General features: G+C 33.9%; 12 protein-coding genes and 5 long non-coding RNA genes across 42 annotated transcripts; 9 read left to right on the top strand and 8 right to left on the bottom strand.

Annotated features, from left to right (window-relative positions):
- Window positions 1-13,945: 13,945 nt before the first annotated feature.
- On the bottom strand, window positions 13,946-91,632 carry LOC119071142 (MAP/microtubule affinity-regulating kinase 3-like). Of its 22 annotated transcripts, none has more exons than XM_037175867.1 (18): window positions 91,090-91,632; window positions 71,234-71,812; window positions 34,996-35,211; window positions 34,548-34,768; window positions 34,193-34,474; window positions 33,926-34,119; window positions 31,373-31,485; window positions 31,032-31,212; window positions 28,854-28,968; window positions 28,660-28,784; window positions 28,414-28,588; window positions 27,285-27,422; window positions 23,944-24,032; window positions 23,342-23,462; window positions 16,846-16,887; window positions 14,967-15,116; window positions 14,787-14,905; window positions 13,946-14,716 (listed from the first exon to the last, which is right to left on the bottom strand). In XM_037175867.1, exons 2-18 carry the CDS (start codon window positions 71,396-71,398, stop codon window positions 14,658-14,660), a joined length of 2,505 nt encoding a protein of 834 aa, XP_037031762.1. In that variant the 5' UTR covers window positions 71,399-71,812; window positions 91,090-91,632; the 3' UTR covers window positions 13,946-14,657. The 22 variants fall into 22 exon arrangements, with proteins under 22 accessions (XP_037031762.1, XP_037031763.1, XP_037031764.1 ...); XM_037175868.1 differs by having other exon boundaries at window positions 28,854-28,944; window positions 91,090-91,631; XM_037175869.1 differs by having other exon boundaries at window positions 28,854-28,944; window positions 33,935-34,119; window positions 91,090-91,631.
- A 1,223-nt stretch (window positions 91,633-92,855) lies between these two features.
- On the top strand, window positions 92,856-100,993 carry LOC119071368. The gene is made up of 3 exons (XR_005086635.1): window positions 92,856-92,912; window positions 96,395-96,403; window positions 100,983-100,993. It is a non-coding gene; the product is annotated as an uncharacterized LOC119071368 (long non-coding RNA).
- LOC119071332 (microsomal glutathione S-transferase 1-like) lies at window positions 93,306-93,953 on the top strand. The gene is made up of 3 exons (XM_037176217.1): window positions 93,306-93,523; window positions 93,580-93,659; window positions 93,718-93,953. The coding sequence occupies exons 1-3, from the start codon at window positions 93,398-93,400 to the stop codon at window positions 93,950-93,952; spliced, it is 441 nt and encodes a 146-aa protein (XP_037032112.1). The 5' UTR covers window positions 93,306-93,397; the 3' UTR covers window position 93,953.
- On the bottom strand, window positions 95,668-97,381 carry LOC119071305. The gene is made up of 2 exons (XM_037176184.1): window positions 97,004-97,381; window positions 95,668-96,204 (listed from the first exon to the last, which is right to left on the bottom strand). The coding sequence occupies exons 1-2, from the start codon at window positions 97,175-97,177 to the stop codon at window positions 95,701-95,703; spliced, it is 678 nt and encodes a 225-aa protein (XP_037032079.1). The 5' UTR covers window positions 97,178-97,381; the 3' UTR covers window positions 95,668-95,700.
- A 9,084-nt stretch (window positions 100,994-110,077) lies between the features above and the next one.
- Window positions 110,078-144,373, top strand: LOC119071267 (circumsporozoite protein-like). 5 transcript variants are annotated; one of them, XM_037176131.1, is made up of 4 exons: window positions 110,078-110,179; window positions 110,245-110,404; window positions 122,211-122,645; window positions 144,163-144,373. In XM_037176131.1, the coding sequence occupies exons 2-4, from the start codon at window positions 110,245-110,247 to the stop codon at window positions 144,360-144,362; spliced, it is 795 nt and encodes a 264-aa protein (XP_037032026.1). In that variant the 5' UTR covers window positions 110,078-110,179; the 3' UTR covers window positions 144,363-144,373. The 5 variants fall into 5 exon arrangements, with proteins under 5 accessions (XP_037032026.1, XP_037032027.1, XP_037032022.1 ...); XM_037176132.1 differs by lacking the exons at window positions 110,078-110,179; window positions 110,245-110,404 and adding an exon at window positions 121,654-122,063 and having other exon boundaries at window positions 122,223-122,471; XM_037176127.1 differs by lacking the exons at window positions 110,078-110,179; window positions 110,245-110,404 and adding an exon at window positions 121,658-122,063 and having other exon boundaries at window positions 122,223-122,645.
- On the bottom strand, window positions 111,900-113,615 carry LOC119071231. Its single transcript, XM_037176050.1, has 6 exons — window positions 113,538-113,615; window positions 113,213-113,476; window positions 112,553-113,157; window positions 112,298-112,486; window positions 112,157-112,243; window positions 111,900-112,095 (listed from the first exon to the last, which is right to left on the bottom strand). The coding sequence occupies exons 1-6, from the start codon at window positions 113,571-113,573 to the stop codon at window positions 111,948-111,950; spliced, it is 1,329 nt and encodes a 442-aa protein (XP_037031945.1). The 5' UTR covers window positions 113,574-113,615; the 3' UTR covers window positions 111,900-111,947.
- On the top strand, window positions 114,657-115,006 carry LOC119071349. Its single transcript, XR_005086616.1, has 2 exons — window positions 114,657-114,741; window positions 114,801-115,006. It is a non-coding gene; the product is annotated as an uncharacterized LOC119071349 (long non-coding RNA).
- Window positions 120,456-134,482, bottom strand: LOC119071351. The gene is made up of 2 exons (XR_005086618.1): window positions 134,339-134,482; window positions 120,456-120,679 (listed from the first exon to the last, which is right to left on the bottom strand). It is a non-coding gene; the product is annotated as an uncharacterized LOC119071351 (long non-coding RNA).
- Window positions 124,171-124,681, bottom strand: LOC119071340. The gene is made up of 2 exons (XM_037176225.1): window positions 124,485-124,681; window positions 124,171-124,424 (listed from the first exon to the last, which is right to left on the bottom strand). Exons 1-2 carry the CDS (start codon window positions 124,638-124,640, stop codon window positions 124,272-124,274), a joined length of 309 nt encoding a protein of 102 aa, XP_037032120.1. The 5' UTR covers window positions 124,641-124,681; the 3' UTR covers window positions 124,171-124,271.
- Window positions 125,072-125,339, top strand: LOC119071354. The gene is made up of 2 exons (XR_005086621.1): window positions 125,072-125,142; window positions 125,202-125,339. It is a non-coding gene; the product is annotated as an uncharacterized LOC119071354 (long non-coding RNA).
- LOC119071353 lies at window positions 131,962-132,349 on the top strand. The gene is made up of 2 exons (XR_005086620.1): window positions 131,962-132,070; window positions 132,129-132,349. It is a non-coding gene; the product is annotated as an uncharacterized LOC119071353 (long non-coding RNA).
- LOC119071308 lies at window positions 140,711-141,666 on the bottom strand. Its single transcript, XM_037176186.1, has 2 exons — window positions 140,974-141,666; window positions 140,711-140,744 (listed from the first exon to the last, which is right to left on the bottom strand). Exon 1 carries the CDS (start codon window positions 141,645-141,647, stop codon window positions 140,991-140,993), a length of 657 nt encoding a protein of 218 aa, XP_037032081.1. The 5' UTR covers window positions 141,648-141,666; the 3' UTR covers window positions 140,711-140,744; window positions 140,974-140,990.
- A 15,194-nt stretch (window positions 144,374-159,567) lies between the features above and the next one.
- Window positions 159,568-161,079, bottom strand: LOC119071301 (enhancer of split mgamma protein-like). Its single transcript, XM_037176179.1, has 2 exons — window positions 160,757-161,079; window positions 159,568-160,644 (listed from the first exon to the last, which is right to left on the bottom strand). The coding sequence occupies exons 1-2, from the start codon at window positions 160,928-160,930 to the stop codon at window positions 160,093-160,095; spliced, it is 726 nt and encodes a 241-aa protein (XP_037032074.1). The 5' UTR covers window positions 160,931-161,079; the 3' UTR covers window positions 159,568-160,092.
- Window positions 161,080-184,821: 23,742 nt separating this feature from the next.
- LOC119071321 lies at window positions 184,822-188,803 on the top strand. Its single transcript, XM_037176206.1, has 2 exons — window positions 184,822-185,124; window positions 185,239-188,803. The coding sequence occupies exons 1-2, from the start codon at window positions 185,035-185,037 to the stop codon at window positions 185,725-185,727; spliced, it is 579 nt and encodes a 192-aa protein (XP_037032101.1). The 5' UTR covers window positions 184,822-185,034; the 3' UTR covers window positions 185,728-188,803.
- A 1,315-nt stretch (window positions 188,804-190,118) lies between these two features.
- LOC119071410 (UDP-glucosyltransferase 2-like) lies at window positions 190,119-191,866 on the top strand. The gene is made up of 2 exons (XM_037176288.1): window positions 190,119-190,982; window positions 191,040-191,866. Exons 1-2 carry the CDS (start codon window positions 190,152-190,154, stop codon window positions 191,760-191,762), a joined length of 1,554 nt encoding a protein of 517 aa, XP_037032183.1. The 5' UTR covers window positions 190,119-190,151; the 3' UTR covers window positions 191,763-191,866.
- An 882-nt stretch (window positions 191,867-192,748) lies between these two features.
- Window positions 192,749-195,542, top strand: LOC119071218 (solute carrier family 46 member 3-like). The gene is made up of 5 exons (XM_037176029.1): window positions 192,749-193,206; window positions 194,060-194,748; window positions 194,807-195,046; window positions 195,116-195,356; window positions 195,426-195,542. The coding sequence occupies exons 1-5, from the start codon at window positions 192,953-192,955 to the stop codon at window positions 195,469-195,471; spliced, it is 1,470 nt and encodes a 489-aa protein (XP_037031924.1). The 5' UTR covers window positions 192,749-192,952; the 3' UTR covers window positions 195,472-195,542.
- Window positions 195,543-216,998: 21,456 nt separating this feature from the next.
- LOC119071238 (leucine-rich repeat-containing protein 15-like) lies at window positions 216,999-218,519 on the bottom strand. Its single transcript, XM_037176073.1, has 2 exons — window positions 218,411-218,519; window positions 216,999-218,283 (listed from the first exon to the last, which is right to left on the bottom strand). The coding sequence occupies exons 1-2, from the start codon at window positions 218,437-218,439 to the stop codon at window positions 217,089-217,091; spliced, it is 1,224 nt and encodes a 407-aa protein (XP_037031968.1). The 5' UTR covers window positions 218,440-218,519; the 3' UTR covers window positions 216,999-217,088.
- Between the last annotated feature and the right edge of the window lie 15,136 nt (window positions 218,520-233,655).

Raw genomic sequence — 233,655 nt, 5'->3', positions numbered from 1 at the left:
GAAAACTAACACATTGGTGGTCGTTATTACGGTCGCACATACTTGAAAAATGATTCTGGTGGAAATATATCACCAAAAGACAGTATTTAAAAATCACCCAAATGTATATTTTTCAGCAAATCATCGATGCCTCTTAAGCATTGAAAATACGTATAAGCCAGTATATGGTCAAGTGTTGGAATTTCTCATATACTTGTTTTGTATCGAAAGTAGGGTACGCATACCCTGGTATACTTTTATATACTTTTAGAGTGATTTTTTTTGCTCGGATTACAAAAATCTTCTTGAGAAAAGTAGTCAGTCAGTCAAGGGATCTGACCCATCCAAAAGATGGGGCCTAGTAATCTTGATTCAAAACCAATTTTCAGAATAAACAAATCGAATTTATTCTAACATTTTTAAACGAGCGATATTTAACGGGGTGCAGCTGTTTTTACAAAATGTCTTAGTTTTTTTAAGGCTCAGCCAAAATACCAAAATCACTTTTTATCAGATAAATATGAGCGATTCTTTTGAAAAACAACCCGCCGAAATCGGACGCATTTTGAAGTGGACTTTATGATATGTACTTAAATAAGGTATTAGTCCCTAGAGGCCACAAATATTTTTTTGAAAATTCTTCGATTTTTGTATGGCTAGCAAGAGATGATCGAAAACAGAAAACATGCACTTTTCATCTGGAAATTTCTCCGGATTACTCCGGATTGTATGATTACTTAGATGTATGAAAATCACGAGTGAATAGATGAGTGCTGTATTTGTCATACAACTACCCATGCATGTGTGGTGTCATTAGAAAGCTAAAACCAGTAGCAAATAGGAGACACAGTTTTTTGTTGTTTTTGTGGCTTTTGGAATGCACAAGAACCGTCAGAAGTTCACCAAAATAAATAAACTTTTACCCATACTTTCAACTGCTCATAACTCGTCAGTGGTGCATTCTACCCCCCATGATCGACTTTTTGCCCCGAAAGTACATTCAATTACCTTTCTAATGACACCTTAGACTCCATGTAGCTGCCATGTATCCGGAGAAATTTCCAGATGCAAAGTGCATGTTTTCTGTTTTCGATCACCTCTCGCTAGCCATACAAAAATCAAAGAATTTTCAAAAAAATATTTTTGGCCTCTAGGGAACAATATATATCTAAGTACATATCAAAAAGTCCACTTCAAAATGCGTCCGATTTCGGCAGGTCGTTTTTCAAAAGAATCCCTGTATGACATTTAAACATCTCAATTGAAAAGATATGTTGTGTTTGACACCCGACGGTCGAAAATTTACATTTTTGCACTTTTTCATCATATCTTACGCGAGCAAAAAGTCTCAAAATTCGTGTGAATTACAGCACTCACTTCGCTCTGGACTCACTCGTTGAAATTTTCTGTTTTGTGAAGCTTTCTACCCATTCGTCCCATTTACTCATGAATAAAAAGAGAATTACAGACGACCTTTCTTTGAGTCGTTACAACTAAACAGCGTTAACACACAACACTCTACGGGGAACAGTGGGTGAGTCGAACTTGTGACTAAAATTCACAAAAAACGCAAGTGGTCCCTCGTTCATAGCGTCTTAACAACAAATGCTGAAGTAAAGTGATGTATGGACGAGTTTCGAAGTTATAATTTGGTCCTATAAAGCAAAATTTGAAAATTTTGAGGTATAATTTTAAATTTCACCACGAAGGACCACCTCGTATCGTCGAAACTTGAGGTCGTAGACCACTTTCATGTTCATATGATTTGTTCGTCGGTTCATAATTAACAACTCGTCTATAAATCACTTTACTCCAGGATTTGTTGTTCAGACTCTATGAACGAGGGACCACCTGCTGCAAATAGAGTTATGCTGCCATAACTGCTGCAAATAGAGTTCGATTGACAAAAGAGTGAAGGAAGGAATAATTGAATCTTTAGTTGATCGAATCAATCACGGGATTATACGCAGAAACTTTTGCTGACCAAAGGAAAACTCCTGCACAAAATTTACCATTGAGTAAAGAGAAAGAGAATGGTGCGCTGACGGTTGTATATGAAAATATTCCGTCAAACATGACACCAGTGTTTTTTTATGTCCGGTTCCTGTCGTTAATTTTTTTGATGTTTTTTTCGTCAAGTTAAAATTGTATTGTGAGCAAACTAAAAATTGATGTTGAATCGCATCAAAGACGGTTGACCTTGAAACCGATTCACGTGTAATTCGCAGGATCGCAAATAAGGTCCAAAATGTATCACTGCTCAACAAAAGTCATAATCAAATTTTTACAAAAATATGTTATCGTCGTCTTTGAAATAGATATTTATGACATCGAGTGCAAAGTACGTTATTAGGCTCTAGATGTGTAGATGTGAGCCTAATTAAGTACTTTGCATCGAGATTCATACAACGTTTTATGCCACAGAGGCATCTAAAGTTTGCAAATTTGCATATTATGATGCTGAGTGGCATAAATATCATTTGATGTATCACATTGTGGTGAAGTCCCTGCAATCTATGTTATGAGCAATCCCATTTTATGGGCACAAGTTTGGTTGCAGTTAGTTGATTCGACTTTTATGTTAAATCAATGTCGAATTGGTTGAGTAAATTCGCAGATTCTTTCTTCTTATTCGATATGAGACAAATGCTTGCAGTGCGTTGGATTGAACGAATTTACAATGGAATAGAGACTAAATTATGATTGCAAAAGCTATGAGTAACTTTCGCGATAAAATTATCAGTTGCAAACAAATAAGTTTTAGTTTGACGAAAGAATTCGTCAGTGTTCTTCCGAAGACGGTATGTGTACACTGTACATAGTCAAAGCATTCGAGTGACAAAAAAATAACAACTAAAAGTTGCGTTGCAAAATGAAAAGTGAATCAATTTTGTTTTCTGTTCTCTTCACCGTTTTGTTGAAGCATTCGACGGCTACCTCGCTGAGAAAAGAGTACATCGGAAGTTGTACATACTACGAAGTACAAGTTTCGAATCCGATTAATGACATCGTAGAACTTGCTTGTTACGATACTGATGCACAAACAAACAAGGTGTTTCCACAGCAGGCCTCAATATATTTGGAATGTGCAAATAAACGAAAGGTGAATGGTTATCAAGCCGGCAATATCATTTTCAAAAGTTGTCAAATGTCCCGCATCAAATACAATATTTCGACCGTGTTCATACGCTTTCACACATTGAACGTTTCGGGCATCGAACTTCAGTCATTGCCGAGTAGCTTCTTTACTGGTGCGAGATTTCTTAAGACATTGATAGCATCAAACAATCGACTGCTAGAAATACCGTCGTTCCAATTTGCTCAGTGTCCTGCGTTGACGGATGTGGACTATTCATACAATAAAATCAATTGCATCGATTCAGAGGCGTTCGGTGGAGTCACCAGCGTAATGAAAAAATTGAATTTATCTCACAATCATTTGACTGTGTTGCCTCGGAATTTTTTTGCAAATCTCTCGAAATTGGAAGTCCTTGATCTGTCGTACAACGGCATTGAACATTTGGTTCCGCTTGTGAATCTCTCAAAGTTGGTCAATTTGAATTTATCATTCAACAACATTAAAGATCTTCCGGATGCGATCATTTTGAGTCAGCCAGATCTTCGATTCCTTCAGTTGTCCCACAACAATTTAACAATACTCAAAATGGAAACGTTTGCCAAGCAGCGAAACTTACATCTTTTGGATTTGTCGTACAATTCGATCAAAAAGATCGATTTTAATGTAACGCGCATGGAACATCTGGAAAAGTTTCACATCCACAATAATCAACTCTCCGACTTGGATGGCTTCAAAAATTTACTTTTCCCAATTTTAAATTCGTTCGCAATTGATGGAAACAAATTCAACTGTAGCTATTTGACAACTTTCGTCAATTGGTTCGATTATCATAGTTCAATGAGTATGTTCCACATCACAAATTCAACGGGAATAAAAGACGTCGAAGGTAAAGCGCATCAGGTGCATGGCATTGGGTGCTATAATATTACATATCCATCGACTGAGCGAGTGTTAGAAGAGTCTTCAACTGTTTCGTTTACCACATCATCAGTTTTCAAAAATACGCCAACAATCACAGACGTTTCCAACCATACAAGCAAAGAGGACGTGTACAGTAAAATCATAACCCAACATGATGCGCAATACGACGAAAATGCTACAACGACAACAGCATCACTGCATCAAACTCTACTAACCGATGCGTCATCACATCCAATGGAACATTTGCTGATTGTGATGTACGTCATGGTTGCATTGAATGTTTGTGTTATCATAATTATGATCATACGACAAAGGAAATCAACTTCCCTTACGAGTACAATAGGCTACAACTGTGCTTACAATACAGACATTGGGCCAAGATTGTCAAACGATGTTGTTGAAAGTCAATACGAAACCGTTTTGATCGGCGGCAAAAGATGCGATGATTCGGATTTAAATTGATTTAAAATGTGTACTCGAGAATCAGAAAACTATGAAGTAGATTCGCATTCGCTTAAGCCATTCTGATGGTATATGTAAACAGTCCTCTCAGTTACAATAAAAGTCCGTATGTTGAAAGTATAACAGCAAATTCCCCACATAACTCTATTTCCCAGTACAATTACGAACAAAAATTAAAAAAACACGATCAATCAACCGGCGACAATAATCTGACTTTTTGATCTTCGTCAGAATTCAGCACATCGAAATCGAAATCACACACTTTACAGTGCCCCTACTAACTTTGACGGTGGACAATATTGCGGAAAATTTCTCCTCGTCCAATGCAAAACATGATTTTGTCAACCGATCCAGTAATCGAGAAATCTCTTTAAATTTGTTGATGATGGCGACCACATCAAATACATCGGGACATGTACATCTGACCAATTCCAATTTTGTTAGTTCAGTGACTTCGACTAAAAGGGGAAAACTGATGCACGTATCACAATTTAAAAACCTAATCTATCGAGGAATCATGTTCAAAAAGAAAGAAAATGTTTACTCAAAATGGAACAAATGGTGGAAATGGCAATTCTTGCGTTTAAACCAACTTCGGCTGCGACTCGATCGCCAAATTTCACACAAGAAGTGCCATTTCCAGCCTTTGTTCCATTGGTAAGGAATGCACTATTTGAATCAAGTGAAGGTAAACAATGTTAGAGCATCAGTCACTTTTGTTTTTAGCAATCGTTCAGCTCGTTTTCCTAGTCGATTAGGTTTTTTTTTCAAAAAAATTTCAAAATCTGTGTGAACTTTAGACAGGGGTGGGCTGGTACTGATGACGCTTAATGTGAACCTAACATGCTAGTTGTAACATACATTGTCTAAGCTTTCCGTTGATACCTCATTTGTAGTGCTGGTGATTGCTGACATAACAGAACTTTATGTTAGTACAACCGCTACTCGTAAAACTCGCCAGCAATCACCAGCACTGCAAATGAGGTATCAATGAAAAGCTTAGACAATGTATGCTACGACTAGCATCTTAGGTTCACATTAAGCGTCATCAGTACCAGCCCAGACCTGTCTAAATTTCACACAGATTTTGAAAATTTTTCTTGCAAATTTTTGCAAACATATATCAATGAATCTAATCAAACTAGGCATGACCCGAAAGTACTTGAGCTCAGCTTTCCAACGAGCCCACTCTCACCCGGAACGATCATTTATAACGGCCAAAAAATTCGGACAAAAAACCGAGGGGTGACGCACTTCCATTTAATCCATTTAATCCATTTAATCCATTTAATCCATTTAATCCAAAAAAATTTTTTAGTTTTACCGAAATAATTAGGCTACCGACCTGAAAAATTTGTAAAGTAATTGCAAAAAATAGATCTGCACGATCCCCAGCTCGTTTAAGTACTCGTGAGGTATAGGAAAATTTTTTTTGTGAAAAATGGTATTAAATTTATTTAATCCATTTAATCCATTTAATCCACTTTACACCAAAAACTCCTAAAAGTGGATTTTTTCGCTTTTTAACATTGTAGTATGAGTTGTAGTACGTGGTTCGATCAAAATCAACAATTTTTAAGACTTTTACAGTATTTGGTAAAATGAACTTTTTTCCTATTTAATCCATTTAATCCAATTTTTATTCCATTTAATCCATTAAATCCATTTAATCCATTTAATCCATTTAATCCATTTAATCTAGAAGTGAGTTACCCCTCGCAAAAAACACTATTTTTCCAACTTCGGAGATCTTCCACCAGCAACCAGGTGTGGCTCGAGACTGTGTGAGGCCTGTTTTAAGGTCTACTGGCAAAGACCTTTCAAACCATGTATATATCAATCCCAGACAAAATGGGTCCGATTTTGATAGGTGGATTTTTAAAAGAATCCCTCAAGTAATCAGATAACAATAAGTTCTTAGAGGCTTCAGATCGTCAAAACTACGGTTCTTATTATTTTGAGATCTCTCAATCATACTTTGTCATATATAAAAAGGCTTTGTCCGTAAATGAATCATAGACGAAGTTTGTGCTCCTTTTCAAAGATTTTGAAACCTCCTACACGTTTCCAACAAGTGCTAAAGTGTATTTTTCTTTTTTTTAGAAGGAAGCGAAAGTCAAATTCACGATTTCGAGTTGTTTCTTTCACTATTCGGTCACTTTTTGTTAATCAATTTATAATGAGAATACCAACGATTTTCGGCAAATTTGATCACTTTTATACTATTTTCTGAAGGAAAATCACATGCCGCCCTGATATAAGCTTCACTGCAATTTGGTTAAAAGTTAAAAAAAAAGTCCTCGAAAAGGTTTCCAGTTTCATGCATTGTTTTAGAAGCTCTTCGAGAGCTGTGAGTTTAACACACATGTCAAGCAAGCGACAACTTTATTTCGAAATTGTTTTGCTCAAGAATTAGTACAGCCTGTAAATATTTTTCATATGCAGAATGAGCACCATCTGAATATCACCAGCTGGATCTGCTAACACACACTTATTGTATGATAAACAATCAAAACACATTCTTAACAATGTGTTTACTTCATTCATACGTGTTATGTGCGCGTAGATGACGTTAACGTAGAAATGCACTGTGTGTATAGGTTGTCTTTGAATTTTATACAATACAAAGTGTTTTTGTTTGTACACCAGCTGGTGATATTCAGCTGGTGCTCATTCTGCATATGAGAAACATTGTACTTCAGCTATAGAATAAGAAAGTGGTGCTGGATAAATCAAAGTTGAAATTATCATCGTTGTTAAAGGTAAAGCACAATATGTATCTCATGTACAAAGTTTTTTTTTCTCCGAAATGGACTGGCCAACTTCTACATTTTTAGAAATGACACATACGAATACACCCATTGATTTCCTCGTAGAAGAATGAAACGAAATAACTATCACTGTGAACACAAATTATTTTATTCATACTAATAAAACTGATATACACTTTGCCGCAACGCTTCGAAAATATTGGTCTAGGTGACCTTGATGATGACACTCGCAGCTTTTTTTATTTATCCCAAAAACTGATTCGCTAAGTCGAATATACCCGTCACGTTTGTGAACAATGGAAACAGTGGAAACAGAAATTCCGTATATGGTCTAACTAATGATGGCACCAGGAATAGTAAGGGGTTGAACATAGATGACATTCCACCTAAAACATTCGATTATTATTAAAAAAGAAGACAGAAACCAATCGTCAACGACTTTCTTTTTATTTCTTTAATGTATGACAATTAACTTTGGTTAGCTTTGGTTAATGATAGACAAGTTAAGAGGTTAAGAGAAATACATTAATCGAATGATGCAAATCGAATAACGATCGGTCTATTCTATTTGTTAATGAAGTTTTCTTATTCTTACAAATAAAATCCACAACACACATCGCAATTGCAGTAAACAACGTTTTGCCGAAATCCCTTGCTCCACTACGTCCAAGTAAGTGAGTTTCGCGCGAATTTCGACTCGGATTCATAAATATTTGTTCTGTCGATAGTACAACAACGGACGAATCAAAACTATTCACTATCGACACTATACTCAGAAAACACATCACTAGAAACCAACGTAAAAATCTCATTTTCTTCACCAAAAGCTGTGCAACACTTTTAAGAATGAATTTCGAACTGATGGTTATAACAGGAAGCCAAATCATTTATTTGATTTAATTGATGTTATTCGATGTTATTGGTTGAATCACATTAGAGTGGTCTTGTAAAAGGCGACAGTTAATGTTACGGGTACACGTTTTGGAAATAAGTGAAACCGTCACATAGTTTCTCATATTTCTTAAAAAATTTCAAGAAAATATTTACTTAACTAACTTCCACTCGAAACACGACGTTCAAATATCCACTGTATAGACTATACACACTAAGTGTGTTGCTACTGCCTATTAATATAGATTTTTAAACTTTTTTTTGGGATACCCTAATCCACTGCTTTAAGTGCACTTGAGAATCGATGTGAACAGTCTTGTTTGGCTATGATTTTTTTGTGAATACTCATATATATGTGCTTGAAATTGTGTTTGGTGCTTTGAATACAATTGGTATGTTAAACGTTTTTGATGATGGCTTTCGCTAATGTAAAAAAGAAATAATGGGCTCATTTCTGAGATTGGTTGAGTGACTTCTTTAAAGATCTACATTTTGGAACTTTGCTGTAGATCGATAAATTGGTTAAATTTTCAATTTTTACAGAAGAAACGTTTTCCATAAGTATCTACTTCGTGGGTGCCCAAAATGGAAAATTACTTTTAAGCAGCTACAAGTTTTTCTTAATTGACAAATCACATAGCAATTCCATAATGTTTAAGTAACTTTGTGAATTGCACAGTGTATATAGTCCGGAAAGCTGCGGGAAAACGAATGTTTTGCATTGGTTCTAACGAATGATTATATGATTAGAATTATGTTAGACGAAAAAAGGTCTTTTTTCCTGATTTGCTTATAATGTAGTCGTTGCGACAACGCTGGATGTCGAAAAAGTCCGAAAGCGTTCCATTTTTGGCTAAGTGCAATACAAGGTCCACATCGATGGTTCCATCTGGACAGCCACCGATAATTCATATACTGTACACTGTATAGCTTGCAGATCCATTTCACTTTAAAAAAAAAATTGTTGCTTTTGTTGCCAAATTTTATGTGGCTACATCATGTCGGTAACTGTGAAAGACGACTGTGGCCATTCGTAAGTGATTTTAAATGTTTGATCCTGTGCGACTTGAAGGACATCAAAATCAATGTTTTTAATAATGTTGCTGATTAGCGGAAGAACGACCAACACTTCGTCTGCTTGGTATCTGGAATTTATCTGGAATAGTCAAAATTGAAGTAATAACAGGTGGTTGTTTGAAGTCTGCAATCGTTGGTTGGAATTGGGAAACTTCTGTTGTCATCTCAATGTTTTAAGAATTAAAGCCAAAAAATTTAAGGTTTCACAGAATTGTACAATAGAAAATTCAGCAAAATGCAAAATTTTTTAAGACGATCCAACGCACTTCAAGCATGAGTGAGTATGAGTACTCTAAATAGAGTACTGAAACTGGGCAGTGTATCAAATAAATGTTTATGTTGACACTGTAAAATAATCATACAAAATAATACTCTATTTAACAGCTGTCACTCGAAGCACTTTTGCTTGAAGTGTGTTGGACGATCAAATATTTACAATAAATTCATGCAAACAACCTGAAATTATTTGAGAATAACGGTAGGTACAGTCAGAGCTTTGTAATTTTGGATGAATTTGTGTCGGTTTATACTACTTTTCATGATTCCTTAATTGTAAATGTTCAGGCCTTTTCATTTTACTGTGTCTTTGGGAGCGGTCATTCACGTTCTTTTTGCTTTTTGATCCAATTATTCTCCACAACATTCGGTCTAGTACAAATTAATTCCTCCCTTCTAAAAAAACTCCGTTTAAATTTTATGATCACATTTTATTATAAATGCTTGTTGAAATTGGAAGTTATTTTCTAATGTCTAAAACTAACTGTGTACATTTATATAAGTCAAACCAATTTTTATGTTTAACTCGCCGATGGGTAATTGTTAAAAAATAAAAAATTAAAATAAAAACTTTAAAAAAGTGTTTAATTAGAATTCTATTTTATTTGTTTGTTGTCTTATGAAACGAAACAAGTGATCAATTTGATTCTTTTTGAATTTATAAATTTTTATTTACAAGCAACTAAATTAGAATTTTTTCCCTCTGTAATGACTTAACTTAAATCAGTTTCAACAACACAGTGCAATATGATCTTTAAGTCAATAAATTTTGTAATTTTATTTCTGATTAGTTTTCATTAAATATTTAAATTCTGTTTTCTTTAAATCCTAAAAGCGTCTCGTTCTACTCTTCAACATACATGTATCTGTTATTAGTTTCTGTATAATTATGCTTAAATGTATACACAATAATTAATATATTCTTTTTTATGTTTATCTCTATTCTTCTCAATGTTAATTTCTTTCTTCACTTTTTTTTAACTGCATTTATATATTTCATTTATTTCATTATAATATGCTCATCTAGCTGAAAGTCTTTGTTGGGATCTTCTTCTTATATTTATAAAATATGATTAAATTTGTTTTCCATTGAATAATAAATCTACTTACACAAATGAACTTAAAACAGTTTTCCATTCCAATAAAATTTCCTACTTCTTTTCCATAGTTAAATTTCCTTTTTTTATATATATTTTCAAATCGCTTACACATTCAGAAGGCAAATATGATTTTATGTTTCAAATCAATTGTAGAAATATTTCCTCCAAAATTAAGAACTAAATATATGGTTCAGTCATAGATCAAACTTGAATGAAAGATTAAATTGTGCTTGCAATGAAAAATTACAGACGGCTTTGTCATCTGTTATCGACAATAATGACAAAAATAAACGATAATCTCTCTGACCAGACGTATTTAACGAACAGTTAACGGTTACACAATTGAAGTAACAGATTTTGTATCAATTACATTAAAATACAGACGACGCGACAGTAGTAGTAGTAGACTCGATAATCACACTGGTTGCGTGCTTGCCGCTTGTTACAGTAAAAATTTATTGGGAGAATTTACGAACTCAACTATTCAAATTAACATGATGTCAACTTTTAACAAATGGAAAACACGGGACAAGTGTAATCGTATCGAATCTGCTCTGCTTACTTTTCGATACAAAATATCATTATTAGTTTTATGCTCTATAAAATATCAACTAGTCAGAGCTCATAAAGGGCCTTTCATAAAGTGCGCACGCTAAAATGACGAATTTTAGATCTCCCTTCTACCTCTCACGCAAAAATGTGTGGACATTTTTTTTTCAAAACGTATGCTTTTGTGTAAATTCCCCTCCCTTTTTAGAAGCGTGCGTATTTTGTGAATGGTCCCCAAAGTATTTGTTATGTTGTGGATGATATAAGATGAGTGGCTATAAATTGAGTTGAGCTCGTTTTCGCGTCATCAGTATAATTGGGGATTTGTCCTATTCGAAGACTAAAACATTTTAAAATGAAGCTTCTAATAACTTCTGTCACATGTTTTTGTTTTTACATTTACTTTTCACCTTCCGTCCTTATCTACATTTCCTTCTTTTACGTGTTACACCTTTCTTATACAAAATTATTCATTTTCATTGCTTAATCACGTAAAAAGCAGAGTATGTACGTGCTTCCAAACTTTTATTTTGACAAGTGGGAATACAGCCCTACCTTCGGGTCGAGGTGTAACCTCCTCACTCGTCGAAATAAAAGTTTTGAAGCAGCGACGAAGTGTAATAATATTTTCATTTCCATTCCAACGAATCTTCATTTTGCCAGACAAATATGAATGATGAAGGAACGATCGCTCTCAGAACATTTTCTTGTAAATGAAGGTTACATTTAAATGACAAATTAAAATCTTACATGTGTCTGTTGTAGTTCTACTTCTATGTAAATTCCGATTCACTGGTTATGATTATTTTTTTACTTGCAATATACATTTCTATCTCTTTTTTATTTACACGGAAACATTGAATTTTTGAGCTTCCTAAAATTATTCCAAAATGACTAAATTATGAATTCAGAAATGACATTGTAGCAATTTGAATTCTCTTTATTCCATATCTACATAATCAAACAGAAAGAATTGACAACCCGGGAAGATGTTTTAGGAGGGGAATTGACCTGAAATTACACAACGATTCAGATTTTCGTAATGGCAGTTTGTGAAAATAGATCGAAACGATTCTCCTAAACTTTATAAAATTGATGTATAATAGCAATCAGCGGTAAATAAATGCAGCTTACAGTTTCTATTCTGAGATTCTTAATAAACAATGAAACCTTTTATTTGTTTCACTAATACATCAGATGAGCTGAAACATAAATTTTATGTACTTACGCATTCCTTTTCATACCAATATTTTCTTCTTCATTTTTATACATAAATGGTGCCAGGAAATGGTAAATTGGAAATGGTAACCATCGTTTTCTTCAGTGTCGGCAACAAAGTACGCACGCGAAGAATGGTGAATATCAAACTCAAATGCGTACGAGAAAACATCTAAAACAATTCGTCAGGATGTTCTCCCCCAGAGTAATTTACCTTATTTCAATCTAGCTTACGGAAACACGTAGACCAATAAGTAAAAAGGGAATCGACAATAAGAGGGATGACGAATTTTTAATTCATTCCATTATTACACGCCTTTTATAGTCGAACACAAATATTTACAGCGTCTCGTAATTCTAGTAGCGAATTTGTTTTTAGCGCCACCTACTTACAAACGTAATTTCCGATTTTCTTAAATTTGACTTTGAAAATCATAAAAATTTACTCATCAGACGATGATTTTCCAATCAATACCACTGCTTTCATCGCCAACCTTATACCAGCGCAATGAGCACGGTACAGAGTTTCCTGCGGGTTAATTCGCCACTGCGTAGTTTTTAAAGCATAAAAAATCGTCTACTCCGACAAAATATTCAAATTTTAAGGCTGTGAATGACTGTCTACTGACAAAAAAGGTTTTGAAATGTTACCTGTGGCAGGTAATATGTCTCCAGGTAATGTTTTTTCTCATACAAAAAACGAGTTACCTGCTGCAGATAACTTTATTTTCCATATGAATTAACTTTTATTTTGACAAGTGGGAATACAGCCCTACCTTCGGGTCGAGGTGTAACCTCCTCACTCGTCGAAATAAAAGTTTTGAAGCAGCGACGAAGTGTAATAATATTTTCATTTCCATTCCAACGAATCTTCATTTTGCCAGAGACCTGGAGACAAATTACCTGCCACAGGTGAGATTTTAAGATCTTTTTTGTCAGTGTGACAATAAACGTGGCTTATCATTTGTTATCGACAGAGACGACCGAAATAGGGATGGTGTCTTGGTAGAGGTCCATTATATAGCAAAATGTATTAAATGAAGCAGTGCCGCCGAGTATATTGAAGCAGTTTCACCATTTTGACTCTAAATTCCCTCCATTACAACGCAAAATTCTTAGGGTTTTCCAACATTTTTTAAATCATTTTATGCCCTTCGCCCCTCATGAAAAAATCTAAAGTCGGCGTCTCTGAAATTATGAAGTAAAGACTAAAGAAGTATAAAAAAATTAGAAAATATTTGAGACAATTGAAGTAATAGATTTATAGATTTCTATCATGATGCGAAAAATCTAGAAACAGAGGTAGATAATTGAATCAGAAGAAATTGTTTTCGAAGGAAAATACACAAATTGTCGAAATAGATTACATAATTGACTGGATCGTGGACTATGTACATAGAAAAATGGTCATAATGAGAAATGATAAAAAGGAAGATCAAATCAAAAGAGGAACGACTAATTTGAAAATGATAAACCAAAAAAAGATATACCAAGGGATATTCAATGAAATTTGTATTTTTATTTTGTATAATATTTTTTGTTGTTGCTGTTTTTGTTGCTTCACTTTTTAACATTTTCATATCCTTAATTTAAGTAAATTTCAATCATCCTCTAATTGTTTGTAATATAATTTTTGCTTCAAACTTCAGTATACTTCACATATTTTCATTGTTTGCTTTCCACTTGAATTTCCAATTCTTTTTAATTCAGAGAAAAAAGAACAAAATCATTCGAAATCAAAAAATGTTTAATATGAAAAAAGAAACCAGAACTTAGGAAAAGTTTAAAATTTCATTTTTTATATAATTAAGAAATTAGGAAGAGATTATTTTTTGTTTTGTTGTATGTGCAAATGAATAAACTTATTAGTTCCTTATATAAACTTGAATTTATATGCATACCTTAAAAATCTACAAGTTGAAACGATTGACACATTTCGCCTCATATTATTTTTACTTTCTTTTTTAAATAATTTTTTTATTTTATTTTCTCTTTTTTAATAAACGTTTTCTCTTGTATCTTTTAATCGGATGATGATTTTTTCAAAATTTACAACGTTGTTGTTCTCAATAATGAAGCTATTATGTTACTATAACCTAATTTAATGTTACTGTTACGATTACCACTAGATTTACTTGACGATGTAGTATTGCGTCGATTCGATTTTACGGTTGATGTGGATGTTGCATCATCGGTTGACGTCTCGGTCGCAGTTGTCGTCTCAGCTGGCGCTTCCTCTTCATCGTCCTCTTCAACAATATTGTATTGTTCACGATCGTCAGTATCCAGGGATTTACTTTGTTGCGAAGGATATTGTTCGGGTTTTGAGTTGAGTCACAGACGTAGGTCATAGGCTATCTTGGATGCAATGTTCTTGAAGCCAATGCTAGTGCCTAATTTCAACAAATAGACAGTAAGTCGCTTGTTTGCTACTTCTAAAATTGATTCATTTTTTCAAATTACCGGAAATACGTTTAAATCGTACACCATTAAGCGATAGTCTTGGTAATTTACAAACTTCAATTTCCCATTGAACAAGGGAATCGTTATTTGGGTCACCATGAACACAAAGTAATACAAATCTGTGATCGGGAAAAAAAGATTAGAATCTCTTGAGCAACCCAATTTCAGTCAATTGATTACCTTTCTCTCTGCTCGTAATCACAGTTGTTTTTGTCCAAAACTGTACGAATCTCGGCCATGATCTCATCGGGCAATCTCGGCGATGTCGTTTTCATGGACCAAGTGAATCGCAAGACACGAGGTTTGACTGATTCTTCAGTATGTGAAATGCTGTGAACATTCGTTAATTAGTTTTTTCCTTGGCTTAGTTCGGTGGTCAAATCATCTCAATTTTGAAGCATTTGATACAGAATTGTATACCTCTTTAAGCATACTAGTCACTGTGGTTAGTTAACTTCCATCTAACTCTTATACCCACACATCGAATTCGGTTGTCACATTTAATTCGTCTCGTTCGAAAAACGAGCCTAATTTGTTCAATCGAGATAACTAACCAGAGACGCACATAACAAGTATGAGCAATTGGACCATGTTTCGTTCGATATTCCCATTTCATCAATTTTAATCAACGTAAATCAGCGATATTTCTTAAAGAATTTCTATCACTAAATCTAAAATACCCTGCGCCAATTGCTTGTCGGGTTATCCGAGCTGATCCGAACCCAACTCAATTTAATTTTACTGGGCTTCGAAAATTAAACTCGGGTTGGCTTTGGGTCGGGTTTTCTTGCAATATATTAGTAATCTAATGCCTAGTGTCACACATTTAGCGAATATTTATCACTATCGTCGATTATTAAACTCGCAATTTCATCGGGCTTTTTGGTTCTCGGGTTTCGAAAATTTAATTCGGGTAGGATTCGGGTCGGTTCAGGTTTCGGGCTTCGAAAATCCTCGACCCGCTCATCTCTAGTCTGAATTTGTATGCCAGAACATCAAATGTGATGTAAAGTCACCAAAAGATAATTCGTAGGTTTTTTTCTATACCGGCTTGTCATCTGTTGTCGACAACGACAACTGAAATAAACTATGAGCTCTGGTTAATGTTATTTTATATAGCAAAAGGATTGCTTCAATTAATGAAGTAACAGATTTATCAATTATATAGCAGTACGCCTGCCGTTTAATTGGAAAAAAACTCTCGAGACAGTTTATGACATTTATGCCACAGAAATAATAACAGGGGAACGAAGACGACAATAAAAATCGACAGAAAAACACGCATTCATTTTATTCCAATCTAAGTGAGTTGTCAATTGTAAGATTTAATAAAAAATTTAGAATTTCATTTTATTAGAATTATTTAGCTCGAATGAATGAGCCAATGATAGTATTCTACTAGGGACCGCGCAGAATGCAGGAGCTTTCTTGATAAAACCTAACCCAAATACCTAATTCTTTCCTGTCGTCACAAATGATCTATTAATGAAATATTACACTAAATTGAGAGGACAAACAATAGTACATTTCGTACCTAGGACTAAAAGACTTTTTTAGCGTGTGAGAAGTTTCCAGACAGAGCCGAAGGCGAATTGAATTGAATTCGCTAAAAAAGAATTTTAGTCCGTGGTACGAATAGTATTTTTCATATTCGGGTCCTAGGTATGAAAAATGTTTTTCGTTAATGATTTGGAAAACAAAAAGTGAAAACAAATGAATAAAAAATGCAGTTGAAAATTAGCCATCAAACACGCAACGAAAATAAGCGTTAACGAAAACTATGAATTAGAAGTTAAAAAAAACGAACACAAAAATCTTTACAAACTCTGAGAAGGAAAAAGAACACAAACATAAGGTGCAACAACACATGATTCACAAAATGTTTTTTGATTAGTTTTGTTCTTCTAGATTTTTTGATGTTTATTTTTATTTCATCTAAACTCAATCTTTTTTTTTCGATAAATTTTGAAGACAAATTTGTTGAGTAAATAAAACAAAAACACATAAGAAAACAAATTTGTAATTTAAAGGATTTTTCATCATTTTTTTTTATATTTACCTAACGTTGTTTGAAGGAGTGTTTGGTTGGCCATCGTTGGGCCTAAAATAAAAACAAACAAAACGCAAAAATTGGTTAAACATTAAAAAACAACCAAAGTTATAGAAAGTAAATAAAAATGAAAACCCAGAACATTACTTCAGTACATCATTAATGAAGGAAAAGGAAAGAAAACAAAGAAAAAGATTAAAATAAAAACAAAAATGAAAAGAAACGAAACATTAAACAAATAAAAATGAACAATAAAGAGAAACAAATGGAAGGCGAGTTGAGTGTTAGTTAGTGTAGTTGTATCTGCACAAGGAATGACCTCTGTTTTTTAGTGTTTTAAATTTATGTATAAGAGAATGATTACAAAATGTACATCCATCACCAAAAATCGCTAAAAGCGGACGATCAGTTATCATTACTTAAATCTACTTCTGTTTTTCTGACAAAGTCACAAAATCTTTTGTCGTTGTGTTATAAAACTCTTCGTTGGTTTTGAAAATTTCAATTTTATTTTGTGTTTTTCTTCATTCTTTTTCAATGGAACAATTTCTTACAATTTTTGTTGTTTTGTTTTTTTTTTATTTTCAATTTATCATTTCATAAAAATATGCTGACACTTTCTCAATGTGATTCCTTAAAAAGATTCCAAATATAAAATAGTTATCCGACGATAAAATATAGAAAAATACTTTCTTAAGGACGATAGTTTTACAATAAATATAAATTTTATGTTTTTATGCTGCGCTATTTATTACTGTGTTCGTTACATTGCAATTCAATGGAGAAATGTAATTGGCCTGAGAGATGTTGAATTGTGATAATAAAATATTTCCTGTCGGGGTCCCTTGGTGGTGATAGTTAAAACTTTGGTCGATAACTTTCTCTTTAAACCAACAAAATGTTCACAAGTTTGGATTCGGTAAAAGTTTTGGAAATCTTTTACAAGAAAAACGATAGTTGGTAATCGGAACTTCTCATGTAATAAATTTGTTGTAAACCGGAAATCTTTGAGGTTTTTCGTATATATCGATTCGGGACAATTAGAAAACTCCATTGAACAACCAAACAGTATTACAAATTGTATATAAAGATATTTTATTATGGTTTTGTGTTTAATTTCTTTTAATGGAAAGTTTATTTCTATCGTTTGATTTGTTTGTAACAAAAATTAAAATGTGTGAAAAAACAAAATTAAATTAGAAAAGGAAATAATAATAATAATTTGCAATAACAGTCAAACAAAATGCATTGAAATGATTTGTTTTTAAACATTAAAAAAAATTGCAACAACACTTTTCGAATTATAGAACAAAGGAAAAAAAAAAGATTTTTTGTTTGTTTTAATTAAAAATGAAATTGAAAAAATATTTTTAATCAAATAAAAATAGTTCAACTCATCGTAATTGAGATAAAAAAATAATAATTCCCGAAACTAAAATTTCATTAGCATGACAAATAATCAAATCATAAATTAAAATATCGAACTAACTAACTAACTAAAGCTAACCTTTATTTTCATTTATTTTGTTTTTCTTTTAAATTTTTAATTTATTTTAATACTAAACTTTTGTTGTGTTTAATACTCTACATTTAAATATATTTTAGTCTGACATGCAAACAGTTATGATGATTAAAATTTTTCTCTATTTATAATACGTTGGTGGACACAATTTTGTTGTTGTTGTTAATATTTTATACAACGAATATTTTCCGTAGACCGTGCCGTAAGCTTTTTCTCAAAAAATCCAATGTCTACGATTGGTTTATCGGAATTTTTTTTTATACGGAAATTTAATAAAAAATGAGACCGAAACAATAATGAGAAAAGTTTATAAGAAAGAAACAATTTGTGCTTTTTGTTTTCATAAAAGAACTTTTCGATTCTAAACCAAAAGGTATATGAAATATATACGTTCGCCATCACATTCTATTGACATACCGGTTATTATTATAGTCGTCTCTCCATCCAGTCGGTTTCTATAACGTCCACAATCCATCAAGAATCATTTGGTATAATGTAATTAACGCAAAAGTTTACGATTTTTTTTTTCTGTATCGCCTTATCAAACCGCGTGACATTTTATCAGTTTTGCAGAAACACAAGTTCGGAAATTATTGTTTACATAAAAAAAATTGTTTGCAATATATACAATGGCACCTATGACTTGTGGATATAAATATTGTTTCATTTTTCTTTCAGAAAAATCATCGTTATTATTATGCAGTTCACAGACTACGATATATAATGCGTTCGTAAAAAATAAAATTGCTGTTCACTTAAATGCCTCATAATTTCTGGTTCGATTGATTTGGTCGGTAAACGGAACGAATGGTGTTTATCTCTAAACGCCAAGACCGATTTACACAAGAAAACTGTTCAATCTTTGTACTTTGAGCAAAGTACCGCAACATCATTTGTTTTTATTTTTTTAGGAAACAAACTCTCACACAAAACAAATTATCTAAATTGATTTAACAATGGATACTATTTTCGTTTTTAAGTAACAGCGGATTCGTTCTTCTAAATCATATTGTTTGTTTGTTGTCTATTTTATTAAAAATTAAAAAAAAAAAATAATTTTGATTCTCAGATTTTTCTATCACTTAGCAAACATTCGTCTCCGACAAAACTCTACATTTAAAAATTATACTAAAACTCAACAGTTACATATTGTTTGTTTTTGTTTTTTAAGAAAATAACAAAAGTTTTAATCGTTATTTAGACTTTTAAAAATTAATTTCTACGTTTTGTGTTAATTATAATTAAATAGAAATGGTCACAGCTGCATGTATCATCGTATATAATTCATTTGTTATTGATTGAGCCTAAAAAAAGAAATTTAAAAATTGTCATAAGAGAAAAATAAAGAAAATAAAACTAAAAAAATACAAATTTTTTTAGAGAAAAATAATTTACAGGAAAAATAATACACTTTTTGGTTTATATAATGAAATAAAAAAAATTAGAGCAAGCAATTAAATAAAAAAAATAGAAAGAGAGGGGAATGAAATTTTAAAGATATTAAAAAAATAAATAAAAGAAAAATAATTACAGAATTATATTTTTAAAAAAATTGGAAGTGGTGCACAAACAATGCAATTAAATTAATTGAATTTTAAACTTAATTTTTAAATTAATTATTAATAAAGAAATTATAACTGCGCTGCGTGACCATTTTCTTAATTATATTTTTTTTTCATTTTAATTTTTTTTCCGTTTCATACTTCACGTATACTTTTAACGATTTTTTTTTCTCTCAATTTTAAAATTAAAATAATTTTTTAAATTTATTTTTCATTTACGACCTTTATTGAGTGAATGACTTCTATTTGGTTTAAATAGTTTTACTTGTTTGTATCAGTGTATTTTTTGTTGCAGAGTTAGTTGATTATATTATGTATAGTATGGTGAGTTGGCCTATGTTTGTGTTTGGTATAAGAATAATTTAAAACAAAAAGAAATGCGAAAACAAATACAAAAATTAAATTTAACAAAACAAACCAGTGATATTATAGAATGTTCATTTTATATAAAAACAAAAAATGCATTTTGTTTGTTCATAGAAACAAAATTAAAAACAAAAAAAAAACTAAATTTACACAAAAACAAACTTTGAAGATATAGTTTTCTCAAAGAAAATGTGCACAATGACTTTTTTTTTGATATATCGAATATTTTGTTTATCGTTCATTTTGTTGTCAAACAAAAGAAAATGAAAAAAATTAGAAAATGGCTAATCATAAAAAGCAAAATATCTCTCTCAAACCACATAGCAATGAAGACCAAACATGCTCAATCAGATAAAAGTAGTCAAAAGCAATTTGTAAAATGTAAACATGCTATTTGTGTAAAATAAAAAACTTAACAAAAAAAAAGTTTTCCTCTTTAAAAAATCCACGATCAACTTTGGGAATTCACACTAAATTCTCACAGACAATAGAACTTTCATGTTTAAAAACTAAAATAAAAAAAAATGCAAAAATGGTCCCGCTTTAGCAGTTTTTCATTATCAAATAAGAACAAAACAATTTACAAAAAAAAAAGAATTCGAAAAAAAACAATAGAACATTGTGCATACTTTCCTCTCTTTTTTTAAATATAATTAACAACTAATAACCAAACTCTTCTTTTTAAAAAAAATCAAGCAATACAATATGTCGGCCTTCAAAAAATCAAATTTCGATCAGGGTTCGTTTTCATTTTTTCATGACCTAACTGATTTCATGTGTCTTAAGACAAGATCATTCAAAGGAAGAAATTGGATTAACTGACGGTATTTATTTGTATTACAGTACATCTGTACAGTGTACGTAAGGTATTTTTTTGGAAAAGCTCAGAAAGCTTTCAATCGATTCTCCTTCATAAATCCTTAAATAAAACACCGTCACATTGACGTATTCAAAAAAATGATTTTTTTTTTATTTGAAATAATTTGAACAAATGTGTTAGTTTCAGCTTCTTAACAAATATTGCTTCAATTTTTTTTTTCTATTTAGCATTGTTTTGGAAAAGAACTTAAAAGTAAAAATATAAATACTTTTCAAATTAAATAGCGAATTATAACATAAAATGACCGTTGTTTTTAAAAAGAGAATTGAAAAAAAATTAAATAATTTCAAACAAGTCTTCATTAGAAAAAAAATAATATTTGTATATACAGTTGTTCATGCATCCGGAATTTTGTTCTTTGTGCAATTTTAGGGCATTTTCTTTCCTTTTTTTTCAAAACTCAAATAAAAAGACATTTACGTTATTGCTTATCAATATTGATTTTACCGGTTAATTCCCTAAACCTGAAACGAACGAAAAAGAGACGAAAAAATATTTTAAAAGGTGGAAAAGAGAAAATATAAAAAATAATAAAAAAAAACATTTTTTGGGACAAAACAAAATAAAATTTCAACTAAATATACTACAATGAATAATAATGGATACGCATCGGTCGAAGTAAAACTATTCGAATCTCAACTAATTTCTGACTGATACACTTTATTACTTATCGAATAGTAAATTGAACAGTCGAATCGATTAATTTAAGGCATTACTTTTGGAATGGAATAAACGAAAAGGTTTTTTTTTAAACAACATGACATTCAATCCTTCCATTTTATATGTACTGAAACAACTAACAATTTGTTAGTCATATATGAGATATAATTCACGCAGAAAAGAAGGGGGCAGGTGAGTATCGACTCAAATTTTAAAGGGATTCGGTAATAACCTATTAAGTCAAAAAATCTGTAAAAATAAGATGTTCTGAATATTTTTCACGAAACATTGTCAATCGATAGGATTCAATCGTTTGTTCAAACATCTGTTATCGACGAAAAGGACGCTAATAAATGAAGATCTATAGCGAAAATATTCCCTAAATATAGCAAAATGTAATCGAAAAACATGAAGTACAAGAGTGTGTACGAAAAATTAGGCGATACTTTGACCAATGGAAGTAATAGATTTTATGATTTTATCGTGGTACGCTTACCGTTTACAAAAGGTTAAAAGAAAAGTGATTCAAGTTGGTTTTTTTTACGTTTTAACAACCCTGACCAATCCTTATTCCAAACAGAGGCTATTTTTAAAAAATTATTTTGCTAAATTTGTTAAAATGTTCCAAAATTTCCTAAGATTTCCCAAAATGTGCTAAAATTTGCTAACAAAAAATTTAGCAAATTTTGGGAAACCTTAGGAAATTTTGGAAATGTTTAGCAAATTTAGCAAAATAATTTTCCAAAAATAGGCCCTGATAGGGAGTGTTCATAAGTTACTTCGATGGGTCTATAAAAACCGGTACTGCATACAAAATCGCTCATTATCAGCGGCCCAACTAGGTAACATTAAGTGTTTCTATTACAGCTGAGAGTGGAGACAACGATTGTTTCGCTAGCGAACCGCAAGTGAAAGAGTAAAATTATTTCTTGTTACATTTCTTTAAATAATTAACCACCTTTGGGGTAAAGACTTCAGAAAATATTCAGAATAAATTCTTTAGGTAATTATTGAATTGATGAATCGTGCGTAAAATGAAATTAGTGAAATTACTACAGTTGAAAAATATTAAAATTGACTTGATTGACTTCTCCCAGTTAGCGACAATAATTGATTTATTGCAATAAGTTAATTGGGTCGATTTTTACTGATGTGCAAAAGTGAAACAGAAATAATAAAAAAAAAATTCTGACAATTTTGTTACGAATAGAATGGTATCGGTTCTTTCGAATAAAAAAAAATGTTTTCAACTAAATTACGTTTTTGCTTGCATGCGATAAGGTGAATGTTATAAGAAGGCTCCAAATTAAAAAAAAATAATCAAAACGAAACGATACATGATGTTCATTTGTTTTCTTTAGAAAATAGCGTTTCAATGTTCAATTGTAAATTCTATCGAAAAAGCAACATCATTAACCGTATCAATCCTAACACCAAAATTCCAAAAAAAAAGAAACTTTTAGTAAAAGAATTTCACAACAAAAATTGTCACACAAATCGGATATTGCTACTCACCGTTTGCTAAATCGTGACGATATTTTAGAGAAAAAGCTCGTTCGACCAGAGTGTGGAGAATCACCGGTTGCGCCACCAGTTCCAGAATACTCCATGCCGGTGTTGTTTCGTCTTGTTTGACCTAATGTATCAATACCGAAATTCAATTACAATCATCTTTTTCTTGCCAGAATTCCAATTCGATTTGCCCGATTTTTTTTATAAAATCTTGACTACAGTGAGCAGCAATCAATTTTGTACCGAAATTTGTAAGCACCACATACTAATAATAGTAACTTAGTGATACGCACTCATGTGGTAAATATGTTTCTAAGTTCTGATGTACCAGCGGGTGCGTACAACATAACTTGGTACAAAAATGACTAACGCCAGCTGCATTTTCTTGAACCAAAAAAGAAGTAGAAAATGCAAAAAAAAAATCCACAAAAAAAAGTCGAAAAGAAAAATGCAAATCATCTACTAAAACGGCATTTCTTTTGAGTTATTATTGTTAATTAAAATTGAATTATTTAATTATGTTCTTTTTACACTTTCCTATTTATAAAATACTCTCAAGGCTGAATGGAAATCATAAAAAAAGGAAAAATAAAATTCACACTCACCCGAATGGAAGGTCGATCTTGAAGGAACATTCCTTGGAAAGTGCCTGGCAGATTTAACAGCTGGTGTCATTCTGAGGCGATTCACCAAACTTTTGTTGAAAATAAAATAAAGGAAACAAAATAAAAAACCAATGAAATGAAATGAGAGATTGAAAATTTTCTAATAGCAAGTTTTGTATTGTACAGTGGGATTTATAAAGGATAATAATCTCATTTAGAAGGAAAAAGGGTAATCATACATGAGAAAACGATTGATCCCAATATATTGCTCGGAGAAATGTTTCTTTCGGAACAATTTCTTAATATCTAGAAGATATAATATTGTTGTAGTGCTGATGTGATATTATAGACTTAGACGTATTGTGAAGTAGAAAAAAAATCTCTGTAAACTCCATAGAAAACAGAGGTGTAAAGTTTACATTGTGCGAACTTTCTTTGTAAAAAAAGTGTTTTGATTGTGTCAATAAAATTGCCGAACAAAATTCTTGAAATATTCAGTTGAGTTGAAAAGTTTTAATTAAAAATTTGCTAAATCAAAATTCTAATGAAATTCTGCATCTTTTTCCGTCATTTGGAAAAGTTTTGATGTTGAACTTTTATTTACGATAAAATCCTAACATTCAAATAAGACATCAAAAATGTATTCCGTAAACAAATGTGAGAGGTGAACTTCATGTAACTTAACTTCAATATCGATTCGAGTGGACGTGTGGTTATAAAAATTGAAATGTACTTTCAACGAACAACCTCCACAGTGTCGTAACAGTTGAACAAGAATTCGTTCGTGTTGTATAATGAAAGTTTGATTGAGCACCACATTTGTTTTAGAAGTTACGTGAAATTCTCCAAGTAATGGTCTTTATGAATTGGTATCAACAACTTTGGATTATTTATAGACATTTTAGGATATATTCGGTAACAAAGATGGATATATAAGTCTAAGGATTTTTGGATAGGAATAGGATAGAGACAACTAGATTAAGACAAAATTGATTTATTTATCAAAAATGATGTCGTATCTAGTTGTCTGTATGGAAAGTTATCTATAACAATTTGGCGCCAAATAATAAACTTTTATTTTCCATAGTTGAAAAGTTATTGGCATACCACCAAGAACTGACAATGTTGCTAAACTTCATCTGTATACATGTTTCACAAAAGATTTATTAGCAAAAAAATCCAACAGTGAAACGTGATGTAACAAGTAAACTAGGGATAGGTGAAAATCGTCGAGACATCGACAAATTACTCTTGCACTGTTGTACAATCGACAAATGACTTGGAAGTAAATCATATGGGAAATTGTTATAAGATATTTTCCGAGGTGATATGAATAAAATAAAATTGGATGAATAAAGAAACTTAAAAAAAGGAAAAATAAAAAGTGAACGGTCAATAAATGTTCTGTCTGTAATCGACAATTCAATCTACTAAATCCGGTTATTAGTTTCGAATAATTTAATTGAATAAAATCAATCCATTTATTGACTGTTTCAAGTAGAACCTTTTGCATTTTGAATCTCTTTCATAACGACAAAAAAGAAATTCAAAATACCCTCAGATTTGTTTTATGTTTCATTTCATCAAAATTTAAATTATAAAATTATAAAACAAAACGAAAAATTTGAATCACACACATTCAACAAAACATATCATTGACTCATGCTTTCAATATTATCGACTCGTAGCAGACCAATTTCAAACTGTTGTTTTAATTACATCAAAGGAATGTCCTTGTTCGAGATATATATTTCTTTCGTAACTTTTCTGGAATGAAATATTCATATTTCTGACCAGCCGGTCAGATGCACTCGTAAAAAAAGTTATTTTAATTTCACACGAACTAAAAGTTGAGATCGTGTAACACAGTGCGAATAAAGTTGGACTTAAGACCTTTTGATACTTATACACCCACCTGGTTACGAGATCTCCGTTTTTAGTCTTGTGACATAGTGTAGATACACTATTCATTGCATTTCTCTTCATATGAGATAAACAAGAGTTTGAAATTGTTTCTGAATTTTAATTTTGTTGATTTAAATTTTGTTAATTTATTAATTTAATTAATTTTTTTTTAAAGCCAAAGAACGAAAAAATTTTGCACATAATTTGAAAAACACGAATAAATAAAACGAAAAACGAAATTAGGTCATAGAAAAAAGTGTACTTTCGAAAGGGATACAATATACTCGTCTCATGGACACACAAAATTATTTTAATCATAAATTCGTCTCGTATAAAAATTTACATAAAATATATTTGACTCACCCAATAACATTGTGTTTAGAGCGCAGCAGCAAATTATTTTTATTTGTAAATTTAATTTGCGTTTGAGAAAAGAAGTTGATGGAAAAAAAAGTTTCATTAGTTATGTGATTTTATATTGTGATTAATGTGCAATGTGTTTACGCTCAGACTTGGATTTATATTTTTTCAAAATATATACTGTGAGGATTAGGACAGGGATATCTCTACAAAATAATAACATGTACTGCATGCGTTTTAAATATTGGGAAATTATACGCTTTTTGAATAAGAAAATATCATAATAGGGTCGATAGGAGCAGCCGCATTGACTGCCATGGTGAATTGTAAGAATTCTGAACTTATGGATTAGTTCATTCTTGGTTGACTAAAAGGAAACTCAACTGGAATAGGGTCAATTGAATTGTTTTTTGTTCAAAAAAAAAACACGAGTTCATTGACTTTAGCGGTTTTAAAATCAACCACAACTATTTCAATCAATGTCGACCAATTAGATCTGACAAAAATGTTAAGTTAAACAACGAATTAATTTCGTAAATTAACCATTCTCGACGAATTGAAAATTATCAAAGTCATAGACAGATCTCGTTTCTTACGACGCATAAGTTGTAGCAGATCGTAGTACAAATGACAAATTGGTTAATCAGAGATGAAACTTCTGCCGTTATTAGATATATTATTCGACACATGATTCATTAGTTGGTTAAGCAAAAAAGATTAATTTCGTTAATTGACATCGATTTGTCGAAAGATTTTTGAATATACGCTCACCGCCTCTTAAGAAATGACATCAGATGTGAAAAAAAAGTTACACAAATTCGTAAAGCTCTAGAAACCAATATAATAAAACCCAGAATGATCGTCAAAACAACAAAATATCAAAAATTAGATTTTTTGAACACAGAACTCAACGTATGATTGTGATACGTTTTAACACGCCACGCCGTAACAAAACATAAAACAAAAACAAAAAAGTTTCTCGTTGCATAAAACTATACAAACCGAGAAACCCAACAAAAGTGTTATCATAGCAAAAAAAGAGGTCTATTTTGGTTCTGTATAATTGTGAATAATACCTCGGTCCGAGTGGATCTGGCGCCGCACCATTATCGGCTGATGGACCAGCACTAGACACTGACGCACTCTTCACATGGCCCTTACCACCAGCACCAGTAGATCCACCACGTGTCAATTCCGATACAGCGGTCGAAAAACTGCTCATTTTTGATATCAAGATTTTAGATTTTCAAAACGGATGTTGTCACATACACCACGCGTTATTACAACGATTGTATGCGTAGTCATGAGTTTTGTTTTTAAAGTTTTTTTTACGGTTTGTTTGTTTTAAAATGTTTATTTATATGGTTGGGGGGTTGAATTCAATCGAAGGCGCAACGTATGTGTGGGGTAAGCGTATAAAAAATGTAAAGAGAAAACACGACATGCACATGTAAGTAATTTGTAACGAATTTCTATTTTACGATAAGGTTCATTAAATTCGGGTATCAATATTGTCACGAACAGGACTGTAGTTAGAGGTTATACATCTTAACACACAGGGACTAAATTCGCGATTAATTTTTCTTGAAAATTGACGAAATTTTTGATTTTTTTTTAAAATTAAACTTGCGAACGTTTTGGATGTTCGTGAAAAGTTTCTACTAAAAATTATGAGAGTTGAATAATTCGTATGTTAAACGGCAGGTCATCTGTTACCGAAAACAACCACAAAAATAGGTGGTGAGCTCGGACGAGTGCTTCCTTATGTAGCAAACTGTTCATTACAACTAATGATGTAACAGATTTTGTGTCAAACTTTAGACTCTACCAAAAGAAGTAATAGACCGTAAACCTCTGACCGTTTGTGAAAGATATATTTTCAAATCAACTCGATTTCTATCCAAAAACATTTTATTGTAGAGGCCATAAAGACGTATATCTTCCAGCTAAAGTCCTGATCAATATTCAAGGGCTATCTATTTGGTAAAATGTGTTCATCGATTTCAAAACATAGCCCCGGACTATCTACACTTTTCCCGAGTTATCCGAATAATATTCATTCGGTTCCCTCAACTGAATCAAATGAGTAAATCGATTCATCGTACCAAATGGATATCGACGCCTTGCTTTGTGTTAACCAACATCGATTATGGTCTAGATGCTCAGACGTGACATGAAGTTAATTGATCAATGCGGGGTACTCACTTAGATTCTGGTGGTGCGACATTGGATGCATTGAAACATTTCTCTGTGGATGAAGTCTTTTCATACAAAGTAGTTGATCGTCGTGGCACAGCATTACCACTCGGGCCAACAGTTCGATTACCAATGGGTGGATCAAATTTGGGTGCTGTTCTCGGTTTAGCTGGGCTTGAACTCGCTGTATTTGTTACAAATCAAAATATTTTAGTAAAGCTTGAGAAAGAGAATGAGTAAAAATTTTAGCCGTACAGTCGGTGGTCGCAACTGATTTTGGTTGAGCCGATGCTGGTCTTTGATTTTGTGCAGCCAGTCGGGCTGTATTCTCTTTTATTGATGCAGAATCAATGGTATTTTGTCGCTTAAAGTTACTGCTTCTAAAATAGTTTAAAAAAAGGGAGAAAATGACTGAATGTCCAATGATAAGTATATCGCTAAAGCCATACATTGATGAACGATCCGATGTGCTGCTGGTTGTTGTGCTGGTATGATTATTGCCCGAATTTGTCGTGGCCACCGCAGCTGTTGGTCCAGTACCTGTTATGAAACGATGGAATATTTCTGCATTTTAAAAAACGTTGAATGGTATGTGTCATAGTGTGAGAGAAAAGAGTTGGTTAGTGGGATAAAAATTTTGTATTTTTTATTGTATTTTTCCACGCATACAAACATAAATTTATAATTGAAATCTCTTCTTGATTGTTTGTTCAAAATAATAATTTACAAATCAACAAAAAAAATCTACTGTTGTCTTTTGGTTAGTAGCGGTGCCAGGATGAAGATGAAGGTAATTTTGGTTTGGGGTGATTTTTGAACTATTTATAGAGCTACGTTCACAATGTTAAACAATTAAGTTGTACGATTACTAAATATGAAATGCTCTTCAGGAGAAATTTGCATCATTATATGACACATAAGACATCACAATTTCGTAATTTTCTGTTGTAACAGCGATCAAAGTTGTTAGTAATATGAAGCGATTTAATTATTGAGGCACTACAAACATGATAGTGTTCTAATGAATAGGATACTTGAAAGTAGCGCGATTGCGCTGGGCAATTTCAATAAACGTTCGAGTAGAACAGCGTATACAAAAAAAAACAATATTCAGAAAGTTGGAATCATCATTAGGACTGTACACAAAGAACGTCCACCCAATTTATGATTTTTTGTCCCTATATGTCTCTTGTCCGATATTTAATTTCATGCATTGCCGAGAAGTCCTTGATATGTCAGTTGAATATGATTAGACAGCTCAAAATATGTCAACCGAGAACGACCGAGAAAACCAGTTTCACCTGGTCAGGAAACTGATGACAACTCCGTTTCATGCAAACTTGTCAGTTCAAAACAGATCATATAAGCTTCAGGTCAAAATGGATTCTGTGCAGGAACCCGACCTGTTCTAAGCTTTATAGACTGAACTTCCCAAGCGAGTACGTTAAAGTAATATGACACAGTAGACTATCATATTGTGCAGCGGGTTGTTTGAGGACTCGGATTGAAAATTTTGTTGTTTGTTTCAACCAAAACACATTCGGTCCGATTGTCAGGTATTTTACGTGATTTTGATTTCACTATGGGCGAAAATGGCTTATTACATTACTATGGAAAACAAGAAAACTCGTTTGGAAGTCACAGCATGTTTTTACATAACTAGGGATGGAAAGGTGAAAAAGAAGAGTTTTCGAGAGACTCGGCTTCGCTTCGGACCAACAAACACACGAAAACTCAATTTTTAATTTTTATCCGAGGTTTGGTAATGGATTTTACATGCGTCGAAGGGTGTCGAAAACCGTACTTTCCATGTTTCAAGCTCTTTTTCAACACCCTCAGCATATAATTTTCATTACGAAATTCAGAATGAAAATGAAAAGTCGAGTTTTAGTGTGAAGTTTGTTGATCCGAGGCGAAGCCTTGTTATGTAAATCACTAATATATGTGTAGCCCGTTGACGGTGTTCTCCTTGTTTACAATATTCTTCACAAATTAACTTTATTTAGAATTAAATAAATAGACGATAAGGAAAAGGGAACCCCTGTCATGATTTGTCTCGATTTTCGGAACTCCCTCGTCCACCTCTGGGTGAACATCCTTTCTGTACAGTCACTTGCCAAGTAAAAGTAAGGTTTCGTAGTTTCCTTAATACTTTATCAATTGATTTTAAAAGACCATGCCTTAGTGTTGATAGTTTAGAACATTAATACTAGTGAATCGCTTCAAATAATTCATTTCTGTCTAAGGCTCAATTAATGATGAGCTTCAAAGAATCTTTCAAAGAAAAAAAATCCAAAAATCACCACCATAATTTCTAAGCATGCAAAATCTACAATCAATTCCAATTCGTTTTGGAAGAAAATCAAAACCAAATTAATCGAACAAAACAAAACAAATGTCTTTATGATTCGAATAAAAAATCTTTTCTTTAAATAAAAATGTCAATTAAATGTATTCCAAACAAAAACTCATCTAATTATCAATTCATCTACGTGTCCAAAATATCAATAAAAAAAATTAAATTCCAATTAAAAATTGATATTTTCTATTGTATTTTCTGTCTGTATGTGTCGTTTCGTATTTTTCTTTTCTTTTTCCGTCGAAACGAAATTCAATTATATACTCACGCAATGTTTCGGCGCCACTCGATGCACGGCGACTCGGTTTAGTGCTGGATGCCGAAATACTTCTGTGTACGCCACGATGGGTAGGACTTTGTACTGCTGAATTACCAGCTGTGTTGGCATCGTTGCCAGCAATATTACGCAGTGACAGGGACGATCCTGACCGCGAACCGTCGGACTCGGGCTAAAAATGAATTAAAACTTGATATAAAAATATGATTCTCAACGCCTAAAGATTATTGGTTCGATTATATGATTAGAACATTTGATTAGGTGTGAAATGTGTTGGAAATTAAGAAGGAATTTTGAATAATTTTTTTTTTTTTTTGATGAGATGGACTTACATCGGTGCTCTTTCTTCCTAGAAGCAAATATGTGGCGAAAACATCGTCATAGCGAACTTGTGACAACGAATCTTCGATCTCTTGTCTATTGTAACCCATTGCGACTAGGGCTTCTACAATTCGGAAAAAAGAGAAAAAAGAAATAATAAAAATAACAACAAAAAATTGGAAACATTTTACAACAAAACGGATTCGAAGAGAATTGAAAACATTTGGCATATCGACCGTGTAAATGAGACACAACGTGTGAATTGTTTGGCCAATATAGCAAATTGATCAATTCTCACAACCTCAAAACGAATCAGCTAACATTGAAATTTAACGAACTCGGTTTCGATTGAGTGGGTCCCAATTTTATCAAAGACACCAATACGTGCTTCTTACGAATTGGTTTAGAAGATAATCAATGAAGAAAGAAAACTGTTTTACTGTCCTGATCGTCATGCTTGTTTATGTATACCATAAAATAATAAGCTTCGATCGTTGATACACACTGAATCCGGCAAAACAAAATTTCTTCCCATTATTTTAATTAGAATTCACATAATCCTCTAAACGAATTTTGGTTTCAACATCCAACTGTAGGACCGTTCTCAAATTAGATTGCTTTGTCATAGGGAAAATCGATGTGTTTTTGTTGCCGGCATAATAATGAGAATCACTAATGTGGCTCATGAATTCTGTTCCACTTTAGCTCCATTATTACTTTACCAGGGACACAATTTGTTGTCGTTAAGTTCGTCACTAGTTATTTATGAACGGATATATAAAAACTGAACAATGGGGGATTATCCAGTAAAAATCCCTTTATTTTTTGGTTGGATGAGTGTGTTTACTTCGCACAATGTGAATGTATATCGCATGAAAGAAAAATAAAGAAAATGTTTTTCCCAACTTTTTTTTGCTGGGAAAATTTATGAGCGAGATAAAAATTCCATTCTATCGTAACCACGATTTGGCAACAAGGATCATTGTCTTCATTTTAAAATCACATCCTCTTCAAAAGTATCTCTGGATTATAGTGTTAATGTCAAGGTCGAATTGTTCTTAGGGAAAATTTATCTTCGAATAACCACAATGACAAAACAATCTCAAAACAAGTTTATAAAATCACTAGAATTTCTTTTAACAAGAAAAATCAATTTCTGAAATTGAAAATCACGACAAGATTTCCATTGCATTCAACGAAATATTAGATAAAACAAAAATTTGTATAATAATTATGAAAAGAAAAATTAGCACTAAATTGAGCCTGGTGTGTTTGTGTTCGAAACGTGTGTGTGGTGGGCTTAAATTCAGTGAGCAATACATAGCGCGTAACTATGCGTGACTAAAAGTCTAAACACAAATGATAAAATTGGTTATAATTAGACCAATGCTAATTGGATTAACTAGCAGAAATTCGCAAAACTTTTCAAGAGAATTATGAAATGATTGTTCTTGAAAATGAATACTATCACTGTACGTGTATGTCTAGCTTCAGATATTTTTGTACCAGTTTTAAAACATTAACCTTTTAGAAACGCCTAGTCATGTGTTATCCATAACGATAACAAGATCTAGTGACGAGATCAGGCTACTGTTCTGCTATGCGGCAGATTGTATGTTAAGACAAATGAGGTAAAAGATTTTGTGACTTGACTAAATAGGCGATTTAATAATGACTGTAAGGTTTGCCGTTTGTAAAAGGTTAATATTCTTTATTAGCCCTCAAAACAGGTATGACCTCTGCTGTAGAATTTTACAGTAACTATTGTCTCCGTGTGAAATGGACGAATGACAACGTGGCAATAAATTGTTTAAATATTGAACCTAAGGGTGAAAGAATGTGTTCATTTCTTATTTGGACAGGAATACCACAATTTTTACAATTTCTCCTCGCTTATAAAGTCAACATATTACTCGTTGAATCTAACTGTTTAAAACGTTGTACTAAGAGACACTAAGAAATGCTTGAATGCACAGAATGTGTGAGCAAAAAATGTTAACATTTTTATAGTGGTCACACTCTACTTTGTTGGACCCATCTACCATAACACCTATCCTTTTTTTTGTTAATCTGACTAAGTCTTGTGTTTAGCTCAAACATTAAAATCGAAATTCAAAAAGACAATTGAAAAAATTTGAACAGAAAATCGATTAAAAAAAGAATTTATAATTCAAAAAGTTTAATTTGGAAATATTCACCTAATCCTAAATGCTTCCATGTAGCTATGATTGGAACATTTTAAAGGTTAGAGAGTTTCAGGATGTGTCATTTTCTTTTAAGATCTTTTTTTTTTCAAATATACAAACAATACTAATACAGAAAACCGCTGATGGTCCAAACAATAAAAATAAATTCTCTTTCGACAAGAAATATTTTGAATGAAAAAATTTGGTGCTATAACAATCACATAAAGCCACAATAATGTGCGTATCGAACTGAAAAAATTCCCAGAAATGGTCGAAACACAGAAAACAAAAACAAAAAATGAACGGAAAAAACACACAAATTTTTTGCACAAGTTTACGCCATTGATATAAGGTGGTTGAAATGGTGGAATACAGTACCCGTCTTACCTATCCGCTTTGGATCTTTTAAGTCGGCTTGTGGCTCAATGAATGGTTTTAGTTCATCATCTTCATAGCCCATGTTCATCCATTTATCACGCATTATTGTTTCTAAACTGGCTCGTTTAGCTGGATTCAGTACTAAAAATTTACGTAGTAAATTTTCGCAGTCGGTTGACATATAAAAAGGAATTCTGTCGAGAAAAACAAATGTTCCAAAAATTAGTCCCACCCATCGTCCACACCAAAAGCAATCCACGGACTTACCTATATTTTCCTCTGAGAACACGCTCTCTCAATTCCCTCAGCGTTGTACCATCGAATGGAAGTGATCCACTAACTAATGTATACAGAATAACACCCAGCGACCATACATCAACTTCCGGTCCGTCATACTTTTTGCCTTGAAACAGTTCAGGTGCTGCATACGGCGGACTACCACAAAATGTGTCTAACTTTGAACCCGGAGTAAATTCATTGGAAAATCCAAAATCGGCAATCTTTATATTCATTTCGCTGTCCAGTAATAGATTCTCAGCTTTCAAATCTCTGCCGGAAATAGGTTGGAAGCGATATAGGATTAATTTTGGTAAATTTTATGAACGAAAATTTGATTTCGTACCGGTGAATGATTCGCTTTTGATGACAGTATTGTACAGCTGAAACGATTTGTCTAAATTTTGCTCGAGCCTCTTTTTCCTTCATGCGACCATGTAATACCAAATAATCGAAAACTTCACCACCGGATGCATATTCCATTACTAAATATAATGTTTTTTCCGTTTCAATCACTTGAAACAATTTCACTATATTTGGATGGTCGAGCATTTTCATTATCCGTACCTTATGGAACATATATTCCGTTTAACATTTGTTTAAGTTTGGTTTATCTTAATTAGGAAAGTTGTTCTGTTAAAAAGACGAATAAAATGTAGCATGTGCAATAAATGAAAACTTAATTGAACAAACAATATCGCCCTCAACGAGCTTAACTGCTCAAATTAACATTTTATCGACAATACTTTATCACTCGCTAACAAAACATTACCGCAAAAATGAAACGAACTTACCTCTCTAAAAAGTTTTTGCAACGACCCAGGATTCAGCTGAGTTTTGTCTATGATCTTAATGGCTACTTCTTTGCCAGTGGGTATGTGCTTAGCCAATTTCACCTTGGCAAAGTTACCTTTACCAATAGTCTTTAACAGCTTGTATTTGCCAATGTGTTCTTCGGCTGGACGCCATCGTAACGGAACACTTGGTCGATACTGCATATTTGGTGAACCCTGTAAAAGATATGAATGAATTTAGAGATGATTTTTTGTGTGAATGGAAGTACGCGCAGTACTTGACGAAAAATATATTAAATAAATCAATTTGATGTACATAACGTTGTGGTGTATCAAAGGTATTCGACGATCAAACTACTTCTACGGTTTAACTCATGTCTACATTTTCATCAGAATTTTATTTTCGACATTGATAAGAATACGTCAATCTAATAACAGGCTTCGAAAGCCAATTTAACTTGATCAAAAAAACAATTCAAACCGCATTCGCGTAACATGATATTTGCAATATTTTAATTTCCCAGATGTAACGATAGTGCCAAATGGGCAACACATGCACGAATAAAAATGTATTTTTAATTATCTATTGCAATTAATTCTTGAATAACACGCTACAATCATAACTCATTATTAAAAACAAACGACAATGTAAACAAAATACGAATCTGTATACTGAAAGTAGGACAATTCTAACTCACACATATGACTGTTGCACATTTGAAAAAAAAAAATTAAGTTATTCAACGGTCAATTGTATGTTAAACTAAATACAAATTACAAATCATGCATGCACTGATAACAACATCCACCTTTCACAGTTTACGCATTCATTAGTCTCTCATAATTTTGAATCGAAACGATAAATTTGCATTTTTGAAACGACATTCTTTTAGCTGGTGAAACACTAAGAAACTAACATGGAATGCCAGTGTGCTATTTGGATCTATAATAATAATAATGTAGACGTACAATCACGGCATGTATTTCGAATAGAAATAAAATTATTTCCAAGAAAACCATTTCCTCGACAACATATATTGGAAAACTAAACTCTTGATATTCAAACGAAAGGTAAACCGCTAATTGAGCACTGATCCCAATAGATTTATGTAGATGCCACAGAGAAGTTTTAAGTTCTCTCAGAAATTCGGTATATGTTCGAATCGAGGTCAAGAAGGCTTTTTGATTATCCCAGCATCATCACTCATGTATATTTATTATCCAAATAAAAGACATTTTTCATTAAAATGATGGCATATATCCAACGTTCAACAATAGACTTAGTGAACAACTGAAAAGCATATTAAAATAAAAGGGTTGATTCCCCGATCTCTGCAAATATTTTAACCGAAATGGATAAATGGATGAATCTATAGGAAAACACACCAGGAATATTGCGATTTGGATATTTCCGAGCGAAATGGAAAAGTATTTAATTTAAACTTTAACTTTGATGTTAATTCATTAGTGTTAATGCATATTCATCTGTACAGAAAAATGTTCATATAATGGCTTGAATAATCAGTTTAAAATCAGAATATAAAATTTTGAATTGAAATTTGCTTGTCAACGTTCCAAGTTAGTAATGAAACATCAGCAAATTGTTATCGCTAGAAGACGCTTCCTACGTGAATTAAGAGATTAGTATTCTAGAAAAATATTAGTCACAAGTTCTTATCCACGATAAATAAAGGGACAAACAACAAGGTCATGAAGAGCATGTATTGTAAACCAACTTTTATCACCTCTGACGTTAAAATTATTCCTACACTCTGCAATTGGTTTTCATAAATATTGTGTTTGTCACTGATATGAAAGACGAATACAGATAAAATGTTTCATCAATAGATTACGAGTATCTATCGGCTGACTACAGACAGTCTCAACAACAAAACTAGAAACAAGGATTCTCAATTACTATGAAGAATCGCTTCAACGGTGTGACTTAGAGACAGTTCAAGTATTATCATCATTTGCTTCAGTTAAGTATACCTTAATAGGCGACAAAAAATTACCTGAGCTTCTCTGTCTCTACTTCGATTAGTACCTGCAGTAGTAATATTGTGTCTTAAAGTTTCCAGATTTTTCAATCGATTCTTATGCGTATTCTGAACTTCAACCGGTTTCTGATTGGAAATTTTTCCTGATTCAACGAACATCATATCTTCCTTTTTCTTAATACTCAACGGTGACAACGGCCCAGTGGAATCTCTAACGTCACCCATTTCCGTTCCGTTCGTTCCATTGTCCTGCTTCTTTAAAGCAATTCTCATCATTTTAATGGTATTTTCAACATTTTTCGTATCTGAAGCGGTACGATTAACTGGTTTCGTCGTTTTCGTTTTTGGCATCAATTTAGATGTGACAACAGCACTAGTAGAACTGCGAGACGCTGCACCACGTTGGAAATGTTGTTGTTCAGATGCGTCATCTTCGTCACCTTCATAACATAAGGGTGTACCAGATGTGACATTACTAATGCCAGTCTTTAATAAATTCTCGTGATCACCATATCGATTCGTCACCTTTACCATTGGCTTCGGTTTCGGATCAAAAATACTGTTACTTTTCGAATCAATTTCCATTTGATGAATATGTTTTTCGAGTTGATTCAGTGCGTCTGATGACGATACGTGCGCTTTATGTGATCCGTCGACTGGATCTTTATTCAAATTGAAGAAATCCTTTTTGGCCTTTTCGTTTCGTCCTAGAGTTCCTCCAAATTCTTCAGTACTCAGTTTAAGGTCACTCAGTTTTAAATTGTAGCTCCCGTCGACCTTGATTACCTCAGTCTTTGTAGCACTCATTTTAGAAGGTTCATATAATTGCGATGATAAGCTTGTTGCAGGGGATTTCCTTGAAGCACTGGTTGATGGACTTTCCTTACCGCTCGTCGTTCCACCGGATAAAACTTTCGAGTTGAGAGTATTTCTCATATTCAACTCATAAGTTTTCTTATCGTTGAGTAATGTCGTAGCACTTTTATCAATTGAATCGGTACGAGGTGGCGGTGCTGGAGCTAATCGTTTTGTAGCTTTATGGGCGGGTACGCGAAAACTTTTACGAGCAATATCGTCGCGTTGCATTTTGACTGGATTTTTATAATGAAATTGTTTGTTGTACGCGAATATTGAAACAATGCAGCTAGACAATCGATTTTAATTTCATTTTCCCGAATAAAACGATCACGATACTTATGTAAACTGCTGTTTTTTACTGAATTAAAAACGTCCAATTATTCAAGTGTTTCCAAAGTTTATCTCTGTCGTCGTTTGCGTTATCAGTTATCAGTGTATTAGACACAATTTTATATGTTATTTTCTTATCGCTGCAATGAAATCATCATCAAACTTTTTTTATCATATTTCAAAACTATATAGATAACCGCAAATGTACAAATAAAAAAGCGGCAACAAACGAGGATGAAAAAAAAAAGTTCACATTAAGTACGATTTTCAGTTATACATTTCACAGTTGGTTGGTTAACAACAATCAGCACTTTTTGTTTTAAAAAAAATATTTTTTTTTCTCTCAAAAAATTCCCTTCAGCAGCTCTGAAAACCAAAAAGAAAAGTTGGAAAAATATCGTTAATGATGATTGATTTTTGTTTCATTGAAAGGACGTTTACAGCATCAGCGAATGTAGCAACGGTAATTGCTTTGTTGGCATATACTTGATAAAACATCACAACGAAGCGCCCATATTCACTTAAATGTAAATTCGAATATTAAAATTTACAAACAAATTGATGATGAACGATATAGATATCGACGGCGATATGGATGTGATGATGGAAGCGATAAATTTTTTTCGTGAAAAAGGCAATTATGTAAACGAACGCAACAAAACATATTTTTGATTCAGGAAAATGATTTTTTTTTGTTAATGGAAATCTAACTCAACACTTTCCGGGATTTCATATTCATCGTTTCGGCCTATTGAGAAAATTCGACGCAATTTTTGTATGCAAATCATTAAACAAATAGCAAAGTGTTTGCTGTGAATGTTTGTTTACTTTATGCCAGACTGCGTCTGAAGATATCATTAATCAGAAATTTATAGCAAGCAAAGTGTGCATTTTAAACGATAAAAATATCTCAAATAACTTAGCTTCTTGTTCGACAAGAATGTTACATCACCAATATCATTTATATTATCAACACAAAGAGAAAATGGGAAGGTCTGCTGATGACATTGATAATACGAGCGACCATAAATTATATTTCCTAGTCACCAGCGTGGTGACATATATGACACATACATCATATTAAGTGTTCAACACTTAAGTATCTGCTATATCATAATATCCATAATTAGACAAATTTAAATCATTGTAGAAAGTAGAACAGCTCGCGGAGAAAGATAATTAGTAAAAAAGCCGATCGCAATGAGTCAAAAGTGTCTCGAATTCATGTAATAAATTAAAGTCTGATTTGGATGTGAATTCTAACGCCAATTTCAGTATTTATCATGTCAATGTCAAATTTTATCTATTCGCTGAAAGATAAGCATTATACATACGAACGTGGTGGCTTTCAATACATTGCAGAATTATAATTAGCAATTGGCACATTCATTGGAAACACTTCATCTGTTAATTATAAACCCGACGGAGTGCAATGGCATTTACATACATGTTTCGTTGACGGGTAATGCTCTACAAAAAAACACGATACAAATGAAAAATGTTCGAATTTTTGCATAATTTACAATAGAAGTAATGGGCGTGAAAAGAAATTATTTCAACGCAATCATTTTTCATTTCATCATCGTTTTTTGATTTTTATTTCTTCGTTGATTTATGAGTCTATATTTCCAGAGTACAATTTCGATAAATTTTCATTGCCACGTCCTCAATTCACCCGCTGATTTATCTACACCGAAATAATATATTTCGAATATTTTAACAATGCTGTCGATTATATCACTCAATGAATTCCCAATATAACACATGATATTTTTCTCTTCCTTTGTGATTATTTTTTTTTAAATGAAAATAAAAATATTTTTCAGCGTTCATTCATAACACTTTGTTGATTTTAATGCGAAAAGTGATTGTTTAATCGTACAATTTCGAATCAGTTTCTCTTTCAAATTGCTTTCATGTTAGTTTTTCGCGTTGCCTCCACTCACAGAATAAAAATAAATTTTTCCTAAAAATAAAATGGAAGGAAAATCGTCTGTACAATAATGACAATAAACACTTTTCTTCTTCGCTATTTTAATTCTTTGAACCAACTCCGAATGGACGACGAATAACACACTTGCGAGTGATTACGATACGAATAATACGGTACGACTATTACATTGTGGACTTTTTCGGCTAGATATTTCGCCGATTTCAATTTACTAAATAATGCATTTTGTACCTTGCCAGCAGGTGAGTGATAAGCAAATACATTGGTAGTTGTTATCGGCCATAGTGAATTATTGTTTGTTCTTTCTTCACTTTACTGTGTAACGCTATGTACGAAAGTTGAGGTTCTTTTATTGTTTCTGTTAATTTTACAACCAGTGTAAACCAATCGACGGATGAAGTTAAATTTTATTGGTGTGGTACAATGTTGCATGCGTTGAAAAACGGTACTTTTCATAATTCAAGCACTTATTTCAACGCCCTCAGCATGTTACACAACTCGGGATAAACGTGAAAGATCACGTTTTCGTTTGTTAATTGAACTCGTCTCTGCCTCGGGTCAATAAACTCCAGTAGAAGCTCGATTTTTCATCCCTCGGTTATGTGAATGACTATTTTTCTAAAGTGCAGAACTACACTAAGAGTATAAGCGATACAAAAACCAAGACAAACACCAAGAGAATCAATTAAACGAAAAATAAATTGTGCCAAGCCTCTTACAATGTTATTCAGAACGGTGCTTAACATTTAAAGTGTCGTTTACATTATACTTGTCGTGGAAATTTACAAAAACTACTATTTAGTGCGAAGTGAAGTATAATTGTTCGCTTGCATGTTTTTAATCACTTTGAAGGGAATTAAAACTGTTTTTTGTTTACACCAAAGAGTCATGGTCAGGGTTGTTTCTACATTCTGCCGGACAAAATTGATTTATTAAAACCAACAAGAATAATATTTTTGTTTAACGTGGCAGAGCTATAATGGTAATGTGTGAACATGAATTCGTTAATCAAAATATCATTCCAATTGTGAAGTGTTAACGTCATGAAAATTCTTAGCAAATAAATAAATTAATATTAACATCATCGCTGTCAACTCAACAATGCAAAATTATCTAAATTACATCTGTGCTGAAAGCCTCGAACATGTTCGCGCTGATACACAGAGCATATATTATTATAGCAACAGCAGCGACGATATTTAAATTAAATCCGTAAATCTCAATCGTGGCTCCTTTCATCCAATAATTTCGAAATATTAAATTCATGAAATGACTCCCGTTTGGTTTGCCATTGTGTTTATTCATACATGAAGAGCGAAAAAAAGGTGTACACGTCATATCTTCTGAACCATTTTGCCTGTATGCGAACATGAGTAAAACATTAATCTATGTGTTACTGTTGTTGAACGCGTGTTCGGTCGGTGATGGTAAAATTGTAATAATAAAACGTATTATTCTCTTGGATTCTTGAAAATTTACAACTTCAATTTACATAAAAGTAAAATGAGCAATTTGTTTGCAGCGCAATTTTTGTCATTGTGCTTTCTATTTATAATTCGCATTATTATTGCACAAGTTTTCTCTTAATGGTAATTTTATTAAGTCCAACTTTTTCGTTTGAAAATCATAGAAACAATCATCATCAACGAAAACAATTAAATGAAAATTTCGTTTATTTTTGTTTTGTAATTAAAGTAACGACAAGAGAATTCGTAAATGTATTTTCTGTATTCATTTGCATTTGAATTATCCATCTAGCCCCCCGTTCCATCATGAATTTTCAATCATTAATTTGACGGAAATGAAAGTATACTTTGGTGGATGTAAAAGCTGACCATTGTGACTGGATTCATGTTTGATGCAAAGCTTATTATGAAATTCGTAGAAAAATAAAATTTCATTCAGTTGTCGACTACTCAATTTAATTGGCATCGTAAAAAAGGAGCGAGACATTAAGACCAAAACAAACCATTTTTGATTAAATTGTTTTGTAAAAGAATAATCTAAGTACTGAAGTAAATCAACTTTTTCTCGGTTTGTTTAACAAATAGAATAATTTAAAAAATAAAATGTTTAACGCAAATTTATTGAAATCAATTCGACAAAGATCCAACACAAGGTCAATTGCATAAGACTCTATGATTCCGTAAATCAGAGCAACTAAGTTTTTAGTCAAATACAAAACAAAATTTCTTATCGCCATGTTTGTCATCATAATCTTGCGAATACTTTGTGTTCTGTTCTCTTACACGTGTAAAGACGTAAACAGTTTGGATTTAATCAAACGAAATTTCCGTGTGATCATTCATTAGATACCTAGCAACGCAATTGTTTTTAGATTTTTTTTACAGTCAGAGGCGATGAAATTTTAGTATGTTTAGCTGTTTTTCAGCTGATCCACACATACAATGAAAACTGTTTATACTTGTCCATTCGGTTGAAGCTGCTACACGCACGCTTGTGGTAGTGGTAAAATCGTACAAAGACGTATTAAACAGTTCTGATTTTTTGTGTGGATCAGCTGAAAAACGGTCGAAGCAAATTAATGGTGAAATTTCACTGACTCTAACTGTAAATAATTTAACTGAAAGAAAAGATTCTTTCTCCTTTGATAAATAGGAAGAGCCATTTTTTGAATCAATTTTAGAGCAACATTCCATTTTGAATTGGATGTAATCAACAAATCAATTTGAACAGATCAAATGTAGGTCATTTAAATAGTCATCATAAATTATTATTTATTACTGCAATAAAATATTGCCAATTTATAGTTCTAGTTGTACGAGTTGTGTGTACAGTCTTGTGTATGTTTTCAATTTTCTGCTAATTTTTCTTTTCAATTTTGTTGTATTGTAATTACTGTGTGTATAATATGCGATTTATTAGCAGAGGAGTTTTACGAGACTAATTTCTCAGTTAAATGAATATATATTCGTCGGTAGCTTTTGTGATTTGTTGAAATTAATGTGGCATCAGATCTATAAATATTCAAAACGTTTTGAAGTGGGTCTTAATTCCATCAGAGTCGTAATTTTATCTATGCATTCCGACCAATGCTGAGTGAATGCACACCATTTTATAGCCAAACCAGTTTTCCAATTTTCATTTGTTCATTATTACACAATCGAAAACACGGTTAAGAATCAACAATTTACCAGAACTAATTTATATTTCTCTTAAAACGTAAAATACGACTGAAAATTCAGTCATTATAATTTATAATCTAAACAAATAAACTCAGCGCTATCGTACATTACCCAATGATAAACAACGATAAACTCTATCACCAAATCACACTTGAAAATAATAAAAAAAAAGTGTATACAAGACAACCATCTGAAAATAAACCCGTTTGCAAACATGTACCGTCAAAGTTTGTTTTGGATTTAACGTAGTATGGTTAATTTTAGATATACACCAACTGAATGTTATATATGGGGAAGAGTCAATTTCAGAGGCAATTAAATTCCGTAAAATAACCTTTACTTTGTGGAAAATGTCAACGTCATTACAGAGGGGGAATCGGTTTGTCCAAATTACCTTATTTATACTACTCCTGTGATCCTTATGATTATGAGATTTGTCTCTAATATCAGTACGATCTCGCCTGGCTTTGGCTACTATTGGAAGACCACCATTTTCCATCATGGTCACAACGACTTTACGATTATTGCTCCCATTCGATTGTTGCTGATGTCGTTGTTCCCTTTCTTTCTCTTTCGCCTTTTGCATTTCTTTAATCGTTGCTGGAGTATGGCTTTTCGAACGTTTCAAGAACTTAATCATTTGATTCCGGACTTTGTGGTGCGATCCATTGGATTGACTTTGATTCGAATTGCTGCCGTTCAGTTCGTCTAGCCGACAAAAGCTTCCGTCCGGCAATTTGGTATAACAAATTTCAGACATTTTATGGTACGAATCCGGTGGCAATTTATGGTAGCCACCATCCGGAGTTTTATAATAGCAACTCTCAGTTTTATGGTATCCCTCACCAACCGTATAAAATTCTTTATTTTTCGGTATGCCACTAATGGCTTCACTTTTTTCCACATTATATGCGTTCATTTCACTTATCGTAACCGGCCGATCGGACACACGAACCTGTCCGTTACTATTCATTAGCACTTCTTTGGTATTTTTGGAATCTCTGATTTGAATTTGAAAATGATCACGGCGACCAGACGCGGTCGATGTGGATGATGAATGTCTCGGAAATATTTTGCTGGACGATGTTTTGCCACCATGATGATGGCTGCTCGATATTTGACCCATTATATTGGATAAACTTTGTAGTGCACAAGCTGCCTCAACTTTATTACCAGCCACTTGGGCAACTTCATACATATTGACAATGTAATTGTAAAAAATATGTTTTTTTTGTTGCTTTTCACTTGTTTATTCCACTAATGACTAGAAATTTTATTTGTTTTTTATTTTCAGCACTTGATCACAGCTTGTTTTGTTCATTCGATAATTAGTAAACAGTTTCTATCACAATATACCGCTCCTGTAAAATGATTATGTAAGATTTGTGGTTCCTTTCAATGCGTTCGATATATAGCTCACTCTCGAAAAACGACTCGATTTCTCATTCACAGAAATTTTTCAACAAAATAAAAATTCAACGATACAATGCAGAAAGTTACGACTATAGATAGAAATAATTTGCTTCTGATGTTCAAAATTAAAACGCGCATCCCATAATGATGTTGAACTCGCTATATCTGATACGACTGAATATTTCTAGTTTATAGATAAATTTTCAGACAAATTAACGTTGATTGCTCAGATAAGCAAGATTTATGGTGTTTAGATGTGTCACTTGATATAAAGTTGGTGGTAGCTGACACATATCTTTCGTTGATGATGTTAATTCAAATTGAATACGACTTTGTTACGGCTGTTTCGTTGCCTGTAACTCTTTTTTTTTGTTATCTAACACATGGAGAGCTTTTAAGTTTAATATGTTAGTGAAACTTTAACAAATAAAAGCCAATCTCATCCTATAGATGATGATATTCGCTAAGTTGGAAGATTAATCGAGAGATGTAGCAGCATAATAAATGAATTAGATTAACGAAGGTAAATTTCCCAATTTTGAGAGACATTGTCAAAGTTCAGTAACTAAGTAAAAGAAAATTGAGATGGATACCCCTGGGCTAAACAACGAATACAAACGGAAAAGCGACCCAATTAGACCATAAGTCAAACTTTGAAAGAAGGCTCGTGCCTTGATCGAATTTCAGTCAAACGCTAAATCATTTCTACGAAAATGCTTTCAATTGTTCACCTTCAAAAATGTGGTTACGGTTGAACTGTGTGCTTAGCTATAAGCACGTTTGTTATAGACAATTATTTCGAAGGAGTTTTTGCAATTTTCACACTCATAATTCATATGGATGTCAGAGTTTCATAGAACGTACAATATAGAATCGCCAAACTGTACGTATAGGTTGCCAGTGTTCTTTCAAATTCAACCTTGTGTGCATCGAACAATAACAGAAAAACTTCATGTGAACAAAAAAAAAATAATTCAGCACATACCCCAAGGTGCACTCAATATTGAATTTGCACTAAAGTTTCGGGGAAAATATTTATCTGTTTTCCTTGCGGTTTTTTTTTCTCTCTCACAATTCTCAAAAACTTTAATTAAATAGAGAACTTTCGTATATATAACGATTTAATATCTGACACGTGAGCAATTTGTTGATTTTAATTGAAACAATTTACAGGAAAAGTTTCAGCTTAAGTTTTTTTCCGATAAAACTTTTTCTGGTAAAGTGCTGCATGAAACTAATGATATTTGCCACTGAAAGCAGGGTTCGTTATGTCTAATATCGTACAATATTCGCTTCCACTTGCTGGTGAAGATGGAAAGTTATACAAGTATACTTATCTCCATGTACAGTAAAAAAAAGTATAATTTTAAGGAAATTCTCGTCGTGTCACATAAACAGCAAGTTATGCAGACGAAAAATGAGTACTTAACGTATAAAATATCATCATTAATACGACGCTCGGTAATTACCAATCCAATTAACATGTTTACATCACATATATGGTAATACCAATTAATTTATGCTCTAAAGATATGCGTGAAATCAAATTGCAAAAATTGAGATACAAAGAAGAATAAAAAAAAATCCGCAGAAATAGAAAGTAAAATTACTGTTTACAGACAATATAAGCCTGAAGCTGAAGCGTTGGCTGTGTTTTTCTCTTTTTTTTTTCTCAGATTTGATTACTTACTCTAATAACACTGGTCTTGCATAATATTTATTTAATAACCCGAGATAAAAATGTAACTCTACTGCTCGTGCTAAGTTTTAAATTATGTTTGCAATTTCTTGGTTTTGAATCGGTATTGTAACTTCCTAAAGTGTGAGGCAGTAATTTTTCGAATACAACGACAACATTCTTGGAAAATATTCTCTTAAATTTGTTACCATGTCTTAATGATGACATTTAAGAATGATTTTAACACAATTTTAATAACGATCAAATGATTCATCGTCAATTGAGCGTAAAGTATTACAATGGCAGATTAGATGTTTGTTTTGTCCCTAAATCTGTTGTACACAAATAGTCTTGGGACTCCCAATAAAGCGATCTAGATTGAATCAAATGACTGAAAGTCGTTTTGCTATTTATCACCTACAAACAATAACAATGCCCATAGGACAAAAGAGTGGAGAGACTTTACCCATTAAGATGAAAAGCAAATATTAATTTTAGCAATGACCTCAATAATGATTGTACCGAGAGAGTATCTTATACATCTTATACAATTTGATATTATCATCGCCCATTAGCTGAACAAACAGCATCGTCGTTCGTGTGGTTATGGTGGTTCGATTGTATCACATTACGCTTGTATGGTGTGGGTAATGTTGTTAGATTTTTTTTTTTTTTGAAATAGAATATGAATATATGTAAAAGTGGCATATCAAAACGCTGTACGTGTATGGTAATAGTGGTCGCGGAAAATTTGTAATAAAATCGAAATAAAAAAACTCGAATATTGCAATTCCAAAGTTCACTTCAACGATCATATTCGAGCGATTTAGTATTTGTGAGTATGCGAATAGGTCCCAACGCACACATCAACTGGAATTTATACAAACTGTTTAAATTGCTGACTTAGAGTAATGGCTTATCCATACATCCAACAACATTATACACAAGCTTCGAATTGTAAAGTCATACATTTGATTCAGACAATGCTGATAGCAGCGTAAGGGGAAGTGGGGACTTGAAACGTATAATTGGATATAAATTGCAAGAAGTAAATTGGATTATTGCGCCATCTTGCATTAGTACTATGATACGTGAAGTTATACATAGTACGAACGATGGATGGTGCATTTATATTGTTGAAAAAGACGAAAAACTATGCTGTTGAATGGAACAGAGAGCTCTGGATTTATTATAAACATTCAGATTGAAATTGAGACAGGTTTTTATAGACTTGCTTCTGCCGTAAAGATAACTGATTGGACCTTGAGTGTTTATTGATTATATAACACATTTAGTTTTCTAGGTCTGTCATTTGTTACATTCGCATAAAGATCTGTAATAGAAATCAACAAGAAGACATAAACTTCTTATCATTTCTACAAAATAACTTGTTCAATTTCTCGGCTATAAAATGTACATTTATGTATGTGCCTCACACAAAATAATACATCGCTTTGAATTATTGTCCGCCATTGTCACATTTAACCGTGGAGGATGTGCTAATCTTATAATATTAATGTCAGAATTGATGAAAATATTGCGAGCTTTTTATCATTACTCTCTGTATTAATATACGTAATATTGTGTTATACAATGATGAACGTGATTTTTAATGGGCCTTTTGTTTCTTTTAATGTGATTTATAGATTCTTGACAAGATTTCCTTTGAATGTGAAGCGCGAACATTTCATTGGTCAAAATGGTCGACAAAAAAAATCTGCTCTAAATAAGCTTTCAACAAGCTTTCAGTCCTTTCCTGAAAGTTGAATAAAATATTTTACGTTTCCATTCTGTGTCTTTGACACCGTCGAAATGAATATTAAAAGATTCCATTTATGTTGAATAAATCGGATAATGTATTCTAAAAGGCCCTCGTAATGCAATACAATTCACACACACCTCAAAAAGCTCTACAAAAAAAGATATTGACTTTCTCTGTAGAAATTTTAATCTTTGAAGTTAAGGTGTGAGGTCATGTCACATATCTATTATAATGAATTTATCGCACAATGCGAATAACAGACCAGACATATATTAGATTCCAATGACTAACAACCTGTAATTTAATTAGTATTAACACAATAAACTCTGATAAGTTCAACAACATCAAAAATGATATAAAACGTAATAGAAACGAGTGAACGCATCAGTGATTTAAATGAATCGAATAAATCGCCATCATAAAACCTGGTGAGCAAACACTAGGTTGATTGAAACAAGAAGAACAAAAAAAATGCGAGTAAACTGAAGCCATAATGGTTGGCAACAAAGCATAAAACTCGGACTACAGAATATATAAAAAGTAACTGTCATCACAAACGCGACAAAACTCTCATATTAACTAAAAACAATCCTATTAAATTCACATAAAGCGTTAGAACAAACGGTATCGTTCATTACTTTTGGTTTTATTTTTTATGACACAAGACGAAATTGAAGTCAATATTTCAATATTACGTGATACATTTAATGTATCAAGGTTGGAAAAGCGTGGTAAATTTAACGGTGTGACACATGGAATGTTGCACATTTATTGTTACCGTAGGTGTTTTTAACGATAGGCCTCGCTGCGTTTGTGGTTTAGTTGAAGTGGAAATGCGTAAGCTAACTCGTTTCAGAATTAAATTGATGATCGATTCATATTAGCAGTACGAGTAAGATATAAATATAATTTATGTGTTGGTCAGTGTACTGATTGTATACTCAATTAATTCTGCCAATAAAACGTTGAATTAAAACATCAGTTAATAGACCTTCCACACGAATTAATTTACAATCAACAAGTTATTCTTAAAATAAACCGAAATCATCATCAATAACTGACAAAATCGACAAACCAAACAAAAAATAACTTTTTCACATAAATATCCGTTAATTACCTAAACATGTGACGTGTGCTTATTTTTTGATGGTCACGGTGAAATACGTAGAAAAAAAAGTTTAGATTTACTTGAAAGTTCACCTGTGATATTTTCAAACAATCGATTATATTAAAAATATCAACGGGGGAAAAAACTGTTGTATGTGTGTGTGCACAAAAACCGAGAAATTTACCATTTTCTATCCAATTACAGGGTCACTAAGCAAAACTGTATTCGGGACAAATATGTTGCCTAAAGTAATATATTTAGTTCGAATTTTATTACAATAAACAAATAAAAAGCAGTTTCACTTGCTCAACTCAGTCAGTCTGCCACATTCAGAAGCGTTTTTTTTATACATCGAAGTTTTTATTTAGTTTATTAACCTCTCATGCTTCGTGGTGATTGTATAATAAGTGTCGCGCGCGTTTTTATTTTATATGAATTTCACCTTTCTATAGATAATGTCATTATATACATTCATATTAATAATTGATTGTAACTTTAAAGAGACTGCAGATGATGAGGGTGAGAGAGATGAGCAGAGGCTTATATTCAGTGTTATAAACGTTGGCTAGATAAAAATAGGTCACAAAAGACCTGCTACTTGAATTGGATGTTTGTTTAAGTCTAGCACATCTATATAACCAAAACCACACACAAAGACATCGATTTTTCGTTTTAAAACTGTGTAACGTTCCATTCCCATGACCACTTTCTCACAGTATTTCCAAGTTTGTCATCCTCGCTGAGAATATTTTCAGCAATTTTTTAGATGACAATGTTTGAGTAAAACGAACGATTAAAGGAATAAAGAAAAATGTAAATAAAGCGTGACATTAAGTAAGTTTGAAGTGCGTATGACAAACCATTGTAGCCGACAAAAATAGAGTTTAAAGGGCAGAGTTCAAGTAAACGATTGAATTGTTAGAAATTCCAATGAAAATAACTGTTGCATAATTAGGTGAATTGCATACGGACTAAATTACCCGTATCACATGCAAAATAAGGTCGACGAAAAACTGAATAAGTGAGTCATAACTTCGTCTCAAAATAGTACTGGAATGACGTCATCTTCGCATGCTCTTAATAATTAATTTTTCTGGTTTACATTAGATGTCTACGAACGAACAACACAGATCGCATTCAATTATATTATTCCTCTACATGACCACTCAAACAATAAATTTCACATTTCGAAAAACGAGTGACCACAACGAATGTCTAAAATTGTGGGCGCCTCATTCGTTTTTTACAGTAGTAAAACATTTCAACACCATGGAATGGTAAGAACATAAAATCGAAATAAATTTAATGAAAATGCATCATCTCTCACGCGGAAATACATCCAACGACTAATTTCACTTGATTCATGGAAAAACTCGTAAATTCTTCCGTTTCGGTTTTCCTCGTTCGCTGCACAGTACATGGTTATTATGCAAATTGCATGCTTCATGTTGAGTGTGCTTACATTTTATTTCTGATGAAAAAAAAAAGTCATTACGGAATCACATGGTAAGTGCGTAATTTTGTAAACATAGAGCAACAATTATTATGAAAATATGTCGTATACCCACATGCGTGCAACCGAAAACATATGTTACATTTAAACTAACTTTTCCATTTGTATGAGTCTTTGTAAAACTTAGTTATTGAGATTCAACATCATAAATAGTAGATTGTGTATCTGTGGGAAGTATGGACGGATTGTGGACTTTCACCTCACGGTAGTGTGGTGAGTGTAAACGATTTACGCAAATTTGTTTGAAATAGATAACGAGTATAGGCTGATATGTGTACAAAGTTTAATGTAACCACAATATTGTAAAATCTAAGGAAAACAAACAGTTTTTTTTGAGTAAACTCGTAAAAAAATTGTTTTTCTTTCCAATTTCACACCCATTTTTGACGCAAGAACTTTGACGATACGTGGCATAATTTGTCAAAGCTATGTAAAGTACAAAAAAGTTGTGATTCTGCTAGACAATCTGTGTGTGCGAAAGGTAAAAGACAGCTTGAGATAAATTATCATAAGGAATCGTTCATTTTTTATGTTGGGTGGAACAGGTTTCAAATTTTTGTTCATACGTGTAACATCACGTCTGTTGATATTTCTTCCGAATATACAGACGAAACATAGCCACATAAGTTCAATCTTGAATTTCTCTACCGTATAAAGAACAGTGAAGTTAAAAGGTTTGGTACGAAACGATTCACAAAAAAATGAATATCGAAAAACCGGTGTGTTCAGCTTATTTTTAAAGCACACGATACACAGTATATCATTAGGTCTGGGTGAATATTTCATTGAAAACGAACTTTTTTTTTCTGTAAAACATTTCGCCTTTACAGGTGATACAAACTGGTTTACGAATTCGCATTGACTTTGTTTGGGAAAGAGGTTAGTAAAGTTGGCATTTAGCGGAAAGAATACACATTTGTAATGGAGCGAATGTATTCATTATCAAATCGTTGCATATCTATCCATTTTATTGAGAGGTAATTTCAGTTTCCGTATCGAAATAATAAGCGAGAAAATTGAATAGAAATTAGTTTGATTTTCATCTGTATTGAAACGCTCAATTACTTTATTTTGATGAAGGCTATCATGCAATTTCATGAATAGTAAAATGGAATGGTTGAAATGCAATGCAAATGTATAATTGCAACAAGGTCAGTCTATTCTATCGAATTGAACACTTTGTTTTGTTTGTTGATTTAACAATGTTAAAATTGACACAAACTGAAATTAAAGTCATAAAAATCGATATAAAGCTGCACCTGCGTTGCATATTCGCTTGTTTAACGTATGATTTAAATTCGCGAAAGAAGCAGCTGCCACTTTCATGCATATTTTGTTTGGACGTTGAAACATTTGTTTGACTACATGTCTATCGACAAAACGGTGGCTATGGGGCAAGAATTAATAACAATTTTTAGCGGTACAATCATACGGAAATTTGTTTTCTACTCTAAGCGTTGTTTATGTAACTAGTTAGTAGAAATGGTATTTGAATAATTACTCTAATTAAAAAGAGTCATTCCCTAGGGTCGATTCAACATTCTACACGCAAAGTTAATGCTAACTTAGGTATGTAAGCTGTATATGTGTAGGTTGAAGTAGGCCTTCTCAATCCAACTACAAATCTCACGCACGACAAAAAACTCTACCGATTAATCACTAATTACGTTCGATTTCTCATCTATCTAAGACGTGGATGACTCATGTTACAACGACGATTTTAATCCCATTCATACAATTCAATAGTGATTGAATCAATGAATCAAATACTTTATGAGTGTAAATGAATCACTTTTCCAGTAAAAAATGTGTACACATATGAGACAGATCTTCTCTTAGTTATCCATTTTCGAACAGCTCCAGCTTGTACTGCAAAATTGAACAGAAGTACATGGGCAGAAAATACGGGGGAACTTTTCAGTTACGGAAAACTTTTTCATTCAGCGATTGTAGACTTGAAAAACATTTGTGTGTAAAATCTCGCTGTAGGTATCTTAATTATTTCAGCATTAATGAATTTTCGCAAGTTCGATTTAATTGTGCCGTAACTTTTGCTTAATGAACTTCGAATTGTGTTATTTCTACTCGTGTACTCTTGCCGGAGTGAAAGTACTTCTGAGAATTTTCGCTTACGTTATTTTAAGAAAAGTTTTGCCGTACAAATTTTTCTTTTAATTGGCTTCCGACTTACAATGTTAGTCAAAGAATCAACGATAAAGTTGTGATAGCTACACACATCACCAAGTATAATATTTCACAAGATGAAAACTTAAAATTAATCGCTTAACCTCAATGCTTTCTTAATTGAAATCTTATGCTTCAACAAACTTGTATTATGTGCATGAGTATATTCGGCCCGCTAGTAATTATTTGTACATGAATATTGAATATACGACAGTCTCTTTTAATATCATGTAGTCATAATTGCAGTCATTACGAAAATAACAGCCAAGCCTGCATTATTGACACATTCACAGCAATTCAATATCACATGTTCACCTGCGTCTATATGTTCGAAAATTATTTATTTTAAAGTTTTTTTGTTTTCTTTGGAAGCGATACGTGTACAGAAGGTATTTTAAAGATGGGGTGAATCGAGGTTAAATGAAAAATCGAACAGAGAGTAACAGTACTCCATTTACCTGCCGTGTCATTTAGATCATTTGTTATTATTGAAATTTTGCAATGACTTTTAATAGTCGAAGCTGAACAACTTTCAGTTGAACGAAATAAAATAATTCAAAATCGGTGAACACACGTAGAAAATAGGCGTTTTAAATATTTTTAATAAACATATGAGCTAGCATTTTTCTCCCCGATTGCTTCTACAACATTCGTACGAGCCATTCAATGCTGTGTTATGGGTGTGTCAGTTCGTACAGCCGAAATACCTGCTTCGTAATGTTGCTTTTGTATTGAGAACTTTTTTCTATTAGGCTAAAAACTAGGACCATGGTAAAATACAACGAAACTATCATAATACCAGTAAATGGCAACTTCTTCAACGGTCTGAAAGGAAATTAATTTCAAGACCAACTAACAGTGTGCGTAATTGAATATAATGTGAAATATGTGTAGGGCTCTCTCCATAAGGTTTATTTTAGGTAGAATGTTTGATTTTCTAAATAGATTGAAAGGTAAAATCATAAAGATACCGAAGTTATTTTCGGTGAACATGCGACGACATTTGAATATAAATAAATGTAAAGAATGGTACGGTCACAGGAATATTTATCGATGTGCGTGGTTTTTCGGGTGTATTTTTGTTCAAGACAAAAAAAAATATTTTCTTATTGACTTGATTTAGTTATTTAAATGAACGGTAAGAGTAAACTATTTCGCATGCGTTACCCTATATGGCTATGTCAACGTATTTCTGCAACACTATACCTACTCATACACATAACATAATGTCTCTGATAATTCAATTTCGTATAGAATTTCCTACCTAGTCTTTGCCTTATGCTACTTGAAAATATGTTGAGGTTGAAACAATTACAGTAAATCCAATAATATAAAATTTCAACATTGTACTCCCAGAGTGAAGTTTTCGCTACATTGCTGTATGTAAAATAATATTAAATTATGCAAATAACATTGATTTTACCACGAAGCGAATACGAAAATTATGACTTGATGTTTCCACACAATTTTCGTGATATTTTTATTTTGCTTGAAGCATGAATCAGTGTAAGATTTCAACTGATTTTGTTGGATGATAATTTGTGACGTCGATAGTAAACGAACTGAAGATGTTGTGATTGAATCAATGACAACATCATATTCCAAATAATTTGTTTAACAAATTTATTCGTTACGAAAGGTAATTTGCATCCAAGTTCGGTTATTAATTGTTTGGCAAGTGATTCATTGAGCGTAGTATTTAGTTGATTTTTGGTAATTTAAAAAAAATAATAAGAAAAACGAGAAACATCATTGACTCTTCCTGCTAAAATGTCGGTAAAAACAACCGAAAAAAATGACATCACCCGGTCTCATCGTCCCAGAATAAAAATGAATTTTAAAATAAATAAACGACAAGTAACAACAAAACAAAAAATTAAATAAAAATATTCTCGTTTGTCGCTGACGATAACATAGCGAAGGTGAACCAGTCCGTATATATATATGTTCAAAATTTATGGCATATCATCCTTAGCTATTCGGATATTTTGTTTTAATTGAATAGAACAAAAGTCGACCGTTTTTCTGGGTAAACTCTCAGCCTTTTTGTATATAATGAGAGAAAGAAAAATTAGTCTCGATTAAATATAGAATAAATATCGTACAAAGGAACAAAGTATAGACTAAACGGTAGTAAATTAAAGTTAACTTGAATTTAAATCACTTTAGACATCTATTTTGTAATCATTTTTCGAGCTATATATCGCACCAACACTCGTTGAAAGGAACAAGACAAATATGCAATTCAAATAAACAAACCACATTCCGCAATTCCACTTAGTTCGATTGTGTTTTCTAACACAGAAATTTATGTATTTTGATGGAAAACAATTTCCTTGAATTAATAAACAACTGATTTATGGAACAAGGCAATTTTCATTTGTTTGCACTGTATCTCATTTCACTAGCTTTGTTCTGGGTCGACATAACAACATTTTCGAATACGAACAGCGTCCAATAACTGGTGAATATCATTGTCAGTGTTACAAAATTAATTCGAAATTTCTTCAGTTAAAAACATCGAAGCACCGCTGTGCGCAGCTTTTTTTCTCAATTTCTATCTTCTTTTTTCAATATTTCAACGGAAAGTACAAAGAAAAAAGACAAAACTAAAAACACAAAACGCACAAAACTATACGAAAAACTAAAATTGTATCCACCGCGCGCCGCCGTTCTGAACTATATGTGAGTGGGCCTCACTGAATTATAAAATTTCTGTCCGCACAATTCTTCTGAACGCCATCGATACACACCATTACATGTGAAAATAAATAAAACTTTTTTTTCGAATACTAAGTGCATACGAACGAATAGCAACAACAATAACGAAAAAAGACTGAAATTGACTTGAATCAACTGGAATGGAATATACAAGTTTAGATTATGGAGGTTTCTGTTGTGTTTTTGAATCGGATGCGTGTATTCGTGACTTAATTGCGATTCTCTTTTATTGAGTATAGTATAGAATGTGTCTAACCCGTAGGAGCTTTTTCCTACGGTTATCCTTTTATCGAATAAAAAGACTAAGATGTTTTATTTTAATTATAAACTTTACTTTATTAATTGATTCTTTCACAATAACTCTCCTGTTTGACTACCGTTCAAACTCTCCTGTTTGAATACTTCTCAAACTCTCCTGTTTGACTACTTCTCAAACTCTCCTGTTTGACTACTTCTCAAACTCTCCTGTTTGACTACTTCTCAAACTCTGATCTTATCCATTGAATGGATACAGTATTTATACTAATTCTAAACAAAGAACTTATTGTTATAATTACAATCACTTATAATTATCGTGGGAAGTATTTTAACGCTTGATTCACATAGTAATAAAGCAATGCACCGGATGTGACGTTCATCCTTTTCCATAATTTGGTTAATACATTTATACCGAAAACTATCCGGAATAAATGTTTCCAAAAAAGACAATTTATTATAAACATTTCCAAGAAATGAATACCATAAATCATTTAACATCTTTTTACCACATATTTCGCTTAATGCATCTCATATTACACGTTAATGATTGCAATGTTTACATTCGCGCATATAATTGTTCATAATGTCGCGTATATGATTCAAGTATAACAATTCTATCGACTGAACTGTTAATGCATTGCGCATGCGCGAGCATGAAGATGCGCGCGCATATTGTAATTATTATATGTGATCTAATTGAATAGAAATTTTACATAATTTTATATCATTATCATTGCAAGCATTAACATACTCCCGACCGTTGAATATTTAATTCAACAAATAAGTTCTAGGATTTATTCTAAGATTACAATAATATGTAAGAATTAACTTGCTCCTGACCGTTGCGTATTCTATTTCCACTCAAATTTTCAATTTTTTAGCATGAAAAATTTAAATAGGCAAGTACACACAATGGAAAAATCATAAGCTGCCTTTCAAGTAATTAATACATACGTATACAATGCAATGAAAACAACAAAAGTTTCCTTAAGAAATGCACACAAATGCACACAGTTAGTAGTTAATTCAAAAATAAAATTTACGTCAGTTATCCATAACATACATATGACTATGCACTAAAAGTGACATTTAATGATTCGTCTTTTGGAATTTTCTCTATATTAGTCACTGGAACTGTTTCTATTGTGAAACTTTGCTGTTTTCTCACTTTGAGCATCCAGTAAATAAATAGACTAATGAAAACAATAAGCAAAATTACAATAACATATACCATTGTGTAGTGGTGAATGTCATGGACGCTGATAGTAGGGAATGTCTGCATTTGTTGTTTCTGATTGTGAATTGCCTTTTCCAATATCGCCATCTGTTCGTCCAATTGCATTGTTTCATGTGTAGGTTCGTTTGATGAATTGGGTTTTATTTCGATGAGAATATCGGAAATATTTAGCTTAGGGATGACAATATGAAGTTCTCCGTAATCAACATCATTTTCCGAAGTAATTTCGTAGTTCGCTGCTTGTAGTACACATTGAGGATCTAATTGAACAATGCCCGCTCCTTCCGCGTAACACGTTGTCGCTTTATTACCACATATGATATTGAAGGTTGTCCTGGTTTTTGTTGTAAACAAGAACGTATTTGGCGTATGCAGCTTAGACCATATTTGATCTCCAAGCACTGGAATTAATGCACATCTTGGAGAAATAGCCTTTGTCGTGTGGGTAAATATAGCCATTTCACATTCCGCTGAACCATTGTAGATATTATACAGCATATGTTTTTGCTCGCATATAATAATGTTGTCAACAAACGCCTTGCATGCTGCATTCTCATTATGAGAAATCATATAATATTTGTCTTGACGATTATTAATGCAAATATATTGCGCCGTTGTGTGGATAATGCGCATTGCATTTTTGTCATTTCGAAAAGGAACTGGTATTATATGGTGCATGTCATAAAATTCTCTTTCAATCAATGGAATTGTTAATTTTATGATGAGATTTCGTTTGCCCATGCTTACTTCCGCATTCATTATGCTATACAAATGTACCAAATTAGTTTGTACATCATTTCCAGGTATCATCAAATTTCTTTTGATTTCGCCTGACATTTTTTCCAAATGTTGCATCAACTGTTGTGGGGTAATCAGTATGGTTGAAATATGTCCATGACGAACTTGAGTAATTACGTCAATAATAGCATTAATTCTTTCGCGATGGTTTTCAATTAGCGACAAGGCTTGAATTGATAGTGAATCAAAATGCGAATTTTCTATTGTAACGTTCCTTAATTCCAACACTTCGTTGTGAACTATTGTGTATTGCTTTGACACATTCACTTCATCACGCTTGATTATATTTTGTGTTATGTCTTGAATTGTTGTCTGATCAGCAATTAACTTCATTGCATTTTGATAAGTTCCGTTCAAATATTCGACTTGCTTCTGGATCAATTCACTGTCATCATGGTCCATAACTCCAGTAGTTAGTTTCAAAGCACTTCCGAAAATATTTACCCAGCCTCGTTTGCTTCGTTTATTCACTTTTTCTGATAGTGATAATTGTATATCACTATTGGACCCAGCCCGCCGTTTTCTCATCCTGCGCTGATGAGAAAACTGTCTAATCAACTCACTTTGTTCTTCCAATATTTTCACTTGCTGTCGAAATTGCTTTCGTGTGATATTGCAAAGCTTCGGGGGTTTTATCTTGCTGCAAATGGTGTCCAACTGGTCCAACATAGTTGTTATTTCGGATGCCTGTGACCATAGTTGATCTAGACTGAGTACGCATATGATGTTCCATTTATCATGAGTTAAAGCCATTCTGCCCACTGGTTCGAAATACAGTCCTGGATTATGATCGAATGATTTGTATTGGCACTGTTCAGCCTTTGCTCTGCCAAGGAAAGCGAGAAAGACGAATGCTACAGTTGCCACTGAACATATTGTGGTGTTGATTTTTGATCTGGTTCTTCGCGCAATCGGCTCTTCTGGCTGCTTGACGATTACTGGAGGCTCCCGACCATTTGACACTCTCAATAATTTGCCTTGTGGTTTAGCGATTGCAGAAACTTCCTCAATAGTAGTCTCTGCATTAGCAACTTCTATTTCGGGAGACTGCTCAGTTGTTTCCTTAGATTCCTCGATGACGCTAGGTTGAGCTGGATTTTGTATGTGCTGGCTTGAGGAAGCTAACGTATCTGGCTCGTCATTAACCTCAATTGGCAATGGACAAATACGATGTATTGCTCTTCGTACCAAATGGGTTGAAGCGGTCATGTTTGCTATTCGTTTTTTGTTGGTAGCTATGTCCGGAATTCTGACCACACTGGTTATTAATTCGACAACTCGTACTTTACCATTTTCATCACAAAAAACCTTTGTGACTCTGCCCATTCGCCATTTTAATGGAGCCATGTTATCTTCTTTTAAGATGACTAATGTTCCAACTTTAATGTTGTTGCATTCCTGCCTCCATTTGGCCTTGCTTTGTAATTCCGCCAAGTATTCCGTGGACCATCGCCGCCAAAATTCCTTTCGCATTTCCATCATTTTGTACCAAATTTTTGTTTTGGGACCATTTGAGATGTTTCGGTCCTCTAGACCTGTCAGTGGTCCTCCAATTAAGAAATGCCCAGCTGTTAATGGCTGTAAATCGTCGGGATTGTTGGACATCGGTGTTAACGGCCTGGAATTCAGAATTGCTTCAATTTCGGCTGTGATTGTTCCCAGTTGATCATAAGTGAGTCTGGCAGAATGTAAAATTTTTCGCAAATGCCACTTAGCTGATTTGACAGCAGCTTCTGCTAATCCGTTAAAATGTGGACTTCTTGCCGGACAAAATTTCCATTCAATTTGATGATCCTGACAATATTCGTACAATTTTTTCTGGTTTTCTGTGTCCGAAAACACATTTCTTAGCTCCATCAGCTGGTTATGAGTTCCTTTGAAGTTAGTAGCATTGTCTGACACGATTGCGTTTGGTAATCCCCTTCGTGCGACAAATCGTTTCAAACAACAAATGAACCCGTCTATGGACAAGTCTATTGCGGCTTCCATATGAACTGCTTTTGTCGTGAAGCACACAAAGATGCAAATATATCCTTTAGTTACTCGTTTTCCACGAATGGTGCTATGAATTTCAACCGGTCCTGCGAAATCTACGCTTACGTTGTAGAACGCTCGTGCTATAGTTGTCCTAGATTTAGGCAGATCTCCCATGATTTGCTCCATCATTTTTGGCTTCGATTTTACACAGAGGACACAATTTTTCACGACCTCTTGCGCCAATTGCTTGCCTTGCTCTGGCCAGTATTTTTGCCTAGCTATCGCTAAGAGTGCTTGTGGTCCGGCGTGCATATTTTCACGATGTAGCTGCTCCAATATTAATCTTGTCACATAATGTTTCCTTGGTAGTAATACTGGATGTCGCTGATCGAATGAAATTTCGGCTGTTCGTAATCTTCCACCGACTCGTATTAGACCGTCTGCGTCTAAGATGGGTGAAAAGTTAGAAAATCGACTTTTCAAATGTTTTCCTTTGCTTAGCAGATCCAATTCTTCAGCAAAACAGGTTTTTTGGACGTGTTTAAGTATTACGCACATTGCTGCTTTTAATTCCGTTACCGACAATATTTCATTTGATTGTTCTCGTTCGCCATTGTTTTTTCTCAGCATTCTCAGCGCGTACGCCACAATTCGTTGAAGGACTCGAATAGAATTTCTATGGTTGATCCTGTCTATGAAATTGGCTTCTGGTACTGAAGCTGTTAGCACCGTTTTAATTTGCTTTTCTTCAGTGATTTCTCTGATGAATGAGGCTTTCATTTCTGGCCAATCTTCTTTTTCTTGTTTTAAGAATTCTGGTCCTTCCCACCATAGCTTGGATTCCAACAGTTTTTCAGGTGTCATTCCACGTGACACTAAATCTGCTGGGTTAGACTTCGTATTGATATATCTCCAATTTTCCGGCTGAGTTTTCCTTTTTATTTCAGCTACTCTGTTGGCGACAAATGTGCGGTAGGTTCCATCTGATAACACCCATGATAAGACAACTTCCGAGTCCGTCCAGTAAGTAGTGCTAGATATATTTAGTTGCAACGTTTGCTCAACCTTTTTTGCTAATTCCACGTTTAGTAGCGCTGCACATAATTCCAGCCTTGGCAATGTTGTTTGCACTATCGGGGCAACTCTGCTTTTAGAACAGACCAAGCTGACTAGCCGTTCTCCGTCTGAATTTACCGACCGTAGATAAGCAACACTTCCATATGCCTTTTCACTTGCGTCCGAGAATAAATGCAGTTGTATATCTGACGGATTATCCACCAATATGCGCCTGGGTAGTTTCACCTTATTTAACTTTTTTAGTTGGTTTCGATACTGCTCCCATTTGCTATTCATGTGCATTGGTACTGCTGCATCCCATTGCAATTTTAATTTGCATATCTCTTGCAAGAATATTTTTGCCATCACGACTACCGGATTTACGAAGCCAAGTGGGTCAAATAATTGTGATAGTTCCGATAAGACTGTCCGCTTTGTGACTTTGTTATGCTCTTTTGGAACGTACGAAAGCATAAAAATGTCGTCTTTGGGAATCCATTTTACTCCCAATGCCTTCGTTTCTGTTTTTTCTGCATTGATCTCCAGGCTTACTTCTCGCTTCTTTGCTGGTATTGTTTTCAATAACATTGGATGATTGGAGCACCATTTATGTAGTTCAAAATGTCCACTTTTGCACATCTGTATTAATTGCTCTTGTAGCACTAGCGCTTGTTCCACATTTTCGGCTCCAGTCATAACATCGTCAACGTTAAAATCTGATTTTGCTATTTCTGCGGCTTCAGGATAGACGTTCTTGTGCTCTTCTGCCAATGTTTGAAGTGCTTTTATTGCCAAATAAGAAGAACATGTTAGCCCATATGTCAATGTTTTTAGTTTATAAAATCCCAATGGTTGGTCTGGTTGTTCTCGCCAGATAATCATCTGCCATTTTTGGTGACTTTCAGTCACTTCTACTTGGCGATACATTTTTGTAATGTCCGCTGAAAACACTATCGCGTGTTTTCTGAAACGAACTAATATGGAAAATAAGTCGTCTTGAAGCATTGGACCATTAGCCAGTATTTCATTCAGTGAAATATTCGTTGTAGTTTTTGCCGATCCATCGAAAACTACTCTAAATTTCGTTGTGCTGCTGGATGGGTTCCTAACGGCATGATGAGGTATGAAATAATTCTCATCAGTTATATTTTCCAACTGTACTCGTTCCATGTGCCCAAGGTTTTCGTATTCTCGTAGAAAAGTAACGTATTCCTCTTTTAGCTCCGGATCCTTTTGGAATCGTCTTTCCAAGAACAGGAATCGCCTTATGGCCATATTTTTCGAGTTGCCCAGCATTGATGGTTCTTTTATGAATTGCAAATTTACAATAAATTTTCCATTGTCACTTTCTCTCATAGTAGTTTTGTCGAAATATTCCTCACAATTTACTTCGCGATCAGTCATTGGTTTCTTGACCTTGTAGCGTTCTTCCAATTGCCAGAATTTTTCAATTTGTTTCTCGAGCTGAGTTTCATTTACCATTCCCACGAAAGCTTCCTGCTGTTGTAGGCCCAGCACTTTTCCAGTTACTACCCAACCGAACACCGTATTTTGCAAATCTGGTAAGGATTTTCCAATCTCGATTTGTCCAATGGAAATTAGTTTGAAGAAAAGCTCTCCACCAATGATGATGTCAATTGCTGCTGGTATGTTGAAATTAGGGTCAGCTAAGTTGATATTTTTTGGAATTTTCCATCTGCTTGTGTTTACTTCGTTCAATGGTTGACACGTGCTGACCTCCTTTAGGACGAACGCTTCTAGATTCGCCTCGAATCCAGATGCCATTGATTTAATAACAAAACTTGCTCGTTTTGTTGATTCCACTTGCGATGATCCTACTCCATTAATTTTCAAGCTTGATTGGCTTGATTTTGCTTTAATTTTGTTGCATAACTTCTGTGTTATGATATTTATTTGGGAACCAGAGTCCAATAATGCTCTGGCTTGACACGGTTGTCCATTTGACCCAATGACGTTAATTATTGCGGTTGCCAAGAACACATGATCAAGATGCTCATTTTTAGTTGTTGTTCCCAATAATGACGTAGCCATTTTCTCCGAATGCATTAGAGTGTGGTGTTTTCTGTTGCACTTGGTACAACTATTTTTTTGTTTACAATCTCGTATTTCGTGCCCTTTTACTAGGCAATTCCAGCACATCTTCCAATTCCTCAATTTTTCCATTTTGCCTTTTAGGTTTAGTGCAGCAAATACTGGACATTTCGATATGTAGTGGGGTTCTTTGCAATCACATTTCTTGTTGGCATTAAAGATGTTTGGGGACGCGCTTGGAGTGGCAACCAATGACGTTTTTTGGTTAGGTGTATCCTGGCTTTTAAATTCCCGGAAACTTATTTTCTTTGCAGGCTTCTTGTTGCCTTTCTCTTCGTTTGAAGATTCCACCGTTAAAATGCTGATACGTTGCTTCAAAAATTCCAGTAATTCTTTGTAACCACGCAATTTGGGTGGACCATCAATTTTGTTTTGGAAATGACCCATAGTTATGCTGTCGATTCTTTCTTCTACTATGTAGTAGAACAACATGTCAGTATCCTCATTCCAAGGTATTCCCATGTTGGAGATCAATGAAATGGATTCACTGATTTCATCTGTGATGTTTTTCATTGATTCGACGACGTATCTTTCCATTTTTGGCCCAGACTTTAGTTTTCTCATTAGCTGCACCATTATCAAGTGACAATTTTCATATCTGTCATTGAGCGTTTTCCAAGCGATAGCGTAACTGGCATTTTCTATTGGTAACGCTAAAAGTAATCTTAAAGGTTCACCTTTTAATTGCCCTTTCAAGTATGCCAATTTTTCGCAGTCATCCAATTGCTGCTGCCCGCCAATCATACGTTGGAATAACTCCTTGAATGATTTATATTTGACGTATTCCCCGGAAAAGAGAGGAACATTTAATTTCGGTAATTTCGCCGATGATTGCCAGTTAGCTGGATTGGAAGGTTTCGAGGCTTCGTACTTCGCAATAATCCTTGTCATTTCATCCGTCATATCGAAGAAATCGTGTATGTTACAGCTTGGACTGCTAATTATGTCGCACTGCACTTCTATAATTCTCGAATAGCTTTTAATGATATTTGCCAACGTTCTGGCTTGATCAATATCATTTTCGCTTTCCGCTTTATGCACTGCAATTATGTAATCATTGAGCCGCTGCAATAATAACCCCATTCTGGTTGAGGTAGTATCAGTCGCATTGCTGATATCTTTAGGATTTTCGTTTGCATGCTTAAACAAATTATCCAGGTTTACATGGTCTCCAGTTTTGCCGGTTTTTTGCTCTGGATTTGCTTCTTGTAAATCATGGATTGTTTTTTGCATCAATGCCTTATACTCAGTGAAATACTTTATCGTTTCGTCGTAGTAGTTGGCCTTGAAGTATTGATGTTCGCTGTCCAACAACGCAGTTCTGCACAAAAATTCATTATTATTGTTGAACTCGTTCCGAAGTTCTTCAGCTTCATTAATCAATTGCTTTACATATTCGTAATTTTTCCTCTCAATAGGTAACGAATTGTAGCTTGTCAATTTAGATCGAACCTTGGTTCCGATCGATTTTTGCGCCGTAAGCGCTGCGTCTACTTTAGACATTTTAATTTGACCTTATGTCGATTCCCGGGATTATTTTATTTATTTTAACGCACCGCGTTTTTATTTATTTTTTTTAATATTTATGACACACCGTGTCGAGTTGTAGTTTGCAAGGCTACTTTCTTTTCTAGTGGGTCTCAGTACTATTTCTATTATAGCTTGGACTCTCACGTTCTGTGACAAACTATGTCAATACGTAGTTTCCAATACTACTGTATTTATTTTAACGCGCCGCGTTATTTTTTAGTTAAGAATTCCCACTTTTACTTTAACAGCCAGTGCCGTTTGTGGATTTTGAATTCAACTCTTTATTTTTTGCAACACACCGTGTCACTTTATTTTTCCTTTAACAGATCGTGCTGTTTGTGGATTAACATAAGCTTTTATTTTTTATAACACACCGCGTTACTTGTTTTTTATTTCAACACACCGTGTTGATTTAAGTGCACTTTTTGCGTAATACCCTTTGTATTACACTTTTATTGTTCAATAAATCAACGGCTGCAGTCCGCGATTTATTTTCCTTCGTTATATGTTCAATTCTTTCTGATACATTTAACTTTTAATTTTTACTCGCGCTCATTTCAAGCGTTCGGGGTCACCAATGTCTAACCCGTAGGAGCTTTTTCCTACGGTTATCCTTTTATCGAATAAAAAGACTAAGATGTTTTATTTTAATTATAAACTTTACTTTATTAATTGATTCTTTCACAATAACTCTCCTGTTTGACTACCGTTCAAACTCTCCTGTTTGAATACTTCTCAAACTCTCCTGTTTGACTACTTCTCAAACTCTCCTGTTTGACTACTTCTCAAACTCTCCTGTTTGACTACTTCTCAAACTCTGATCTTATCCATTGAATGGATACAGTATTTATACTAATTCTAAACAAAGAACTTATTGTTATAATTACAATCACTTATAATTATCGTGGGAAGTATTTTAACGCTTGATTCACATAGTAATAAAGCAATGCACCGGATGTGACGTTCATCCTTTTCCATAATTTGGTTAATACATTTATACCGAAAACTATCCGGAATAAATGTTTCCAAAAAAGACAATTTATTATAAACATTTCCAAGAAATGAATACCATAAATCATTTAACATCTTTTTACCACATATTTCGCTTAATGCATCTCATATTACACGTTAATGATTGCAATGTTTACATTCGCGCATATAATTGTTCATAATGTCGCGTATATGATTCAAGTATAACAATTCTATCGACTGAACTGTTAATGCATTGCGCATGCGCGAGCATGAAGATGCGCGCGCATATTGTAATTATTATATGTGATCTAATTGAATAGAAATTTTACATAATTTTATATCATTATCATTGCAAGCATTAACAGAATGGAGCTTTGTATTTCATATGACTACGACAGTGTGAGTAAATATACATATGTTTACTCATGTGATGTTGCTAAGCTATAGTTTCTTAGTCAGTTTATAGGTTAGGATCTTCTGGAGACAATATTCATAAATCTTATGACACTAAGATGTCCCGCAACATTTTTTTGCAAAACAAAGTCTAGATCAAGCTAGCTGCTACCGAGTATTATCAGTTGTTAGATATAATTAGACGATTTCACTCTTTTTTCGTATTATTTTAAGATAAGCTCAAACTCAAAATTTGTATATGGCTACCCTATGAATGCTCTTCACACCGTCATAATATACGTTACGTCTGTCTGTGTTTGTCTTATTATTCCATAACGTGATTTTTAAATTTTTATGCAAAGTTTCATTCAACGTTCAATTGATTACTGTGTAATATTATGTTAAACCCGAGAGAAGCCATTTAATTCTCGTCACTGGCGTGGTATTGGAATACTGAATTTACAATACTTAATGCCTCATACAAACACAAAACGTATTCGTAAGTTGAAAAAAAAAAATGTTTAGCCGTAGGCACAATTAACATGGGCGGATGTTTCCATATTGTATAGGTAAAACTGTTGAAGATGATAAAAAGTTATGCAAAGAATGCTTCGATAAAAATTCTGTATTGTCGAGGAATAAAAAAAAAAGTTGTTTTTGTGCACAAAGAATGTGGAACATGCAGAAAGCATAAAAATGATAACCACTGAGAAACAACGCAGTTCTATCTGTGATTATTTATTCATTTCGTATTGTGGTTGCATTTCGTTTAACTCGTCCATGTCCATATCGATTTCATAATCAGTTATCGTTCATATTTGTAAAAGTTTGATGATTTCAGATATTGTTTATTGAAACCCCATGCAAACTGAATAATTTATAACATTGAGGTAATGAGCTTACGAGCTTATCGTTTGTACATATCGGCTAATCGTCTCAGAGTATTGCGCAAAAGTATACTCGGAGACAGTGGTAGTTCAATATTTTACAAGTAGGCAGGGTATGATCCACACTTACGTACTACACCGTTCAAAAAACGGTATTTCTGTAAATAAATATTTTTAATTAGCCAAATTAGTCATGGCACTAATATAGCCTGAAGAATTTAGACTTTAAATCAATACAAAAGAAAAAAACGAAGAAAGGTTACCGAACAAATGTCGCTGACAGATCTCCGAAAATAGATTGTCATTACAAACAAATTGGAAAATGTATCAACGAACGAAAAAGAAAATAAATTGACGAAAGCTTTTATTACTAAAAATACGGCATTTCCTCGTTGTGAATTTTCATGCTGGTCATAAATACAACAAAGCTGACTGACTATGCGGATTAAATAAAGTAAATATTGTTACTGGTTTGTTCGGTTCACAAACACTTTAATCAAACACCAATAATTCATTTCATTTAATACTTGAAATGAACGGGTGGAAATGTACTGACTGAAGTTAAATTTTTATTATTTAAGTTCTGATTAAATTATAATGGTAACCCATATATATGGTTGTGCTGTGAAGTGATAACTCTTAATAAACGATTAAGGGACGTTACAGCAAAACACCGATCAATGCCATGTCACTGTCACACCCATACCGTTAAACCAATTATAAAGTTGCAACAATTCCATCTAATACAATAACAAGGTCTGTACATTTTGTTTATATATGCATTAAACATAATTAAAGGTATGGTACGATGTTCGTGTCGTAACCGCCTTATGCATAAGAACGTCATTTCCTTAATTTACCAACTGTCGTTCTAAATGAAAACAAACTGCGTACACACAGATAAAATTGTTATGGTTGATTGAGATTAGAAACGAATATTGATGACTGTTCAATCGAAGAGGTAGCCCCTCATGGCTCCGATGCTATCGATTGGTGATGTAAATTTAATTGAGTAAGGCAAACATAAATGACTTATGATTCCATAAATATACTATGGGCAATGTTTATGGTTTTCCTTGTCTTTGCACAAGTCAGACAATGCGAGAAATGTGGAAAATGAAATAATTTATCGCCGGGTATGATTTAACGACGTAAAAAACATTTTTTTTTCCTTTACACATTATCGATGATGCAGGCCTTGACTCAATAACATCATAATCGTAATCCTAATACTATTGATCTAATAACATTAGCATGTTTATCGTTCGTTTTTCGCTACATCTGTAGTTATATTTGTACTGTTCGACATCATAAAATTCGAGAAAGATTTTTTTTACTATTTTTTATTATCATTTTATGTTTTTGTTTGCAAAATATTTATTTTGAAACGCCAAATCAGCAGCACACAGTAACGTTTTGATTCCAATATAAAAATGCTCATCTACTTGTAGTTCATCTTTCTTGAAGTGAGTAAACACATCGTGCTTTTATTGTACATTCAGTTTGTACGAGAAATCTGCTAAAATCACATCGGATTTACGATTGTACACTTACTTTGAAAGTCGTTATTCTATCACTTATTTCTGAATCAAAATACAAATCTAAATTTTCGTGAGCGAATTGAAGATTTTTTTTATTTCAAACTTTTACGACAATCGTATAGCAAACAATATTAAGATATGCTCTGCTATTGCATAGCCCTTTAAATCTTATCACCGCTACTGGTCTATTTACCATGACCTTAATAAGAGCTGGTTGTTGGAGGAATCAAGCGGAAGAAACTGCGGTTCGGTGGAGTACATCAAAGGACATTCAATGTGCGATAAAAACAGTAAAGTTACAAAATATATGATGAGTCGGTCCCATTACAATCTCCAAATGTATGTCAGTTATGTAATATACTCTAAATATTACATAAAAATTATATTAAAAAGGTTAAGCCCGGCTCTGCGGGAAACGGAGATGTGTACCGAAACAAAGTTTTTCGATCAACATTAGCAGAATTAAAATTTGGTATGATAGGGAAGGAAAATGATACTTAAACAGATTAAAGAGATTCCTAAGGGATGGTTAAACCTTAATTTATCATTTGATAATTTTTTTCCATATCCCTCGTGAAGGCGTGTCTCCACGAATTATTATTATTTTTTTTAATGTCGTTTGGCAAAGGGTACTCGTAACCATCATCAACACTTTTCCATTTAAAGTCTGACATTCTGTTGAATTAATTATTTGCTTTAATTTTGTACCAAACGAACACGTGCATGAAGTTGTAATGATGTGAGTGTGAACGGTGTATGTAGTTCAAAATCTTTTTAGACTTAGGTTCATGGTCACTGGACACAATATCATCGATTAATATCAATCTGTAGTGGGTAAGGCATGCAAAACGTGAGAGGAGTGTTTAGAAAATGGCAAGAAAAAAGTCTTTACCAGATTGGAATGTAAAATGTACTAATACGAATCCCCGACCAATGTTTCCTTGATCAAATTACTGATGTATTTTCAATTCTACGTTAATACTGGATTCAATCTATTAAAATTAACGTGCAGGCCCTATTTAAAGTTTTGATTATAAATAGGCCAATATCTGCCCATACATTGGGTGTTCATTTTGTTTGAACAATGAACTCTTTTCTGAAAACCGTGGAGCTATTTACACCTAAATTGACTCCACACTGGCATAATAAACAAAATCTTCCATCGCATAATTATAAGTCAACTGAAACTTATCTGCACAAAGCAATTATTGAAGACTGCTGTTCACGTTATCTATCGATCGATCTTACACAGTTCAATGAACTAGTACATATCACGACGCATTCGACATTTAGACATCATTTAGATTATTAGGTGTACATACGAAACACATCAACTTCTATCCAAAATGTTGTTTTAGTTGAACCGTAAATATTATGTAATATGCCTGCACATCACATTAGATTCTAATGAGATTTACCTGCTTGCAGAGTCGAATAAATCCTTAATATTAACTACTACACATGTAATTAAAGTGAGATTTATGTGGATTTATGAAAACATACAAAGTTTAATTAAGTTTTCGTTTACATTCTTGAGAAAATTAGATTTGATGAATCTTCGCAATGAATTCATTGAAAAATACGACGGTGTGATAAATTCACGAGATTTTTGACGACAGTCCCATGTTTCAGTTGTACTCTATTCAGTTGAGAAAATTCAGCATGTTTATGAATTTCGTTTTCGTTGACTGTAAAATGTTCATTGTAACACCATCACCTTAACTTAATTACATTCAAGTGTTTCGCTAAATTGATGGACACAAAATAAACTTTGCAACGAAATGCGGTTTGAATCGAATATAATACACACGAACAGATAAACAACAACGTATAAATGTATAACGTACAAATACTATAAGTATACCCATAACCATTTATGTATGCAATCGAATTCGTAATAAAAATGTGTATATAAATGTGTATATCGCACACATAGCTCTTCTACAATCTAAAAGTTTCGATAAATGGCTACACTACTTTCAACTACATGAAAATGGAAATCTATGACGTCATTTTTTTGTATTTCTTTATCGAAGACAAGAACCGTATTAAAATATCAACCGCTCACTAGCGATGAAATGGTAAGGCAGATTCTTAATCGGTTGGTTTTTTTCTTCTTCTTTTCTTTATTGAAAACAGAGTTAACTGCGGTACCTATATATAAATATAGGAGAATGTATATGCCAGCGAAGAAAAATATAAATTTCTGAAATAACGAATGAAGCGGTCGCGCATTTAGTATTGAAATCTATGTCGTTGACGACATACAAATGTAAAATGATATGTTCTTGGAGTTGATATGAATTACAGTCGAGGAAACAGGTACAAGCTACGATATAAGCTCATTTTTATTGGACCCAGAAAGTCTAGTTCCTTGGTCAATGTTGATAAAATTAATGGGAATTAATTATTTGAATGTTTAAAACAAGAAAAAATGCGAACAACCTATAATGGAATAATGAACGTATTTAGATAGTGACAACTCTTACTTTCGTTGAGTCTGCTTAAAAAAAAGTTTTCATTTTGTTTGATTAGAGACGAAAGTTTAAATGTTAAATGTCTGGCTTGAGACGTTCTTCTCGTGTTATGGTGAATAAAATAAAATGAATGATACAAAGGCATACAGTTCTTGCGCTCGAAAAACAAGTAAATCGATAAAATAATGAAAGAAATTTTGAAAATAAATTTCAAAACAAAATTTCCCTGACTTTGTTTTATGAATTTTTCAACAATATATTTTCAATTACGTCATAGACTTCCACTGCACACATGTCATACTTGAACGACCGATTTTTTTTTTTCAAAACACTCACCCTAGTTGTAGACGACTTATTTTTCAACAAGCTCGTATTTGTGTGAGAATGAGACTTCGTTTCAGTTGGTGCTGTCGTGGTGGTTGTCGTTGTACCCGATGTTACATGATCAGCTGGTAATGATTCAGGTACTGTTTGCAATGTGGGCCTCATGGTAGCAGACATTTTGAAAACAGGAAGATGAATTGAGTTCCTTCGTTTAACTTAAAATACGTCGACTTTGATGATACGTAAATTAATTTATCTCTACTTTGTTTGCAACACTGAGTAACTGTTGTTTTGCTGCGAAAAGGTGATGAAAATTTCAAGACGCAACAAGCGTAAACAATCACTTGTAATTGTTGTACTGCACTTTTTCCTTTTTAGAGAAACGGGACGTTATCATACCGTTTTCGTTTCTGATATTATTGAACACACACTACGTTAATATTAAATGTATTTTACTGTTAAAACACTTTAAATCACATAAGAAATACTTTCATGTGAGTAGAGCTAGCCTTTGAAATTGCTTGGAGTTCCAAAGTAAATATTTAATGCCGGGACCTTGAAGCCGTTGAATTGGCGGAAATGTATGTATATCTGTAACAGAAATTTTTATTATTATCAATTGAGAGAATAAGAAATCAATTGAAACGTTTATAAACTATTTACGAATACAAATACATTGATATGAGAGATATCTTAAATACGCGTTGTCTTACAACAACTGGCGATCTTGAATGAATCTATGGTTCATTGCTAATTATCGCGTTGTTGTGAACTTTGTATGCAAGACCAAACTCTCTACTGACTATAAAAATACAACTTTGATCAGTCAATGGTGGTGTTAGCCGTATTATCATTTAAACTGCGGTTTAGTAATTAAATCTTTTACTTCCGTTGTTCAAACTATTAGTGGTGTTTGAGACGGAATCTTTTACTTCGTTCACTTTAACACACATTTTGCCATTTGATTTGTCAGTTTAGAGACCTCACTAATAGCTTCGGTCAATACGGTCAATAACAAGTGCGGTCTTTACCACCGGCTTAACGTGACTTCCGAACTTTCGGAGTATGCGAATACTCTCTGAAGAAATTCAGGTGCTTAACTGATATAAATGTAGACTCGACATAAGCAAACAAATTAATAGTATTTGGGTTATACAAGTCATACCGTTTGTACATCGTTGCAGCCACCAAACATGCTGCAACTACCCAAATTATGAAGCTTGAGGGAACTTTTAGGCCGTTATGGAATTGTTTGACACGGGATTCGAACCCGGAATTATTTCGGTGGTACGCTAGTATTTCGGTGGTAGGCTAGTACGTAACCACTGAGGAATCGCGTCCGACAACAGATCATTGCTTTATTATGAAAACTATGAAAATAGCAATAAATAGATTCAGCTTCTTCAGATGAATTGACTGATTGTACGAAAATGTCATTACATTCAATTGACTTCGATTGATGACAACAACATCTCACGCTTTATGATTCTATTTTCTTTTCCTTTTTGAAAATTGCGCCATAGCTAATATTATCATATAAATCGACTTATATAACACATGTAGTCAATCAATCAACGATAATGTCTGTTTGCGATCGGAGACTTGGTTGTCTGCGTTAAAAATAGAATTTCGTTCACATTGCAATAGGCAATAGACGAATCGATGTTATTAGTCTGCCTAATAAATTTCTAATTGTAAAATTGAATACATAAAATATTGAGCATAACATCGTTGTAGTATCTTTGTTAGGCGTATTATCATAAAATGTTTGTAGGTACTTTAGTCCTGAAACATGCCACGAAATGAATAAATAATCCAAATATTCGAGAAGGCATACAAACGAACAGTTTAAATTGAACCCTTAATTAAAGTTCAATTTTCCTTTTTTACTTCAATGTATGACAACTTGAGTAAGGTAAAATCGAAATACGAATTTGCGTCAGAATATTTTCGTTTTAAATTCAACCTTCGCCCTTCAATTATATTTAAATGTTAGCACATTTTTGTATAGCAGCATAAGGTGTACACTGTACATACTACATAATTAAAAAAAAGGAAACAGAGAATTAGTGCGAATGCGAAAACAAATTTAGCAACTCAATCAGAGTTTTATTTTAGGGATGCACGTTTTTACATGTTAAGCACACATGAAATTGAATTGAAGGCATCAATCAGTCAGTTAATTCAATTTTCATTTAGGGTTTATTTTCACCCATTTAAAAATCAATGATTTTGCTATTTATCAACAAGTTGCTTTTAAACCGTCAACAAATCAAATATTATAGTGAAATAGAACACCGACTAATCCCACTACCGTACCAGAAGCTGCTTACGCTTCAAATTTATCATTTCAAAAAACTGTTAAGAAAATGATCAATCATCATCGTTGGCAAATACAATTCATTGAAAACTGCCAATAAGCAAAAAAAAAAACACTTCGTATGACTAGACAAACAAAACTGGAGGCACTACCTTTATTTATGAACAAGTTATCGACCCACTCCACAACAAAACCAGAATAAAAATATATCGTCCGCTATAATCATAAGATTCAGCAAATATTTCCACATGCGACAATGACTTTTTATGTTCCAGCCCGTTCATCGAATTCGAATAACATCTATTCCATAACTTAAATTAGAAAATTGCTTCGATTTATGTAGTCAAATGGATTCTTTTTTGACAGAAAATCAATATATCCTTTCCATTTGCATACGTATGTTTCGAGACTGGGAGAGCATCGTTTTATTTATCACCGAAAAATCATTTTTCCAACGAGGAAATTGCTTATTGGAATATAAAAAATATGATTTCATCCGGATTTTGGATATACCCTATTTTGTGGGCTGATATATTTTTGGACATTTTGATGGATATAATAGAAAATCATTAAAAACGTTTGAGAATATGCTCTGCTCGTTATACATATGAAAACAACCTGTAAACATTATGAGCCTTTTACAAACAGCGGGCGTAACCCACTTCATTATTGTTTGAATTTAGCTGCTTTAGTTTAAAGTGCGACTTATTCAGTATTAGTACGCATCGTTTGTTTGACGCAAAATCTTTTACTTCAATTAGTTTTAATTAGGCCCATTTACTTGGGTAGGTCAGATCCCTTGACTGAATATATTTTTAATAGATTTTTCATTTTTTTAAAATTACATTTCATCGTGAGTACTCGAATATTATCCATGTACGAACTCAACCTCAAGAAAATTCTATTGAGAATTACTCCCATCTCACTACTTCAATATTCCCCATCAACGAACTGAACCGCATGATTTTCGTGGTAACAAGTGGTAACATTTTAAAAATATTATATCGTGAACTCAGCGTTACTCAGTGATTTTCTGTCATATCACCCTGACTTTCAGTCAAGGCAATAAACATTTTGTTATTAAATATAGCTAGAAGTCGTCGCTTACGTCCCTTATATCGCTCATTGTTCTCGATAACAAATGATTAAAAGTTCAAACGTTTTTATTCGCTACAGTCAATTCTCCAATAGTTTCGGTATGACATAAAAATAATAAATGTTATGGCTTTCCTCAGAGAGCGTCCATATAAAAATTTATGCAAACAAAATACTACCATCTGAGTATCGATGTTATAGATATCAAGGAAAACAACAAACATCCACTTTATGGCGAAGAAAGTGTAGCAAAACTTTTTATGATTCATAATTTTAAGCTCAGATTGGTAATGAATGGGATTCCATTTTTTTTTTGTGGATTTTGTTATGTACTTTTGTATTCATGAGAGAATCTTCAGAGTTTCACAATACAATAAATGTAGTGATTCGAGAATCTTCTTTTTTTGTTATTTATCCGAATAAAAATTGTTGTCGAGTTATTTAGTGGACCCTCCAGACGTAATTTATTAAATCCAATAGCCATACATTAACTTTTATTGCTTTTTCCGTTCATTTCCGATTTCATTTAATCGATTTTTCGATTAGTCGACAAAGTTTCCATCAACCTATATACAGTGACTCCTTATGCAACGGTCACATACATTAAAACAATGTAAATTCAGTGTTTGAATATTGACACAGGTTTTTCTCAATTAAAATAACTCATGCTCTCACTTACTCTAAAATCACTTAGATATTGATTAGATACTCTTTGGTCATATATATACCATCGAACCTTTCATTGCAACTTTGAATTGCAAGTGGACTTCGGCCCGTTCAGACAGTTTCATATCTGACACTCATTAATATTTATTCAGAACAGAAATCCATTGTGAGAAATAAAAGCGGTTTAAACTAAGGTCAAGGTGCTCACAAGATATATGTGGACCTACCCACTTATTATACAGTTTGTAACGCAGCAAATCACAAATGTATTATTGAGTTAGTATAAGGGACTCAATAAATAACTGTCGTTTGCTTACAAAACGTTTTGATGAATACTACATATGCTGATGAATAAAAAAAAACGAAGTAAAAATAGCCGAATGAAAGCACAACCATTGACGCAACAGAATAATTGAGAATTGCTATTGGATACTTTGCTACATTGTCTTTGCTACATATAGGTTTGATACTTATCGATTTTTCCAAAATAGAGTATGGTGTAGCGACATTCCTTTTCTTCGATAGGATGTTATGTGACTAGTTTCAGAATATAGTGCTGCTGCCTGCAGCAGAATTATATGATCCAATGTACAAACATGTGCTTCCATTGAATTTTATTAGAATCGATTTTTTTGTATTATTTTCTACTTAATGGTAAATTAATGTAGATTTCAGCCATAAAATTATTAATGCAGAAAATTATGAATGACAAATATGACAACGGCAATTATGCTAAAAGCCTTATAAATTTGGGTAATAATAAACTTTGGATGATAAATAGCTCATCAAGGCTCGAATATATGAATTTGATCATGACGAAAAATTACGGTAATGGAAAATGGGTTAGCGAAGCGACTTTCTTTTAAATTAAAGTTTAATTAACGACGAAATGGATTTTCTAAAAAAAAATCTGAATTGGAAGGTCGCAGCTTATATGGACGAGATGCAAAAAGGAAACCTCGGTTGGCCTGTAGAGGCCATAATTTTTTTCGGAACTTAGTTCTTTGCCCTCTACTTTCTGGTGATAAAACTTCACTCTGGTAAAATATCAATGAAATGTCAGAGCAGCGAAGTTGGTTTACAAAAATGTACTAGAACTGTAATACAATAGAATTATGGCTCTAGTTTCCCTATACTAATTCTTAGGTTAAGCAGTGACCTTAGAATTCTTACAGCGTTACTATAAATTTACTTGTCGATCTACATATCCAATGTTTACTAATAAATTTTACATAACCAAATGTCAACAACAGAACCGTTTTAACTTTTAAGTGCGTATTTTGTACCATATCTCTAGGATAAATAGCACTAGTACAATCTCAAATATCTAACAACAGAGTAATCATTATTCAAAGAAAACAAACAACTGTTCGCATCATCAGCATCAGTTTTCTGATGGAATTTTGTTGGCATATTTCCATTTCACTACACTGTAATAGCACTTCGGTAAAGCGCAAAATTAGAAAATTGAGAAATTAAAGACAGTGATTAGTGATCTATTTTCAAGGACTCATACTACAATAGACTCAGCATATGATTTCAGAAAATGAGTTGAACTACCTCTCGGCTATATTTTCGTGTGTTCTAGGTAATAGTGTTAAATGGTAGTTAAAATAGCTTAACTGTATAATTTACACCTTTTCAAAGCTAATTCGTAGAAGCAACAGGAGGTTTTGGTTACGGTCACAACACCTATGGGTGAAAATCAATACTGAGTTCTACGCAATATGATGATGTAATTACATTGTACTGTCATCCCGGTGCATACATTTCTACTATTTCAAAATTAATTTTACATTTCGTAATGGAATTCATTATGCATTTCAATTAAAATGGTAAAATGAGATGCGTTCGGTATAATGTTACTTAAAAATTCTTTTTTCCAACTGCACAAAATTAACAAGATTCCAACACATACACATCCCTCGCCCAGCACACTTTCTTTATTTACACAAAAGGACAATATAGTTTCATACTCTGCAATGGCACAAATGACGAATGACAAAGCCATACAATATCGTTATAGTGTCCGCTTTCCAAACGGGCGGAGAAAATTTTCCACAACATATAACACCCAGCATGCTAGCTATGTATACACGAAATTTGCTCGTAAGCTCTGTGTGTACACACAACGTTATGCTTTGAGTGTAAAAATGTCATTTCCATTTAGATTCTAAAAATTAAATAATGAGGGAGAAAAAACGGTGCCCGAGTGTCCTTATCCATCTAACACAATCATAAGGTGTCGAGTTATCCGAAAATGCACGTATACAACCCTGCCGCCGTATAGAAGCTACGTATATATTATGAAAAATTAGAGCATTTTTCTACGTTGCATAGTTCCACGTATAACGAACTATTATAGGTCAAATGTCGAAAATAACTTTGAAAATTTCTTTTATTATTTATATTTTATAAAACGAAAATCTATTTTTCATTTTGTGTCTGTAAGTATATTTTTAGTTCAAAGTTTGGAACATTATAATGTTGTTGACGCCGTGTGTTTGTGCTCGAATATTCATGCATTTAAAAAATGTTCTCGGATATATTTTCCCGAGTAGTAGTTTAAAGGTAAAATTGGTATTATGGCACAAACTCATTAAGTTATTATTAATATATTCTTCAAACAACAGAAATGAAGAGTTGTAATCCAACTTTGAACAGTTTGTAGTGCAGGAATAATTTAGTGGAAGTTTTTATCTATCCAAGATTCACTTTAAACGTTTTTTGTTGGGCTAGTGGTGTTGAAAATAGATGAATATTTTGTATTTAATTTATGAGTATCAGCTACAGTAACTAACAGAGTTTGTCGTTCGGTGAAGCTTTAGTGGAAAGAAGGCAAAACACAAGGCAAAACATAATATTCTCCGATTGTGAAATTTATATTAAATTTTTTATCTATTTTTGGCAAGCCATAAAGAAGTTTTGGATATAAAATGACTTTAAAAAAAATATGATTTCAGCAAGATTTATTGCTGGAATACGGTTTGGAACTTCCCGGAGATTAATTTTTATTGAAATTTACAAAATCATTCATAAAATCAATGGTAAATGTCTATTCATACATCTGCTATACACACATCGGAAACACGCGCAAAACATCAGCCGCAAATTTTTTGGTTTTAATTTTTGTTGATCCGTTTTTCTTTTTTACAGTTTAAATTCAGTACTGAAGCACTTCATGTATATGGTAATTTAATCAATTCAGGTGATTTCACAAACAGTACAACCACATCAGTTAAAACAGAGAAACATAGAAAAATTGCAATGTTACGTTTGAAAAAGAATTGTGGTCGAAAACAACTAGCAAATAATCTCACCTTTTAACTGCATTTATTTATTGCTTTAACCGGACATGACCGGATATCAACTCACACCCACAGCAATACATTTAGTTTCTAATGGTTAGCGCAACGTTATTTTTTCTAACAGAAAGAGCATTGTTCTGAAGGTTATAAATTTAATTACTTAGGAGGTTATGATTGTAAAAATTAATATTTCCACAAAGGAAGCTTCAATCAGAGAAATATATGCCCGATACTGGTAGTTAAACTTGTCTATGTTTATCTTTGAGTTAACAACAATTTGTATTATACCACCGTCTTCATCGTAAACTTTTTATTCGTCTTCTAAGTTTTTATTGTGAGAAGTGTGAGAAGGAAAATGATGATTCTGTCATCTGTGCTTGCTTATGATGGCACACAAAAAATGACTTCACTTCTTATTTACATGTGCTATCAATTTGGATAAGTTAGTTTCGATAATAAAGAAACCGTTTCTTGTTTCATCTACGGAAAGTTAGCACTAGCACAAAGTATGACACGATGGTTATATGGCAGTAAGTGATAATATTTGAAATAAACAATATATTAGCACTCTCCATTCGGATTGATTTTTATAAATAATTTATAATTTTAAAGCAGGAAAATACAACCTATGTCTCTCTGGATCAGTAAAGAACAGGTGTTATACCATCAGTAAAATTGTCCGATTTTTTTTATTACCTTGATTTTCTCAACTGCAATGAAATTATCAGACGAAACAATGATAAATTATCGTGTTCAGCGTCTTATACTAAAGATATTTCACAAGTGCGGTGTGATTTACTTCATTTTCTCCTCTCAACAGCCCATGAGAAAATTGCGTTTCGTTGACAATTGGTCGAATGACATTTCTAGTAAGTGCAGCACTTTCTCTCTCAAAAGGTGAGAAAATACAACTTTTCTGACTTGAACTGTCACTTTATTTATGTTTACAAAAAAGGTTTGGCCAATTGATGTTTTTTTTCTTTCGTGCAGATAAACAGTAAATCACACCTCGCACATATGTAAAAACGTTGTGTCCGCTTCGCTCTGCACACAAGTATCGCTCATGTTTTAATTTTCTCCCCTCGGTAAACAAATAACAATTCTTCCGTTGATGTTGTTATAAATAGGGTAACCGAATTTTAATTAAATTTTGATGAAACTTCATCCCAAATAAGGTAATCCGAACAAATTCAGAAAAACAGTTCTTCGAACGTACATCAAAAATAAATCGGAGAAAGTACCTGGTTATTATGTCTCTGTAATCATACATCCACATACAACGATATAATAATTGTTCATGGACAGGTATGACGGTTAATAATAAACGCAAAGAAGAGATTTGTATTCATCATTAGGCACAAACACTGACACGAAAGAAACCGGTATAGTCTGAGTCATCACCGTTTCATCGTTGTAACACGTATTTCCTGACCCCCAAGTGAATACAATATTCTCTCATTTACTTTTTGTCAAAGATTGACATTTGGCTACAACTTTATAAATGTTCTGTAGTATGATGTTTATAGGTGAAGAGTAGTTTGGTCTAGTAATTGAATGCTGCGAGCATTGATTACGAATTTAGAAACACACCGAACAAAGATCATTTGTCGGAACTTGCTCTGGTAGAACGAACCGAGGTGTAATTTGTGATAAATTTTTGGATATACGAGTACAGTCATCAATTTACATAACATTGATATAATTTCATCTCAATGTTAAAATGTGTGCTTCAGTGAAAATATTACCTACATGGGTGTATAAGAGTAGCGAGTTAAATATAAATATTATGGCGGCAGCAGTGTCAAACTGTTATAACAATGACAAATATTTTTTTTCCTCAAACATGGAAATATGCATAAAAATATGGACGGTGAATGAGGTCACTGAAATTGTCGTGGCTGTATTCACATTCGATTCTTCGAGCAGTGCTTCTATGCATCGAAATTAATGTTTGAAATTGATAAATTGTATTTCCAGTTTTCTCTCACAACCGTCGAGTTTTTCAACGAAAATGTGAATCCAGTGAATCGGCCAATCTTAAGTTTGCAAATATTTACAGAAATGCCGCATCAGATAAAAGTTTGATGAACGTTTGTTATTGTGATGTATAACAGAAAGCTATACGACACCAAAAACAAGGAAAATTCAAAATTCCTGCAGCACTTTTTATTTTATTTTGTCTTTTCTACGTGATTGATCGCATGATGGGCTATATTTTACCATAATATAACTGAAATATATTATGGTACCGAAAAACATACACTCAAATAAGGAAAAAGAAAACATTGTAATAGGGGCGTGCAGCGTTATCCATTTAGATTTGTCCATTTGATGTGGAAAACACATACATAACGGAATGATTGATGAAAATTTATCAGATGACAAAACATGTATCTTTTTAATAGAATTAGTTGAAACCTGTATTAGAATCAGGAGTTGTCGGGATGGAAGATGAATTCATCATCTCAATTGGATACTCTGTAGACTAGTTAATATTCAAAACTAGTTAATCTAATCAAGTTAAACATAGTTACGATTGCGATACAGAACAGAAAAATGTTTATTTCATAGGCCGAACGAATGATTATTTCAATTCGGAAATAAGACATCATTCAGCCAATCTCAATATAACTAGCAGCCGAAGATAATTTCAATCAATGTTGTAAACAAAATAGTTTTGTGAACAAACAATATTTTATGACAAAATAAAATGTAGGAGATAAAGTTAACCTAACCACAATGACCTTTTTGAAAATTAATAGTTTAACAAAGATAGGCTTTAGGCGGTGTCCTTTAGCTATAAAATCATTTCAATACAACATAGAAAAACCGTCCAGTTATTCCATTCTGTTAACAGAACATGTACATGTACAATGCTCACACAACTAACTTGCAAATAAAACAACAAGCAAAAAACCGAACCGTATCTCAATAATGAATTTCAGGTCACAATTTATAGCGAAAACCATTCCACATGCATTTAGGGGCCATCACACCACCACCACCGCCCATATCAAGAAAGAAAAACAAAATAATTCGAAAATTTTGTTTTATCATTCATACATAGTTTATCCAGAAGTTTAATGTTTTTCCCATCGAGCATACAAACGACTTGACCTGAATTTCAGCTGTTCAAATTTACCGACTTGGTGCTATATAATGCTCCTCTATACCTTTCGTAAAAGGTTCCAGATAGATATGCACGTATTATACAGTATTTGGTATCTTACTGTAAGTTTTATTTATTATGCTAGCATACATACATCAGTTGTGAATAAATATTTTGTCTTTTCAATGCTGTCTGAAATATTTACTTAGCTCTGAGAATATCTTTTGCATAAATAAATTGATTTGTAACTTTATAGAAAGTTTTCGTGTTATTCGGCCTGATATTTTGGGACTGTTTGTCGGATCGATAAAGGTCAGGCTGTGTTACGGGTGGCAGTATCGAGAGATAAAAAGAAACCATCGAAGGTACAAATTTTTCTTTCCAACAAAATGCTCAATTATTAGTAGAAAATTGTTAAGTTCTAGCGAATCCTTTCGATTGACTGATAATAAATACATTTTTATTGGAGGGTGTGAGTATATCTGTCTGTCATCTTAGTCAGTTAATTCATTCCATTTACAAGATAAAGAAGAAAAAAAAAAAAACAAAGGAAATACTAGCCAACAGATAGATGTCATGCTCTAAATAATCGAAATAATAATGATTGTTGGATAATATAGCAACAGCAATAATATTTAATTGCCATTGTTTTATTAAGCAGGCGCATTCAGAAACGTTCGTGTTATTGTCGATTGTTGCATATTACCTGATAAATACTTTAAAGATAACGAAAGATGACATAAATGTTAAATGAAATATATTTGCTAGAGGTCTCGAACATCATATTTTTATGATCTCGCACCAAAACAAAAACAAGATGTAAACAAACCCATTACCCAAACATCATTTACATAAAACTAATTTTAGTAAGCAGCTTATCCACTCCTCGAACACCATCCCTTTTATAAGTTATGACCTTCTACAACCACACACTCACTAATAAATATTTGTGTGATTCCACTTTGTTTTCGTCACAGATTTTTTATTTTGTTATTTTTATGAAGCAATAACTCTGGATAAATATAACTGTGAGTTGATGTAACAATCGGAACTTTTCCTAGAATTTGATTTGTAGATAAAGTCGACAGTTGACGGCTACATTGTAGGCTATGATAATGTTATGTTGTTGTTGAGAGTTACCGGCATTCAAATTTTTTTTTGTCTTAGTTTGCTTGCACCAGCTGGTACGTATTCCTACACATTTATTACTGACAATAACCATATATACGAAACCAGGTAAGACTGAGTCCCCTTATGAATTCAACTGAATATTAAAAGAAAACGGATTCAACAATATTATTACACACAACAATGTACCCTAATTGTATACAACCTTGGGCTGCACTGCAGACAATTTGGAAGGATTTAAGCCATCATAAAAGTTTTGAGTTAAAATTTAAATAAAAGTTAAATTGAGTGTTAGAAACAAATTGGTTCGTATTCTCCTACAAAATCAAGAATCCTTTGATGTGAGGAAATTGAGTTATTTTACTGACTGCGTCGTTTTCCATCCTACATGTTACATTAAAGAGTTATTTTGACTGTGCATAAAATAATGTAGGAGAACAAGAAAATGCATTGAGTGGGCATTGGGAAATAAATGACGAATTTATCGATTTTGTTTCGGGAAAAAAATTGAATTTATTAAAAATAGATTTGAGATTTCATGCTGACACTGTGTGTCACATTTTTATATTTTAAAAGCTCTATAACACAACCGTTGCAGACAACGTATTCAATTACATTATCGAAATAACACAATTAAAAATGGTAATTTCAGAATTTGGACCGATGAGTTATTTCGATGAATTTACAGTGTTGAAATATTTACCACTGCCATTTTAACTTTATTGTACCATAACCTTCGTTATGAATTTATTAGAAACGGCTAGTCATTTGTTATCGATAAACATGGCAAAAATATCCAATTAGCGCAATTATAGCATGTGTCGGTTTATGCAGCAAATTGGTAAATTAAAACTAATTAAGTCAAAAAAAATCTTAGTTTCCAACACTGGGAAGTGGGAAGTACTTTTAGCAAAAGAAGTAACAGATTTAATGGTTATAGTCCGCTTTCCGTTTCTATATCTAAGAAAAACGTAGAGCTAAACAGCAACAATATTTGAAATAATTACTCAATTTGTGCAAAATCGTACAATCTTCATTCACTAACTGCATGACTTATTTCGGTTCTTCCTGATATTGTAAATCAAAATACAGAAAAAAAAAGTTTACATATTTCGATTGCACATCGTTATTTCAATATGTAAGACATATTAGCACGCACCCATCCAATTCATATGGTATTGGTATTTTGTGAATGTAATGTTCGTAGAAATAATTTTTTGTTTGCAGAAATGAAATTTTTGTTGACGCGATGGGCTGAACACATTTAATGTAGAATGTAATTTGACTGGTGATGTGAATAAAAATAATACTTCTACTGCGCGAATATTGACGTATATTACGTTACGGAACACGAGCGAATGGCAAATGTACGAAACGACTGAATGTAAATTTTTCTTTTTGGTGTATACTTTAACCATTAGTATGTGTACTCGTACCACACACAAGCCATTATATTTGTGTGCACAAAAATAGCGGCACCGGTACGAATAATTAGTTTCGTGGCTTTCGCAGGTTGTATTATTATAACATCAATTACAGTGTGTTTACGCTATGTACGCGTTAGCAGTGTTTAATAAAGGATTTCGGTTTTATGTTTTCGTATGGCATTTGAAAAGAACTAGAACACAATGAAAATTCAACTTCAATTAAGAGTTTGAGAGAAAAAAAAACGAGAACAAATGCTAACGACCTATTGTACACTTTTCGTTAATTTTTAATTTAGGGCCATTCGGCAAACTTTCATTCATTTCTAGTTGAATGCGTGCAAAGATTCATTATCATTTTTCGCGTGTACTAGCAGTGTTGAACGATCGTTGCAAAACACTTCCGAGTGCTCATTACGAATCCACGAAAGTAATGAGAATTGTTTTTGCTGTATTTTTCACAGTATCATCAAGGGTGTAATGGCAATAAAACTGAAGCAAATGTGCAATTAAAGAGGCAGTCGCTTTACCAAAGCTTTATCCAAAGCAATCTAATGCCAATCAATATTGAAATAGTTCGACAAAATATAAATTGATCTAGAGGCTCCATATTCATAAGCTGGGTAGTAAATCGTAGCATTTTGAAGACAGAATATTCGATTCGAACATGTTAATTTATGGCAATAAAACAGATTTTGTTCACAAAATATCCAATCCACGATAGTTCGCGTGATTTGGCTAATTGTTTGTATAATCGATTTAATCTGTCATCTTACTATAATACAGCACACCTCATGTGATTAGAGGTTTTTTCGTCGTTTTATGTCCTAATTCGATTAGAATTCCAAAAATATCCGTTTATTTTAACTAAATATTACTTTGTCATGCAAAAAAAAAGTTTTGTCCGAGATTGTAACAACTACCTGACGGTATTCTGTGTTGGTATAACCTTATTAAGGTTACCTTATAATTTTGTTATGTACAAAGCATAAGACTGTGTAATTAGGTATGGTAATAGTTACCGTGTGTTTTTTTGTCGAAGAAAACTTTTCCCGAACCATCAACAGTTTCAATGAAACGAAAAATCGATTTTTCTTCCGTGATGCTTTCAATGTAATTAAGCGAAAGCAACAAATCAACGAAGCACTCTGTCTCGAACTTTTGTAATATGCAATTTTCTTTCGAGGATGTAACCCAATTCCCAGTTCGACGTCGTTAGACGTTCAATAATGCGAACGGAAAGACCGCTACAAAATTTTCATTGTTTGAGGGAGAGGAAGACGATGAAAAAAAAGGCATTATAACAGAAACCAATGACTCCACTAATATCGATTTTATACGAAAATTTCCGGCTGTTCTATAAGCTGGAAATTTTCAATGGTAACAGAAAAAGGAATGTGTGCTGAAGTGAATTGAGTTTATGTGTGAGCGAGCATGTACGTGCTTTGTCAAATTAATTGTTTCGAGGGAATGGGCGGTGGAAATATACGTAACTCTAAAACTTTAGCAATATGTTGCGGTAGGATCGTTTAGTTGAACCTTTTCTGCGTCAGTGCGTTAACCAAAGAATTGATTAGATACATAAACGCTGATAGCCAATGAAAATAATGTTAGCATGAAGTATCATAAACAGAATGTGCTTCGGGATATAGAGTAAACGTCAAATGATCTAGTCAGAAGATACATTTCCTTAGTTGGATTTATCGAAATGAAACCTATGTATCGTTCATTTATTGGCGCTGCCTCATGGCCAGACCTATTTCCAGGAATTTTTCAAAATCAAAATTCCATATAATAAGCCCTGCTTGCGGCTGGGGTAAACAGCGCATCTCGATGATATACTTAGTTTGTATTGAACCGAAATGGCAAAATTGTAAGAAAAATTTAAATTGAGATTGAATATTGGATAGTCTTCTCTCAATCAAATACATCGTTCGGTACATCATTCATCTGCTATCTATTTAGACGCAGCCGGTCATCTATTATCGACACCGACGACCAAATTAAGTAATAAACTCAGGCTAATGCCGCCTTATATAGCAGACTGTATCTAAAAAACTAGTGAAGTAATAGATTTCGTCTAAACATTATGTGATATATATGTTCATCAAACGAAGTAATAGATTTATAAGTTTTATCACGATGCGCGAATAGCAAATTATTGGACGTGGTGTCCACTGAACGTTTTATATCACCCAAACTAAATCGGATACAATGTTAGCCAAGGGTGGACTAAGTCAATGTTGATACTACAAATTAACCACACAGATCCAACGAACGATTATTAATGTTGTTGCCGTGGTTGAACAAATATTTTGATAAAAAGATGTATAAAAAAACGGAACATTAAACTAGTACATCCCATTAATAGCATTAATGTTTCATAATTTGTGTTATACCTAGCGGGCGCTTACAATCATTTTGTTTTGACTGTGAAAATATTTATCAGCGAAAACCATTATTTATTTCTGAGATTATGTGTTTAATATCCAAATAAAGTGCTTATCGTTTCAATTCAAATATTGACATCAATTTTTTTTTTTATCCACAAATGAAGTCGTTGAAAAGCTGCGACAAATAAAATTGTGTTCATAGAATCTACATAACATCTGACTCGGATACACTGTGCACACATTCCTTAAAACAGACAAAAAAAAAAAATCGATAGAGCGTGGAAAATGTACAACTTTTAAAATGGTCGGAATGTTGGTATTAAGAGAACCGCGAATTAACAATGGATATGATTGCGATATCAAATAAAGCAAACAAAAAAGAAATGGTTTTTTTTCGCAAACCGTGTAATTCGCTTCGTTTGCTAACTTTTTTTTCTCTTTTCTAACATAAAAATTCAACTTTTTTTTTTGCACAGATCTATCAGATCCACGATGATTCATGAACCAGTTTTATGTAAAGGCAACGTAAAAAAGCAACAAATCCACACAATAAGTAAAGTTGAAATACGACAGCAAAAAAGAGGAGAAAACCAATGGCGGCATGCAAAGGTCGTTCTGTTCGACTTAAAGCACTAGCCGTAATACTATTGTAAAAAATGTGTGTTGTGTGTAATATTTTCGAGCAAAAAAATTGTATTAACTGTGTAGAGTCAGTTTGTTGTCGATGTTTATTATATACACACAGGCGAACGTATAAAAAAATACTAATAAACTTCTATTCCATCGAACGATTAACTTTATCTCTCCACACTGAACAACTTGAAATCATTTTCTGCGAGTTTACTGTTAAATGTTAACCATGACACTGTTGGTTGTTTTGTACGTTTTTATGTATTTTTAATTGGTTTCTTCTACTTCCTTGGATGTAATTCAGCTTGGTCGATCGAGGTGATAGACATTTTGGCGTTACACGTTTATTAACAAGTTCTGCAATTGATGTAATTTCATATTAAAATTACCGAGACTGTAATTTTTCCAACGTACAACTTGTGTGTGCTTTTTTCATACTTCCATGCAAGAGAAAGTAGATCGAAAATGAAACTAATATTAGGTGTCGTGCAAGCTTCATTAATTAATTACAGACACTACGTCCATGATTTAGCAATAATTAATGCGTTATGAACTGGTGATTGCAGGTCTGCATGTTTTGAAATCTGATTCCAAGTCGATTTGCATTAAAAACCAAAAGTTTTTGTTTCAAGCATCAACAGCAGTTTGATGAAGTTAAGCTAATGGAAACTGCCCAGTCATCTGACGGCCGATAACAAATATGATGAGCTCTGAAGGAAATTCTCTAATTGATGTATGCTAAAACCATTTCATTGGTTGATAAAAAGATGGAAATATTACAACGCGATACGCTCTACGTTTCTGAAACGAAAGGGTATTGGTTGAACATAATGAAACCTGTTTCGGACGTGAATAAGATTCAGAGCCTCAAAATGATGTGTAGCATACTGGTGTTGGACTAAACATGAACACCGTGCAACAAAAGTAAAATTAATCTTGGAACATCTGTTACAAATGGTGAAAAGGACAAATCGTATCGGAAGCAAACAAACAAAATTTTTGATTGATTTTCTCCGAACTGGAACACTAAAATAAATAGTTTGGTTCAATCTCCGCAAGAAATTTCATTTTCGTATGTGACATCAGCAGAGAGATCGATAATTAATCACTTACAAAAAAAACTCTGAATGTGAATGAATGCTCGCGTAAATAACACGTCCTTCAAATATTATCATTGAAAACACGAAAAAAAATTAACATTTTGGAGGACAGAATGTCTGTTACAAAATTCAAATTTGGCAACGCGTTATAATTGTCTCGTTAATTGTAATGTTTCATTTGCAGGAATTTTAATTTAATTTTTGAATGGAAAAATAACAAAAGAAGATTTTATCAAGCTTGAACCAAAGGAAATTGAATCTACACACTGCATGAAAGTTAATTCAATTATCAACAATCGAGCTCTAATTATGGATTTTCCCGGAAAAACAATGGAATTTCGTTTATGGGGGTTTGGGACATTGGATAGGTTTCGTGTCATCAGATTAAGATAGTCGAATGAACATAACAAAGTCTGAAAAAAGCGAATAAGTAAATTATCATTGGACGTCCTTGGTATGTTGTTAGCTGCCTGAAATTAATTTAAATCGATTGATTGATATAAGTAATAAACATCCAGCATGAATTGCGATTCAAAAATTAATTTTAAAATGCAAGAAATGAATAATAATGATAAAACAACAGATCGTTATTACAGTATACGGTTTTGCGCTTGTTTGCTCTTGTTAATTTTTCTGTAAACACACTTATCAGCTAATCGTAAATACGGCCTGCACAAAGTTCCGTTCTGTCTGTATGATTTCATATGTTCTTTAATATAAGCGTCGTATCAGCCAACTGATTATTAGTTCTATTGAAAACTTTGGAAATTCTTTAATCACATTTACATTGTGACTAATTGTGATTGTATTGTACATACTAGTACTATTTGTCATCTTGAAAGTCTTGGAAACAAGGAAACAAAAAAACATTTACGAATAACAGAATGAAATGCTTGATTTCCCTGCACAGGACGTCAGAGTGTTTTATGCGACAACGACAAATTTTCTATGGAATACTGAAACTGATGACAGAAATACAATTGAATTTGTTCGATTGTCAAAAACATTGTCTCTTGTTGGCATGCAAGTGAGCAAAAAAAAAAAAACTTTCATCAACTGAAGAAAACCAGGTGTTGAAGATGATGTTCAGCCCATGTTTTTTTTTGAGAAAATTTCATTCTCTTTTTACCAATACGCCAATGTCAATCTGTTGTAATGTCACATTGTACGAAGTCGGTTTATTCATGCTCAACGCAAAATATGAAATCATTTCGAATAACACGTCAGCTCCAATTCCACCCCTAGAGACTTCGGACCACTAATTTGATGAGAGATGACAATGAGTTTGATTGGTTTCGGCTTCGAGTAAATTGCACGTTTCGAAAGGGTTGGGTTGTTCGCTTAGCTTCTATAAGCAATTATGGTGTCGGATAAATAAAATGTTTGCTGCGAATGAAAGTAATGAAATTATTTGTGGAGCTTTCGTGTGGTCGGTTTATTTCCTTTCGTTCTTGTTATGAGTCAAAACGAGTTCTTATCATGGATATTGAATTAATGCTGAAACGACAACAGTCCACAATTTCAGATCTTCAATGAAGCTTTGTTTTTAACGTAGGAGTGAACTGTATATACATTTAGCTGCATTCTCAAAATATATTTAAGCTATACCCCCGCGGAGGGTAATGGCGTTGAGAACATTTATAACCACCATTTCATTCGAACATCGGTCGCATACATTATGCTATGTATCCAAAGCTGATGGGATAACAATCAGCGAAACAATAAAATAAGCAAAATGTATAGTAGACTCAGTTCGTTGACCTTCGTCACAAATAATATCGAACTTAGTAGAAGAGAAGAAAAAAACATTTTTAATTTACATTGTGTCGATCAGACAATATCATCACCTTAACATCTATTTAATAAAGACAAAGACAGACATCATCAAAATTAATTGTATAATGGTTTTGCGGTCGTTGTTATAGCTGTTGTAACACGAAGTTACATACCATTCATCTGCAACAATCGTTAAGAATTAACCTGGCATATATAGCTAGCTGTACAATATAATATCGTTGAAACATACACATACGTTGAGGTCGCATTTGAAGATAAGAATTGAATCTTTGTAAACAATTACATCGGTTTTTTTTTTGTTTTAGTGCATTCTCTTTAAGTGGATACACTTTTTGTTGTGTAGACTCATCCCATAGGTATGAATATTATGTGCTTTCACAGTAATTATAAAATGAATAACATAAAATCACGTAATAATGCGTTGTGTGCAGATTGAAACAGAGAAAAAAAAAATTTAATGACGAAGAGATTTTGCAGAACAAGCAATAAAATGAAATGAAGAGCAGCGCCTTGTGCTTTTAGTTTTTCGGTAGAAGTTATAATTTTAGAACACCACACGGTGTAAAATCGACGTCATATTTATAAAATAAAATTTATTTACAAATAGCCGAGTGCACGGGCCTTTAAAAAAAGTTAGAAAATAAATTTTAGTAGGAAAAAAAGAAGATTTTTTAGTATATATACATCACATAACACCTGCCAAATTCCATTTAATTTTTATAATGTCGAATAATCTAAAACGGCAGCCACAAGTCAATCCGAATTTATTATTAAGAGCACGAAAAAAATCAGTCTAATTTTTTGTCTATATACCAGAAGTCATTTCGTAAAATCGATATTTGGGCAAAGATAAAAGCCCTGTGGGTTAAAAAATTCTTTTCATAAAAACAAAAATTACCTTCATTCGCGTTTCCAATGGCTGAATGTAATAATAAATTTCTAATCCTGCTGCAGAATCCTTCCAATAGAATTCTGTACAAATTTCACACGTTCGGTTTTCCAAGGGGCACACAAACACTTTTTTTTTTCTACGTTTCTGCTCACTCCCAATATTTTCTTTTATGTTTTTTATTCTCACACAAAACACACTCAATTTATTTATTCCATTGGCACAGACTTTATATTAATAAAACTATCCATTCGGATAAATGAAATGGATATTTTTTAGCCACAGTTTTCATACAAAATCCATATTCAAAAAGTTATTCCTTCTTCCACGAAACAAATCGAATAAAATGGCTGTCGGTTTTAGTTAGTGGCTCATTGTGTATGCAGAATCCGTCTACATCATAATTGAATGTGTCAAATTTCTAGAATCCGTCTCCGAGCTGTACTTTCCAATGTCTTGGGCTTCTACAAATGATGCCTTATTGTTTCCGTATGGTATTCCAATAATTATTTAGAGAATTTATGTTGGAATGTAATAACCAAATGCAATTTTAATTATTATTTTAGAATTAAAAAGCAAAAGGGAAAAATTGCAAAACTTGCGGAATGAATCGCACTCACTTTTGTTGTCATTCTTAAATGAATTGATAGATGGCGTTTTTATCACTGAAAGTTCTACTACATTTTCATCAATTTTATGGAATAGTTTACGGTGGAAGTTACGTAAATTAGGCGGGAAGATGATAGCTTTGGTTTATATTTTATCTCAACCATGAGCAATCTTTAAAAAGAGTGGAATTTTGTATCGTTAAATTCTATTCTCGATTTGAATTATTAAAAACAAATCTTCCGGCTCAAAACAGATTAGTAACCAAAAAATAATACCCCATAAAAATAAGGCGAGGGCTGTGGAGGTTATCCCAATCGCATGACTTTTATACAAAACAATAGGACATTCTCTTCAGTTGACGAAACTAATGACAGTACCTAGGTCACTTTGACTACTTTGTGTGCTAACTAATTGCAGCGTACCTCACCAATGAATGTACAAACCAGGCATGGCCGATTCTTCAAAATCGGTCGATTTAGCTTGAACGCACCCATTATTTTGGTCAAAATAATATGAAAATGAGTAAGTTAGAATCCGTTCTTAAAATCGCTAAGTCCCCGCGGTGACATTAGACCATACCTTTATATTCATTGGCTAACCTCACAGACGAAAGGCAGTATACTTTGGGGAGGCCACGCAGATCCCCATTTTATTAGATACGCGGGAACACACCTTTTCCATACAAACAAATTCACCAAAATTGAATTTAAGTCACACAGATCGCCATTTTATTGGTGTTAAGGAATCTCGCGCCGCGTCATTCACAATAATTCACAAAGTGACATCTTCCTTATACAAAATGTGTCAAAATGTGAATCATTGTGAATGACGCGGCGCGAGTTTCCTAGCAACCATTTTATTAGATACGCGGGAACACATCTTTTCCATACAAACAAATTCACCAAAATTGAATTTAGGTCACACAGATCGCCATTTTATTAGATACGCGCGAACACACCTTTTCCATACACACAAATTCACCAAAATTTGTAGGGCCTGGTGAATTTTTTGTTTAAAACGTGGCGTGTAACCCGCGTATCTGCATCTGCGTGACCTCCCCAAAGAATACAGCCTTGCACAGATGCGGAATGTTTTTTTAAATTCCCGAGAAATACCCTTTTTTTAGATACGCGGGAAAATACCACTTCCATTCAAAGAAATTCATTAAAATCGAATTTGTACGGTGTGTTGAGTTTTTAGGTATGGAAAGTGGTGTGTCACCAGTGTCTCATAACATTTTTTTTAAATTCATTAATACGCATTGTATATTTCAATCGTTAACAGATAACATAATTATTTCCTTACATAATCGTTTTATACTGAAGTCCTTTTGATGATACGTTTTGTATTTGTACTATTGGTTAACGTATTGACCTCGTCGCACATAAATTCAAACTTCGCACAAGAAATCGTCTTTTCAACCTTTCATCTATAATTATTTAATCTCCAAAAACATAACAAAAACCTCAATAAATTATTCTTTTAATAAAGTCGTGCCTGCAACTTCCATCTAATTTAATCAAATTTTACTTTTTTGTTTTATCGCAACCTCATCAAGATAAGTACCTATGATAACATTTTAACATTTTATTAAAACGTTTTACTGAAATTGTGTCACATTATATTAAATTACCTGTGCGTTGCTACTAATCAGTTGAACCAACTAGTTGAAGGTAGATAACAAAAACAAAATTACTTGAAATTAAGTATGTCTTTGGACCTAATAAACTACGATAATGCCGTCTTTCGGGACTATGCATTTTGGATGGCCATCCTAGTTATCAAAACTCTAGCAATGGCTCCACTTACTGGCCGACAGAGATTCAAGTCTAAGGTAATTTATCATTATTGTGCATGATATAATCAGATTAAAAAATGTTTTTTTTTTAGATTTTCGCTAATGCGGAAGACGCAAAACGAGCTGGGGGCACCGTCAAATTTGATAATGACGATGTAGAACGAGTTCGAAGGTAATGACACTCAGAATTTTTTATTGAATTATTTTGAAATATTTATCATAAAATTTAGAGCTCATCTCAACGATCTTGAGAATATCCTTCCCTTTGCAATAATTGGATTTTTGTATGTATTAACTCAACCCTCGGAGGTACTTGCAAACTTACTGTTTAAAATAACGGCAATAAGTCGAATAGTTCACACCGTGCTGTACCTTAGATCGTCACCATCAAGAGGCATTGCTTTCATGGTTCCTCTAGGCATCTCTTTGTACATGGCAATCACTGTGCTTTGTTATTTTTATTAAGTCTAACGAAGTTTTCTGTGTAAGGTGTTTGAGGAAAGTGAAAAAGAAAACATTTGCCAAAGGGTTCGCGGTTAATTGTCAAAATAGATTTTTAAGTGTTATGCTCAGCTTGACACCGACCAATACCCTCTCTAGCAAACAAACTTCGTTTTGACACTGTCGAAATATCGCCTTATTCCTTTGTTCATAGAATCAAACACTGTTGACTAGTTTCTAATTTTACATGTAAAATGCTAAGGCTACGTTACATTTTTACCACCTTAATGAATGTAGTTTGGTTGCTAGAGATGGTATTGCACCGACACGACACCAATTTGTTACTCTCGATTTCACTTCTTAAACACTCAAAGCACCTTTAAGTTTTGACAATTTATTTAACATTTTGAAATAAACGCTATACATGATGTGCTCTCAATGTAACTTCCTTTCTTTTACGATTTTGTTCATGAAGTACCTATTAGCGTGAAAGCTTTTCCAACTTCCTACCAAAGTATATAAACACTGATGGTAATTCGAAGCTTCAGCGGATCACAAAAATACGGAACCCAAGTTTCGGGTGAATTTGTGTGTAGATTTCTATAGAATTTAAGGATTGTGGTGAATGTGATAGTATGAAAATTTGAAAGGTATTTCACCATTGCGTAAATTCTATTGAAATCGTAAGTGAATTAGCGATACGTATGTTCCTACCCTGTTCACCGGCATGTGAAATAAAAATGAATAAAACATGCAAAAAGAAATTTGTTTGTCTCCATAATTGATGAACATCCCCGTAATAACTTAATACAAATAATAAAACATTCACTGAGCTTTGACTGAGCGCACAAACCATACTACCTCAAGATTCTTAATATTGTCATTTTTCGAATATCGCGCCGTTGCATTTATTCTGAACAGTTCAGGGGTTAGTACATAGATGGTGTGGTGACTGTCTATTCACAGCTGTTATGGTTGACATATTGTAACTATCTTCGCTCTGTTTTCTATTTTGAAAAAAAAGTGCAGTAACGAATTCAATGATGGATAGTGTCGTTTTCTCGCTTACTGGGCGATCACTGTTCATGTAAAAAGCAGTATTACTAGCTTGGTATACGAATTACTAATGCGAGAAAAAGACACTAGGAGAAGGAGGGCCTTTCATTACTTATACCGAAAACGATGTCAAATTCATTTAACTTAGTAAAGAACTGGCGGAATGTGATGTGGTGTAAATAGTCTGGCAGCAATATTTTTTGTTATATAATTTGAGTTCATCTTTATTCATATGCTCTGACATCAGTTTTTGAAAATGATCCTAATCCTTACGCTCTTCTGGCTGGTGTAGAAAGTTTTGAGTTTGAGAAAGTTAGTTATAGTTATAAAGAATCATTTAATCTGTAGGCAGGTTGTCATTATCTTGTAAAAATCAAACGACGACGTGTTCTTAAATGAGACAATTTTTATTGAAACTTTAGATTTTTTTTAGAAACACACTTCATTCATCCGTTATTGACAATGATGATGAAAATAAGCGACAAGATTTGGATTATGATGGCTAATAGAAACATTTGAGTAACATAGGTAATCATAGGAATCAAATGAAGTAAAAGATTTTGTATTAAACAGTACGCATTTTACAAAAATTTTCATATCGCATCATATGCAGCCTTCCTTTATTCCCTTATTTGTTTTTTAAAAATCTTCATTCCTTGCTGCCCGATGAAAAGTAATTTTACAAGTCCATAAAAAGCAAGATAATATAGTTTTTGCTAGTATCTCCATGGTCTCCACATAATTTCGTTTTGAATTATTTCCACCTTCTGATGGCTACTGTCGCTCATCCGACGTTTGTTCAATATTTTCTGTCGAATTTTATCCAAAATTTCCCGTTTCTTTATTTTATTGCACACGCTGTTTATGGTAGGTGTAGTGGTAATATAACTATTGCTCGTTGCATCTCGTAATCGATTTTGTTTCATACTTAAATCAAGTAAGACACCGGTCGAAGATTCGGTAACGTGATCGAAGATGCTTTCTTGTTGAAAAGTGTCGATAGTATCCGAGGTTTGATGTTGTGTGATAAGGTCGATTCGCTGCTCTAGTTTTTGAAACAGGATGTTCATTTTGCGTCTATCGAAAATGTGTTGTTTCAGGAATGCTTTTGTTTCCTCTGCACAAAAACCCACGCCTCGTTGGAAATCTGCTCTTTGTTTCAAATATTCAACTGTGAATTCGAGTAATCTTACGTCATCAAAGTGTCGACCCTTCGGTATCTGAAAATGTAACAGAAAATTCACTTTAAACGAAATTATTTTTGTTAACGAGTTTCCATCTGTCGGAATAGCATTTGTGTTCTCACGCTCTATTTTTAGAAAATGTATTTATTGAAATTTAATTGCTGTCTTCACATGTTGATTCACACAATTTTGCCTGCATTTGTTTATGTGAGAAAATAAAGCTCAGCGCATATATGTATGAGGGTTAATGGTGTATAAAGTTTACGTTCACGATTTATTTCATTAGTTTGGTTTAGACTGGTTAAGAATATTGGTTGTAATACTTTAAATCAATGTAATAGGTGACGACGGTTTCTTTTACATTGTAGTCTGTTCACTATATTAGGTTACGAAAGTCATATTCGACTCAATTGAATTCAAATGGTATGATCATTTACCATGATCATAAGCCTGAAAATTAGAAAATTGCGCAAAGAATACTTAACAGCATGTGAGGAAATTGAAGTGCGTAACACTACAACAGCCAAAAGGGGAAGATGATCAATACTTTTAGATCAAAAACAAAAATCAAATGAAAGAAATTACGAAATCTATATAAAAATTATCAATAAGCTTCTTGAAAACGTCAGACACATCCATGTATATGTATAATCATTAAATCTTCTGCGTCTTTTGTTCAACAGATCGAACCACTTCTTTCTGTGTTTAATTGAAAGTCTTTTACTTCGTTGGCTTTAACATACATTCTCCTGTATAAAACAACAGTTCCTATAGATAATTGCTTATTTTTTGCGTCGTTGCCGTCGCTAGCAAATGAAAAGTTTAATTTACTCACAAGGTGGTTCATCATTTGGCTTATCCCGTACATCATACTCTCGTTAATCTCGTTGTGATCTCGTTTCTTCGACAACAATTTACGCACTTTGTTATAGCGATCCTTCGTTATTCGGCTCGATCGGCTATCAGCACTAGAAATCACTTCTGTTTTCATTTCAGAGTAACAAAACATTACGACAATTTCAAATTTTCAAAATTAAATGGAAGAACCACTGACGGATAAAATGTTCTAATCAACAACCACAGCACTCAATATCCGAATCTAGACTGAATTTTCAATTTAACACTCACTTTACACGTACCATATTACATCCCATGATCCTCAAAAACAATAAATTTTTATTCATCTCAGTTTTCACATTTGTGTTTCTTATACTCTCTGAACTGTATCTTTTCTAAAAATAGATGTCACGAAAACATATGTGAAATTGTAGGATCGTATGTAACTGTTGGTGAATGTTGTGGGAATCTTTTCTTTTTTCGCTTCTGGGTCCTCCAAATTAACAGAGAAGAAATAAGTTTACCAGTTCACATACTGAATAACTAATGTGAGTAGAAATGGTTATATGAATTACTACTTAATGCTTGCTTTTCAAGTGATGTATCAGTATACAGATCATGATCTGATGTAATATAATGTTAAAGTTAACATATTGAATACATTATATGATTTTTTAACCTTTTACAGTCGACAAGTTTAACATTAGAATCGTTGTTGAATCTACTACTTGATCTGTTCTTAGTATTTTTGATAGACTGAAATCATGTCTTTCACATATTGTGTAGCTTAAAGTCTATTCTTGCGAACTGAATGAGTTAGATTTATCACTTTTCTAGTTCTCTTATACTTGAGAAAGCTTTTCCAAACGCGACTAGAAGAAATTCGTTTGGATTTTGGGTCAATACATTTAATGCGGTCTGTGAAATCACTCACTAAGTCAATTATCTGCCACATCTATGTCGCAGATTTTTCTAATTGTTTGCTTGAGTCATTTTTATGTCACCTCTCAATTCTTCAATTTAACACTAAATAATCATTGCTGGGATACAAGGCCAAAGTAAGACAAGTTGCTGCTACGACTATAGAAAAATCGGCATCGTTTGAACGAATTCTCCGCCATAAAATAATAATTTAAAAGATCAATAACATACCACGATATATAATTCTTTTTTCCAACATTCATGTATGTTTACCCTAGAGTCCATAGGCTTTCATAAAACGATCAATGTGTACCGTGCTCAATAGCAATTATTCACCACAAAAGATTGGTGACAAAAAAAATCAATTTTCAAAGCTATAACTAATGAATTGTTGCAGGTACTTAATTGGATGCTCACGTGAGTATGAAGACCAATAAATTCTTTTTTTTTTTATTTTTATAAGATCAATTTTGAAATAGTATCGGCAACAGTATTTCATTCAACTTAATCGTGGTGGAATGCTGTCTCCGACAATCGACATATGGGACCGATCAATCGAAGGAAAACGACTTCTTCATTACCAACCACGTACCACATGCAATTACTAATAAATCAAAATATTATTTACAACAACAAAAATATTTTTTTAAGAGTTCAACGATACATTTGAAGAATAAAAATTCCTCTTTTAATTGTGGGAATATTTTCGCAAACAATGGCATATTTAATTGCATAATAATCCGAGTATAACCGTATACATGTGTTATAAATTGATGTAGCCCCTAGCTATGTAAATAGTTCAACATGTCTACGAGGCAAATAAAGCATGCAACAAGTGAGTTTCCGTTTTCCCACGAACATTTTTTTTAGCGTTAATTGTCCAAAGTCAAGGCATTATGAAAAGAAATGATACATGCAAAATATGAGAGAAGAATAAGGTGCCAACTATTTAAAAACACAATGACTTGAGACGTCCTATTCACATCAACAGATGATCGTCGGCGAACGGCATGTATCGTTTGTTTTCTAAATAAATACTTATGATGTAAACCTAAGACAATTTTAATAATATTTTCTCCGATTAGTTTCAAGCTAGTCTTTGCCACTGTTTGCAAAAGAGACTCGCACGAAATAACGTATCAAATTATAGCAATCTGAACTAATAATTTGAGAGGTACAAAATCCAAAAATAGCAAACATTTTACAGAAATATGTTTTTGCTTCTTTTTATCTTTTAATTTTCCCTTTAAAACCAATACTCGAAAGAAGGATAAAACCTCTACAATTGAAACTGATTCTATAAATTCCGAAAATGGCAGTTTATTTTGTTCCAACCCTCTGAACCGATATACCAAATTTGCTCAGCCTCATACAATGTAAATTTTCTAAAAAAAAAAAAAAATTTTTGAAATCGGCTAACATTTGATAAAGTTATCATCATGATCACAGAAAAACCTCGAAACAAAAACGACTAATTCACCCAACATTAAATCATGATTGCCCAAGACGACACATATCATTTTCCTGCGACACCTGACTAACTCCGTATCGTGTGAGCCTAATGAAGCGAGACGAATTAGCATTATTTCATTTTAATTACATATAATAAGTGATCTAGCTGGTAGTTTGTAGTTGAAACATGGGGTACTTAAGCTGGGTGGTGCAGTAGTTAATACTGTTCATTTTTCAATAATTCAAGCCTGTTGAAATAGTCGCGAAAATTGTTATACTAAAAATTCTGAGGAAATTTTTCCTTTCACGACATTTGCAACTACTGCTGCGGACAGTTATACTTGCCTCATTGAAGTACTTTCGAAAGTTGTTGAAGAAAATCCTTGTGAAAACTTTACTACTTTTACGAATTTTTCAACATTATTATTTAGTGACCATCTCGGAACTCAGTAAAATAATTATCAATTTGCACACTACCCTACCAACCGCAGTAAAAACTTGGAACAATATTATCAACTACGGCCCTGCGTCTGCAATTTGATTATTAATCAGAAATTGGTTTGCTGACCTATGCTAACATTATGGTCGTACGTTTCGAAATAAACTAATTATTGTGCTTTGAAAATGATGTCTGGTCGGCCCCGTCTTTAATATTTTATTATAAACGAGTAATGAGTTCAGGATATTGACTTAATAAAAATGAGATTTTTTTATGATGAACGAACAATATTTACATCTCATTGAAGTCCTTGGAAACACGTGTCCATTTTCAGTATCACGTTTGTTGCATTTTTTTGTAGGCTTTACAACTTAACGTTTATTTTTTGTTGTTATTCGCATCACATTGATAAAACCAGCTAAGTGAATTTTGTTCATAAATTTCAGTATTAAATGCGTATCGAAACATTAGCCGCAAAAAATATGCAATGCATTACACTTCGGTTATCATTTTTAAAAGAAATTTGAAAACAAAAAAAAATTAATATAAAATGAGGGAATCAGTTTCCACATTGGGCTTAATATTATTATTTTTGAAACAACATAGTTGCAATACGCTATACGCTATGGTTAATTTACATTCTCAGTTCATTCACCAAGTTCGGTAATATAGACTTGACCACTCAGTTTACATTTTTACAAGAAGAAAAAAAAGCGGTGGACGTGCAATTACCTTTTAAAATTGGCATGGCTTGGATTTCACGTACATGAAAAAAAATGGAAAAAAGAGCATTATAACCAAAGTCAGAACGAATATTATTTTTCCACTTTGGCATCGTGCTGTTATAAATATGTCCATTCATGGCGACTGCATGAAATAGAAAACATTTTTTTGTCTGTTGGATATTTAATACATTTCTTCTAATAAGGCAATGAACTATGCAATTTTTATTAGTCATAAGAAATGCAGTCTCGGAACGTTTTTTTTATATGAGCTCATTCTAAGGTTGAATACCATACCATACACACATCCATTATATTTTTGGTTATAAGTTATTCGTCTCAAAATATGTAAGTTTACATTCTATTGATTGCGCTAGGATAGGGTCGAAAATGGCTTATTGCATAACTAGTGAAAACAATAGAATATGTTTGGGAAATCACAGAATATATTCCATGACTAGGGATAAAAAGATGAAAAGTAAAGTTTTCGTGTGAATTTTGTTGATCCGAGGCGTAGCCGAGGTCAATAAACACACGAAAACGAGACTTTTCATTTTTATCCCGAATTATGTAATGGATTTTCATTAGTTTTTCGCAATTCCGGTCCATAATCATCACCTTTCCATGCATCCATTTAATGTCGTTTTGAAGGTATTTATTTCACTGTATTCCCGGACACAGCGCAATATGAACTTTTTTTCGCACGCAGTGCGTTATCAACTTTTTTTTCGCACGCAGTGCGATATCAACTTTTTTTTTCGCACGCTAAAGAGCCTATTACCTTCAACGAAGGCTAAATTTTTATAAATAAAAATCTTGCATTGACCAGAAATCGAACCCCCGACACCAAAAGGTTTTTGAGCACAAAGCAGCGACTATAGCCATTCGGCTATAGAGTCACACAATTATACCGAACGTATTGTTGAAGCGTATATACTAAGCATTGACTACTGGATTTCATTCAACGCGTCTCTTTACATCATATTGCAATGTGTATTATATAATGCAGCCTTTTTGATCGTTCAAATGAATTTCTGTATACACAAGAATTTTGGAGTAAAATGTAGGACATGTTTTGCATTGGAAAGGTGATTATGGCCCGAAATCTAGTGCGAAAAAATACCTTCATACCTACCTTGGTAGATAAATAACTATTAACACTCATTTCGATATAGAGGAAGACACTAGCCATGCTTATGCATTTTTTTCTGTCGTCGTTGTCTGCATGTACCCTTGAATATTGTTGAACATTTTTGTAACCTCGGTTCTCAAAGAACAGGTTAAGACACCTACGAAGGCAGCTAGCTGCTGGTAACTAAATTTCCATATTATTTCCATATTTAAATTAGAAAATTTGGGCCTTCGTCTTCAACTCAGAAATAGTACATTACTATGCAAGGGAAGTAAAGTGATATCTCGTATCCAGATGAGTAAAAGTAACCGAGGGCTTTAGCCCGAGGTACATTTACTCATCGTGATACGAGATATCACTTTATTTTCCGTGTGTAGTACGACGTTTTACTATGCGAGTGATGTAAAGGCAATTGCCTATACATGTAATAGCCTTATTACATGCACCAGCATAGTAAATATCATTCTTGTATTGTGGCTTCCAGACTTCAGTTCTTTTGCCAAAAGTTTTCGTTTATTATTTGACTAGATTTAAAGTCCATTCCATCATTTTGTTTATTTTTTTGAACAGTGAACCTCTTCTCAAATTACCTAAGATGTCACTTTACGGTACTTCACGAATTTTCAATTTATTGTTCAGAACGTGAAATGTTTCAATCAAACAATGATAAATATTAGCATATATTTATTCCACATGTCTCGTCGTTAGCACCAGCCAAACAAAACTATTTTCTCACATAAATCATCGTTTAATTTGTATTCTTAACATTTTCATGCAATCCACCCACTTTCAGGTTCACATAATGTGATGTGTATACATGCGTTGATCGTACACGATCAATATAAATGCTTGGGAACTAGAAGAATAGTTTCAGCACTTCAGAATAACGTACAAATGACAAAACAAACACATGTTGTACCAACCGAAATTGGTTGTTTGTTGAATTACAGGTATTTATTATCTACGATTGTATTGAGTTTACTGTTGGCTTATATTGCATCGTATTATGTAAAACATTTTCAGAGAATTCTATTAAAACTAAATGCAATGAAAGTCTGTTTTCGTTAAGTTTTCAACACGTTTTACGATGATCAAATGAGCTCATTGTTGTTATTATGAATCCGAATCTGAAAGTATTCAAGCATTGATATGTGTTCATATTACATCGTCGCGTATTGCCACCATCGCGTCGTTTAGAAAGAACGTTGTTCCTAACTCATGCTAACAGGAATTTTTAGCGAATCAGATTCCAGAACTCGCCTCTGGGTCGTGTTGGAAACCTCCCAATCGGTAAACAAGCCTTTTCGCATGTGTTAGGAAAATAACTATTTTTGCTACTCACGCAGAGGAGGACGACATTGCACTCTCGGACGAAAAATCATCTGGTAAAGTAAGCAATCTCAACGCAGCAAACCATCATGGACTATTCATACATATAATCACAATGACTAAAGTGGAGATCACCAAATACAGTTGTTACCGGTTGTTACGAGACGAGATTTCCGTTTTTATTCCTAACAGATACCATAACACTGTTGCCACAGGTAATAATACACGATAAGGATCTCAAATAATTTATAAAAATAACAAAAGAAATAGAAACAAAAGTCTAGCAAAAAAAAGAAAACCTCTAATGCAACATGCAACATTTATTCGTTACGTTCTCCATGGCTTTTTCTAAATGCACCGATTTGTATATATATTATTACCATCTCACACATCAAATTATCGTTAAAAAAGCGATGGAAAAGCGGTTTATTTGTGTTTAGCATACAACTTATTATATGCGTTTGATGTGCTGTGCTACATAGGTACAGAAAAAAATAAACTAAAAGAAAAACGCATTCAAACACAACAACAGTAAGAAATGACAAAACCCACCTGCTTCTCGGTTCCCACGATTCGAACTTCTTTTTAAGTACCATTGAATAAATATAATATGTAAAGGCATTTTCGAAGCAGAACGTATACCGTTCCGACATGTACACACTCAATATAACATCAGGCAGTACATTTAAATTTGTTTTTGGATGATATTTTATTTATCAAAATAATATTACATTTTTTGTCATTTAAAAATGGTTCGTGATAAGATAGAAGGTGTTTTCATGCTTGCGTTCGAAAATGCTTATTTTGTCCACAATGAAGCGTTGGTTGTCGTTCTGAGAGGCGCCATTTTAGGTGAGAAAATATTCATTTTCTTCACTGAAATGACAGGTCTAATAATCATTTTCTCAACTAAAATGGCTGAATACCAAAACACGCTATTTATTTTATTGTCTTCAAAGTAGAAAAAATTGCGGATTTTCGCAAAACGCAAGCATGAAAATGAAATATGTTGTGTCCACCAAGGGGAGAAAATAGGAAATTCCACCTTGACTTTCGCTCTTGGTGGAATTTCCTATTTTCTTCCCTTGGTTAACAAAATACTATTGAGTTGTGTCGGATAAATGGTAAATAATCGAATCAACTTTTTTTTGTAGAATTTCGACCAAAAAATAATTCTATCAAAAATGCAGTGGACCGGATGAAGGTGATTAGCGATCAGTTTTAATCGAATTATAGTTGATTTTGGCTGGCGATCAGCTTTCATATTTTCCACTTCAACGACATTTTGTTATTTACTGTATGAGGCAAATCTGATGCTTTTTTTTGTTTAACCACTATCTTTCCAGCTAATTAGAAAACTTCTCAAAGCTATACGGAGGGCATAAAATTGACCTTTTGGGTTGATGAAAAAATTTAGTAGAAAAAATTTGAAGCGTGTACCGAACATTATTTTCCCTTATGATAACCCATTGTAGAGTGAAATGACTTAATTTATTATCACAATGGAAAAATTTACATTTTTGGTTAGCCATAAACGTGCGGGAACATTATCAGCCGCAATGACACATCGTTCTTATCACCAAAAATAAACGGACTTTAACTCATTGAAGATTTGATATAATTTGCTCGATGCTAAATTCGAAATAGAAAATTTGAATAATAATAATTTGAATGAAAAATTGATATAAAGTCACTTGATAATAAAAAGTTCTGGAAGTAATCACAAAATAAAATGTAGAAAACTTAAAACAAACCACTGTTGGCAAAGAATTTCTGCATCGGGTGACACAGACACAGTATATTGTTAATATATCAGTTTTTGCTTACATTGGAATTAAAAATTCACGTAATCATGTAAATCTATCATCATAAAATCTATTACTTCTTTTGTTTAAAATATCGCAAAGTCTTGTCGCAAGCAGATGAATATTTGTGTATCCAAATATCATTTCTTTTTCTTTTCTTGTTGTCAAGTCGTAAGTAGAGTGTAACTTTGTTATGAATAAAAACAAAACAAGCAAATTTGAAGAAACCCTAGTTTGCACAGATAACCTTTAAAAAATTGAACCAAGAATTTTTGTATAATTCATTAATCTATTATTTCGCACGTGCTTTCATTACTGGCAGTGTTGCAGATATACAACCTTATATATCCATTTTCTTTCTTAAAACATAAATTAAATCCCATGGAAATTGAGCACTTCCAAAACATAAATTTTCATAAAACTCATACAATCATTGTAGATCACGATTTTCCCACACCGAGTTGTTTCTGAAATGCCGAAAGTCATTTCTATGCATCGGTATTCTTTCATTGCAATTGCCATTAATAATATACATAACTGAACTTGCACTGAATTCATAACCCAATGGTTATTAACCCATACGTTACCATGCGGTTCGTTTATTTATTTGCGATCGTGAACCAAGAGATTTAATTCAAGATGTAATTTAATAAAATAATCAAGAAGTCGAATCTAATTATATTGTGTAAATATAGTAACACAATGTATTTTGAATGTTGCATAATTGCAGCAACGACTGTAAGTATTGGCCATATAGTCTGATTGATAGCCGAGCGCTTTTTTTTTTGGTTCGAATCGATCGACATATCATATTCCTATCCTTGAATGGAGAACGCAGTAAATCTAAGCCATCATCCATATACCATCCGATTGAAATTAAATATCTACAATTTATCAACTTATTTATTTCTCAATCACATTTATTGCCATACCAACACCATTTCAACCGAACTGAATGCCGCTTTAAGACAACTCGATGCATTTTAATCATCAAAATTGAATTTTAAGTAGTGTCTAATGTTAAATCGTCGAAATGGTTCTATGGTAAGCTTAAGTGGCAGTCCATAAAATAATTTTTATACGAAGTTTATATGACCATACATATGTTTTCCGTAGAATCCCATGACTCGTTTTAGATGTAACACGTTTAAGTTTGGCATCTTTTTATGAATGTACCTGTTGTTCACTAACTGAGACATATCGCGTTTTCAATAGTCATATGTTTAGTCGACAGCTAGTGTCGAACGTAACAAGCGAAAAATAAAATATTCCGTCGGTTCAAAGCTTTCAATGGTTAATTCTGAATCTGATGCATAAATAGTCAATCAAAAAAATATTTTCATAACGACCCGAGTCGAATTTACAATAATCCTCGATGAGAATACAAAGAAGCCAAAGAATACATTTTCCGTGCACATTGTGCTGCAAAAAATATCATATTGCGAGCACCCGTTAATAGGCATTGTCAAAAGGTTTTAATTACCGACTTTTTCTCATAACTCAAACTGGATGGATGAATTACATTTTAAAGATTTTTTTTTTTGTTTTTATGGAGAAATATCTCGTTGTTCGAGCGCATTACACACCGAGCAAAATGATTGCTGAATATGTATGGTAGAATCGAATGGGAAACAGTTGTGTAACATTGAAGTGAAAAGAGACGATTTGAATTGAAGCCAATCATTGACACAAATTATGTTAAATTGCTGATGATAATTTTCCCTATAAATCATAGCTTACAACTTAATTTGTTCGTATTGTTATTGCCCCACAAACAACGTCTTAACATCTTTATCTAAAGTAATGTTCTTTAAATTAAACTTATTATATGCTCACTTGTGCATGCTGGTAATCGTATACATCATAAGTACTTCAGTGCATGTTACAACATAAATGTTTGTACACTATAAACGAATGCATCGGCATTCATCATTTTATTATATTGTTGCCGGTGTATATATACACACACAATTATTCTTATCTCCCATGAATTGCTTCAGCGACTTCGAAATGTTTTGGGATCGCGGCAAGAGTCTAGTTCCCACGATCGGGTAAGCGCATGCGCGATTGCGCACTTCTTTCTATCCCCGCGGCTTATACTAAACTCGTGGCAGCACGAGCAAACTGGTCGTCAGAAAATTTTTTTTTTCTTTTGGCCTTTCTTCTCGTTTAATATTGCTTGTGTTTGATTATTTATTATTATTATTCGTTTTTCAGTTCAGAGATGGTTTTTTTTTCCTACTGTAGCATTTAACTAGTGATATTATTGTTGTAATAAACATAATAAGACCTAATCGAAAAGAAATGGATTTACGGGTTGTACGGGTTTTCGGTTTGCATTTGTGTTTGTACCTGATTAACAAATGCGTATAGCTTTGTACATTTAGGATGTTCTTTACTTGAGGAAGTGTGCTGCATACATAATGTTCGGATTTATACCTGTTGATTATTTTGCGATCGTAGATAAAATGCAGACATTTACCTGAATAGTTAATTTTAAACGGTCAAAAATTCGTTAGTATGTCATAGGTATCAAATGATAGGTATTTTCTACTCGATCTTTTCGACTGAATCAGTTGTTGTTAACATAGCAATTTTTGCTTTCATGTAATTTATTGTATCATGTTGGCATAATAAGAAGTAAGCATGGGAGTAATATTTTGTTGGCGAACAAAAAAAATGATTCGAAGTAGAAAAGGAAATGGAAATAGTACATTACTATGCAAGGGAAGTAAAGTGATATCTCGTATCCAGATGAGAAAAAGTATCCGAGGGCGGCAGCCCGAGGTACTTTTACTCATCGTGATACGAGATATCACTTTATTTTCCGTGTATAGTACGACGTTTTACTATGCGAGTGATGTAAAGGTTATTGCCTATACATGTAATAGCCTTATTACATGCACCAGCATAGTAATAATATTTTTTTGAATATAGAAAATCAAATTTACTTAGATAATTGACATAAGCAACTATTTTTAATAGAATCTGTAAGTCGTGAAACCATGGTGTCATTTACTATGTCTTCTCGAGTTCATTCCACGAGCAAAGATTTATTTAAAAATTAAGAATAAAATTCGCGACAAGTTAATGATAGTTTCAAACAATTTGTTATTTTCTTGTATGATAGACATGAAGAGGATTCGTAATTTACTTTGCCGTATTATCAAATTGTTGGTATGTTGACATGGGTTATAGCGGCATAAATAAAAAGAAGAGGTATATGACGTCATATATATTAGGCTATAGGTTCAAGGAATATTTTTGGGAAAACATTTTCCCATATTTTCCCAAATTTCTCCACATTTTTCTAAATTTCAATAGATTTTCGTAGATTTCCTTGGAAATACTCACTGCTAATCATAGCTAATCATTGGAAAGCTTTCAGAATGAAGGAGAGAACTTTGTTTCTATGTTGACCACCATAATGGATATGCGTAATGTGATCGAAGTACAGGTCCCCAGAATAGTGTGACAGCCTTGATGGTTAATTTTTGTGTAAAAGTTCAAAAATGAGCCATTCTAACTTTATGGCAAAAAATATTTTATAGAAAAACATATTGTCATTAGACCTATAGAACGGTCTTTTAAATTCTTCAAATTGCACAGTGTTGGAATACAATTACTCATGCGACAACAACTCTGCTCCGATTATCAATGCGACAACACTGATTGTATGTTTTCATCATTGTGAACGTTATGCAATCTGTACTCTGTCTCTTTTGTATTAGATCTTGAAACGAACAGGTCGTTCGCAATAAACTTTATATTTTTCTGATCAAAGGTCGGCTTTTATTATACGAATCTAAAGTAAAGCATCAAGTTTGGCCGGAACATTTAGTTCATTTCAACAGGTTATGGGCCCAGGTAGTCCAATCGTTAATAAAAGTTAATAAAGTATTTCAGTTTTTGAGACGAAAAAGTCGTGCCGGAAAGTAAATTGCGAACGGCCATCTTCGTAAGAAAGAAAATTTTCTGATTCGAATCAAAAGTGTATCCTGTAAATTAAAGTACAGTAAATGAAAGTCCAGTAAAGTCCAGAAAATTGAGGTGCAGTAAACTAAAGCGAAATCCAGTAAGGCGAAAAAGAAAAGCAAATCCAGCGAACGAAAATTTCAACCAGCGGTCGGAGAAGAAAATGGCTGACAAAGTAAAGACATCCATCATCAAGCTGAACAATGATAATTATTTCACCTGGAAATACCGAATAAAATTGCTGCTCATCAATGAGGAAGTTTGGCATGTGATTACAGAAGCGACTCCTTTGTTGCTAAACGATAGATCGAACCAAGCAAAGGTCGATAAATGGAAAAAGAGCGACGATAAAGCGCGTGCTACAATTGGTTTGTTGGTTGAGGACAGGAATGTGGAGTGCGTTGAAGGAGCATCACGAAAAAAGTACGCTGAGCAATAAAGTCATCTTGATGCGCCGAATCTGTAATGTTGAGATTTTCCTATTCGATTTTCATTTAAAATAAATTGGATAAGTATCTGCAAATCTGTATATTCAAACTGTTTGTCTTAATTTATTTTTCTAAAAAGAACAACCAAAAACAATAAAGAAAAATTTGAACGAAAAAAAAATTAAAAAAAGACGAGACGAAGTGCTTTTATAAAACAAATCAATTAGTGGTTGGTCTTTCGATTCTTGGACTGATTTTCTTCAATTTTTATAATTACGAAGATAAATAATAATGGCAGAACTGTAAAATCAGTCTGCCCATTTCTGGCCCTGTGAATTATCATGAACACTGCCTGTCACGTTTCCTTTAATATCGCGAATGGGTTCCGCTTGAACGCCACCCAAAACAGCGAACACAGCAGCTGTGACAAGTAGAGCTATTTTGATGATTTTCATCTGCAAAACGACGGTTATTGATTAGTGATGGTCGACTCGAGTGTCGTCTAAAAATTCTTACATTGATTTGTTGTTGGTTGGTTGTTGTTGTTCTTGACTCAAAGATTCGAATTAAACTGATTGCAGTTGCAGTCGAGCAACACATTTTTATACCATCCCATACTCGAATTGTACGCTGTTATCGCTGGCTGTTTAGTTTTTATAGCGAGGAAATTCCACTTTTTATTATCGCGTATCACTGGGAAAGTTCCGAGTTCAACAGTAGAACACGGTTCAAACGAGGTCTTAAGGACATTGAAAAAGTGAGGAAACACATATCTCAATCTCCAAGTGCATCAGCGAAAAGACCTGCGACTTGCGATTAATTTTGAGAAAAGAAAATTTCCAAAAACGAATACTAGATAAAAGACGAACTAGGTCCCGGTCGAGTATATATAAAACAGCCACTTTATTTCATTTCAAATAAGCGGTTTGATTGAACGTTCTCGTTTAAGGGACAAATTGCATATCATCAGAGTAAGTTAGTATAATATTGATATGATTCGCTATGAAACAACCAAAAAACTTTCTCTCTCGAACAGATGAAATTGATCTTCTGCGTCGCGCTAAGCTTAATCGGTAGATTTGAGTTAATTAACACTGAGCCGATAAAAATTATTCATGGAACAGTGGAAGGTGCGGTGTATGTGAGAGGGGAACAAATCGGTCCTGATGGACAATCTCTTCGGTCAGATCCTTATGGTGGTGGTTCTACAGCATCCCAAACTAAAGGATCAGTGCAAGGTGCAGTTTATGTGAGAGGGCAACAAATCGGACCTGATGGACAACCTATTCGTTCCGATATTTATGGTAGCGGTTCCCAAGCTCAAGGATCAGTGCAAGGTGCGGTTTATGTGAGAGGGCAACAAATCGGTCCTGATGGACAATCTCTTCGGTCAGATCCTTATGGTGGTGGTTCTACAGCGTCCCAAACTAAAGGATCAGTGCAAGGTGCAGTTTATGTGAGAGGGCAACAAATCGGACCTGATGGACAACCTATTCGGTCCGATATTTATGGTAGCGGTTCCCAAGCTCAAGGATCAGTGCAAGGTGCGGTTTATGTGAGAGGGCAACAAATTGGTCCTGATGGACAACCCATTCGTTCCAATCCTTATGCTTATTGATGTTTTATGTTGATGTTGATAGGAGGACCGACTGATAGGAGGAATTAAAAAGTTGTTACAATCAATGAAATGGCTCTGAGTCGGTATAACTTTTGATGTTTTTTTTTGTATTGGCTAAAGAAATTGAAATTAAACCAACACGGCCAATGTTTAAAGTTTCGATAGAGCACCACAAATATTCTTGAAAATTCATCCTGATATCTGCGTGGTAAATTAACATTTCTTCTCTACCAGATTTGGAAATGTTTAATTTGCAAGAAATCCTTGAAATGACCGTGGGCCGGAAAACCCAATCTTCGCTTCCGATAAATGCCTACCAAATTTCATTTTGATCAGGTCAATTTCACTTTTTAATGGCGATTCGAAAAGGCAAAATATCCAAGCTTGATTTAGGCTAATTTTACTGTGATCAATTTCGAATAATTTTACCTTTTTTTGACAAAATGGACAATCTTGTGAAAAATCCTTTGATAATTTGGTTCACACAAACACGCTCACCCGCCTGAAGTAGTTGCAAAAGAAGTTGCAAAATTCGTAAAAGGAAAATGTTTCTTGCGACAACTTTTGCAACTACTTCAAAGGACTGGGACCAACCTGAAGTAGTTGCAAAAGAAGTTGCAAAATTTGTAAAAAGGAAATAGTTTATGCAACAAGCTTTGCAACTACTTCAAAAGGCTAACACGCTCATTATATCAAATGCGAGTGATATACCTAACTTGGATTTTAGGAAGGCCAGTTGATCTGTCATCAAATGTCGCCTTACAAATAACCTCACCACTTAAATGTCAATTTTTGTTTTGCACATTTTTAAAATACATTTTTAACCGTGAAACCTTTATGGCACATTTTTGGCTAAACGGAGAAAAATGTAGACGACAGCATGATTTGACATATATGAACGTTAGCACCCACCCCACCCTTTTCTTCAATCAAATCACCAACATCTGACTTCTGCACACAAGTGGATCTCTTCGACTTAGTAAGCAATATTAGGCGAGCAATATTGTTGGCCATCATTTTGAAGGCAACCGTAATTTCTTTATTTATTTCAATTCGAGCAATTGGCTTCTTAAATATTCAAAGTATTGGTCGACATTTTGCAGAATGGTATTGGTAGTGTCTCATTGGTCAACTCCAACGTTTCGTTCATTGTTCGAAATATCTGACGACATTTTGCAATATGTGTCACCCGTAACCCTGTCGATACGTTGACTGTCTTCCTCCAAAACCAACAAGCGGATTATCAAATCTTTGACTTCAGGTGTAAGCCTGTAAATGATGTGATCTTATCATGCAAAAGTCACACTTATGTCGGACAGAAGTCACTTACACATTTCTTGTGGCCGTGCTTCCAAAATGCTGCTCTCCGCTCAAGATAGTAGTGTAACTTCCTGTTAATTGTGAGTAATAGTTGAAGCTGAAAGCAGAATGAGTTTCATTGGCAGACATTTGCCGATTACAAACGACTCACTCATTTATTCCATGGTATAGAATCAGGTACAAGCTCTTTATAAATGCCACGCCACTTAAATCGACATTTTGTCCCTTCTCACAGTTCGAATTTATGGCACGAATCTCTTCTGCAATTTTTTGACCTAAAAACGCATTTGCCTCTGATGAAACATCATAGGAGGGGAGATATTGCGATACAGTTTCAGCACTGAAATTGGACATACAAAAAATTGATAAAGACCGAAAGACATTGACAAAGTTTCACCCAACGCACTCATTTTGTGGAATGCTACAAAGTGGCAGACAATTTGCATACAACGCAGCCGAAGTTGGTGATCTTATGATAACTTCATTAATCTTTACGTGTCTACCATTCACAACTTTTGCGTGTCGATGAATGACAGCGTTGTCCCCAATAACTGCTTCTGGTCCTATGCTTGAGTGTCGTCCACAGTAAACGAATGAGCCAATATTTGCGTTAGGTTCAACCGTTGAATGACTTTCCACAATGCACTCATTACCGATACTTGCGAAATTATGTACCCTTGTGTGATCGCTGACCCGAGTATTTGAACCGATTCTGATTCCCGATCCCAATTTCACATGGCGTTTCAATTCGCTGTTGTTCGCAATTTCGTTATTTTCTCTGATAGTCACGTGGTCACCTATGTGGACGTTGTCGTGAATTATGTTGCCCGTTCCCAAGTGACTATGCCTTCCAATTCGAGAATTACTTCCAATCACACAATTTGCATTGATGTCTGTGTAATCACCGATAGTTGCGCCAGATCCAACTTGTACACTTAAATCAACGTTTGTGAATCGGCCACGAGATGAATTCTCATTCGTACAATCTGTCGCACATCTACCATCGTATGCCTGAAAAGAAGAAGATGTCAAACACATTATTTTTTAGAAGCAAATTTTTTTTTACCGTGGAACTACCATCATAGGAATCTTCAGGATTGATATTTTGCTTTCTCACATAAACCGCACCTTGCACATATCCTTCAGTTTGGGATGGTATATAATCACCACCATTCAGACCGGAATGAATGGGTTGCCCATCAGGACCGATTTGTTCCCCTCTCACATAAACCTCACCTTGCACTGTTCCATGAATTTCTTGTATAGGTTCAGCGTTAATTAAAACGAGTCCAGCGATTAAGCTTAGTGCAACGCAAACGATCAATTTCATCTGTGCGAGATAAAAGAAAATTTGTTTGCTTGCAGTCGAATTATATCACAATACAACTTACTCTGACAATAGGCAATTCGTCTCGTAATGGAAACATTCAATCGACTGCTTAATGGAAGTGAAGTCATCTTTTTATATATTCGGTTATCAGACATTCGTATTTGGGATTTTGCTATTCTTAAAATTAGTCGTACGTCTTTTCGCTAACGAACACACTTGAAGATCTATTGACAAAATGAGCAAACACATTCAACTTTGTCAATATCTGTAATAGACCGGGACATATGGTATGTTGCTAGGGAATATTATATTCGGCCGATAAATTAATTCAATGCTTCCGATAAAAAGTAATAAATGACTGATAAAACTGCTTCGTCTTTCCATTTAACAACATACAATCAAAAAATAGCGAGTCACAGACAGAGGATCAAATTTTATAACGTACGTACGTGTACAACTTTAGTGAATTATAATTGAACGTAAACTATTTAGAAAGTAAAAAAAACTCTAATTTTGTAAAGTTTATTATAAATTTTGTGAAATAAATAAGATAATGTGGTTTGATTAGCTAGATATGTCCAGATAGCAAAATCGAAGAACCATAACCTGATGACCTCAAACATCATCCCATGTTTTCGATTATGTTAAATCCAACTCAGTTCGTGAAGGACTTTTAGTACATGGTAGAGGAGCTTAAGAACTACCGAATACCATTTCGTTCGTTTCCATCCGAATTTTTGAAAGGTAAAAGTCTAATGGCACCGGTCTAATTACTAAGAACTTGCAATTAAAACAGAATGCCACCAATAAATTTCGATTATGTTAAATCCAACTCAGTTCGTGAAGGACTTTTAGTACATGGTAGAGGAGCTTAAGAACTACCGAATACCATTTCGTTCGTTTCCATCCGAATTTTTGAAAGGTAAAAGTCTAATGGCACCGGTCTAATTACTAAGAACTTGCAATTAAAACAGAATGCCACCAATAAATTGTAAATGAACACATCCGGCAGATTGTTATTGCGTGTCGTGGTTTTTCTTGTGCAGAAATGTCACGTAGGTCATCCTTACTTATCTCAAGAAATTCTTCATTCACACACAGTCCCATGATTATGATTAAGTGTAAAAACCCACTGTAATATAATGAAAAATGTAATTGCGCAACAATTCAAGCGGGGATTCTTAGTATAAATACGTGTTACTCTACTTCCATTGGTATCATTTTAATTCGATCCTTCGAGTCAAAACAATCAACAACAAGTCAAAGTAAGAATTTTTTGACGACGCTCAAGTCGATCATCGCTAATCAATACTCCGTTTTGCAGATGCAAATCATCAAAATTGGTCTACTTGTCGCAGCTGCTGTGTTCGCTGTTTTGGGAGGTGTTGAAGCGGAGCCGATTCGCGATATTAACGGTACCGTGACAGGCAGTGTTTATGATAATTCACAGGGTTAAAGATGGACAGATAGCTTTGATAAGTTTTACAATTCTGCATAAATAGATCGATTAAAAAATTTGTCGCCACTAAACTTTGAAGTTTTCACATATCACGTTTGTGCAATCCTTTTGCGTAACCTCCCCAAAATGAACATTGTGATAACACAAAATGTACCTAGGTTAGGCATCAACTTGTTCTGGCAAAACATAACGCTCAAAAGTAGCAGGCCGTCTTTATTCGTATAACAAGGAACAACAAAATCCATCAAAAAAGAACCAATCGACTAAACAGATGGTAAATAAAAAATTGCTGCAGATATGTACTCGAAAACCTATGGGTATTTTTCGCTCCTGATTCTAAATCAGGAAAAAAGAAATTTCTAGCACGTCTGGATCAGGAGATAGACCCGGTTTTAAGTTAAATAAGAATTCAATTAGTGTGAGAGAGACAACAATATTCGTCTCGCTCACACCAGTTGCATTACCATTTAACTTAAAATAGGTCTAGCTCCCGATCCAGACGTTCTAGAAATTTATTTCTTCTGGATTTAAATTCAGGAGGGAAAAATACCGATAGGTTTTCGAACTCGTAACTGCAACGTTCGGGGTGTCGAGTAGCCAATTTTCCACAAGTCGATGAAACTTGGAGTTTAACATTTACAGATTTTGATTTATCTATTTCAGAATGTGATATTTCTTCACACTTTGACATGTAAAGGTTGGTTCGACTTGTTTTCTTTATTTAGAAAAAGTTGGATCGATTTCAATTTCAACTTTATGCCATATCGTGACGTTTCTGTCAAATGTATGGAATTTTCGCATTTTGGTCATATAGTGTAACAGTAATTGTGTGTATGACACTCATATTCTGTGGCAGTATGCAACAATAGTTATTTATGTAACAAGCATCGTATGGATGTATATTATCGTATTAGATGTCAGAGGCGAAGCCGAGGTTGGCAAGACAACGTGTGAGATGATATACCAACATGCGACTCGTGTTGCATACAACGATTTATGCAATGAAGAAAATCGAACACTGCAGAACTTTTTGTGTTTACCTTTCTAGCACAACATATCGTGTGTCTCGTGATGGTAAGTGTTTCATATAACTGCACTATTAACACTTGAATATGCAAGATGAAGGCATAGCCTAGCCTAACTTAGGTACATTTTGTGTTTTCACAATGTTCATTTTGGTGAGAATTGTATGTACAAACGTGATATGTGAAAATTTCTATGTTTAGTGGCGACAAAACTTTTTGTTTTTATTTACAAAATCGTTCTATTCATACAGGATTGTAAGACCTATCAAAGCTAATACGACCTTGGTGTTAGTCTGCCCATCTCTGGCCCTGTGAATTGTCATAAACAGGCAGTGTTTCCTTTAATATCGCGAATCGGCTCCGCTTGAACACCTCCCAAAACAGCGAACACAGCAGCTGCGACAAGTAGAACAATTTTGATGATTTGCATCTGCAAAACGGGGTATTGATTAGTGATGATAGACTTGGGCGTCGTCAAAAAATTCTTACTTTTATTTGATTTGTTGTTGGTTGTTCTTGACTCGAAGAATCGAATTAAAATGATACCAATGGTAGTAGAGTAACACATATTTATACTAAGAATCCCTGCTGGAATTGTGATGCTCTGTTATCGCTGGCTATTTCGTTTTTTTCTGGAAGAATAGTATTTTATTGCTATGTGAGACAAAATCGAGAATTACTTCGTATGTACATATTGTATATAACAAGTGAGCGAAGCGAACGCGTGTGTATACAATATGTACATAAGAAGTGATTCGAGATTTTTCTCACATAGCAATACGATATTTTATCTTCCATGTGTGACTATTTCATACATTCAGCGTTTCTGTATATAAACTCGAAGACATACAAACACCACTGAAAGGTTTGGCTTATGTGTATACAAAAGCATCATGTGTGACAATTAAACAAAATCATGGCAACAAATCGAAACATCATCGTGAATCTCGGTGGCTGAATCGGCTAGAGCGCGTCAGTTTTATGCATATGATCGTGAGTTCTATCCTCATAACAAACATTTTTTTCCATTTTTTTTTTCATTTTCTATCACAAAAAATAGTAAATAAACTGATCTCCAGTATAGTAGCTATATTTTTAATCGAAGAAATATCTGCTGGGCACCGAGGCCTTAGCCTTTTTGTCATATTGATTACACCATATTTGCAATGACACATTTCTCGGCAGATATTTGTCCAATCGAATAACTAATTGCGTTACCGAAATCCTGAGATAAAACACTACACAACGTAATTTTGAATAACAAGAATCCATTTAGTCAAAATTTGATTATTTTTCGTTCTATAGTAGATTATTCACCTCTGTCCACATATTTATTTAGACACTTGGGGAGTTGTTGCATGAGCCGAAGGCGAATGTTATAACCCCAAGTGTCTAAATAAACATGTGGACAGAGGTGAATACGCTATTTTATCTACCGACGGCGAAATAATAGCACTTTTTCACTGCTATTTTTTCACCTAGGTAGATAAAATAAATTATGCGAGTCACACATACACTCGCGACATTTTGTCGTGCATGTTAAATACTTATGTACTTTTTAAAATGATCAGACTACCTGCGACAGAGTCACTAACACATATATGGTCATTGCTTATGTTCTACATACATGCGGGGTTTCATGACAACAAAATCAAATGTAATCATGAGTCTCAATGGCCGAATCGGCTAGAGCGTGAACTTTTTATGCATAAGATCGTGAGTTCTCTTCCCGCAACAAATATTTTTTGTTTTTTTTTTGTTTTTGTTTTATCAAAATAAATTGCAAAGAAAGTATTCTGATCTCTTTATCGTAAGTAAACTTCCAATCGAACGAATATCTGCTGCGCACTGAGACCTTACGCTTTTTTACATATTGATATACCACGTAAACGAAAAAAAAACACACATGGCGTCGACACACACACACACACGAAATTTTGTAGTACATGTTGCTTATGTACTTTATAAATTGAGTCCCACGCTGCAACATTAGAGTATGCATATCTGGTATATTAGAAGACTCGGTGATGTAATGGTTAGCGTAGTTTGTTGATATGCAGGAGGTTCGGAGTTCGAATCTCCGTCGTCGGGTCATTGGTTTTTTTCTTCAAAATAAAAAACGGAAATAAAATTTACCCTAGAAGAGTAATAAAATTATATCCCTAGACAACCAGAATAACGTATGGCTTAGAGTTTATATACAGAAACGAGTAATGTATGAAATAGTCACACATGGAAGATAAATTCCATTTATCTACCTAGGTGAAACAATAGCAGTGAAAAAGTGCTATTATTTCGCCGTCGGTAGATAAAATAGCGTATTCACCTCTGTCCAAATGTTTATTTAGACACTTGGGGTTATAACATTCGCCTTTGGCTCATGCAATAACTCCCCAAGTGTCTAAATAAACATGTGGACAGAGGTGAATAATCTACTATTTTCTTTATCTCACAGTGGGTTTTTACACTTAATCATATTGGACTGTGTTTGAATGAAAAATTTCTTTAGATAAGTAAGAATGACCTCCGTGACATTTCTGCACAAGAAAAACCACGACACGCAATAATAATCTGTCAGATGTGTTAATTTACAATTTATTGGTGGCATTCTGTTTCAATTGTAAGTTCTTCAAAAATTCAAAAATTCAGATGGGAACAATAACACAAGACAAAAAAAAATCCCGATATACTGGAGTCCTACTATACACATTATTTGCACACGCAATGACAGAAATATCTTCCGTTTATTACGAGATAAAGTTGAAACAGACTTCCAACAAATCCACACAATTGTAAAATTGTTATCACTTTACAGCAAAAGCTGTAACTTTTACTTATCTTCCAAATACCGAAAAGAAATTTTATTCAAAAACGTGAGTTAAAGTTAAGTTTACGTCACGGAACCAAAACTTTACCTCAAATATTTGAATAAAATTACAAAAACGCACTTGTGATTTGCTAAGTCACCGTATATGGCCAGTTCGGGCCTCAATGAATGACATAAGCTGAACAATTATATATATATATATATATATATATATTATGTACCTGTTGCCAAGATTGTTATTTTGACGTGTAGGACATTATTGCCAGAGCCGAAGGCGTGGGCAGTAATACCTACACGTCAAAATAACAGTCTGGCAATAGGTGCATACCATATTTTATCTGTCGAGAACAGATATATCGAGATAAGCAAAAACTCCCTAGGGAGATAAGCTCGAGATTATCGTTCTAGATAGATAAATTTACATTATTGCAAATTGTGTTCAATTTGTTAGGCGCCCAACATGTTGAAATTTCTTGGACTAGCAAATATGTTTAAAGTGGTAAGGACAATCGAAAAATAACCGCTGCATCAGAAAATAAAATGAAACGTTACTCACAGTAATGCTCAATTTTTGGGTACTCTTTGTAACAAAATGTATCTTGCTTGGAGCACCGTGAGAAGTGTGAAAACTTCTAACTTCACAATAAATCTTTGGAGATTAAAGCTCGGAACGCGTCAGATCGTTATGAAGTTTTGTGCTAGAATTCTGAACCGGATTGTGAATCAAGTAAAAACTATCAGATGCCACGGAAATATTGTATGAAGTTTCAAGTTTGAAAAACAGTTTCAGCGCAGGTATTCGTATAAAATTACTTAACCTGAACCTGAATCTTCAGGTCAGCCCGGGTCGTTGTAAGTTGTAACACAAATATCGCTGACAAAACGGCATGAATTCTCTAGGATTGAGCAAAACGATTTTTTGACTCATTTTGTAAAAGGTTGAGCAAAATGATTTTTTTCTTTTACGAAATGCATCGAATTTTTCTTAACATTTGTTGTGTTAGGTGAGTTTATTCAGATTTGTCAGCCTCCTTGTCAGCTGCCCAATTTTTGTCAACAACTTTTGTCGAATAATTCTATCAGACAAGACAATCGACTATGCGTTGTCAGATAAGACTCCAACAACCTAGCCCCTTTATTGTCATAGAAACATTTTCTATGTACTTGCAAAAATCAAGAGATCTTGAAATTGAAGCAGCATTCAGTAAAGGCCGGATACTCCACCATTCAGTCCTAAAACCGGTGACGGGTGCGACGCAAACCCTTGTGTTTCTACATAAAAAGACGTTTGACTCATTCTGCGTCTGGACTCAAAAATGTTAACAAAATCGCTCATTCGCATAAGAACTGACTAAGTAATAGAGAGACATGAAAGGGCTACTTTTCATTTGAATTTCACATTCACCATAATATTTAAAATAAGACTGTTGCCACATTCGTAAATAGTCGAAAAACTTTTGTATGTTTGGTGAAATTGACGGTCTCAGGTACGAGCGAACCTGTGGGCCCGGAATCAAACACTGGCTTTAAAGCTTCAAATTCGTATACAGTCTTAAATGACATAGAAAAGACTGTTTCGCTGAAATGGTCACGGCAAATAACATGAGCAATAATAAGAGAAACCAAAGGGAACTTAATTGGATTCCCACTCAGAGAAAAGATTCTGTGTTTACTTTGAAATAGTATCTTTTATTTTGACATCATTGTGCCATCGAATTCATTAACTGAAGATGCCACCGATTTATTTAACAGCAAGATCAACCTCAACTCGAATTATCTTTTACATCGCCTTTCACATTACCGTTAATGTCGCGAATTGGTTCCGCTTGAGCACCTCCCAAAACAGCGAGCAGAGCAGCTGCGATAAGTAGAGCAACTTTGATGATTTGCATCTGCAAGAAGGGTTATTGGTTAGCGATGATTGACTCAGTCTAGTCAAAAAATTCTTACTGTGATTTTTTGGTTGTGCTTGACTCAAAGCTTCGAATTAATCTGATGACAATGACAGTTGAGCAACCCGTTTTTATACCTCGAATTGTACGCTATCGTTATGGAGCTTTCTTGCCAGGAAATTCCAATTTTTATAATCTCACAGTAATTTTTTTTTACACTGATCGTGGTACGAGTGTAGAATAATCTTCTGCGCGTGTTAATATACAACGCTGCAACATTACGTCGATGCTACTTTTTATCAACGAATAACAAAATGCGAGGAAATTCCTAATTTCGTCATCATTATTTTATAAAATGAACGAAACGAATTCGCAGAATTCTTACGTGTAATCTGCATGTGACACAAAATATTTAATAAAAAAAGATTCATTTTAAGTCGAGGTCTCAACGGGTGATGAACTGAGAGCTAAGCGTCTAATGTTGCTAGTTGTCTATCAAAGTCATAGGGTCAGTGTTGCCAGTCTATCCAATAGTCCCTGCTTTTTTGCACGGCGGAGTGCCGGCGGGCAGAGTTTTTTTTTTGTAGATTTTTGGGATATCTGAGCAACCGTAAAAAAATGTTCCCCTTACTCAGGGATGCGAATTCGACTTGTCACAACATTTGACGTATAAAGGTGTACGTCGTATACGCATCTAAAAATGACCTGGACTAATTGCACCAATTCAATTAGTTCAAGGAATGAACCCTAAATAAGTGTTGGGGTTAGAGTGAAAGATTTTTTCAGACAGTAAGATGTAATAAGTCAAAAAATTACTTGTTCTACAATCAAAGTAACGCCATGTTTTGATGACCCTTTACCACTCAAAAATTCATATCAAGTGAACTACGATAGAATGTTGTAAGATTTATGGAATTTCCAAGAAATTTTTGTTTTCTTTCCTTCACATAAAATCCGAAAATCACGAATATAAAAGCAGTCGCTACGACTGAAATCTGTCACATAATCGTTTGGCTATTTGCTGAGGAAATAACTTATTCCACAATGACATTCTCAACATATCTTTCGCTTGCATTCTTCACGATTTTTGGAATTACAAATGGCGAACCAATCCGTGAAATTACTGGACACGTTACAGGAAAGGTGCACGATAACACCCCAGATAGTGGCCTGCCATATTACGGTTATCCAGCTGGCAACAATGCCGCAGTTGGCGCTCCCGAACGATTCCCAACATCATCTGGGTTTGGTAATGCAGGACACATTGGAGGCACTGGGCAGGGTAACACCAGACAAATTGAATTGCCCAAACCGCGTTATAATCCAGCTGGCAACAATGCAGCAGTTGGCACTTTCGAACGATACCCAACATCATCGGGGCATGTTAATGCAGGAAACACTCATACAGGTACCGAACAAGGTAACATCAGAGGAAGTAGCCTGCCACAACCCCATTATAATCCATCTGGAAACAATGCCGCAGTTGGCGCTCTCGAACGATTCCCAACATCATCTGGGTTTGGTAATGCAGGACACATTGGAGGCACCGGCCAGGGTAACACCAGGCAAAGTGACCTGCCACAACCCCGTTATAATCCACCTGGCAACAATGCAGCAGTTGGTACTTTCGAACGATCCCCAATATCATCGGGGCATGGTAATGCAGGAAATACTTATACAGGTACCGTCCAAGGTAACATCAGAGGAAGTAACCTGCCACAACCCCATTATAATCCAGCTGGCAACAATGCAGGTGGATTTCCTCAAGGTGCTAATACTGGTGGCATTAGTGGAGCACGTACTCTTGTACAATACCCAACATCGGAGCATGGTAATGCAGGAAATAGTTACGCAGGTGCCGTCCAAGGTAACATCAGAGGAAGTAGCCTGCCACAACCTTATTATAATCCAGCTGGCAACAATGCAGGTGGATTTTCTCAAGGTGCTAATACTGGTGGCCATGGTAATGGAGGATACGTTTCGAATGGAAAACCGATAAACGACATAAACGGAAATGTAAATGGCGACGTAATTGATAATAGCAGAAACTGATGGTTGGATAAATCTTTGTTTAAAGACGTTCTGCTCCTATCGGAGTTACTATTAACAAAAAATACTATACCATTTAATGCTAATGTGGAAGTTGTTTGTTGAAATAATAAAGTTAAAGATAAGAAAGTAGTGAGCGAGCTCTTTTGTATGAATCAGAATGAATTGAATTAAACTATTCTGTCCAAATTTTATCGAGATATAAGACCATTTGTAAGAAAATAAAGCACCTGAAAGAACAACAAATCTTAACAATCTGAATTCTATGGACACCAATCGTTGAATATGATTTTCTAGTCCGAATGTCATTGAAATGAATTGATTGAACCGTTATCGGTTGAGAATAATGTCAGGTTTTTGATTAGTCTACGTCAAAAAAAAAGTCTTGCCAGCCAACTACTACAACACTTGCGGCATAAAAATAACGTCATGGTTTGATGACCCATGAAAACTCCAAAATTTCATATTGAGTGAACTAACGATAATATGTCGTAAGATTAATCGAATTTCCAAGAAATGTTGGTTTTGTTTCAGCTTCAAATAACATCCGAGTGATTTGTAACTGTTGTTTTGGAATTATATGAAAATCACGAATATAAAAGCAATCGCTACGACGGACAACTGTTACAGAATCATTTGGCCATTTGCTGAGAAAACAACTTATTCCAAAATGACAAACTCAATGTATCTTTCATTTGCATTGCTTACGATTTTTGCAAATACAAACTGCGAACCTATCCGCGAAATTACTGGACATATTGGCGGAAACGTCTACGATAACACCCCAAATAGTGGGCTGCAGTATTACGGTTATAATACAGCTGGTAACAATGCAGCAAGCAATGATGCAGCAGTTGGCACTCCCGAACAAAACCCAACATCATGGTACTACAACGTAGGATTCCTTAAAATGGAAGACCCATAGAGGCGATACAAGCGGAGATGTAAATGGCGATGTCATCAATGATTATTTTGGTTAATTAGCTGTTTGTTCGAATAAAAAATTTGGAAATTAGCAAGTAGTGAACGAACAAGATCTTTTATATCAATCAGACTAAATTAAATTGAATTATAACCATTTCTGTCCGCATTTTTCTTTTTCTTGTCGATTAATACCGAAGCAATAGTAGATCCTTTGATTCACGCAGTCTATGGTTTTGCTTCCAGGCAAAATTTGGAGTTTACTGTAATCATTGTAATAGTACTTACACAGAAGGCATGTTTTCTTTGTTTGGGTTAAATGTTAAAACACACAACACACATGCAATTTTGTGTTATCAATTTCTTAGACATGTTTATAGCATTCGGAACGAATAAAGTTTCTTAATTATACAAAATCTGTTCCAAAATCTCAACAGATTCCCCCTGGATCAAATGCCAATGCAGAAATAGCATTCTACAAACTCATCGCCTTTACAAAAAAAAAAATTCTGATATGAGGACATCAATTATATTTTTGAACGGATACAACGCACTGTGCGTTGACGGATATCAATCTGAAAGGACATAATTTTTTGACAATTATATTTTTAACAAGGAAATTTCATAAAAAACATTTTCCCAAATATCCGAACGACGATAATGATACAACTGTCAGTACGGCGAACAGTTTTGCTCCTCCGCAACTAATAGTTGCGCCAGATACAGCCGTCTGTACATCACTTGAATCGCCTTTTGCGAATTGTCCACCAGATGCCTAAAGATTATTTATATGATTTCAAACAGATCATTTGTTGTCACACGTCAATTTTCTTACAGTAGAACCACCGTCGGAATAGTTGTCAGGATTGATTTTTTCCCCGTTCACATAGACCGCACCACCTACTGTTCCAGAAATACTTTTTATCGGTTCAGCGTTAATTAACACAAATCCACCGATTAAGCTTAGCGCAATGCAAAAGATCAGTTTCATCTGGGCGAAAGAGAGAGAAAAAAGTATTTGGTGGTGAACAGTTATCGATAAAGACTCACTTTGATGCGATTTGTTTCGTAATGAAGACGTTCAGTCGAACTGCTTATTCGAAATGAATTCGCTGTTTTATATACTCGGTTATCAGACATTTGTTTCCAGAAATTCGTTATTCTTACAATTAATCTTTTCTTTTCGCTGACAAAAACACGTGGAGTATGTGTGAGCTCACTTTGTCAATGGCCATTAAGTGTTCGTTTTATTGTACGTGTGCAGGGTTGATGTTCGCATCTTTCCAACTTTTTCTTCGGATTTTCCACACAAAAACCCACCGTGAGATAATGAAAAATGGAATTTCCTCGCAATAGAAACGAAACAGCCGGCGATAATAGCGTCCAATTTAAGTGATTTTTTTAGTATAAAAATGTGTTGCTCCACTGTAATTGGCATCAGTTTAATTCGAATTTTCGAGTCAAGGACAACCACAACCAACCAACAAATCAAAGTAAGAATTTTTCGACGACGCTCAAGTCTATCATCGCTAATCAATAACCCGGCTTGCAGATGGAAATCATCAAAATTGCTCTACTTGTCGCAGCTGCTGTGTTCGCTGTTCTGGGAGGTTGTCAAGCGGAGCCGATTCGCGATATTAAAGGAAACGTGACAGGCAGTGTTACTGATAATTCACAGGGCCACAAATGGTAGTGTTAAAAAGATTTGGCATAATTTAAAATAAATAAAGCGAGGATTTGAATCGACTCCAAACGCATTTTTAGTTTGTTTCAAGCATCGATATAATATGCAAACTCTCTGAGGTTAGGAAATAAAGGTAGCTGATCAATTGATATCAAAATGTCTATGAATGTCTTGCTGGGCTTGAAAACAGAAATTGAACAGAATCCGACTCCAACAGAAGAAACGTGAATCCAATTGTTAACAGATGAGATGAGTGGCATTATGAATGTAAATAAACAAACGTAATAGAAACTCTAGTCATGTATGACGAGAATCGTCATATGAGGTGAATTTTTGTATGAAATCCGCCATTTTATCTTCAACTGTGGTGTGTCACCCGCGTACATATCTCTATCTGCGTCAAAGTTATGAAAGAACAGATTAAGACAACCACGAAGGCGGTTGGACACCAAATTTTATAAACAGATAGTGTGAGAAATCAACTTGAAGAAAATGTTTTTCTTGAAAATTCAGAATTTTGTTTTTGTTAAGTTCCATTTTACATATAAACATCGCAGCCGTTGACGCAATTGTGTGTTTATTGCTCAGAGTTGTTTTAACCTGTTCTTTCAGAACCTTGATCTGCGTGACCTCCCCAAAGTTTACAGCCTTGGTAAAAATAAGCGCAGAGTTTACCTTGCTTGACTTTAATCGCCTTCTGAAAATCTTTGGAAGTTTTATAAACACTTCTGAAGTGCTGATAAATCGGATGAAGTAAGTCGTTTAAAAGTGAACCATCGTTCTTTCTTGACAAAATGTCAAAGTAGTTCGATATTTGCGAGCCGCAAACGTTACGTTCTTTTGCCTTTCGTTTGTTTTCTGTGTACATCAGAGAGCTTTCGAAAGCTGTGAGCTTCTTTCGGAATCCAGTGAAAAAGTGGAAGATTACCGTGGAATACTAATTTGTTCTCGATTACGCCACATAGACAACAAAAACTCCTTGATTTACGCATTTACAAATCAATGGCTTTTGTTTTCGACATAGAGGTAGACTACCTAGAGGAATTATGACCCGAAATTCATTGAAAAATCATATCACACACACTACTAAATCCGAAAACGTCAACTTTGCTTCTTCCTTTTTTTATTACAATAATTGTCTTGTTCCATTCATACATATATTCAATCTAATTATTCTTGTTATTCTCTTAGACTGATTTGTGTAAAAAGTGCGTAAAGTCGTGTGGAAGTTTTGTGAAAGTTTATTTCCTTGTCTGTTGTGTGATGTTCAGCGAGCGAGTTGCATTAGTAGCCGATGGACGAATGGAACTTGTTTCAGGCTTTGAATTTTATTTTTTATTTCAATAAAGCCATTTTCCTGCCGTTTCTTTTCATTTATTTTCTTTAACGTTGAATTTTGGGTGATTTAAACGAAAGCTTCCCTCCTTTCCGTAGAGCGCATACGATAACAAAACTCTCGACATTGTCGTTCCTGACGAGTCCCCCAATGTGCTGTTTCCACATAAAATTCACGAGAATTTTATGGAAGTGAACTAGTGAGTTTTGAGATCCTGGACGAAACAGTGTCTCTAGGTACTCTAGGGAATGACTTGACTACGACAAATCGGTTTTATTAACTAATTCGACTAATTTTCATTCACAACAACTTATAACGAAAAAATATATATTTTTTTAAATTAGCATTTCGTTTGAAGTAATAATTTCAAAATTTCGCGGACATTTTTGGGACCATAATTTGACATTATTCTTTTGACATTATGAGTCCCTTACTTTTGACATTAAGAGTCCCTATACTGTCTGTACACGAAGCTGTCACACACTTATTTAAACATATGATTTTTCATTTTAATTTGTCAGTTTGTTCTATTGAGAGGGCCCTTGGTTTTCGAGTAGATGGACAAGATTCACAACTTATCAAAAAAAAGTACCCTAAGTCTGTCAGTACTGCGGCATTTGGGGCATCGTTATAAAGCTACGTGAAGCCTCTACCAATAGAAAACGTTTGTTGTTCAACACACTAACACTAACGCTAAATCCGTACGGTCATGGCAAATTTATAATACACTTTTTCCAAAGTTTTCATCATAAACAAGATGTCACCTTCTAAAGTTCCTTTGAAATTCCAGATTCCTTTCATTTTTTGGCATTATAATTTGAAACTTTTTGAAATGACCGGGAAATATTTGACTTTAGCTTTTCAGTTAAAACGTGGTCATTCAATTCTAGCTTCCATGCATACCATATATAGACTATAAATAGTTCGTCTATCTCGTGACAAACTGTCGTATCTCCCAAAAACACAATGGAATTTCATTGTGTTTAAAAGTCTGCGCTAGTTTGTCATTAGTCAGACGAGTTCTATGTCCAATGTGTTGACAATCAACATTATTTTCAGGTCCGGCCTGGCCCTATGGGCGTTCGGGCCTTTTGGGTTTTGAATGGATAATAGGCTTTGATGGGCCTTTCACAAAATTGCTTCATACAATGCCCGATGGGCTTTTTCGAGCCAGTCCGGCCTCATCGACTCTTATCTGATGACGAATCTATTGATGTACATATATGTTCATCATGATTCCGTTGTAGTCACTTCCAATGAAAGAAGATAAGTTATTTACTTTCATTGGTCACTTCCTCATTTCAAGTTAATGTTGTGATAAATATATAGATAGAAGGAAAGTGGTACTACAACAAAATCACTGAAAATATTCGCTGCATCTAAAAACGAAAATTGATGGGACATGAGACAGTTACAGCTACATCTAATAGGATGATTCATTTATTTACCCCTAAATTCTTTCAAAAAAGTATTCAATTGAAAATCGAAGAATTTGATACGAAGTAGATCATCGAGAACAAGACAATCGACAGTACTTTGTCAGGTAAGGTTACAACAGCCTGGGTTATGTTTTGTCATAGAGTCATTTTCTACTTGCAAAAATATTTTCCATTCAGAACCAATTCTACACCTTCCGAATTTTCCAACGTTAACCCGAGTAAAAATAAAGTCTCAATTGAGAACGGTTTGAGCTATCTCAAAGTCTCAAATCTTGGCTGAGGGTTGATTGAGAATTGGTGAGATATTAGTAAAGTTTAAATTTTGAGGATTGAGGATTTGTGGCGCTGCAGACGTGAAGACTTTGTGAGACATGAGTATTTTCGTGAGATATTTTTTGTTAAAAGTGAGGATTATGGTGAGATATGAGAGTTTTCTTGAGATATTTTTTGATAGACATGAGGACTACGCTGAGGCTTGAGGACTTTCGTGAGATATTTTTTGTTAGACATGAGGACTATGTTGAGGCTTGAGATTTTTTGTGAGATATTTTTCGTTAGACATGAGGACTACGCTGAGGCTTGAGATTTTTTGTGAGATATTAATTGTTAGACATGAGGACTACGCTGAGGCTTGAGATTTTTTGTGAGATATTAATTGTTAGACATGAGGACTACGCTGAGGCTTGAGGATTTTCGTGAGATATTTTTTGATAGACATGAGGACTACGCTGAGGCTTGAGATTTTTTGTGAGATATTAATTGTTAGACATAAGGACTACGTTGAGGATTGAGGGTTTACGTGAGATATTTTTTGATAGACATTAGGACTACGCTGAGGCTTGAGATTTTTTGTGAGATATTAATTGTTAGACATGAGGACTACGTTGAGGATTGAGAATTTACGTGAGATATTTTTCGTTAGACATGAGGACTACGCTGAGGCCTGAGATTTTTTGTGAGATATTAATTGTTAGACATGAGGACTACGCTGAGGCTTGAGAATTTTTGTGAGATATTTTTCGTTAGACATGAGGACTACGCTGAGGCTTGAGATTTTTCGTGAGATATTAATTGTTAGACATGAGGACTACGTTGAGGATTGAGGGTTTACGTGAGATATTTTTTGATAGACATGAGGACTACGCTGAGGCTTGAGATTTTTTGTGAGATATTAATTGTTAGACATGAGAACTACGTTGAGGATTGTGAATTTTTGTGAGATATTTTTCGTTAGACATGAGGGTTACGTTGAGGATTGAGGGTTTACGTGAGATATTTTTCGTTAGACATGAGGACTACGTTGAGGATTGAGAATTTTTGTGAGATATTTTTCGTTAGACATGAGAACTACGATGACGCTTGAGATTTTTTGTGAGATATTAATTGTTAGACATGAGGACTACGCTGAGGCTTGAGATTTTTTGTGAGATATTTTTTGTTAAAAGTGAGGATTATGGTGAGATATGAGAATTTTCTTGAGATATTTTTTGATAGACATGAGGACTACCCTGAGGCTTGAGGACTTTCGTGAGATATTTTTTGTTAGACATGAGGACTATGTTGAGGCTTGAGATTTTTTGTGAGATATTTTTCGTTAGACATGAGGACTACGATGACGCTTGAGATTTTTTGTGAGATATTAATTGTTAGACATGAGAACTACTTTGAGGCTTGAGGGTTTACGTGAGATATTTTTTGATAGACATGAGGACTATTGAGACATGAGAATTTTTGTGAGATATTTTTCGTTAGACATGAGGACTACGATGAGGATTGAGGGTTTACGTGAGATATTTTTCGTTAGACATGAGGACTACGCTGAGGATTGAGGGTTTACTGAGATATTTTTTACTCTTCATGAGATGATTTATTTAATCAAATATTTAAACATTAGAGAAAAAAAACAGAACATTTTAGGTATAAAAAATTATTATAAAAAAGCCTTCTGAAATGCTGCCTTCTGAAACGCTGCCTTCACCATCTGCAACCCAAAAAGTCTCATGAAAGGCCTCACGTCTCACCATAGTCCTCATGTGTAAAAAAAATATCTCACAAAAGTCCTCATGTCTTATTACAGTTCTCATCTGCAACCCAAAAAGTCTCATGAAAGGCCTCACCATAGTCCTCATGTGTAAAAAAAAAATATCTCACAAAAGTCCTCACGTCTTATTACAGTTCTCATCTGCAACCCAAAAAGTCTCATGAAAGGCCTCACATCTCACCATAGTCCTCATGTGTAAAAAAAATATCTCACAAAAGTCCTCGTGTCTTATTACAGTTCTCATCTGCAACCCAAAAAAGTCTCATGAAAGGCCTCACATCTCACCATAGTCCTCACAAATAAGTACCTCAGTCTCAAAAAAATCCTCAATATCTCTAAAACAAGTCTCGAAAAAAATCTCAGTGTCTCAAAATTGTCTCACACAAGTTTGTAACAACGGTTCAAAAATAAGATTTGGCAAGCTATAAGCAGAAATAGCAACACGCGTAAACCAGTTGGCGGTCGGATATCTAGGTTAAGCATCAATCGGCGCGGTTAGTACTTAGGTGGGTGACCGCAAAAATCATCAAAATAAGGTAATTTTCAAATAAACGAGCCGTCAGAACAGTCGGAGCGTTTGCTGCGACTGAGCCCCGTACAAACCCGTACATCTATTGCGTACGTGACCCTAGTTCGTCCGTCGCCCTACTCTTACCGTAAACCTACTGCGCCCGTAAACGTCGGTAAAGTAAAATTCTTATGAAATGTGTACGTCTTAAAAATTGCGCAATTGCGCAATTACGAAGCCCCGTACGACGTTCCTTTTAAATGTAACACAAATTTCGAATTGACCTAAAATTTTAATTTATTGAGTATAAATACACATAGGGCCTAGTATCGGCCTCAGTCCGAGGATCCAAATTTAATTTTTTTTCAACTACATTCTATTCGGTGTTCGATTACCTTCCAAATGAAACAAAAAATACGAAAAACGGATGAAATTTGCTCGAGCTATATGTAAAATACACATAGGGCCCTAGTAGCGGCCTTAGTCCAAGGACCCAAATTTAATTTTTTTTCAACAACATTCTATTCGGTGTTCGATTATCTTTCAAATGAAACAAAAATTACGAAAAACGGATGAAATTTACTCGAGTTGTATGTAAAATACGCATAGGGCCCTAGTAGCGGCCTTAGTCCGAGGACCCAAATTTAATTTTTTTTTCAACAACATTCTATTCGGCCTTTGATTACCTTCTCACCAGGCCTCAATGTCTCACCAGTCCTCAATGTCTCACCAGGCCTCAATGTCTCACCAGGCCTTAATGTCTCACCAGTCCTCAATGTCTCACCAGTCATCAATGTCCTCAATGTCTCACAAAACTCTCTTCTAAGTCTCACGAGAAGTCCTCAATGTCTCACAATGTCCTCAGTGGCTCACAAAAGTCTCGATAAAGTCTCACAACGTCTTCAATGTCTCACTAGAAAACTAAAAAAAGTCTCACTCAAGTCCTCATGTCTCATAAAAGTCTCAATATCACACATGTCTCACGAGTCTTCAGCGCTACAGAAGCGCTACAAATGTCTCAAACATGTCTATATCTGTCGAAATCAGATATCTCACTCCCATATTAAAATGTGTGAGGATTTGAGACATCTCAACTCGAAAAATATTTCTACTCGGGAACTCTAAATTCCAATGTAGATTAACACGTCCAGATGATTATTGTTGCGTTTCGTGTTTTTTTTGTGTGTGTGCAGAAATGTCATGTAGGTCATCATTGTTTATCACAAAAAATTCTACATTAATACAGAACGACGATACAGTGAAAACCCACTGTGAGATAATGAAAAATGGAATTTCCTGGCAAAGAAAACTGTCTTCAATTCGAGTAGGAATTTTTGGTATAAAAACGTGTTCCTCCACATCGATTGGCATCAGTTTAATTCGAATCTTCGAGTCAAGAACCAACAAATCAAAGTAAGAATTTTTCGAAGACACTGAGTCGATCATCGCTAATCAATAATCCGTTTTGCAGATGCAAATCATCAAAGTTGCTCTACTTGTCGCAGCTGCTGTGTTCGCTGTTTTAGCTGGCGCTCAAGCGGAACCAATTCGTGACATTAATGGAAGTGTGGGAGGCGACGTTGTAGATAATTCAAAGGGGCAAAAAGATTGTTAAATAAGTGAATGACATCTTCAGTATATTAATTCAATTGTAGATTGATGACGAAATAAAAATGTTATTTTAAACGTAAACAAAAAATCTCTCCTCTATTATGCAATTAGATACCCTCCCTTTTGTGTTGTCTTTTTCGTTTCGAGATAGGACTAATTTCGAGCTCTCCGCTCTTTTTACTGCGACGTCGGCTTATGTCAAACTATACTTAATTTCATGATCACGTATAAGACAAGCTGATAAGCATTTAAAAAGCTGAGTTTGTGTTTTTATGGAAATGTGAACAGCTTTTGAGTGAACTTCGACATATTAGTAAGACGCCTTGACGGAAGTCCACATTATACAAAATTTCAAAACAAATTTTAGGGACTTTTGATATGACGAACAGGAAATTGGGGAGATCCTTGAAATTAGGGGTCGAAAAATAACTTTCGATATGTTGTGGAGTATGAATCATTGTCATGAATTGCGACACACATCAACAATTAGCACCAGTAGCTTACAAAAGTACTTATTTCACAAAATTCTTTTAAAATACAAAACTATCAGAAACTTTTCGAAAGATTTGAAAATGGAAAGAAACTTGAATTTTTTGGTAAAATTTTTGAGTTCAGCCGACAAGGACTTATACCACCTTAATCCTTTAAGGGTTTTCTGATTGATTTATAAAAGGCTGTAAACTGTTAGGTAAATTTTATTTTGATTTATTTATTTGTTTATAACATTTATTTGTGGACATTACTGTCCATTGATAACATAATCTGTCAACCGTACAGATGTTATCAGGAAGATCGTAATAAATGCGCTATGTTTCATACAAAACAATGTAACCTCATCTACGTGACCCGTGACCCCCACAACAGTGTCACCCTTGCACCGAATAGGTCCTGCAGGGATTTCTACCCGAGAGTTTGTTTTTCAGAAGTGTCTCTAGGTCACGTAGCCTTAAACATATCGTCATGAAATTTAGTATAGTTTAACATTCGCCGACGTAGGCTGGCCGATTTTATATGCTGAGACCGTAGTATAGTTTCAGGTTTAAAGGGCATTTTGTGCGAGTCTTTAGTACCAATGTATGGTGAATGTTTAAATTTCGACTGTAAAAAAGATATCTTATGTCCGTACCACACAATATGAGTGTTGTCTACATGATATTGCAAATTTCTGTACGATTTGACAGATAAAATGACAACCAAATATTGTGAGAAGTGCAAATGTAAGAAATATGTAGTGGGCAATACCGTGTAGACAATGTCTCAAAAGCATTATTCCACAGCTCTGCTACTAGCATGAACATAAGAATTTTTTTGGAGGCTATACTGCTACTGATATATTAATAGGCGTTGCAATTCTTTCGTAAAGACAGGAGTCATGATTTGTTAGTGTGAATAAAAACGCACAACACATGCAATCGTACACGCATTCATCTTTGAAATTCACGCCGTAAGACCTGAAATTTGAATTTTGAGTGAACGATTCGATGAAAAAGTGAACCCAAAAATACATTTCAACGCTTGCTTGTATGTAAATGACGCTATGTTAGAAAGACCTCCGCACTTTCCATTTTGAATTTCGACCGCACTTACGGCGTGAATTTGGAGGCTATTTTGACGTTGATAGAATGAGTGTTCGAGCTAGTAGTAGTGCTATGATTATTCCCAAAAGTGTTCATATTCACAGCTCAACATTGATAACATCAGAAAATAAGACAAGATGTTCCTCTTATCTAAATTTCTAAATTCACATCTAAATTTAACCACACAGAGAGGCTTCGTTTACTTTGAAAATGAAATTATTATTTTGACATTATTGTTCAACTAAATTTATTTACTGAAGATGGCAGTGATCCCTTAACTAATTTATTTAACAGCGATCTCAACCACTCGTTGAATTATCTACAACGTTGCCTCCAACACTACCATTAATATCACGAATTGGTTCCGCTTGGACACCAGCAAAAACAGCGAGCACAGCAGCTGCGACAAGTAGGACCACTTTGATGATTTGCATCTGCAAAAATGGTTATTGATTAGCGATGATCGACTTGAGTGTCAACAAAAAAATCTTACTTTGATTTGTTGGTTGTTCTTGACTCGAAGTTTCGAATTGATCTGACGACAATGGTAGTGGAGCAACACGTTTTTATACTCAAAACCACTACTCGAATTGTAGGTTGTTTTATCGTTTTGTCGTTTTTATTGCTAAGAAATTCCATTTTTTGTTGGATTTTTCGACGAATCATGGGAAGAATTTTTTGTGATAAAGAATGATGACCTCTATGACATTTCAAAAGAAGGAAAAAAGCGGCGCACAATAATAATCTTCTGGTTGTGTCAACCTACAACCTACCACAGCATCTTTTAACGGTTCATTTACTATCGTCGAGAATTACGATTTTTCACAGAGAATTTAGGTTTGCTGGAAATTCCAACTATACACGTCAGTCAGGCCAATGCTACTTTTTGTTAACGAAAGACAAAATTCGTGGCAATTCCTCGTGATGATGAACAACACGATTTTTTTTTATGGCTGTGTATTTCGCACATCACATACTCTTCCCTAAAAATTGGGTCTATTTTTGTCAATGGTGTCAACTCACAGAAACCGTTCACGGTGGAATTTAAACTAGCGCAGGTGTTGTATCGACTGGGATCGAATACTCAGCATATTTAAATATCACGATCCAGGGGACACTCCAGCATATCGAGTTTAATTGTGTACATTACGTATAGATGGCATAACTTTGACAATCGTCACTCGAAATAATTAAATTTTACGGTATCGGGGAATCTGGCACACTGCCAAAAGAACGCATTTTTCAACTACGTAAAAAGTGAACTCGCACACGTAAGTATATTTCTGCAAATGCTTTTAGCCATGGCATTGAAATGACTCCTTTTACAAAATTTTGGTATCGAAAAATCGTGTGCGAGTTCACCTGTTACGTCGTTGAAAAATGCGTTGTTTTAGTACCGTGTGCCAAATTACCCCACGCCTTTTATCTTAATTACTTAACTAGAAGAATAATTCAAAAATTATACTTCAGTTCTATATTATTGTCTCGTTTTCGCTTATGTGATAAAATAGAGTACACACTTGTCACTATCAGTCTCGGCAAGCCTCGACTTCTTCGTGACAAGTGTGTAATATATATTTCAATCGGACCAACAATATTTGCCGTGGAATAAGACTTTGAAATCGTGATGTAATAGTATGTTACATCACTGTTTGTAAATATTTGTTTAGGCAAGTGTGAGGTTTGCGGAACGAGCCGAAGGCAAGTGGAGTAATCACACGTGCCTAAACAAGCATTGACAAGCAGTAACGTAACACAATTTACATGTTTGTGGACTGTACGTGCATTTTCCCCGTCACAAGCAGTGATGTAAAGTGCACTTTACCGTGCATGCATAAGCATGTAAAACAAACTTTTTTTAAAGTCTTATCGCTCGGTAGATGTTGGTCCGATTGCGGATCATAATCCAACTCGTCAAAATAAACGTTTGGACATAGGTGCATATCATTTTTTATGTGTCGATACAAAGATAAACCCAAATTCCCTCTCCGAGATGATGCATAATGTTAGTCATACCACACAGACTCTGTGTCACAGAGCCATATAAAGCTAATTATGTTGCTGGGTTTCTGAGATCGTTCGCAATTCGCGTATATTGAATATAAATAAAATGAAAGAAATTCCACTATATATAAAAATGAAAGGAAGAACTCAAAAGTGTTTTTTTTTAGACATGTGAGATTCGTAAATTTTAGCAAATTTCGGGAAAGTTTGGCAACATATTACAAACTCGCCTACTCGGCTAATATTTACGCCCCAGTTTCTTTTTACGTAACGATGGGAGGGCCGTATATATTTTTACGTGTTACGGCATGTTTCATTTTCATTTACATTGCCTAATCATGTAAAGCATTGTACTTACGAGGTTCCAACTTTTTATTTGACAAGTGGGGAATACAGCCCTCCCCTTCGGGTCGGGCTGTAACACCCCACACCTCGGAAGTAATATACTATTTCAATTTAGACACATTCTTGCTGAAAAAAAATAATGATTTAGCCAAAGTAGAGGCAAACTAAGCGCTATCTTCTCGATTGGCAATAGGGTTTTTTAACTGATAACATAACCCATAGAGTGTAACTCTATGACATAACCTTAAAAACTTAGTTCAAAGAATAAGCCCTAGACTAATTGTGGGTGCTTCTAAGTTGATGCACAATTAGTTAGACTAAATGTGCATCCATTTAAGATGATGCACCATTTGCTAGACTAATTGTAGGTGCTTCTAAGTTGATGCACAATTAGTTAAACTAAATGTGCATCCATTTAGGATGATGCACAATTTGCTGGACTAATTGTAGGTGCTTCTAAGTTGATGCACAATTAGTTAAACTAAATGTGCATCCATTTAAGATGATGCACAATTTGCTAGACTAATTGTAGATGCCTCTAAGTTGATGCACAATTAGTTAGACTAAATGTGCATCCATTTAAGATGATGCACAATTTGCTAGACTAATTGTAGATGCCTCTAAGTTGATGCACAATTTGCTAGACTAATTGTAGGTGCTTCTAAGTTGATGCACAATTAGTTAACCTTAATGTTTCATTCAATCGATTGTGCATCGTCTTAGGTGAATCCATTGAATCAAATGTGCATTCCCCTAAGACGATGCACAATCGATTAGGTCGAATGAGATTAACACAAGAAGGTGCACAATTGATTAGATCAGACGTAAATTCGCATTAAAGTTTACACACTGAGGAAGTTGTCTTTCTCTACTATAGATAATGTTTTACCAAATTAATAGGAGTAAAAGATGTGTATATCGAAAATGTGATAAATCTTTTAACATAGTTCAAAAGTTACTGCTGACTCGGTAATACTTTGAACACAAATTTCTGGGCAATAATTCCTCAATTTCAGTTAGCTGGGTGATAATTCCAAGTTCACTGGGCGATAATTCCTCAATCTCAGATAGCTGGGTGATAATTCCAAATTCACTGGGCGATAATTCCTCAATTTCAAATAGTTGGGTGATAATTCTAAATTTACTGGCTTTAACTAGCTGGGGAATAATTACCAGATAGCTGGGTGATAATTCCTGGACGATAATTCCCCGGGTGAAAGTTCCCACTTAGTCTGGGTGATAATTCCTGGGTGATAGTTCCCTGGGTGATAATTCCTATCGAGCTGGGTGATAATTCCTGGGCGAAAATTCCCCGGGTGATAATTCCCATCGAGCTGGGTGATAGTTCCTGAGCGATAATTCCCCGGGTGATAATACCAATTAATTTTTGAAAAAATCTGTCTGGGCGATAATTCCCTGGGCGATAATTCTGGTCGCCCTAAATTAAGAGTAAGAGTGAAAGATTTTTTCAGACAGTGAGCTGTAATGAGCCAGAAAATTACTTATTCTACAATCAAAGTGAAGTCATCTTTTAATGACCCATTAAAACTCAAAACAACGTTCATATCAAGTGAACTACGATAGAATATTGTAAGATTTAAGGAATTCGCAAGAAATTTTGGTTTTGTTTTGCCTTTAAATAAAATTCGAAAATCACGAATATAAAAGCAGTCGCTACGACGGATACCTGTCACATAACAATTTGGCTATTTGCTGAGAAAATAGCTTATTCCACAATGACATTCTCAATCTATCTTTCAATTGCATTCTTTACGATTTTTGGAAGTACTAATGGCGAACCAATCCGTGAAATTACTGGACACATTACCGGAACCGTGCACGATAACACCCCAGATAGTGGCCTGCCATATTACGGTTATCCAGCTGGCAACGTAGCAATTGACACTCCCAAACGATACCCTACATCATCTGGGCTTGGTAATGCAGGACACATTCAAAAACCATTTAAAGATACTTATGAAAACGTTGGATGGACTGTCCAAGGAAACACTAGATATATTGGCCTGCCTCAACCCCGTTATGATCCAACTTACAACAATGCAGCAGTTGGCACTCCGGAACGAAACCCTACAGCGACGTATGTCAATGGAGGACCCGGTTCTCATGGAACGCCAATCAAAAATATTCATGGAACAGTTTTAGGGACCGTCTACGCCAAGAACAGAGAACGCATTGCGCACGGAACACCAATCAAAGACATTTATGGAAACGTTGTAGGTACCGTCTTCGTCAATAGCGGCGATGGTAGCCTGACATATTACGTTTATAATCCAACTGGCAGTAATGCAGGTGGATTTAATGACGGCACAGATACTGATGGCTTTAGTCGAAGATTTTTTGGCACTCCCGAACGAAACCCAGCATCGAGGTATGGTAATGTAAGACCCATTTCACATGGAAAACCGATAGGTGATATAAACGAAAATGTAAATGGCGATGTAATCGATAATAGCAGAAGCTGTTGGTTCTGCTAATATGGAAGATGTTTGTTCAAATAATAAAATTGAATGTTACGGAATAGTGAACGAACAAGATATTTTGTATCAATCGAACTGAATTGAATCAAAAACGATTCTTTCCGAATTTTATCTTGTTCTTGACTATTTAGAGGACAATGAAGCAATGGAAGCAATCTTTGATTCACAGTTTATTATATATTTATCCGATTTGAAGGACTCTATGGGGACACGAATTATTTACGTTTTTAGGCCTATCGTATGATTTTTCGATACAATATTTTCATGAAGACGTGAGTAGACGTCTGCTCTGCATTCAAATATTCAAAATAATTTGAAACACAAAATTCTGATACGTTTCGAAGGACACAACATTACTGTTTGCAGCCACAGCATTTACGAGATGACGTGTTGAGCCCATATTGATAAAGGCTGGAAAAATTTTTTCACGCAACTTTTTTAGAAGAAATTCCATTTTTCATTATCTCACAGTGGGTTTTTACACTAAATCGTGGTACTGATGTACGAATGAAGAATTTCTTGTGATAAAGAAAAAGAATGATGACCTCCATGACATTTCTGCAGTAGCAGTAGCAGTAACAGTAATTATCGGGAACTACGATTCGCTGGAACTAAGGTAAATGATGGAAAATTGTCCTAAATTGACAAGAAGTTTTATTTACATTGAATTTCCTACATTCCTTACTTAACTTTCACATCACTTCAAAACACCTGGTAATAGGGTTTTATCAATAATACCATTTTGCAATGAAAATAAGAAAAAAAGGTATGGAAATATTTACATACATAAATAATTGAAGTACTATTTTTTCTACTACCCTGCTAGGTGCTTTGATCACTTTCAATTTAACATTTAATTTCCCAATGACTTTCCTGATCATTCGCCACATTATAGTGATCAGTCCAAGTAAATACTCTTCATCGATCTTTATCATAGTTCAATCCATCGGCTGCATACAAATATTCATCGTAGGCAACATTCTTAATGGTAGCATATTTGCTGCAGTCGTCTGATAGTAATTCAATTTTCCAAGAACACTGGTCGTTATCGCAAGCACTTCTCGGTATCCAGCCGAACGTATTGCGTCTTCGCTTATCGTATTTCATGCTGTCAACGACTGCATACAAATATTCGTCAAATAAGTTGTCAATTTCACAAAGCTAACCTCAAATCGAACAAAAAAAGTATTGGGTTGTGAGACGCCACACAAATTTTCATACATTTCAAGGGGCGGCTCTGTGAACGAAACATCTTTTGAGGTTAGCTTTGTGAAATTTACAACTCATTTGACACTTTTTGAAAGAAGAAACCGCTATTTGACACTGATCTATTGCAAACTTTTCAATCGAAATTTGTTGCCCGACCGTTCAATTTTCCAATTGCATTGCCTATTACACCCACCGGGTATCCAAGTAAATATCTGTCGTCGTTCACAGTCATTATTCCTTCCTTGCACCGGACATAAATGTTCACTTCATTTACGATTGATGATTGTACAAATAGTACCAGAAACGATCATATCATCCTTAAAATAACGTTCCCCATCGAAAAAGAATATAATTATTTTGTTAGGAACTTTTTGGGAATTACGATCACAACTACGATTCGCCGGCAATTACAACTAAGGTAAATGATGGAAAATTGTCTTAAATTCACATATTTCAACTTTGAACTTATTCTCCGAAACTTGGTGCTTGGTAAATAGATATTCCGTATTAAACTGCATCGATTGAGTTTATGTACATTTTAAAGAATCAAATCTCTTCTTGCTAAACCGCAAGTGACAAATCGTTTCGTCGTTCATTCTTGAACGTATTGTTGGAAGGGCAGAGAGGCTCATCCATTAATTCTGTGCATTGGACAGCCTGGACCAGCTTTGCTGGAAGGGCAGACAGGCTTCATACATTACGTCTGTGCATGGTAGTCACTAGTCGTTTTTTTATTAACACAGAAGATACGAAATAAGATGTAATGAGACATAAATTACAGTTTTTAGTTTTTTCTTTCATCGTACAAGTTTTATTTTAGCTTGTACAAAGAAATTTTATTTACATCGAATTGTAGCGAAATTCCTACATTCCTTCTCACTTTCACATCACTTCAAAGCACCTAGCAGGGTAATAGACGTTTTACCACGTCAAATAGAGTAGCATTTTAATACTAATAATACTATTAGCACCCTTAATGGCAATTTTCCAATGAAAATAAGAAAAAAAGGTATAACAAAAATTTTCGCATACATAGATTAAAGTTCTATTTTTTCTACTACTCTACTAGGTGCTTTCATCCCTTTCAATTTAACATTTAATTTCCCAATGACTTGCCTGATCATTTGCCACATTATAGTGATCAGTCCAAGTAAATACTCTTCGTCGATCTTTATCATAGTTTAATCCATCGGCTGCATACAAATATTCATTGTAGGCAACATTCTTAATTGTAACATATTTACTGCAGTCGTCTGATAGTAATTCAATTTTCCAATAACACTGGTCGTTGTCGCAAGCACTTCTGGGTATCCAACTGAACGTATTACGTCTTTGCTTATCATATTTCATGCTGTCAACGACTGCATACAAATATTCGTCAAAGTGCAAACTTTTCAATCGAAATTTATTGCCCGACCTTTCAATTTTCCAATTGCATTGGCTGTCACATCCACCGGGTATCCAAGTGAATATCTGTCGTCGTTCGCAGTCATAATTCGCTCCTTGCACCGGATATAAATATTCACTCCATTTACGATTGATGATTGTACAAACACTGCCAGAATCGATCATATCATCCAATCCCTTACAGTTATTACCGGAATTGTGAATGTGTATGTTTACTGAATTATCTATAACGTCACCTGACACATTACCATAAATGTCGCGAACCGGATCCGCTTGAATACCAGCAAAAACCGCGAACTCTGCAGCTACGACAAGTAGTACAATTTTGATGATTTGCATCTGCAAATTGGATTCTTGATAAGCGATGATCGATTTGAATGTCGTTAAAAATTCTTACTTTGGTTTGTTGTTGGTTGGTTCTTGTTGTTCCTGACTCGACGATTCGAATGAAACTGATGAAAATTGATGTGGAGGAACACGCTTTTGTACTGAACAAACATGTACTGGAATTGAAGACTGTTATCGTTGTGTGACCGAGGTTGTGACGTTTCTATTGCGAAGAAATTCCACTTTTCATTATCTCACAGTTGGTTTTTACACTGAATCGTGGTACTGTGCGAATGAAGAATTTCATGTGATAAAGAATGATGACCTCCATGACATTTCTTCAGAAGAAAAAACACGACACGCAGCAATAATTTCCTGCGCGTGTTTCCGACCGCACTGTCACAATCACGAGTCACTTGATTGTAATACATCCAAACAAACAATAAATGCCACGAATTTGAACATCTTCTGCTTTTTTGTCAAATTGTGAAGATCGACTACATTTTGTCCAATAAAAATTTTGCTACGATCAGGGCCGTAGCTAGCTGGATTTCTCAGGGTGGGCGAAAGTATGACAGATATATTTTTATATGGTGAAATTGAAGAAAAGGGCGAGGGGTAATTTGGCACACAGTGCTAAAACAACGCATTTGTCAACTACGTAAAAGGTGAATTCGCTCACGATTTTTTGATACCAACATTTTGTAAAAGAAGTCATTAAGTCGATGAAATTGCTAAAATGCATCTGCAGCAATAAACTTGCGTGATTGAGCTCACCTTTTACGTAGTTTTAAAGTGCGTTCTTTTAGCACCGTGTGTCAGATTCCCCGATACCTTTCATTCTTATCAGTGTGGACAATGCCCACCTTTGCCCGTTAGTAGCTACGGGTATTTCATAAGCCATTTTGAAAGACTTGATAAGCGCGTGATCGACATTAGCGCTTGTGCAAATAGTTCTTAACTATTGAAGTGATTTGAAGACATTAACGCTGATTAAAGGAAAATTGAGACGGAAAATCGAAATACATTTCTTCTTAGTTTCTAAACATCATTCTCCTATTAGTCGAGGCAATTTTTGATTTTTTTTTATCGAAGTAAATCATTATTCTAACCAAAAAAAATTGTTCTACGGTATGTCTCTAAAATGCACCGATTTTTTTTTTATAAAACTGTTCAAACGTCAATCATAATGGCCGAACCAATATTTTCGAGTTTAAACTGTTTTAAGATATTCTGCTAATTTAAAATTGGGCCAAACATTCTTCTAGCTACCAAATTTTTTCATATAGCGGCTACGCAGCAGCAGCATATTCAAATTGAATTTATTTACTGAAGATGACACTGACCTTTCCACTCATTTATTCAACAACAGCGATCTTAATCACTCTTTGAATTATCTCAAGGGTGTGTAAAGTTAAAGGATAAATTATCAGTAACATCGGTTCTACCACAACCGATAATGTCGCGAATTGGTTCCGCTTGAGCTCCTGCCAAAACAGCGAACACAGCAGCTGCAACAAGTAGAGCAATTTTGATGATTTGCATCTGCAAAATGCATTATTTATTAGCGATAATTCGCAGAGTCCTGAGTTTTGAAAAAAAAAATCTTACTTTGTTGGTAGTAGGTTGTTCTTCTCTTGAAGATTCGAATTAAACTGATGCCAGTTGCGGAGCACATTTTTATACCCACACTCGATTTGCAGACTGTTATCGTTGCTGTGTTTTTCTCGTCAGGACTTTTCACTATCTGGGATTATTCTTTCATTAACAATGATGACCTCCATGACATTTCTGCGGAAGAAAAACCATGACACGCAACTAACTAGAAAAGGTCGCAAAAATTTAAGCGCGAAAATATAGATAATTTTATGAAATTAGTAAAAGGCATCGTGTCGTGATGCATATCGTAATCGTACACTTAAAAAAAAATCGAAGAATTCTTTAAGGAAATAAAGCAGTCATTCACAGCATATTTTTCACTTTTTCCTCTCGACCTCCCAACCAAGTTATTTAGGCAGCCGAGATATTGAATTCCAGATATTTAAAATATTTGAAAAATATGATTAAAATTAAAATTCAAAAAATTCTTGTCTGCCAAGTACAGCACCCCTTACCTTATTCTTAATCAAAACAACGTCATTGTTCGATATTTTAATGAACCATAACGACTCTGAAACTCAAATCATATGATTTGCGATAGAATGTTGTAAGATTTATGGAATTCCCGAGAAATTTTTGAAACTGTTGTTTTTGAACCATCTGAAAATCAAGAATATAAAAGCAGTTACGACGGAAATCTGTTACAGAATCATTAGGCCATTTGCTGCGAAAACCACTTAATCCTCAATGGCTATTTCAATCATTCTTTCGCTTGCATTGCTCACGATTTTTGCAAAGACAAATGGCGAACCGATCCGCGAGATTACTGGACATATTGGTGGAGAAGTCCACGATAACACTCCAGATAGTGGCCTGCCATATTACGGTTATCCAGCTGGCAACAATGCAACAATTGGCACTCCCCAACGATACCCACCATTATCAGGGCATGGTAATGGAGGATTTATTTCGAGTGGAGAGCCGATAGGCGATATAAACGGCAATGTAAATGGCGATGTAATCGATAATGGCAAAAGCAGCAATACTGTTGTAATATCACTGAACTATGGTCTTATTGCCCTAACAGCGTACATTAGTGTCCTTCCTTGCATTATGTTTTATCAATAAATTTATTTTGTTCAGCATAAGCATTGTTTTATTTATTCTCTGCTATCAGATACAGTCAAAAAATAGTGCTGGTTCTTTTTCTTCTGTTGGTTCTTAAAAAACGTTTGTTTAAATAATTGCAAAGACAAATCTAAGATTATCTTTGATTCACACCGATATAATAGGCCCCAAAATGTGAGAGGGCCAGGTCCCTCGATCGAGAATTTTGTCAATTTTGTCTCTTTTCATTTCTCCTGTTGAAAGTGTAGAAAACTATCTGATACTATGTAACTGCTGGGATCAGTTGCAAATAGAGTTTTTTTTGTCTCCTACAACGCTCTGAGAGGGAATTTTCTCTAATTGTAATCGATCTGGCCGCGTAAACTTCATACGTGTTAATGTTTGGAGCACTACTTACTGAATTTATCGAGAACTATTTCAGTAATTTCTTCCAGATCGTTTACAAACTTGACAAAAAGCTAACTGGCTGATACTAAATACATAACAATACAAAGAGATGAATTCGATTTAATTTCATCACCAAAACAGAAACTGGAGCTTCCACAAGTATCTTTTCCTCTTCAAAAATTTCGAACAAAATTACCTAAAATCTGAGGTACCGGTTGCTAGATTACTACGTTTATATGGTGAAAAAAGGAATCTCGCGCCGCGCGAAATTCCTACTCTAGAGTGGTAATTTCGCGCCCATACATTTTTTTGATCTGCAGTACTTTTGAACATGTGTTGTTGGAAGTCAGCGCGAACTATAAAATTCGGCGCGAATTATGGAATTCGGATGGTTTTAGGCAAATTAAAAAATTGGAAATGGGTGCGAACTCGATTTAGAGCAGTTTTGGAAAAACTGAAAGTTGGAAATGGATGCGAACTCGATTTAGAGCAGTTTTGGAAAAACTGAAAGTTGGAAATGGGTGCGAACTCGATTTAGAGCAGTTTTGGAAAAACTGAAAGTTGGAAATGGGTGCAAACTCGATTTGGAGCAGTTTTGGAAAAACTGAAAGTGGGAAATTGGTGCGAACTCGATTTAGAGCAGTTTTGGAAAAACTGAAAGTTGTAAATGAGTGCGAACTCGATTTAGAGCATTTTCAAAGGAACTGAAAGTTGGAAATAAATTGCCTCAGTCTTTGTGAACATTTCGTAAAAGGAAAATTGCCTCAGTCTTTGTTAACATTTCGTAAAAGGAAAATTCAATCAGTATTTGTTAACATTTCCATTAAAAATGCTCTAAACCGAGTTCGCACCCATTTCCAACTTTCAGTTTTTCCAAAAATGCTCTAAATCAAGTTCGCACCCATTTCCAACTTTCAGTTTTTCCAAAAATGCTCTAAATCAAGTTCGCACCCATTTCCAACTTTCAGTCTTTCGAAAACTGCTCTAAATCGAGTTCGCACCCATTTCCAACTTTCGGTTTTCCAAAAACGCTTTAAATCGGGTTCGCACCCATTTCCAACTTTCACTTCCTTTGAAAATGCTCTAAATCGAGTTCGCACCCATTCCCAACTTTTAAAATCAAATTCGCCCCAAATTCCATAATTCGCGCAGACTTCCAACCACACATTGGCAAAAAAACTGGAGATTCAAAAAATGTATGGGTGCGAAATTACCACTCTAGAGTAGGAATTTCGCACGGCGCGAGATTCCCCGACACCGTGGTACCAACATTAAACACAAAATGTTTACTGGTAAGAGGGCAATCTTATTTAAGACAAACTAATGTTGGGACCACATTTCGTCGTACAAATTTCCTCTCTAGGTATAATTACTCTAAGCTTCAAAATCTCGTCGGTGAGAACAAAAGCTCTTACAAAGTAGAAGATATGCAAACATGTTAAACATTCTCGAGTTTTCGAATTTACCGACAATTCAGTGAGAAGATCAGGGCACAAACAAGGCACAAAATGAATATCGCCGACAAGTTGACGCTTTCGTGACAAACTCTCCATTTCGATTGACTTACACCTGCTCATATACGGCGGAAGGCGATACCTTGACCGTTGACCAATTCACCCAATTTTTGTTAATGCAACTTTTCTGCTTGGACGTCGAACAGAGTGTATTGAAGATTCGCGAAAACGTTCAATAAAAGCCAATGTCTGTCACTTAAAAATTATTTTTATTACTATCTGTACACATTCCATATTCAACCGATAATATTTTCGTAATTCGGTGGATTGATGGGTGGATGAAGAATGCCGTTTCTTGGTTTGAATAAGTCCCATTGTTCTCCCAAAAACATTCCCAACACAGTAAGCAAAATAAAAATGGTTCGTGATGTCATCATTTTGTACTTGTTGTCACAGAAATACTTTAGCGTTAGACAGACAATGCGAACGACAATTTTACTTTGTGTATTGTCAATGTGATCCTTTGATGACTGCGAAGTGACTGATGTTGCTATATGCATCGTTCGAGTTAAAAAGACTTTTTTCATACTTTTTGAGCGTAGGAATTTCAATTTTGTTCAGAGCAGGAAATTCCATTTTTCGTAGTGTTATTTACTTTCGACCGAGTTCAGTAGAAACCTTTTTTTTGTGTGAAAGTAGGCATAGATGAAACAAAAGTCCTTGGAATCAGAATCATATTTGATATAAAAACATTTTTGACAGACATTTTTTCCCGGTCCAAAACACAGACCTTCGGTAAAAGCATTCTGATGATGATTTTGTAAGATATGCTCAACTTGTTGAAAGTTCTTGGAGAGCTATTATGGTATTATGTTCAAAGTTGTAAGGAAATCGAAACAGCAAAAGATGTATAATACTGAAATTGAAGCAGAATTCCAAGAATTCCAATATTGCGACATTATTATCACTGTAAGACTGCTCTGCTACATATCTGACAAATACCAAAATGAAAGGTTATAACCTCGGTGAATCGGAATTCCCGATGAACCGGTAAAATATGTGGTAGTGTCATAGATTTGCAACGCGGGCATAAGATTATTGATGCACGTTGGTTTTTTTGTGCATATGCAGAAATGTCATGGGTGTTATCAGTCTTTATCAAAAGAAATTCTTCACTCGCACGTTAGTACCATAATTCAGTGTAAAAACCCACTGTGAGATAAATAAAAGCGGAATTTCTTTGCAATTGCTATAAAAATGATAACAGCGCACAGCTCCAGCAGATAGTATAAAAACAGGTTGCTTCGCTACCAGTGTCATCAGTTTAATTCGAATCTTCGAGTCAAGAAAAACCACTCAACAATAAATCAAAGTAAGAATTTTTAGACGACACCCAAGTTGATCCTCTTCTAATCAATAATCCACTTCCAGATGCAAATCTTCAAATTTGTCCTACTTCTAGCAGCTGCTCTTTTCGCTGTTTTTGCTGGTGTTCAAGCGGAACCAATTCGTGACATCAATGGTAACGTGGGTTTACAGACAATTCAAATTCAAATCCTCCACCAAAGAAGTGCGCTTGCACTACTTGCTGTTAAGTAGATGAGTGAAAAGATAATTGTTCCATCATTCAATAAATTCATTCTCAATTGAACAATTTCGAAATAAAAATTAATTTTCAATGTAAAGAGAAAGTTGAGTCTTCTTGTCTTGCTTATTTGTCATTGATTTAAGCGTAAATACTCCAGTGAACTCCAGATTCCCAACTTTCCAATTCCAAGTTATAAATAGTCCCAATACGTTTTTCTTCGTCTTTGGATCCAATCGATGTTATAGTGTGCCTTGAAAATGGACAATCGCGAAAAAAATTTTTTGCTCCGAAATTTTTAATTATTTTAACTAACTCTGTGGGAAGAATGGATGACTGATGTACCAATGGTGAATGAAAGACCCGCATGAATGGTACTGGACTGAATTCAGATGAATCCGGAACGCGGAGCAGCGCAATTTTCTCTGAAGAAAGCTCTGACCCCGGTTGATGACGATACGGTTTGTAAATGAAGGCGATTCTCGGTACGTACGGTGTAGTTTGGTCTGTGCTCTGTCAGGCATTTCTTAAAAGGAACATTCCCTTGTTTTGGCGTGCCATTGTCAGCAACTATGTGAAAATTCTGGCGAAGCTATCTTTTATCGCTCAAGGACCTGACAAAAGGAGTCTATATTCCGTGGGTTGTCCCAACGTTTTTTTCTTTTCGTTTTCGATGTTCGTGTCTATGCCTATAGAAGCAACATTGCCTATATAACTCCTCTTTAAGTTTCCTGAGCGCATATGACATCATTTCGTCGTAATTTTTCGATAATGTTGACGAACGATGCTTTTCTTCATGTCATCCGGAAGGCTTGAAAAGGTCTTGAAAAGGCTAGAGAAGATTTTGTGAATGTAGTCTTACGGGTGAATGGGAGTGTACCGGCCTAGGAAAATGACGCGAGTGCAGCGGGCGAAATGGAGTTCACTAGTAAACGTTCAGACGTTTGAAGTCTGTTCCTTTGGAGTGACGCGGAAAAAGGCAGAGGAAAAAGTATGTGTTGACGAAGGCTACGCTATTTCAGCTTTTCCGAAGTGTGTTTACGGTTTTCTAGTTTTTCAATGAATTCTCGATTGTAGACCCGTTTTTCCGTTGTCTTCCGATTGTCTAGAGAATTACTCGGGCACGAATGATTCGTTTGATGTCGAGTAGAAAGACTGGTGTTTGTAGATCAACGTTATAATTCAAACTGATTTTTTTATTTTTTTTGTACGGACGACAATGCAGTGGTTTACATCAGTTAAGGACGTTGTTGGCTGTAAGGATTATGCGTGAAACACAACTGTTCTGAACAGATTACTGATCATTTTACCATTTTTAATTTACTGGTAATTTCCTGATTTCTGGTTATTTCCCGATTTCTAGTTATTTGCCGATTGCTAGTCATTTCCCTGTTTCTGGTCGTTTCCCGATTTTTGGTCATTACAAGATTTCTTGTCGTTTTCTCATTTTTAGTGATTTCGCGAATTCAGTCTGCTTCCGTGTTTCTAGTCATTTCCGAATTTTCCCGGTTTCTAGTAATTTCCCGATCTCCATCCATTTCCCGATTACTGGTCCTTTCCCGATTTCTGGACATCACCCGATTTCCTCCTTCCTTCCTTTTGAGGTAGTAAGTTGTTGTTGTGAACGTTGGAAAGTTTTCTGTTTCGTGTAAATAGCCTCAATGCGAGCAGCGCGCACTCTACGGATAGTAGCGGCAGAGTCGAAATTTTGCTTGATTTTTGCAAGTGGTTCCAGGTGGTTCCGGGTGGTACCTGTGGTCCAATCGAAAAGTGATGTATGGAAGGTGCCCCTTATTTTTGATAATGTACAAGTCGTCCATACATCATTTTGTCCAAAAACTTCAAATTTAGCCGATATAATTTTGGGTCATTTTGACTCTGCCGCTGTTGTCCGTGGAGTGTGTGTTGTTCGTATTGAGGGTATTTAGTTTCGTGGAGTTACTTTAAAGTTTTAAAGAAGTTAACTGGATCCCGAGTACTAGCTTACGATTCGACGGTGGTTTGAATGGTTAAATGTAATGAAAATGTTCATGTTTTTTAGTATTTAACGTAAAGTGGTCGTGGGTTCATCTCCCTCGTTGTCGACAGTCTGGTCCACGAACAGTTTAGTGAGCCCGCGACGCTCTTAGGCACGAATGGCGTAAGGTGCACTCTTTCCATCGAAAACAAGAATCAGGCCAGAATGACCAGTGAAAGTCGACACATGGCTGGAAGTCGATGAACTAAAGTTTACAATTGTGTTATGCTTGAGACGAACCTATGACAATTAAATGTCACAATTCATAGCTTACAAATGATGATGAGTGAAGTAAAAATGAAATAAGAATGACGCGATAATGGTAAGGCAAGATCAAAAGATAATTTGTAAAGTGTGAGCAGGAATGAGGTAATTTGATATGAATGTTGTTACTATGAATGAACCTGTAGCTAGTCCGATCACTTTGTCGAGCGACGGTGATTGTTGTTAGATTAAGTTACAACATACCTCGAGTAGCGATCCAGCGCTGTTCACGGTAAACGTGACTTGTTTGACATACAATGCACGCTTACTATGAACCGGAGAGTAAAAAGGGGGATCCAAGTGGATAACTCCCACTGTCAGTGGTTCAACGTTCAAACTCTACTGGTTATGTGCACAGGCACCAGCTCTTGATATGTCACGGTCACGGTCACGGTCACGGTCTTTGGATCCAATCGATCCAATCATCCAATCGATTGCGTGAGAAATTCTTTGTGAGGTTACAAGTTTGTTACCAACCGTGTGCAGAAGTCATTCGCAGAATCTGTGAAATTCAAATGTTAGCGGGAAGTAGGTACCATGCACATGAAGCAGAATAAACATACCAGTCTAAAGCGAAGAATTAGTGAATTAACACAAAAATGAAAGTTTTCTACAAAACGTTAGTGTAGCATTTTTCCGTTTCATTTTTGTATTAATTCTTTGCTTCTCACTAGTGTATCTACATGTAAGGTCCTAATTTAATCAAGCTTCACTTTGAACTTAAAGTTCTCCAAGAGTTTGGAACTATATTAAGAAACCACATTATTTTAAAGATTCATCTTTTGTTTACTCAATTAACATACATTTTGTTAATAATTGGCGATTTCGTCTAACAAAGATTATTAAAAATTAGAGCTGATTGTTGATTTTTTATTCATACAAATTTACACGGTTAACTCAACATTCATTTTTGTGTAGGTCAACTCTCCATTATTTACCTTGTGTTTCCACTGCCTGTGTTGTGTTGTTAATTTTTGTAATTCCTACCGATATTATTTGCATCCCCCCACCTTTATCATCATCAGACACTGACATCAATTAAATACAAGAACAACAACAAATCAAGGAAAGAATTTTCTAACGAAGTTCAGTCGATTATTGCTAATCAATAACCCGTTCTACAAATTACCGAGAGGTCTCTTGCATTTTTATTTGAATAGAGCGCCTTTTTTCGAATTTTACGGGCTTCTTACCGATTTCCCCGAAGGGCCTTTTGGTAGCCAGTCAGGAAGTACTTGTCGCAGCTGCTGTGTTCGCTGTTTGGGGAGTTCCTCAAGCGGTACCAATTCGCTACATTTATAATCACATTGATGTGTGTGTACGGTATAGATACTTCAGTTTCCAGGATCGATACAGTTGGTCCATGCTTGGCAGAGAAATGCTAAGAAATCTTAATTAACACTTGGGCGCAATGGCACAATATTTTCTCAATTCTCTCCCATGAAAGTTATAGCTGTCAGTTTGCACATTCCTCTTTTATTTGGCTCATGCCGGTGCTGTTAGCATTTTCTTGGTGCTCAGAGATGTTTGTTCTGCGAGGGTCCTCAACAAACGGGTGGTAACATATATTTGTAACCATCACAAAAAGTTAGTATTCGTTAAATCCAGGCTAAATTCGTATTCAATAAGTTTTTATATTAACAAACTCATAGTTAGCCTCCCTGAAGACTGTTTCGCCTATGACTTACTTGGGCTCCTACCTGTTCCTCAATAGGATCTATAAAGTCTTAGGTAGTTGTAAATGAAGATGTCAGAGATGTGGACAATATCTTAAGTAACATGTCTCAGTTGCAATTAAATTTCAGTTTTTTTTTCTCGAAGAAATACATTTTTATTCGCAATTATTAACATAAAAGTCAATGGGTAGAAAAACTAAACTTATACTAAGATGTCAGTAGATCATTGTCGCTGTTCACCCGGATGTGTATGTCATCTCATATGAACTCGAAGATGAATGGGAACTTGAATGTGATTGAGAACTTGAAAATGATCTTCTGATGGTAAATGAACCGTTTGAATCACCATCGATGTGGATTGAATGATCATGAACGTCACCAAAGACGTTTCCATTTGTATCTCTAATAGGAAGTGCTCTTATAGCGCCAGTTAGGAGTCCAATCACAGAGATTATCAAAAGAACAAATTTTGCAATTTCCATCTGAAATCATGATAAATCGATCTGTTAATGGTTGAATGAACACACAGAACTGATAAGACATTCTTACTTTTTTCAAGTGTTTCAAGTGGGCCGCTTCGTCCGAGGTCTAAAATTATCTGAAAACGTTTGCTGGGAGTCACATGCATTTATATAACGCTTCCATTATATGGTGGGTATTACCGAGAAACGTTACCAACATTTCGTGCTAGGAAATGGGTATGAACCATTTAAAGATGTTGCGGGGTCAGATGATTATTATTGCGTGAGGGTTTTTTTATGTGCAGAAATGTCATGGAGGTCATCAATATTTATTAAAAGGAATTGTTCATTAATACAGTAGATTAATGAAAAATGGAATTTCCTTCTTGACGAGAAATACAAACCAACTTTGACAGTCTTCAATTCGAGTATGAGTATATGCAACGCACTTTAAGCAAAAGTGATCATAATGGTCTGGTCAGCTGCAAAAGTACTCTATTTTACATGAAAATGTGTTACAGTTGTGTGACACACTGTCAAGATTTAGTACCATATTTAGAGTACCAATCATGCTTGAAGTGCGTTGGTATATGGTATAAGAATGTGTTGCTCCACAGCCACTGACATCAGTAAAAACAAGAACAACAACAAATCAAAGTAAGAATTTTCTAATGACATTCAGTCGATCATTGCTAATCAATAACCCGTTCTACAAATTCCCGAGAGGTCTCTTGCATTTTTATTTGAATAATGCGTCTTTTTCGAATTTTCCCGATTTCCCTGAAGGGCCTTTTGGTAGAATTGCGTCAACGGCTGCGAAGTGTTCTTTCAGAACTTTGGTTGAAACTGCTTAAATTTCATAACTTTTCAAAAATGAAAAAAAATCAAGAATTTAGATAATTCACGGCAATCTCTGCAGATACATAACAAGTGTGCCTAAGAAAGCATTGAACCGTTGCATACAAAGTGTTTCTCAGTATATGAAAGTTTTACTTTTCGTCACTGAGTCGAGAGTTCGCAACGGATCTGTATTATTAGTGTTATCGACTCTACCCGCATTATGTCGATCGAACTTAAGGTTCTGAATGAACGGGTTGAAACACCTCTTAGTTGATCATGAAGGCAACTCATACTGTTCGCCTATCTAAAGACTTTTTCCAGTGACTTACATAGAGTGGATGAGCCAATCATCAACCAGGCTATCATAGCTCTACAAGCGTTATGGTATAACAATTCCAGATACTTTTTTATGAATGGAAGAAACATTCTTATTCTCACAATCAATTTACAAAAGTAAAATTTCAATAGTCGTAGTCATTGTAGTTCCTTGAATGATCATAGACGTTGCCATAAACGTTTCCATTCACATCTCTCGAATCGCTATTGATGTTGATTGAATGATCATGAATGTCACCAAAAACATCTCCATTCACATCTTTTGGATCAGTATTGATGTTGATGGAATGATCATGAAAGTCACCATAAATATTTTCATCTGTATCAATAGGTGGTGGTCCAATGCGCTTTCCATTGATGTTAATGGAAAAATCATAAGTGTCGCCCCATGAGCCGGAATTATCGTCGAAATCATATTCAGATGGATGTGCTTTGCTGGTGCCGCACAGTGTGCCGATAAGGACTCCGATCACAGAGATTAACAAAAGAATGAGCTTTGCAATTTCCATCTGAAATTATTATGAATGGTTAAATGAACACACAGAACTGATAAGAAATTCTTACTGTCTTCAACAAGAAGCTACGTTGGAGGTAAAAATTAACTGAAAACATCCAGTGTCGATCACATGCATTTATACGACGCGATGTTCTTCTTTACATAAGACAACGAACAGCTTTCTTATCAATTTTCATTATAAGATGCACGCAGAGCAAACTTTTAAGAGCCTTTGCTTTTACAGTTTTTACACGACAGAGTAAAGTTAACCAGGAAGGAGCGCTGATTTGACTAGGGACCCGAATAATCTAGTAGCCCAATAATTTTTGCGAACAAAATTTTTCAATTTATGTCAGTGTTCATTTGAGTTCATTTTTATCCAGTGTATTAGGTCCCTTATTTGACGTTTCGAAAATGAACCGCTCCTGCCTGGTTTATTTTACTCTGAGCATTCAAAAGTATCGACATATTATACATTTCTTATTTCTCCAACTTCTCTCATTTCTCAATATACTCGTTGTATATGGAGAAGTGAGAGAAGTAAGCAAAATAAGAAATTTATAATGTGTCGATACTTTTGAATGTTAAAAACTGTAGGGATAGAAAGTCTAACCGTGATTAGAAGACTGTGTCACAGAGGTCTTCAAAGACTCGCTATTCGAAGGTGGAGACTATGTAAGTAACATCAGAAGTCAAACTTAGGTTCACTATCTTAAAAAAATCGTTTTTACTGGAAAAAATCGTTGGACCAAAACCATAATGAATTGGAGACCACCAATGACACGACCAATGGGCAGACCACCAGAAAGATGGACGAGCCCGATCAAGCGAATGGTGGGGACAACCTGGCATGGGTCCTTCAGAAAGGAAGACAAAAGGGTAGGCAGTGGACTGATTAAGAAGAAGGAGAGAAGAAGAGACGATGGAAGGACGATGAAGTGGTGAAAATGGAAGTGGATCGAAAGTTCCATCAAACTATATGTAGTCAGAAATATCGGTGCGAGTATTTTAAAATTTCCCTCTGTGTGTGACCTCTTATCTAAAGGGAATTTGAAACACAAAGAAGAAAAAATCTGCGCGACGATAGAAGCATAATGATGTGTTATGTCACAGCTCGAAATTCGATCAAAATAAAAAATAAGTTAGCGGGAAATCCAGTAATAGTACATTGAATGACAAGGGGTGAAAGTAAAAAAATTCAACCGTGTGCGAGAGTTGGAGCCCGCGCCGAAGGCAAGGGCTCTAATCGCACAGGTTGAATTTTTTTACTTTTGCCCCGAGTCGTTCATACTATTTTTTTTTGATACCAACATTGAAAATTGATACGTATCGCAAACATCGCAACAAAATGTTGAAATAAAAAGGCATTTAACCAGAAAATGCTGCCGCCCCCTGGTATATGAATAATTTAATAATTTAGCCATCACAACAATAACACACACAAAAATTAAGATATAACTTACAAATCATTCAGTAACAAAAAGTATCAACTTTGTATGCTAATTTCAATAAGAACACTGGCGCACAGTGTTTTACAATTTTGATCAAAGTATTCTGCATAATATGAGCGGATTTTGTTGACAACTCGACTCATTTCTCTCATTTTCTGTGACGTCAGTCACTTTCGCTGTTCGTTCAGTTGCGTTCGCTCTTCGTTAAGTACTTTCTCCCCGTGGGGTGCATTTTTTTACTTTCGCCCCTCATATGCGGGGCGAAAGTATCATTTTTCAATGTTGGTATCAAAAAAAAGTATCAACTTTGTATGCTAATTTCAATAAGAACACTGGCGCACAGTGTTTTACAATTTTGATCAAAGTATTCTGCATAATATGAGCGGATTTTGTTGACAACTCGACTCATTTCTCTCATTTTCTGTGACGTCAGTCACTTTCGCTGTTCGTTCAGTTGCGTTCGCTCTTCGTTAAGTACTTTCTCCCCGTGGGGTGCATTTTTTTACTTTCGCCCCTCATATGCGGGGCGAAAGTATCATTTTTCAATGTTGGTATCAAAAAAAAAATTTGTCTGATAATCAAAAGTTAACCGTATAGTCATAGTATATTATGTGAATATACTCTCAAGTCCCAACTTCGAATTTAAAGTGTTTGTAACCGAAAAGAAGGAAAGTGCTCACATGTTGCAAAAATTAGGCGTAGGCGTTGACATTTTTGGTAGTTGTCAGTTTAGTATTTTGAAAATTCAGTATCGTGAACGTAAAATTTTGTTGTTGTTTAATACTCGGGACAATTTATCATTAATTTACCGTAAAAGTACAGACGCGCAGACGTGCAGACGCGTTTTTTCGAGTGTGGCTTAAGAGCAGACAAAAGGTCACAGCTTTCAAGTGATTTTTTATGAATTGTGTCAAAACTGAGTTAATTCGAAAAGATTTTTTTCACGAAGACCTTTCGCGTATTTATTAATTCATTGGAAAAGATAACTCTTCTTGTGGTACACTTCCAGTCTCTGAAAGTTTCCAACTTCATCCCCAAGGTAATTGTTCCAATATTTTATTTTATTTTAAATTCAACAGATTTGTGAAGTAAAAAAATTCGAATTTAAACGCGGTAATTTGCCCACCAATTCTCACACCATCAAAGATTTCGTTTTTCATGTCGGGGACACAATTTTTACGTAATTTTGTTCGTAATTTCCAGTCTATAGGGTAACTCCAGGGTTAGTTGCGTTACAAATTTCGCCATTTCTGAGGCATAAAGTGAGCTGTGTTGGCTATGTTTTGCGGTAAAAAATCAGTCTATAAATTTTCTAATACTCAGACCCAGTGCTTTCATGCCAACAAGAGTTGGAAGTTTTAGCCTGCGAAGTGTGATTTGTGTGATCGAAGAAGTCGTCGGTTAGTTGCGTTACACGTTTGTGACTTTTCGAAATATTTTCACCAAATGTAAACTGATTTCTGTAAACTTTTTTACTATGCTGGTGCTTGTAATAAGGCTGTTACATGTATAGGCAATAACCTTTACATCACTCGCATAGTAAAACGTCGTACTACACACGGAAAATAAAGTTATATCTCGTATCACGATGAGTAAAAGTACCTCGGGCTACCGCCCTCGGATACTTTTTCTCATCTGGATACGAGATATCACTTTACTTCCCTTGCATAGTAATGTACTATTTATTGCCTATCCACCCGGAATATTGTTGTACACGTACATTTCCCACCCGCGGAAAGCGGTCGTTACATGTGGGAACTTTTTCATTACATCACAAGTGAAGGAATATTCATATGAAAATTCATTACATATCAGGATATTTTCATTACATACCAGCAGAATTTCATTACTTATCAGCAAAAATGTATCACATGAAATATTCTTTAGCACTGAGAAACAATACTCGCGATGTTATTTTAGTTTTAATATGACAAACTTTGTCACTTGAATTAATTGCACACCAATCTAAGCAAATTCATTAAAAACTTTCGAAAAAAAAAAATAAAAACACAAAAATAAGTGACGGCCATTTTGTCTATAGCCATAATTTCAATTTATTCAGTTTCGACGAACACCTATGGCCAAACAATTTTAATTTTTTCATTTTTATTCACTTTACTTCACAGCAAAATTTATTGTAACACCACCAAAATCGACAAATATTACGCAAAATATGAATCTAGCACTTCACAAAAACAAAACAGTCGAAGTAGTTTGTCAACATGTCATCAAAATAGTAGTGTTGCCAGTGATGCTTTCGGGATTAATGTTATGAAGAAGTGTGAGCCGATTTCATGAGCAGACTAGATTCGTTTATAAACATTTCAATGCAACACAATAGATTTGTTTTGTTGGTTTTGTGCTATCGGTATTTTTTATGTTTATTATTAGTCTGGCAGTGAATGAAATAGCGCGACATAAATGTTGTGAAATTATACATTAATTTAGAATAATCTTTTGATATTCAAGAATCTGCTAGTTGTCTTCTGGAACACTTTTGGTTTTGAACTGTCAGGTCCTTGGGTGGGAAAATGTACTCGTAACAACAATATTCCGGGTGGATAGGCAATAAAACAGCATACATTGGATGCTGCTTGGTAGTTCATTACACTCGGAATCAATTTTGTGAACTCACGTTCGGCAAGTATCACAAAATTGATCCCTCGTGTAATGAACTACCTCCGCTGCATCCAATGTAATCTACTATTCCTGAAAAGCTATCGTCAAAACGCGCGCGCAGTTTAGGCCCAATATGAGGTTGGTAGCCCAAAATTTGTGGGAGACGTGTCTATAAAAGTGATATTCTTCGGTGGTCATTAATAGCCAGATTTTTTTTTTGTGAAATTGGCGGTTGTTGCCCCACAGAAAATGTAGCTTTGGCTCAAAACCGTTTAAAAAAATGGTTACAAAATTTTTCGAAATAACCTCGACGAGTCAAAATTCGAGAATGACACTTATCACCATTGGGAAGCTGATTTCACCTACTTCACTCACCCAACTAACCTGATCGAGCCAAAGTTATTTTTCTAGTGAAGTAATATGCTGTAGCTTTCGAATGACACTGATCTTCAGTTTTTATATGAAAAAATGTAATTTTGACAACGTTTGGATCGAGGTGATTCACCTTACTTCGAAGCAGAATGAGCCAAAAATCTTCTTAAAATTTAATATCGTGCCATTTTGTGCAATTGTGGAATTATAGCGTTCGGATCGACAGGGAAACACGTTTACAGAAATCATTTGAGATTTATTGAGAATATCTTGGAAAGTCGAATACAAACAAAAACTTTTTGGTCATATCTCCCCGAGACGTTATGCGTTTGGTGTCAAACTATAGTATACGCGTCTTGTCAAATAGCTTTCAGCAAAAAAAAAAATTAGTGAAATCGGTTCAGATTTCGTGAAATAAACAAAAATTTTCAACAGCTTTCAAGTAAAAAAAAAGTTTACTGAAATCGGTTTTCATTAATGAAATGTTTGGTGAAAATATTTCGAAAAGTCTCAAATTAGCTGGAGTTACTCAATAATTGTAGTCTTGTTGTCTTGTAGTAGAATATTCAAATTATCACAAGAAGATTGCATCTAATTTTTATTATTATGTGATTTAATTGTTACTTGATGTTGCATGTAACAATCTGATATTAGACATAAATTTACTTTTCGAGAAAATTGCTAATTTTCATTACGTTTTACCGCATCTTCTAGGTCGAAATACGCATTACAAATAACCAAATGATTGTTTAAATAGTTATGTCGTTGTTTTTCTATAATTGTACATACATAGTGAATCCGGTTCTAGTAGTGCAGTATTTTTAAGAATTGTTTACGTCACGTGATGATATTTCCATGTATAGCCCCAATAGAACTTCTTACGACTTACCTCAACTTACTTCTTTTGCGATTAGAAAGTTAAATTCGGAATAGAACATATTGCTGAGTGTTTCATTAACATTTCCGCAATTTTCTCCGATTTTGTTCAAGACACATAGAGCTTAGTGACATATTATTTGGCTGAAACATTCCTCATATCTATTTTTTACAAGCCGTGATGGCTAATTTTTGTGTAAATGTACAAAAATGAGCCATAATGGCTTTATGTTTAAAAATATATTATTTAACCAAACATATGTCACTAAGTTCTGTAGGTTTTTTAAATTCTTGAAATTGTGAAGTTATCCATATAGAGAGACTATGATTCTTGTTCCAGGCTCGATACCACAATGAAAAGAACTGAATGATTCAAGTACGAATAATTTATGCTATTTTATTTGGTATAAAAACGATACTTTCTGTCTTACATTTGTAATTAATAAAATAATTTGAGATTTTTCTATTCGATTTTCATTTTTACAGAAAATTGGATAAGTACTGCAAATCCGTATAACTTAAACTGTCTGTCCTATTTTTTTTTTTTTTAACATGAATTCATCAGTTAACCGAAAACAATAAAGAAAAACGTGAATGGAAAAAAAATAATAAAAAAAAATTCAGAAACAAAAAAATTTTCAGAAACAAAAAAATTTAAATTAAAAACGAAAAATACACCAATTGAATCTATCACAGAATTTAAATATTTTTCAAAATTTTCCTTAACTCCTAATTAAAGCATGATCATATAATTCACTGGAAAAATAACGAAAAATTTAATTTTTTTAAAACTTTTTAAAGTGGAAGACAAAACAAATAACTTTTTCGTTGAACAATCGCTATTAACTATTCACTGTTTGGTTTATCAATCACTATTATCAACACAAGAATTGCATTCACCATGGTCGCCAAACTGGCATATCATCAACATCAATTGGCGGCGACATTGGCGGTGTATTTGCGTTGATACGATTCATTTCGTCGTCGTAGTATCGCATTTGTTGTGGTTCGCCAGCAAAATATTGAACTTTGTGTTGTTGTGGGGCTGATGCACTAATTGGTCTTTCCGGTCTATGCCAAAGTCCATTCTGTGGTGGATATGGTGGCGGTGTAGACTTATTGATCGAATGCGGTAATTGTTTTGAAGGTTGATGCGATGACAATGGTTGCACTGGCATCATCGGTGGTTGGGCTAGTTGTGGATGGACGTCGAGTCGCTTGATGCATCCGTTTAAATGTTTTATGACATGAACACTGGTATGTCGGTCTGTATTGTCTAAGAAGGTTGTCACTTCGGTTGCGCAATGTCTGAAGCCGGCTTTGAATCGATCAGCAAATGATTGTTCGTTGCGAGTTGAAATCTGATTTTGGCGTCTCAAATTGTGTAGATGGCGAACAGTCAACTCGAGGATGTCAGCCTTTTCAAGTTTCGACACATTTTCTCCTTCCTGTAACACAAAATTAAATAACTTTATTAGCCAATTGTCTCCAAACCAAAGTTTTCATTCTTTTCTCAATGCAAATGGAATAAAAAACCGGAAAATTTTTAAACAAACTTACCGTTTGCAAAGCACCCGTCATAAGTTCCTTCAGTTCATCCAAACAACGATTAATCCGGGCTCGTCTTTTTCGTTCCAACATAGGTTTCATCACCTTTCTATATTGATATGTTCTGGACACTGGTTCCCCGCTCGCATCAGTTAAAACAAAACCATGATTCGGTGCCATTTTCATTGGAAAACTTTTTTCATAAAAACAAATCCCGTGAATAAAAATAAAAGAACAACAACAATCCAACGAGATATCAAAACACAAGAAAAATTCCTTAACACTGCTGTTTACAACTGTAACGCTATTTCACAAGTGAGTACAGAACAGGGCGCATGCTCTTATTTATAAGTTTACGAGTAATTTCCTTCCCGGTGAGTAGAAAATTCCCCCACCTATGTTCACTATTGGTTTACGTTCATGTAAATATTCTCTCTTTGGAATTGTAGCTCCTCCCAGTAATAAAACATTACTCAATGAATCGGTCGCGTGTGTGATTATAGCACTATTGATGGTATAATATAAGATATGTTAAAGAGCAAGCATTGATACGAATTCATGTGCTACTGAAAAATAACCATTAATACAACGGCTGAGCCGAATGCGTTGTTTTAATGTAAAGTTTCTGATTTTAATGTTTTTAACACTCTCTCACGATATGGGCTTTTTGCAAAATAACAATGCACATGAATGAAAGACAAAGGGAACGAAAAAGAAGTAAGAAAAACAGGCTCATTCATGAAAAACATAATAAATTAAAATTGATTAAACCGCGCGTTTTTATTTACGTTATGCGGTCAAGAGATTATTGGCGGGATATTTTCAGTTGATGAATGAAATCGTCCAATATGTTATAAGAAACGGACTTTTGGTTTAATTATTTAGTAAAATATACAACCAGCAACGTATTTGATTATACACATACGCCACTATATGAGTAGTACGCTAGGAGACTTTTCCGTTTATTTATGTTGTGGATAATGTTTTGCTTTTATAAATATTTTGAAAAATTTGTTTGTTTTAAAAATATTTTACCAATGACACATATGAACGGGATGCCATAAATTTATTGGTTTGTTATTTAAAATCGAATTCGCCCGATCGACCAGTGACTGTTGTTGTTTTTATTTTGGAACGAGTGATGACGAATCATCCAATTAAATTGGCGCAATAATTAGGAAATATTAGGAATCGACATTTTCGTAGGGCGCTTCCTGATTTGGTAGTTGCTAAGGCTTACATTTTCAATCTTAAAATTGTGTTAAGCAAATGAAACCCTAGATTCTTGGGTTTCATTATTTCGTATCTAGGTGCGTGTGCGTATACCTAACAAAAAAGAGAGTAAAAGTCTAGTTCTTGTTTTGTAAATACAAACCACAAGCAACTACCAAATCAGAAACATATCGGTACGCAACGGCAACAGACAATTAATTAAACCGGTGATGTGCTTGTCGGAACGGTTAAAACGCAATTCTATCATAAGACCCAAATCATCGTACAAGTAGCATAAATTGCATCAATTGCACTGTTCGTGGTCAACTCATTCAAACTTACCATATCAACAGTCATCATATCATAATGCCTACCATCTGCTGGCATCAAGTCGGCCACGCGGATAACCGTATATGTATACATTTTTATAATGCATCCACATTTTACCTTTCCCTCAAAAATCGTTTTTCATAGAGTTGTTGTTGTTCCCTAATTCGTATACACATTTTTATTTATATATCTCTGTTATGCATGCACATGCACTATTGTCCCCCTATACGTACGGCTCGTCGTGAGAAGACGTCCGAAGTAAGTTCCCACACTTTTCCCCTTTGCACAAAAAGCATTTTTTTTGTGTTGTTGAATTTCTTAACACAAAAAACGAACAACTGGTACTTTAATGCTATACAATAATATGGGATGCCTTTACAGTAACCCATATCTATGTGTATACAACACACGCACGCATTATTCCAAATGAATCGGATTTTTTACACAGTTTTTTTTTTGTTATGATTTCGGGTTGAGCTATTTCAATTTATTTTTGTTGATTTTTTTTTTTCCGAACCCTTATGATATAGTCTTCGTTATGATGAGACATTACAGTACTTTTGTTATGGGTATCTCTATATAAATGGAAGAGGGATAGTGGAATTCGTCATTACGCTCGTTTATTTTTGATAGAGACTTGATTATTCATAACGTCTATCGATATGTCTTGTATTATAATGAAGGCAGACACCATTTTTCATAAAGACGTTTTTTCACTGTAAACGAAATGTTTTGTATCACAAACTAGTCGTGTGGGGGTGAAATGTTACATAGAAAATACTTTCTAGTTGATGCATAAAAACATCACATACGACTTGATTTTCTTTATCTCTTTATCCGAGCTGATTTGCCGTTCCATTAAAAAAAAGAGAATAAATAAAAGGAGAAATATGTGTCATATTGTATCATTTATGACACAAAATTTACATAAATTATGCTTGATATAAACAGAGTCACTCTATAACATTGTTTGCTGGACATGTTAATGGCACAATGATTATAATTGAAGGATGTAACACAATCCAGTTTTTATGTCATTTATTTCAATTTGTGGTGGCCGTGTACATAAGTAAATAAAACATTTCCTTTTCATCGTAAATTTATCATTTCGCCATTCATGTACGTGTATGTCGCCAATGAAAATCCTATATACCCTTCGGTTATACAGCCTATAAAATTTTAAGTCGTAATTTTATCGATTCAATCTCAAACCGTATAATTTTGTTCAATAACAACAACAACAAAGTTATAAAATTGCCTCGGTCTTATCACAATATCACATCACATCACACATTTCTTAATAAATCTGGTTTTAAGAGCGTCACTTATTTTAGATTTTGAATCTCTTTAACTGGATGTTCATGTCATCATCTTAATTCTAACTTAATACGCATGCGTTATGCACGTCTGTGTGCATTAATTTTAATTATACAGAGAATGACCGCCTTACATAAATTGTGATCGGAGAAAAAACAAAGTTTAATGCTCACTATAAAGTACAAAATAATTGAACTTGTCCTGCTTTCATGACTTCGAAATAAATCAATTATCGTTGAAGTACATTCCAAGACTAGATTGCATCGTGTGTACAAGTAGGTCATAGAAAAAATGGTAAAACAAGGGAAGAGTAAAGGGAAAATCTATCGCCGAATCGATAAAAAAAAACTGGAACCTTTTAGAAACGGCATCTGTTATCGACGACTATGACAAAAATAAGCAACAGGTATCTAGCTATCACCGTTTCATATCGCAAAATGTATGTTTTAACAAGTAAAATGAAAGATTTTTTTGTCAAACACTAGTCTATACATTGAACAGAAGAAGTATAGGAAGTTCTAGTTTGTTTATATCATTACAAATGTATTCGTTTTCAAAATATTAGCCTTGTAGAAACCAAGTCTGAACAAACGAAGTAATAGATTTAGTCATTATATTGCAATAAATATGACAAGAAAAGTTGTGTACCGTTTGTGATGGATGATTTTAGGCAATTTCGCATGTACAACGAAATTGCCTAAAATAGATTCCTTCAACACAGATACTTAAATAAGTGTACACTCGACAATAGCAGAATATTTTTTATCTTTCATCGTTAAATTGGATAGATTTATAACTTGTGTACACTTTCATGGGATAAGTGGAACCACCAAAGTTCGACGGACGTCCTCCATAATTTTTTTTTTTACTTTCTGTCATTATTTCATTCCACGATTTCTAGTGAATCACATCGGATCTTTAAGATAAAAAAAGCATCGAATCGAAACAAATTGGTTTTCGAATAAAATTGAATTTTTCATTCATAAGTTTTGAGTGGAATAAAAAAGTCTCTTCATCAATAAGAATCAATCATCCATAATCAATGAATGATCGATTATTCATTACACATCGCTGGACGTAACATTATATATTTTGAACTTCGGTTGTTTTCCAACTCCTTGATCATCGTAAAACAACTTTAGGTGCTTTTTTTTCTTGTCTCTTCTCTCTTTCAATATAATAACAACCTCATTCTATACAATAAAAACAACATCACAAACAGCACAAAGCATTGACCATTAAAATCAATGTGTCATTATACCACTAAACTGTACGTGGTATGTGCGTACTTAAAATGTCATGACGTCACATCCGGTATTATTGGCTTTTCGAATCGTGGGAATCGTGCGACAGGTGTCCGTTAAGCGTAACATAACAAGTAATATTGTAATATTGGCAAAGAGACGGTCTTCTGGCGATATAATATAGGACGTGTTTATGTGTATCAAGAAGTAAAGGAGATGAAAACTCGGCAATTTGTTTATTTATAATGAAAAAAAGTGATTCTCATGTGTACAATATACATATATATCGGTTATATGTATGTATAAAGTCGAGAGATGCATTGAATGTTACTTTAACAGATTGAAATAATAAACTTTTATTTGCTATGTGGAACTGGACGTACAGATCATTTGTTGAATTAATTATCTGTTGTGCAATGTCTTGTATGCGTTGATATATAAAACGTGAATATTTATGACGAGGTTTGAATAAAACCGATTAAATTAATGCGACTACAGCAAAAACTTGTAGAAGCAATGTATGAATTTACAATGGAAATATGAAGCGTTTTGATGTTGTGTTACAAAACTTGGAATTTAATACGTTAAAATGCATTCGCCTCTATGCAACTGATGTCTGCAAAACTAAATCAAATGTAGAGGCTTCTACCATTCAGACGAATAATGATGTCGCCACCGTGTAAAGCAACTATGAAACCAACATTTACAAAAATAATGATTTATGTATTTAACGCCTGTACTCCTCGCAGGCACTCCTTCTATAATAGTTGTGAGTCTGGAGAGTCTAGCATAGTCATGATTTAATTCAAGTTAGTAATATCTCTCCACAGAAAGTATATATTCCTTCGCAAAATGTAAAGCCATCGACACGACACGTCAGTTAATTTCGTGTGAGTGACACCTGTGCGACATTTCGAAATAGCAATAGATACAGAAAGGACATCAAACTCTTGTAATGTCACATTTTATATTTCACATAAAATTCCACTTTGCATATTTTAATTAGAATTTTTAATTAGATCACATTTCCAATGCACGTTTCTCTGACAGTTTCTTGAGACGGTGGTTACAATGCTCCTATTTTTTTTTCTGTAAATAATATTTAATTAAGCGCAATACAGAAAGGTGAACGTACAAAATAGTCAGTCATGCCATCCGTAATGCGACTAAATGATCGGTTTACATTTAATTTATGAATTTTGTGATTCACATTATGGTGTTTTGTGGTTCAATTGATTCGTGGTTACAAATTGTGGCGAATGAGTTCATTTAACAGAGGTTTATTGAACTGGCTTTTCTGCTGATGGTGCAAAACCAGGACTTAATACGCAGAAAGTACTTTTATGCTGATAACCTCTGGACAATAGAGCTGGGCTTAAAGGGGGTGTTTATAATAATGACGTTTAATTCACTTTGTTAAAAATTTGATCTGAGGTAACTGGTCATACAAAACTGTAGCAACTGGCGGAGGTCTGCATTTTCAAACCCATATTTTCTCCGCCAATAACGGTTTGTTCCATAGTTTTTCACGTACGCTCTATCGTCTCCAGCAAGTTTTATTCGTTCACCATAGAAACTCAGGCGTCCGCTGATAGACGATTTTACAGTTTCTGAAAATCTACCATCAGCGAACCGCCGAGTTATGTGGGAGGACATCCAAAACTTTCGGGGATGGAAAGAGCCGGAAAAACTGTGGAACAAATCCGTTGTTGGCGAAGAAAAAAATTTTGATAGCGGAGACGAGGGTCTAAAGTTAGAATTCAAAAAAATGTGCCCATAAGGGCTGGCTTAACTTTCTGGAGCGTAAAAAACTATGGAACAAATCCGTTATTGGTGAAAAAAAAAATTGATAGCGGAGATCGGGTAGAATATGGGTTTGAAAATGCAGACCTCCGTCAATTGCAACAGTTCTGTATGACCTGTTACCTCAGATCAAATTAACACTTTGAGGCAATAGATGAAGGATCAGTCTAATGCCTGAAACTATGATTTTTTCTTGAAACTAGAGTTTTCAGTCTTAAAAATTGTAACGCAACAGACCGTTATCTGACCTTTTAAGAAGGCACTTCGGATCAACCTTCAAATTTAATGGGTCGCAAAATAAAACTCTATTGTAAAGACTAATAGCAACACAAGTCACCTTTACTGTCCGGTATGTCATCTGCTATCGACAACGTGTGTCGTCATGAATCATTACTATCTGGCTAATGTATATCTTATATAATGGATTGTATGTTAAAACAAATGAAGTACAAGATTTGTGTTAAAGGTTACATCAGAAGAAGCAACAGATTAGTACCTTACTACTGCTATTAAGCTTGCCGTCTGTGAAAATTTAGGTGAAAAACATGGATTGGATGTCACCATCGATTGTCCGAATGTGAGGTATTACAAGCTGCAAAACACCATCTAATAGATGGCATCTATACAATTTTCTTCTATATCTTTCTGTTAAGCACTTTATCGCTATACTTAATACTTCCTGTGGTATTATGTTTATTATCATTCCATCGTGAAATATAATACCCATTTTTGATATGGACATTCACTGTATTTTAATTTCAATTTGCACATACTTAAATGCAATCCACATTATAATTTACCTTCTTTAAGTGAAACAAACAATTAGCGTACATACATATGGGTGCACCCGTTTCATTCGAAATTCATAAACATATTTAAAGTTCAACATTTTCTCGGACGATTTTGTCGCGCTCGTGGATTGATATTTTTATTAAGTGAACATGGGAGCCAGTCGGTTGGCATTACGACTAGTGACTCAAAGACTGTATTGTGCTTCAAGCACTGCTTTGAATATATTAAATCTTTAACTCTGCTACTAACTAACTATCAATTACTAACCAGGCATGTCGTTCTAACAATATAAATGACTTATTATGAATTTATTTTAAATTCAATAACCATGGTCACTTGAGGCTGTGATGGATATTCCTATCTCCCATTTTGGCCGCAACTATTTAAATGTTTAATTTACATCATGTGTGTCGTGTGGTAATGTTTTTTGTGATAGCACTAGTAGAGCGATTGTTTTGGGAATGCTTTCGTTTCTAAATTCTCACGCGTGTTAATTGTTTGTGCTTCGTTTATTTTACTTTAAATGCCAGCACACATAATAATAATATTCTACTCTATAACAGTTGTTATAAATTTGTTGTATTGTATTGCGTTATACATTGTTGAGTTGAGGTTGAGTGTGTGTTTGCTGTTTATTAGCATTCATGTTAGATTGTAGCACTCACGTAAATAAAACATAAAGAGCAATTTACATGCATGTCGTTCGCGCATATTATTCACTTAAGTAGAAGTACGTTTATCCACTCTTTTGTTTTTGTAGGTATGAATTAGCATGAATGAATATATCATTCGACAATTAGGTTTGTATAAAAACAGCAATACGGGCAGTACTGTCATGTCATCTTGAACATTTTAGAGTTTTTTTCCGTCTTTCGTAGAACTTTTATATCTTTCCTGAAACCGTGCGAACATGCGACAACATTCACTTTGTCATTGAAAGTTACACCGTTCACATATAACTACGAATTATAAGTACTATGACTATAATAAGCCAACCGAAAAGTTTCAGGCAGATGTTACAATTTATAGTTCCTGTTATAGCGTAAGGAAGACATCAACGAAAGTCACACGTTAATCAACCCCAAATAACATTCAACTACAACCATCTGTTCGCGAATTCATAGCACGCGCTGTTTGCTACAACAGAAATACACAGACCCCTTCAAAGTCGGAACCGAATCGTGAGAATTTCCATTGCGCAGGGGTGATGCTCAATTTATTTATGGGGTGTAACGATACAGTCAATGAGTGTTGTTAAAACGTTAGATTTTGATGTGATGGGTACTCTTGGGAATGTCGCGGTGAAATAATTGTCATGTAGATTGAAGTCTATAGGAAGGCATTACATTGAATATATAGGGGTGGTTTATGGGATATTGAATTTAGTTCCGAACTGGTACTGAATGTGAGAAGTCATAGTCAAAGTTTTTCGACTTCAAAATATAAATTTTTCTTCGAATTGATGGAATGATGAAGTCGGTATTGTTGTTCTGGTGTTTCTACATCCAGTAATAAACACTGGAAGTGTTAAGACGTTTTTGCACTGATTGTAATTAAAAATTTAAAGAGAATGGTTAAGTAACATTGGTAAAAATGCGGCACCTGCTTCCTACTGAATCTGTGATTTTTTCTCTTCATTAAACCAACTGTTAAACCGACCCAAATACAATAAATAAAAAGTAAAAATAATTACAAAAAAATAATCAATTTATAATTAGCATGAATCAAGGTGACTTTCACGATCCATAATAATCAAAAACAACGAAATAATTCAAGTGAATTTATACAACGATTAAATTAAATGATTTATATTTAAATAGGTAAATAAATAAACCAGCAATTGCGAAATTAAATACCAAAGTGTGTGTGACTGAAGCCAAAAAAAAGTTGTTTAAAGAAAAACACTTAATGCTGCGCATGGTGTCGAGACTCTCTGTGATGGATTAACGCATATAAATATATCGAACTTTGGCAGTGGAAATGAAAGTATAAATTGCTTTCACTTCAAATTAAAAATTGATTAAGACCAACATGAGGGTTGATTATCTTTTGAAATAAAACAATTTACATTCCTGAAAATTTTGCCATTTTTCTTTAAACATTTCATTAGGTCTTTTCATATTATGTTAACTTGATCGCATGGCATTGAATGCAACGAAGATTCGAGTTTTAATCGAATGCTTTCTTTCGTGGTCAATTGGTCAATTTAATTGAAATAAAACTAATTTTCTCCTTACAGTTACCTGATTAAAACGTTAAAACTGAAGATGTTCCCTAAAAAATGCTGTGTACGAATAAGTCGACAATGTAACATGCTAACTTTATTGCTTCTTGCTGATTATCGTTTAAAATGTAAAATAATATGTTACAAAGTCCAAGTCGTATAGGCTTACAATTATAAGTATACTCCACCTGTAAACGAAACAGTATTGCATCTACAGAGTCCACTATAAATAACACATCACAAAATTGAGGCTAATTTGCAAAATGTGTATGAGAGTTACAAGTAAATAAATTGCAATTTATACATCGAGACGTTACAGCTTTAATAACTATTTGCACCTCCTTGGCTTGTATAACACAATTTGGTATAATTTTAAAAACCTTCGAAGTGATCATTAATTTGACTGAAATAAATTATGATCGTAACTGAAAAGCCCAGAAAAGTTTTTAAAATTATATCACGTAAGATACTCTGTGCTTTATTTTAACTGAACATTAAGTAATATGCCAGTTAAAAAGTTCACCGTTCACCGCGAAGATTGCTGAACCGATTAGGTCTGACCCATAAGTCCCATGCAATTTAAATTGAGATATACCATTTGAGCTGCGTGCATGTGTAGTGTATGCATGGACTAGACAGAGAAAGGTACATTTGAGATGGTGTGTAATTTTGTCGAACAGTGCACATTGATTATAGGCTGTTTATTAAAATTAAATTAAAACAATTGCCAAGTCATATTGGTATACGGATTTTTCTTATTCTTTTAACGAATATGGTGAAATATTTGAAATCCCTTCAGCATTCGTGCAATAATTATGGACCAAAACTTATCTCCATACTTACGAGAGAAAAAATATACTCTGGATTCGCGCAATCATTGAACACCTTTCATTTAAATAATTTTGTTTTTGTTTTAATCATTTGATCATTTTATTATAAAAACGTATAAAAGCAATAAAGACCTATAAGAGCACCACAAGACTTAATTTCCATTATATTTATATGGGGCCATTCTTCAATTTATTATTACATTGTTTTTGATATATTTCATCCGGCCTACCGTAATTTTGTTTTCTGCTCTGAGAAGCCTAATAAATTTTATATGCGCAGATAAGAAAATCACCGAACGCTGAACATTATGGTAGCAAACAAATTTTAATGTACGGTTGTTACTACTTTTACTTTGGCCTGCAGTTATAACACCAATAAATCAGTGGCAGAATGAATTATTTTTATTTCGTTTTTGAAAGATTTTCGTGCAAAATTGCCGTCTATATTCAGATGTATGTTTTATGTCGAATCTAAGTAATTGTGAATTTACGTTGAACGGTTTTTAAATGGGAGTAGAATCTGCATTACTTATTAATGCTAAGTGGAGAGTAAAATAGTGATTAAAGTAATGAAGATTTAACTTAAATTAAAAAGAGTTTTTTTTGTGAATATAATCATATGGAAGTTTTAATGAAATTTAATTCAACTAAAAAGCATGCAACACACAAAGGTTATTGCCTAACTAAGTTATTTGCAAAATATTTTACTTCATTAGCCGACTGAGCCTTTTTTCGTAGGCTTTAGTGTAAAAAAACTATTTAAATCATAGAAGTAGCGAGTAGAAAAAAAGCTGAGATCGTAAAATTTTACAAAGTTTCTTTACTACGGTTAGTAACTTTTACAAACAAGCCAGTGTTAGGAACTTTAAATTAATTTCAACCAACAATGTATGTAAAGTTCACATACATTCGGTAGATTGTCGCAAGCGTGAAAACGAGCTATTACCTCAAAGTCATGTACGGATGAGTCGACTATTCTTCATCAATAAATACTGTTATCTTCGGTACATCATTTTTTTTTTGGAGCACAGCATCCACCTAGTACCCGAAGTTTTTACTCAGCAGATCTCGAATTTACCTAAAAAAAATTTAGTGCTTAACGTACTACAATTTTTTTGTTCCACCTAGTTTTAGATTTGCTTTCAACAGGAGAGGGATTACGACATAAGTTCTCTTTTCTCTATTCAATCAAAACTCTACCGATAGAGAACGATTCATCCCATTGAAAGATGTCGCTGCAACAAAACCAATGTCATCAGAAAAATATTTCATTTTTTGCTCAACGGATTTTAATCAAATAAAATGCCATCGTGTATCACATGATCTCAGGCACTGGAACAGTAATCAGTTTTTCAATTGGTCCTATATCGGCTTGGGGATAAGAGTTTGAAAAAACCAAGGTAATGGGCGGAGGTAATGCCATTCAGACGCGCGGTCTAGCACAATAGTTCGATGCTAATGACACCTTTTTGTCAAATGGTTGACTATGATTTACTCGTGTTTCACAAAAATGTTGTCCCTATCGCAAAACAGATGGCCCAGGTTTCTAAGCAATTTTGTGTTTTTTAAGAAGTGGAGAGATGGCAGTTATACCAAACTTTCGTGCCACTGCAGATCTGATTAGGTTATGTATGATATTACCTTTCGCCCATATATTTACCTTGGAAATAACGTTTACTGCTGTTTTATCACATCCTTTATTAAGACTTCTTATCGCCAAGCCGATATAGGACCGATATGTGCGACACGATGGCATTTTATTTGACTAAAATCCGTCGAGTAAAAAATTAATTATTTTTCTGATGACATTGGTTTTGTTGCAGCGACATCTTCCAATGAGATATGAAGCGTTCTCAATCGGTAGAGTTTTGATTGAATAGAGAAAAGAGAACTGATGTCGTAATCCCTCTCCAGGATAAAAGTAAAGAGAGTCGATAAACTCACCCCTATAACACAGTGCCATAACTATTATCCATAACTATTATCCCAACTACAGAACGTTACATTCAAAAGGAATGACCCATTTTTTTGATCGCTGAAAGACATTTTTGCAATTCCGTCACAAAATGCATCACCTCTTCATGCATGATTTCAATGGTACATTGATGTACTTTTCGCTACTTGTGACAAATAGGATTTCCAGATAACTTTTTGTCACTAGTGATGAAAAGTACATCATCATCGAAAAAGCGAAAACTGCTTAAAACGTTGAATCAAAACTTTGAAAAAATTTGTTGTTTTTATCACACAATTATCAAACTCGCTTATCTTGTTTGATAACTAGAAATAAATAATGACAAAAACAATCCCACTCTACGCAGCTTGTTGTTGTGGAATCAATTACAAACCAAAACAACTCCCACCAAAAGACAAGTCGAATCTCTTCCTGTAGCAACAACCACCCCTATTAAGCTAAAACGTAGTTTGTAAAAAAAACAAACACAATTTGTTTATTGTAATTAATACCAAGGTTAATCACATACAAATTAATGAAATTCGGTTTCAAACAAAATTCTCAATTTGTTGCATGGAGACTTTACATACCTTTAGTCGTTGGCTCATCATGAACATCATTCAAACAAAATCTTAATAACGTTGTTTTTTTACTTAATTTGCATAGTTCTTAAAAGTGACCAGTTGCTAATTAATTGCATCCCTATAATTCATGTTTATTATATCCGCAAAACGACTTAAAAACACTGTTATTGATGCTAAACTTCCAATCACAACATTCATATACAAAGGTTAAAATCACCTGATTGGTTAAAACGAGGTATATAGAGAGCAACGTTTCTTGCAACCAATGAAAATCAATGTGGTGGGACGATTGTTATACAGAAATTTCTCATCGTTTTGTTTGCGGTAAATGTTTTATTGCTTAACAATACTTGAAGTATTATGGTGTAGTTGTAACTTCTATTACTAACTAAATTTCTTATTGGAAATTGGTAATAATTAGTCATGACTCTTAACTCATAACGATCATTAGGAGTTAAGAGTTTAGCCAATCGAATAAAAGTTACATTTTTTAAATCAGAAGTTAGTTAAGCTTGAATTTATACTCTATACAAGGCTGCTACCAGGTTCAATGAGCTTAGAGTTAGCGATTTTGAGATTTTAAAGTACAATGGCGTCTTCTAGTACTTAGTCAAAGCACTGTCAGTAATGTTTCAGAGGCTCGACCGACCTCCACTATTTATAGATTTTGTCGATGTGGCTGGTCAACTTTTTTACCCTTTATAACCGTATACTATCCGAAATTCAAATTCTTAATTACCGTTTATTCAGCATTAGAACAAATTTAAACTATAACGCATTTACAACGCAGCACAAAAAGTCAATCTATGTCATTTGCTCGGTCATTTGTTATCAACAGTAAAAATAAGAATAAGAAATATGGTCTGGCTAGTGCAGTCTTTAATAGCAAAAATTAGGTTGAAAATAACGAGGTAAAGGATTTTTCCAATCAATATAAAACAATTCGTTCAAAAGAAGTAACAGATTGTATATTAACACCATGGTGATACACTTGCCGTCCTTGAAAGTTCAAATCGTCCGTTCGTGTCAATGGATAATTGCAGCCAAAGCTAGTGTAGGCGAATCTGGCGAGGAGACATGGTAGGTAGCCTATCTACCTAACATGCCTGTGTTGTTATTTTAAAGCTACACTCTTAAGCTATTCACTACAGTCAATAGTAATGATTACATCTCACACAAGACAGATAATCATTTAGCGTAACAATTTTACGACAGTGAAGTTACGGTTCTTGTAACAGTTGAACTCGTGTATCACAATAAGACGAATATACTTGTACATATACGTACAAACCTCACCTCCTCAGTGCCTAAATGGCTAAAACAATGCCCTTTGGCCTTTTTTTCATATAAAAATGCAAAAAGGCCTTCTGGAGTCGCCCAAATCTGCCGTAGGTGCAGGGCCAATCCCGTACTGTACCTACATTCCTCCATAAACCTTTGCAAAAGGTTAAGTTTTTTGCAATGTGCCATTCAACTTGAATTATTGTAATTGTTTGGACTAGTACTGTAAAAATAACATAACATGGCTCATAACATTCGAGGCCTGGGTTCAAATCCAATAAAGATTGAAGTACTTACTCAAGCAAATTGACCAAAACAGTGCGGAAATAAATAAAAAAAAACCTGTGCGGAAAAATCTTACATTTTTATACTCATATGAGTTACAAAATTTGTCGCATTGTGAAACTCGGTTACAGAAAATTAATTGCTAGGCCGATCTATAGCTATTTTGCTAGCATGGATCTAAATGGAAATTTTGAGCAATGGAGCAATAAAGAATCCATTGGGACTACACTTTCGTGTCGTTACTGTTCATTTAAATTTTAATTACCATAAACAAGTGCGCCCATCTAATGGAGTAAGTTCTGTTAAAACTGTTTGTTTCGCTATAAAAGTAAAAAAAACGAGTCTTTAAATGATCGAACAGACTGCCCTTTTTTAATTTTAATTTCAATTTCTTAATAACAAAAAAGAAACCTGAATCTTAATATCAAATATAGGTAATAATAATCCCAACGCATGACTAGGTACAAAACCGCCTTGAGGAGTTCTTTACATTGGTTTACTTTTCTATATAAACATTAATAACATATTTTCTCGTTCCATTTGCCATCTCAAGAGATATAAACAGATTTTTTCCATCAACTTATATATTTTTTTTTCCGTTCATTCCCTTTTTCATATAATTTCAGCGTGAGAATAAAGGCAGGTGTACGATTTTTAGACTCTTAGTGCGCTAAGAAGAATGATTTTCATGAGATGATTTTTAAATGTAAAATGCAACAACAACACAAAAAGGTTAAGAAGTAAAAAATGGAAAAAAAGTAAGGAGAAAAAAAAAACAAAATAAATAAAAAATGTCGTGAATAATAATAATCTTCTACAGATCGTGTAGGTTTGAAAATAATATATTTATTTATTGTTTTAATGGTTTTTTGAGCATTTTTTTTGTACACATTGGTGTAATAATAAAGAACGAAAAGTGGGAAAGGGAAAGGATTAACTTTTTTTTTCGTTTCTGTAATATAAAATTAAACACGCAAGTCGGTTTCGGGTTTATAATTGTGCTCCATTGTGTTTTGATTATTGAATAATGAATTTTAATAGGAGATGGAAAAAGGGTTGAATCCAACTAGATAACACGTGTTAGATGAATGCATTGAAAATTGGATTTTGTTTTTATATTTATATTGTCTGTCTGCTTTTTGTTACTTTTGGTGGTCTTATGAGAATTTATTTTTTCTAATTTGAAGAAAATTTTTATTGTACAGCATTAAATTGCTTGTGTGGACTGGCTGTGAATAGGAAAACACCGCATTCCTTTTTACGGTTGTGGTATTTAAGAAAATTGGAATTAGAATATTTTTTATTGTTTTTAAATTAGATTTTGTATTAACCCAGACGAGGTATTTTTATATTTGTTTTATGCATTCATTCTAAGCATATATCCTCTGAAATAAATTGAAAATTATGCGGTTGACTGATGCCAATGGACATAATATCCTCTTGACGATGTCCCACATTTTTTTAAAAACAAAACTCTTTCTGTCGGTACTTAATGGCTGGTCTGGTCTACCCCAATTTAAATTTTTAACCGGAGAACTTAAAATTTTAATATTTTTTGTGTTAGAGATAATTAGAGTTCTTGTCATGCTGATTTAGTCTCCATTAGTATCGAGTGCCGCTTCTGTATCAGTTGGTATTATTGTGTAATGGTTAATTTCAGTTTTTGTCTTTTTTTTATAATTGTTTCAATCAGTCATACTTTGTCGTCCTACTTGACTGTCAATCAAATAAATTACTGCAGTAACATCAATGCTAAGATTTTTACAACAGTTGTGCACATGTTTTTATCTTTTTTCTAACAAACCATTAGGTCTACACATTGGCTACACACATAAACGTAAAACATTTCAAAATATTATCCCAAAAAATCGTCTAGTAAATTTTAATTTACAATCCATTAACCCGTCTGGTTTCTATCGAACCCACAAAAAAGCATCAATCATCTTCACTATAGTGCACAATTAAGTCTAATCTCAACAACATTAATGAGTCAGACAAGCCTACCCCTTTATGTTTTCTAACGTTTTTATCCGAAAAAATATATTAAAAAAATAATTCTTGATCCTTTTTGATCCTTCTTTAAATCGTTTTATCACTTCACTGATTCACACACAATTAATACAATCATCCCTCAATTTACAGCTGAATTTGAGAACGAAAAAAAAAAAAAATATAATGAGGACTAATTTATGTGTTAGTCCTTTTATTCTTAACGCAAGATGATGATTTAGTGGTGAGTGGTCACAATATTTAAACATTAAAAACCCTACCACTACATCATATTACAAACCCTAACTATTAACTGGATACATTTGGTTTTCTTACTACAAATTATGTTTTCCTTAAACATATAATTTCATGAAAAAGAAACGAAATAAAATTTTTAGTTGGTGATCAACTTCCTCGCTTATTATTTATTTTGTTGAGGGCATAGGTCGACTGACGACCATGAGCACAAGTAAAAGTTGAGTAATTGGAATTGCTTATACGTAGAATTAAATGAGTAATCGATTTTTCATAACTATTGCAGTGTATGAACTGTACAGGTCTCTGTCGTGATCTTTTGTGTCAAGTCGGAAGCTAAATTAAACGTAATTACAGGTGTTCGGTGTTCCTTTCCGAAATTTTAAATGCGAGCACTTATACAAAACCATTGACAGCCCATGGTTTGCAATTTTTTTTGTGTCTTAAATTGAACACCTCATTTATCATGTTTTTTGACTGCTTTCTTACGCTGCATTAAGGATAATTTTATTTTGAGTAATATTGAAAGAAGAAAAATTGTCCGTGACATACTTCGAAAATTACATTTCGTGCATGAAAACTTTAAACAAAAAAAAAATCGTGATTAAGAAAGACCGGAAGTCAGAACTGATTTTTAGCAAATTATTTTTTTTTTTGTGCAGCAAAAATTATTATTTTTGTGGTCATCATTATTACACAAATTATCATGCTATACTTAACAGTTATAAAATATTGAAACGAGATGACTTCTTGAAGTTGAAAACTTATACGTTGTTAATGAGGATGTCATTAGGGATTTGTAAGGCAAAACTCGGTTGAACAATCCAGCCTTCATTATTATTTTACGGATACAAATAAAATAATTTTCAGGATTTTTTTTTTTAATTTCAAAAATCCATTAAAATACAAACTCATATGATCATTGATAATATTGCCCGTACAAAGTACGTTTCACCATAAAAAATAATATCCAAGAGAAAAAAGAAACATTAAAAATTATCTTTATAACGATTTCTCAATTTTAAATTAATTTCGTCAGACTATAGACAGAGTGTTAAAGTGAAACGTATAAAGTACCAAGTAGCTGCATAAAAAGAAATAAGCTTGGCTCGATATACAAAGAAGAAGAATAAATGATAATAAAAAACGATGTTTTTTAAGAGAACACAAAAACTAAGCCATCAACAAAAAAGTGGCTTCTGTTTGCCACAGCTACGCATTTAAATCGTTTTTCATCATAAGAATTTAAGGTGCTTTTTATAGATAGGTTTTTTTTTCTCTGGGCGATTTTAATAATTAGGGTTCACATATAATCTGGATAGAAACACAATAACTTTTTTAGGTGACATTGAAGCGTTGGACATCATAATGTTTAATCAACGAATATGTATTTTTGGGATTAAAAATCATTTCCATAGGAATTTGGTTTTAGCAACAGACCGAACGTTGTGGTGATGAAATGAACGAAAAAACCATAAGGGATAGGATACGATAGGTGGGTATGACACGAGAATAGATGATTGTCATCATCAAATTTTATGTAAAATCTACTATTTCAATTGTTTGAACGTACATTTTGCTAAATATAGAGGCACTAACCAGAGCTGATCAATGGGAACTGTCTATGTTATTTGAGGTCGAAACAAGCTAATACGAGTGATCATACATTATTGTCGAGTGGGAAAAATTGACAATTTCTTAAAGTGGGCGTGGAACCACAGTCTAAATTAATATTCCTGGAAGCACATGGCGTACGGGAAGTGATGGTTGATTTAAAAACCTAGCATAACTCCCACATTATATCTTTCATGTCACAGTGTTCGTAGATTGCCCTTAGCCCATAGTATATCGGATAAGACCAATTAACAAATTGATTAAAAAAAATTCTTAAAGTCGTTACATTTGGGCTTACAATTATGTTTAATTGAGGCAACCCCAGAAATGTTGTTGCTGTAATATATTTTCTGCAACCGAGTGTTACAATACGACATATTTTTTAACTCATTTGAATGTAGAAAATGCAAGATTTTCCACACAGATTTTTCATTTCCGCACTGTTTTGGTCAGTTTCCTTGAAATGTGATTATAATTTGAAATACTCCTCGAAATAAAAATCTATCAATCTTCACTGGATTTGTAACCTAGACCTAGAGTATGTAAGCCACGTACGCTAATACATTTTACTATTCAGTCCGACTCGAATGTGTAAACTGAACGTACAATATAATATGAGTAGATAGTTTAATCAAATTTTCATCACATTGACTCTTATTGAGTGATTTCTGTAGAGAAATGTTTTTGCATTAAATTATCATTTGTAAACATACACAAAATCGAAGTGTACTTATGAATTAAAGGCCCCATATGGCCCCTCGCCAAATCACCCACTCCTGCCTATGTATATTTACTATGTCGTGGTTATACCAAACCATTATTACATATGAAAATCAAAGAGTGGGTTAGACTGAATATTTGAATTACATTCGCTAGTCATCTTATTGTATAATGACAAAGATTTAAACAATTCGAAAAATTAGTCACACGTACCCACTGCTCTACAATACCGCACCCATAGACCATTTCAAACATACCCATTAACTTAATCTATCTGTATAATGAAATGCAACAAAATAATAACCAAATCCATAACCCAAATGGTGTAAAAACTATTTCAGAAATCATATTCATTCCATAACATCGATGGCAGGTGTATAAATCTCATATGTGACCGTATTTATAACACACGAAACGGACAACCGTTCAGTATTCAATTCCAGAGCAAAACTTTTTTTTTTTCAAAAAATTAAAAACTTTCAATAAAAATGAATAACATTGATGAGGGCTGTTGTAAGCAACCGTATTAATATACAGTGAAAAATTAAAATACGATGAGGGTACGGTATGGGAACTCGAGTAAGTTTAGTTCCCACGGATTTTCATCTACAAAAAAAAGGAACAAAAAAATATATATTTTGTATGCTGTCTTGCCTTCGAACACGCGCACCTGGCGTCAATTCGCACGACATACATACGTTTATAAGATAGACTATCGAAGGATAAGGAAGCCCAACGCATGTATATATACGCATTCAAACGATTCATACCATACATTATACACAGATATAATTGTGTTTGAATTTTGTATTTATTCTTGCCAAGATTTGGATAGAGAAAGGAAAATGGTTCGGAGTAGGGAGTGCGAAAGAGAAACAAATATATTTCAATGTTACGAGTTCAAGGATCAACCAGAAGATGACAATTGAAATGCGATTAATGATGGTGAGGAGAAGTACGTAAAACGAAAAAGGTTAGACTTTCATGACAGACTATTCATATATACACGTACACATAAATGTGTAATTTGAAGACTCTTTATTATTAGTCTAATTCTATGGGGTGCCAGGGTGTGTTAAGCATTCAGTTTTGTTTATAGGATTTTTTTATAGTTTTCTTTTTCTTTAGAAAAGAGAATGGGAATATACGTTAAATAACTGAAATTCTAATCATGGGAAAGTTTTGATTGGCGAAGTGAGTCGAAAAAAGAGATTTAACGTACGATTGGAACGTGGTTATCATGAGCAAGGCACACGTAGTCGTGTGATTTGTACTGAGTTCGGTCTTACTGGTGTAGAGAAATGATTTTGAGAATATTTTTTTTAGAATCGGTAATGATCGGTAGTGTGTCCTGCTATTCTGAGGGACCTTAAATTGCATAATTAAAACATTTTCTTCAAAGAAGATAGTAGAGTAGGGTTTTAGTGGTGGCTGACACTTACATGCGTGTACTCGAAAAGCTGCTATTACTTTGTGGCCAAATTTTTTTTAGTTATCGAGAAGTGGTGCCTCCTAACAGAGCGAGCAAAAACAATTCTGTGAATTCAATTCTTGTTCTGTTTTTCTAAAAATAGATCGCATCAAATGTATTCTACAGGATATTCACCCTTACTTGTCCTTGTCTTCTTTATCGTGCCAACAGCATGGTAACTGTATAGCCATTGGTACTAAGTAATTTTTAAAAATAAAATCCAGTCGAGTTGACAGTACATTTTGTCGAAGTGAAACTATAGTTGGATTAATGGGAAAGTGATTCGTTCAAATAAGAAGGTACATCGAATAAGATGTTTATGCGCTGTACACAAGCATACTAACGAAAGCTAATAGAAAAATGCCGCAGACATAATCATGTTTAAATTAGTTTTTCAAATTACACAATCATCGGAATGATGGTAACACAATAAAAAATAAATTTCCGATTACCTCAGAAAATGTTAAGGCACGTAAATCATATCTTCATAATAAGTAACTTCAATGAAATGACATCGCCAACGCATGTGCCGTAAGCGTGCACAGCACAAGTCATTCTTGTTGGCCGGCAGCTACTGGTTGTTTCAGTTTGCTCGCAGCATCGCTATAAACCTTCTTTTTATCTTACCTCATTCTAACCGTCGTCGTACAATGTATAGGTATACTAATCTCCATTATCATCGTGGAAGACTGTTTGTAAACATAAACTAAAAACCGTATTCTGTTGTCAGTCTTTTATATTTTCCATGTCTTCTCTTTGTTTCCTTTCTTGTACTCTGCCAAGGTATATCGTTCTTATAATTTTCTTATACGAAGTGTGTACGTACATATAATTGTACATTGGTAAGGCGCCTACGTTATAATACTCGTTATGAAAATAATCTCGGAAAAAAAATAACGAAAAATAAAAACAAAATGAAATAAAAAGTCCAAGTCTTTATAAACAGAGAATTTATCAAAGAACCGGTTACAATCAGCATTAATTCAACGATACACGTTAGGACAATATAATGTTGTTAATGAAAAATAAGCTTTTTAACGTTTAATTTAACATTTTACTTTATAATGGGGCTTGTTTTATAAATGACACACAGAGAAGGAATAATTTATTGAAATTTGTAACTTTTTTTTGTTGATTATCCGTCTACGGATTAGCATCATTTATTATCATTTAGCTTGAAGGGATTATTGTATTGAGTGAAGGGCTATTATTTATTCGATCTCATGTTCGTTGCAGTCTTGAGGTCAAACTTTTTTTTTACATGGACAATGATACCGACGAACTTTTTGAAGAACATACTTTGTATCCAGATATATCCTTCATTATCTTTGTGCTGGGAGGTCGGCCATAGCTCAATAGGAAATTTTCTTTATTTAATTTTTTTTCGTAAAATTACATCGACATCAAGGTTTAAGTAACAATTTCACCGAAGTATCGCAATATTGTAAAGCGACAGTCTTATGCCACAAAATGCTACTGGTTTTATTGTCGTTGCAAAGGTTTATTCTCGGAGGAATGTCATCAAAATATCTTTTCCTTTATTCTTATCTTATTTAAATAAAAATAAAAGAAATACTTTACGGACCGAACATGTAGATTGGTATTTCTTATCGCAAAAGCATACCATTTTAGGGTACCATTTACATTTTTTTGATATTTATTTAGTTCCACTGCAGAGATAAAAAAAGAGTACAGCGAAGAGATTTCGGCTTTAATTTGACATTATCGTTGATTTTGAAAGTTAATTAAAAGGCATTTTGTTCAGTGATTACTTCAGATAAAATGTATCTTAATGTCATGGTAGATGTGCTTATCTTTAGGCAGGCGGCTGATCAAATTAAAAGGAATTTTACAAAGAAAGCGCATAACATGTAGTGAGGCTTTTTTTTATTTGTTAACCAAGGTATCCAGGATTAAAGGTATTTCGATTAGATAAAGGTTGATAACAGTTTCCTTTAAAATTTGATTAAATAAATCGATGAAATTTACTTAGCGATGCACCTTGTGCAATAGATCAAAAGCAGCGAGTTAAAATTTGCTTAAGTTTTCGTTAGGCGAACGTAATTTAACTTCTATTTTCGTTCAGTTGTTATTTCTCTTCATTCCATAAACATCAACCCAAAATTATCCGCACACTTTATCAGGATGTTACACTTAATATTCCAAGTCAATAAGCTAGCATTAATTGCGAGATTAATTCGTCGGCAACATAACTAAAGGGCGTTTCTTCGATATCTCAGAAACTACTGAACCAATTTTGATAAACTTTTTTTTCGTGAAAGGCAGTGAAAAGTTATGAATTTTGAGCCCGTTGTACAGTCAATCGACCATACGGTTCGGAAGATATTGTCGAAAAACTGAAAAAAACAGTTTTTTTTAAACAAAATTTGTAGGACATTTGAGCCAATTTTAATAAAATTTTATTTTTCCCTGAAAGGTAGCAAAAAGTAATGATTTTTGAGCTCGACATGAAGTCAATCGGCCATACGGTTCGGAAGTTATTGTGGAAAAACTGAAAAGCCTCTAGAGAATAAGACGAAAAATGCTGATTTCATTGGAAAATTTTCTATGCTCAAAATTCATAACTTGTTACTACCATTCAGGGAAAAAAAAAGTTTTTCTAAATCGGTTCAGTAGTTCCTGAGATATCGTAAATACGCCCTTTAGTCATGTTGCCGACGAATTGTAAAAGTCGAAACAATATAGAGTTTTACTCCCTGAGTCATTGCTTCATTCGGTCAATGCATTGAAAACTCATTCTCCGAGGGTTTAGTGAGTAAAATGACTTGCATAATTGTTTGAAACTTTGTGTTTTGCCATCGGCCCGAGCTGTAAATGACACACTTGGAAAAATAAAAAATTCCAAACAAGCTCGTAATCTGCTGTTCCTTTCCATGTTAAAACAATCGAAATGAAATATTTTTATCAAATATAAGGCGAATTAAACAAAAGAAGTAATAGATTTAATGATTATTCACCTGAGGTTTGCTAAATATTTTCACAACAAAATTTTCACTTTACGGTTTGACTTTGACTTTAGGGTCAAATGTTGTGATTATCTTACTCTAATGCATTTTCTCAATAGTTCTACTGTTTTCATTTTTTAGTGAAAGAACCATTCATGATTGCACGAGATATCACAGCTTTTACAAAGACAGTTTTAATTTTTTTCTGTTTTGATACGTAATACGCAATAAATATTTCCGAAAACGTTAAAAATTATGCTAGCTCTGCCATCCCTTGATTGATTTCGGTTATCTGTCAAAGAAAAATGCTATCTCGTCTTTAGCGATGAACTTTTTTTGGGCACGTCGTGTCTCTTCTCACCATCAAACATTTTCTTCATTTCAGAATCCAAATTCGCAGCTCTTTACAAAGCACGACACAAACACTCTAATAGCCAGTGCATTTCGTATAGGTCTAAAACCGACGCAGTTTTATTTACCTTTCGACCAGAACATAATTACCGATTAGCAAGTAAAATTTTTCTTGCTTCAGTTCCCCTCATAAAGTTTAAAATAGTTTGTGTTGTTCGACTCCCTAAAAATAAGTGCATTCACATCAGGAAGTAAGCAAACACATATTAGGGTGAATATTTTATTGTGCATCTATATGCATAGGAATACCTTTTATGAGGGTAATGTTTCATTAACTCAACAGGTTGAACATTCAACAAATATTTTACCTATAATTAAACTCCAACGCAACAAGTACTTTTTGCATGACTTCAATGTCGATAATTAATTTTAACGGAAACATATCAAATCTTATCAGTGAATCATTTCATAAATCAAGAAGTCTTCATGAAAAAATATAAAAATTAAAAAAATCAGTTATAAGACAGAAAAAAATATCAACTCCCAGAAAGAGCCACGCTCTTGGCTCACTTCATTCAGCTCACTTTGGGCATGAGCAATTCACACATTATGTAAATAAAAATCTTAGATTATATACAAATGCGACTGCATATATCTAAGAGATTTCATGCTACTGCAACATAATATATAAGCAAAAGGAATAAGAGAATATATACAAAACGATAGGCATTATACGGAGCAAACGGTAACATAAACAACATAAACATGCATCTCACCCACGTGCTTTGCACAAGTGGAAGGGAATAAGGGCGGAGTCAAAGTGCAACGATTTTTCTATAAAAGCAGGAATTCCTCTGCATTGAACCACATTACCAACCTGTTACCAAAGCACAGCACGTACACACAAAATTGTGTGGAACATTTATTTCTTCTCTTGAAAATTTTGTTTCGTCGTTATTTTTGAAATCAACAGCATAGTTTGAAGAAAGCCGGTCGAAACGGTTTCTGTGCCAGTGACATAACAGTGAAGAGTGTAAATATTGTTTGTAATTAAAGAAAACTGTGAAAATGTGTATGGTCAAAGAAAATTTGTTCAACAAGGAAAAGGAGCTGAAGCAGACGAATGTGAACAGTGACTGGACGCAATTGTTTCGAAAGGTAAGCATCACAATTAACTATGTTCGAAATCGTGTTGTGTTTGTGTTTCAAATCATAGTTTCCCGGAAACGTTTAGTATTTGATTTTCATTTCGATTCTTTCATTTAATTGCAGCCGTTAAAGCCAAAATTGACTCGAAAAATTGTCTCATCGGCTAAATTAAATCTGAACCGATATTGGCACAAGTTCGAGGAACTACTAACGACTGACACCGCTAAAAAGCCATTTGAAGACAGTACGTCCTATCACCTATTGCCATTGGTAAATAAGAAACTGAAATCGAGGGCTGACTCAACATCATCGCTACTCGGTCGTAACAACGTTCACGATGAAATCAACTCGTACATGTCGAAAAATTTTACGGTCGAGAAAAACATTGCACGCAGTTCAATGTACAAGCACTTCAACGATGAAGCGTTATACCATGGGGTCAACTTAAACCTACCCAGACAACGTTGTTCGTGCAGCATTTTGCCATCGATGGTACCGGCCAAATATCCGTTCAGTCATCGAAACATTCAGCTGAGCTTTGAAGATAAGGAAAATTTGGAAAATGAGGCCATGGAGGTATATAACAATTACGGTTATGATATTAGCTTCTAGGTTTTTGTAATTGATTTTTAAACAATTTGTGAGATAGCAGACTTTTTCTTTAAACTTCTATTGGTAACGATGCTTTAACGTTAAATTTAATTTTTCATTTTTTTTGCTAAGTTTTTGTTTTTACTTGAAGTTAAGGTTAGTGATTTAGAATCTAAGGCAAACATTTAGTGACACAAACGAATTGAATTTTGAGACGTTTAAGCTTTTGAGATTTTTTTTTATATTATAGAAAATTCGTTGCCTATGCGGTCTGCATAGGCGTTCAAATATGTAATTTTCTTGTTATACACAATCATAGCAAATGCTTTAAATACTTTATTACGAAGGGAGTTGTTGCAATTTAAATTAGGAAAATAATTTTGTTATAAAAGGGGATGGTTCCAAGAGTGCAATATTAGAGGTCAATGAATTCCCATTTCAGACTTCACAGATTATTATGATTGCGATGTGATATAATTTAAGGTCCCGTAATTACCACTGTTGAACAATCAATTTAAATTTAATCGATTTGCATCATCTGTTCGCATATGTGTGCATTTCCTCGTCGATCTGGTATTCAATTATGACATTCAAGGTTGAGCACTAAAATCGGAATTAATTGATCGACGTTTATGATCGATTTTTTTCGTCGATGTTATTGTCGAACTTGTTTTCATCGGATCATAAATCAGTAAATTTTTATTATTTATTCAGCCACAATTGAGCAGAGACGGATTCTTGTTTATTAACCATATTGTCATTACTCAACAGAGAAATCCTTGTATTACACATAATTATAAAGTTGTAATGCAGGGCGCCAGTTTCTACGGAAACAGGGTGTTTCAACGCGGTTTCAATTTAAATTTCATTTTAATTTTGGTATGGGAACGAAGGTTACCAATGCCAACAACACCATGTAGACTTATCTCCGGAAAGAATATATAGTCGAGGAAAATGTTTTATTCACAATTACTCGTTAACCACTCTGTGTGAACACATATATTCGTTCAGACGACGATGCTGATAACTTAATCAATTAAATTTAATTTCATGTTCAACAAATACATCCAGCCACTACTTTGAATTCATTAAAAAGATTTTTGTTTTTCTTTAATTAGCAATTTCGTATTAAATACTGAATATATATGAACACTCCTCACAGTTCCACCGGTGTGTAAAGAATATTTTTTTTTAAATAATGATCGCGTGAGTAATTTTTTTTAAATATTATTGAACAACAACAAAAAACGAGTTTATTCTTCGAACGTACAGTGTAATACACAAACTTGATCGCTTTTCTTTTTCTTATAAATTTATGATGTTCAATAAATAAATGAATGCATGTTAAGGTAAGAAAAGATCAAAGAGGTTGAAGTGTGTTGAAATTATTTTTCTTTCAGTTTTTTATTATTGATCATACGTCTTGTTGTACGCCTTTTGCCAATCATCGTATTAAATTTTAATCAATTTTTTAATTAAATTTTAAGGTCATTATAACACTTTAAACATTATTTTACATCACTGTTGATTATTACTCACATTTGGTTACTACATTTGCAACAGAAAATTCATTGATTTAATGATGATCCGTTAATTACTTTGAATGTAATTCATTTTCCTCTATCAGTTCGTACGATTTTGTTCGTTTAGAATGCATTTCTCAATCAATTAAATGTACAGCCAATTCATCACAAGAATCGTTCATATCAGTATCAATCCGGTGATCATATCCGATTTTCCTTTATTAAGCTAGGTACTGTGCAATCTTAGATTTAACTTTCGATTTCTAAATTTTTAGTTTTGTATACGAATACGTTCTGTGATAAAATCGTGACACATTCGTCATGATGCTCAACGAATAAATTAGTTTAAGCTTCTGTTGTCTACGTAAATTTGACGATTCTTTTGGAATACAAAGAAAATGTTTTCAAATTTATGGACGGAAAACAGAAATAGGCCGACTGTTGTCAATGTTTTTTGTTTGTTTTATTTTTCGATAAAAAGTTAGCTTTAAATTCAAGTACCTTTAACAAGCCACTGTGATATAGTGCGACAGTATAGTTAGGTAGGTTAAATTGTAAGCGTGAGGTGTCTTCCAGTAAAGCAGAATTGATATTAGGTTAATCAGGGAATGAAATCATTTCATTTTAGTTTGTATACGTTGAAAAGCTTTAATAGATTGTAAGTTCTTATGTCTTCCAGTTTTCATTAGATCAAAATGCAAAAATTTATGAGCGTTATTCAGAAGAAAGAAAAATTTATTTTACGAAACCGTTTGAAATTGAAATTTTTTTATTTTTATCAAAATTGAATTTAGACTTGACTCAAAATGGATTGGTGAGTTTCGGTTTTTCGTTTAACTTCCACAATCATTCCAATTTTGAATGTAAAAAGTGTTGGAACTTGAAATTAAAACCGAACATCGTCAACTCTTCCTATTTGAGCCAATGATTGTTTATTGTTATAAAAAGAGGCAAATTATTTTTTCGATAGAGCAAAATCATCTTCCGAAAATGTCTTCCACTTCTAAATTTTAGGAGAAAACTTAAAATTTGTCTTCCACAAAATCCACTTTATGAGCGTTGTATTAAACGAAATTTCTTTTATGAGCGTTGAAAATTTAATTTGATTTATAGAAAATGTTATTGCTGTGATTATTAGTCGCTTTTTAGACTAATTTAAAAATCTAAGCTTAAATTTAATTGGTAAAAAAATCTTGTTTGTGTCACTAAATACCACTACATTAAGTAAACTGTAAATTGTTTTGAGGCAAAAATATCCCAGTGAATTGTACTGATAAAAAAGAATTTGTTTTCGTCATTTGTTTACGAAAAACTCTTGGTATTCTGATTACATTTTCTAGAATATAAGATGTACATGATATTGAAATTGTACTTACATTTATAATGCTCATTTGACTGAGATAATTGTACTTGGTAAGGTTTTACAATAATTTTAAGACGCTAAGACAATGTACAAAACATAAATAATGTTCAGTTTATTTTGATCTCTAATTGCATGCGTGTTCATAGATTTTAAGTTCATTTTTCTACAAATATTTGTGTGCTTTTATTGGTTTGATTTGAAATAAAAATACGAAAAACTAAAAAGAATTCTTTTCAATCACCCCTTATCATTCCGTTGAATCGCAAACTTTCTCAGGTAATTCGGTTCGCATATCAACAAATTCCGCTCCACCATGGAAGAGTCTGAATAATATCAATTCGTTACATTGTCTTTTTGGTGGTCATGCTTACAATGTCAGACTTCAAATCTTGTTGGTTCTCAACTCGCTAAACATTGGCAGAGTCAAATATAAGAATTTAATTCAAAGTAGGATTGAAAATAAGAAAAGCAATCCAGCCGACTGTAAATTAATACCAAAATACATGCAAACAACAAGTGTAACGTAGGTATTTTTACCATCAGCCACTGCTTGAAAATTTACATTTTTACCATTTAAATCAATCCGAATGTAAAGAGAGCTTTCTTTTAAATGAGAGATATTTACACGATGGAAACTTCATATTTGGCGGGAAGTTTTTCTATTCAATCAAAAGGCTTATGAGCACACAAAACGTACCCTCCGTGATTTGTCCGTCCCATTTTCATTTGATGGAAATGTTTCAACAAGGGCGGTTTTGTATTTTCAGTCCATTTGCTTAAACATGTGTGTTTCTTATGAGTGTTTGAAGGTATTGTAATAATAATAATTATAATGTTTGCTGATTCAAAAAAAAATCTGAATTTCAATTAAAAGTCTTATCAGATCCACGAAATCTGATAAGAACATGTCCAGAGAATATTTACAGTGCCTATTATTTGTGAAATTTTTGTTAAATTTGTGAAATTTAACAAAATTTGCGAAACTTTTGAGGAATGTAAATTTTACGAAATTTTGCGCAACTATAATAGAACACACCCCTCCTCAACAAAAAAGAAGTTTTTCCTAAATGCACCCATAAGCTAAGAGCGAACATCGATTCAGGGACCTACTGGGAGCTCAGAACAGCATTCAGTAAAATCGATTGGGTTCCTTCCCCACATAAATTTTTTCATTTTGATCGAAGTTAATTTTAATCTTATAGTCAGAGGTCATACCTTTCTAACGATACCCAACTCAATGTATTTTAAGTGAGAAAAATCAGTTTTTATTACATAAAAATGGTCGGAAGTCGACCAACTTACTAACGTGCGGGCATGCTAATCGTGACGAAATAGAATCATATCTGAATCTGAATCAAAATTCACGTAGCAATTATTAACTTGCATTATGTACACTTAACTACTGATAACGTAACTAATCAGCCTGATCAAAATTAAAGATAAAGTTGCTCATAAAAAGGTTCAACCAATTTGGTAACACACATAAATGATTTTTAATTATCTAACAAGTCGGAACAAATTTGAACTTCTTCCTATTAGTTCGACTAAAATTACCAAAAATGAAATCGGACGGCTACTGTATCGTTATATTGTGTTTGATCCAACTGGACATTGTGCTGTGTGCTAAAATATTGGGATTTTTTGCAGCAGTGAGCCAGTCACATTTCATTGTTGAAGAGCCTGTAATGAGAGAGCTCGCGAAAAGAGGTCACGATGTTACTGTGGTCACGTCATTCAAACAATCGGGAGAGCCTTTGAAAAACTACCGATACATCGACATACCGGATTTTATCAATCGACCAGAAATAAAAAAATTTCGAACTGCATCAACCTCTGGTAATAGTATTGGACTGGCGCAAAGGTTTATAATGATGAAAGAATTGTCTAAAATGTCGCTACACTTAATGAATCACAACAAATTTCTGCAGTTAAAAAACGAGACCTTCGATTTATTTGTCTTGGGCTGGTCTTGGAATGACTATGCACTAGGACTATCTGGTCACTTTAAATGTCCGTCAGTTATCATTTCACCGAATGTCAACTTTTATACGATGCGAAAGTTGGCTGGGAATCCCAGCAGTATATCAACTATTCCAGGAATAACGGCAGGTTATGCCACCCCAATGACATTTTTCCAACGGCTCAGGAATATTGGATATTACCTGACTGAATTTGCATTTTTGGAAGGAATAAACCAACTCTTTGTAGCACCTTTGTATACGGAAGCATTTCCTCCAAGTGAATATCCCACTTACGACGAGGTTCTGAGAAATATTTCATTGATACTGGTGTCTCAACACTTTAGTGGAAGAACTCCAGAACCTTTACTACCCAATGTGATAGAAGTGGAAGGCATGCATATGAAGAAGGGACCGAGCCCATTGCCAGAGGTAAGCTCTAAAGGACAAATTGTCGTAATTCTGGAATTGATAATTATCATTTTAAAGGATATCAAAGCGTTTTTGGATGGTGCTGCTGATGGTGCAATCTTCTTTAGTCTTGGTTCGAATGCGAGAAGTTCCGATTTATCTGAGGATAGAATTGCTGTTTTTGTAAATAAATTCCGTAGTCTGAAACAGAGAGTTTTATGGAAATTCGAAACAGACCTGCCAGATATACCGGACAATGTTAAGATTGGAAAGTGGCTACCACAAGATGATGTCTTGGCGCATCCCAATGTTGTACTTTTCATTTCACATTGTGGAAAAGCTGGCATTACCGAAGCCAAGTACCATGGTGTTCCGATGTTAGGCATACCACTTTTTGGAGATCAACTAGGTAATGCCCGCAATATTGCTAAAGAAGGCTGGGCAGTAATGCTGCCATTTGCTGATTTAAGTGAGAGTACGTTTTCAGCAGTTTTGGACGAGGCTCTAAATAATGCGACATATGGAAATGTTGTTACGAAATTATCAAATTTAAGCCGAGATCGCCCCGAGCATCCTCTGGATAAGGCTGCGTTTTGGATCGAATATGTGATTCGTCATAATGGCGCTAAGCATATGCAGAGCCCTGCAGTTCATCTCAATATTCTCCAGTACTATTTGGTAGATGCAATTAGTTTTATACTCGCTGCGCTCTATGTTTCGATTAGGTTGATTAAATTTCTATTCAAAGTGATTCTAAGGAAAGTGTTTAGAAGGGGACATGAGAAGGGTAAAAAAGAGTAAAGTTGCCGGTGTTAAGTTACGATAATTGTAAATAAAAGTAGATAAGAAACGCTGACATTAGTCTTGCAAACCATTGCCAAAGAAATGAAAGGACGGTCAATCTGATAGTATCTTGAAACACGATCCAATTGATGCTTAACAACTTATTGACCAGTTTCTCACGATAAAGAAACTTCAAATTTCTGTATAAAAGAAATAACAATTTTGTAAGAAAACTGCCTCAGGAAATCAATTACAATTCAATCTTACGTTTAGTTTCCGTTTGATAGAATGGCTACGTATTTAGCCGTGTGCATGTCTGTGTACTAATCTAAATGCAATTTTTTCGTCCTTAAGCCTTAAGCAATAAAAAAATTCATCAAACTCACCCATATTTCAATTAGCTTTACACCTAAATTCGAATAAATAATGAAACGACGTTAGCACACTTGCACCACAGTGTTAAGAAACGACTTTTCCTTATTTGTAATAACTCTGATTTAGACTGCTGCAGCTGCATACAGCTTCGTGTTAATCCAACTGTGCTAAAGAATCTCTTTTTTTCTTTCGTTGAATTCAATTTTCGCTCCCAGACTACTATCAGTAGTCTCCTTCGTTTCAAAGCTGTTGAAAATGTGTATGTTCGTTCAATCATCCGATTGCAACTGAAGGAGAATTTGTTTTTAACAACAGAACTAAATCCAAGAAATTTGTCTTCTATAAAAAAAATGCTTCCAATGTTAAATGGCTATTCGCACGCGCGTCAGAATAGTAAAATCCAATGTGAAATTCGCGCTCGCGTTTGTTTAATTGTTTAATTTACTACGAGCGACTTCGTACATATTTTACTTGCAAATGAAGCTCGACTTTCAGTTAGAAATTGCTCTCTTCCGGAAACGGACTTGTCAGTTCATCTGACAATACTTCAGGCGAAATCATTTCACTCAAATCAGCGTTGACATTCATTGACCACTACACAACAGTTTGTTTTCAAATTTATCTTATCGATAATATTAGTGTTGAGTGAATATAGTTGCTTCAGGTGTTGTGATGTGACTAGGTGATGTGTTCTGGATATTTCAAATATTAAATTACTGCTTTAGTACATTTGCTTCAAAGACTTACCTGTTTAATTCAATACTTATGTGCAGTATAGTTGAGTGTATAAACCATTTACTTAAATTCAATACAGTTGATTGACTGTTTCGACGATGGCCGAAAAACGAGAGGGAAGAACCGGCTTAAGGCCTAAAGTTGAGATCGACAATGGTACCACACATAAGGCTGACCCAAGCCAAGAACCACTGAAGACATTAACGAACTTTTTTACTGTTGAACCGATTATGGTGTTTCAAATGTCAGCAGCAATATTGGGTCATATGGCGGTTCAGGATTTTCTTTTCGAAAAAGCATGTAAAGTGAATTTTGGATACAGTGACGAAGTCTGTTCTGCTTTAAAATCTGGGTGAGCCTTATTGTTGAAACCAGTTGATGCATGAAAATGTAACACTGAATATAATCGTGACACAGAATCGTATTGAAACTATTTTAGTTACATGTATAGTCTTGTCTATCCGGTTGAAATTGATTATTTTTACGAAATTTCGAACACATAAAAACTGTTCGAAGTTTCGTGAATATATCAATGAATTTTAAATAACACGATTTTCGTTATATTTATGCTGAATTTTCCGCCGACATTAATACAATTTCTGTTGAAGCCTCAGACAGACAATGTCTGTCAGACATATCATCCGTTACCAACAAAAACGATAAAAATAATCCAACGAAAAACAAGTACAAGTGTTGTGCAAGAACAAATGAAGTACAAGACCTTCATATACTCACACAAGTACATGTGGGTTGTTTGGTTCTACACAGAAACATTAAAATATTTCTACTAAAACCTGCAACTGACCAAACGGTAAGCAGACACATTGCTAACTCAATAGCGAATGGTTTCTGCCATTGTTTCTATCTGAGAGACGGAAACATTTTTGTAGGATTAATCCAGCTTTGTTGGTAAGCTGTTGCGCGTGTGATTGTATGTTTGGTGATAAAACGATGTGATAATATCATTTTCATATGAAAGTGAACTTACATTTTCGTCTATGATTCGCCAGAGGTAGATTAGATTAGATTGTCGCCTAGTACAGCCGACGGATCATGAATACAGTTAAACTCAGAATTAAATGCTAGGAAATGGAAAGCAATACAAATGAAACAAAATAAACAAAAATAACTAGGACAAAAAACCGTCACTTTCTTAAACACTTAAAGGAAGATGAATAGAATAAATCGATGGTTCGTTTTTTTAGTGACTCGAGCCAGTATGCAGAAGAAAAGGTTAACATACAAAAGCTTACTGGATCAGTAATGATGTGGAGAGGTATGATGGAAAATTTGTTTCCAATAATTTTAGTATGTCTCATTGGTCCGTGGAGTGATAAGTATGGACGTAAAATTCCGATGCTCGTGGTAATGGTCAGCTTCATTGTTCAGCATGTCCTCCTAATTGTTTGTGCATTGGACCCAACTTCAACCATTGGTGTGAATAGCGTCGGATTTATATCGTCGTTTATCATATCGTTAACAGGCAACAATGCCTGTATTATCATGAGCTGCTTCAGTTACATTTCCGATACAACACCAAAAGATAAACTGACGCAAAAAACTAATATAACCGGATGTAGCATTTTCCTTGCAGTTACAGTTGGCATGGGTCTGTCAGGAGCCTTATCCTCCTTAGGATTTGTTAAAATATTTACGATTGCCGCTATCATCGAAACAATTGGTTTCTTGTGGTTACTTCACGGTCTGCCGAATGTTCTACGAGATGAAAATGTTCTCAAACGTGCAACGGTTAAAACAATGTTTAGCGACTTGTTCGACAAACAAAATGTTATCGATGCCATTGGCTCAGGCGTAAAAGCTAGACCAGGCAATGATCGTTTGAAAATTTTGGCCCTTCTCGCATCACGCTGTCTGGTTATGGCACCAGTGAGGGGTAGCGTAACGATAGTTAGATATTTACAGAATCGCTTAATATTGTTACATTTCATTAGGTGAGGGTGCTGTTATGTACTTATTTGGCAAATACAAATTTGGTTGGGATGCTCCAGCTTTCGCCGCCTTTATGACCTTCAAAATGGTTACAAGTTTTATTGGCAATTTTGCGTCAATAATTATTTTCGGAAACAAAATGAAAATGTCTGATCCTGCTATTGGCATCGTTTCTTGCGCTGCGCATATTTTCTCGTCCTTAATCTATGCCTTTGCAAGTAGCAACGCAATCATGTATATCGGTAAAAAATTATTTGTGTCAATGTTTTTTGAATCGGAACTTAATCGAATGATCCATTCAACGTTTACAGCACCGATTGTAGCTATGCTGGCTGGTCAGTTAATGACCTGCACTCGAACAATTATTTTTAAAACTGTTTCAAGCACCGAAACGGGAAAAGTCAACGCCTTGGTGAGCAGTCTTGATTCATTAACACCTCTTCTTGCAACACCAGTTTACAGTTTCGTGTATTCCGCTACATTTGAAAACATGCCAGGAGCTTTCTTTCTTCTCTCCGCCGCATTTGTTGTGCCACCAGTAATCGTTTTCTGGTATGAACTTGACATGACATTCACGTTCATTTGAGCTAATTGATTGAATTGAACTAATTGCTTTAACAGGATCTTGTCACACGAGGGAACAAACGAAAAGACAAAGGATGAATAAATCATCGAGACGTATGAACGATTAAAATAATATCCGAGATTTGTTCTTCTTTTAAGAAAACTAATTGAGAAGTTGAATATAAAAATGTTATGTGATTTGATAGAAGTGCCGGAATTGGTAAATAAAATCGTACCTGTCTTTTACTGTTTTAAATTCCTTAAAAATTCCTAAAAAAAACTCTCAAAAATATCAAGTTTGGATAAAAAGATGAAAAGTAGAGTTTTCGTGTGAATTTTGTTGATCCAAGGCGAATCCGAGGTCAATAAACACTGGATTTTACATGCTGAGGGCATCGAACGTAGTGCTTGAAACATTAAACGTACATTTTTTGATGCATGTAGGATGTAAAAATCATTAACATGGTACATACGTCGAAAACCGTACTTTTCATGTTTTAAGCACTTCTTCGACGCCCTCAGCATGTAAAATCCATTACATAACTCGGTATACAAATGAAATCTCTACTTTTCGTGTGTTTATCTCGGCTTCGCCTCGGATCAACAAAATTCACACGAAAACTCTACCTTTTATCTTTTTATCCCTAGTCATGTAAAATACTATTACTTCATTGGTTTTAACACTCATTTTGGTGTGTAGGAATTCCTTAGCTCACTACTTATTTTCGTCGTCGCTGTTGACAGCCGATGACGTTAAATCCTTCCACAAATTTTTTTGAAAGGTTTTGAAATGTTACCTGATGAGCATTTAATCAGCGCTTAAACATAATGTAAATTTTCGTCAATATTTTATTTCTACTTACAATACGCAATCAGCAGAATAATACTCCATCATAGCGATGAATTCCAACACACGAAGTCGTCTTTAATAGACTGGGTATATTATCAAAAATAAAACCGATTGGGTGTGCTATTATTTTCGTTTTCCATTTCAAACATAAGAAGCCAATTTCAAGTGAATGGTAAAAAAGGACAAACCCTTGGCATGACAATACGGAAAATGAAAAATGTTTAATTTGAAATTTATTTGTGTGCCATTAACAACTTAAATACATGCTAAAAACCTATAAGTTGGTGGGTCGTACAGCCGTACAATACGACACACAAGATAGTCATTTGATTGGAAGACGAGATATTATATTTTACGTTATTGTTATTGCAAGATTATTTATTAAAAAGTAAAAAGTGAAGAATTCTTCTTTTTACCTTTTTTTCTTTCATGAAATGAATAGACGAAAAATTATAATTTCGACAAAATATTTTTTTCTGTGACTTAAATTGTGTTGAAGAATGATCTTTTACGATTTTTTATTTGCTTGAAGATGTCACTTCAATAAAAAAGTGAATGATGGTTTCTCTTGAGGCATAAAATGGTTTCTCGTTCGAACCTCTTATGTGCTTAGGCGAGATATTGTATTTGTACAATTATAAGGATCCCAGTCAATATTTTTTTATCGACGATACCATGACCGTAAACATAAACTAATAGCTGGATAGAATGTATTGTATATTTAAGTTAAATTTATTTATTGATCTTGAAAATTGACTTGAATTGTCTGTCCTTTTTATATTTATAAATTGAGGATACATGGTTGGGGTTATATTAAAGAATAACAGATTCGACTGAAATTTGAATTAAGTTTGATTCAGAAAACCATTCACAATGATTTATCATATCACTTTATTAAAAATATCAAAAACCATCACCATTGTTAGCTCTTTGATTATTTAATTCAACTCGCCAGAATATCGAAAATATTATAGTTTGTTATAGTTTGTCGATTGTTGAGTCACAAAATGGAGGAGTAAGCCAAATTTCAAAATATAGTGGTGGTCTGTTAAGGCTTTACTTATTTTAAATATACTAAGCTATGAAAGTTAAATAACAAGGTAAATTTAAATCTCTCAAACAGTTTCGGTCGAGATCTTACCAGAACCAGAGTCTCGCAAATTCACATAACTTTTACCAAAATAATCGTCAATAATTGCAATATCATAAGCTTATAAAACTTAAACAGAAAATGATCGGATGAAGTGAAATTATGAACGCTTATAGACTTTATATGACCATAAAATCGTCACGGATTCCAAAAATTTCGATTTTTATAGAATTTTGATGTCTTGCTGTGCCCAGAATTAATCTCATTTATGGTTATTTCTACATTTTATTTCTCGTTTCTTTTGTATTTAGTTCGATTCGACATTTACACATTATATAACAACAACAAAAATCTACCATCTTTTCGTCCCATTAAATTTCATTTTCTATGGCGATTGTATATAATATTACCAATTTGACACAATTTAAGACGCTAATTCGATCTCTTGAAAAACGTTTAATTTGGTCCTTTTGTGTTCGATTAGATGAAAACCTTTTTTTTTGCTTGTGTGTTACGAAAAAAGAAATAATAAAAAAACGAACATAATGCCGTGCCATACATACATTGGGTGCAGAGATAATCACACGCATTGGTATAAAAATGTCTTTTAAAATTTATTTTTCCTTTATTACAACATTGCATTTTCATATTGTTCGATGTTGTTTTCTAAATAAGATTGAAGAAAGGGATTTTTATTTTGTTGTAAAGGTTTTACGTTTTATTAGAAATTTTGTCATTGAATTCTTAAGTAAAATTATTACACTCATTAGCCTTGAATTGAGCGAATAATTTTTTTTTTGTGGATGTTTACCAGCATTAATCAACATGAGGTAAGAGACTTAAGTGCTTAGTTAGTTTACTTAATGCTTACTTCTATCCCTAAGTGCAACATTTTAACTTCACAAATTGCGGGCTTCATTAGTTCAGTCATTGGTAAATTTGTCACATGGAGGCTTGGTTATCCTTTTTCCTTCTAGTAGGGTGTAGTTAAATGAATCTCTTTTTCAACCTTTCATCTTATCGCGATACAGTCATCTATTACTTCCATTGATCAAAGTCTCGTCTTGTGGCTGTTAAATCTTTTACTTCGTTTGTTTTAACATAAAATTTTAGATATAAAAGACTTTTTTTAAACCTTATTGCTCACTTTCGTTATAGTTGGCGATAACAGATTTGATAGTTATTGTGGTTTAACAAAAGAAAACTTTAAATATTACCATTTGTTTGTTTGCAAAACGTTGCACAGATCTAAGCACATAACACGGGTAGCAAGTAAAAGACGAAATGTTCAAACAGTAAAAATATCGATAGCGATTGATCCGAAAACTGGACCGGAGAAAATTTCCAAGAAACTGCGAATTTTAATTTCAATTATAATTTGGTTTAATTTGGAGAATTTTCAGGAAAAATTTCTGATTAGGGGATTATGAGATCTTGACAGTTTTATGCTGAATTTAACGCTTTGGAGAAAAATGTAGAACACAACCAGATCTACATTTTTCTCCATTTGGTGAAAAATGAGCCATGGTAAAAAATCGATTTAAAGAATGTCTTGTCCAGAAATATGTCACTGAGTTTTATGATTCTTTGTTCGGAGGATGGAGTCAACGCAGCACGTTTGTGTAAGTCGTTTGTGCTATGGTACCAATGTAGGTTAAGAATTATTTTGAGACATTTATTCTTGATGACTTGAAGCTTTTTAATGTGGTGATTTGTACGGTTTCCCCACACAGTATAGGCGCCCAATAGAACGCTTTGGATAATAGCTCTCTGTATGTGAATTTTGTTCGTTGTATTCAACCGGGATTTATGGTTGAGAAATTTGACAGCGTTATCGGAAATGATGTCAGTGTAATTTCACTTTTTTCTCACTGTATATGCAAGGGTTGTCTTCTTATACAAAACCTATTTTTTAGATTAATTACTAATTAAATTGACACCTTCACACCACCAACTGGTAGATTTAATCCTTTACCTCTGACAGACCGCGACCATGTCATGACTCTAGGATAGTTATCGAATCATATTTCATTTGATTTTTTAAGTATGTTTGTTACTGCCAGCAACAACATGTAGGTGGCCGTAGCAACAAATCCGAACCGTCAGATCAATTTTAGAACCAACGTCATCCGGTCAATTGTCAAAGTTTTTCTATTCGATCAAGATTTCATTAGATCAAAGTTTCATTCAATTAAACGCACGCAAGTTATCGTGCAAAATCCTCAAGTTTTATATATCAAACTCTAGCTGTGAGTAAACATTCGTCTTGCGGTAACAAATAGAACCGGAATTTATTGTTATTTTTCCCGTAGGCTAAGCTAAAGAACAATTTCTGGGATTTGAGAGCGCGTTGTCATATACTCATCCGTTATCGTAATCGGTAAATTCGAGACTTTCATTTACAATTCGTATCTATTCTAACTCTGTGTTGTTGAATTATAGAAGCGCCCAGAAATTTGTGTTAGATTCAAGATTGTTGCACCCGGTCAATACACGATAAGTATGTACGATTATGGTTAGTTTGAAAACATAACCTAACCTCTGTATTGTGTTGAAATTTGTAGCCTTCTGCAAGTTCGAATGAATAAAGAATATCAACGTAAGTGTCGGCTTACCCATTTCCTTTGACTGGGTCATTAACGTCTTACAATTCCGATCCCGAAATTCCCGCCAGCAACAATGTTGAACAGCCTGCAATAAATCTTTTACTTCATTTGTTTTAACACGTATTTTGCCTGATAGGTGCAAATGTGTCTAATATATTGAAGACTTTGAACCAAGTCGTTAAAAATATTCATCAATTGAATTAGCAGGTTGTCCAAATATGTATTTACCAAAAAATAAAATTTGAAATATGTTCTGATAGTATCAATTTGCATTCTCTTCCTTCCTGTTAAAACGATGCAATAAGATCCACTCCCTACAATAAAAATAAGGTTGTACGTGATCGCAGATCATCAAAACAATCTAATGCCCTGCAACCATAAAAAATATTTCTGAAAATCCCTTTAAATTTTCTGCAAAACTAAACCACATTCAACCTTAAACTACTGGCCCAGTAATTCGGTCACACTAAGCAACGAAAATAAAAGAAAACTACCGATAAAATCTGTTATGTGACTTGTATTTGTGAGCCGAACAAATCTTCGGTATGCATTGAGCCAATTCCAAGAAAACGTGCCATAATGGTCTTGTGCGTCAAGCCATCGTGCTCGTGCTCTTAATAAGTGTAGGCGAAATGAAAAAGTTTCGGGCGTATCGTTAGAAAGGATAAACGTAGATGTTTCTTTGTTCAATGACGTTATTTCAGAAAGGATCAAAAGACAGATAAAGGAATTTCTGTGCTGATAAAGAATTGGATATAATGCAGAAAATTTTCTTTTGAAAGCATTATGACGTTGAGCAAATTCGTTTGATGCTGGATAGTTTTGTCTTGATAGACAGTTTTACTTTTTGGTTTTTTTCTTCGCTTTTTTCATATTTTGTATCGTGTTCAATAGCCAGTAGAAATTATGTTCTTCAATTTCTAAAGAGTTATTACTTATTGTTATTTTTGGCATGCATGCATTGAACGATTTTTGTACAACTAAAAGATGGAGAATGTTGGATGATATTGCAAAATGGCATTGCTTTGGAAAAATAAACCATTTTCGGGCGATTATTATCATTTGCTTTTCACAACGACAACAAAAAATGATTATTAATCTGTCGTTCCATATAGCAAAATACATGTTTGACCAAATGAAGTGAAAGATTTTATTTCAATCTGTTAAAAATACTTGAAACAAATAAAGTCCTAGATTCAACAACATTTCTGATGATATTCTTGCCGAATCTGAAAGATTATTCCAAATATATATTTGTACTTCTAAGAATCATTCGTTATGTTCTGATTTCCCTAACAATCTAGAATATGTTTTACCTTAGTTGTATTCACTATTTCATTATGATGCCTTCAATAAATCGTTACATTGTATGCCAGGTTCATTCATACAATTTGTCATACCTACGATAGTAAATGAATTCCTTCTTTGTTTAATGCAATGTATGTGGTACTCGATCGTAAAATTTACTTTTGAGAAAGTACTCGAAATGTAAAATTTATGAATGGATGAGACCTCCTAATGGGTTGCATAATACTAAAAGATTTTACGCAAAACGTAAACTTAAACTTAAAGAATATTCAAATCATTCAAAGAGTTCTTTCAGAGACAGATACGCTAAATATATTTCTGAATGGAAAGTAAGTATTCGGTGTTTATGTGGCTATTTTCGTATTGTCCGCTTAACGATTCCTTGTACCATCTGGTCGGTTCATATATTCTTAAGAGAATATGATTTCTCGCTTTGGTGCATACAAATAGCACTCAAGTACAATGCGATCGTATACAAATTATGTTTACTAATAGTTTTCCTTAAAGAATGACAATTGATTCGAGTTTAAGAATGAAACGTTTTTCGATTTCGTACATCCCATGTTACATCCCCATAATAGTATATACCGTTCAACTTGTGCCATTCAAGAGTAATAGAAAATCTTTCAAAGATCTGTTTAAAAATAGTTTCATTGAATGGGAATGAATTGCTCGGCATGAGTGTATATTGGAAATTGTTTATTGTGTGATATTTTTGCAATAAAATTTCGTTTTTGTTGAATTTAATGGTTAAAAGAAAATCGATTTTTCCTTTATAGGCTTTGTTGCAACGTAAATTGCATAAAGGAACGAAGCATTTTTATGGTGTCTTACACATAATAGCAACAAAATAAAAAATTTATTTTTGTTCGGAACATTTCCCAAATAATAAGACTCGATTTAACGTACGGCAAAACCGATTTCTTTTAGTTGTGAATGCGTTTGAGAATGCGATCGTATTATTGACGAATAAAAAGAAACTTCTTTGAAATGTATACAATAACAATGATATTAACACACCGAATCCTGTCCGAACTATCGGCGCATTGTTCAATCTATAATGCCACATAAAAGAATTAGGCCTTAGAAGCGAATCGAAGAAACGATAAGCTTGAGTGGTACTAGGAACGTATATATTGAAAAATTCTGAAAGGCGTACTAACTAACTTTCCTACTTTCTATCCATATTTATCTTAAATAACAAATCGTCTGAGAACACACTTTCAATTTTCTCATCCATATCTTTATTCCTTTGCTTCATTTGTGTTTGTGGCAAATTCACAGACGACAAGCCAGTACAATTTCCTTCTTTTCATAAAATAATATTCGTCAATGCAAAATCTCTTACTTCATTTGTTAAAACCTAAATTTCACTATATAGAACCATAGTAATCAAATCTAATTGCTTGTTTTTGTCGTTTTTGTCGTCTCTGTCTATAACAGATGATTTGTTACACTAAATGTTATAGCAGTTGTTGAGTTTTCCAGTAGAAATTCGATGCTTGGACAGTCCATACAAATCCGTTTATTCTGGTCAGATCTCAGTTAAATTAAATTTTTGTAAGGATTACTATCTGAATATTAAGATTCAAATTAGATTCTGCAATTAGGTAAGATCATCTAGAAGAGTTATGTTTAATCGACGCAAAGTATGCTTTTAAGCAAAAAGTGGTTCTTCGGTATGCCTCCTAAATGAAACGAATTTTTATAAGTTTGTCTAAACTTCGAAACATGCAGGGCAGGCATATGAAAAAATTATTATATAGCGGACCCATATCTTCGATTTTATATTGTTTTAAACATTATATTGATCAAAATAGTGACCAAACATAGCATAGTTCTACCTACAGGACTCCAACAATTTTTTTCTTAACGCGGCTACAAGCAGCCTTGGTCGAGCTTTAAGGGGCTGATAAAATGTGTTGCTGTGCGGATTATGACAAAATTAATTTAATAAAAAGTACGCGCATTTTGCTTAGAATAACGTTGTACGTTGAAAAAAATTAAAAGGGTATCATCAGAAAAATCATTACCTTTTGACCTGACGGATTTTCGGCAAACAAAATGCCCGTGTGTAATATGAGGGCTCTTCCCGTCATTTTTAAATATGCTGAGTATGTCCAGTATATCGCGTATATTTCGAGTATATCCAGTATATCTTCGTATATTCCGTATATCGAGTATAAGTCACATGAGTTTGACAACTGCCTTATTTAGAAAAATAAAAATTTTTACGCGATGGATTTCGATCAAACAAAATGCCAGTGTGTAGCTTGTGATCTCAGAAGTCTGGCTAATGGAAAATGTTTGTTTTTGTATTGATTTGCACTTGATTTCAAAGTCTTATCGCTCAGCCGATATTAGTTCGATCGAAAAACTAATTACCATGCCAGACTCCTGAAATCACAAGCTACACACTGGCATTTTGTTGGATCGAAAACCATAGCGTAAAAAAATTTAATTTTTCTAAATAAGGCGGTTGTCAAAGTCATGTGACTTATACTCGATATACGGAATATACGAAGATATACTAGATATACTGGATATACTCAAAATATACGCGATATACTGAATATACTCAGCATATTTAAAAATGACGGGAAGAGCACGAATATGTGCCAAGTAATCGGTTTGAAAATATAGTCGAGTGTAAAGTCGAGACTTGGAATATCCTTAACGTTACTTCATATAGAAGGATGCATTCTCATAACTATCATTACGTAGTTGTGCGTCCTATTCCTATATGAACTACTTTCCTATTTTACCTTTTTCAACCATTAACCCAATAGAAATGGCTAATGGCCCATTGGCATAAAAGCCCAGATCATCTCCTTTCATCTAAATGTTTTTTTCTTCTAATTTTATTACACTTTATTGATGAAATGGAAAAACGCCCATATTTGCACTTAATTGGAAATTTTTTAATTCAATCTTGTTGATCATTAGACCTCAATAATACGATGATGTTTGTAATTTCATTCTAAAATTTATTTATTTTTGATTAATCTACAGAAAAAGGGCGGTTACGATCGTGAAAAGGGTTTTCAATAAATTTCAATAATGTCAGCAAGTATGGGATTAATGCTAAAGATAACCGAGAGTTAAAATATTTCACAAAACGAAATTCACTTTTTTTTTCCTCTTCTTATTTCAGTATTTTGATTAGATTACATACAAGTCTGCCGAAATGTTATTTTTTGTTTGTGTAAATTTAATGCCATTTTAGAATTTTATAGTGCTTCTTCATTGTAAAAAGGAAGCCGATTTCTTTTGCCCATAAATTACGTTTTATCATTTTTGTATTTAATTAAATGAGAAGAATGATTTGAGATTTTATTACTTTCTTTTGTGAGAACCGCAAAGAGTTACATTTTTTTTTCGTTTCGTTTGTTTCAAATTTTTATTAGTTGACAATCAACAACACAAACACGAGTGTGTGCGACTGTTTTATTACTTCGTTGGGTCAGATAGTTTTTAAAACATTTTTATTACCGTTGATTTAAAACGGAAAGTTATACATTTTAAAAGTCGTCGAAGTCGTTAAAATACTTTGTTATCAAATTATTCCACGGCTAAAGTCATGTTCGGGATGCTTATAAACTGAAAACATTTTTGAATGTTGAATGTTGTATGTCTGCGATACGAATAAATTTATAGTTCCACTTTTGTTAGGAGGAGAATTATAATTGAATATTAAATGATATTTCCATTTGGTGTCGTTTACTAACTTTTTGTTTCTAATAAAATTTTATGATACGCGATCATCATGTGCTAAATTTACCATATGAATAAGTATAACTTAAACGTTTATTGAACCAATTTAAATTCCATTATGACATCAACTTTATTTATATACACATTGCATTGAAATGGGTTGCGGTGTTTCACAGAGAGGAATTTGAATAATCCTATTAGTAGAAATTTAATTGCGAATAAAAATCAAGATTTTCCATTGGATCCAAGATAAATGCTAAAGATTGGTCGGACGAATTGTCTTATAGTTAAGAACAGTCGTTTAGCCTTATTAAGTATCTTTGACTGGTCTTACCAATGATGTGCAGCCCTGGACATTTCGTCGGCAACATAACTAAAGGGCAGTGAAAAGTTATTAATTTTGAGCCCGATGTACAGTCAATTGACCATACGGTTCGGAAGATATTGTCGAAAAACTGAAAAAACCATTTTTTTAAAAACAAAATTTGTAGGACATTTGAGCCGATTTTAATAAAACTTTATTTTTCTCTGAAAGGTAGTAGAAAGTAAAGAGTTTTGAGCTCGACATGAAGTCAATCGGCCTGGTTTTTTACTGAAAATTTTTCTATGCTCAAAATTCATAACTTGTTACTATCATTCAGGAAAAAAAAGTTTTTCAAAATCGGTTCAGTAGTTCTTGAGATATCGGAGATACACCCTTTAGTCATGTTGTCGACGATTTATCTAAAAGAGAGGGCAAGTTAAAAAAATCTTTTACTTCAATTGTTAAACATAAATTTTGCTATATAAGACGACATTCTCCAGAGCTTATCAATTATTTTTGGCATGTAGGTCGATAACAGATGACAAATTATTAACTGCCACGAGCAAGTTGTGGGAAATTTTGTGTAAGTATCCGTTAAGCCGTAAAAGCAACCAAACCAAACTTTCGAACATTAACTTACGATAGAAGCTGAAATAAGCTGTCTTCATTTCGGTCTATTACCTTGTATTTCCGCTACCATCGTTTAACAAAAATCCTTTTTGAAAAATGTAAGACGACAATAAACACTACAAATGGGTTTCAATAAAAAATAGATTTGTGTGTGGCAGTTTGAGAAAAGTCAACAGTTTGCGTAAATTTGCATAAACTTTTGACTTCTGAGAGATGGTCAAACTGCCACAAACAAATCTATTTTTGTTGTTGTTGAAAGCTAACACATTTGGGGTGTTTTCTGTCGTCAAAAAGGATTTTTGTAAATAGATATCAGCGAAAATACAACACGAAACTCCTAAATGTAGACTATAGTTTCACCTAAGACATCGGTACTTAGCTAAAATTGTACCAACATTTGTGTGTCTCCTATTTCATTTTTGATGATATCTTTTCATCAGGATTTTTAAAAATGTACGGCCACAATTCCGACCAGGAATGTGTTAGCTTTCAATAAAAAGAAGTTTTACTTGTAGTCGTTTGACCAGCTCTGAGAAAAGTGAGTAGTTTAACGAATTTTTCATAAACTGCTCAGTTTTCTCATGGCTGGTCAAACTGCTACTACCACATCTATTTTCTGTTGAAAGCTAAGACATTCGTGGTTTGCGGTCGCACATTTTTCAAAAAGGAATTCTGATGGATATCATCAAAAGTAAACTAAAATTCACTATTTAAAAAACGCCCAAATGTATGCCTTTCAGCAAAGCACCGATGCCTCTTAAACTTAAATAAAAAAATTATTTGCGAATCGGAATAAAATACATGATGAAAGCAGCGAGATTAGTGCTTAGCATATGATATTTACAATACATAAACACAGAAAATACAGTGGAGGTTCAACAAGTTTTGCAGTAAATTGAAAATTCAGCAAAACTGGGAAACCCTATGTCAGCTACGGTTCGTTCAAATCTCCAAAGAACCATTACAATAAATATTTGCTTATGTAAATCGTTTTACTTCTATCACCTGGTAACTCTGCATCAGCAACAAACACCAAAAGGGATTTAAAAAGACATGCATTCCATCAAACAATTGTCACAAATCGCCTATTAAAAAGCATAACCCATAGCTAATCGCGAAAAATTTTGAAAATCATGTTTAAATAGAAGTGCATTTGAACGGTCTCTTTAGACATGCCTTTTTATGTCAACCCAAATACGAATAACGACCAGCATACAAAGATTTTATAATAAAAATAATGCGAAATAAAGGCGACCTTTTTCACCATTTAATTTCAGGACGCGTGACAAATTTTTTGTAACAAAATTCGTGACTTCAAAATACTGGAAGCTTTTTGTGGATTCGTTTTTCTTTGTGCTGTTTTAAAGTATATAGTTTTTGCTGAACAACATAATGAACTTCCTTTTTAGGGTCGGTACGAAAGGTGATTAATGCGATCTGAAGATTAAAAACGAACGGCAAGAACAAATAATATTTTCTTCTTGTCAATCCATTCATTTTCGTCCGAACACACACTTTTTTAAAGACCGGTATTCGATCAAAGTTATACCCAAACCCATATCATTAAAGTAATAAACGGCAGTTCGTATATTATATATCGTATGCCACCAACAACATTTCAAGATTTTATTCTTATCGCACGTGCTAATGATAACTTCAGATATTTTAACACACATCGGCGAAACAAAACGAACAAAATCTTTTAGAAAAACGGATACTTGATGGTGTAAGACATTTATTGCAAACACAGAGGTAACCATAAAAATTAACAAAAGATTTTTCATGAAAAATGTTCAAAATAAAACAGAAAAAGTGAAAAAAAAGAAGAGAAACACACAAACACATCATAGATCCATGATCTATACAGTTGAGACCATAGTCAGACCTCCCTGACGTTGCACTTTTTTATAGAACATTTTCGAAAAACAACTTTCTTTGATGTTACCGTGCAAATTGACGCTTTTGTTATTGACACCACCGTGAACGATTTCCAGTTATTTTTTTAATAATTATATTTTATGTAAGTACCAACGTCGGTAATAAATGGTTATTACCGATTTCTGCTAATTCGAGATAAAGGTATCAATTAGATTATGAATCGAATTTTATCTTACTCCCTTAATTATTGTACAGTGATCATGAAAACCGACCGATTCACAATATTCTTTCTAATTGCATAGTCTCGCCTAGAGTGTTACTGGTCGACACGTCTCCGTTTGCCATATGCTTTACGCACGTTGGTTTGGTCGGCTAAAATATAATTACATTGAGATTAACGTTAACTCCGGACGGTGATGACGATCAAGTCTGTGCTGTTTTTGCAGAAAATTGCATCAATTCTACGCAGGATAATAAAATATATGTAGACAATATCGTCTACTGATTATTCCTACTGATTATTTAAAGGTCTTGGACGTGTTTAATACAAATTAATGTATACTAACAGTGATTCTAGCTAGAATCCAGCTAAATGTCTTAAGAATAATTGTTGAATCCATGAACCTTCATAGACATACTATAAGCATAACATTAGGGAGATGAAATCTGTAACTTGAATTCTAAGTGTTGTCCAACAGACTGATGCAAAATCTATCAATTCACTTGTTTTAACAAGTATTTTGCTATATAAGTGGAAAATATTAGGAAGAGTTGATTAATTTTGTCGTCGTTACCAATGATGACATGTCGTCTGAAGTTGTTGTATACCAAGGGGAGACGCTTCACTGAGATTTATGAATTAAATTGAAAAAAATGACTAATTTTTGATGGAGCTTCAACTCATAATAAAATTTTAAAAAGCGGAAAATCACACACACACACAAAAAATGGAACAATTGGATTAAATAAATTTACAGAAAGAAAAAAGTGAAATTCGACATGTTTTCTGATCTGGGTGTTGTTTTGGTTTCTAACTGATTCCAGAAGAAATTCATCAAACAAATGAAAACTTAGATTTTCATTTTCTGAATTTTTGTAAGCCACGCGATCGCAACAAGAATTAAATACTAAAATGAAAAATCTAGATTTTCATTTGTTAAACAATTTTTTATGTGAAATAAATTTCACTTTTTGCTCGCCTTGGAGATTCTACGAATCTAATTTTTTGTACAACTTAAGTTTCACACACCTAACTTCATTTCCTCATATCTCCCGAACGGATGGTCGAAAATCCACCAAAATGCTTTATATTTTCTAGTTTGGTTAGATCAAGGAATTAGGTTGAAATGTTAAACCTTGAAATGTCCCTTTAATCTTTCCATTAAGTTATGAGTTGAATAATATTCATTAGAGAGACGGAAACTTCCCGTAGCTCCTTAGTTAAGATTTAAGATGTGTTAGATTTATACAAACAGAATATTTGTCAAAAGTTTCACAAATTTTGACAAATGTTTCACAAATGTTTAACAATTTTTTGTGAAACATTTGTGAAACTTTTGACAAATATTAGGCCCTGAAACAGAGCCTAATATTTGGGAATTAATTCCAAAAAATCCCAATTTGTTCTTCTTTGTATTTGTATTATTAATTGCTCGTAAAACATTAGGAAGAATTCAAAAACTATGAACAAGCAAATATAAAGAAATTTTTTCTGGTAATTTTAGGGAATTAACTCCCAAATATTATAGCTCTACAAAATAGAATAACATTCATTGCTTTGAAACAGCAGAATGTATGTAGAGGCGACTAAATTTTCACATTGACTTTATTTAAATTAAAATCGTAATCTCTCTATCCTTCTGCGATTAGTTTTGGATTTTTTTTTTAAAACACAAGAATCAACAGGTTAAATTAAGAAAACTTCGAATTTTTTCCTTCATTTCCTAATTTTTCAATTCAAACTCTTAAAATGAAGTCTATTTAATCGGAATTTCTGTTCTGTTCCCGTTACCCTTTCTTCATTTTTCTCAACAATCACACCTACATAAATACCTATACCCCTTTTAAAAGGGCGTATCATTTCTCAGAGATCTCTTTTAATAGACAAACCTTCTTTCAAAATTTAAAAATTTATTAATTAATCACCGATAGTATTGAGGTAATATTGCAATCAAATTAAGTTTGTAGTTTAATTTGCAATTTATGTTCTTATTAAAGGTGCAAATGTTATGGTGGTTAGTATTTTGGCTCTAAATTCATTTAAGTTCCATAAACCAATCTTTTGAAAGCAATATCTAAATCACAAAACCGAATCGATTTTCTGGTCGATTGTCATTTAACGCCACTCAAACGACAACACTAAACATACACTCATCCTTTTCATAAACTTCAGTTTTTTTTTTTTGTGAATCCTTCAAAGAGACAGAAATCGTATTACCATTTATATGAAAAGATTATTAACATTATTCGCCGTAACAAATAAGCGCGAAAAATCTGCGATGAAATTGGAATTTCTTGGTCTTAACACCTGGAAAACAACTATAAAAACATTGAAACAAGATGGAACGAATTGATTCTGTTTGTCCGAGTGAATTTGTTTACATCTCTTCGATCATCCTATATGTAGGTTTTTTCATACAAAAATCGTTTTTTTTTCTTTAAATTTTTCCATTTGAAAAAATACATAAAAATTCATAAGAATCACCAAACCCAGCTGAACATCGAAAATCTATTAAAATCCATGCATCCGTGGCGAATTGCTTGAAAATTTACTGTCAAAATTTTTATATGTTTAGAAAATGAGTTTTTCTTACAGTCATTTAACCATTATATTTCGGTCAGAGGATTTATTATATTTGATTTTTTAAATTCCTCCTGGCTATGGTTTTTATGCATTGTGCACCGAAAATTTATTTCAATTTTTGGGGTGCGTGGCTAATTTATTTGTATGGCTAATAAGATTTTTATTCATAAGATGGATGAATATTGATTCCATTCTTCCACAAAACAGTAAAAGATCCATCACTACGTACCGATCGACAGTCGGCATGAATTGCTGTATTTGTTGTTTATCAATATTTTTGATTTACTTACACACCGTAGCATTGGCATTTACTTCAACGTAACATCGCGTTGGAAATTAATCTTAGATTTCCGTTCTTAGCGAACAACTTTTGGTATAGCATCAAACTCATTCAAATCAATTAAAGATAATCACTTGTAAGGGTAAACGGTAAGTGGGTAAATTCTACCACCGACCCGACAATAAACAGCGTGTTAAATCTTTAAATTCACAAATAATGTATAAGTAAACGGGTCTCAATACAAAACGTTATTCGATATTTTATTTTAATGAAATTAATTGAACAAACATAACGAAATCCTTTTATGAACTAATATCACAACACCATCATTGCTGGTATCAACAAAAACACCGCTTCATTATGGGTTTTCATAAATATTTTGAAAAGTTTAAACCAATTTTTTAGTGAATTTCAATCGCGGTACGTATGTACCGTAATAAATATTGGAATAGCGTTTGAAAATAAATAACTGAAAATTTATGTAATTCAATACTTTCAAGGAAAACTTTTATCCTTTTTCGAAAATGAGTTTTTTTTATCAAAGATTATTTATAAATCTGCCAACTGGGGATTTCATTTTCTTTAAGTTTTTTTTTTTAGTTTCTGATAATTTAAGTTTCTTAACAAGAGATCGTAAACATTTCAAAGTATCAAATTACCAACCCCTGTTGTATAATATGGCTGCGTTATTAAAGTGTGGTGTATAAAATATCTCTTCTTTCTAATAAAATGTTCTCTAAGTTTGATCAATTAGGAGATAGAAATATCGCCTGAGTTTGTTGAATTTATGTGTGTTGCGATAAGCTAAAAAATTTATTTGGAGAAGCGCATTTAACTCAACATGTTCGCTTATTATCACATTCTGGGAGATAATAGGCACTGCATTTTATGTATATTTATGTGTATGGTTTTGAACTTACCACAGTTTTTTCTTAACAAGTGCAAAACATTGACAGACATAAAACACATTTTCTTCAATGGATTTTTTGTTTTGATTTTCTGGTATAATTATTTTTTATGAACTGATTTGCTCAGTCACATAATGTGTAACATAATAAACATTCGGTAGAATGTCGCATGCTGACACAAGTTAAATTTTGTCATTAAACATATAATTTTAACTTATGAGTTGTTAAAAATCGTTTCTCAATTTATTTTTTTAATGTTTTTCAAGATTGTAAGATGTGTTTTTGGGGTCGTCATAAATCATGTACGAGTTTCGATTACAACCATAGCACAGACGTGTCATTGGTTCTTTTTTGAATTCAATTTTTGTTTGTGCCATGACAAATGGAAATTGATCTACCAATTAACTTTTGCTTTAGTAAAATTAAAAGTGTTGAACAACATCACTTGCACCAGATAGTCACTAGTCCGTAAGATATTCAATCGATTCTTAGTTCGGATAGCCAGTTAAAAATCAACGAAGTGACTACACGTACAAGAGTGCGATTAGCATAGTTGATACTATTCACACTAGAGTGCGAATAGCATAGTTGATACTATTCACACTAGAGTGCGAATAGCACGATTTACAATAATCGAAAAAAACAAAGCGATTGCATTTTTAGTGCTACAGTGGCAATTATGCTACTTGTAATCGAGTTCGAGTAGCATCCACCAAAAATCGATAATGAACTTTTTACAAACAACATGCGTATTACCATTTCATCATTGAATCTATTACCTCCTTGGTTAAGTTTTAAGTATAACTTCGGTGCAAAATCTTTACCTTTATTAGTTTCAATATTAGCTTGATTATAGGAGATCGTTAGAGCTGCTCGTGGTTCATTTTTCGTCTAAATTGTCGATAACAAATATCCGTTTCAATACTTAATTTCCTTCAGTTAAGCTTTACATTTTACTGAATTCAATTAATTGATCTTACAATTGAAAAATTAAAACGTTTTGACGTCGATATTTGTTTGCAGATTTTAGAATTAACCACTTGGAATTGAACTCATGTTCTGTCATCAAATTTTGCAGAGGAGAGATCCTTTTTATTTTATTTATCAACTTTCCATTATTGCAAATATATCATGACGACAGTGCACTAATTGCCCAAAAAACATTATTCGCAATCAGTATGCCATCAAATAACATTTACATTTTTATCAGTCATTCGCAACTCTTTCAAACGCATTTATTGAACTACAATCACATCTCCGACAATCGGAATGTATGCATACACTCTTACTCTACACATCCCTTGAGGAACATATATCAACCTGATAACATGTAACCTGATAATGAATACATTATGGGTATGTCAAAGTTATTTCTAAAAGCATCCCTTCATAATTGAAAACATATCACCAACAAAGTGTCTAATATTCTCAACTAATTAAGAAACATTTTTTTACGTTCAGATGATCAAAAAATGTTAGTTAATTTCAAATAAATGGGTAGATGTATCCTGTACCGCCTTTTTAGCCTACATATGAGCTCCGATCGGAAAAAGTATGCTGAACACGTGAACACGATATTTTTTGGTATAAAGGTCACCGCAAACTTCAATTAATACCCTCTCAAATTGTCATTAGGAAAAAAAGAATCATCCACTAACCAGCTTCCAATGCTATTCATTACAACCACATATAATTATTTGTTTCTGTCGTAATGTAATTTCGGTGTCTTTTTTTATGGGTTGCACACTCTCAATTCTTGCGAACATTTTCTAACCATAGATAATGAAATGTGCCACTGCCCACTTTCATGGTGCTACGACTCCTTGAAAATAGGTCGGATCGACGTTAGAACACTTAATTTTCGCTAATGTATTCCACATGTTATTCCGTTCCATTTTCAATAATTATCTGTTTTTTAAAGGACTTTCGGAACGGAATAACAACTGTGATTTTTGTTAGGAAAATATCAACTTAAAATTGCCCTTACGCAATTAATTTCAAGTTGCTGTTCTGTTGTTTGAAAATGTGAAAGGAAGAAAACAATTTCAAACATCCTGTGTGTGATTTTAAAGTGGCTAATTTAGCTACTTATTAAATCGAGAACTATAAATTTGAACTGAAAATGATGTTTTATTATCGTCAAAATGGTATATCATTATCTGGGATATTTTTGGGTTTCAATCGTAAGCTGTTGTTGTATGCTTCGCTGTTGAGCTTTTTTTTGATACAATTTTGATAGGTATATTTGCAAGGCCCCCAACAATAATAACAACTACCAACCACTGCAATTTGGAGTCTGCAAATTCAAACATTAAAAATTTCAATTTCACTGAAATGCCTCAAAATTGACACCATCGATGGCTTAGATGGGCAACCGGTTTCTCGAATTTCGAAACAAAAAGTTCCAAAATTGGTTCAGGATTTCTGGAGATATCGTTAAATCCGAAAGCCAGACAAAAATGCTTTTGGGAATTACTTCAAGATCATTTGTCCAAGATCGACCACCTACGAACTTGACCTGAGGAATTTTATTCCTTGTCGATTAAAACCAAAATTTCCAAAGATTTCCGGCTTAGATTTACTCAAGTTATCGTGCTATCAAGAAACCAAAAAAAAACTCTTTTGGGAATAACTCCCAAATCAGTAGGTCGATATTGACCATCTACGAACTTGGCCTCAGGACTTTAATTTCTCGTCGATTGAAAATAAATTTTTCAAAATCGGTTCAGAATTACTCACGTTATCGTGCTAGCAAGGGTTACATACATTTCAGTATTTTCCGTTTTTTGCTAACATTTCATATATTTTACAAAATCGTACTACTTTCAATCTTGAATTTCGACCGCACTTACGGCGTCAATTGTTTGAGGTCTCAGGCGAATATAGTCTCATAATAGCAAGATGCAAGATGTATAAACTATATACAAAACGAATGAAATAAGCGATGGGAATAGTCCATTCAAAAATGTTAAAACAAATGGTTTCACGTGATCGCTGACCTGGACATGCCTGGTGTGCTGACAGTACTGCAACCTCACACCAAAAGCTTAACATAGTCAATCGTCGATCAGGAAACGTGAGGAAAAGTATCAAGGTCAGATTTTCAATGAAGGGCAATCTCTGCAAGGACACCTTTTGGACCATCGGCATTTTCAGTAGTTTTGTAGAGTTTTCAATTCAACTGGAACACATTTTTCAAAAATACTATCAATTTTCCGGGATATCACCATCGGAAACACAAAGCCGATCGGGGAGACTGCTACCCATGATAAAAACAAGGCATCAGAACAGTCGGAGCGTTTGCTGCGACTTAGCCCCGTACGACCCGTAATCCTATTTCGTCCGTAACCATAATACGTCCGTAGCCGTAATACGCCCGGAACCCTAATACGTATACAACCCTCTAATGCGTCTGTTACCAAAATGCAAGTCAAGTTGGGCATGGTCAAATTTACTGAAAGTGTTCATTTTTACGAAAGTCCGTACGAAGTACCTCTCAAATAAAGCCAACAATTTACGATATTATTTTAGAAACCCAACATTTTTTGCCAACTTTCTATTAGGTATTCAATTATCTCTCAAATGAAACAAAAACTAGCAAAATCGGATGAGATTTACTCGATTTATGTGCAAAAAACACTTAGGGCCGAGTAGCGGCCTTAGTCCAAGGGCCCAAATTTGAAACTTTTTTCGCCACGTTCTTTTCGGTATTCAATTACCTTCCATAAAAAACTAAATCTAGCAAAATCGGGTGAGATTTACTCGATTTATGTGCAAAAAACACTTAGGGCCGAGTGGCGGCCTTAGTCCAAGGGCCCAAATTTGAAACTTTTTTGCCATCATTCTATTCGGCATTCAATTATCTCTCAAATGAAACAAAAACTAGCAAAATCGGATGAGATTTACTCGATTTATGTGCAAAAAACACTTAGGGCCGAGTAGCGGCCTTAGTCCAAGGGCCCAAATTTGAAACTTTTTTCGCCACGTTATTTTGGTATTCAATTCCCTTCCATAAAAAACTAAATCTAGCAAAATCGGATGAGATTTACTCGATTTATGTGCAAAAAACACTTAGGGCCGAGTAGCGGCCTTAGTCCAAGGGCCCAAATTTGAAACTTTTTTCGCCACGTTATTTTCGGTATTCAATTACCTTCCATAAAAAACTAAGTCTAGCAAAATCGGATGAGATTTACTCGATTTATGTGCAAAAAACCCTTAGGGCCGAGTAGCGGCCTTAGTCCAAGGGCCCAAATTTGAAACTTTTTTCGCCACGTTATTTTCGATATTCAATTCCCTTCCATAAAAAACTAAATCTAGCAAAATCGGATGAGATTTACTCGATTTATGTGCAAAAAACACTTAGGGCCGAGTAACGACCTTTGAGCCCTCCCAACAAGCCCGCGTTGCATCTTACCCAAAAACAATGTTCTGCAACTTTGTTCTACTCGTCAATACCTTTCATTTGATATATCACAAGCAGCTATTGCGTGCGTATTTCGGTAGATATCGTCGAAAGACTGAAAAACTTGACCTTACTTTTGTCGATACCAATCGGGGAAAAAAAGAATTTTGAAAAAAGGTTGTGATTTGCTCAAGCTAGAGTGGTCACAGACGGACGGACGGACGGACGGACATTTTTTTTATTGCGGATTCGTCATCTATTAACATAACCAAATGCTTTGCCCTTACTGTCTGCTTCCAATTCGACGTGTTACAAACGGCATATTAATCTTATAAGCCCCCAGTACTTCGTACGGGGCTAAAAATTCCGTGGCTATCGCGGACTGTTCGAATTTTAAAAGCTTCGTTCTTCGATGAATCGGCACGGCTGCAAATTGCTGATCGAACTTTGATTTCTGGAAGAGATATTCTTCCCGCACTTATTTCAGTGCCAGAAACCTCCTCTCATTTACTGAGAATGACACAAGTCATTTTGGGCTGTTGCCCGTTTAACGTTCATGTTTATTCTGAATTTTATTCGTAACAGCATCTCGTATTTAACACGGCCATGCATGGGGAGGTCATGCAGATTTTGTTCTCAAAAATCATCTTTGGAGTACGATGGAACAGACCTACGCCGGTTGAAACATTAAAATCGGGATTTACTATACACAAATAATTTAGGGATTGTTCACAAATGACTTCACGCCGTGAGAGAGAATCGCGTTCGAAAAAAGTGACTGTTAAGTACACGAAACGGGTTGACTATGCACCCAACATATCTTGACTACAGCTGAAGAGTGTAGCGTACTCCGTTGTACATGTTTTCTTCTAAACATTTTTATTGCAAAATCAAATTTTTTATTGGAACTTCACAAAGGCAAGGCCATTCTACATCAGAAACATAATTTACTTTTTACAATAAATTCCATCGACCACCGAATAGTCCGAAGCATTGAACTCAGACTCGTGATAGACAGGAACACGAAACATTTTTCGATCGAAAGGTGTTGACTCGATCCATGCACAGCTCAACGGATTGCCGGGATACATAATAATTTCAAGCTTTGGAAATTTTTGTCGAATGGTCTCGATACCATCAATCTGGGTGATATTATTGAATGCAATGTCTATGGACTGAAGATCTTTGAAGGCTTCCAAGTGCTCCAGAAAATTGGAACTGGAAATGTTGTTATTGGTGAGGTAGAGATCTCTCAATTTATTAGGGAATGATTCGCCCGGTTTTCCTGGATTGATGAAGTCGAAACATGTGTCTTCCATGTAAATACCTTTCAATTGCGGATTGGCTTTCACGAAGTCGTAGAGATCAACGTCTTTCAATTGGCTATGACGAAAAGCTACATGACCCAGCTGTTTTATATTGTAAAAAGCTCTGCCAATTTCGGTCATTCCATTCGAACTGAAGTAGGCAATGTCCAAATTGGGAGTGTTGGCAAATATGTTGTCAGGCAGTTGTTTTACTCGATTCGATTCGAAGAAAAGTTCTTTTAAAGTTTTACTATCAAAAGCCCCCTCTTCTACTACTTCGATTTGGTTTTCCTGCAATTCGAGTCGTTCCAAACTGGTTGCACCAGCGAAGGTTAATCTTCGGATTATTGTCAAATTATTTTTATTCAATGAAATGTAGGTCAGTTTGGTTGCACCGGAGAAGGCATAATCTTCAACGTCACGAATGCCATTCGAGTCCAGGTCGACTGCTTCCAATGCAATAGCACCAGCGAATACTTCTTTCGGTACAATTTCCAAACAATTGTCTTTCAATTCTAGAAAACGTAAGCTTTTAGCGTCGGTGAAATCACTTTGCGATATTGTCTTGACACCGGGCTTGATTTCAGCATGAAACATTCCTGGAAATCGTTGGAAAAATGCTATCGGAATGGCGTCTGATACGTTGAATAGGTGAACATGATGGATGGTTTTATCATCCTGATCTGATGCGACGGTTACCGTTATCGAAGCATCGTTGCCATTGATCGGTTCCAATACCTCACACGTGTCGTTTTTATTTGACACACATTTCACTTCCGAACCGGTAATTGTACCAAATTGTTGGCATATCAAGAGAAGGATGATGTTGATCGAACTGAAACAAAGAAATTGAATTTGAAACGATCATACTTAGAACAGTCAATGGATCAATATTGTTTCGCCGGCCTTTCTCGTAAGATAGATTTTCGTTGCAAAATTCCCTAAATGTTTTTCATTCTCACCTTTTCAGCAGGAATTGATTGAAACCCATGTCGATGCTTGTTGTACGCTCGATGCCGTCAAAATGAATAAATGAATAACATTTCTCTGCGATAATTTTATATTCATTGCTATCAATGTGAAATTGCGTTCAAGGTTTATTCTTCTGAAAAGATTTGTTTTGATAAAGATTAAAGAATTTTAAGAGATAATTGAGTTCAATTGCTAGGACTGGTGAACCAGGGTGTATCTCAAACTGATATTTTGCGCCGTTTTCCCTGTGTCTCGTCAGTTCAATTGAGATAAGCTACACTGTGGAGAAATGTATTCTACCAACGCCTTTCAAGCGTGAGTAAATTAGGATCTGAATAGAGTACGAAACTGGACATTGTATCAAACAAATTTTGGCACTGGAAAAAAAATTTGAAACATTTTTCGTACAAAATAGTACTCTATTTGGCAGCTGTCACTCGAAACACTTTTGCTTGAAGTGCGTTGATGATACACTGTGGCTATTCGCACGCGCGTGTGAATAGCCATTCCACACTGTAGAAGACTATTCAAACGCGCGTGCGAATAGCCATTTCACATTGGATTTAACTACTTTTTGTTCAAAAATGAAATGCACAGTTTTTAGTATTTCGAGACAGTTGACAGTTAACAGATTTGAATGGTTTTTTCCACAGCTACAGATTTTTGCATGTTAAGTTTCTTACATTTTTTGCAAATAGCATTTTAATAGTAGGAAACTTAGATTTCGTCAGAAGAATTTGCGAACGGAAAAATTTAAATTTATTTTTAGTCTGGCTTCTACATCTATAATTTCTCTTAGATCGTGTCTTTATTCAAAGAAATCGATGGTGTTGTACAGCGGCTAACTGTTCAACTTCAATTAGCAGCAAAAAATCATCACGGAAAAAAATTCAATTATTCGAAGCAAATTTAATGTTGAAAATTTGGTTCGAATATTTAAATATTTGTCACAAATATTTCAAATAAAGTCGGAGCATTATAATTTGATCGATTCTATTCATTTTTAAATAATTGTAGTTTTCGAAGAAATCATTTCGAAAACATTACAGTATAAAAGCTTAGACACGTGCATTTGAACGGATTACCCGCAGGTATACCGCGAACAAACAGTATGTGTAAGCTTTTATACTGTAATGTTTTCGAAATGATTTCTTCGAAAACTACAATTATTTAAAAATGAATAGAATCGATCAAATTATAATGCTTCCACTTTATTTATGACAAATAAATTCAAAATTATTTGTGACAAATATTTTAAATTATTTGTCACAATTTTTTTTAAATATTTATGACAAATAATTTTGAATTTATTTCTAATAAATAATTTAAATATTTGTTGTAAATTTATAAAATATGTGTCACAAATAATTTAAATATTTGTCACAATAAATTTGGAATTTATTTGTCACAAATATTTAAAATATTTCTAACAAATAATTTAAAATTATTTTATATTTTATATAAAGTCGGAGCATTATAATTTGATCGATTCTACTAATTTAATTCATTTTTAAATAATTGTAGTTTTCGAAGAAATCATTTCGAAAACATTACAGTATAAAAGCTTAGACACGAGCATTTGAACGGATTACCCGCAGGTATACCGCGAGTAAACAGCTCTAATGCGCGTGTGTAAGCTTTTATACTGTAATGTTTTCGAAATGATTTCTTGAAAAACTACAATTATTTAAAAATGAATAGAATCATCAAATTATAATGCTTCGACTTTATTTGTCACAAATAAATTGCGAATATAGTTATATATTTGTAGAAAATAATTGTTGACAAATTTTTTTTCCCTGATGCTTAATCGTGTTTCCAATATCGTCACTTCAAGTGCTGATAAAACTTCTTGTAAAAAATTTGCTAAATGTATGAAGCAGACGGTCTTTCTACAGATTTGAGTATTCAAAGACCATCGATTTGTTTGAATAGAAACACGATCTAAGAGAAATTATAGATGTAGAACAATACTCAGACTCAAAATAAATTTACATTTTTCCGTCCGCGAATTCTTCCTACGAAATCTAAGTTTCCTACTATTAAAATGCTATCTGCAAAAAATGTAAGAAACTTAACATGCAAAAATATGTAGCTGTGGAAAAAATCATTCAAATTTCAAATCTTTTAATGCGCCGGGTAATTAAACGCATCCTTTACTATCTGACAGATTGCAATTTTGAAATGTCTCGAAATACTAAAAACTGTGCATTTCATTTTTGAACAAACAGTATTCGCACGTGCGAATAGCCTTGATGATACTACACCTATACCTCACAATTTTGACCCTTAACGCTACGATTACTACATGCAAGATATAGACATATCATATATACACTTAAGATATATTTTTCCACACAGCCGGCAAAAATAATCTCACTATGGCTTTGTGACCAAAAAAGTCGGTTTTCAGAGGTGCGCATGGGAGCTTCGAACTTTTAAATTTTTTTTTGTGGTATTTTCGTGTGGACCATTCTGCATCGAACCTACCCACAGGCCTTAAAAAACAAAATACTTTCGTCAAAAGGCTACACCCTATTGTCCAGTACTTACAATATATACGTATACTGAGAATTTGTCAGAGATCAATGTACACTCCCAATTAAATTTAAAATTCGAAACTTTATTGACATTCTTATCGAAGATTTTAATCGACTTTAGTGAATTTTGTATTCGCAAATTTTCATTAAGTGCTGAGTTATTATTATTGTTTGTAACAACATTTTCCATCAAAACACTTCGCCAGATTGTTTTTGTTTGTGATTAACTAGACTTTTTTTGCACGTATGTGATATGAAGTCACATAAAGACGCTTCCTATGTCAACAAAACAACGTTAGAAAGATTTTTGTGTTTAAAAAAAATAAATTTGTCAGTTTCAATGCAATTAATTTCGGTTGAAACATTGGTTTTGGTATGTACTAAACGCGTACAATTAATGAGGACTCTGATACTTCAAGATGAAACGATTCAAACATATTTTTGTTGAACTGCTTAGCCCACTTTAAAAAATCCATTTTTCTATCTGTATTGTTATTTATCTCTGGTCTCTGACTTTTCCCATTCCGTTTGCTATTTACAGATGGCAAATGAGAGAAACCAAAAAGAACACCTTAGATACCAAGGTGGGACTTTTTACGTGTACTACACAGTGTGTGCTGAAATCGACGTTGCTCAAAAACACCGTATCAATTGCACAGAGAGAAATCCTGGATTAGATTTAAATCTTTTTCGGATTACATATAGGACCAAATTTATTTTTGGATTGCAATCTAATTTTTCGAAAGATTACTTGCATTTAATCTTTCGAAAATAATCTTTCGATGGATTAGATCGAAATCTTGCAAGAGATTTATTTTTTTTTATTTTGAAATTAAAAAAAATTTTCCCAACATTTATTTGAATATTGAGTCAGATTTACTTGTTTTATTTATTCTGAAATTGAGAATTTTATTTGTTTAGTTGAAATTAAATGTTTTTTTTTACTTACTTTGATCAGGATTTGAACTCTTTCACCTCGGTACCTCCGTATCTCCAGTCCTGTACACATCTACCATCTACTAGATTCTAATCATAAACTCTAGGTACCATAACAACGTCCTTTCTTGGCAAAATTTTCTATATTTAACTTCACTTCTCACTGCTACTATCAATTTTAGCCATTTTAATCCGAAACGTAATCTATCGAAAGATTTAATTTTTGTAATCTTTGAAAAAAGATTGAAATGAAATCTTTAGAAAAATTTAAAATGTTCGTAATCTTTCCAAAGATTAAACATTTAATCTGACTTTTTTCTCTGTGTGGTTGATTAAAATAACAGTGGAACCACTGAAAGCCTTCCTAGCATTAACATTTCACTTCACAGACAACAATCATATCTTGTATTTAATAATATCCCATCAAGAATGTGATAATTGGTTCTGTTACTTCATTTAATCTATTTTAAAACGCTAAGGCACCATCGCTTATTTTGTCGTTCTGGTTGATGACAGATGATAGTGCGAAAGTACCATCATTCTATATCAAATAATAATATTCACTCGATTTTGTTCCATAATTTTCTTTAAGACCAGATAATTTAAACAGGTGAAGTAGCAGATTCCATAATAAAATGTCAATATACTTGCCGTCTAGAAATTAGACTCTATGTGTTACATAACGAATTATTAGTCTTTTAGCAAGGTCGTTGAAATCTTCAATGTTTAATCGAAATCCTATATTACTGGAACCAGATCCCGAATTAAAAACTACTTACACACCATTATGCGGCCAATATTTTAATCTTTCCTGTCATAGTGTTGTTCGTCCTTCAAGTTATTTATTAAACATACAGCCACATCAAAATTCTTTGACCTGAAATTCTCGAAAAAATATTTTCGGTCATTTATTATACTTATTTTTCATGTAACATAATGTGCCTCGAACCCACTAAATTGCGTTGATTTACAAAACCGTATTTCCTGTTCACAAAAGATATGAATCGAAAAAAAAGTATATCTTATCATTGTACGTACATTGTACATTTCCTCTGGGCAATAGTTTGGAAACTTGATTGTCCATTAAAAATCTAAATATTTTTTAAGTTAAACCTTCGGCAGCTTATTTCAATGTTGTTTTCTTTTTCCTCAATTTATACAGACTTTTGATTGTATACTTTTTACCAGGATATTGAAATAACAACAAAAAGGACATTTTAACAACATAAATTTTAGGATTAAGTACATTAAATGCATTCATTATTATTGTTCGAGATAATCTTGGAACGTTTATTATCGAGTATTGTTGAAAAAATGCTTTCAATGTGTCTTGTAAGTGAGTATATCAGATTCATTTCCTGTTCTTTGAGATGAAAGTTTCATTTATAAATTGATTTGTGCCGGTAGTCCAGTGTTGTCCAGTTGTCAGTGTAACGATTATTTGTGCTCATTTCGACATCGAAGCATAAAGGAATCTGTTTTGATTGTGGCTGAATGAAAGAAGCGAACTATTCAACGTCAAACTAGGTCTTAGGAACTGACAATGCAGGACAATATAACATTTAAATGAACTTCTTCCCATGATTTGTTAATGTTAGTCAGAAAGGATAGCGAAATCTTCGAAACATATATGAATAGTCTACGGGCCCTCAATCACTCAAACTACGAATTGCGGACAGTAGGCTATATCAAATACTAGTATTGGACCTGCACACTTCAAGGACTCTTATTTCATAGAGGCGATGAATAAAATTTGAAAAACTGCAAATATTTATTCAGACGTCGTCTTAGAGTTTATAAATGGTCCCTGAGGAATTTCAAGAACAAACAAAATGTGGGCATCAAATCCGATGAGATAAAACTGAATTCTCTATTTTACATATCACGTGTCAAAAGGAATTCCATTTGAACCTTTTTCTCTAATGGAGTAGATAAATTTTGTAAATATTCAAGGGCTGGAGATAAATGAATAATATTAAGACGCAAAACGCTTTTAGTACAGATTGCATACACTAACCATCTAAATCTCTGTTGTGAAAAAAAAACGGTTTGTGTAAAGACGAGATAATTATAACAAGGGTTTGTTCTGAGGTTTGTTTATATTTAACAGCGCCAGCACAATTTTTATTTAATCGAAATAAAAAATGAAAAGAGAAAAAAATAACCAACGTATTCAAACCACTCCGGAGAGCCAAGACAACGCATGCATGTCATGTTCTTAATTTGTTAAAGTCGTACGGCTTGTTTGCAATAAAGGAACTGTTTGTTACCAAAAAAAGACATACAGTGAACGATGAATTCATGCTGCACGTGTTCTACGAATGCACCCCATTGTGAGTGTAAACAAATCCAAAGCATATATAGACATGCAACATACATTGCATAAGAGTTTAATGAAAATAGATTGAGGAAGGTTTATTTAATTTACATTGTCAAGTGGTTTTTAGGCGAACCAGAAAAAATATATTGGACAAGTCATTTACATAACGTATTGAATTTACTAAATTACAGTTAACTAAATAAACATTTCTGGACGAGCATGTAGATGCAACTTAAATATTCTCTAGCAATTAATTTTAAGTAGTAAATTTATTGTTATTTGAATTTCGAACTTAAACTTTCCTCGGCGCTTATATGTTACTGGGTTCTACTTCTAAATATCTCAATGTTTCTAAATTGCTGTTTAAGATGGAATAATGACTTAACGGCAAAGTTGAGCAAAGAATGTACTAAACAATGAAGTTTCAATGTCTACTGGCGACCATGGATGAAAGTAAAAAAATCTTTGTCCCTCTTACAACTCTTTCGAAGATAGTTCTAATTTTTTTTGAAAATATCGCCCGTGTCATTATCAAATCTGTTACTTCATTAGTTTTTGCATACAGTGAACGACATCTCAAATGTCTCACTGTCATTTTTTTCAGAGAATGTCATTGTGAATTTGCAATGACACAATAAAATTCTCAGAAAAATTTGACAGTGAGACATTTGAGATGTCGTTCACTGTACATCTAGCTATATAAAACCGCATTGGCCTATTTTGTCATAACTTTCAAAAACAGATGACGTAGTCCAGTGAAATTGAATTGGTATTTCTATACAGGCCAGAGTAAATTAAACCAGGGAGTAGTGGTTTATTATTGAAACGTCAAATAAGGGACCTAATACACTGTATGAAAATTAACTCAAATGAATACTGACATAAGTTGAATAATTTTCTCGCAAAAAATGAGGCTCCTAGATAATTCAGGTCCCTGGTCAAATCAAGCGCTCTTGCCTGGTTTACTTTATTCTGCCATGGTCTATGTCTATGTTTATCACTAGTAATAAAAAGTAACATGGAAAAATTTTTTGTCACCAGTAATAAAAAGTAATTGAAAATATGCATGGAAAAGTGAGCATTTGCGAACGGAATTGAATATTTTTTTTCGATTTTTTTTTACTACAGTCAAAGGCAGTCAATTTTCAGCATAAATTAGCTTCAGCTGTTTTTCAGCTTCAACCGTATGAACAAGGAAAACCAGTTTTGATTGTATGTGTGGATCAGCTGAAAAACAGCTGAAGCAAATTTATGCTGAAAATTGACTGCCTTTGACTGTAAGAAATTATTCTAATTAGTTTTTAGATTTATAACAAATCAAATATGTTTGAAACGGTATTAGCATCGTCATTTTCAAAAGTTTTCAAAAGCACAATTTCCTCTCTCAATTTCTATTGAATATTGTTGTATCAAGAAATTTGTCGAGCGCTTTTCTCCAGTTTTTCGTTCCAACAGTTTTCCGATTTTACTAATGAATTTCTTAGTGTCCTCTCCCATTGGCCCGAACGTTTCGAAAGCGATAGGAGTGAATATGTAGTAACGTTTTAATGCCATGTAGTGATTGTGTTTATGACGTTCTGATTGATCTGCGCTGATTGCGTACGTAGGATGGAGCAATAGTGTCGCTGACAGTAGCATCCCAAACCAAAGATTTTCCTTGTTTCAATGGAGTGATGGTTACACCGTCAACGCGCTTGCCGTCCGATCTGCTTATTCCAGGCAGCTCTAGCATGCTCGGGAAATCGATTTTAGATAAGGCATTCAAGGTTATTTTATTAAATACTACATGTCTAGGAATTCTACCAGCGCTCCTAATGCATGATAAACCGTGGTGGCCGTTTTCTTCGACAGTTTTTCCACACCGGCAAGTGTGTTTTTCGCATACTTTCCCTCTCAAACGTATGGCAATCACAATTCGAGCTGTATTGTTGTTCAAAAGTAGGCCCAACTCAGACGACGATATCACTTGAAACCACTTTGACGATTCGTTTTTGGATGATGCAAGTAAGCGCGCTCAGTTTATTACAGGCGGAGAAAGTGAAATTAGATAAGGTTTCTGATCTCAAATCATTTGGGAGGTGTGGTGGCTTTTAATTGATTCCACAAGAATCTCGTTGAACAAATTAAAATCTGCATTTTCATTTGTTAAACAAATTTACAAATTACAACAACTTCCAATACAGAACACAAGTCGGGTTTCATTTTTCTCTACCTGTAGTCTTCATTCTTATTATGTAATAGTTATTTATGCAACAACGTTGTATACAAAGTTTTATGCAATGAAGAAAATCGAATAAATATCGAAGATTTCGTAGTGTGACGTCAGGAACACGGGGCCTTTTTCGCACTAGTGCGATAAAGTCTCTTGCAAATCCTTGCACTGACTGGTGCGATAAAATACGTTCATATAACATTGCAAACAGGCTACGAAAGCTGCAAATATCATCACCGAATTGCATAATAGTTATTTATGACATCGAGTGCGAAGTACTTTATTATGCTCTTTGTTGGATTTCCAATTGAATGATCAAGTAATCCTATGCTCTAGACTAGTGTGCCTTGAAGAAAATGTATCAGAATCTTCACTTCTTTTATATTAGTCAAACTATTTGGACGTTCCTTTAATAAATTCCCTTTGTATAAAACCAAGTCTTGTGATTTACTGCCCTGGAATTATTGAGAATCTAACAGGTTATGGGCCCAGATAACGCAGGAAGAGAAAGAATGTAAGAGACAAAAATATTACGGCCGGAAAGTTGATAAATTGAATTGCGATGTACGACACGATTTCAATATGGACCATACTTTTGGAAATCGAGGATGATTGCAAAACGGAATCGCGATGGAATTGGAACTGTGTTGGGATGGTACTAGAATTGGAACGGTGTCAGTGGTGTTGGGAGTGGCGCACGCCATAGTCCAGCTGATATTCGTGAAGTGTTGAAAAGAAGGATTGAAGGAAGGAATCCATTAACGAATTTCGAATGGAACGTGGTCAGTTTTGAGTTTGAGCAAGAAATTTGAGCATTGGAAACGGCAATAGGATTGAGCAACAGAATTGAGCTGTGGAGCAATAGATTTCAGCAGCAGATTTGAGTCAGAAGTATAGCAACAGAATTGAGCAATAGAACAGAAATTTGATCTCGAATTAACGTCTGGAAGTTAATGGATTTGAAATTGGGAAATATGGATTTTGGCCACAGCAAGGAGAAGGATGGCGAAATCGAACGTATTGAAAACTACAACTGTGTGGAAGTGGATTGTGTGTTGAGTTAATTTGATTAAGGAGGTGTCAAAATATTGTTCTAGAAAGGTGTTACTTGATTATTCAATTGAGGAGGTGTGTTGGATTTCCAATTGAATGATCAAGTAATCCTATGCTCTAGACTAGTGTGCCTTGAAGAAAATGTATCAGAATCTTCACTTCTTTTATATTAGTCAAACTATTTGGATGTTCTTTTAATAAATTCCCTTTGTATAAAACCAAGTCTTGTGATTTACTGCCCTAGAATTATTGAGAATCTAACACTCTTGATGTGTAATTATGACACTAGGCTGCAGGCCTAGTTTAATAATACACATCGTGAGCCTAATCAAGTACTTCGCACCGAGATTCATACAACGTTTTATACAACAGAGCAATGATATAATAGTGGGATAGATAGGCCTTCTATGTAAATATTTTGTTCAAGAGGTGAAGCAAAAACAAATACGAAATATTCAATTGTGTGTGTGAGTACCTTACATTTATGGTACTTACGTATTTTCGTACATATTTTGAAATGTGGTCGCGAAGGAAATTTGCATTTTCACTCTTTCTTCGAAATTGGTTTAAAGCATTTCTTTCTTCTAAAATTAAATATTTATCGAACTGAAATTTATATTTCATGTAAACAATCTCTCACTGTCCCCAAAATTGAACTAGTTTTGTGATTTTCTCCTTTTCGATCGAATAATTTTTTAGTAGAAATCTTGACGATCTGAGAATTCAATCAGTTGGCTGAATTTATTTAACGTTCAGTAGTCACGCATAATAAAAGTGTCAGCATCGTCAGTATTAAATGTTCGGGACATTTCTTTTTAAAAATTAAAAAATGTGTTGGAAAATTGTGTAATGAGGTAGTGACCAGTTTGTGCGAAATTGATAGTTGCAGCTAATAAAAGAATTTTTGTTTAAAGTGGTTCAAGTTAATTTCGAAAAGTCTGCAACAGTTTCACCAAATTGTCAAAATTAAGTGGAATGTGTAAGTGTGTGTGTCTCAAATGTGTATTACACAAAGTTTACTTTTGCTTCACGATTTCGTCTACGTAATTCCTGTCTATCCCACTATTATGTCATTGCAACAGATCCATACACCAGAAGTTATTATCAACTTATCGAGAATTCATCACGGCTCTACCAACGAAAGTGTGTTTATTAGCATTTGAGACTCCCCATCAGAGCATAATTTCGAGAAAATAATTTTCTGAATTTTCACGTATTTTCAAATTTTTCTCTAGAAAATATGCCGTTTTCTTTATGAACAATGTTCATTGAACATACGCTAAAGTACCACACAGTTGAAAACTTCCATTTAATTGAAATCGTTTCAAATTATCTAAGAAGCGTATAAACCTATCAACCTCTCCTTAAATCACCTTATCTCACTTAAAATATCATATTTATATTTACCAAGGTAAACAAAAAAAATCTAGCAAAATAAATAACATATTTTCCGAATCAGAAAGAAACTCAACCGAAGATGGCAAACTAAACAGAACAATGAAAATTACCTTCTTCTATTCATTTCATTATTCAATGATGCAATTTAATTCATTCACCAAAGTGAACATGAAAATATTTAATAAATACATAAGATTACATCTGTCTCCTTATTATGATATCGCATTGTGTTGCCAATATGTACCGTAAATGGTAGAATGCCGTATACCAGTCCAAATCTTATACGAGAAGAACTTTTTTCGTTACCGATCTTGTTGAGATATCCCTAAGTTTGAAAATTACCAAATAAGATATATCCACTTACCACGTCTTACATGCAACCAATGCTTTTCTTTCTCGTATTTGTATTTATTTTATTTGAAATTAGGAATGAGGGATAAAAAACATACAAAAGGGCAATTTTTTTGTTCGTTCCATTTGGGATTAAGGATAAGTTTTTTGAGTTATCCGAAATCCAAATCAAATAATGCAATCTTGAAAATTCGTTTAACAAAAATTGTATGACTGTTTGTTGGTTGGTGTTTTATAATGCGTTTATACTCCAGTGTCCCACAATTGAAACGTGTTCAAATAGAATTCAGCAAACGACAATTTATTGTTGTAATGGTTTTCAGCTATTTGTTTAACAAATTCGATTGTTGCACTTGTGATAAGGAGATTGGAAAATTCAGTTCAAATAAGATGTCCTCAAATTTCACAAAAATAATGCTTCAATAACCTTTTACAGTTGCTGATATTTGCCAAGAAACACAATCAATCTATCAATCTCCGAAATTTTATTGAAACTAGTTAATTGGTCCAGGACACGAATTTTTGACGCATTTATTGATTACGATCGACAAGTAATCATATCTGATAAGGTATTACCGGAGATCATTATTTGATATAGCCATATTTCAAATCACACCTATAGACATAATGTTTGAAGGATAGTTCCATTGTAAATCTGTTACATCAACCAATAATCCACCACAATCAAAATCCATCATGGAATGAAGTAAAAGATTTTGCATCAATCTCTTTAAACTTGTTAGAACAAAAGAAATAATAAGCCCAAAGAGTAGATAACAACAATCAGAGCCTGTGAAGGAACTTTGAGAAGTGTAGGCAATGTTCTAAGTAAGAAACCTGGATATTTTTGTTAACTCCCACACCTACTGACTTTATTGGATGAATGGCTGATACTTCAACAACTCAACGAATAAAGTACTAGGATTCAAAATTTAAGTAAAATCATTGTGCTTTACATGGAAATATGTAAAAGTGAGACTGCTGTCTTAGACTCGATGTGTGTCGTAAAACAACTAAAGAATGTGTTTTCCGAAAATATTTACCTTTTCGGCTGTATAAATATTTTACACGTCGAAAAGACATCAAACCTACCCCATATTGATGTTTTTTTGTTTAACTCCTATAGAATTTTTCGATGCCAGCATTTTCGATACCAATTGTTACGACCCTGCACAATGAAAAACAAATTCTGTTGAACAAAAAACGCGAAATAGCAGGAAACGTGTAGATGTACGTAAATTTCAAAAATTATACAATTTATCTTCCTTTCAAATGATCAAAAGAATTTCTTCCAGCATTAAATACATGAAAAACCAGAAAAACAGAACTTGACTGGGAATGCATGCAACATTCTCTATTATTCGTTATTAGTTTTTACTGAGGTGTGGTAGTGACTTAACAAGGTCTTTGAGGATGACATAATAGTTGCGTGCTGTGATTACCGTGTCAGACCAAATGACTTGATTGTGTGTTGAATATGGAGCTTCCCTCGATTGTTGGGTTGCATTTACACCAACAACCATTTTTTCTTTCGTTCATCTCTTTGTTGACTGAAAATAAAACGTTTTGTTGACGTGATTTGCCCATAAATGACATCCTTCTTAGGAATAAAGAATTCTTTTTTCGAAATTTTTGTTGAGACATTGAAAATTTCGTGCCCTGCAACAATAGAATATTCCTGAAAATGTGTCTGCGCCACTGCAACTAATCTATTTGTGAAAATGTACGTAAGTTGACAAAGACTAAAGTCGAGGATTATGCTAGAGCTGTTGAGCTCGTGGATGCTTAACTCGATAATTTAGAGAAGATTTTTTTGTGTAGTTGAAGTTTCTCCTAATTTTGTCTGTTATTAAACGAAAATTTTATGCACTCATATCAGGACTACTACTGTCAACTGAAAAATGGCAATGTTGTAACGGTTAACATCTTAGTGTATAACATATGCATATCTATCACTCCACAAGCTAAATCATATTCCTTTGTGATGTCTCAGTCGACGTTTGGTAAACCAAAATAGAACCGTAAATTGCTTCGACGCACGGCTCGACATTCATCCTTCCTTAAGGATTTTGAATTTATTTTGTGAAAACATTTGTAAACAAGAGACTCTTATTCTTTTCAAATGTATAATCTTATGGTTTCTATAAGGTTACCAAAATAACCATTTTTATGTTTCTATTATAATCATAAACACTATACGCATATTGAAGAAAATAGACTTTTGCTCGGCATATTTCTTTTTAAATAATTTTAATACAAAAACAGCAACTAACATAAATAGTAGTTTCGTTTCATTATGTTATTATCCATCCACCCCGGTTTTGCCTTTTTTGTGTTTCTTTATAGATATCACACATATGGGTTCGTTGTTATAACAATTCATCGAATCAGAATTGTATTGTGTTAATCTTCGGCATAGAAGAACAATGGCAGGTTCAAATCCGATAACTATAGAGAAGGCCGATTTAGAAATGGACTTTATAGTAGCGTTGCCATTCCTCATAAAAGCGATACCTATTTAATATTTTTGTTAACTTCATGTTGTTGCAAAAATATGTGTAATTTAGACTTTAAATTAGTCTGATTCAAACTAGCCGGTGAAATCGACATCACAAAAGAAGTGCTTGACGCAATAGATGGTCTCAGAATGATTCAATATTATATATATATCGCTGACATCATCTGTTATCAACAACGTCGATAAAATTAAGAAATGAGCTTCAACTATAGTGTCGTTTTATATAGCAAAATGCATATTAAGACAAATGCAGTAAAAGATTATAAATTCAATTCAAAAAAAAAGATCAAATCAAGTAATAGATGTGATATCTGTGAATGTATCATTGACAGACTTTACATCTCAATTAGTCAGGAAACTGATGGTTTTTTTTTAAATTTATTTTGATTCTATAACCAAAATAAGAAATATTTGCGTTGTCAGAAAAAATTTAAATTGAGCAGATTTTTTTATATAGTAATTTTTAACGATCGACATTTTCGTAAATGCTGTCAAAGAGGCAGTCCGAAGGCAGTGAGATGCTAACACAAATACATTTAAGCAAATACAAAGGGAAATGTCATAATTATAGAGGGAAACCAAAGTCGTAGGAAGAAAAAGTCGACATTGATTTTTGCGTTTTTTTTTTCAAATGTCGTCGAACAATTTTTATCTTAAAATAAGTCAACGAATCAAAATAAATTAAAAAGATGTTGCTGTTTCCCGACTAATTCAATTCAATTCATTTTATTAATCAAGGAACAAGAAGGAAATGAATCCTTAGACAAATCTGTGAAATGTTAAGAATCTTTAGCATCGTCAGAATTGTTAGAATTAGTCTAATTGGTCGTTAAATGACAGGCAAATAATTCACATACCTTATATCAATGAAATAACGATAACTCGACCAAATTTGAACATTTGTTCATAGACCTAATTTTAATGAATAGACCTGAAAAACGTTTCGTCACGAACCGTGAACGGTAACATGTTTCGTTCGCACTTGGTTAAATAATAGTACGTATATAGGACTAAAAGTCTTTTTTTAAGTGTGAGAGGTTTCCAGACAGAGCCGAAGACGAGGTCTGGAATCGAATACGTGGTGCGAACAATTAGCAACAATTTTGGTCAAATCAAACTCAAGAAAAAAAGTTCTTTTATGAACCCCAGGCTAAATAAAATCATATCTCAGCCGTAACTGATCGACTTATAATAGGATGCTTTGCGCCATGAAGGTTCCATTTTATATAAAATAATTGCCCTAATATGAAGGAATTGCGGTCATAATACGCTAACTTGTTTGTTTTGGTTAAACCAAGAACCAAAAACAACAATAATATGTAAACTCCAAAACGATTCAAAATGTTGACCTCCGACTGTATATATTTTCAATAACAAATAACTTAGTTAGGAGATCCTTCACTTTCAGAATCTTTCGAATCTAACGTCCTGATTCCTAAATCTTGCGACTCGACGAGGCATTATTTTTCGTACCGTTAACGAAACTTTTGACAAAAAATATCTTTCCAACTTGTTCAGGATAGATTTTTCTTAGTGATCGACGAAGGTTATTACAAAAAATCCATCGAAATCTGAAATTAATGTTCGCTTGAAATACATTAAAAACATTCCTGAATCAATCAAAAGTGAAAGTTACATTTATCTTCTGCCTATCTCTGTAAATTTCACCATTAATTTAACAAATTCCTGGCAATTTCGATTTCAGATCAAATTTCATTAAATCAGTGTCAATCCCTATCAACTATTAAGAAAAAATTCTACCCTTAATCAAGTCCAGGTCCAACATTGATAAATATTTTTGTCAAACTAAATGGTTGAAACAAGAACCTTGCCAAATCAGATTGTTTCGAAAGATACATTCGAAAAGATCTAACATTATGCATTTCTGTCACATAATAACAGCGATA

This window comes from Bradysia coprophila, assembly GCF_014529535.1.
Source record: "Bradysia coprophila strain Holo2 chromosome IV unlocalized genomic scaffold, BU_Bcop_v1 contig_144, whole genome shotgun sequence".
NCBI lineage: Eukaryota > Metazoa > Arthropoda > Insecta > Diptera > Sciaridae > Bradysia > Bradysia coprophila.
Note: the sequence above shows the minus strand (reverse complement) of the source record. Positions and strands in the feature narration are given on the sequence as shown.

Excerpts from the sequence above, each read along its gene's own strand:
- LOC119071142 (XM_037175847.1), bottom strand. The coding sequence starts at position 38,081 with ATGCAACGCGACGATATTGCTCGTAAAAGTTTTCGCGTACCCGCCCAT. Across the intron at positions 31,486-33,925 it reads AAAGCGGATAGGTAAGACGG|AAGCCCTAGTCGCAATGGGT; the intron begins GTACTGTATTCC and ends TCCGAATTGTAG. Across the intron at positions 14,717-14,786 it reads ACGATTTAAACGTATTTCCG|GCACTAGCATTGGCTTCAAG; the intron begins GTAATTTGAAAA and ends TGTTGAAATTAG.
- LOC119071332 (XM_037176217.1), top strand. The coding sequence starts at position 93,398 with ATGTCTTTGGACCTAATAAACTACGATAATGCCGTCTTTCGGGACTAT. Across the intron at positions 93,524-93,579 it reads GACAGAGATTCAAGTCTAAG|ATTTTCGCTAATGCGGAAGA; the intron begins GTAATTTATCAT and ends TTTTTTTTTTAG. Across the intron at positions 93,660-93,717 it reads GATGTAGAACGAGTTCGAAG|AGCTCATCTCAACGATCTTG; the intron begins GTAATGACACTC and ends CATAAAATTTAG.
- LOC119071305 (XM_037176184.1), bottom strand. The coding sequence starts at position 97,177 with ATGTTTTGTTACTCTGAAATGAAAACAGAAGTGATTTCTAGTGCTGAT. Across the intron at positions 96,205-97,003 it reads GCCAAATGATGAACCACCTT|ATACCGAAGGGTCGACACTT; the intron begins GTGAGTAAATTA and ends TTACATTTTCAG.
- LOC119071231 (XM_037176050.1), bottom strand. The coding sequence starts at position 113,573 with ATGTTTCCATTACGAGACGAATTGCCTATTGTCAGA. Across the intron at positions 113,477-113,537 it reads ACGAATTGCCTATTGTCAGA|ATGAAATTGATCGTTTGCGT; the intron begins GTAAGTTGTATT and ends TATCTCGCACAG. Across the intron at positions 113,158-113,212 it reads CCTATGATGGTAGTTCCACG|GCATACGATGGTAGATGTGC; the intron begins GTAAAAAAAAAT and ends TCTTCTTTTCAG.
- LOC119071267 (XM_037176127.1), top strand. The coding sequence starts at position 121,724 with ATGACATTCTCAACATATCTTTCGCTTGCATTCTTCACGATTTTTGGA. Across the intron at positions 122,064-122,222 it reads CCCAACATCATCGGGGCATG|GCACCGGCCAGGGTAACACC; the intron begins TTAATGCAGGAA and ends GACACATTGGAG. Across the intron at positions 122,646-144,162 it reads TAATACTGGTGGCCATGGTA|GATACCCACCATTATCAGGG; the intron begins ATGGAGGATACG and ends GCACTCCCCAAC.
- LOC119071340 (XM_037176225.1), bottom strand. The coding sequence starts at position 124,640 with ATGAAACTGATCTTTTGCATTGCGCTAAGCTTAATCGGTGGATTTGTG. Across the intron at positions 124,425-124,484 it reads ATTCCGACGGTGGTTCTACT|GCATCTGGTGGACAATTCGC; the intron begins GTAAGAAAATTG and ends AATAATCTTTAG.
- LOC119071308 (XM_037176186.1), bottom strand. The coding sequence starts at position 141,647 with ATGCAAATCATCAAAATTGTACTACTTGTCGTAGCTGCAGAGTTCGCG.
- LOC119071301 (XM_037176179.1), bottom strand. The coding sequence starts at position 160,930 with ATGAAAATGGCACCGAATCATGGTTTTGTTTTAACTGATGCGAGCGGG. Across the intron at positions 160,645-160,756 it reads TGACGGGTGCTTTGCAAACG|GAAGGAGAAAATGTGTCGAA; the intron begins GTAAGTTTGTTT and ends TTTGTGTTACAG.
- LOC119071321 (XM_037176206.1), top strand. The coding sequence starts at position 185,035 with ATGTGTATGGTCAAAGAAAATTTGTTCAACAAGGAAAAGGAGCTGAAG. Across the intron at positions 185,125-185,238 it reads GGACGCAATTGTTTCGAAAG|CCGTTAAAGCCAAAATTGAC; the intron begins GTAAGCATCACA and ends ATTTAATTGCAG.
- LOC119071410 (XM_037176288.1), top strand. The coding sequence starts at position 190,152 with ATGAAATCGGACGGCTACTGTATCGTTATATTGTGTTTGATCCAACTG. Across the intron at positions 190,983-191,039 it reads GACCGAGCCCATTGCCAGAG|GATATCAAAGCGTTTTTGGA; the intron begins GTAAGCTCTAAA and ends ATCATTTTAAAG.
- LOC119071218 (XM_037176029.1), top strand. The coding sequence starts at position 192,953 with ATGGCCGAAAAACGAGAGGGAAGAACCGGCTTAAGGCCTAAAGTTGAG. Across the intron at positions 194,749-194,806 it reads GGTTATGGCACCAGTGAGGG|GTGAGGGTGCTGTTATGTAC; the intron begins GTAGCGTAACGA and ends ACATTTCATTAG. Across the intron at positions 195,357-195,425 it reads CCACCAGTAATCGTTTTCTG|GATCTTGTCACACGAGGGAA; the intron begins GTATGAACTTGA and ends TTGCTTTAACAG.
- LOC119071238 (XM_037176073.1), bottom strand. The coding sequence starts at position 218,439 with ATGGGTTTCAATCAATTCCTGCTGAAAAG. Across the intron at positions 218,284-218,410 it reads AATCAATTCCTGCTGAAAAG|TTCGATCAACATCATCCTTC; the intron begins GTGAGAATGAAA and ends TCTTTGTTTCAG.